Here is a 288358-nt window from a genome sequence, read left to right as displayed (position 1 = left end):
CGAAACTCTGATGCTTTTTTGGTAACAGCCACTAGGTGGCGCTTCGGTAGCGCGGCCGCCATTTTGGGGTGAAAATTCCAACTAGAGTTACTGGACAACAGCACAGATAACAGTTTTTTGAGGTAGTTTTGTCTTGAATTAGTGAGTATTTCCATTGTATGCAACTTTACACATTTACTACTATTATTAGTTACCAACTCCACTAGGCCTGAAATATATTTTGTACGTTTTAATCCCCTGGATCATGCTACAAACATGATGATCTTATAGAACATGATGCATTGCTGTGTCCGTTATCCTAGTATAACTTTAATTGCCACTTTAGACAGTGGCTGTTTTTTTGTTTACAATTTACATAGTCTTGCTTTAACGGTCATTAATATAGTAGGCCTACTGCAAAAAAACAAAAAACAGTTTACTGTAAAGCTATTCTATTGCTGTTATATATTTATTGTCCAACATTTACATTTTAGTACAATTACATTTATTTGCTGGATTCATTTATTTAATTGATAACTTATTTTTGTAACGTTATGTGTACCTCCTGGGAAACGGTCAAACGTTATTATAACTTTATGAACTGATATCACTTTATTCTTACCTGTCACAATGTGGAGAGTAATATAATTAAATAAATCCTTGAACTTTCCTGTCTCAAGTTATGTGGGGGGAAAGCCTGGTTAAGTAGCAACTTCTTTTTAACTGCTATACATTAACTGTTGTGAGTTAAAATAATCACCTAATTATTTCAACCTAAAAATGACCTCTGCACTGGACTAAATATATGTATAATATATGACTGCCGAGTCGCTTTCACCCCAAAATGGCGGACGTGTAGGCCTGCTGCTGGGCGCTGGTGTTGCAATGGAACATTCTATTGGCTTTCACTTCTTTTGTCAATATACATTCTTTGGTACCGCTGAGTTGTATTATTCATCTTGTTTGAGTCACTATTTAAAGGGGTGGTATTATGCCACTTTTTACAATAGCCTATGTAAACTAAGTCTCTGTTGTCCCCAGAGTGTGTATGTGAAGTTTTAGCTCAAAATACCCCACATATATTTTTTACAGCATGTTAAAATTGTCCCTTTTTTAAGGTCAGTAAAAATCCATTGTTTCGTGTGTGTCTTTAAATGCAAATGAACTGCTGCTCCCGGCACAGAGGGCGGAGCTTCAAGAGTGTGTGTTGTTCGCAGCTCTGATTACCTCACGCATACACAGGCTAAAATGTCAGAAACTGTTCTGCCTTTTATGTTTAAACTGGAGTCGGACAATGATGGAGAGACTCAAGAAGAAGTGACAACATGTAGAATGCAACAGGACGTTTTTGAATGGTTAGTTGATGGATTTATGTTGCTGATGTGGAATTAACTATCTTCAAGTCTTTGATTAGCATATTCTGTCATGATAATCTATAATAAAAAAATCGCCTGCATTTGGGTAATTTATTGTTAGTCACTTCAGTCGCCTCTTGCTTGGCAAGAAAGCATCTGGATAGCCTATAGTTTTGGAAGCCAACATGTGACCATTTCTATCACATAAGAAAAAAGAATGCTTTGGTAAATCATAAAATATGGCACAAAAAGTCATAATTATGACATACTATTATAATTAAAAAAGTTATTTAATAAAAAATGGTTATTTATTAAAAGTTATTTGTAATAACTTATACCTCATAATAATGTGCCATCATAACTAAGTGTCCCATCATTTGGGGGTTTTATCTCATAATTATGATTTACCAAATCATATATTTTTTATATATAATTAGGTTTCCATATAGTTCAACTTACACATACAGCATTAAAACAGCCCTAATTTTCCTCTGCAGCACAAAGAAAGACTGGGATGAACCTTATGTAAGGTAAAGGACCAAATCTTGAACTCTAACATTTGTCCAAGACCAAAACGACTCTCATCAGAGCATCAACTAACTTGCTGTGTGTCATCAGCTCTGAGCCTGTGTGCTACCTATGCTAACATTTAATCATTTAATACAATGAACTTACATGTTTCTACATTGTACTTATATTTAAAAATACCCACATGTAATTACAGCTGTATAACTAATTTCTGTAATTATTAATTTCAGTAATGTATAATTACACTACTTCCCTTACCCCTTAACCCACCCTTAAACCTAACCATAAACCTGCCTCTACCTGTAATCAACCTCAATAGCAGAAAAAGTGTTTTGCAATACAACATAAACAAAATAAGTACACTGTATACCTAAAAAGTTTTTTTTACGTAAGTACAGTGTAAAAGTATAAAGACACCTATATAAAGTGTGACCAGTATGTGTGTGTGTGTCTATCTATCTATCTATCTATCTATCTATCTATCTATCTATCTATCTATCTATCTATCTATCTATCTATCTATCTATCTATCTATCTATCTATCTATCTATCTATCTATCTATCTATCTATCTATCTAATTACATTTAAAATAATCCAGTTTGATTAAATTGCAACAGGCAATTAGGAGTCTGAACAATGAACATTACATTCGGTTAAGTAACCTATTCTTTTAAAGTAGCCTATTATTTCAGTAATAAGTAGGCTACTATTTTTTTTTTTTTTTAAGTATGGTAAAAGTGTGAGTGTTTTACACAAGGGTCACCCTTTTGGCATAACGTGGTGTAACGAGCCAACACCGGGCCCTTATGCAGGATTATCCCCCACTACAGCACGTGATGACGCAATGTCCACGAGTAGGCTACCATGAATAGGACAGGATAGGATCATAGAGACACAGCATATAAGAGAGGAGATGACTGACAAAATCAGGATACACAACAACAACAAAAAACACTGATGAATGCGCACCAGAACACATGAAAAAACACTGCTGACGGCGCACCATAACACATGAAAAAGCTGCTACTGCCAACGGTCACTTCAGGTGCTTCACTCTCTTGCTCCTGCTCAATGTCGATCTCCCCCTCCTGTGCTATCTTTTCAAAGAAGCTTCTTATTTTTGATAATTTACTCATTAATTTCTTCAATTCCTCTTTTCGTTTTCACTTTTGAAAGCCACTTTTGTCTTTGTAATTTGACGACGACTCCATATCGATATTGGAGGTCAAGTTCAGCGTTTTTACTGTTTTGCATGCAATTTGCATATCCGGGATTCGAATTGGGACCCGGGGATTCCCCAGTCCCAATCAAGGGGGTAATCCATCATCTGGAAACTGAAGCTTCTTGGGGGCCGCCATTGTAGCAGACTATCACCTGCTGATTCCATTGACTCCCGTTCATTTTGGCGTCACTTTGACAGCGAATAACTTAACATCTGACTCCATTTGTCCATTGTTTATTTCTAAAGAAACACGACAATGTATAAAAGCCTCCATTACTTTGTATCTTACGTTTTAGCCCCGTAGAAGCCGTTTTTGTAAAAATAGGCTAACGATTGCGACATAACCACATGGCTATCTGTCCCAGAAACGACCGTACAGACAGGAGGAGAAGCTCGCAGGCAATCGGGGGGACGTGGAGGCATAAAGTCAAGGGAGAGGCCCATAGAGAGTTGTAAAGTCGATCCTGCTGCTAGCTCATGAACAGCTAATACTCACGCTCTCCGGCTCTGCAAGATTCGGAAGGGAATGATTCAGATTCCTCTTGGCGCAGCTACTAGAAGACGTACAACTGTCAGACAGGTTGCTCACGTCACATCTACATCGTCAAGCTCAGTGTGAGCCTGCGCAGTCGCTCAGACATCAGCAAGTGAGTGCTTCTAATTGACTTCACTTTTCTCCATTGAAGTCTATGGGGTCGCTGTGTCCATTTCTTTTACTGTCTATGGTCCCAATTCTTAACAAATTACACCAAAATCCATCATTGTTTGTTTCAAACATGTATTTAATGATCAGTAAAATATGTTGTTGTCATTATTTATTCAAATAAATTTGTGATAAAGTAGAATGCGATCAGACTAAAAGTAGTAAAATGCGATAGGGGGTCCCGGCTGTCAATCAATATCTTCCAGTCACGCAGGCCCCTGATTGGTCCGGGCCCGTAAGCAACCGCGTAGCTATCCTGCTTAGTTACGCCTGTGCAGTGGACTAAACTGTAACTATGTTGAATATGACTAGATCGGCATCATCTTCTGAACAGTAGCCTAGGCTACATTCATTTTTTTCATCAAGCGCCCACTATTTGTTGTGGCAGCAGGTGCCAAATATGCTGTTTTATTCTGTAAGTCACTAACTGGCGTGTTTGCTGGTGAATGTGACTGAGCAGATGATGAGAACAAATGCAGATTAGCCCCCGCTAGCTAACATGTGCAGCGGCCAAAACAATTTGTCATCGGTTGTGAACGAGGTCTGAGGATGACTGTAAGCAGGGCGATTCACATGAAGGTGAAATGCACGTGTCATATTTGCTCATATTTCAATAAGGTCTTGAAGGGAACAATTTAACATAGGCCTAGGCCTAAATATAATGTTACAGTTAAACAGTGTAGAGTGTCTTTTTTTCTGACATATGATAACCACATAAAGAGCCATTGAAATCTATGGAATAGGCTTGTGTAAACTATACGTATAGCATATGCTTTTCATTATTTGTTGGTTTGCCAAAGCACTCCAACACACTTCATGAAACCTTATTTCTGTAGCTTTATTTGATCATAGTTCACCTGATAATGTTTTTTTTAAAGTGAACTAGTGACCTCATGCGGTAGCTATGTCAAAATAAAATAAATAGGCCAGCACGTTTTATCCACTAGATGTCACTGTCTAACTGGGTCTAACATTATTTCTCAGTGGCTTACAAATAATGAAATCATATTTAGCAGTAAACAATCAATTCGTCCAAAGTGGATCAAAAAAGTATAAATCTTTAGGCTTCTAAAAAGTCCATACTGAACATAGTTTTACAATCACTCAAATTTGTAGTTTTCGGGTCAGGTCACATGATGCTCAGAGATACAAGACATCAAAACATCACAATAAAGGTCAAACAGCACTGCAAAGATGCACTTAAACTTGCATTTGACTCTTCTAAAAAGAAAATGGTCACTAAAAAGAATTAAAACAAATGTCTAAATAAAATTTTCTCATTGTTTTTGATTGTTTGTTTTTGTTGTGGTTTTACATTTTGTAAGTCATTCAGAGCTAAATAGCCTACCAGTATAACACCATGCAGGCAGTGAGAGTTGTTCATTACCATGAATCAGAAAAACATTAGTAAATTTGATTTGTAAATCGTATATTTGGCATTAATTCAGCTCATCTTTTGGAGGAATAAATGCTCTGTGAAACAGCTTAGCCATCCTGACCCACTACACAAGCATCCTTTATATTTGTAGTTAGACTGATAATAACAGCTGGTTAACCGCACAGAACACTTAACTTCGTACCTATAAAACTTAAATGCTTTTTTTTTAATGTGAATAATTGCACGGTTTAAGGTGAACTACTGACCTCATGCATTACAATGAACACTTCAAATCCATTAGGTGTCACTGTCCAACTGATGCCATACATAGTAGACTGCAGTCATTAACAATCGGCCATTGTTTCTCATCTCATTTATTTACATTTCTAAATGCAGTCCAAAGCTGCCCTGAAATAATACCTGACTTATCCAGGATGAATGACAGTTTTGATGTTCATTAATTCATTAAATATCAAATGTATAGTCTGGATTTTTTATTTATTTAGCCTAAATGTATTTGCCAAAATATCAGTTATCTGCTGTCATTAGATTATTCTATATTGGGAGTAATGATTCATTTCATTAACAGAAACCCCCATACTACATAAGCGTTTCCCACATTTGAATGTCCATCCACTTGGGAAACCTCTGGAGGCAGCAGTGAGAGCATTTCCAGAGAACCCACAAGGTTTCTGAGAAACTGTAATGGCTGTGGCCAATACTGATGAAACAGAAAAGGGGGGAATAGGAAAATCATTTTTGACAGTTTCATTTCTTAGTAAAAAAATAAAATAAATATATATATATATATATATATTATCGATGCATTATACAGGCAACAACTTAGACAATGTGGTTCCTATCTTTGGTATATTAACTTTTTTATTTCATTCTGTCCTTCAGAAGCTACATGCAGGTTAAAATATTAACTGTGCAGGACCTTAAATTATTTTCTGAAGAACAGAGGGCAGTTTAACTGCTCAGGAAAGACAAGGGACTCATGAACAACAGTCTATCACAAAACATAAAAAAACGTTGTTGGTAGCAACACACACTATTAAGACTATACACTAAAGCATATGCAAACTTTAGGGAAAAAGGCTAATTTTTATATTAAGCTTCTATTTTGTTTTGTGACAATAGCCTATATAGATAGAAGTACTGGCCTAGTTGAAACAGCTGTGAGAAGATACCACGTGGCTTGTAACACATGGTGGGGAAAGTTGTTAGCGGTTACATGCTTGCATAACAGATTCAATACACATCTTTGTTGCCAATCTCTGAAAATAAAGAGATTTATTTAAATGTTCTGACATAAAGCATTATATTTCATTATGCAGCAGGCCTTGCTTCAATAACAAATTTTCTTGTTTCTATCACTTATTGTAAGTCATGAATACAAATGGGTAAATATTTATAATAAATAAATAAAAAATATATATATATTTTTGGGTGAACTATCCCTTTAAAGTTTGCTATTGTGTTTTTCATTGTTAATGCTGTTAAAAATGTCTAAATCAGATTGCAGCACAAACTCTCAATAGCCTACATTTACAGCACAATAGTAATGCTACTTACAATGCAATAACTCAAAGGCCATTCTTAAGACTCACTTAAATCCAGTGTCCAATCTGTAAAACAAAAATACTGCATTTAAAACAACCAAATTTGGGTGGGAACCCAGTGCTGGTCAAAAAGGGACGAGAACATGTCATCAGACATGAGTCACTTCAGAAGAATAATTAGGATATTATTATTTGTATTCATTATATTTGAAGTCCAGGAAGCTGGCTATCAAGATTTAAATGAAAACATGCAATGTTTTGCAAACTGGAACATAAAGAGTCAAAGCATTAGGTCTTTCTCTGGGAGTGAGCTTCCCACTAGATCACATGATGTCATCAGCAGCAGCCTTATAGAAGGAGCTGCGGGGGCTTCCACACACAGAGAGACACAGACAGCTGAAAGAGTCTGAACTCTTGTGCTGCTTTCAGCTGCATTAAATACGGGATAATGCTGCTTAGGAGATTGAGGAAAGGTAAGACATCCATTTTCCATCCATTTTAATGATAAAAAAGGTGTGTGTTATGACGTTGTCCATAGTAAAATGCATTATCACATAAGTTTTGTTGTCGGAAAAAAACAGCCATGACATTCAGAGCAGCGTCATGACAGGAATGAAAGCGAGGCTGTGAGGCATCTGTGAGCTGTGAGGTGTTTTTAATGGCATCTTCTGTAAAAAAGATGTATAAAGCTCCTAGATTACTTATAATTTTCTAAAGTTCATGTTGTCTGGAGTATTTTGTCCACTGAAATTTCTTGGAAAGATATTTTTAGTGTTTCGTCAGCGGAACAATCCAAAAAACGTCTCCGAGACGCTGAGATGCTGCGAAGCCATCGCTATGGGAACACTTTGGGTGTGACGAATGTCTGAAACCCTTATAGCATTGTAAACTCGCGCTCGATCTGCCCAAAGTCCGGCATCCGACCAGCACGGAAGGTCTTTACATGTTACTGTCTTTTCTCGTGGCAAAGTATTTTTGATTAAATGCAATACATTTTTCATATGTATTCTCTTGTTATTTCATCTGACTCCACAAATGAAAAGGTTTTTTAATTGGTCCAAAATTGGACTCAAACCACCATCCTTTTTGGGCACAACAAAATAATGACTGTAGAAGCCTGACTCCATCTGAGCGGGGGGTATTTCTTCTATATCCCCTTTCTCTAAGAGTGACAAAATTTCCTAAATCAAAGCTTAGACCTCCCAAGGATGCACCATCGGGGGAAGAATCTCTCTGAGAGGAGGCTAGCCTTTCCGGAATTGGATGGTGTAGCCGTGACGAACGTTACATAACACTCACTGCGAGACCTCGAGCAGGCGTTGCCACGTGGCCAATTAATCCGCCAGGGGCCTTAATCGTTCCATTTTTGGAAACTGCCAAACCAATACATCCTCTGATTGAAGAGATCCTCTGGCGTCTGCGAAAACAAGAAGCACATGTGGAGAGACCACATTTAATGATCTTATCGTTATAGACTAAGCTCCCTGCATGAGGCACATGAGCAGGCGCGGAGTTTGCGGGGGGGCAGGGGGAGCATTGCCCCCCCTGTTGGCTGAAACCCGTTGAATTTTTTTTTTGCATTGTTAAAAAAAATATATATTATAAATATTTTAAATAACACAAAACAACTAAATGGTGGTAGGTAATACACATCTGATTTTATATACTGCTTTAGTAAAAAAAAAACTGCAATGGAAACAGGTTTTGCGCATTTACAGTCTGCTGACTTAGAGAAGACGCGGGGATAATAATAAAAATTATCATTATTATAACATTTATTAGGCTATGTAGAAGACGCTTATCAAAAAAAAGGAACAAAGCAATTCGTCACATATCATTCATAATACAGGGCTAAGATGATCACAAATAGGCTAAACAAGATTTTGACGCATATCCAAGTGCGGAATGTGGAGCGCGCACTGGATGGCACGGAGGCGCGGGGCGCGGGCGCGAACACTTGCATTTTCCTATCAACAGTGGAAACAACTTAAAATAGGCTAGCCTACTCTATCATTTCTGGTCATACAGAAAATAATACATTATTCGCAACTACTTTTATTTGTGTACACTCACAATAACAAGAAAACGTTGTGCTTTTGTAAAATAAAATAAAACAATCAGGCGCGCTCCATGGTCTCCGTGAACTGAAGCGCTATAACTGAAACAAAATAGCCTAAGCTAAAGCTTGAAATGTCCACTTTAAAACGAACAAATTCGAATCGAAAGCTAATACCTTCTGATGATGTAATCCGTATGAAAGGTGCATTTCTCTCTAAAGGTGCATCCGCCTTATACAGCGGGGATGGAGATGTTTTAGCCGACACTGATTTTTTATTAATAAACAATTAAAATGCCTTGTTATTTTTTCAGACACATTTATTAATTATTATAGCCTATAACTCACCTATAAATCCCCTTTCTGTAGCCTGTGGTTATCTTCTCATTCAGCACTACGGGAAAAATATAATTTCCAGGTTCTAATTTGGCCTTAGAAAACCAGTTAAATCTACATTTTTTTTCATATTAATTTGTCAATATTTTAAATGTTTAATAAAGGGGCAAAAAGTCATAAACAAAAATCTGAAAATTCGTCCATATTATTTATTTTGCGCAGCATTTGGTGTGTAGCAGTTCAAATTAAAATTTTGGTGTTCGACTTTGCGTTTTAAAAATACAACCGTTTATTTTTCGTTTTGCAATTACGGGTTAAATAAGGAAAAACGAATGGACAAAAAAGTACACTGACCGTTTGGACATAATACGAGACAGAGTTCTTTATTAAATTCATAAAAGAAACAATAATTACAGGAATACTGGATTCTAAACCTCAAAGAAATGCCACAATCAAGACCTCGGAGCAGAAATGAGGGAGAAACAGCCAGGAACTCTTAGGCTATAGGCTATATGTGCCGTTCGCAGTATAAGGGTCTGCCATTAATGCTTGGATAACACCACGTCTCCTTCCATTAATAATAATAATGTCTAGTGCGGTGGCTGTGATATAGCCTAGGCTTTAAACCTACATCCGTTTACCATGATTTTTGGAATGACTTATCGCGAGAGGAAAAAAATACATTTTAGTCGCATAACATCGGTTAATGGAAACGCCGTCATTTCGCAATAGTTTTTTATCGACATTTAGAAAAAGTCGCAAAAGTTTTGTGCAAATCTGTAATGGAAACGCGCCTAATGATTACTACATGAATGAATGAATGCTACAATGATTTTTTTTGCCCCCCCCTGGCTCGAATGTCAAACTCCGCCTATGCACATGAGTGGCGGGAACCTTTAAAACAGGAAGCTGCCCAATCGCCCGATCGGGCTGGGCCGCCACATCAACAGCACATGACATGTGTATGCACATGACCCTATAGCTTTTCCACAAACTCTGAAGGCTGGAACGCACAGAGAATCTGAGTCATTGCTCGTCGAGAGGGCTCTGCCAAAAACCGACCCAGGCGCAATCTGCGGCGGGACAGTTAAGACCGGAGCCAGGAGGCCACGATGAGAGAGGCGAATACACTTGCGCGGTTCGTCCAAACTCTCCAATGGAGGGCCTAGCATCCAAGGACGAGTGAAGGAATCAGGAACTGCTGCTGGGAACCTGAAAATGAGAGGCCTTGGCCGTCAACCTCAGGTCTATCCGTTTGCATTGCCCCGAGCGAACCGTTGGACGAGTCCTAGGACCCTAGTCTCTGCAAGCGGGTTCCATAGTCGATGGCTCACTTCGTTGCACCTCACGGGGGCGCTATAGAGAAGACAAGTGTGAACGAGCTGAAGGCGGTTGCAGTAAAAACCGCCTTCAGTAAAACTTCGGTAAAAACCGAAGACTGCTGTTTCACTGCCCGAAACTTCTCCACCACACCAGTAACAGACTCTCCAAATAGGCAGTCCTTAGACATGGGGGCGTCTAACAGGAAAGTTTTATCCTTTTCTTTGATGTCAGTAAGAGTAAGCCAAAGATGGCGCTATACTGACACCATTCCCGCATGGACCTGCCTATTGCCCGGGCAGTATGCTTGGTAGCTCTCAACGCCGAGTCAGTAGCCTGTCTGAGCTCCTTAAAGAGCAACATGCAGGTTGGACACCCCTATATAGCATAGTGTATGTTGATGATAAAACAACTAGATTTTCTGAACTGGAGTAATATATATTTAGCCATTAACGATATTTTGAGATAAATTGTGATAAAATAACTTCCGCGTCTATAAAGCACTAACCGGAAGTGACAATGGGCGAGGGACTCTGGTCAAGTTCAAGCTCAGGTTACAATGGATGTGAATGAAGAAACCGAAGAGTTCTCCGATGTTGACGAGCATGCCTATGATAGCCCACAGGATGGGGCCGATCCGATCCAGTGTGTCGGTATCGGGACAGATACCAGTGTAATTCATGTAACGGATTTTCCCGATCCAACCTGCGGAGATATCCGATATCCTGCTGAAATGACTCCAAAAGTGATTCCCGCCGGCCAGTCTGCTTGCTGGCTGCAAGCTGTGGAATGGATTTCCTGAACGGAGGCGCGGCTCAATGAGACACAGAAGCTGTGTCTCAATGTGAAGGCTGCATCCTCCGAAGGCCGCGGACTTCGAAGGATGCAGCCTATTCTTCCTTCGAAGGACGCACCTTGTAGCATTCATAGGATTTCCTAATTGCGCATCCAGGTGTTCCCAATTACCGCTCCATGGCGCCAAGCAACAGTGCGAAATAGAGCTGCCGTCCTGATCATTAATTTGTTATAATTGAGTAAACAGCTATGGAGCCAGAATTGGCTATTGTCATTTTTATGTTTTATATTTTACTGAGGATGTTAAATATATAAATTTTCTAAACGACATTTAGGCCACTTGTCTTTAAAGTCAATTTTTTAGGAGGAAAAAGCTCAGTATAATAGAATAAGCAAAAAAAGACTTCACATATAAAAAAGAAATATAACACAAACACAAGGTTAGGTTATATAAAAATAAAACATTCATAAATTATTTTATGATTAACATATTACTGTCTTCAGTGAACTCAACGCAAATGATAATATTATTATTACTAGCCTACATTTAGGCTACATATTTAGAAGGCGGTTTTATCCAAAAAAGGAACAAAGAAATTCGTCAAATGTCAGTCATAATACAGGGCTAAGATTATCACAAATAAACACAAGATTTTGACGTAAATGTGTGTGGGAGTGTGAGCGCGCACTGCATGGCACGGAGGCGCGGCCGCGAACACTTGCATTTTCCCATCAACAGTGGAAACAACTTAAAAAATACTCATGGTCATACAGAAAAGAATAATACATCATTCGCAACTACTTTTATTGGTCCAAACTCACATAATAAAATAAAACAATCAGTTGCGCTTTCATGATCTCCGTGAACTGGAGCGCGTCACATAAATGAACTGAAACAAAATATACCTAGCCTAAAGCTTGAAATGTTCACTTTTAAACGAACAATTAAAATGCCTCGTTATTTATTTAGACACATTTATTATCATTAGCCTATAAATCATGGTTCCAGAGACATGGCTCTTCTTATTCAGCATTGCGGGAAAAATATAATTTCCAAGTTCTAATCTGGCCTTAGAAAACCAGTAAAATCGACATTTGTCCCATAGTAATTTGTGAATATTTTAAATGTTTAATAAAGGGGCAAAAAGCCCCTTTTTTTTCTTCTTTTTTTTTTTGTTGCAGCATTTGTGTAGCCTACTACAGTTCAAATTTTGGTGTTCAACTTTGGCTTTTAAAAATACAACAACCTTTCATTTTTAGTTTTTCAATTACGGGTTAAAAAAAAGAAAAACAAATGGACGCAAAAGTAGGCTACCTTATATTATTAAATATTTAAAATAATGTATTTGTAGAAAGGTTTGATAGTCAATCAAAATACTAGTAAAATCAAAGACTTTAATCTAAAAAACTATCACCAAACTATCTTTAGTTTAATAGTCTGTGTAAATTTGCATCCATTCGTTTTTAATTTTTTAACCCGTAATTGAAAAACGAAAAATGAACGGTTTTAAAAGGCATAGTTGAACACCAACATTTGAATTTGAACTGTAGGCTACACACCAAATGCTGCACCAAAAATGCTGTCGTCACTGGCGCGCAATGAATTATGGGGTAGGATCAGGTTAGGATAGGCCGCTAAGTGTCCATTTATGTATCCTTCCTTTCACGGGGAATCGAAGGGTGCATTTAGCGTCGCTTTTGGATCAGGGTAGCCTTCGTCACGCCGCGATGACGCAACCGACCTTCGAATATGGCCTTCAAAGGATGCGGAATTGAATTGGGATAGCCTTCATCGCGCCGCGGTGACACAATCGGCCTTCAAATGCGGCCTTCGAGGATGCAGCCTTTGAATTGGGACAGCCTTCGTCGCGCCGCGGTGACGCAATCGGCCTTCAAATGCGGCCTTCGAGGATGCAGCCTTTGAATTGGGACAGCCTTCGTCGCGCCGCTGTGACGCAATCGGCCTTCAAATGCGGCCAATCGGCCTTCAAATGCGGCCTTCGGAGGACGCAGCCTTCACATTGGGACACAGAAAGAGACCCCCCCTCAGGAAATCCATTCAGCAGTTTGCAGCCAGCAAGCAGGATAGCATTGAGCTGTGTGTAAATACTTCACACTGGAAACACCGCAGAGCAAGACAGCAAAATGCAATGTTTGCAAATCCGTATTAATTAAACCATCTGTCTGTGATGCAAAACATCTCCAGGTCTATAATTCTCTGAAGTGAAATGTGCGTTACAAACGACCGAGTGTGTGGTGACAGACGCGGCAGTGAAGTCTGCTCTCTTCACCTGCACAAAACGCACCCAAGAACGAAAAGCCTTGTTTTTCCTTGAAGGAAAATGATGGACACGATGTCCTGACAGGCTGGAATTCGTGCAACCAGCACAAACACAACAATTTACCATTATGGCATCTCTAAAACTCGATCTAAAACTTTCTCTGTCTCTCACTACCGCTCTGACTACAGCTGACCGCGAGCTCTTGTTTGCCTCGGCCTACGTCATATGACGCGTTGCTAGCGGGAAAGGCGTATTCCAGAGCCTTGCACATTTTCATCAAAATCTCTACATCAAATGAGATTTCATTAGTAATTTCTACATATGTGTTTTTAAAAGACCTCTTCAGACAATATCAAGTATTAATTCAGTTATAAATTCAACCTGCACGTTGCTCTTTAACAGCCTCTGGAGTCAGGACCTCTCCCTCGTCCAGCTCCTAAAGCAAGTCTGCTTGATAAGCTTGGAGCACCGCCAAAGAATGAAGAGTGGCTGTCGCCAGTCCAGCGGCCATTAAAGATTTACAGACCAAAGCGGAAGTAATCTACATGTCTTGGATGCCAGCAGGGGCCGTGACTTCCAAGTGCGAGATTGGCAGCTAGAGTCTCTTCCACGACCGGCATCACCGAGTAACCGTGCTCCGCCATATTGGAAACCGTGGCAAAGTCAGTGGCAGTGGGATTAATAATGAGCGCCGAAAAGGGCTGTTTCCAAGACATCGAAACCTCATGGTGGAGGTCTTGGAAGATGGGGGAGAGGCTTACGTGGCTGGGCTGGGAAGCTCCTGGTCAAAAATTGGTCACTGATTTTGAGTTGGCTCGCAATCCCATTCTAGCCCCAGCTTGTCTACAGCATGTGTAAGCACATCCAATAACTCGTTATAAGATGGGGAAGTGCATTTCTCTTGTCCGCTTGGAGAGAGAGAACGGCACAAATCACAGATCTCCTCAGAATCAGAGGCCGCTGTAGACAGCACATCATCATCATCAAACCCTCCACAACCGAAATAAATCGAATTACGAGCTTCCGGGGTAAGCCGCAAATCATTATTGACAAAAACAAAGGGGTCCGTGCAGCGATCGTCTAACGCTTGCAAGTGGCCCGGGGAGAGAGAGAAAAGGAGAATATCCCTTCTGCTCACCCTCAATGTACTCCAGCTCGTAATCATAACCCCAAGCGTCCGTCTGGTGCTGCGTCCCGGAAACCGCAGAAACGGAATGGCGGAGGTTAGACGAGTGTCCTTCTTTCCTCAGAACGGAGGCGAGCCTCGAGAGCAAAACTTTCAAACACAGGCTATTGCAGTGTCGACAGTCAGCCTGAGCATGCTGAAGGCCCAAACGCACCTGTCATGAGTGTCTCCTCTTGCAATGAACCTGTCGCATGGATCGATGCATCTCCTATAGCTCATCGTGTCCACTTGAGAGGAGTGAAAACTGCTCTGAAAAGTAGCAATAAACATGAGAAAAACGCTTCCCTGCAGGCAACAGAAAATGTGCTTCCTGAAGGAAATGAAATCTGATGAAATCGCGTGTAGCATGCTCATATGAAGCATGCATGATGTATTCTCGAACCGGTGCTAAGTTCTACTGGCCAATGCAATGTTAACTCTAACGGTTAAATAACAGCACAACCCACTGAAGTGATCTGTCTATCCCTCACAGCCTCACTTTCATTCCCATTAAATATCAAAGATGGCGCTGCCGTGAATAAGGTTGGTGTGCTATTATTAGTAGTGTATGTGTTTTTCCCCAAACTAAACTAGCCCCGCAGTCAATTATAAAGATTGCCTAGGTCATTGTCAATCACAGGAAATTGCCTATAACACAAAAATAAATACAAACCCCTAACCCCACGCTAAACAATCGCAAACCTTAACCTTGTGCTGCGTCCACGCTATGTCGTAATTACCGTAAATAAAGCTCTGTATGCTTTCGAATCGCTGTCGTGGTACTTTAAAGTCATACACCGATTGGTCTGCACAGTGCTGCTTCAAGTCGAACACACCTTAAATCTGCAGTGGTCAGGTGGTACAGAAGCCACATGGTACAAGTCGTAGCTCTCAGAAAATTACGAATTTACACGTTGTAATTACAAGTTCTACAAGCTCTTGAAGGCTTTTTCATGTTGCAGAATCATTACGGTAATTACAACATTTTTAGTATAGCATGGTAGGTAGCACATCCTGACAGATAACCACCATTGGGACACTTACGCCCCAATATTCAGACAAAGGGATTCATTTCTTTGAAGAATTTACAAGATTCATGTTTTAATTTGTACATTTACTGTTGTGTACTCTCTGCTTTCAGAAGAAGACCTTGAAATTTGTGAAGTAATCAGAAGCGATGGTGGCATAGCTGATGAAGATTCCAAAGCACAATGTCAGAAAAAAAAGCACAAACTCAAAATACCAAAAAATATTAAACCGAAAATCTTTACGAAACTCCAGAAGAATTTCAAATCCGAAGATGCTCTAAGCCCCGAAACACTATTAGGTAAAATAGCAGATTGTGTTGTTCATGTTTTGGTTGGTTTGTTTTGTTTTTATGTGTCATCTTGTTGTCTACATTGATACATGTTCCATTTATGAAATTATAAGTTAGTGAAGCTCAGTTGGGATTATCATTTACAGACCATTAGCACTATATAAATACCCTATTCTGATTGGCACTATTGTGTTGTTGTGGTTCTCATTAACTTGTCAGTCTGCCTATATAAGCCTGGCTCATTCTGTCAGCATTGTGAAGTGTTGTATGCGTCTCCACTGCATTTCTGAGTGCTCTGTCTTTGTGTTTATGGTTTTGACTTTCTGTCTGTTTTTTTTTTTTTTTTTTTTTTTTTTTTTGCTTGTCCCTGTTTGCCTGTGCCCTGTTATTGTTTGGACTGTTTAGTGGATTACATATTTGTATTTTATTGGATTAATAAAATTCTGCATTTGGACCCTTAACCTTGTGTCTTAGGCTGCGTTTACACTTGGCATTAACATGCGACCTGTATCTGGATGTTGTCCATATACACGTTGAAAAGACAAGTGTAAACGCACTTCTGATCGGAATGTTATCCGATCAGCGTGTCCAGGTTCGGAGGTAGTTGAGGACACAGCTGGACGTCATACAAAACCCCGTCCAGTCATTATTCCCCCTCCTCTCTCCAGGAATTGCTGCACGTAGCTGTGTGGTTTTGCGATACAGTCGAGTGCGAAGCACATCGCAAATATACTAAAATTGCTTGCCTTCGTACCCTAAAATTGCAAAACCATTAATTTTCTGTAAAGAACTCACATTTTTCCCACCACAGCTAGCAACGTTCTCGTATACGTTTCTCTGTACCGTTTCCATTACGGCATCTATCCACATTATTAATACTTCATTTCCTCTTCATTTCCTCCTCATTTTGCAAGATTTGTAAAATGTACCCCGACTGAAAACTGTTTTTAAAAGAAAACCCACCACTTCAGGTCGACTTTGCACCGGAGCCATCCTTTTTTTTCCTTTCTTTTTTTTTTGCAGGAATGCGAGATCAGATCTGTTATCCAGATAGAGAAGCCAGTTGATGTGGACAGGTGTAAACACACCGTGTCCTGATTGGCTTATGATCCGATTTGCTTGATCGGATCACGGTGATCCGATAGAGCAGTGCATGACAGAATGAACCAGGCTTAGGCCCCGTTTACACGAGAACGATTCCGGGTGAAAACGTAAAAATATTTTATCGGATGTGCCTTTCGTTTACACGGCAACGGCGTTTTGGGGGCTTAAAAACGCAAAAAAGTGAAACCACCCTCCAGAGTGGAAATCTTAAAAACGCTCCACCGTCGCGTTCCCGTCTAAACGGTAAAAACGCAAATCTGCTCACGGTGGCTCTCGTCGCGTACGCGCTTACGTCACAGGCATGCGCCAGTACAGGAAAATATCAACCAACATGTCGGATTATTTCCATACGTCGGACCTTCAAGTTGCCCTAGCAGCTCTGAAAAACATACAAGAGTCTTTTCAGCATTTGTACAAAATATTCTGAGATATTGGTGTTGTTGTTTGGCAGTGCTTCACATTGCCACCTAGCCGCCTGGAGTGCATACTACATCGAATTTCACACACTTTTGCATCACCATTTGCACGCGGATTTCCCAACCATAACGCTCGTCTAAACGCAGAATAAAAAGTGATAACGCAACGCCACTTTTGCGTTTTCTCTTCAGATCGTTTCCATGTAAACATAGCCTTAGATAGGCAGAGACTGACAATGTAATGAGAACCAGCTGAGAACAATCAAGCATGATGAGAACGGGCAGTGAGTTCTGGGATTTGTAGTTTGTGAGGGAATGACAATAGTCTAGAGTGGAGTGCCCTCTATCAAGGGCACCCCAGCTGGTGATCGTGACAATTGTAGCCTACTGGGCACACAGAAGTCATAGGAGCAAACAGGTTCATACTTTTGAAAAGCTCTACTACAGCTATACTTCAAAGTTGGATTTGAACAGAAATACCTAGCAGTACACCAGCATATTGCTCATTAGCTTTACATGAGCATCATAAAATGCTGCTAATATTGCACTGTCGTGGTACCTCTTTTGTGTTGTTCAGCAGCTATGTAGCAGTGTTGTGTACTCGAGACTCGGACTCGGTCCATATTTTAATGGTCTCAGTCTTGTCATGGACTCGTGTGCATTTTGACTCGGAATTGACTCGTACTCGAACATATTAGGACTCGGACTTATTCCCGAGTCCACTCGAGACCCATTCAAAATATGTCATGATTATTACTGTATGTTAATATTTCTTTAAAATGTTGTTTGATTGAAACGTCCAATGATTGCTGACTTTCTTGTGCGCAACTGCGCATGACTTGAGACTAATGGTGTGTTCACACCGAACGCGAATTTAATTATTTGCGCGAGTAGACTAATACAAAGTCAATGCAAAGACGCGAATAGGCGGATCATTCGCGCCGGGCGTTGCGAATGATGCGAATTGGGCTACGCGTTTGGCGCAAATGTCTTCCGCTCAAGTTGAAAAATTTGAACTCGACCGAATGTTCAAGCGTCTAACTAAACGCGATAGAAGCGTATTTGACACTCTATTCGCGTTCGGTTTTAACACACCGTAACGTTCGCGGCGCGCAAATGCAGCAGACCCAGGTCAGATGTGATGTGGCCTCTAGCTCAACTATGTATTGAAAATGTCTGCCTTATCATCCATTATTCAGTACTCAGCCACACAGAATTCGTGTGCAGTAATGTTATGCGTATGCAGCACTAAGTGCTTGTAATAATTGTAAGTCATAATTTTAATAAGTATGAGTAATTTTTTGAGTATGGTGCCAATTTTATTGTTACCACCAAATATTTTACATATTCATGAAGATATCTTTAGGTTTCAGACCCAACCTTAGGTTATCCAACCTCTCTGGTCTCAGTCTCGACTCGGACTCGACTCTCTTTGGTCTCGGTCTCGACTCGGACTCGACTCTCTTTGGTCTCGGTCTCGACTCGGACTCGACTCTCTTTGGTCTCGGTCTCGACTCGGACTCAACTCTCTTTGGTCTCGACTCGGACTCGACTCTCTATGGTCTCGGTCTCGACTCGGACTCGACTCTCTTTGGTCTCGGTCTCGACTCGGACTCGACTCTCTTTGGTCTCGGTCTCGACTCGGACTCGACTCTCTTTGGTCTCGGTCTCGACTCGGACTCAACTCTCTTTGGTCTCGACTCGGACTCGACTCTCTTTGGTCTCGGTCTCGACTCGGACTCGACTCTCTTTGGTCTCGGTCTCGACTCGGACTCGACTCTCTTTGGTCTCGGTCTCGACTCGGACTCAACTCTCTTTAGTCTCGACTCGGACTCGACTCTCTATGGTCTCGGTCTCGACTCGGACTCGAGTGAGCTGGTCTCGACTGCAACACTGCTATGTAGCGCTAACAGGAGGGTTGGGGTGCCAGTGATATGCATTAGCGGAGCCACTTCGTCAAGCTGATGTGAAGTCTATTAAAGAGTCCATAACTTAGAGTTTTAATTAGAGCTTGTAATTTAGAGAAAATTAAGCAAGTTTCTTTTCTGTTAATTTCTGATTTATACTTTAGTTGTGGACCTTGATGCATTTGAAGGCATAGTAGATTCCCCTGGTGATACCGAAGAGGAAAGACAGAAACATGCGATCAAAATGAAAATGAAAATTCCTGACTTCATGAAACGGCAGAAGAATTCAAAATCCCACGAAACTCCATCAGGTAACAGACAATCTTTTCATGAATTCAAAATTACAGGGACTATTTTACAGGGGGTTTAAAACTGGGTTATAGAAACCCAACAATATAAAAAAAAAAGTCTAAATGCCCATTTATACATTTATTTTCATTTCTCATAAAATAGAGTTTAAACAGATTTTTATGAAAATATACAGCTGCTAAATATATTTTAGTAGGGGTCATACTAAAGAGTCCTTGGCATCAAAGAGAAAACCCCAGCTATACCTCTTACAAGGGAATTAGAAGGAACCGAGGGTTAATTTTCAGGAAAGAAAAATTAAGTGAATATAACAGAATTGTCTTCTCACATACTGCAGTGGACCTGGATTTTAATGGAAACCTTGAACAGAACCGTCTGGCTAAAGCACAGCAGCAGCTTGTGAAAGCCGAGGAACGTCTCTTCGGTTCAGATGAAGTGGCCAGGACAGAAGAAGTGGAGAACAAGCTGCAGACAGACTATGAGATCTTTATTTTGCGACTGAGGATGGCCATCCATGATTCTTTCAATGAGGACAATCAGGAGACACTCAAGAGTGCTTTGACTTCAATACTTCAAGAGGAGGAACAAGACAGACGCTGGGCGGAAGTGGCTGTGGATCAGCGTCCAATATGGAGGCCCACAAAGTGCAGACAGATGCATGACATTCTACTCCAGATGGTCGTGAAGGAACGAATGAAGACTGCAGATGAACAGGAGAATAAAGTAGACAAGCTGTCTACCTCCTTGAAGAGAGAAGTGTGTCAAATGGGCAAACAAGTAAAAAAAGACCTGCTTAGAGTGGTCCGAAATCTGAGAGAATGTTATCCACCAGACTTTGACATCTGCAGAACGTATGCTCTACTCTACCATCAAACCTTCTCCACCAGACTCCAAGAGCTCGCCAGATCCAGTATTGATTTTGAGGACTGCCTCTATATATTGAGTTGGATTTTCCATTACTACCCAAAGTAAGTGCCAATTAAATTTTTCAAAATCATGACCTATTACTTCCTAAATTATATTATACATGATTCAACATTTTCAAACACAGTTTCAGAAATGTATATATTCTTTAATATGTTTTTTCTTAGAGATGTATTGAAGCACAAAGAACTAGAGGAGCACATCAACAATTCATCGATTGGACCTTTGTTACCTGAAGAAGATCTTAAGAGATTAGAGGAACAGTACTTCTCATACAAAGAGGTCATTCAGTACATGACTAATGTTATTAGAAAATGGCTAAATCAATAGTAAACGTATTTCAGAATAACACAATTGCATAATCTAACAGATTCTTATACAACCACATTTCCAGAAAAGTGGGGACATATTGTAAAATAACTTCAAATCAAGAATCTGTGATTTGTTAATTCTCCTTAACCTTTTTTGAACTGACAAAAGTACAAATAAAAGATGTTTCAATGGTTTCACTGACCAATTCAATTGTATTTTTAAAATATAAACAAATTTAGATTTTTGATGGCTGCTGCAACACACTGCAACAAAGTTGTCACATCAACTTTTACCACTGTGTCAGAACACCTTTACCACTGCCTTTGGTAAATGTCTCTTTTATACCCAATCACGATGCCGCACCTATTACCAATTCACCTGCTAATTGTGGACTGTTTCAAAACAGTTTAACTTGGATATTCTGTAATCTTTTTACTTTTATTTTTCCAACTTTTTTGGAGTGTGTTGCAGCCATCAAAATCAAAATGTATTTATATTTACAAAATACAATTAATTTGGCCTATGAAAACATTGGACATTTTTTATTTGTACTGTTGTCAATTGAATAAAGCTTCAAGATAATTAACACATCACAGATTATTGGTATTATTGCATTTGACAAAATTCCAACTTTTCTTGAATTGGGGTTGTACCATGTTTGCCCTCGGTGCGTCTATGGTGCGATGCACCACACCATAATGACTTGAGGCTGCCTACCAAATCCATTCATCGCGTTGTCAGGAGTAGCACAAATGCATGTGGTACATCAGAAAGAAAAAGGCATCCATTTACTGTAGGCGATTCACCACTATATACAACGTGGAGCATCCAATTTAGGCAACTTAAATGATTTTAATGTGTTCTATTTGCTTTTGACCGAACGAACGGCTCACAGCTGGTGTAGATATGGTATTAGTTAATGTTCTTATTACTCTCATCAGTTACTGCTTTAGTTTATAGCCTAATTCCTGTTGCTTATCTTCTCTCATTAGAACGAGATCAGAAAGTGGTTATTCACCGCTCTTGAGAAAGAAGTGAAAAAATTTAGTGATGACTTCGATCCAGAGATCATGGATGGATACTACTTCAGCAACCTTGCTGTAGATGTTTTACCAGTAAGTCATAGGCTCTACTCACTCTCTAACCATCATCTTTATTTAGTTATGCATGTTGGGATCATCAAACAGAGTCAGACCTATTTCCTAAAAAAAAAAAAAAATTTTTTTGTTTTTGGCTTTATGTGGTTAGCCATTGAAGTGTAACCATTTTTGTTTCATAGCTTGTTGATGCGACTGTGAGAGAGGTCAACACACTTTTGGGCTGTGAAAGTAAAGCCTGGAGTCTTCTATGCCAGTTTGACAGCTTTCTTTTGAGGTATATAATTAGTCACTATATCTCTGTCACATTTTCATGCATTAAAATAAGACTGACATGCTCTCTCTCTTTTTTCAATGGCAGCTATAAGGCAAGTCTAGAGGAACTTATCAAAAGAAAACAAGAAAACATTCCTAAAACTCTCAGTGCTAGTCTCAATAATATTTACCTGTTTAGGTGAGTTTAATTGGTCATTTTTCTACCTTACCGCAGCAATTGTTAAATATGTTATTTTTAAAGGTGCAGTAAGCGATTTCTGAGAAACGCTGTTGAAAATTTAAACAAACTCCTAAATATTTTCCAGATGTCTGTTCTGTATATGTGCTGAAAAATCAAATAGTGTTTGTAGGTATTGCTGGCTGTGTAAATATGAGAAAAATAAAGGGGGTTCATTGAACTGATTCACGGAGCACCAAAACACTCTTGTAGTCAATCAACAGTAGGGTGTGTACAGTCATGATGGGGGAGGAGAGAAAGTGAGCAAGCGGGACATTTGTAGAAAGACTATAGGAAGAGAGATGGCTGAGATATTACCAAAGAGGAAAAGGTCAAAATAATATAATTGCAAGAAGAAGGGTTACGGTTAGGCAAGAGCTAGGACCTGCTTTAATATTGGAAAAGCTTTTCAGAGCTGGAGAGACGTTAGAGAGCGGGAATGCAAAAAAAAAAAAGGATGCTGAGGTTGCTTTGTTTCGCTTGATACTTGAGCAACAATGTTTATTTGCTGTTTCACAGAAGATATTCTGTTGTTGTATAATCACAGTTGATTCGTCCATACTTGCGCGAGCTGTCTGATTTGGCAGCTGTTAGTGGTTGCCTGTGCTGCATTTTGTGTTTGTTATATTGGGGGTGGAGCAATGAGGGGGTGGGGGGTGTTTGTGACTTAAACACGAAATCCCAGACAGAAAAATATTATGTTGGTTGCTTCTCATTTCTTATTTGTGCCTCCTTGTCTCCTTCCCTCACTTTCTTTCCTCGTGTCTTAGCTCCACCCCTTTAGGATTCGAGGGAAGGATACACCCGTGTATCCTCGCTCATGACTCGGAAGCTTCCTCGCTCCTTCCTCGCCTCATCGTGATGCAATTAGAGAATTGAAAAGTCCTTGAAAGATGTTCAATCGGTTTCCGGGTCACGGGCTGGTGGACGTATAGGAGCGAGGAAACGAGGAAGCATCAATTTGAGTAGCACCGAGTAGCACCCTGTGTTTCACAGAAATTGCTTACTGCTCCTTTAATTGACAATAGTATAATGTCTTATATTACTAATTTTTTAATTTTCATATAATTTAAATTACATTTTTATATTATATGTAAACTATAGCTCTCTTTTAACCGGAAACATGCAGTCTACTATCAGTATTTAGATTTAATTTAAATGTAATTAAATGTAATTGAATTTAATTCAATTATAGCAACCATTATTTCTCTATATCCTCAGGGATTATGTACAAAGACCAGAGCATCTTTTCTCAGAAGACTCTAGAAAGGCTTGTCTGTCCATATTAGCAGACCTCAAAAACATCTGTCACAAATACTTCCTTAATCGAATTCACTCAGAACTGAAGGTTAGTAGGCTAAAGAAGAAAAAAATCATGAGAGTACTTATTTACATGGAGATACCCTGACCATTTTTTATTTTTATATGTCCTTACTGGGAAAATAGCATTGAGCTTTTTGTTTCCAAGTTTGTGATGCTTCTTAATCTTTACTATTAATATCTTAAATTAAAGGGTTAGTTCACCCAAAAATGATAATTCTGTCCGTAATAACTCACCCTCATGTTGTTCCAACCCCGTAAAACTTTCGTTTATCTTCGGAACACAAATTAAGATATTTTTGATTAAATCTGAGAGCTGGATCACTCCTCCATAGGCTTCTTAAGGGATCGAAACTGGCCGGCCCAAAAGCTATGAAAGACATCGTTAAAATAGTCCGAGTGACTACAGTGGCTCAACCTTAAGTTTATCAAGCGACGAGAATACTTTTTGTGCGCAAAAAACAAACAAAAATAACGACTTTATTCATTTCCTTGTGGACCTCGAGATTTCACGTAGTGAAACTACTGCAAAGCTTCTAGGTTGTACGTCACACGCATCACACACATGACCAGCATCGGCCAATAGTGAGCCTTCGTGTAACGTGCAACACAGAAGCTTTGCGTAGTTTCACTACATGAAATCTCACGGCCCACAACAGAACCACAGAACCGGAAGACAATACAATTCTGAATAAAGTCCTAGTTTTTGTTATTTTTGGACCAAAATGTTTTTTTGATGCTTCAAAACATTCTAACTAACCCACTGATGTCACATGGACTACTTCGATGATGTCTTTATCTCCTTTCTGGACAAGGACAGTATACCGTACATACATTTTCAATGGAGGGACAGAAAGCTCTCAGACTAAATCTAAAATATCTTAAACTGTGTTCCGAAGATGAACGGAGGTCTTAAGGGCTTGAGACGACATAAGGGTGAGTCATTAATGACATAATTTTCATTTTTGGGTGAACTAACCCTCTAAATCTTAAATTTTGGAAATAACCAGACCTGTTTATCTGTACAGCCGCTGTACCGTAAGCTGTGGACTCAAGCCTGGTTTGCTGGACATAGTGAGGTTGTGGTGGAGCTGATGAAGGCGCTGGAGAATAACATAGATCAATTCAAAGAGCTAAAGCCTGTCTGCCGAGAGGTCAGAATCACTTTTGCATCAAATATTGTTTCTGACAGTCCTATAACATGATGTAAATAGACATATAATCTTAGCCTGGTAATACCAGACTCTGCTACTTCACTTTGCTTCGTACACAGAGTCTGGGATAGCATAATAGAGAAGTGTTTTCTCTCTCGCTAGGGGGCGCTTACTGAAGTTTAAAATCATTGGTTACCCGTAAGCCAATCAGATAAGTTTGTTTATGACGTATGTTATGCGCCGACACAGCCATCATGCATCGAACTCAAATCTATGATCGAACTTCCACTGTAAACACTTGATGATGCGAGCGAAATACCCGAGTGAACATGGCTGTAAACGACTTTTTTGATCTGTGAGTGATGTAATAGAATGACTGCTGCGCTTGACAGGGCACAAACGAGCAGAGAGAGAGAGAGAGAGAGAGAGAGCCCCGGCCGCGCGCGCGCACTCCCACGTCTACAAACAACACGAGCGCTGTCTTGCTCTCTCTCCCTCGCGCATATTCATAAAAATCAATCGACAAGATAGTAAGAGGTCGGAAGACCGCGGTTTCACGTGGAGCATTTGGAGATTTTTAGAGATTATAGACTCTAGGAACAACATCTCAACTATAAAGGCCTGTCTCATATAAGTTAGACGCCTATCTCAAGTACAAGCCGGTGCAGTTCGACGATTTGGGCAAATAAAAGCCCGGGCTATTATTTGAAGTTTTACGGTATTTAAGACCTGGAAAAGAAAAGAGACACTGACCTGTCAAAAGGCTCCCCAGTTTCTCGCTGACGATCGGTAATAGTTGATAAATTAAACTTTTCCCAAAGGGAGTAGGGCCACAACATCACCTCCATTCAAAATGTTTAATACACACTCTTCGTGTTCGGGCTTCAGTTTGCTAATGCCGGGAATATTCTCCACAACAGAGCGAATTGCATCCGCGTCTCCATATCAGCGGTCGTTTTCGATTTCCCTGACCTAATCTTAAACACGGCGCTTACCGACTACGTCACGGCTTTCAGCCCGCCCTCTGTTCGTTGATTGGCCAGGCTGTTTTCAGGCCGGTGGAAAACAGAAAGATAGGCTGCTATCTCAGACTGACTACAGGAGCGAAATGAAATTAGCGGAAGTAGGAAGTCTGACGTAGTCAGGCTAATATAATCTTACATTGTTTGCTAATGTGGTGATTAAGATACAGTTATAGATGTATATTTGAACATTGCGTGTCTCTATGTGTGTGTAGGAACTGCTGGCCGAGCTGCATGTAGAAGTAATGGTTGAGTATGTGAGACGAATGATGAAGAGAAAACTAAAACTGAAGAACAAAGAACAGCAAGATGCAGCTGCTGAGTTCATCTGTCACGACAACAGTCAAATCTGCTCTGTGTTTGCCAAAGTGGTAAGATCACACCCAGACCCACACATGCTGCTTATTATAAACATACACGTATTCATCCAAAGCATACGCAATCAGGATTATCATCCACATTCAAATAGAGCAAACTCAAATTACAAATCAAAATTTAGAATTTTTTTACTTTTGACTCTTACTTGAACACACAATCCAACGCCTTCTTTATTCTGGAACCATTTAGGAAAACGCTGGAATTCCTCACAGTGACACGTGGTTTTCATTTTTTTTTTTTTATCTATTTTTTTCTCTCCTTTACATTTCTGTTCTCTGAATTGTAAATTGATAGTGTAGTGGATGTTAAAAGTAACACACACACACACACACATACACTCACCTAAAGGATTATTAGGAACACCATACTAATACTGTGTTTGACCCCCTTTCGCCTTCAGAACTGGCTTAATTCTACGTGGCATTGATTTAACAAGGTCCTGAAAGCATTCTTTAGAAATGTTGGCCCATATTGATAGGATAGCATCTTGCAGTTGATGGAGATTTGTGGGATGCACATCCAGGGCACGAAGCTCCCGTTCCACCACATCCCAAATATGATCTATTGGGTTGAGATTTGGTGACTGTGGGGGCCATTTTAGTACAGAGAACTCATTGTCATGTTCAAGAAACCAATTTGAAATGATTCGAGCTTTGTGACATGGTGCATTATCCTGCTGGAAGTAGCCATCAGAGGATGGGTACATGGTGGCCATAAAGGGAAGGACATGGTCAGAAACAATGCTCAGGTAGGCCGTGGCATTTAAACGATCCCCAATTGGCACTAAGGGGCCTAAAGTGTGCCAAGAAAGCATCCCCCACACCATTACACCACCACCACCAGCCTGCACAGTGGTAACAAGGCATGATGGATCCATGTTCTTCATTCTGTTCAAATTCTGACTCTACCATCTGAATGTCTCAACAGAAATCGAGACTCATCAGACCAGGCAACATTTTTCCAGTCTTCAACTGTCCAATTTTGGTGAGCTCTTGCAAATTGTAGCCTCATTTTCCTATTTGTAGTGGAGATGAGTGGTACCCGGTGGGGTATTCTGCTGTTGTAGCCCTTCCGCCTCAAGGTTGTGCGTGTTGTGGCTTCACAAATGCTTTGCTGCATACCTCGGTTGTAACGAGTGGTTATTTCAGTCAAAGTTGCTCTTCTATCAGCTTGAATCAGTCGGCCCATTCTCCTCTGACCTCTAGCATCAACAAGGCATTTTCACCCACAGGACTGCCGCATACTGGATGTTTTTCCCTTTTCACACTATTCTTTGTAAACCCTAGAAATGGTTGTGCGTGAAAATCCCAGTAACTGAGCAGATTGTGAAATACTCAGACCGGCCCGTCTGGCACCAAAAACCATGCCACGCTCAAAATTGCTTAAATCACCTTTCTTTCCCATTCTGACATTCAGTTTGGAGTTCAGGAGATTGTCTTGACCAGGACCACACCCCTAAATGCATTGAAGCAACTGCCATGTGATTGGTTGATTAGATAATTGCATTAATGAGAAATTGAACAGGTGTTCCTAATAATCCTTTAGGTGAGTGTATATATATATATATATATATATACAGGTCCTTCTAAAAAAATTAGCATATTGTGATAAAGTTCATTATTTTCTATAATGTAATGATAAAAATTAAACTTTCATATATTTTAGATTCATTGCACACCAACTGAAATATTTCAGGTATTTTATTGTTTTAATACTGATGATTTTGGCATACAGCTCATGAAAACCCAAAATTTCTATCTCAAAAAAATTAGCATATTTCATCCGACCAATAAAAGAAGTGTTTTTAATACAAAAAAAAGTCAACCTTCAAATAATTATGTTCAGTTATGCACTCAATACTTGGTCGGGAATCCCTTTGCAGAAATGACTGCTTCAATGCGGCGTGGCAGGGAGGCAATCAGCCTGTGGCACTGCTGAGGTGTTATGGAGGCCCGCAGGATGCTTCGATAGCGGCCTTAAGCTCATCCAGAGTGTTGGGTCTTGCGTCTCTCAACTTTCTCTTCACAATATCCCACAGATTCTCTATGGGGTTCAGGTCAGGAGAGCTGGCAGGCCAATTGAGCACAGTAATACCATGGTCAGTAAACCATTTACCAGTGGTTTTGGCACTGTGAGCAGGTGCCAGGTCGTGCTGAAAAATGAAATCTTCATCTCCATAAAGCTTTTCAGCAGATGGAAGCATGAAGTGCTCCAAAATCTCCTGATAGCTAGCTGCATTGACCCTGCCCTTGATAAAACACAGTGGACCAACACCAGCAGCTGACATGGCACCCCAGACAATCACTGACTGTGGGTACTTGACACTGGACTTCAGGCATTTTGGCATTTCTCCCTAGTCTTCCTCCAGACTCTGGCACCTTGATTTCCGAATGACATGCAAAACTGAGCAACAGTCCAGTGCTGCTTCTCTGTAGCCCAGGTCAGGCGCTTCTGCCGCTGTTTCTGGTTCAAAAGTGGCTTGACCTGGGGAATGCGGCACCTGTAGCCCATTTCCTGCACACGCCTGTGCACGGTGGCTCTGGATGTTTCTACTCCAGACTCAGTCCACTGCTTCCGCAGGTCCCCCAAGGTCTGGAATCGGTCCTTCTCCACAATCTTCCTCAGGGTCCGGTCACCTCTTCTCGTTGTGCAGCGTTTTTTGCCACACTTTTTCCTTCCCACAGACTTCCCACTGAGGTGCCTTGATACAGCACTCTGGGAACAGCCTATTTGTTCAGAAATTTCTTTCTGTGTCTTACCCTCTTGCTTGAGGGTGTCAATGATGGCCTTCTGGACAGCAGTCAGGTCGGCAGTCTTACCCATGATTGCGGTTTTGAGTAATGAAACAGGCTGGGAGTTTTTAAAAGCCTCAGGAATCTTTTGCAGGTGTTTAGAGTTAATTAGTTGATTCAGATGATTAGGTTAATAGCTCGTTTAGAGACCCTTTTCATGATATGCTAATTTTCTGAGACAGGAATTTTGGGTTTTCATGAGCTGTATGCCAAAATCATCAGTATTAAAACAATAAAAGACCTGAAATATTTCAGTTGGCGTGCATTGAATCTAAAATATATGAAAGTTTCATTTTTATCATTACATTATGGAAAATAATGAACTTTATCACAATATGCTAATTTTTTTAGAATGACCTGTATGTATATATATATATATATATATATATATATATATATAAGCCATTATATGAGTACATTTACATTTCAAAAAGGGCAAACAGAATAAACTACACTGTTAGGTTGGGGGGTGAATATAGCAGAGAAATGTGCAAATAATGTAGAGTTAATTGATTCGTTTTTTTGTAAATATGTAGGCTATGTTTTGTGTCTTTTTTATCACAGTTTCCAAGTGTTTGCATTGGAAACCATAAAATAATAATTAAAGCCCCAGAGGCGTAGGAGGTTAATTTGTTCAAATTATTTAAAATATTTAAAACATTTGTGTGCATGACATACTAACTGAAACATACAGAAGTCTGGCACCATTGTTTTAGACACAATATGACATTGAGGCACACACAACATATGGACCTTTTCAGTGTATTCTCTTTACATTATTCTCTTTGTTTGAAAGAGCATGAATTGTTGGAAAGAAGTGGGAAATTGTTATGTAACAATAGAAATAGTTTTCTAAGTGAAGTACCATTCTCTTCTCTAGGGATCCAAAGAGGAATGGCTCTGTCAAATACTGCCCAAATTATCAGAGATTCTAAGACTGCAGGATCTTGGGAGTTTGCAACTTGAGATAGTTACTCTGGCAAGAGATTATCCTGACATTAGGTGAGTCTGATAGATGTGAGCTGGCAAGATGCAGTTATTTAACCTGAATGGGAAAGAAACCATAGCAAGATATCTTATTTTCACATGTCTCATTCTTTATACAAATAACTATTTACAACATACATATTAGTAATAATGTCATTAGCACAATGAAATATAAACAATCAATCTTCCAGTGTTTGTCTTTTTTATCAGTTATCTTTGTTGTCACTCTCCACTAGTGAGCAGCATGTTCTTGCTGTCCTGAACCTGAAGACCAACCTTTCAAGCTCAGATTTGCGTAGGATCAAAGGGTGTTTGAGTGAAAACAGAGGCGGTCAAGACACTGAGTCCTTCCCTTACTTCTTCTCTAAAGTACTTGTCAAACGAAAAATCATCTGAATCCCATGTGTTACATCCATAGCTAATGTTAATCAACTGTGAGACATAATCAGTATTATGTTATTTAATATTTATTATATACAGCTCAGTGATGTTATTCTGTTAGTTTTTCTCGAAGGATTTACACTCTTCTCTAACACTAAGGTCAAGAATAAAATATTTATTTAGAATAAAATTTGTATTTAATGAGCCGCATTTTACAATACGATGAAACATCACAAGGTGTTCATATGGATGTGTTGATGTCACGGGTCTATGAAGGAGGACTCAAATGCAGAACGAGTGTTAACAGGTTTATTGACAAACAGTAGACAAGATGTGGTGGGAGAGGTGAACAGTCCAGACAAAAGGCAGGGATGAGACACAAAGACAGCCAATGCAGCAAAACTTGCAGAGCAGCAGCTGTAGCTAGCACAAGAAGACTGTAGGCTGGAGAGTAGTGTTTGCAGAGCAGAAAGAGACCTGAGAGTACTAGCAATAGCCAGACAGGAACCTCCAAGGACAACAGCAAGGCACTCAGGGATCTCAGGCTAAACACCAGGCTTGCACCAAAGCACAGAGTGCAAGCAGCCAGGGACGCTCTGCTAGCAGGACTGGAACTAGAGACTCAGGAGACAAGACAGACAGGACCAATGGCAGAACTAAAGCACTAACAAACTTCTACAAATAAAACACAATAGACTTAGGAAACAAGAAACTAGCCAAGTAGCACAGATTTAAACAGTAGCACAACATTCAACGAACTGGCAACACATGAGGGAAAGAGCACACACATAAAGGGAGTTAACAAGATTAACAGGTGAGAACACTTAGACAAGGAACAGGTGAACACTCACGTAAACGAGGACTGAAACAAGGGAGCAGAGAACATGAGGAACAGGTGACAACACTCAGACAAACGAGGACTCAACTAGACAAGAGGGCGTGGTACAGAGAAACAAGAAGCAGGAACAGAGGAGCACATGGCCAACACAAACAACCATATGCTCAAGCACAACACAAACCTAGAGACATGAAACAAAGACAACACAGACAAAGCTGCCAGAGCAAGACCCTGACAGTACCCCCCATCTAATGGACGCCTCCAGGCGTCCAAAACAGGCATAGAAGTCCAAGGAGGCAACAACTGGGGAGGCGGGTGGGGCATAAACATAGAAGTCCCAAACTGACCAGGAAACACAGAGGGAGGGATGGGGCGGGTGGGAACAGAACCGGGTAAAAAGTTCAAGGCTGACAAAGGAGGTGCCGGCTTAGGGGAACCATAACCAGGAAACGCAGAGGGTGAGATGGGAGGAATGGGAACTTGATAGTAGGTACTCTTGGACACAGGAACTGGCCTAACTGGTCTGGACTTCCAACTGGGCTTGACAGACTTGGGGGCAAATACATGACTAGCAGGATTGGTGAAGGTCTTGGAATCAGGTACAGGGACTGACTCAGGAGTGCCCTCCTGAGCTGTACTGGCGTGCTCGGGGACTGACTCGTTAGCGCCCTCCTGGGCAGCACTGGCGTGCTCGGGGACTGACTCGTTAGCGCCCTCCTGGGCTGCGCTGGCGTGCACAGGGACTGACTCGGGAGCGCCCTCCTGGGCTGCGCTGGCGTGCACAGGGACTGACTCGGGAGCGTCCTCCTGGGCTGCGCTCTCTGGAGCTCTCTGGCTCTCTGGAGCAGCGGACTTGGAAACAGCCTCCTCTGAAGCTGGCCCAGAAACAGCTCTTTCTGTAGTGGGCTCGGGAACAGCTTCCTCTGTAGTGGACTTGGGAACAACAACTGATGCTGGCTCGGACACAGTGCTAACCGAAGCAGCCGGCTCGGGAAACGCCCTCTCAGCAGCGGCCGGCTCGGGAAACGCCCTCTCAGCAGCGGTGGGCTCGGGAAACGCCCTCTCAGCAGCGGTGGGCTCGGGAAACGCCCTCTCAGCAGCGGCCGGCTCGGGAAACGCCCTCTCAGCAGCGGCCGGCTCAGGAAACGCCCTCTCAGCAGCGGCCGGCTCGGGAAACGCCCTCTCAGCAGCGGCGGGCTCGCATTCTGCGGTCTTGACAGGCTTGGCATAAATGTCTAGGGACTTGACAAGACTTGTAAGACATTCAGAGAAGGCCTCTGCGGCAATGACAACAGGCAGCTTGGGAATGACCTCTGTGAACATGACATGACTGGGAGAAATTGTCTCTGAGGGAATGACATTACTAGTCAATGGCTTAGAAAATGGTTCTACTGGAATTGATACCTCAGGAACCACTGGACCTGGAGCTTGAGAATGGAGAATTGTAGACTGTTCTGCACAGGCCCTTCTCTTCTTCCTCCTTCGACGGGCTGATACTGTGTGCTGGACAGCCTCTGTAGTATCTACAGCTAACTCAGCCAAACCAGGCAGAATAGCAGTGACCGTCGACTCAGTGACTGAAACAGACCTAGCAGACTCTGAAGTAACAGGAACACTCTGGGTAGTTACTGGGAAAAAAGAGGTTAAATCAGCAGACTCAGAGGTGACTGGAACTGCCTTAATTGTCTGAGAGATGACAGCGGTTGACTTGACTGGGTCTTGAATAACAGATATTGAAGTGACTGGGACTGACCTGGATCCCTGAGAGATGGCGGTTTGTTTGACTGACTCAAGTGTAGCTGTGGTGGATTGGACTGCCCAATTCCGTCTGAATCTTAGTCTTTTAGTGGAAGCCAGAGGAGGATCATAAATGTGACGAGACAGGCGAGGAAGGGCAAGGTGGTTGTTGAAAGCAGATTCCGGTGGATGTGGCGGCATTCCCCACTTACTGCGATTACCAAGGTACCTAGAGAAACCCCAGAAATCCAGAATCCTGAGAGAATCCATCTCCCATGCAGGCAGGGGGTCATCCAAGCAGGAGTTAAAAATGTCCTTGAGAGCAGCGTCATTATACTCTAGCCCCACAGACATGGTCCAAAAGAATTGGGCAAAACCCCCCACCTCAAAGCCATCCTGGCGAAGAGCAGTGAGACCACGATGACGAGACATTCTCTCCTGGATGTTAGCAGGTGGCAGGATCTTGATGCTCATTCTGCTGAGTCCTGAACGGGCCAGTTCGTTCGGTCACGGGTCTATGAAGGAGGACTCAAATGCAGAACGAGTGTTAACAGGTTTATTGACAAACAGTAGACAAGATGTGGTGGGAGAGGTGAACAGTCCAGACAAAAGGCAGGGATGAGACACAAAGACAGCCGATGCAGCAAAACTTGCAGAGCAGCAGCTGTAGCTAGCACAAGAAGACTGTAGGCTGGAGAGTAGTGTTTGCAGAGCAGAAAGAGACCTGAGAGTACTAGCAATAGCCAGACAGGAACCTCCAAGGACAACAGCAAGGCACTCAGGGATCTCAGGCTAAGCACCAGGCTTGCACCAAAGCACAGAGTGCAAGCAGCCAGGGACGCTCTGCTAGCAGGACTGGAACTAGAGACTCAGGAGACAAGACAGACAGGACCAATGGCAGAACTAAAGCACTAACAAACTTCTACAAATAAAACACAATAGACTTAGGAAACAAGAAACTAGCCAAGTAGCACAGATTTAAACAGTAGCACAACATTCAACGAACTGGCAACACATGAGGGAAAGAGCACACACATAAAGGGAGTTAACAAGAGTAACAGGTGAGAACACTTAGACAAGGAACAGGTGAACACTCACGTAAACGAGGACTGAAACAAGGGAGCAGAGAACATGAGGAACAGGTGACAACACTCAGACAAACGAGGACTCAACTAGACAAGAGGGCGTGGTACAGAGAAACAAGAAGCAGGAACAGAGGAGCACATGGCCAACACAAACAACCATATGCTCAAGCACAACACAAACATAGAGACATGAAACAAAGACAACACAGACAAAGCTGCCAGAGCAAGACCCTGACAGTTGATGATTTGAGAGCACTGAGTTTGTGTATAATCAGTTGAGAAAACCTCAGAAGTTCTAAAATCATAATGGTAAAAAAATGTCAAAAGGTGTACTGTATATATTTTTCTCTGTGTTTGTACTGTGTTTAAGTTTTATTCAAATGTTTGTTTGGAGTTACTGAATTGAATGCAGTGCTGTAAGAAGATATTTAGAGAGCAAGAGAGAAACAATGTGGCTTGTAATACATGGTGGGTGAAATTAGCGGGTTAGCCGAGACTGTTTTCACAACAGACTCAATACACATATTTCTATTTGAAAGCTCCGAAAATAAAGACAACTATTTAAATGTTCTGGTAAAATGCATGTAGGCCTATATGTATCATAATCCATCTAAGGCCTTGCTTCACAGTAACAAACTGTTTATCATAGGCAAGCCATCAATACAAAATGGTAAATATAAAGAAATCCCACTGTCAGAGTAGACTGAATGTTATTTGTCTTTTTTTTATTTTTATTATCTTTGCTGTCACTGTATGTCTTTCTCCTATAGCTAAATAAAATTCGTCATGGAACGAAGGTTTTGATGGTCCTTTGTCCCCTATTAAAGAGTAGGAGGGCACATGAATTAAAAAAATATATATATCTGCAGGGTCAAATAATTTATAATAAAATACTGCAATATTCCATGAAAATAAGAATTGTCAATTTTGATTTCATAGTAGAGAAGCATCCATTGTGGCTATAAACTGAATCACTATAACCGAGGATAAGACATAGGGCCCTATCTTGCACTCGGCGCAAATGACTTTGTACACTGACGCATGTATCATTCCTATTTTGCACCCGCGCAAAGCGGACTTTTCCCTCCACAGACGCACGTCGGTTAACTAAGAAATACACTTGCGCTCCCCGGGGCGGTTCAGCGCAAAGAGGAGGCGTGTTCCGGCGCAAACTTTCCCTCATGCTATTTTGCTGTTCTATAAAACAATTGCGCCACTGACCAGAAAAAAACTAGTCTAAAGTCAGTGGCGCGTTGCGCGTTGTTCATTATGCTATTTTAAGGGCGCATGCTTGGCCATAATCAATGTAGCGTGTGCACAACGCGCATACACTTTGATTCTCTCATCTAAGCAGCAGTTTTCATTTTTGCAAATCATACATTATTACGATAGATAGATAGATAGATAGATAGATAGATAGATAGATAGATACTGTAGATAGATAGATAGATAGATAGATAGATAGATAGATAGATAGATAGATAGATAGATAGATAGATAGATAGATAGATAGAAGACAATTTATTATAAAAGCATGTAGCTTACACATTTACCCAAATTATCATACGCCTGTTTTACAGAAGTTAATTTGGGTGGGTTTCTCCATCCCCAATGTCACTTCTCTGACGAGAACGCTGCTCTCCTCGGCTGTGAACCGCTCCTGGCGCGCACCTGCCAAATCCGCCGTTATAATAGGAATCCGCTTTAGAACAAGCGCACCTGCTCTTAAAGGAGAACTCCGGGCAATTTTTAAGTGAATCTTGATCGTTAGACCTTTGTGAGTACTGACTATAGGAAACAAAACGAACCGGATTGGTGCTTGCTATGCGGAGCTGCGACCGCTAATGCCCAGAGCTCCCACCCAGCTAAAACGGCAGCTATGGGGGCATCGACATAAAGAGCGTTTTTGAGCCTCTTAACAGACACAAAATGCCATTAAAATGTAAGTCCAACATGAACAGGGACCCTACATGTGAACAAGACGCGTTTAGCAACTTAGCCATTGTTTCAACTCACCTAAATAGTCTTTTAGACGGCAAGCTGTAGTCTCGCGCTGCAGTCCCGTGCTGTAGCCGGAAAAGGTAAACAATGTCCAGGTGGGAGGAGCCATTTCTTCTTCACTTGTAAGCAACTCTGATCATAACTCGTCGCACATGATCAACGCTCCTCCCACCTGGACATTGTTTACCTTTTCCGGCTACAGCACGGGACTGCAGCGCGAGACTACAGCTTGCCGTCTAAAAGACTATTTAGGTGAGTTGAAACAATGGCTAAGTTGCTAAACGCATCTTGTTCACATGTAGGGTCCCTGTTCATGTTGGACAGACATTTTAATTGCATTTTGTGTCTGTTAAGAGGCTCAAAAACGCTCTTTATGTCGATGCCCCCATAGCTGCCGTTTTAGCTGGGTGGGAGCTCTGGGCATTCGCGGTCGCAGCTCCGCGTAGCAAGCACCAATCCGGTTCGTTTTTTTTCCTATAGTCAGTACTCACAAAGGTCTAACGATCAAGATTAACTTAAAAATTGCCCGGAGTTCTCCTTTAAAGGGAATGTGAGATGACGCTCTGATTGGTTTATTTCACGTTACGCCCAGACCACACCTATGAATAATGAAGCTACTTCAGACCAACCCCTTTTAGATTTGCGCCAGGCGCAAGAGGCATTTATCCCGCCGGGAAAATAGCAACAGCGCCGGGATCCGCCCACAAAGTTACTTGCGCTTTACGCTTTGACACTTGCATTTCAGATCGTTAAAATAGGGCCCCATAAAGTTAAAACTACTTTTGAACAGTAAATAAGTAAACATTCGATTGTCCTAATTATATTAATAAATTATTACCATTCTGCTATTCTGGGTATATTGAAAGTTTGCTATTGTGGTTTTCAATGTTATTGATTTCGACAAAAAAATAGGACTATGCGCTAGATAGCAACACAAACTCACAATACAGTACAATAGAGCTCCATCCAGTATGCAATGAGAGCGAACGAGCTGCAGAAGTGTATGGTTGATTAATACGTTATTTCTGTTGTTTGGATTAATATTCGCTGCGTGGAATGATGTAAGTTATTTGTCCTGCTGTCGTTGTGTGGCTTAGCACAGCACAGTTTTACTAACCCCACCCCCCTTTCGGTGCCCCTGAAAAAATGTGAGGGGTTCAAATGCTATACTAAAAGCTAAAAAACGAGTCCGTTTTCGATTTTGGATAATGGCTTTTAAAGTCGTCATGAATCGGAAGTTGAGATTGTCCTTTTTTCCTTATTGTGACGTGTATCCGAGTGAAACGGCTTCTGAAATTAGAAAAAAAATGTAGGGCGGGGCTTGATTTCGTCCTTCGGGAATTGATTGGATCGTTGGAGGTTGGGCGTTGCTAACAAAATGGAGGCAGATTTGATTGCCAGTTTACAGTCATTTGTGGAGGATTTCTCTCCACCGGACTCACCACCGTTACCCTCCCATGAAGAATTTTTAATTGAGGAACCCGACGATGAGAACGAGGACGAGCAGCCAAATTTTCCGTAAGGAATCACCCCATATTTATATGAGCCTACCGCGAACCAAGATGAGGCGGCTAAGTCAAGTTCACCCTTGGACACATATGCGAACTCTCCGTTATTCCTCCTTCTTCAAAGTGCAGGAATTCGAGCCAGCGGGCATGCAGACAAGGTTGTTTAGGGATAGGAAAGAGGACGCGAGGAGCACAACCAAAAATGCACCTAAACACCATATTTGCTGGCTGTCAGTGACACTGACAGGTTTCTGAGAGGCGGACCAGAAACAAAACAAACCCCAATAGGCTCTATGCACAATCGCTTCTGTGTTTTGTCTCAGCCCTTACATCCGGTGCTGCGTCGGAAGCCGTTTTTGCATTAGGTGGAGATAATGGCAAATTACACTCGCTGTTTACAAGAACTTCCAGCGGTTAACATGAATGATGTTAACAATATTGTGAGGCAGTTAGCTGTCACACATAAGAGAAAGAAAGAGAAGGGCATTAAAATATATATTTCGAGCTACATCGACAACTTTGAGGGTGAGTAATCTCTCATAACGTGAAATCCGACTAACAAATCAGTTTCTAAAATCGTTGTCTCGTTTCTGAGAAAATTTATTTTATTAAAGTTTGGCCTCTGGTACACTTCGTTATAGAACACGCTATGCAGAGGTAAAGAAACTGGCTGAGATTCTACCGGAAATACGTCAGCAGCGTTCGTGCATAGAGCCTATAGCCACGCCCTCTAGTAATAGTTTTTGACCGAAAAAGAAGAGAAGTCGTTTCGAGGGGGGAGGGAAGGGTAACGTATTTGATTAAAAATTAAAGGGTACATGAATTTAAAAAAAATAATGAAGTGCCACTGAGTTCCACTAAAATGATTTCATGACGAGTTTAAGAGAGTGAAAGGTAAGACAAATTTGAGCAGATGCTGAATACAAATCTATGGAATAAATGCATAAAACATAATATAAAAGAAAAAACAACATGTGTGATTTGCCACTGCAGCTGTTTGCGACCAAGGTGAATATTTGTGCATGTGTGGCCTTACGTAACTACGCCACTCCCACTTATCTGAAAGGTGTGGGAGAACCTATTTACCCACCAGACTAAGACTTTCCCCACGCTAGTGTCAATCAAAATGAGACGAGCTGGAGGCGGATGTGCAAAAGCGATACAAAAACAGTTTATTGATAGTCACATTAAAATTGTATTTATTACCAATATTACTAGGTCAAAAACTATGACCATCACATATAGCGACTTATAGGAAACAAATGGGCAGCACGCAGATCCTGGTGCAAAACGGGGAACCACTTTTTTTTATTTTAGAACAACCAATTTATTCTATAAGCCTATTATGCTACAACTTCCACAGCAACCGTGACAGCAAGGCATCAACATGGGTGTCTCCCCCTACTTACCACAGCATTCCCAATAAGAATCACAGCAACAAAGTGGTCCACTTATCACATCCAAGAAGCGCCTGCTGCTCGAATCCTGGGTCAAAGCATAGGCTGGTACTTGCCCATATACATAAATTAATAATGCACATGAATAACAACCCAGAGTGGGTACTTTTGTAGTTAATTACCCCACCATATTGCACAATGCCCAATCCCAAAAGGGAAGAAAAACCCTTTACAACTGCCCTCTTAGAAAGAGGAAGTGCACTCCTGTCTTAACACTGATACTTCATCGACAGGACATAATATAAAAGCTAAAACACATGATAATTCACAGTATGGGAAAACAGTGGCTGCGACATCCTACAAAATCCACAATCCTACAAGAGAAATTAAAACACATTTATTCAATCGTACATTCATAACTCATTCACTCCTATTATAGAATTTTATACTATCAATCACACATAAGACTAACACTCAACACATGCAGACAATAGACCAAACACTCACAATCAACGGGCCTCGAGGCCAAAGGGCTTATGTGCGCGACCGTCACTGAAGCCAAATCCCGGGATATCACGGGCTACACATAATAAACGCGCATAAGTCATTGCCAAACTGAAATATAGCTACAGCTTAGTAAACCAACAGGTACCTACTCTTGCGAGGAGATCCACCCAAGCACACACTACCAGTTCAGCATTTGCGATGCAGCTCCCAAAGCTTATCTGTTAAAGGGCAATAAAACATAAGTTTCCCAATCACGCAGATCAGGACTACCATTTCAAACACTTATTCACACCATTATTCTACGCACCCTGATGGGGAGACAGTATCCACAAGAACGGTTAGTAATGCTTCTGTTCAGTCGCCAGTTACGTTCTAAAAAATAGCTGATAGTCAAATCACCCATTTCACGGGGCTCACATCACATCACAGCACTTTGCAAGGTGATACATACCAGTGACACAACCGATGCTGTGTTTGTATGTTGCCGCTGATTCGGGCCACTCCCCAAACTCACTGCACATCCGTGCACTAATCCCACATGTACTCTCTGAAAATCTATAAAAAACAAATTTCAAATAAAAACCATATACTGTGACAAAATATACAACCAGCCACGTCCACCAGCAACACCAAACAATTCGAGCTTACCGCGTTTCCACTCCTGTCCACTCCCCCTGCCTGACAGCTGATTCCAATGCACTATTCTACCTCAACGGACGTCATCATTTATACTGTGTGACTCTGGGTAATGAAGTCCCACTGGCTACATCCACCCTGCCTTTCAAAGGGTCACCGTCCCGGTGACATGCAACTTCCACACAAGAAAATACTTAACAACGTACCGGTTGCTGGTCTAGACTGTGCTTATAGTGAATGTCCTGCCATCCCTGCTACACCCGCTGGGGGTTGTACTACCGGTCGTGGCAGATTAAAGAGATATAGTACGGGAGGACCGGGAGGGCCATAGTACGGGAGGACCGTCGAACAACGTCCACACTACTAATAGGCTCTTCCTGCTGTACAGGTTGAGGAGAGCGGTGTAAGGGACTACGATCAGGGGTCGCTGGCCCTTGAATCACCGCCTGAGGTAATCCCTCCTGTCTTCTAAATACCCAGAACTGTTCTTCGTCAGAGCTCACATCCTGATCTTGTATGACACACTCCTGAGAAGCACTCCTACCCTTTCCCTGCGATGGCGGTATCGGGCTATGCTGAGCAGATGGATTCACCGTCGATGGAAGGGGTCTTAACTTGCTTCGGTGGATGTTCTTCTCAGGGCCTAACTGTCCTTTTGGCCTAATTCTATACAGGGTCCCTACCTCATCCAGACACTTGATTACTTCATACGGGGCAGAGTCCCAGATATCTTGGATTTTATGCCTACCCTGAGGGTGGTTTCTTCTGTACACTAAAGTACCAGGAACCAAAATAGGAATGGGTGTAGTATGTCGACCCCGATAGGCTGCTGCTGCCTCTAACTGCGCCCGGGCATCCTTATAGACTGACGCCAGCCGAATTTGGTGTCCTTTAACCCAGTCGCTGACTTCACCCTCAACCCACTCCTCCTCCTCCACCCCGAGGAGGGAGTCTATTGGTAAATGGGACTTACGACCGAACATCAACTCATAATGAGAATACCTGGTAGACTGGTGAACAGTGGTATTGTACGCAAACAATACATGGGGCAAGTGTACCGGCCATCGCCTTTTCTTATCCGGGGGCAGGGTACGCAAAAGATCATGCAGAGTTCTGTTAAATCTTTCGCACTGCCCATTTCCCGCCGGATGATATGGGCTTGTGCGTGATTTTTCAACACCTCATAACTGACAAAGGCGCTTGAGGAGTTCCCCTTCAAAGTGTCTACCCTGATCGGTATGGATACGCCTAGGAACACCATAGGTGTAGAACCACCTCTCTGTAAGCATTTTTACAAAAGTGCTTGCTTTCTGGTCTACTGTGGGATAAGCCTGCATAAATTTAGAAAAAACGTCAGTAACCACTAGGACATTTTCACAACCATCAGTCGCCCGCTCTAATGTAGTGAAGTCTAAGGCTAGGATCTCCAATGGCCCCGATGCCATTAGATTTCCCATGAATGTCCTTACCTTCGGCTGTAGTGCTTTAGTGGCAACACATCGATCGCAATTTTTGCACCACTGCTCAATGTCTCTACGCATTAAGGGCCAGTACCCACGTTGCCTAACTAGAATGGTGGTATACTCCACCCCCTGGTGCCCATGATTGTTATGAAGGCTCATCAACCCCTCTGCCTGGAGGGCCTGCGGCATCAGCAATTGCAGGACTAGCTCGTCACCACCAGGCACATGAGTGGAGCGATACAACACACCTTCCTTGTCAAGGATCCTAGTCCACTGTCGACTTAGCTCTAAGACAGTGGGTGGTTCTTGTACCCGCTCCGCCCCAGTGGGAGGTACACATCTCTGCCAATAGCGCCTAAAAGCATTGATCAGTAGGTCTAATGCTTGTAATTTCCACAAGTCAGCCTTGTCCCGACCTGGGACAGCATCAGTGGCAGAGGAAAAGGTCGTTTCTCCTGAAGCTCCCCTCCCACTTTGCACCTCGTTCGGGATAGCAATGCCTGGTACCACGTCCTCAATGGAACTGGGGGTGGGAACATCCAGCAACTGTGAAAGGGCATCTGCATTTTTGTTGGTGGGACCTGGTCTATAATTGATCTTAAAATTAAATAGAGCCAGTTGTGAGGCCCAACGCTGCTCTACTGCCCCAAACTTAGGCCCCATCCACACTACTGCGTTTTAGTTTAGAAACGGATAATTAAAACGAATACGATCTCCGTCCACACCAGCGTTTTAGCTGCGTATTAGAATTGATCTCCGTCCACATTAAAACGACTGAAAACGCGGATCACGTGACCATTCACTAACACTGGGCATGCGCTATACTGGGCATGCGCTAATAGCGCTATTGCGCTATTATTGGTGTAAACACAACTTCATTCATCAAATGATCCCACCATGCTCTGGGTTAACCCCAAACCGACGCTCCATGTACGGTCAACGCCGCCGCACACGGGAATTGTCACAGATCGCTGGAATAATAGCTTGACTCCGGCGCATGTAGGCAGTTATAGCGTTGTAAAATGCAGAATTTACTTGTACAACAGCTGCTAGCAAAGATATCCGCCATGACTGATGACACCCAATCATAGAGCTGAGCATGAGCCTCTACTACGTCATCGTTTCTAAAGTCCTCCGTTTTGACCCGTCCACACTAAAACGCCCTCCGGAGAATCAAAACGAAAAACGGATCGGCAGCGTTTCTAAACTTCTCCGTTTTGGGTCTCCGTTTTTGCCGTTTTAGTGTGGACGGGAGGTGCAAACGTAGCAAAAGGTCTCCGTTTTTAAACGAAAACGCAGTAGTGTGGACGGGGCCTTAGCCGTCTGGAGGTAACAGAGAGGGTTGTTATCCGTAAATACCGTGAACTTGGCACCTAAAAGGTATTCACAGAATTTTTCGGTAACAGCCCACTTCAGCGCCAGTAGTTCCAACTTCATTGCACTGTAATTGGACATATTTCTCTCTGAGAGTCGCAGCCCCCGGCTAGTATAAGCGACTGGACGACGCTGACTGAAAAAAATGGCATTTATGGAGGTTCAATTTCAACCCATGCTGTTTTAGCCGCCCAAGGACTAGTTCCAGCCGCTGAAGATGTTCACGAAAAGACGTCGAAAAAACGACCACATCATCCAAATAAAGAAGGAGGGAGTGCAAGCTTTGGTCACCGAAAATACATTCCATTAACCGCTGGAACGTTCCCGGTCCATTGCACAGCCCAAATGGCATGCGGCTAAATCAAAAAGCCCAAATGGGGTGCAAAACGCTGTCTTAGCTACATCACGCTCAGCTACCGGGACCTGGTTATAGCCGCTAGCAAGGTCTAATGTGGAAAATAATTTAGCTCCGGAAAGAGCATCAAGCGGCTCTTCGATTCGTGGCAGTGGGTATGCATCCCTTCTTGTTTTCGCGTTCAACTGGCGGTAATCCGCGCAGAGCCGTATGGTACCATCTTTTTTTTTAACCACCACGATAGGTGAGGAATATGGGCTACAGCTTGGTCGCACCACCCCCTGCTCCAACAGTCCCTGAATATGTGTCTTCACTAAGTCATGCTGTGATGGAGGAAGACGACGATAACATTGTCGTATTGGCACCTCATCCTGGACTGGGATCTCATGCTCAATCAGATTGGTGCACCCTATGTCTCCTTCACCCTGACTGAAAACTACGTGGTACTTCTCCAACAACAACCTAACCTTCTGCTCTTGGGTGGTGGTCAAATTAGGCCAAGCAGCCTCAGCCAATCCTGGTACGGCCTGGGGCGTTGCGTCAATAGTTTGTATGTATGCTATCTGGCCTGAATCATACTCTTGTGTCTCAAAATTCACTGGGCAACTACTTGATTGAACTTCTGCCAGATGTAAACCCCCTAACACAGTCTTAGGTTTCAGCCAAATATCCTGTTCCCCCACATTGACTACTGGGACATAGACACTGCCATTCCCCAATGGAAGTAGAACCCTAGGGACAAGTAAGCCCGCAGGCAATGATGACCTTCGGGCCCCATAGGCTCCAATAGTGCCGAGGGAACCATTGGAACGAGTCCCTGACGACACACTGCTGTGACTAATTTAAGTGACCCAGCCGGAACACGGACTGCAGAGTCTGAGGACACTGTAACCTTACCCAGAACTCCAGAACCCGACACACGGTCAAGAGTCTGGCAGTCCGACAACACTTGGTGCCATACCTCACCAGCAGTTTGAACGGAGGGGGAGTGGAATAACACAGTGCCATGCTGTCTGAACAGTTCTTTATAACAACTGCTAAGAACATTCATGCCTAACAGGCCTGGCACCAATTCTTTTCGCTGTCTAGCCCCTATATCAATGGGATCTTTTACCACCAGAATACCCCTACGGAGCAACACTTTACCAAGAACCTCCACATCCATTTCCACATAGCCCCTATATGGAATATCAAGGCCATTAGCAGCCTTCAGCTGCAACCAACTACAAGCCTGCAACTGATCCTGAACTAAGAACTGGAAATGTTTCTTAAAAAATGTTTCCGAGATGGTCGTCACCATGGACCCAGTGTCTAGGTGAGATGGCACTAATACACCCCCCATATATATATCAACTATAGGACATTGGTCAATCAAAATGGGACGCGACACTGATGTTAAGGAGAAACTCTGTGAGCCTAACTGGCCCCCTCCCGGTACCTGGCTCCCAGCACCGGAGGGCGCTAGTTTCCCGGTAGTGTTGTAAGTGCGGTAGCCCCTACTTCAGCGCGGCTTTGGTCAGCAGAACCTCTCCTACCCTGTGATCGTAATGGCCCACCCACCTCATTCTGACAAAACCTGGCAATATGGCCGGGGCGATTACACCGCATACAAATGGGTTTCCCATCTGAATCAAAGCGGTAGCGCTTAGTACGGTAATTACTCCCTCCCTCCGGGGCAGCTGGTGTATTTGATGTCCCCAAATGCTTCAATATCGCGTCCAATTGTGCCTGTTGCCTATGAAGACAGTCTTTTAATTCACCCAATTCGTCGCTAGATTTTACTATGACAGCATTAGTTTCTACATTGCGCTCACCAACAGCCAAGACTTGGGTATCGCATGAATAAGCTCTTGCCCTGGCCTGGCTTGGGCGTTCTCCTTCATCAATCCAACGCAATGCCTCGCTGCGAATGTTTAGAAAAGAGATGTTAGAATCTAGCCTCTCCAGACGTTTCAATTCTCGACGAAGCATATTATCTCTTACACCCTCAATGAACTGATCTCTAATCACAAGATCCGGATTAGGGATACCTCTAGGGTCTTTTCGCTTTACAATTACAATTCTGCTGACCTATACACATGTATAGGCTACTGAAGGTAACTTTTTCAACATGAAAAAAGACCGAAAAAAAGGAAAGCATTCTGAAAGTACCCATTGGCTAAAATGTTCAAGATCTTTACCAGTTTCTAAGCGTATTTTTCGCCAATCATAATTTACAGTGCATTATGCACCAATGACCAGTTTGCATAATGTGTTGCATACTGCATTATTTTTATTTAAATTTTTGGTTCAATAACTACTTTATTTCTTATTTATTTCAGTTTACAGCAAAAGTCAGGGGCAATTTTGCAACAGGTATTCAGAACTTCTCATATGGTATTAGCAAACATGGTCTGTCCCAATACCCAGGATATGTCTGAAACTGAAGACATAGCCTAACCTTATAGAGTGCACTATTTGAGGGGACAGTAATTTGCAGTGGTGTCCAAAACCATAGTGGACATTATTGAGTGCACACATTCAATCCTATAATCAAGAGAATTTTGTTGCACCCTCAGATTCCAGATTTTCAAATAGTTGTATCTCGGCCAAATATTGCCCTATCCTAACAAACCATACATCAATGGAAATCTTATTTATTCAGCCTCCGGGTGATGTATAAATCTCAATTTCAGAAAATGTACCCTTGTGACTGGTTTTGTGGTCCAGGGTCACAAATCATCTATAACATATTCATCTTTTCAATCATATTTCGTATGATTAGGATATCACAATTTAAGTGTTCACTGTAACGAAGCAGGCAGGAATGAAGCGGAGAGATGAATCCAATTGCAAGCACATTTAATAATAAAACAAACAAAAGAAACTCAGACTAGGAACACAGAAAAAAGCAACCATTACAACATTAAGAACTCACAAGGACTGGACTGAAACACAGGGCTTAAATACAAGGGCAAACAAGCTAAACAAGATGACAAGGGGGCGTGGTTAATCAGGGACACCTGGGAAGACTAATAGAGATAACGGGGAGCGGGAAAACAGGGAACAGGACTGAACCAAGTGCACAAAGACAGGGGGAACACAGACAGACATCACAACATTCACGTTATTATTACATCTGTGCAAATGCAGATGTAATGATATGCCCCCACCCCCCAACATGATGGATTAGTGGAACATTCCATTAGTACTGCACATTTGCGAGCAGTTGGACACTAGTTGGCCAGAGAAAAGTACAGTGGAGGGAGTCTGAGGAACGTGAGTAAAATGGTATCAGCAGAGGAAGTCGAATTTGAAGTTGTCAGGAATAAAATAATAATAAAACGCAGCTACCCCAGCAGAGCAGAAAAATAGGAACAAAAGAAAAGACAAGAAAAAAATAATAATGTGGTCAAACTCACCAAAGTCCATTCTTTCCCCCCACAAACTCCACCTCTATCAGCCAACATGGTCAGCACTACAGCAGCCCCTTGCCTGCCAGACACAGGGATGAGTTTTACTTCTCTCACGGCTCAGGAATATGCCAGTGAATGTAGCCCATCCAACAACACAACACAGATTTAAATGAGTCTCAATAGGTTAGAAATAGTACATAGAATGGCAGTTTGATTGAGTCTAATGCATGGGCTTCAGCCTCTAAAGTCTGTACACGGATAACTCAAAGGAAAAAATTCTCCATTTGAAGCCTATCGTTGTCATGTAAACATACCCTTAGTTCCTCTGTTTTCAGTCTAGAGTATTAGTCATTCTTTGTGTAGGCTTGTGCATTGCTACATACTGTTACGCCAACCTTTTGTTTTATTAAACGTTGATATTTTGATCCTGTCTTCAGTCCTTCATCATCATCTTCATCTTGTTTGCCTTCTAGTTGTTTTGATGTCCTTGAGGGGGATTTTTCACCCCAATATTCAGATTTGAGGGTTGTTTCTGATTTATCTCTCCTTTTAGAAGAAGACCTTGAAATCGTTGAAGACATCAGATGTAATGAAGGCCTAGCTGTTCGTCCTGGAAAACCTAAAGCAGGAGCACAAAATCAAAAATTAAAATTAAAAACTTCTTGAAAGAAAAATTCAAGAGAAAATCGAAATCTGAAACTCCTCTCACCCCTACAACTCTGTTAGGTAGTACAATGGGGTTTTCGTGTTTTACGTGTCCTTTTTTCTTTCATTCTGCTTTAGCAAAGCTAAAACGAAAGCACATCCGGAGCCAACAGCAGGATTTATCCCAAGTATATCCCTAGTAAATATCCAAGTTTCGTGACCCGGGAAAAAGAAAAAATCCAGATTCTTCGTTCAGCAGTGTCGCCCAGAAGCAGACAGCATGAAGATGAGGATGAAACGAAGCAAACAAGTCCAGATTCTCCGTTCCAGTGTCCGCTTGCCAATGGCACCCAGAGGCAAGCAATACGATGTTAATAGAGAAAACGTGACAAACAAAGATTAGAATTTACAAAATTTTAACAATAACAAAACAAAACAACGGTTTGCGAAAAGCGGCAGCCATTTCGCGCACAGCGTACTCTCAGTCACATCATGACATGTCAAATTATATCAAGCAGCAAGAGTTTTAGAAAGTGCTTGCTTCTGTGTCCTTGATTTATGACATCTGAGGACACCAATGATCTTTGTGTTGTTTGCTTGGGGGCGGAGCACACTAGTTCAGCCCTACAGGGGACAAGTTCACAGTGAAAATGACTCCATGACAAGTTACAAGTCACCATCTCAAATAAGACTATTGGAAGAGTAAAAGTCTTAGAGTATCTGATTTAAACAGTACTTAAGTATTTTACTCATACTGAATGTAGGCTCAAAGATGCACCTCGACACCTAAGAGACATGCCAGTGAAAATAAACAATTGATTTGTAAGATGAGAAATCATGTTTATTTTCCAAAATCATAATAAAACTGAACACCTAAATATCGCAATAAATAAAGGTGGACGCAACAGCCTCTTAAACGTCTACAAACTCTCAAGTCTCAGTTAAGCTCACGTGCACAAAAAGGCCATAAGTAAACCAATATCCTTCAAAAAGGTATCATCCATATAGTGGATAAATAAAATAATGTTAAGTAAAATTAAATGACCAAAGTCTACTGGCACTGGATGTGCTGGTTTCGGCCTCATCAGCGGCTGCAGTCATGACCTCATCTCCTAAATCAAACACCTACGATTCAGCAATTCCTGCTAATGCACTCGCATTCACGTAAAGTAGCCTTGATGACAAGTTTGGGTGAGCAAAGACAAAACACACAAGATATAGTACCTTCAATGCCCTTAGATGGCGATATCGATTCTTTATAGCAGAAACAAACTGCTGCAGAAAAAGTTAGGTGCCATGCAAAATGTAATGTGTAATTGTATTACTTATCACAAATGTATTGGAGTAAAAAGTACATACTGTATACTTATAAAAAAATGTAGTCAAGTAGAGAGTAAAAGTTGATAATATATTTGATTTATCAGTAAAACTACAAAGTAGCCAAAAAGATACTTAAGTACAGTACCTATTTACATTGACTCCAATACTTTACACCACTGCTGTGATGTGCACATTTTTACGCCTAGTTTATTTTTTATAAATCCCGATATGTGCGTGGAAAATTGCGTACGCACAATTATATGCCCAGTTTGTGCATAGGCAAATATACATTAGGCCCCATAAGCGGATTTATACAATTATTTATAGGGTGGCAAAGGGGTGGCATGAGAGCTACGAGGGGTGGCAACACCAAAGCAAACACCCATGGATAGTTTTTGTGGATTTTTTATTTATCCTTTATTTAACCAGGAAATACCCATTGAGATTAAAAATCTCTTTTGCAAGGGAGACCTGGCCAAGATAGGCAGCAAAATTACATCACATCATTACATACGTACAAAGACACACAAATGAAATCCAATTATGCACTTACAATGAAATCTCAATGAAAACATTGACATGTGAGGGAGTCCAACTCAAAGCATCTCATTCTTAACTTAAAAACACTCAAAGGAATCAATTTACTAAGTTTTAAGTTGTTCTGCAGCAAATTCCATGTGTAAGAGCCATTTTGTCTTTATTTAAACCTTATGCAGGTGTGTGTCCAGTAGGGGTCTCTCTTTGGGTAATTGGTTTCGGAATATAGGTGGGAACCTTCCTTCAGGTGACATGTGTTGCTGGAGGGAAGGTGCACACAGTTTTTTGACCGCTAAGCTATGCTACACTGAGCTATGATGTGCCATGCTGTGCAGTAGGAAATCTGCCAGGGTGAAGAAATTGTAACTGTGGATTTATTGACTGTTTGTTGGACTCTTGCTTACATGGAAATGAGGACCAATCACGGTAAAATAAATCTACAATGTAAGCATATTAAACTTGGTGTGGACATTGCTGTGAATAACAACCCAAGCGAGCGCGTCCATTAACAAGCACCGTCCAGCAGCCATCAGCTGCTTAAAGTAATAGACTTGGCTGCTTACACCATGTAAAGGGAGCAGAATAAGCAAAGGCCTTTTTACCCAGCTCAGTACTGACATGTGGGACAGAAAACAAGACAACAGTCTGAGAACGGAGAGAGTAATGACCAACACTTTTTTTCATAAGAAGTGAACATAAATAGGATGGGAGCGCACCAAGAATAGCCTTATATATAAATGTATACCAATGACAAAGCCTCCGTGTGGCCAAAGCAGACCACCCTACACGAGAATACAACTCACAGTGGTGGGTGCGAGCTTTACAATTAGTAATAAATCTCAACGATGCATGATAGGCTGCGTCAATCATGTGACGGCATTGAGCAGATGAATGCATATATAATATATCACCATAATCCAGCACAGATAAAAAAGTGGATGCCACTAACTGTTTTTTAACATTAAAAGAAAAGCACAGCTTATTTCGAAAGTAAAAACCCAATTTTAGCCTCAACTTTTTCACTAGACAGTTAATATGAGGCTTAAATGATAGGCAGTCATCAATAACAATACCAAGATACTTATAAGTTGTAACAGTCTGTATTTCACGTCCATCAAGAGTAATCACTGAGGGAACATTCAGTGGTCTATTCCGAAGGCCTGTGAAAAGCATACATTTGGTTTTGTCTGCATTGAGCACAAGTTTCAATTGTAGCAAAGTATTTTGGACCACATTGACATTCTGTAAATGTGCAATGGCTTGTTTAAGAGAGGGTGCACAGCAGTAAATAACTGTGTCATCTGCATAAAAATGTAAGTTTGCATCAGACACATGCCGATTAAGATTATTTATATAAATAGTAAATAAAAGAGGGCCTAATACAGAGCCTTGTGGAACCCCTTTAAGGATTGGTAAAACACCAGACTGAACACCATCATGCTTAATGCACTGAGTTCTGTCACTAAGATAGTTTGAGAACCAAGAGACAGTTTTCTTTGAAAATCCCGAATTAAGAAGCCTTATCTTTAAAACATCATGATCAACCGTGTCAAAAGCTTTTGACAAATCAATAAAAAGTGATGCACAGTGCTGCTTCTTGTCACGAGCAATAGAGATGTCATTTATCACCTTCATTGCAGCTGTGATGGTACTATGTTTTTTTCTAAAACCTGACTGAGCTGGGGATAAAATGTCCTGTGCATGCAAGAAGTCTTTCATCTGATCACTCACCAGGGATTCAAGCATTTTGGCCAAAACAGACAAATTAGAAATTGGCCTGTAATTATTTAGGTTTGATGGGTCACCCCCTTTCAATAATGGACAAACAAATGCAGATTTCCATATTTTGGGAATAGTGTTGCTCTTTAAAGTAAGGTTAAAAAGGCACGTTAGAGGCTGTGCTACACAATCAGCAGCTATTTTTAAGAAATAGGGTTCTATAAGATCAGGTCCTGGTGGTTTTTCAGAAACCAGTCCTTTTAGGGCTTTTTGAACGTCAGCCACTAAGAATGGAGTGAGATTGAAGACACTTGTAGTGACTGGTACATCTCTACAAGGTGTCACAGTATAAGGACAAGCAGTGTCAAACAAAGAACCCGACTGAATAAAATGCTCATTAAAATGGTTCAATATCTCCAGCTTGTCATAAACTACTACAGACTCTTTCATAATAGAAGAAGGAACATTAATACTATCTTTGTTTGGAGAAAGTAATTTTATAGCCTTCCAGAATTTTCTGGGGTCATTTAAGGTGTTAGTAGTGGCTGACAGATAAAAATCAGATTTCGCTTTCTTAATAAAAGAAGAACATTTATTTCTTAGCTGTCTAAAAACAAGCCAATCAGACGAAGAGCCCGTTTTTCTTGCTTTGGCCCAAGCTAAATTGCGGTCATGAAGAATATCTCCAAGCTCAGAGGAAAACCAGGGATTATTCCGCCCCTTAACTCTGAATCTCTTTAGTGGGGCGTGTCTATTTATTACTTGCAGAAAACTATCCCGGAAAAAGTTCCAGGCTGACTCCACATCGGGAATCAGCTTTATTCTACTCCAATCACAATTAAACAAATCATGGCAAAAGCCCTGTTCATTAAATTTTTTGAGATTCCTCTTACATATTACGCGAGGTTTACATTTAGGCAACTTAGTATTCCTTACAGCAGCAATAACGCAGTGGTCACTTAGGTCATTGCAATAAACACCAACAGCAGAAAATTTGTGCGGGACATTAGTCAAAATTAAATCAATTAAGGTGGATTTCTCATGGCACTTAAGATTTAAACGAGTGGGAGAATTGATTAACTGTGTAAAATTGACAGAATCACAAAATGACTTAAATTCATCTGAACAAGGTTTCAGCCAGTCCCAGTTTAGATCACCTGCTAAAATAATTTCAGAGTAGTCCAATCTGGATAAGAGATGAATAAGAGTCTGCAATGCATTACTCAGGGCAGAGGGAGGCCTATAACACCCAACAACAGTAACATAAAGGCCCTTGGCCAACTCCACCTTCACTGCCAAAAATTCCAGCTGCTTACCGATTGATTCTGAATGGACTAACTTCACATTAAATTTAGATTTAACATAAATAGCAACCCCACCACCCTTCCTTAATCTATCAGCACGAAACACGTTATAACCACCCATTCTAATGTCCATATCAGTGATTGATTTTGTCAGCCAGGTTTCAGATAGCACAACAATATCTGCATCTGTTAAATTCACCCAAATTCTAAGCAGATCCATTTTGGGTAACAAACTGCGAACATTTAGGTGAATTACACTCAAACCAGACATGGATTTCACATCAGATGGCAATGGAATACACTGCAACTCAGGGCCTGGATTTGGCTGCACATTGCCAGATAAAAGCAGCAATAAAAATATTAACCATCTCTGTTTACCATCAGTATACGAAAGATCTGTAGAGTTTTTAAAATGAGAGTCCCAGAAATGTCTGTCATCAAATGCAAAATAGTCATTTAAAATCAAAAGATTTTGAAGCTGAAGAATATCTCTGGGTAGAAACCAGGCTACATGTAAGTCCTCTGCCAACTCTTTTGGCATTTGAGGAGAATGCACAAAGGCTGAACAGTTGAATCCATAGGCTATGTCCAAAGAGCCACAAATGTTTTAAGATGTACTCACCCAGTGTAAATCACTTGATCTTAGATTTTGCACAAACAATGAACAAAGCAACATTAAAAGAAGAGCCATGTTAGCAGAAGATGTTAGCAAAACCCGAAGGAGCTGACCGGGCCTCAGGATCCACGCAGAGCCTGGAGATGTTAGCTGGGCTGCTAGGGCCTAGAGAAGCTAGCAGAACCTCAAGATCCAAGTGAAGCCTGGAAGGGCTAGCAGGTCCACAGGATCCAAACAGCGCCTATAGACAATAGCTGGGCTGCTAGGGCCTGAAGCCTAGAGATGGTAGCAGGGTTAGAGCTGGGCTAGCGAAGGAGGATGGTAGCTAGACTGCTAGGGCCTGGAGCCTAGAGATGGTAGCTGGGCTGCTAAGGCCTAGAGAGGCTACCAGGGCCTCAAGATCCAAATAAATAGAGCCTGAAGATGGAAGCTGGGTTGTTAGATCCTGGAGAGGCTAGGAGGGCCTCAATATCCAAGCAGAGCCTGGAGATGGTAGCTGGGCTGCTAGGGCCTGGAGTCTCAAGATGGTAGCTGGACTGCTAGGGCCTAGAGAGGCTAACAAGGCCTCAGGATCCAAGTAGAGCCTGGAGATGGAAGCTTTTTTGCAGCGAAGTAGTCCATAATCTAATAAAAAATTATTTCATCTAAAAACCAAAGAGCTCAATCATTGAAACTGCTAAAAAAAATTACTCCATATATGAGTATAAAAGCCAACAAAATGAGTATAATTGAGTATAGATAAAGGGGACAAACACACATCAGACCATACATGCCGCCATCTTGGATTTTTTCCATCTTGGATTTTTTCCTGCTAAGGCCTGAAATTCACTTACACATATTTAGGAATAAAAATATCAGGTATTTGATGACATAGCTGACAAGTTTGTGAATAGTTTGAATAAAAAAGGGGAAACTAAATAAACGTGATATGTCTGTCATACAGCACTATTGTGGCTGGGGTGTGTTACATGACAAGCATGATGCGTCGCCAATCGCCATGGAAATAATAAGGTGAAACATTCTAAAATAATGGTTGCCTTAAAAAAAAACGCCTCGGTTACGACTGTAACCTCGGTTCCCTGAAGAGGGAACGAGACGTTGCGTCAATTGACGCTAAGAGAACGCTTTGCGTGATGATGTCTTGAAGCACATGTAAAATCAGTCCAATGGCGTGACGGGACGTCAGAGCGGGTGACGTCATGAACCAGGAAACTATATAAGCCGGTACAAACCCAGGGCCCATTCAGCAGGGCTCTCTGACACACCACCCTCACCAAATACCACTCTGGGGAGCTACACCAAAAGGGACACCACGAGGCAGGACAGCAAGGTAAAAAGAACAGATTTGCTTTATTAAATATAAAGTAAGGCAAGGCAAGGCAAGGCAAGTTTATTTATGTAGCACATTTCATACACAATGGCAATTCAAAGTGCTTTACATAGAAGAAATTAAAATAATCAAAACAAATAAGAATAATTAAAACAGTTTAGAATAAAAAATAAAATAAAGTAATACTGGTCCACCCCTATCTGAGATGGAGGAGATTGAGCCGGTTTACGGTGCCACTGGACCTCTAGCCCAGGGACGTACTCTGCTGGGGTGGTGCTACACCAGTAATGCCCAGCGGGGCCCCCACAGAGAACGCTTCGCGTGCGCTGTCTGCTGCCGTTACGCTCTCAGCGACAGCAGTATAACTAACTTACTCCTTCACTCGCCTCATCGGAGTGAAGATTCTCCCACTCTCCTTCAAAATCTCTTCCAGAGATTATAAAAATAAAATTAAAAAAAAGACAAAACCAGTACAGTAAAAACAGTCGGACGAACAGTGGCACAGTGCTCATTCAGTAAATGCATAGCTAAACAGATGTGTTTTGAGTCTGGATTTGAATGTGACTACTGTAGGAGCACATCTGATCTCTTCTGGAAGCTGGTTCCAGCTGCGGCTGGCATAATAGCTAAAAGCAGACTCTCCATGCTTAGAGTGAACCCTTGGTATTTCTAGCTGATGTGATCCTAATGATCTGAGTGATCTGTTAGGTTTATATTCAGTGAGCATATCTGCAATATATTGAGGTCCTAACCCATTGAATGATTTATATACCAGTAATAATACTTTAAAATCAATCCTAAATGTAACTGGGAGCCAGTGTAAAGATCTGAGGACTGGTGTGATATGTTCATATTTTCTGGTCCTGCTCAGAATCCTGGCAGCAGCGTTCTGTATGAGCTGCAACTGTCTTATGGTCTTTTTAGGCAGGCCAGTGAGGAGTCCATTACAATAATCCACCCTGCTGTTGATAAAAGCCTGAACAAGTTTCTCTAAGTCTTGATTGGAAACAAAGCATCTAATTCTTGCAATATTTTTCAGATGATAGTATGCTGAATTAGTTATTGCTTTGACATGACTACTGAAACTAAGGTCTGACTCTAGAGACACTGTCACATGTCTGTCTTGTCTTGTGATGCACATGGGTGTTTTGTTATGTTGAGCCATGTGCTCTTGTCATTGTCTGATCCCTCCTCCTCGTTACCTGATTATTGTTTGAGTTCTCCCACCTGTTCCCTCTTGATTTGTTCCCTTCTTAAGTCTCCTCTTGTTTGCAGTCCTTGTTGGATCGTTGTCTAATGCCTCCTGATCCCCGTGATCCTCTGTTCAGGTTCTGTTGTGGTTTTGTGTTTATTCATTGTGTTTTTTCCCCTTGTGGGTTTTGGTAGTGATGGTGAAATGAAGCTTTGTGAAGCACTGAGGCTTTCCCCTCAAGTGTATCGTAAATTGGTTCATTACTCGAAGCTTTTCAACACGGTGCACACTAACGACATCTTGTGGTCAAAAGGTGGAAAAGCTACCTTTCCCAATTTTTTTATTTATTGATTTATGTTATAAATCACTTTGTGCTATGAAAACCACAAAGCAATAAAAATCATCAGTGTTAGTGTTGGTGTTTACAAATGAGTCTATGAATTAATTTATGAAAGAATTAATACATGGGACAAATTAACTCTGCTTTGTTGAACATAATAGCCTTAAAACTTTAGCCGTAGTCCTAAACATATGAGTTCATAGGCAAGGCTCATTTAGGCATACTGTATAATCAAAATAAAAGAAAGCTATTGTGGAATGGTGAAAGGCTGGGTAGTGAAAGTGCTTGTGAACTGGGGAGTTGTGTAATTGAAGAAATTAAAGATTTTCTACTAAGGAACAGGATTTGTTCAACAGTGCGAGGGCTAAGTCTATTTATTTTTTTATTTACTACTTCCCCTGCCTTTGAGAATATTCTCTCACATGGGACTTGATACGACATGAAAATGCTGCCAGACTTCCGAACGGCCTCTTTTCACTACCGAAGCGCATGACACTCGAAACCTGGGCAAGGGGTTTGCACTATTTTTGAATCAGAATATGAAGCAGTCACGTGGTTGTGTGTCGAAACGAAGCTTCGGACGTCACTGATCACATGGTTATGGCAAAACGAATCAAGCTCCGGTACATTGGTTCATGTGGGATGTTTCGTTTTTTTGATACAAGCTTCGAAGCCTCGGTGCCGAACGTCACATCACTAGGATTTGGTTTGTGTTTGTTTATTTTATAATTAAAGTTATTTTCTCCTGCACTTGAGTCCTCACACCTTTTTGTATTACCCATTCCGTGACATAACGATCCGATCCACATGAGGACTCAGCGGAGAAGAGGGGCCAAGCCAGAGACGGTTCATGTTTCGTCTGCCCAGCCAGAGACTGTTCACGTCTCGTCTGCCCAGCCAGACACTGTTCACGTCACGTCTGCCGAGCCAGAGGCTGTTCACGTCACGTCTGCCGAGCCAGAGACTGTTCACGTCACATCTTCCCAGCCAGAGACTGTTCACGTCACGTCTGCCCAGTCAGAGACCGTTCACGTCACGTCTGCCCAGCCAGAAACTGTTCACGTCACGTCTGCCCAGCCAGAAACTGTTCACGTCACGTCTGCCCAGCCAGAAACTGTTCACGTCACGTCTGCCCAGTCAGAGACTGTTCACGTCACGTCTGCCCAGCCAGAGACTGTTCACGTCTCGTCTGCCCAGCCAGAGACTGTTCACGTCACGTCTGCCCAGCCAGAGACTGTTCACGTCACGTCTGCCCAGCCAGAGACTGTTCACGTCACGTCTGCCCAGGCAGAAACTGTTCACGTCTCGTCTGCCCAGCCAGAGACTGTTCACGTCACGTCTGCCCAGTCAGAGACCGTTCACGTCACGTCTGCCCAGCCAGAAACTGTTCACGTCTCGTCTGCCCAGCCAGAGACTGTTCACGTCACGTCTGCCCAGCCAGAGACTGTTCACGTCACGTCTGCCCAGCCAGAGACTGTTCACGTCACGTCTGCCCAGCCAGAAACTGTTCACGTCTCGTCTGCCCAGCCAGAGACTGTTCACGTCACGTCTGCCCAGCCAGAGACTGTTCACGTCACGTCTGCCCAGCCAGAAACTGTTCACGTCACGTCTGCCCAGCCAGAAACTGTTCACGTCACGTCTGCCCAGCCAAAGACTGTTCACGTCACGTCTGCCCAGTCAGAGACTGTTCACGCCACGTCTGCCCAGCCAGAAACTGTTCACGTCTCGTCTGCCCAGCCAGAGACTGTTCACGTCACGTCTGCCCAGCCAGAGACTGTTCACGTCACGTCTGCCCAGCCAGAGACTGTTCACGTCACGTCTGCCCAGCCAGAAACTGTTCACGTCTCGTCTGCCCAGCCAGAGACTGTTCACGTCACGTCTGCCCAGCCAGAGACTGTTCACGTCACGTCTGCCCAGCCAGAAACTGTTCACGTCACGTCTGCCCAGTCAGAGACTGTTCACGTCTCGTCTGCCCAGCCAGAGACTGTTCACGTCACGTCTGCCCAGCCAGAGACTGTTCACGTCACGTCTGCCCAGCCAGAGACTGTTCACGTCACGTCTGCCCAGCCAGAGACTGTTCACGTCACGTCTGCCCAGCCAGAGACTGTTCACGTCACGTCTGCCCAGCCAGAGACTGTTCACGTCACGTCTGCCCAGCCAGAGACTGTTCACGTCTCGTCTGCCCAGCCAGAGACTGTTCACGTCTCGTCTGCCCAGCCAGAGACTGTTCACGTTTCGTCTGCCCAGCCAGAGACTGTTCACGTCACGTCTGCCCAGTCAGAAACTGTGCAGGTCCCGTCTGCCCAGTCTGAGACAGATCAGGAGATGCCCATTTGTGTGGCCGCCAAGGCTATTCTGGACTATCTGGAGCGTCTGGCTCGGATCCTGGACATGCCGGTGAATGCAACGGGGCCGAAGGCAGAGCCAGTGTCTGCTGTTCCTGAGCCGGAGCCAGTGTCTGCTGTTCCTGAGCCGGAGCCAGTGTCTGCTGTTCCTGAGCCGGAGCCAGTGTCTGCTGTTCCTGAGCCGGAGCCAGTGTCTGCTGTTCCTGAGCCGGAGCCAGTGTCTGCTGTTCCAGAGCCGGAGGCAGAGCCAGTGCCTGTTCCAGAGCCGGAGGCAGAGCCAGTGCCTGTTCCAGAGCCGGAGGCAGAGCCAGTGCCTGTTCCAGAGCTGGAGCCAATGTCTGTTCCAGACCCAGTGTTTGTTACTGTGTTTGTGTCTGTCCTTGTGACCATTTCTGTTCTAGGGACTGTTCCTGAGCTGGTGTTTGCAGTTCCTGAGCCGGTGGCTGCTCGTCCAGAGCCGGAGGCAGAGCCAGTGCCTGTTCCAGAGCCGGAGACAGAGCCAGTGCCTGTTCCAGAGCCAGTGCCTGTTCCAGAGCCGGAGGCAGAGCCAGTGCCTGTTCCAGAGCCGGAGGCAGAGCCAGTGCCTGTTCCAGAGCCGGAGGCAGAGCCAGTGCCTGTTCCAGAGCCGGAGGCAGAGCCAGTGCCTGTTCCAGAGCTGGAGCCAATGTCTGTTCCAGACCCAGTGTTTGTTACTGTGTTTGTGTCTGTCCTTGTGACCATTTCTGTTCTAGGGACTGTTCCTGAGCTGGTGTTTGCAGTTCCTGAGCCGGTGGCTGCTCATCCAGAGCCGGAGGCAGAGCCAGTGCCTGTTCCAGAGCCGGAGACAGAGCCAGTGCCTGTTCCAGAGCCAGTGCCTGTTCCAGAGCCGGAGGCAGAGCCAGTGCCTGTTCCAGAGCCGGAGGCAGAGCCAGTGCCTGTTCCAGAGCCGGAGGCAGAGCCAGTGCCTGTTCCAGAGTTTGTTCCTGTGGCTGTTCCTGAGCCGGTGTCTGGTCCCGAGAGGGCATCACCGCCCTGGCCGCCCGAGGGGTCTTCACCGCCCTGGCCGCCCGATGGACTCTGTGTTTCGCCCTGGCCGCCCGATTGACTCTGTGTTTCGCCCTGGTTGCCAGATGGACTCTGTGTTTCGCCCTGGCCTCCCGATGGACTCTGTGTTTCGCCCTGGCCGCCCGATGGACTCTGTTTTTCTCCCTGGCCTGTCCCTCCCGTCCCGCCCCCTGGCCTGTCCCTCCCGTCCCGCCCCCTGCCCTGTCCCTCCCGTCCCGCCCCCTGCCCTGTCCCTCCCGTCCCGCCCCCTGCCCTGTCCCTCCTGTCCCGCCCTGGTCTGATGGAGCGTCTGGTAGCCGCTCCGTAGAGAGGGGGTTATGTCACATGTCTGTCTTGTCTTGTGATGCACATGGGTGTTTTGTTATGTTGAGCCATGTGCATTTGTCATTGTCTGATCCCTCCCCCTCATTACCTGATTATTGTTTGCGTTCTCCCACCTGTTCCCTCTTGATTTGTTCCCTTCTTAAGTCTCCTCTTGTTTGCAGTCCTTGTCGGATCGTTGTCTAATGTCTCCTGTTCCCCGTGATCCTCTGTTCAGGTTCTGTTGTGGTTTTGTGTTTATTCATTGTGTTTTTTCCCCTTGTGGGTTTTGGTTTGTGTTTGTTTATTTTATAATTAAAGTTATTTTCTCCTGCACTTGAGTCCTCACACCTTTTTGTATTACCCATTCCGTGACAGACACACCAAGATTCCTGACTTGATTTTTAGTTGTTAGACCCCTAGCGTCAAGGTATGCATTCACCTTGGGAACTTCATCTTTGTTTCCAAATGCAATGACTTCAGTTTTGTCTTTGTTTAACTGAAGAAAGTTTTGGCACATCCAACTGTTTACTTCATCAATGCATTGGCACAGGGAGTCAATGGGGCTGTAGTCGTTAGGCGATAGGGCTGAGTAGAGCTGTGTGTCGTCTGCATAGCTGTGGTAAGCAATTTTGTTCTTTCTCATTATTTGGCTCATTGGGAGTATATACAGGTTGAATAGGAGTGGTGCAAGAATTGAGCCTTGAGGGACTCCGCATGTCATGGATGTCCACTCAGACTATGGTCTCCTATACTCACATAATAACCTCTCCCTTCTAAGTATGACCTAAACCATTTTAGGACTATCCCAGAAAGCCCCACCCAGTTTTCCAGCCTGTCAAGAAGTATGTCGTGATCGACAGTGTCAAATGCAGCACTGAGGTCGAGTAGTACCAGTACTGATAATTTCCCTGTATCAGTATTTAAGCGATTATCGTTTATTATCTTTATGAGCACTGTCTCTGTGCTGTGATGCGATCGGAAACCAGATTGAAAATTGTCAAAGAATCCATTCGAGCTTAAGAATTTGTTCAGCTGATTGAAGACAACTTTTTCAATGATCTTGTTATGTGGGTGGCGGATGAACCCAGGCGCAGACAGTAAGCAATCACAGAACGTTTATTGTAGACAGAAAACAGGGTAAACAAAACCCACGAGGGGGTAAAACAAAGGCAACTCTGACGAGGGAAGACTAAACAAGACTATAAACTAACAACAGAAACAGGATCAGTAATACACTAGACAAAACTCTCACAAGGTACTCACAGGTAAGTTAGCAATGACTCACACAACGTATGACAAAGTCAAACAATGAACCGACACAGGACAGCAAACACAAGGGGATTATAACGGGAACGCTAATGACAAGGACAGGTGAAACTGACGAGACGAGGATAACAAGGGGGCGGGGTAACGTAACAAGACAACACAAGTACATGGCCCAAGCAAAAGGCCATGTGCTTGTACACAAAACATGGGTCTGCCATGATCCTGCCACAAGACTAGAGAAATCAAAGACATGATTGCAGAATCATGACAGATCTTGCCTATGAAAAGAAGATTTGAGATCGGTCTATAGTTGCTTAAGATGGTCTTATCCAGATTGCTCTTTTTCAGGAGGGGCTTGACAACTGCAGTTTTCAGGGAGTTTGGAAAAAGTCCCAGAGAGAAGTGAGGCATTTACCACTTCTAGGAGATCTGCTTCTAAGCTGTTTAACACACTTTTGAAAAAAAGATGTGGGAAGTCTGTCAAGGGCACAGGTTGATGTTTTAAGGTGCTGTACGGTTTCTTCCAAAATTGTGCCTTCAATTTCTTCGAAAACAGACATAGTAACTACTTTCTCCGGTTGTGGTCTGATCTTTCTGACCCCAGAGCAACTCAAGGATGTGCTGATCACCTTTCTGATATTATTGATTTTCTCAGAGAAGAAAGAAGCAAACTCACTGCACTTGCTGTCTGAGAGCATTTCACTGGGAATCTGGCTTGGGGGGTTTATCGGTCTCTCTACAGTAGCAAAAAGAGTGCATACGTTTCTGTTTATAATATTCGATAAGAAAGTCTGTCTAGCTTTGCCTAGTTCAATATTAAAAGCATGGATGCTGTCTTTGTAGATGTTATAATGGACTACAAGTTTTGTCTTCCGCCACATGCGCTCTGCTCTTCTGCATTGTCTTTTCATATTTTGCACAGCTGTTGAGTTTCTCCAAGGTGCTTTTTGTCTACCACTATTCTTCCTGACTTTCACAGGAGCAATATCATCAATTACACTTTTAACTTTTGAGTTAAAAGAATCAAGGAGAAAATCAACAGAGTCAGCAGATATGCTTGGTTTTAGAGATATGGCCTTCATAAATAGCACCCTAGTGTTCTCATTTAAGCATCTCTTCTTGACAGACACAGAGTGGTGTTATCGGAGGCTGTAATATGCTGTCCTGGTTTCCCTCGTTGTTTTCCAGAAAGTTGTCCTTGGGAGCTGAATCTTGGAGCAGTTCTAATATGTCCCGGTCTGTCTGTGGTGAGCTCTGTGGGCGGGGCTCTGCTGAGATTGTGTCCGTGAGCAGAAGTTGTTGTGGCTGCATGGTGTTATACTTTTCCTTGTGTGATATGTCAACCGCATGTCCATTCAGGTGCTGAAGTGAAGTCATGTGGTCATTCATCCTGTGTCCAGGTGTGTGTGTGCTATTCAGGTTGAGTAGATTGTCGCACACTGCAGAAGGATGATTGAGGGAGAAGTAGATATTGTCCTTTAGCACTCTTGAACCAAGTTTGTTTGGGTGGTGGCCATCCTGTTGAAACAGTTGCCTCTGACTCCAGAAAAGATTGAAGTTGTCAATGAAGTTCATTCCTTTTATATTGCAGGTTTTTTGCAGGCATGTGTTGAGCCCAAGCAACAGTGAAAACCTGTTTGTTCCTCTTGCTGGGAGTGGTCCACTGATGAATGTCTAAACTTTCAGTCTTTTAAGTGTTTCAAAAAGTTCATTGAAATCCTTCTTAAGGAGTTCTGACTGCTCTTTATGAATATCCTTTTTCCCCACATGAATGATGAGTCGATTTGCAGTCTTATGTTTCATCAGAATGTTCTTAAGTTCCCTATTTACATCAGAAGTCGTTGCTTGTGGAAGGCGGCACGTAGTTGTATCCCTGCTAATAATGTTTCTGATTATGGAGTCACCCACTATCAGAGTCCTGTGCTCGGCTGCGCTCTGAGCTGAGTGCCGCGGTCTGCTCGACCTTGAGTGCCAGTTAGCAGTGTTAGCTACAGGCTGGTTCAGTCTGTGTTCGATCACATTCAGGGATTCCTCATTCATTAATACTTTAAATCTGTTCTCAAGATGTATAGGCGGTGGTAGGAGACCAGTGTTTGCAATCCTTGTCAGAGCCGTATCTGGGGTAGAGGGTGCTACTGCAGCAATATGTGATGCTCGTGACAATCTGATGTCTCGAGTGCCTTTGGGTCTCGCTCCCTGTTTGTGCCATCGATTTGTAAGTCGATCGGCTTGTTTCTCTACACTCAGTATGGTCTGTATTGGAGCACTAGATTCATGGGACTCACCGGCTGTATGCTGAGGATGTCCATGACGAAGCTCTGTTGTGTGTTCCGTCTGGTTTGGTGGTCCCACAAGTAACTTTAGCCGCGTTTCCACCGCAATTACCAGGAACTATTTGTCCCAGGAACTTTTTTCATAGGAACTTTTTTTGCCCCAGAACGGTTGCTCACTGCGTTTACACCGTGGACTAAAGTACCGGGAAGATTAGTCTGGTGACGTTGAACTGCGTGCGACTGCTCCTTCCAGTCTGCGCGTACTTGTTTTGAGTTTTAAGTATTGAGGAGATTCAAGCTGTGCTGCTTTTGTGTGCGATCTATTGGTTTACTAACGAGGTAATTAACAAAACGGCAGAAAAGAGACGAACACTAATACCAAACCGTATTCATTTCAGAAAGCTCGTAATGCTAGATAGACAACGTTTGTTATCAGCTATAGCGGACATGACCATGAGATGGATGGGACGAACGCGCGCCATCCGGCAGAGAACCAATCAGCATGTTCAGCGCACAAGTCCCACCCCGAAAGTTCCTGAACTCTGAAAAAGTACTACCTCGCCAGCAGGGACTTTCTGGGGGGGAAATTTTTACCCGGAACTTCATTTAGACCCTGGTTACCACCCCAAAGTTCCTAGTTCCTGGGGAAAGTTCCTGCAGTGGAAACGCGGCTTTTGTTTCAAGAACTGCAATCCTTTGTGAAAGTCTCTGGCAGTTAGTGCAGCAAGTAGATTCCAGAAGAGGCATTTTCTCTTATCCTTTAGAATGTAGGCAGTTGTGTTTTCCCTTCCCCGGAATGTAAGCTTTCAGTGGGAGGCTGGTCGGAGAAAAGAATTCTGCTTTTTCTATGCCAGAAATTATATGCGTTTTTGTAGTAATCAAGCTTTTGAGCACTGTGCTGATTTGCTGAAGTTAAAATTAGGTGATAAAAGGAGATAAAATAAAAAAAATATAAAAGCGATAGAGCGATTAAAAAATATAAAAGCGATATAAAATATATAAAAAATATAAAAGCGACAGAGCAAAGCGCGGAGCAGTAAGCAAGAGTGTCCGAACAGTAGCTGAACAGGAAGAAGTACTCTAAAACAGTCTCAGATAGACACAGGACCCTTCAGGACTGATTTTCTCAGTTCTCCTAGAACAACATCAATGATGAATCAGAATGCAGCGGCTTCGACTGAGAGACTCAGAACAGCAGATAACTGGATTTCCTCCATTCTCCAGGACATCAATGATGAATAAGAATGCAGCAGGCTTCGGATGCGAAACACTCAGAACAGTAGACACCTGTATTTTCTCCGTTCTCCACAGCAGGTGAGACCGAATGCAGCGGGTTTCGAATGAGAAACACTCGGAACAGCAGATAACTGGATTTTGTTTGTTTGTAAACTTTATTGTCCTCTTTCAGGAAATTTGTCTTGGGCTCAAAGCTACATTAATACACCACATACACACAGCAAATGGATTTCCTCCATTCTCCAGGACAACATCTATGACGAATCAGAATGCAGCAGGCTTCGGATGCGAAACAACAGCTACCTGGATCTTCTCCGTCCTCCACAACAGCAATGGTGAGACAGAATGCAGCGGGCTTTGAATGGGAAACACTCAGAACGGCAGATACCTGGATTTCCTCCGTTCTCCAGGACAACATAAATGATGAATCAGAATGCAGCGGGCTTCGGATGGGAAACACTCAGAACAACAGCTACCTGGATCTTCTCCGTCCTCCACAACAGCAATGGTGAGACAGAATGCAGCGGGCTTCGGATGGGAAACACTCAGAACAACAGCTACCTGGATTTTCTCCGTTCTCCACAGCAGCGATGGTGAGACAGAATGCAGCGGGCTTCAGATGGGAGACACTCAGAACGAGGCCTCGGTTTGTGTGAAAACGTCATCGGTTCAGTCTGAGTGTCGCTTCCGGATAAAGGGGGTCCGAAACTCCTCCTGGGTGTTGCAGGAGTAGTAGAAGCAGTTGTAGTAGTGTCAGAGAGTTAGAGAGTTAGAGAACTCTCATTGGCATTATTGTTATTAATAATTATAGTAGCTATATTATAGTCTTGTTATATTAATTAGATAACATTATTTGGATTGCTTTGGATTTTTGGATCTGGACTGGACTGCTTTTTGTTTTGGATTGCCCTTTTGGATTCGCCAGCAAGAAAGAGGATATCCTCCCCTGTTTGGGCTCAACAGAAGCATCAGTATCCTCATTTATACCAACGTGCACTGGCATTTTTATGTTCCCCTGCATCCTCTGTTCCTTGTGAAATTATCTTTTCCAAGGCTGGAGAGGTTTTGTCCAAAAAGAGGAATCGTCTAAACCCCAACACACTTGAAACATTTTATGTTTCTCAATAAAAATCTATTGAAATCCTTCCTTCTCCCACCCCAAACTGCAGTGTTGCAGTTTGCTCCTCTATATCCCCATTCCCATAAGCACAACACTGCACTCAAACTAGTGACAGTTCACTGCACAGAACACACCAGAAACAATTCTTAACTTTTCCCACCCCAGACTATTCTGTGCAGTTTACTTTATTAAACTCCCTCCAAGCACTGCACTCAACACAGTGTCATACTGTCACTATCCAAACAATTTATGAATAATTAATGAACTGTGTGTGGGACAGTTGTCTCTGCACAAGTAAATTCAGACAGAGAAAGATACATATTTTATTTTACACCCAGGCAATGGACAAATGTCTGTTCAGATCTTTTTATTATTGCAAATGAAAGGCTACAGACATTAACAATGAGAAGAAAATAAATAAATAAATAAAACAGAAGGCGGGGGGGGGGGGGGGGGGGGGAGGGGGTACATCTCAAAAGTATGAGATGTATGTATCGGCCCAAAAAGCACGTCGGGCCCGCGGGAATCTCCCGGTTGTCCCGATGGCCAGAACATTTGACACCTTAATGGATGAGATGAGAAGACGTACCTCTATACTGGGCTTTCTTTTTATCTTGTTGCTTTCTCCGTTTTCGTCCCTGTGCACCAGAGGGTTTAGACCGCTTCATTTTCGATCAGCGCGCGCAGCAGCCGAGCACTTGCCTAACGTAAGCATAGAACGTAACGTAACGCAACTAACCCCCGCCCCCCCTTTAGGAAATGATCGACAATAATCATCCATTCAATCACTGACTCTGACTGAATAATTAATAAATACTTTAGGTCGGACTAAACCATTTTTATGGAGGTAAGAGAAGCAGATATTTGGAAAAATATTTACCCAAATTGCACGTTTTTGTGGTTTTCATTTAAATCTCAGGCATACAACTAATATAAATATTAGAATTATTCATACAACAGGGGCCTAAATAGTATAACTGCTGGATTTTGTGGGCCCCCTGGGCAGCGGGGGCCCCTATAATTGTCACCACCTTTCACCCCACTAGCGACGGCCCTGTGTGGACCCACATCAAATAATAGCATTATCTTCTCTTGATACCGACGAGATGAAGCCAGGCTACTGCTCCCCTCTACTCAAATCTGCGCGCGGCTAGGGGCAGCAGGACAGATGTCATGTCAACAATATGGCCGCGGTTAGCTACTTCCGGTGTTTGCGAATAAGGTCTATTAAAGATAATCTGCAAATGGATCCACATGCTCCCGACCCCTCATTACAGCGCCGACCCTGTCTGCCAGCTAAAGCATAAGAACAAATACATGTGAGGCAATAATGAATCTTTCGTACACAGAGTGGGGTCTCAAACAGAGAGATATCGTATTTTCAAAATAGATCAAAATAAGACCTAAACAAAACCTCTTTTCTCTGATGTATCAGACATGCATTACAGCAATACATCATCTTGGTGGCTGAGCTCGATATGTGGTGATATGTAATGAGTCAGTCTTGCCTCGTCCTCCCCCTGCCTCCCTCAGTCCTTCGTGAGCAGTGTCAACAGCCTCGATGACGTTCTTCCACTCTAATTGTTCTAAGCAACATCTTGCTTGTTTACAGTGACTTGAGCCTGTCTCCCTCAGCACTATCTCTGAAAGCAATCTTTGTTTAATTATCATGGGAAGTGTAAACCTGAGTCTGTGTTGTTGTAATTCATAATTTGCCAACAGTTTAATTTTTGTTGCTTTAAGACAGATACAATAAAATTGACTGAAGCTGTTTTACTTTGTTTGAAATGACATGTAATACTTAAAAAATAAAGGTTCTTTATTTGGTTCCATGAAGAACCTTAAACATCCATGGAACCTTTCCGTTCCACTAAAGGCTCTTTCAAGTGGATCAAGTGGAAAATTTTTTAAAAAGTTATTTTAAGCACGGTTAACTGAAAGTTTATTTGAAGAACCAAAAATAGTTATATGGTCTTCGCTTTGAAGCTTTTGGACCCTTTATTTTGTGTACGGTAAAAAATCTGCACACATATATATATTTATATATATATTTTTTTTTTTTTTTTGGGGGGTATTTATTATAGAATAATAGTAAAGTCATTGAAACTATGAAAAAACACAAATGGAAGAATGGGGATTATATAGTGTTAAAAAAAATCTAAACAAACCCAAGCTTTTTATATTCTGTGGCTGCCTTTAGATATTGGAAGATTTCTTATCAATAGATGTTGGCCACTTGTTGGACTCACTCATTAAAAAATCATTAAAAATTCAGTTTTGTGTGAAACTCATATGCACAATTTACATTTGTCTGTAATAACAAATTGTTAATAAAAACGCTTTTTAAGTTCATCATCATTCTGTCAAATTTGTCCAGTAATTTGACTGGTAGCCTAGTGTAGCCTATTTCATGCCATTGCATGCCAAACGTTTTTATTTAAATAAGAAATCGAAGTCTAAATCTTAACAACTACTAGTTGTTAAAACAGTTAAATAATAATAATAATAGGTACATGTTCAATTATCCAACATACATCCTTTTTTTGTGATTTTGTTTAAGAATACAAGAAACCAAGTTAAAAACAATGGCATAGTGACGCTGCATTTCTTCCCTTTGGTTTGATGGGGTGCTTTGCTGATCTACATAGCCTACCGGTAAATCATTCACTGGCTTGTGGAAAACCACAAAACAAAAGCGAAAAACCTGTTTCATTTTCACTTTTATTCTTAGTTTCAATGCCGGCTGAATGGAAAAAAGCCGTTAGAGTGGGCTGACCTTTTCTGGGATTTGGGGGTTTTCCCTGACTGAGGGCTGAAGTGTTCAGTGAGTGTTTTGGCCAGGTCCGTTTACAGTTGACAAGCTGCTAATTTAGCGTTCAACATGATCGCCTTTCTCTCAAATTTGTCCAGTAATTTGACTGGTAGCCTAGTGTAGCCTATTTCATGCCATTGCATGCCAAACGTTTTTATTTAAATAAAACATCGAAGTCTAAATCTTAACAACTAGTTGTTAAAACAGTAGCCTATAAAAATAATAATAATAACACACATGTTTAATAATCCAACATACATCTTATTTTGTGATTTTGTTTAAAAATACAAGAAAACAAGTTAAAAAGAATGCTGCCATTTATTTGGCATAGTGACGCTGCATTTCTTCCCTTGGTTTGAAGGGCTTTGCTGATCTACATAAATGATTCACTGGCTTGTGGAAAACCACAAAACAAAAGCGAAAAACCTGTTTCATTTTCACTTTTATTCTTAGTTTCAATGCCGGCTGAATGGAAAAAAGCCGTCAGAGTGGGCTGACCTCATCTGGGATTTGGGGGGTTTTCCCTGACTGAGGGCTGAAGTGTTCAGTGAGTGTTTTGGCCAGGTCCGTTTACAGATGCTATACTGCCACCTGCAGTATAGTTGACAAGCTGCTAATTTAGCGTTCAACATGATCGTCTTTGAGTTTTATATAAATTACAATGATAGCCTACTAGTGAGTTGTAGAGAGGAGTCTACACAATATGTTTTTTTCTCCGTCATTTTTCTGAAACATTTTAGCTGGACGTTTGTCTAACATTTTTAAATGTTGCTTCTTGTTTCAGATTGTTCAGAGAAAATTCAAAAGTAACAATGTTCCCTTAACGTTTATATAACCAAAATAATAATAATAATAAATGAAACATTTATAAAGGTGAATGTTCAGGAAAATAATGTATAACATTATATAACTTAATGGGAATGTTAGCAAAACATTCTTAGAAAACCATTTTGTTAGCTGGAGGCTATTTTCTGTGAATGTGTGAATTCTGATTCATTAGGTAATAACTAAGAATAACAAAGTGCAGTAAAATGTATTTGCACTTCAAACCATTACAAAAATGCATTGAAATACTATGTTAAGAAATACCCATTTGCACTATCAAGCAGCATAACAGACTGTTTTGCTAAGCAAAAATAACTGGAAGTGGATGACACCAGAAGCCTTGGACATTTAATTTCCAAACGGCCGCACATGCTTTTATGTTAAAAATGCTTTGGATAATGTACACATAAAGTATTCAAAAGTATTCTCCCCCACTGATTTTTTTCTCATGTAAACCAATTTTATAACTATCCATCCCTTTATTTGCTTGATTATAGATGTGATCCCCTGATGTCTCACAGCTAAAAACGGCAGCTCAGATTAGTTCTGTTGTCAAAACTGCAGGGGAAAACATATGGCACATGCAGGCACTGTTAATATCAGGCTGACCTGAGGAATGAGAACAAGGGCTATGTGAAATGAATACAGGCAAACTCCAGGTAACCGGGTTTGCAAAACTAAAGAATTTCTGCACAACTGTCAGAAACCATCTCATGGAAGCTCATCTGCATGCTCGTCGTCCTCATCGGGGTCTCGACCTGACTGCTGTTCATCGTCGTAACCGACTTGAGTGGGCAAATGCTCACATTCGATGGCGTCTGGCACTTTGGAGAGGTGTTCTCTTCACAGATGAATCCCGGTTTTCACGGTTCAGGGCAGATGGCAGACAGCGTGTATGGCGTTGTGTGGGTGAGCAGTTTGCTGATGTCAATGTTGTGAATCGAGTGGCCCATGGTGGCGATGGGCAGGCGTATGTTATGGACAACGAACACAGGTGCATTTTATTGATGGCTTTTTGAATGCACAGATACCGTGATGAGATCCCGAGGCCCATTGTTGTGCCATTCATCCACAATCATCAGCTCATGTTGCAGCATGATAATGCACAGCCCCATGTTGCAAGGATCTGTACACAATTACTGGAAGCTGAAAACATCCCAGTTCTTGCATGGCCAGCATACTCACCGGACATGTCACCCATTAAGCATGTTTGGGATGCTCTGGATCGGCGTATACGACAGCGTGTTCCAGGTCCTGCCGATATTCAGCAACCGTCAAGCGAAGAGGAGTGGACCAGGAGTGGACTTCTTCTTCTTCTTCTTCTTCTTCTTCTTCTTCTCTCTCTCTCTCTCTCTCTCTCTCTCTCTCTCTCTCTCTCTCTCTCTCTCTCTCTCTCTCTCTCTCTCTCTCTCTCTCTCTCTCTATATATATATATATATATATATATATATATATATATGCACTGAACAAAATAAAAAAAAATATATATATATATTTCTTCTTTTTTTTTTTTACAAACTATAACTCTTATTTAACTCCCTCTTTTTAAAAATCGAACTCTTAGTTTATGTTTAACATTCATACAACCACACATTAATGTGTGTTTCTTGGTAAATTGGGGCACAAGAAATGTGTACTTTGGAACGACATGAAGGTAAGTAATTGATGTCATCATTTTAATTTGTGTGTAAAGAGTTCCTGTGTTTCAACTAGGGTGTGGTGCTAATGCCAATGGTTTGAATGAATGCATGTAATAAGTGTATTGTTTAAATGTATGTTGGATTAAAGCATCTGGCAAATTCATAAATGTTGCCCATTCACTTGAATTCACCTAACAGAGGAATCACATTTATGTTTTCACTTTAAAAAAATCCAAATTGATTTGCAATAGCCTACTCTTAGTAGGCTATGTTTGCCTTTTTGTTGCTGTAAAAAACACAACATTATGACCTTTTAGGTAATAATTAGTGCTAAAACCAGACATAAGACCTTCACTTATCTAATGAAGGCTGAGAAATGTTTAGTAACACTTTAGATTACAGCCTGGAAAGTGCTGTGTAATTAAAGCGATTTTACAGTGTAACTTTCGGTAATTATACACTGTAAAAAAAAAATATGCCTCTCCAACATAAACATTTCTAGTGACCCGTTGCACCTAAAATTTTTAGTTGGCCCAATTTAAGTTGCGGAAACCAACTTTTTGTGTTGTGCTGATACCCCTGCATGTAGACTGAACTTGAAATAGAATGTTGTGTCGATTAAATATTTTTTGTTGCCAGATGAACAAAGAAAAAAGTGATCTGATGGTGTCGGTTATATTATGACAGTCATCATTTGAACTTTATGATTTTGATTTATGTAGTTGGTTACAGCATAACTGTGATTCTGAATAAATATCCAGAATTTTAGCTATAATAAAAAGGATTTCTTAAAAGTTGTTCCTAAAAAAAAAAAACCTTTCTTATAGGCACTCACAGACTTCAAGATTCAGTCTATGCATCTCAACAATGGTGACAAGCAGAATATTCAATTAGGAAAAGTAAATTACATAGAAAATTCGGATCATAATTTATTCATATCGCAATGCATGATGGGAGCCATTGATGAGTTGTGATTGGAGGCAGCCACTGCAACATGCTTTATTATTGTCACCATTGTTGAGATTCACAGGCTGATTATTGATGTCAGTGTGTCTAAAAAAAAATTTCAGAGTGTTTTGATCAGAAAAACTTTTAAGAAATGTTTTGGAATATACTGAAAATGCTGAAAATCATTTGCTATTGTAATAGCAAATTTTCTATTAAACAATCATCAAAGCGTAAGAGACAGTCTGAGAATTAAAAATGATTTATTTCTTGCAAGAAAGGTTCAGTTGCTCCACAGAGGTAGTCAATGTACAGTCTGCGAAGCAAGTGAGACGAAGCATCAGAGGGGGAGAGTAGTTTTATACAGCTTATCTCAAGGTCTGTTCGTCTACCATAGATGGGCTAAAGTTCATTTCTCTCTAGTCAGGAAATAGTAATAATGACCTGAACTTTAGGGTTTGGTCATGCTTTCTCTTACTCTAAAACCGGCCTGTACTCTGACCTTTGGGGTCAAAAGTCCACCCGTCTCTCCCCGTCCGCTCATCTCACCTGCTCGCCTCAATCAGCAGTAGCAGCATTCAGTGGTTTGGAAGAGATGGGAATAATTCTGCCATAACACTATAGAATCACTAAAAAACTCTCAAGTGATGATTATGTCACCATCAGAATCATCTTTTTTCTTTGATCATCTGGCAGTTATAACTCAGATACAACTGCCAAACAAAATCTAATGTTAACAGTTTAAGGGTCACAAGCCCAACTAAAGCAAACACTGATCACCATAATGGTGGCTTAAAAATTCGATTTTCAAAACACCACTTTAGTTGGCTGAACTTATTGGATGTAGTTTAGAAAACTTAACTTTAGTTGGCCGAACCCAACAAGCTATGTTTAGTCAACAGAAAATATTTAATCGACACAACATTCTATTTCAAGTTCAGTCTACATGCAGGGGTAGTCAGCACAACACAAAAAGTTGGTTTCCGCAACTTAAATTGGGCCAACTAAAAATTTTAGGTGCAACGGGTCACTACAAATATTTATGTTGGAGAGGCATCTTTTTTTTTACAGTGTTAGTATACCTGTAAAGTACATGTAAGTATAAGGGAACAATATGTAAAGGAATAAGGAAATAAAGGGGTAACAACCAGGAGAATTAAAAATTATTTATACTGTAAGTATTATAGAACTAAGGGGTACTTATTCTACTATTATGATACAACAATCTTACATTTGGGAGCAATTTAGCAAGAACATATACTTTGTACCTTTTTGTAATAATGGTGTACAAATACTGTAGGCTTTTTACAAATTACAGGGTGCATTTATAGTAATCTTTTTAACAAAAGTGCTTAAACTTTGGCTTAAATATTGGGGAAAGATACTCTTGTTTCATGTAGTGGTGCTTGTTACCCTCTTGTCAGTTACAGGGTAAGTGTGACATTGCGGGCCGTAAATTAAAGTGGTGCTTGTTACCCTCTTGTTCCATGTAGTAACACACAATATCACTGACTCGGAAACCTTTATTTGAAAAATAACTTAATTCAAAACAGATTTACAACACTTCTTTTTCGTTTAAAACTGCTTTTTTAATCAACAATTCATTTCAAATGCTTAAGTGACAGAAAGTAGCACGTATTGTCCCCGCTTTTATCTCTTGCTTGGCTTCTTCCTTTTGTTCCTCTTCTTCTTTTTCTTTCTTTCCACTGATGAATCTGAAGACGGAAGCATATCTCTTGTTATTCGGTATTAAAAGAAAATGCAGTAGACCCAGAAATATGTCCTCGCCATTTACTCATCTTTTACCCTCATGTCATCCAAGATGTAAGCTATACGACTTTCCTACTTCAGATTAACACAAATGAAGGTTCTTAGAAAAATAAAAAATACATCTCTGGGAATACATAATGCAAGCTCATGTGTATCTAAACGTTGGAGCATCAAACAGCACATACTGCAATAACTGCAATCCATACGACCCCAATGGATCAATGTCTTCTGAAGTGATAAGTGTTTGTAAGAAAAATTACAAAAAAAGGGTTAGTTCACCTAAAAATGAAAATTCTGTCAGTAATTACTCACTCTCATGTTGTTCCAACCCCGTAAGACTTTCGTTCATCTTCGGAACACGAATTAAGATATTTTTGATTAAATCTGAGAGCTGTCTCACTCCTCCATAGGCTTCTATTGTAATTGAAACCTGCCGGCCCAGCAAGTTAGTAAAAACATTGTTAAAATAGTCCAAGTGACTACAGTGGCTCAACCTTAAGTTTATCAAGCGACGAGAATACTTTTTGTAGGGATCGCTGACGAGAAACAGTCGTTCCGAAGCTTTGCAAATGTTTCGAAACACTGATCCGAAGCGTGATTGAAAACACCCATGTCACTTGACTACGGCTAAATGAAGCTTATGAGTGTTTCGACAGGTGGCGTGCTCCGCCGATTCAGCGTTTGATTGACAGGGTCGTGAACAGACCACACAATCGCACATCTGTATAAAAGTGAAGTCAACTCATCTTGACCTCGTGGGTTTTTGTGAGAGGATTTTTTTCAAAGACTGGAGAAATTATCTGTTAAAAAAAAAATTAGGCTAAGTCCTTCCAAAGAAGAGAAATTAATATTTTTAATAAGAATCTCTAAAAAAGTGAGACATTGTGGCTTGATTTATTTTATTAATATTCATTTTTTCAGGACCAAATAACATTCTGCACAGTGAGGAGCCTACAGGTTACAAGCTTCACATATTAGAAAAATAGCTACAATAATTAAAAAAAAAAATGAATGGCTCGTTGTCAAGGTTGTTTCAGATCAACACGTGCAAGCGACCACTAGATGTCACAGTTGAGACGGGTGTCGGATTGATTCCCAATATGGGACATTTGGTTCAACTGTTTCATTGCTTCACGAAGCCTCGATCTGCCCACCACTAACTTTTTGTGCAAACAAAAATAACGACTTTATTCAACTATTAGTTTTCTTCTATGTTGGGCCTCTGTCTAAATGAGTTCACGAAGTGACAGCGCTGCATCAGAAGAAGGTAGGCCAGCATCACACACCACACACTCATGACCAGCGTCAGCCAATAGTAAGCCTACGTTCTGACGCTGCGCTGAGCTGTGCTGTTACACTACGTGAACTCACTCAGAGGTCCACATAGAAGAAAACGAATAGTTGAATAAAGTCGTTATTTTTATTTATTTTTTCGCACAAAAAGTATTCTCGTCACTTGATTAATTTAAGGTTGAGCCACTTTAGTGTTACGCAGTACTTTCTGGGCTGTAATCTAAAGCGTTACCAAATGTTTTTGTTTGAAATATAGGATATTTTCCTTTGTGCAAGAAAGATTAAAGCCTTTGTCACTGTCCCTTACAACAGTAAACCCTTTGAACCCTGAAAATGCCACAGGTAATCCTGTGGACCCACACTGGCTGTTTGTCCTCTGTATTCCTCTCCACTGGTCTACATCATGATGTGCTCAGCCAGGAATCTTTTGTTCCAGAAGTTTGTAAACACATCCAGAGAATTCACTCTGCATGTGTGCCACTGTCCCAGGCTATAATTTGTGTTGCTTCTGAAAGCAGAATATGTAGAAGGAGAGGCAAATCATTAAAAAAAACCCGGAAAGAAATAATATTTAAAATAATTTTGTTTAAAAAAATATAGGCTGAAAGAAACACCTGGGATATTTAATAAATTGCCAGTTTTTCATGTAAGAAATTGCATGGCAAAAATTAAATCATTCCCCTTTATTGTAATAACAAAAAGCAAACTAATATGATTTCCATCTTAAAAAAAAAAGGTGATTTTATGATTGTATCCAGTTGGCTATATCTAGACATAGGCTATGTGATGGGGACATAATAATGTAATGCATAACAGGAATTGCCCAATTAGCATGTTTTTTTTTTGTACCATTACTATAAAAAAACAGGCATCTGTAAATAATATTAAGCTGCATTTTATGTATAAAAAAATTGTCTAAAGTAACAAGTTATGTGGCCTACTATAAAATAGATCTTCCCCAATCAGTAAGTAACTGCCCAATATGATTGATAGCAAAATTTGACAAATGAAATAGAATCCAGTGAGGCACAAGCCAATCCAAACAGCCGTTTAAGCGATGGGGCGGGGCTAGTTTTTGGCCGAGTTAAGTCACGAGTCACGAGGGTTTATGTGCTCATTGTGGTTTAGCATACGGGCGAAAGCGTGTGAGAGGTGAGTAAAACTTCACGAAAACATATTGGCCTTTTCAACAAGGAAATCTTTTGAATAAGAAATTATTCAGATTTTGACGCATTTTATACATATATTCGGACTCTGACTTGAGGAGCTACTGCGTGTTAGGTTTCTGGTTATGCTGCCATATGTTAGCTGACTAGCTCTTATAAGTTACGTCAGTCATGTTAGTACGCAACGGCATTTTTGCGTTGCTGGGTGTACGTTATAGTTTTGCTCATGAGTGCTGTTTTATTTCAGATCCCCTGTATTGAGGGCGTCGTGAGATTTCTCTCCAGGGTTTATCACTCTGCTTCGCAAGGTGTAACCCAGTCAGGCACCGCCGTGCCGACCACTAACTAGCGTTTCCAACTAAACTGACAAACTCAAACCAGTAGTTCACCTCTTTTCAGGGCGACCAGCGGTGTGTTTATGTCTTTGTTTTGCGAAAACGGTGAGTACCTGGACGACAGGAGCTACGGATGGGAAAGGTACGTGGATTTTCGTTATTTCTAGTGTTTTTCCCTCTCATGTGTACGCGTGCATTCTCGCGATAGTTGGTTTGTTTAATCAGATCTATGTGTGCGCATCAGTCTTAATGTGTTGCATACCGCACCGAATAAAATGGCGTCTTTCTATGGTGTGACGCACTCTGCAGCATGGGTTTGCTCAGCAGAGGCCTGTTTGGTGTTTTATCCCATCAGAAAATAAATGCTGCACCGAATTTCTATAGAATGTCAGGCTCTTTACTTGGCCTCACACTGCCACTGTTTACTATACTAAATAGCAACTCATTTCACCCTAGAGTTGTTTCTAAATGGTTACACAGGACATACATACCCCAATATCACTTTGACAGGTGGTCCTAGTAGATAACTAGTCAGTCTTATAGCGAATGGGCACACCTTGATTCATATGTCTGCTGTGTTTGATACCAGGGGGGTAATGTTGCTAAACTGTGAGACGCTTGGTGGTTTCTGCTCTTAATCCTCATTCTCGGTTTTATTTCCCTTTCGCAGTGCTATAGTGCAGCTGACGGAACCTGTTTGGGGGGAACTTAGTCAACGAGCTCGAAGCCTGGAGCCTCAGTGGCCGTACCCTTTTCATGTCAGAGACAAGGTACTCTTGCAGTCGTTTATGTCATCCCCTCCTCTCCAAACAGAAGATACTAATAATTGCCAATTCAAGATCTTCTCGTCTTGCTGATAAACCATACGGGAAGCCAAAATGTCCATCAATGTCAACCGCAGCGTGTCGGACCAGTTCTACCGCTATAAAATGCCCCGTATCATTGCAAAGGTGGGTGGTAAAGGATGTTTTTTATTTATAATGTGTGTTTATATATATATATATCCTGAACTGTTTCTATTTGTCACAGGTGGAAGGCAAGGGGAATGGAATTAAAACAGTCATAGTCAACATGGTTGATGTTGCCAAAGCTCTGAATAGGCCTCCGACATGTGAGCATTGAATTTAAAAGCTGTCACTTAAATTTTTATATAAGTAGTTTTTTCATATAACATTAAACTGTAACCTCTGTTTAGATCCCACCAAATTCTTTGGTTGTGAGTTGGGAGCCCAAACCCAGTTCGATTCCAAGAATGACCGCTACATCGTCAATGGATCTCATGAGGCAAACAAACTGCAAGACATGCTAGATGGATTCATTCGCAAGTTTGTGCTGTGTCCTGAATGCGACAATCCTGAAACTGATTTGGTAAATACGTTCTCCATTTTGCCGTGTACATGTAGATGAGTCATGGTCAGTGAGACTATTGATGAACCGGTGCATTCTAGAGAAAAAAATGTGTGCCCTTGATCCCCAATTGAACTGGCTGCCCTTTATGTTTGTATGCATGTTGCTGACTGCTGAGTATGTAGGGTCTATGGGGTCACACACATCTAGCTTCTATGTGTTGAGATTGTTTTGCAGGTTTACAGAGGAAAGTAGCTGTGTCATTAGCTGTATACAAGCCACCTTCAGTCTCTCATTGTTACATTATTCAGTCTCTTGTTTTCAGTTGCCAAAACTTACCGGCTGGGTGATATGGCAAAAAAATAAAATCCCGATTCACAATTTAATTTGCTCCATCGGTATCGGATCATTTTCTTCTCTTAACTGTTTAGCTGAATTGTCAACATGTCTAATTGTAACGTTTGCCAACATTTTTATTCAAAACCACCATTATTTATTTTTAAAAAATAATAAATTTGTGCCAAAACAATTAAATTCAAATTAATCGGAAAGCCCTACTACCAGGCATTGACAGCAGGGGTTTTGTCTTAAAGGGTTAGTTCACCCAAAAATAAAAGTTCTGAAATTTACTCGTCCTCATGCCCTTCCAACCCATAAGACTTTCGTTCAAATAATGCACTATCTGTCAAGAACATCTGACATGGCAAGTTGCATTAAACTATATGCTTGCTTGTTTGAAGTGCCTAATGTTTCATGTGAAGTGCATGTTTCATGTTTAGGACCATTTGGTTTGTGCCAATTCCCTGCAGCAGCTCACAACATCAAACTAATGTATATCAGCATATAAACTGTTTTCTTATCCCACATATCAATATACCTTAAATTCCAAATACCACTCATGCTTACATAGCGCACATCAAATATGGTAAATGGAAGCTTAAACTTGCTTGCTTGAGCCACCATGAGGTTTTTTTTTTTTTGAGTTGCAACAAGCACATTTAATTTTCTGCACGAACCAATGAGGTTTGTTTTTTGCAATTTGTTTTAAATTGGTTCCTCATTACTTGTATTGTACAATGTCAATGACCTTTTTGAAGCGTCAACGGTTTGGTTGCAAGGACTTTGTATAGAGGGACAGAAATTTTTGTTTTATTTAAATTTATTTTTTATTTTTTTGGGGTTTGGAATGACATAAGACCGAGTAAATGGCGACAAGTTTGATTATTAGATATTCAGTTAAGAACAAAATACTTCTACTTTCCTCTACTGATTTTCCTCTGCAGTGCAGTACTGTTTGACTTCCTGAGATTTTGCATAGTCTCAGCTGGCCTGGTTTCTGTTTCATGCGGCAATCTGCCTTATAAACTGCCTGTCATAAGACACAACACACAGGATAAATCCCTATATTGATATACACACCTGTATACAGGGAAAAGCATACATTTGTTTGGCAACAAAGCAATCTTTGCAGGTTTCAAGTGCAGGAAGCTTTGTTTAGAAGTTGTGAGTAATTTGCCCCAGAGATTTCTCGCTGGATTCATTGTTGTACAGATTGTTTATCAGTGTACTTTAAAGTTGCTTCAAATGTTCTTGTCATTGTAGCACATTAATCCCAAGAAGCAGACCATTGGAAACTCCTGCAAGGCTTGTGGGTACCGAGGCATGTTGGACACTAGACACAAGCTCTGCACCTTCATTCTCAAGAATCCACCTGGTAAATACAGATTATAAAGAGACAGTGAATTGAGGTTTTGAATCCCCAGTGGTAAATTTGTTGATTATCTTCACCTTTAAATGGTCTTTGCTGTCATTTTCTTACTTCCATAAACATTGAGTATTTGGGTTAACCTGAAAAGTATTTCAGTATCTGCTGTATTGGTGGTCAGAAAATTCAGGCCCGTTGCATGTTGATTTGATGTACATAAACTGAACTCTGTTTCCTCTCTCTGATCTTGTTGTGGCAGAGAATGACAGTGGATCTGTGAAAAAAGAGAAGGAAAAGAAAAACCGAAAGAAAGACAAAGAGAATGGCTCAAGTGGTGGAGAGGCTGGGAACCATAATGACATAGATGCCCCTGATGCTGTGGTAAATGCTTCTTGAGAAACCACTTTCAGCCTAACCAGTGGGGGAAATGTGAAATGCTGGTGTTGAATGTGATTTTGATCATGGCAGGATGGGGATGATGATGATGAAGACTGGGCTGAGGAGACCACGGAAGAGGCCCAGCGCCGCAGGATGGAGGAGATCAGCGAGCACGCCAAGGCTCTCACGCTCACAGAAGACTTGGAAAAATCCCTGGAGGAGAGGGTCAACATATTTTACAACTTTGTAAAGGTGTTTGTCTTAGTATCTTTCTTTCAAATTTTTCAATAAGATCTTATTTATATATTGCTGCTCTCTTATTCAGCTCCAATCTTTTTGCTTCTGCTCTTCAGGAAAAGAAGGATAGTGGAGCAATTGACACTGCAGATAAAGAGGTATTGGCTGAGGCTGAAAGGCTTGATGTAAAGGCCATGGGTCCTCTGATTCTGAGCGAGCTGCTCTTTGATGAGAACATCCGTGACCAGATCAAGAAGTACACGCGTCACTTCCTCAGGGTACGTCCTGACATCTGTTAGCATTTTTAACATTTAGAACAATGGTTCTCAAATCTTTGATTCCAAGGCCCCTCATTATCCACAATATTTGAAAACTCAACACTGTAAAATTAAGTTCCAGGGGACACACTTAACCAATTCTTTTACATGTTTAAAAAAAAAAATGTAACTCAATTTAATAAAATTTGTGGACGACCAATATATCAGCCTTTGCTTTTTTTAAATATCCAATACTTTTTTTCTGTTTTTCCAATGTGTCAGAAGCAGGACTTTCTCCCATTCTTCGTCGTCATTAGTTTATGGTCTCCGTTTAACAGTTCTGTCTAATACGTTATTAGATAGAAATGGTATGCCATAAAGTAGTATAGCATTTGATTTTATATTATTAGTAATATAAAGACAAACACTATAATACTTTCTCATTTACTGTCAGCATTCAGCTAATACGCATTTATATTATTTGAAGAAATCTTTGACTATCTAATAAACATTGCTTTTCACAAATCATGCTGACTGTCAGATCCAGCAGTGAACAACTTCATCTGAAGTGTGCATTTGTAGCCTGCATGAACGTGTGCATGATTTTAAAGTTAGCTACCTAAAATATCCATGTAGTCCAAGATAATGGAAAACCCTGGTTGTTGTAATTAAAAAGGGAGTGATTTTTATTCTCTCAAATGCTATTAGTTGCACAACATCAAGTCTTTCCATATTTCTTTTGTTAAAATGCATTATTGCTGCTTTTGTAAATAAGTCATACTGACTTTTTGATGAACTATAGTAAATGTAAGAAGTTTTCATTTCTGCCCACAGTTCTGCCACAACAATAAGAAAGCTCAGAAGTATCTGCTGGGTGGGTTTGAGTGCCTTGTGAAGCTGTATCAGACTCAGCTCTTACCCAGAGTCCCTATTATACTCAAAGACCTGTATGACGCAGACCTGCTGGAGGAAGATGTCATACTTGCATGGGCTGAAAAGGTAACCTGACATCAAAACACTTGACATTCTAGAATCTGTCATGATCAGATGCCAAACATCGATCTCAGTTGTTTACATGCATGAAACCAAATGTAAATGTAGCCGTAGACATAAGGATGATGTGGTCAGTTGCCGGGCAACCCTTGAAGGATCTGTCATTTTAGCCTGAATGTCTGAGGGGGTTGTAATATGGTAACGTCTGTAGGGGTGTGCCGGTTTCAGAAGGATTATAGGACGTTCGGTTGAATAACTGTTCGTCTGTTATACAAGACAACTTAGTTTGAATAAACGAGGAGACACTGATAGCTACTCACTCTACATTTATTTAAAATGAACAGCAAGACACCTAGAAGTGAATGTGCTTTCCATTAAATGAATCCTTAACAAACGTTGCAATGAACGTGCTTTGTTTTAAATAAATCACACACACTAAACAAAACCTTAACTAAAAAACTTTGCAATGAACTTTGCAATTTAGACACACAAACTGCGTGCCGGTGCGGTGAGACGTACATGCTCGGGCAGATTCGGCTTTAAGGCCGGATTCACATATAGCGCGTAGAAAACGCTGGGCGCGCCGCATTCTCCTTTTTCCAAAGCGCTAGGGCGGTTGCGCCCAAGTTGGTTCTTGTCACGTGACCTACTGTGCGCTTATGGTGCTCTTGCGGCATTCTGAAAAGTTGAGATGATTTTATCTCGATGCGCCGCGGACGCGCATGGAAAAAACGAGTGTCGCACCGCGACCGCATCGCTTCCATTATGAGCGCGCATACCGCGCTCCTACATTTGAAATAACGAACTTGAGTGCGCAAAAGATGCGATATGTGAGCAGGCCCTAAGTCGTTCATCCTCGGATGCGGCGTCGCGCGCGGTTACAAAAAAAGTCGTGCACACAGCCAAGTGAAATGGGCTCTTGCCGGTCGCGCTCGTGCGGACGCGTCGAGTATAAACAAGGCTTTACACCGTGTCAGAGCGCGCTCTGATCGGTAAAGGTGCACAGACCTCTCCCGAATCATCTCCAGCAGTAGCAGCCTCCGAATCACCACTAACTCCGTTTCCCTCGTAAGCTGATATTAGTATTAGGGATGCTCCGATCCGATATTTGTATCGGGTATCGGGTCCGATACTGCCATTTTTGCCGGATCGGGTATCGGTCAGACGAGGCCGATCCAAATCCGATATTGTGCGTATAGCCTACTATTCTGTGTTATTGTTAAGCCCCACAAAATGCACAAAAACATTATAAAGCACCATAAAGTTTTCGTGAATATATTACAAGTGTTCTTAAGCCATTATAGTATAATGTGAGATAGAAATGAACATTTAAGTCATTAAATTCAAGATCACGTAAACTTTTCCCTCCGCTGCGGCTGTCAGTCATTCTCCATTCAGCATTCAAACAGCGCGTCGCCTTCGGTTACGAGTCAGTCAACATGATGAAACTCTCCAAGATGAAACTCTCCAAGATGATTCAATGTTACTATTATTATACTTGATCTGTAGATAAAGCTCTATGGTTTCGCATAAAACAACTTTATCTTGCTAGACTTTATTGCTGTAACTTAATCCTGTTACTTTCTACCGGCCGGGTGTCTGTTAGATCACAACACACTGCACTATAATTGTTCTTCATGCGCACAGTAACTGAAATTTAAAACTGTTAAAAGAAAAGGCTCAATAAACTATTGCATAGATAGATACTGTATAATACACTACGTATCAATATGTCTTTCGTTTGTGCTTTGAACTTTTCAATGCGGACTCGACGCGCTGCGCGCTGTGACTGTGTTGCTTCAAGCGCATCATTCTGCGCATAAGCGCTTTGTGCCGCACTTGCAGCCTTTCATAATCATAATACAGTGACGCAATGAAAGATTATTAATAGCCTTTCTTGTTCTGTTCTATCTATCATATGTTGCTGCCTCATTAAACAGCAGTGCTATACATTTAAAACATGTCTCAATTGTATAGTAGCCTATAGCTATAAAATGTATCTTTTTGATTTCTATCTTGTTTTTCATGAATGTATTTTACAACAATACAAGAGTAATGTGTAACGTTTTACCAGATTTAGTGCTGCACTTACTGTCTCTTATTTGTTTTTTTCACTAAATGTTCAGATTTTATACAATTATTGTCGACTCGTGATTTTTCTAGACTAAATTTTACTGCTGAATTATCCACTAATCTAGTTTATAATAGCATTTTTGTCATAGATTATGATCATATTTTTTAAATTTGTTTTTCTTTATAATGAAGTTGTCTGTATTAAGTAGATCGTGTTTAACACACAAAAGAGTGCTTATCAGTTCAACACACAAAGAGTTACATAAATTCTACTTGATTGTAAAAAAACTGTGTTCGGATCGGTATCGATCGATACTCTGAATTTTTGGGATCGGATCGTTTTTGAAAAAAGTGGTATCGGAGCATCCCTAATTAGTATTTAAACATTCTCTATGATAATAACTATTTGTAAAAAATATTTTAATAGCACGGTTTTGGCGGTTATAGAGTTCTAATGACGGTGTTCAATTATAACCATCGGTCTCACGGTTATATAATAACTGTCACACCCCTAAACGTCTGTGACCTGCATGCTTGATAGCAGCAATCATACTTGACTAGTCCAGTGTTTAAGGGGGTTCCGATTCGGATTTTTGGAGCCAATTGTCGATCACGGGAAGCATAAAAAAAAAAAATCTCACCTAAATTATTCTTTAAAATGAGTTGGTTATTCATTCAAGAGCAGCGAGTGTCATTAATGTTAATCGAACAACAAAAGACAAAATCAGAGACCGCAGCAGGATTGTTAGGCTGCTGTCACTTTAAGGCCGAATGCATGGATCCAATATACTGATACACATGCATTTTCTTTCTGAACTGTTTACATTCACGCAAGACAAAACCGACTGTTTGCGTGCCTACTATTTGACCATTTAGTGCAATTTGGTACTCAAGGTTTTTGTGAGGCAGCCTTATGTGTGAGTGCATGAGCGCACCGTCTCAAAGAAATGCAGATTATAAACTTGAGTGACGACGCGACATTGCCTTATTTGTGCATGGCAATTCCTGTCAACTCTGCAGAGTGCAGATGTGGTGACGTGAAGCCATTTGCACATTTTAAGAGGGAAAGAGTGCGAGCGGTGATTCACTCACGCTATTTGAGAAATATGAATTGTACCTCACCTTCAGCATAATTATTTTACCCACGCCGGACAGATTGAGACTGCGTTTCTGCATGCCATGCGCATACCTCCTACGCCAGGAGCACGTCTTTTGAGATCGGTCAGCATGGGATCGGCAAATTGAGAGATCACCAATAGCGATCTATCGGAGCACCCCTACCAGTAGGGTTTGGTATAGTTTTTTTTTCTGATACAGTGCCACATCAATACTTTTAAAACGGTACCGGTGCCTGAACCGATACTTAAAAAGAGCCTCAATACGATGGTGAATGACATTAAAGCTGCAGTCGGCAAGTCTGGCAGATTGAGTGGATTTAGGAGAATTTTGAATGTTTACAACTCTCATGGCCCTCCCCCACTATCAACGGATCCCCTCCCACCGAGTTCGTGCTCGTCAGTGCGTGTGCACCAGATTTTCAGTGAACGCGCCCGTCTCATCAGCATCCATCAACACCATGGAGTATTTGGAGGTATGCTGTCCTGGCTAATCTACCGATAGATTGCAATTGCTAACGTCATTTATACTCTAAATGAGCTTACTTGATTTTCCGACATCACTCTTCGTTACTGCGCGAACTTCCGCCGGCATGTGCATGTGATTGTAACGTGCGCGAGGGGTGGCGTGTGCCCGATCTGTGATTGACAGTCAGATCTCACACCCCCCTGCGCTGATTGGACATGATGAACCGGGAGCTGTGGATTTTTGCAAAACATAACACGCTCCAGGTGGAGTTAGAAGCTCGGTTTTTTTTCTAAAACACTTTGTTGTTCTGTCGGATTATAGTGTCGATTTCACTGAATGTGATAAAAAAAATGTTGCCGACGGCAGCTTTAAAGAACGGCGTTCGTCTGTTATAGGACAACTTAGATTGAATAAACGAGCATGTTAGTACGCACCGCAGGTCAGAGAATTATCTGTCAGATTTACAAGTCAATTCATCCACTTCTCCCGAAATACATGAAAGCAAGTGACTGGTGAAGTGTGAGAAGAATGGAGTCAATTTTATAGTTGCATACACAATGTGTATCTAACACGCAGAGCCTGTGAGCGGAGTGGAGCGGGGAGCGCGAGCGGGCGGATCTTGGACAGAGCGCAGAGCGGCATTTTTAAAAGGACAGAGCGTCGCACTATTTCCCGCTCCGCTCACACCACGAGTCTGACTCCTGGCTATAGAAGCTTGCATTGTGTTCAGCATCCCAAGCGGGTCTGCGAGCGCAGAGAGAGTTTTCTCCGCAACCACCGCATGAGTCTGAGTCATGAAGCCTCAGACATTGTCCAAACTTGTGTTCTTGAAGGTGAACTCAAAATTAATTGCTTTCCTTATCTACAGTTCTTTTCTTTCTTTTTTTTTAGTTTGACAACATAAGCCAATTTAAATTGTAATCCACGTGCACTCTGCCCAAAAGTTCAGTTACGAATTTTGGCCTAATAGTTAATTTAGCCTATTTTTAAAACATTGATGTAGCCTACAGTATGCCTATAGCCTGTATTTTTATTTATGTAATTAGGCCCATTGATTCGTTTAATTTTACAGCAATTTTTTTGTACAATTAATATAAGCCAATTTTAATCGTGCACGCTGTGCAAAAGTTTAGTTATCAAAATGTTGGCCTAATTGTTAATTTACTTTTAAAACATTTATGTAGGCCTATATTTTTGTTTATATAATTTTTATTTATATTAGGCCCATTTATTCGTTTAATTTTACAGCAGTTTGTGTGTACAATGGATAGGCTATAAGCCAATTTACATTTTAATCGTGCGCAAAAATTCAGTTATCAGAATACTGGCCTAATAGTTAATTTTACTTAAAACTTTTATCTATATTTTTGTTTTATCATTTTTATTCATATTATTAGATCAATTTATTCATTTAATTTTACAGGACATTTTGTATAGGCTATATTCCTTCTTACATAGGCTAGGCCTAATTTGAAATAAAACATTTCTATTTGGAAAATGTTGTTGTTGCTCTTTAGTTCTTTGGCAGGTATAAATGTATTGTTTTGCTAGTATGTGTATTTAAATGTCTAGTCACACCAGTGTGAATGATCGTACGCGTCAAAGGGTTAACTAGTGATCACATGTGGTGATCAGGGGCATGGGAAGTGGGGTTGCTGGGAGGGCTGCAGCACCCCGTTTTGTGTAAGGTAGGCAGGTTTTTTTGTTGATTTCTATTTCCTGTCACTGTGCATGTTCTTTTATTGTATATGACAGTGTTAACAGCCCAATAACCCTTTATTCAAAGGCTTAATTTGTTCTGTAGGCTGGTCTGTTGCATCACGATTGAAAGCAGTATCAAAAAATGTCAAAAATGTGATGTGTGCAGTCGAGTTTTAACGAGTTGTATAGACTTAATATTGTTTCTTATTCAAAAGTGGTGACCCCATAAAAAAAATTAAAAAACAGCACCCCCAACCTAAAACATCTTCCCGCGCCCCTGGTGGTGATGATGCTTCTTACGTCCGTTTCGGAGAACCAGAGGGCAAATATTTTAACCAACATCTGAGGCATTTAAGTGGCACCGAAATCTGCGTTTTGATTTGGTCCGGTTACTTGGGTACCCGTTCCATATTAGTACCGGGTTTCGGTACCCAACCCTACCTATCAGTATTCATGAGTTTAAACCTGTTTGTGATGTTTTGCTGTAGGTGTCTAAGAAGTATGTCTCTAAAGAGTTGGCTAAAGAGATTCATGCCAAGGCAGAGCCCTTCGTTAAATGGCTCAAAGAGGCAGAGGAGGAGAGTGAGGGCAGTGAGGAAGAGGAAGATGACGATGAGGACAATGTTGAGGTAAAAAAAGAAAAGCCACATTACACAAACTTGCATAACCAGGGTTTTCAGATTTTTTGTAAGTGTTATACAAAATGTGATGCTTGTTAGTTACTCGATTTAACATTGTTGGATAGCACAGAATTTGCTCACATTTCCCTTTTCCCTAGGTGGTGTATTCCTCCTCTGCCCGTGAGCTGAAAATGGAGACTAAAAAACTTGAGAAGTCAGAACATGAGGAGGAGGACATTGATATTGATGCCATTTAAAGAAATAACCAAAAAGCTTAATTTGCCTCTTCCATATTGCTCAGCTTCTTTTTGTCAGACGCATGCCTTCTCACCTCCTTTGGCCTTTTCTTCAGCTCCAGGCCTAGGTTAGCGATCTGCTGAAAGCCACTTTAATTAGTCTTCTCACCAGCTCTATTGATGAATTGTTGCTTTTGTTTGTATGCATGAGTTTCTTAGATTCTAGAGCATAAAATGCACTCGAGTTCCCCTTGTATTTTTGCAACTATTAAAGATTTGCCTGTGAATTCCACCCTGTATCTAATTGTTTTTGACACTACTAATATTCATATCTTTATATTCATAATTATAGATCCCATTCAAAAGTTTAGATTTTAAGTCACAAAAAATACTTAAGCTGCAAGGACATTTAAATTGATCAAAAGTAACCGTAATATCTGATAATACAAAAGATTTCCATTTCAAACAAAGGCTGTTCTTTTGAACTTTCTATTTGTTTCCACAAAAATAAATATTGATTGAGCATCAAATCGGCATATTAGAGTGATTTCTGAAGGATCATGAGATACTGAAGAGTGGAGTAATGATGCTGAAAATTCAGCTTAGTCATCACTGAAATACATTTTTTTTTAAACAATATTAAGGTTATTTTAAACTGTAATATTGTGTTTTTGATCAAATAATTCCAGTCTTTGTGAGCAGCATAGCACTTTATATATATATATATATATATATATATATATATATATATATATATATATATATATATATATATATATATATATATATATATATATATATATATATATATATATATATATATATATATATATATATATATATATATATATATATATAAATCTGTCTGGGTATGTTTCTGAATTTAAGGTGACAGTCTTAAAGAGCCAAGTCATTGAGCATCGGTATAGAGTACTGCAGCCTTTTCTGGCCAGAAGCTGCTGGCTTAAAAACAGGTCATTGAATAACATTAAAAAAACACATTTGAGCCATCACTGTTGCACACTGCTCTTTCACAATGTCCTGGTAGCCTGCAAAAGGTTATAAAGATAATCACTGTGGGTGAAATGAGTTGAGACTGCTAATAAGAACTCAGGAGTTTCCAAATTAGGCATTTATTTACCTTTAATGTTGCACATTTAAAGTCATGTTTTAGTTATCAAGTCAGACATTAGGCCATAAAAGACATCATAGTAAATCATAGAAATGCTCAACACAAAACACAGTAGTTTCTGCACACGTCCATATAGAAAGTCATAATTTCCTCCTCAATAACAGAAACAATCGTAACATTCTGCAAGCAGCTAACTACGACTATTTCAGCCACATATATTTCAAAGAGCATAAATACTTAATTTCCCTTTAGTCTTTACACCAGTAAAAGACAATCACAGTGTTTTGCCCCACACAGGGCTTTCTGTTAAATGCTATTTTCAAAAAGTACAAAATACATTAACGCCGGAACTATACAATTACTATGTCACTCAAAAGGATTTTGGCACCGAAACTCCTACCCCTTTTTATATAAATTTTGGATGGTATTACATTGTGCAAAACGCAGATAAGCTAAAACTAATATTTCATCTCTCTATCCTGATTAGCTTACATTGATCTTAGTGCAACACGGAGGTAGACAACTACCGGCTTCTTTTCATTAACACATTAACATTAATCTGCCAAATTAAACAACTGCATTTAACAAATGAACAAACAAAACTACAATGGGTATGAGAATGAATAAATAAATTCAAAAAGCAACTGCTACTAATGTCCCTTAATTTTCCTTATCCATCCATAACATTCAGTTAAAGGAATATTCCATGGTCAATACAAGTTCAACTCAAACGACAGCATTTGTGGCATTATGTCGATTAACAGAAAAATGTTGAAATTGTTTATGAAAAAAGTTCTCTTCTAAAAAAAACGGGGAAAAAATTCATTTCTGTAATAATCAACATTATGCCACAAACGCTATCGATTTAAACCCATACTGAACCCGGAATATTACATTTAATGCAAATTCAGGAGAATAGGGCAAATCTCTTATTAAATAAATATCAGCTTCAAATTGAAAGGAAAAGCATGGGGATGCTAGCCATTTTTTTCTTCATATGACAAGATTAAAGGTATCGCTGACAGCTTCACCAGAAGAGGGCACTGTTGGCTTGGTCAGCTATGATTTGTATCATTTTTGTGTCACCACCTTTTTCCACTGTAGCATCGTTCCCCATATTGCTTTTGGTATATTTGGCTTTGGCATGGTACCGTGGATATTGATCGCTTTGGATTTCGAGCGACCATGCTGACTGCTTATCAGAATTATTTTAGGCTGAAATGAGATCCGTGGCACTGGATGAAAAATTCAGTGCTGCATACTTTAAGAAGCTCACATGAGAAACGTGCAGCTTTGAGCCTACAGTAAGGGTTGTGTTATCTCACTATTGGACAGATGCAGTGGCGGTAGCTGCCTTTTTGTCACCTGCTGCACAAAGATAAAGAGAAACCCGATTACGAGTAAGGTGCCGAAGATGGATCCCACAGCCCAGGCGTAGGAAGTCTCTCTGGGCTTGAGCGGCACCACTGGTTTTGGGGTTGACGTCTCCACTAAGAGATCCTGCACGCTTGACAAAGAGCCATTGTTGGGCAAGGGCTTGAGACCAAGAATGCAGCACATGAGAGGATAGAGGTCGACGGAGCTCATGGAGGCCTTGGTGTAGTCACGGCGGAAAGCGGGTCCGCGGGCGACAAACACGGGTTGCATGCTGGGAAGGCTGTTGTTGTAGCCATGGTTTCCCACTGTAAATCAAACACATGGCCATTAAATAACTGCAAAGGTATCTCAGATATTGATAAGCAAGCACAACGACGACATTAAAGTGTTATCGTATGTGTTCGTTGTGCTTTAATTATGTGCAAATAACAATACGCACACATAAGAGATCCATTTCTGTTCTGCATGACCGTCCATCCCTCTTTGACCTCTATGATCAGAGGCATGATCCTGGCATTGTGTCTGTAGTGGTAATGTTCTGGAATCTCCTCCTTTTTATACACAGCCATGTTAGGGTTGGCGTTCTTCAACGAGCTGTAGACCTCTTCAAGTTTGCCTGGGTTAAGAGGAGGATAACACTCAAATACTGTTTACATAGAATATGGGTTTTTTTTATTCACGAGTGTTTAACCGTCGCGTCTTTTGCAGCATCTCGTGCATGCTTTTCTAAAGATGTGGTGCTAAAGTTAAAACTAGTTTAATGCGTTTCCAGACCCTGCATTTCTTTTCACTCCACTGACCTCTGTCTCGCATTTTTAACAGCAAAAACACGTTTTGTGTGAATGCGTCACCGATTATGATTTTCACTTAAATTACTTTTCACGCACTCATTAATTGTCTTGTTTCTGAAAGTCTTGAACTTTTCCACCACGTCTCAAATGATGTGTTGTGTTTAACACCATTCTTTTAACTTTAAACATTTTTTTAATAAAATAACCGTCTCTTTTGTATTGCCACGGTTCATTTCATAGTTGGGTTTTGATGTATCCTAAATGCACAATAATAATATCTGCATTTTTGCCTCGCCTGAAATTGTAAAAAATATTTTGCTCACAAATTATATTTGTCCTGCTTTTGACCAGGACGTGGTCGAAATTGAACACTGGAAAGTTTCAAACAATAAAAAGTGTATTTAGATCTGAGATTTCCAAACTTTTTTGTCAGCCAAATCGCTTTGACATATATTTACTTGAAGCACATTTTCATGTTCATTGTTCTCTGATGTTGGTTAATGCTCACAAAACATGTAGGTAGACAAATACAATAATTGTATAATATAATCTTTTTTTTAGTGTATTATTTTGATTTTAAATGATCTATTTATTTTTCATTTACATTTATTATTATTTCATTAATTATTAGCTTTTATCGACTCACAAACACGCTGTGTTTGAAGTTCCTTCTCGAACCCCAGTTTGGGAAATCCTGGTTTTCTCCTGATTGATACAGTGGATTTTCATAGAAGAGGTTAAAACAATAAAATCTATAAATAAAAGGTTTTTTGAAAAGTAGCAAAAATACATGATGAAGGCATGGTAAAAACTGAAATAGCTACACGAAATAACCCGCATTCCCACAATAAACAATAACAAATGCTTTATTTTCATTCTTACCTTCTTTCGGCAAAATACCAACTACAGGACTCTTGTCTATCCATGTGTAAAGATCTCGGCTGACGTAGGTGTCCAGCTCAATAATCTTATCATGTGATAACTGAGTCATCCCATGATCACTTGTAACAATGAGATTGACTTTCTCATAAAGGTCAGCGGCTTTGAGCTTGTCCCTGAGGAATCCCAACTTATCATCGATGTCTGCTATGACTGCATCCATTTGTGAACTCTCCGGCCCCAAGTTATGCCCGCTCTCGTCTGGCTCCTCCCAATATAAGACACCAAAATTGATGGCCTTCGGCCCTGAGAACCAGTCGATGAGTTTCTCGACTCTGGTCTCAAAGGGTGTTGACGCGTTATAACTCAAGTAATGTGTTGGGTACGTTCCACCAATTGCTACATCTGATCCAGGCCACATGGCAGCTCCGCTCTTCCAGCCAGCCTTTTGATTGGTCACCCACAACGGCACGGCCTCCTCCCACCACCATGCATCGTACACTGAAGGTCCCTCCATGGAAAACGACTTGTTGTGAATGGGGTCGTACATTTCGTTAGCAATGATGCCATGGGTTTCGGCGTGTAATCCTGTCACTAAGGTGTAGTGGTTCGGGTAGGTCTTGGTGATGTAGGTGTTCTCCACTTTCTCCACCTGCACACCTTCATCCATCAGGGCACGAAAATTGGGCGTGGGTACTCGGTTCACATAGTCCCAGCGGAAGCCATCAAAGGACACCAGTAGCAGCTGGCTTTGCTCTACTTGCTGGGAGCTTGATGTCTGTAGCAGTATTAATAAGCAACTAAGGAAGCAGCTCTGGTATGGCATGATGCAAGTTTTTCTATGAAAGGGAGACCTAGAAAAAAAAAAACATTGTATAGACATGAATGGGGAAGGAAAGAAAGTTTAAACCATTAACAACATTCATATGATCACATTTATCATTCTGATTAAGGTCAATATTCTGGTTAAACCTTTATCAGTTATTGGAATTCCTATTGCATACATACATCAGCATATTGCTAATAAGACATGTGCATTCATTTCTGGAAATACTGAAGATGCTCTTGCCATTTATCATGCTAAAAGAATAACATAGAACATAGAAGAACAACATAATCAATTTCAATAATCACATTGACGTCCTTAACAATAACTTACAAGAGCCAAATATTTTACAACATGTTGGCCATACAATTTCAATGTTTATAAAATATAAGTATAAAATAATTCAAAAATGTTTTTGTTTTTTTAAAACATCTTGACTTTTCAGAAATGTCAGTATCTAATATCACCCAGAACTATCTTTGTTTGGACATGCACATATATTAATGTTGGGTTATGGTGGATATTCTGAACAAGATGTTTATATATTTGTCTTTATTTCTAGAAACCAGAATATTGACTTAATTGTAATCTGATTATGGCAATAAAAATAATGTCAACAAATTCTGATGTATGTATATATATACACACAGTATATAGCTGTAAAATCGGAATGCATCTTTGTGAAAAGGTGATGATACACAGGGCAACTTTTTGAGCAATGTTGCTGGGCAATGTTGGCGTCAACGGGCAACCAACCAGATGAGACACGGGGCCCACGACCGATCTAAATTATCCAGATAGAAATGTATTGCCTATTTTCAATGGGAAAGTGCCCAAGCAACAATCGCTCGGCAAGATTGCCCAGCAACATTGCTCAAAAAGTTGCCCTGTGTATCATCACCTAATTAAAGATCACAATGGAAATCCAAAATTATATATAATTTTGTTTTCTCTACCGATATTTTAAGATTTAATATATATATATATTAAGATTTCCATTATCTTAAATATATATATAACCACTCAACAACTGACACATTGTTGAAATTAAAAAAATCTCTTTAGATGGCTGTCTCCAAAACAATGCGATCGGTCGCGCACTGTGTCATGAATGGCACTGCATGTATGGTTATGTATGTCATATTCGGTCATGAAAGAGCAGACTACTTTCAGAGCGCCTGCTCAGTTAACAGGTGCATTCCTCTTATACATAATATAACTAAATGGAAACATTTCGGTATATAAACGCTCTAACAGGTCGAAACGGGTGTCAAATATAGCCTACCGAAATAATTCAATTGTATAGTGCGTCACTAGAAATGGAACATCATGACATCACACACAATGCAGCGCATTTCAGCCGCCTGTGATGATGCTCGCTCGATTCACTCTTGTCCTTTAAAAAAGATTTACAAAAACAATCCTTGTTGGGTTCTTTCACATCACCCTCAACTGACCAGTGTGCTTCTCCATTAAACGGCACCCGCTGTTAACGAACGGGGAAACGTAGCTCGAGGTAGCGCAGTGCATGCTCTATGACAACTCTTAATGTCATTACGTTACATCGCGAAAATGTCTCCGATATCATGCGTCTTCACAGTTACAACCAGTACATTTACAATTAAACGCATATAACCCGAGCTCATGCAAGCAACCGTTCAGCTTACCTCTGTGTGTGTGGAGGATATTTGGCTCTGCAAAAAAAATAAACACAGTCACACAGCTAGATCACAGGAAGCTCCGCCTATTTTTCTCTCTCCGTCTCATAGAGACGATATGTTATGGAAAAATCATTAGCGATAAACTCTAACAACACTATTCATTTTATTTTCATAATGTTTGTAACTATTTATTAGGCTACGTGGCAACTCAAAATGGCAGACGTAATGTCAATAAAACATCTGCTGTTATTCCGAATGGCTTTTTGTTGTGTAGACCTCATGGGGGGATTAAGTTTAAAATACAATTTTTTAGGCGAATTTTCTTTAACGTGCGGCCTTGCAGTTGCCGCAGCGCTTACTGTGTTTGTGATATAATATTAATTAAGTGTTTATGTTTTGTCAAATGTGAATAAAAGCGTCAGAGTATAGATAATATGATAGCTCTAAGAACAATTTACGTTCGCGAGGGGTTACCATCACATTCTGGCTATTTTGTTTAACGCCATAGGCTGTATAAAGTATCCTCAAGCTACAATGGCTATTAGCCTGGCTCCGCCCTCCTACGCACTTCCGCTCAATTTTATTTTCCTTCAGTACTACGTCTGGGATTGTGCTGTAGACTTTGGTTTCCAGAAATAATTTTTTTACCGGTCCAATCAGCGAACAGAGGGAGTGGCTGAGAACGATGACGTTGATGTAGCGCGTCAGTTTGAGTTGGAGTTCAGTAATGGCAGCGGAGAAAGACGTGAGAAAATCTATTCGGTCCGTTGTTGCAAAACTGCCGAATATCCAGAAGTTAAAGCCCGAGCAAGATCAATGTTTGCTAAGTGTTGTTGGTGGCCATGATTCGGGAAAAGTTTAATTTTCCAGCTCACTCCGCTAGTGGTGAATGAGTTAGCTAAGGCGAACGATAGGATGCAAAGCCGATAGTTGTTGTCGTCTCTTCTTGTTGCACTAATGGAGGACCAAGTGAGGGAGGCAGAAAGGTTAGGAGTTGGTGCTGGGCAGCTCGGCGTGCACGATGATCACTGTAACGTTACAGCATTTGCGGCAGATCCGAAACGACCGCAGCGGCGTATTGTTAATGATTACACCCAGCTTCGACAGTTGATTGAATACATCACTGTCATTAGTGTCAAATATACATTTAGAATTTAGAATTGTTCCTTGAACTCTTAAATTCGATGAACAAAACATGCAGCTCTCGTTGACAGACATCTTATTCTAAACATAATCCTCTGATCATTCGGACTTGTTTTTTTTTATTGCTTAAAACAATACACAAGTAATAACAGAAAACATAATACAAAAACAAACAAAAAATAATAATAAAAACAAAACAAAAATAAAACAGGGGGATAATATAAAATAAACATGAACAAGTTAAGAGAATTACATGACACTGAAAAAAGGAAAATAATTACAAACAGATAATGTTTTTAAGGCTTTTTTTGTTCTCAGACAACTTAATTGAAAAGAGGTATTTTTAAAATTCTTTCACAAATATAAGAAAGAGAGGTTTAGCATTTAGATATTTAGATTTATGAATATGGAATTCGGACTTGTTCTTTTCAGCCGGTTTCGGCGCATGACATACGTCACGACCACACGTTAGCGATTGGCTATGGCAGATCCTGAGTGACGCTGGGCAGATCCAATAGTTTTGAACTTTAACAGAGAACCCGCCTACAAGGAAGTAAACGTTTCTCAATGGAGCGAGGCCAGACTCTCTGTACAAATGAAATGTACGAGAGTCTGGTAGAACCAGGCTAAATGGCTATAGCTATGTAAAAACGAATAGGCCTATGTAAGTTTCATGATCAACATTATCCACCAGAGGTCACACAAACATAATTAGCCCAATTGCCTATAATGCATGCATGGTCTTCTTGGATAATGGAAACGACAAAATTGTGTTCTTATAGCCTACTTTTCTGTTTTTCTACATTTTTAAAGAACTGAAATAGCTACACAAAATATTCCTTGGGCTTTTAAAATGTTTGATAGCTTATTGTGATATTTCCACAGGATTCCTATACCTGTATTACTGATGGATGGATGCACAAGTGGACAACGGTCATCTATAGCCTGTGTTTTAGAGAAGTAGTCTACTAATGCTGGCCTCTCCTTGCTGTGAGAAGATCCGGCGATGCTGCTGGATTCGCGGCTTTGAGCAGATTCTTTACCGTCTCCACGACGACCACAACCTGACGCAACTTACGCCCCTCCTCCATTCAAGCCTCTCATCTCATTCAAGACACAGTGTGGAGTAAAAGCAGTGTTGTTGAGCTCTCCAGTAGAGCGGGACAAGAAGACTGTCTACAAGTAGGCTACCTGATAAACTACTAGGCTATGAAGGTAAGACTCATCTTTTCTTTAATAGCCTACTATCCGTATGAAGGTAGTGTTCAGACTCTCTAAACCCCATATGAACTGAATATTTTTCGATTTGTATTTATTTTTTAGAAAATAAAAGTAGCCTATTAAAATCTTAATTAAGAGTCACTACTGAGCATGGTGCTCTGGAAGGTTTTTTTTTTTTAATGACTTTTATTCAGATTTGTATACAGGATCTGGGATAATCTTAAATGAACTCTTTACATTTTAATCAGCTGCATTCACTGACCATGATTGTATTGCATTTTAAAATAGTATAGCCAAATTTATGACATTATAATACCAATTTAATGTTCCTGATCTGTCTACAGGTTATTCAACACCCTGTCAAGTTTTTATTTAGTTTGCATCAGTTAGGCTGAGTTAATCATTGCTATGTGCCATGTTTAATAAATAAACTATTTGGTAATAATAATCAAAGAAATGTTGTTATGACATGAGATGTAAAAGACAACTAAACAGCTCAAACAGAAAATTATTAGTCATTTAGGAAAATACATTATTTATAATATTCATGAAGCGCAACTCATGAACAATCATTTTATGCAGATTTGCACTGCGGCTATAAGACAACTGTCTTGAACAGACATCTAATTAGACATGGATAAATTCAGTCATGACTTATTCTAAACTGTCTGTTTGGCCCGAAAACATTTAATATGTCTGGAAAAAAAGGAGAATTTTCCCCTTGAGATCTGCATTCTAAACATAAAACGTTAGAGTGTGTGGAAAGATACAGCACTCAAAACCATTATTATGACTCACGAAAAGAGAATCATTTTTTTAAAAAGAAAAAATATATTCTACTTTAGTCTATTCTATTTAGTGCTGTCAAATCGATTAGTCGTGATTAATCACATCTATATTACAAACCTTTATTAGATACGATTAATCGGTTTGACAGCACTAATTATATTATATATTGATCACTTTCAGAGCTCATTTAGTCTGTTGATAAATATCACACTACAGGCATTTTCATATTCATGCTTATGTAAACAGAATGTGAATATTCATCAGAACCTAGACATGTTGTCATTTGTTTCTCACATTCCATACAGTATTTTTATTCTCTTTGTAGAGACTGCACTTTTTTCAACACGACTTTATATTTTAAAGTCACTATGGCTTTAAAGAAGCACATTTTTTCAGTCTAAAGTGAGAGTGGTCTGGGATGAATGGATCCCCCTGTGAGATGAGTGACGCCACTGCTGCCACACACAGAGCAAAGCGCTAAATGAGCCGAGTTTGATTAGTCCTGGAGCCGTGTGGAGGTTAAAGTGAGGCCAATTAAGAACCAACATACTCTAACATCCTCTCCTCCTATGGGAAAGACACATTCCTAGAGCAGCTGTGATGATGGAATACATCAAGGCAAAATGCCAAACACTATATCACACGTACATTAGACAGACAGCTTTATGGAAAAGCATTATAAATGTGGGTGGTCCTGAGACCAATTACATTATAAGCACAATCCCCATTTATTGCCAGTTACTACATATGATTATGTCTGTCCAGCAGTAGGTTCGCTTATCTGTATTAGAGTAATGAGAGACTGTAATTGAGCAGCATTATATTCTTTGCTCATTGTCACATTCAGGTCTGGCTGGTAGTGACATTTACTTCTTTAGAGCAGACAGTCTTCAGTGCTGCTGACTCATAGGCTGGGCTTAGTTGCTATGGAAACCACCAGCTTTGTAAGATTGAGCGTGTGATATAAGGCATGGATGGAAAGTGTTCATGTGATCAGTACACTGCCCGTTTAACCCATGATTTACTCCAGAAGATCTGGATTAGGAGGTAGAATAACTTCTGATTTGACAGAATTAAAACCAAATGAAACTTTCATTTCTTTTACTTTCACTCCAAAAAAGTAATTATTTAATATTAGGTATTTGCATCTATTTGATTTAATTTAAATGATCATATATCCAATGTGTATTAATTTAAATGACTTATAATCATATAAAATCAATTTAAGGGATAGTTCACCCAAAAATGAAAATGCTGTCATCATTTACTCACCCTCAAGTTGTTCCAAACCTGTATGAGTTTCTTTTCTTCTGCTGAACACAACAGAAGATATTTTGAAGAATGTTAGTAATCAAACCGTTGACGGTATAGCCATTGACTTCCATAGTTGTTTTTTTTTTTCCTACTATGGAAGTCCACGGTTTGATTTTCAAACACATTCAGTGTATTGGTACTATTAAATAAATCTCGTTCTTAGTTTCATTGATAACGTTCTACTAACTTTAAGTAACTTTAAGTAACTACATGTCAACTAGCAGTCATTATCAATGTTAAATTGAAAAGGATGGTGAATTTATATGTAATTGATACACATAAATATTTAATATTAGGCCTAAACATTTAAATGATAAAAAGGTAACCAAGTTTGTTTCGATTGAAGGAAAGGATCAAGAAGCAAGATATGTTTGGATGACTACACTACTGGGATGATACTGCTGGAGAAATGGAAGGTCAATATCCCCATTGCTGATTTATTTAATAGCCCCGCAGACTAGCAAATCCAAAGGTCTGTATTTTTATTGATCAAACAAGGCGATGAGATAATCTGACACTTAAATTGATTCTCACCGTTTATTTTTGGCGACACTAACCACTTCCTCAAAGGCCATGGATGCGAGCTCAATACCTCAGATTGATATAGAGGACTATGATGGCCTTGAGGTTGAGGTTGTCCCAGATGATCACTTGAGAAACTTGAAAGCACTGACTGAGAAGCTGAGACTTGAAACCAGAAGGCCGTCCTATCTTGAGTGGAAGGAACGAGTGGAAGCTCAGAGCTCCAAAAGCTCAGCCGTGCCAGAGAGCTCGTCAGCCCTGGAGAAAGGTGCTGGACTGAAGCCCAGTGCAACACCTCAGAGGAACATAGAGAATTCCCAAGCGACTGCAGGAAACGGCCTGATTTCGAAGAGCCTCAGAGGGTTCGATAATATTGACGAAGCTCTGGTTTGGCTTAGAAAAGAACTGGTAAGTCAAAATGTTTCAAAACCAGTTTGTATCCTAATTAGGACTTGATGTCCGACCTATGTGGCGCTCTGGCGGTTAATGAACAGAACTATGCGTCTTGCAGTAGAACATTGTAGCCGGAACTACTTCTCTCTTTTCTATGACGAGGTACTAGGCTACTCTGCACAGGTTGGCGTCCCGCTCTGTCAAAAATAGTCCGAATATAAACACTCATTACAGGCCGTAGTGATTCAGGATAAGACAACAACAAGGTTTGGAAGACGGATTTATGACGCACTCGCTCATTCTCTTTTGTCAATTTTGAGCAAAAAAAGTTACATAGTGTACCTTTAACTGAATTACTGTAAAATGACATATAATTAATGTTAATAGTTTTTCAACAGCATAAAGTCAAAAACATTACGGTGATAAAACTTGATATTGAAATGGATTAAATTCTTGAAAGAAAATCTTAATTAGATCGGCATAGTATAGGCCTGGATTTACAGACAGGGCTTAGATTAAGCCAGGATTAGGCCTTAGTTCAATTAGGACATTTAAGTAGCTTTTATAAACGTGCCTTAGATACAAACATTACTGGTGTGCATCTTGAGACGAAACAGTGGCACTGACATATTTTAAGATTGTTAGTGCAAATTGCAGTTAAAACGGCTCAAACATGCATTTATTATTATTTGTATACTTAAGTCAAGTCACCTTGATTTATATTACATTTTATACAAGGATAAACAGGCAAATAATGATTCATTGATGCAAACAAAGTGCAATTCTGCTGTAAAGCAGATCTATAAAGAAAATAGTGTCATTGTTTAGCTGAGGTCAGTTCAGTCACCGTGTTGATTCAGTTCTGTTCAATAACACTGTGAAGATCATAAAACATTTAAACTATAAAGCAGCTCTGTAGAAAACAGTGATGTCATCATTCAGCTCAGTTCAGTTCTCATCCAATTGTATCAGTTTAGTCAGGTCAATAATATAGCTGAATATTGATGCTGCCTTCACACGCTTCACATGGATTATTTGATACCCAAGTTGCCAAGTACTAGAGTTGGGCATGACATAAACTTTAAACATGGCGGAGGGGAGAACGATTGCCGACTGGTTTTTAATTATTTGTTTGTATTACAACACATCGCCTTGTCGTTAAAGTAGTGCACATATTTACATCTAATAATTTGAAGTATGTTGTTTGTTTTATACACAGCGAAAATACACCGAAATTCCAGAGTCGTGACTATCTATAGCGCGGTGAATGTTTATGGTTGTCAATGAAAAGGATGCTAAATATCATTTTGGCTTTAATAAGATTTTTCAAATAAATAGGCAACATTAAACCTGGTGTCCTCCGTTATATTCCTGTTCTCCCGACAACAAAGCACTTGAATGTGATGAGCTCATAATCACGACTTTAGAAGTGGGAAGTAGGACATTTCCGATAATATGTGAAGGGAGCAAAAGTCCATAAGAGGAGTGGACTCATTTCTTTTGAGACCAAATAGTCGCGTAACCAACATGCAAAAACAAACAAATGGTCAAGTGGTACTACTCCCCAAAAAATGATATATATGATATTTATGAACAAATAATTCATGATATTTTACCTTAAGAATTACCTGGAAAAATATATTTTAAAAATGTGAAATAATGATTTTGAACACCAGTTCATTCAAGGTGTATGGAAAATATAATTTGTTTTCTTTCTTGAAAATGGTAAGAAAAAAAAGTTTTTACACTTTAAAAGATTTATCTCTTATTTGTCATTATCAGGTTCTCGCAAATAAATCAGATTTTTCTCAATAATTGCTGCTTCTTTGCAATCATCTTTTTGTAAGGGAAGAAAACAAAAATCATCCCCATTAGTTAGCTAATTTGAATGAAACAATGGAGTGAATGCGCAGGCCTCCATTACCTCATCACTGCGTGAGATTGCCATTCATGTTAAAGTGAGTGGAAAGGATGGTGAGCAGATGAGCATGAGAGGCGATCGGCCTGTTTCCTCGCTCTCTGTTCCTGTAATGTAATCACTTCTCTTCCACTGAGCCATGTGGTTCATGGCATACTTGTATGCACAGTCTATTATAGCCGCTGCACGCAATGAGGCTCCTTTCACCACATCCTTTGGTGCCCCGTGTGTGTCCATAAACATTTGGGCAAAGGAAATTGGACACAAAAACAAATAAACAGAGCCAGTCACAAGAGGACTTCTGACGATCCATACATACCACCTCTCCCAATTTTGAGCCACTTGTTATGTGAAATGGACAAAAGCATGTTTGCTAACAAAGATGGATCTACATGTCCATGTTTATTTAAATGGTTAGAAGCGATTAAGCAATTAAGAAGCAGTAGGTTCACGCCAGGCATTTTGCCATGAGTCTGAAAGCTCTTAACACTACCATTTAAAAGTCAGGAAGATTTTTATCCATTCAGCTAGGATGCATCAAATTGATCAAAAGCGACAGCAAAGACATTTATAATGTTACAAAAGATTTCAATTTCAAATGAATGCTGTTTATTTGAACTTTCTATTCATTAAAAAAAAAAGAATCCTGAAAAACAATATCAAGGTTTCCACTAAAATATTAAGCAGCACAATTCAGATTTGTTTTATTTTTATGATTTTGTCCCTTAAACTTTTAAAGTGAATATTTCTCAAGTAATGACAACATGTAGAAATGAAAAATCAGCTGTTGGCCTACCAGTGGTATATTCTTCTTTTAATTTATGTCATATTTGCTGGCTATCAAAAGAGCACTGAGGCGCCGTTTACACAACACCGTTTTCGATTAAAAACTGAAAACTTTTTTATGCGATTTGGCTGTTCATTTAAACGACAACGGCATTTGGGGGACCTGAAAACACAAACTTTTGAAAAAGTGCAATTTTTGGAAAAAAATATACCATTATCGTCTCCTTGTAAACCTGTAAAGTAGAGAAATGCATCATCCGCATGCGTATTACGTGTTCAGTCTATACAGGCGTGGGATTTTTCCTTTATAAAGTCTCATCGCCAACTACTGGCCTGGCATGAATAATACAGCGTATTTTAATCATTTTCATGGATCCGTGTGAGCAGGAATCATTTTACCAACGTTGTTGTCTGTACGTGAAAAACGCAAAGGAAAAAAACGTTTCTGTTTTTGGTACATTGTTGTCATGTAAACATACCTTAAGTCTTACACATTTTGATTTGGTACATAAACTCCACTATGACAGTGACACTCAACAACCACATTAAAGGGGTCATATAATGCCATTTTTGTACAAGCTAATATGATTCTTTAGGGTCTAAATTAAAAGTTTGTAATATACTTTAATTAAAAATTCTCATTAGTATTGTAAGAAAACAGTTATTTTACCTGGTCAAAAACAGCTCTGTTTTCAGCACGCCGTTTCAGTGCGTATGACTTTAAATGATAATGAGCTTTGCTCACCCCGCCCCTCTGTTCTGTGCTACACCGTTTGTAACACAATAACCATAACACGTTGTTCAGTATAAACGTGGGATTATGAATTATATTGAGAACGTCATACAGAGAAAACATGCCGTAATGTACCCTGACTGAGTGTAAACCTTAGACGCATTCATTGTGAAGCGTGCAGCTAGCGATTTGCAAAGATTAATATATTAATATAAAGTTTAATAAAACGTTACACTCACTTCAGTTCTTCTGGAGATTCAGCAAGAACACGAATAGTTGGTACCGAACCTTTTTTCATGAGCAGCTTCTTAGCAAATCCAGCTTTATACTGATCCTCGTTTATAAAGCAGTCTGGTGTGAAATGATTTGCGCAAACATGAGAGCATTGACGTTGCTCGTGGGGAATATTCCCTTCGAAAACAAACTCAGCCACTGCGTCTTCAGCGGTTCGGATTCAGGAACATTAAAATGACTGTGTTCGTTATTACACCCAAGAACAGAACACCACAATCGCTTAGACGCCATTCTGCTCATAGACAGTGCTCCAGCGTATCAACAATGACCGCGCCGGTCCGCGCGGACTATGATTGACAGCTCTCACGAGCGAGGGCGGGTCTGTGTTGAAACGCTGCTGTCAATCAACAATCGTGGGAGGGGCTTCCGAGCGTGTGACGTCACGCGGTCGAACGGCTTGATTTGAGGCAGGGGAAAACATATAAGGAGATTAAAACAAAAACACTGGATGGATTTTTATCATTATATGATGGTTGTGTACAGACACTGCCAACACACATTTCAGTACAATCAACTTGCAAAAGTGCATGTACCATTATATGACCCCTTTAAAAAAATGCAGTTAATATGACAAAAAATAACTTTAATAGGCAACAAACACAACTTTGCCAAAGCAATAGCAAACCAATGAACAGTAACATTAAAGTCGGCATGAAACAGAAGTTAATTGCGATAGTCTTCTCTTCCCTATTTTGAAGTATATCCAAGTTAAACGACTTCACAAACAAGAGAAAAATGTAGGACGGGACTTGATTTTGACAGGCTGTCCCGCCCTCGCGCCAGTAAACACATCGGAGAAGAGATGTCCTTGCAAGAGGGAGGCGAAGTTATTTTGATTAAAGATTATGAGGGAACATGAATTAATTGTATAAAAAAATAAATGCTGTGCACAAAAAAAAAAAAATACTGAAATATTCCATAAAAAATAAGAATTGTCCATTTTGATTTCATGGTGACTTTAATTGTTCAATTATTATTGTGCAGTTCGTTGTGCATCTAAACCTTAGTCTGTGTAAAATAAGCCAATATTGTTTCATAATGACTAAGGTGTATGTTTCATAATAATCACTATGAAATTTGAGTACCGGTAGGTGTCAGATAGTTCTCATAATAAGCCTTAATGAGTTTCTCCTAAATTGTATTTATTCATAGATGGAGATGCGCATCCAGGACCAGCAATTGGCACGCCAGCTCATGCGACTACGCGGTGACATCAATAAACTCAAAGTGGAGCAGACATGTCACCTGCACCGTCGAATGCTCAATGACGCCACCTTTGGCCTGGAGGAGCGTGACGAGCTGTCGGATCTTTTGTGTGATGGACCCGTCACCCCGGGGTTTGGCCTCTCTTCACCACTGCGCCTCATTGGTGTCACAAAGATGAACATCAACTCCAGACGCTTCTCTCTTTGCTAGAAATGTTCGGAGTGACCATACAGCAATTAAGAGAACAAGTGACTCAAAAAGTGAAATGAATAATCTTCGACAACTGTTTTGAAAGCCATGAGAACTGTTGTCACAGAACATCCTATGCCTCTTGGTCTATGTACTTGTGCCAGTGAAATCATTTGAATTAAATGAATGAACAATGGACAATGACTTCTAAAAAAAGGTCTGACCTGTTAGCCATGGCTCTATGCCTTACATACAATTCTTGTTGTGGTCATGAGATATCAACAACTGTTTCTTACCACACACATGCTCTGTTCCAAATCTTATGTGCACCCTTTGACATGAAAGGCTGTTACAAAACAGGAGACACTATAAATCTAGTGCCTCTTGTTTTAGCCCAATTCTAAGGCAGTATTCATGGTAAAAGCAACTCCATAATTCAATGCGATAAACTTAGTAAAGCAATACAAACATGATTGTGGATGGGGCGTTGATTATGAATAAACTATGAATCAACAGTGAAAAGTATTGATTAATGTCATTTAAATGTGGTATTTAACCCTCTACTGCACACATTTTGATGGTACATGAGAAAAATGATTCCACATCATTTCTTGGTTCATTTGGGAACATTTTATTGATAGAAGAACAGACTCGTTGACTTTAAGTAAGGAATAATTGATGACGGGCCATTGAATTATTATAAAAATAATGCATTATTTTTTAATAATTCATCAACGGCCCCGAGTCAACAATCCCAAGCCTCCGTTGCTAATTCCAAAACGTAATTTTAGAGCTAGTAATGGAGGTTTGAGCCACCGATAGCAGAGTGATGCAGTTATTAATGCAATTATTAGAGAGATAGAGAGAGAGATGAAGCGTGTGTGAATTACCTGAGTCTGTGCATCTCTCAGTGTTTTCGGCAGCAGCGTCTACTAATAGCGAAACTGTAAGTTTATCTGCTCCAAGAACAGCGCTGTTATTACATCGCTAGTGAGAAATTTGATGTAGCTTTTAAGTTGTTCAACTATTTAACTGACCAAATCTTCAGATCAGCGCTGACGACACGTTTCTGTGTGAGTGTGTTGTCCGTACTGTATGTGTGCGTTTGAGTGGGAGAGAGCAGGAGAAAGAGAGTGTGTGGCAAAAAACATGGAAATAATTAGCTGTTTTTATCCTACTGTTTACTATATTTATGTGCTTGGTCAGTGTTGTTGTTTGTTTTGGTGTCTATAAAGACCTTTCAAATAACTGAAATCATTTGGTGAAGTTATACAGAACTGTAATGCGGTCAAGACCTGCCTGGAACTACTTTAGCCGTGCGTTTCCCTGAAAATAATTGCACACCTTAAAAAGTTCGTAAACCAATCAGTTTCAAGCATTCAACAGCCCCATAGTATATAATGGGTTACAAGTTATAAAAAAAAAAAAAAAAAAAATTCCCCTGTGGGGAAAACGAGTTTTATTTCAGGAACCCGACTGTTGCACTTAAAATTAAACGAGTCTCCCATGTGGAAAGCACACAGACTTGCTGCGGCTGCCTATGTAGAGCACTCCAAATCGTTCACTTATATGAGGTTTCATGATGATTACGATCTAGGCCGCAGTGAGGCAGATCACGTTTTGGAACAGAGCTACAGCCTTAATTCAGTTTTGCTTATATATATTACAAAAATGCCTCAAGCATTTACATCAATCTGCATATCTGCGCTCTATAAGATTTTTCTACACATACATTTCTATTTTATATGGCAAAATGCACCCATATCTTATAAACATGGCTTGGTTGTGGTTAGATACAATAAAGCTTACCTGGTATACTATTATACTTGGAATACAGTAAAGATATAACTTGCTATAGTGTGATACTATCCCAGTCTATAGAGCATCTGTGGGGAAGCATGCTAGTTTTTTTCACAGAAAGTTTCGAATAATTCCCAATTTGGGAAGAGCGTCTCTCTCAGTAGATCTCCATCACTCAAATGGCATGTTTTTTTATAAACAAGAACTCCAGCAAATGTTCAAAGGCCATGATAATAAGTGCCATTACAAGGCTCATTTATCTTATTCATGGGTGTTTAGATGTTTCCTGCTTGTTTGAACACTGCGATAGTTTGGTTCAATTGGGTTTCTTGTTAATCTTGAACATTTACAGTGCTTTTTTAATGAGTGTGAATATTGTGCTGGACTCAGCGGGAATAATAGGTCTACCTCAGAGAAAATGTCTTGGCTTTCTTATTCACGTTTCTTCAAAAGATGGAGTGAAACCTGCTCTGAAAAAAAGCTGAAAGGGTGTGTTTCAAGCCAACGTCCTCTTTCAGGAAGGTAGTGTTTCACATCCCTTCTCAATGGCTTTTGTGTATGGCCAAACGAAGCATTCTGGATAGTTGAAATTCAGCCCCACGTACAGTAGTAAAGTACAGTACATTCTACATAGTTTCACAATTAGAAGTTGTAATACCGTATTATAGCTAACTATTAGGGTTAACAAAAGTTAATACCTAAAGACCTCAAAGTTGATTAATCGAGCGCCTAGCATTCAAAATCAAATAGCACGGAGACTTTGTACTGGAAAATTGCATCTTTTGTGTAAAGCCACAGAGTGCAACAGTCGGGTTACGGAAGTAAAAATTCCATTCATTTTCTCCACAGGGGAATTTATTGAGAATGATAACCTATAAAAAACAGACTTACTGCTACGAGGTTGTTAATCGATGGTAAATGCCTTTTTAAAAGCCGTTTCAACTCATTTTTTTATTTATCATGTTTAAAAGCGAAACTCCTGGTGAAAAACTACATTACCCATAATTCTGCAGAAACAATTTCCACCAATCTGAGAATCAAACACTCTTGAGCGCCCATCCACTCCAATAAAGCACACACACACTTATACACACACTAGTGAAATATAATCACTTTAAATGTAAAAATATAGAAGTTTTTAATTCGATTATATCATTCACAATGCTTCGTGGGATTGTAGTTCTCTCCTTCATTAATGCCGTTAAGTACAGTCGTGTACCTTTGTCTTTTCGTCTGATTTTCAGTTTGAATCAAATTTGTGATTCAACTTGCAGCTGTTTGTTTTGCTTCATGGTGTATAAATGTTTATCAACTTTTTAAAAATCCTTCCAGAAACAAGGCCACTGAAAAAGTAGCGTTCTGCCCTCATAAACTAACAAGGCAGCTGCCGTTTTAGAGCTATTCTTTTCCACCATTCGCCAAACAATGTTAGCTCAAATGAGAGATCGAGTCTCTCTGTGCTATTGTCTCCAATGCAGCGATCTTGCTGTAATGACATCTAACATGACATATGCTCCCCAGCTCCTTGTTATCTCCGGATCAGGATACTGACCTTTGACACCCTTTTGTGTGCCCCTACTGCAGTTCATTTAGGCTACAGTGAGGAATGAGGGTCTTACGGATGCCTGCACCCTGGAATTACGAGTATGTGCTGTGTGAGCAAAGTTATGTTAAAAACAGCCATGTTCATATTCAAGAGGCATATTATAAATAAAGCTAATGTTCTCTTACGAGAGGTTCTCTCGTATTGCGTAAGCTAGCTTACGCTGCGGGAAAGATTCATCTTTGCTGAGATATTGAAGCCAAAAAATTATTTCATAATTTTGTATCCATACACAACGCAGTTCCTCTGCGGCAGACCTAGAGCGGGCTAGCTAGCAGCTCATTGGTTCGCTCAGAGAGAACTGCTTAAGCCTATGGGAGAGCAGGGCTGAACCCGCTTCCAATGAGAGGCGCCCGCGCGCTCATTGCGTCATGACCCGCCAGAATGGGCGTGGCCATGGTGTATATAAGGCGCTCTCCCAGGCTTATATGTTGATTCATTTCATCTTCAGCAAGCTGCACGCTTCTGCTGTTCCTGAGAAAAGCCATCGCCGTCGAAGAAGGCATCCTCTAGCGAGCTCAAGGACCCTGAAGAAGCCGGCCGTCTTCGCCACCTTCAGCCGCCCAGCAAGCTAGGCCATCCGACGATTGTATCCTTTCTCTATTTCTAAAAGAGCCGAGCGTCTTTTTAAAGATGTCTCGTTTTTCCTGCGGCTCTTGCCGCGCTCGTCTCGAGGACGGAGACCGCCATGTCATCTGCGCTCTCTGCTTGGGACTCGAGCATGCAGAACTCGCCCTCGCTGATGGAGGATGCGACCTCTGTGAAAGCCTGCCGTTATCGTCCCTGCGGGCACGACTTCTGGCAGTGAAAACCGCTCCCGCGCCGCCTATTCTCTCGCCGCGTAAAAAGAAACGCCGCTCTCAAAGGCCGCCGGAGCCCCCAGCGGAAACATGCGGGCCGCCGCCGCCGCCTCCCGCTTCCCGCTCTCCCTCCCCGCCCCTGCCGGACATTCAGTTGCCGCCGAGTGGCCGCTCTGTTGTTTCCGATGACGCCGCGGAGGAGAAGGACTCCTGTTCACTGCTCGCTTCTGACAGTGAAGACTGGTCATCTCTCGGATCCGCGAGAGAGTCGACGGGGACCCGCGCCGGGATAGAAGAGGAGCTGATGCGCCTCCTCTCACAGGCCGTCGAACGCCTCGGTCTCGAGTGGTCTCCTCCACCCGAGCAGGCCCCGAACCGAATGGACGGTAGCTTTTTTCATCGGCGCTCGACCCCCGCGTGCACCCGGGCCGCTCCATTCCTGCCTGAACTTCACGCAGAGCTGACAAAATCCTGGAATGCACCGCTCTCGGCTAGAAATCGCTCCGATGTATCCGCCTCGCTGCGCTCGGTGGACGGAGCCGCCGAGAAAGGCTATGCAGCCATGCCGCCCGTCGAGGACTTGGTCGCCACACACCTCTGCCCGCCCTCCGCTAGATGGCGTTCTTCACCCACGCTTCCTTCGAAGGCTTGCAGAGCGACCTCGAGCTTTCATGCTCGCGCTTACGCCGCCGCCAGTCAGGCCGCCGCTGCGCTTCACTCTATGTCTGTCCTCCAAGTGTTACAGAGCGATATTCTCCGTGAATGGGCCGAAGGCGGTAGAAAACCCCCCCCCGCCGTCACGGATTTGAGAAGTGCTACGGATCTCGCCCTTCGCGCCACTAAAGCCGCCGCACAAGCTCTGGGGAAATGCATGGCCAGCCTTTGTGTTGCTGAGAGACACTTATGGCTCACGCTCGCCGACATGGGAGATTCTGAGCGCGCCGCGTTTCTCAACGCGCCCCTCTCCCCGACGGGCCTGTTTGGATCTGCCGTCACGGGAATTGTCGATCGCTTTTCTGAAGTACAGAAAGCTTCTCAGGCGATGAACTTGTTTCTACCCCGCCGCGCTAGCTCTTCAGCGGGCCGCTCTCACGAGCCCTCCGCCAGAGCCCCATCACAGCGCCCCCCTCCGCAGACTCAAACAACTCAGCGCAGTCAGAGCGGCCGCCCTCGCCCTCGCTCTCGCTCTGACAGCCGCCGCAGACCGCCGCCCCCCCGTGGCCCGCGACCCAAGATCACGCTGAAGCCTGATCATCAGAAGTCTGCCTAACAATGTCAAGAAAACGACGGTGCTCTCCCGCCGCGGCCGGACCGCCGTCAAAGCTTCGCCCTCTGCCAGTCCCCGTTATTTCGCCGACTGCTGTAGTGTTGACCGCCACAAACAAGCCGGTGTCCCAGCCCGCTTGCGAGCGACAAAAAGCCGTTTTTACGGCTACCCAGAGAAATCTCAAAAAGAGAAATTTTGCCAGTTGTGTAGAAAATGTGCCCACTATCATGTGTTCACCCATACACACAAGCATAACATATCCCGTGTCTCTATCAGAGCCCCATCACATGAAACGGGCACAGCCCGCTCTAATATCAGAGAACATAAACACGCCCACGAGCTCGTGCACGTGTCCCCTCTCTGCTCGCTCTGTGTCACGGCCCATAGACTCCTCTCTGAGTGCAAATCCCGTTGCCACACACATTCAAAGCGCGCCCACACACTGTGTCCAGCCCGCTATGTGCAGCAATCAGGGCAATACAGCCATTCGGCCACTAGCCGCATGCTCCAAAGCGTGGGAAGCCATTCCAGGCATTTCCCCGTGGGTGTTAAGCATTATAAAGAACGGCTACCTGCTACAGTTTCGCCGCCGCCCGCCTCGTGCGCGCGCGCAGCTCGAATCTTCTGTCAGCCCGCTGGCCGCCGGCACGCTCCGCTCAGAAATTGCGACGCTGTTGCAAAAGGGCGCGATAGAGAGGGTCCCGCCATCTATGACCGAGTCGGGGTTTTACGGCCGTTATTTTCTGGTTCCCAAGAAAGACGGCGGCCTCAGACCGATCTTAGATCTCAGGTCTTTGAACAAAGCGCTCATGAAGAGACCGTTCAAGATGCTCACTACCAGGAAACTCCTCGCGCAGGTGCGCCAAGGGGACTGGTTCATATCTCTAGACCTGAAAGACGCCTATTTTCAGATCCAGATAAATCCCCGTCACAGGCCATTCTTACGTTTCGCCTTCGAGGGTCTTGTTTATCAATACGCCGTTCTCCCGTTCGGCTTATCTCTGGCGCCCCGTACATTCACGAAGTGCATGGATACGGCGCTCGCCCCCCTGCGAAGCCAGGGGCTGCGCATTCTGAATTATCTGGACGACTGGCTGATTTTGGCCCAATCACAGACGGAGCTTCTGTCGCACCGCGCAGTTCTCCTCGACCATTTGGAAACGCTGGGCCTCTCTGTCAACTGGACAAAGAGCTCCCTTCATCCCAGTCAATCGATTTCCTTCCTAGGAATAGATTTGGACTCGGTCACGATGACGGCTCGCCTGTCTACACAGCGCGCGCGCAGTGTTCAGCGTCTAGCCGCCTCGTTCCAGATGGGCACCCGCAGGCCTCTGAAAACTTTTCAGAGGATGCTGGGTTACATGGCCTCAGCCTCCGCTGTACTTCAGCTGGGCCTTCTGCACATGCGCCCGCTTCAGTTCTGGTTGAACAGCCGTGTACCCCACCGCGCGTGGAACACGGGTCGCCAGCTGATCAGGGTTACGCAAACGTGTCTCACGGCGCTGCAGCCATGGACAGTAGCAGAATGGTTTCGTCTAGGCGTCACGATGGGGACCTTTTCCTGCCGAAAAGTCATCTCGACAGATGCATCCAACACGGGTTGGGGTGCAGTCTGCGAGGGCTCACCGGCCTTCGGCCACTGGTCGATTCAGGAAAGCCCATTACATATAAACTGTCTGGAAATGCTGGCGGTCGAGAACGCGCTCTCGCGCTTTCTCCCGCGCATCCAGGGACACCACGTCCTGATCCGTTCGGACAATATGGCCGTGGTCTCCTATCTCAACCGTCAGGGCGGTGTCAGATCCAGAAATCTCTGTCGACTGACGCACCGCATTCTAGTTTGGTCTCAGAGCCGCCTGCTCTCGCTCAGAGCGACGCACGTGCCGGGCCATCTGAACGACGGTCCAGACATACTGTCCAGGAACCTCATCTCCACAGGAGAATGGTCCCTGAACTCACAGACGGTCCAGTTACTGTGGCGACTATTCGGCAGAGCAGAAGTAGACCTCTTCGCGTCAGAAGAGAACGCTCACTGCCCAATATATTTCTCGAAGAGCGAGGACGCGCTAGCCCAGGAATGGCCTCGCCGCCCGCTCTATGCATTCCCTCCGATCGCTCTGTTACCACAGGTAATTCAGAGGATCAGGGACACACGCCACTCGGTGCTCCTCATAGCCCCGCGTTGGGAGAGTCAGAATTGGGTTCCGGAGCTCACGCAGCTGTCACAGACAGCCCCGTGGCCCATCCCAGTCAGAGCAGATCTCCTCTCTCAAGCTCGCGGCACGATCTGGCACCCCCATCCACAGCGCTGGGCGCTGCATGCATGGGTGATCAACGACTATTCGTTGATTTGCCAGAGGGAGTAAGAAACACTGTCATACAGGCTAGAGCACCTTCCACGAGAAGGCTCTATGCGTCTAAATGGTCTGTGTTCTCAAAATGGTGCACCGACAAACAGCTGGACCCACGGTCGTGCGAGGTGCCGTCTTTGCTTGTTTTCCTTCAAGAGATGCTGGACAAGGGCAGGTCCCCCTCCACTCTCAAGGTTTATGTGGCAGCCGTCGCGGCGTTCGCGGAACCCCGACGCGCTCAGTCATTGGGCAAAGACGAGTTAGTCATCCGCTTCCTCAGGGGAGCTAAGAGGATGAACCCTCCGCGGCCCCCGTCGGTTCCGGTTTGGGTTCTTTCTATAGTCCTTGAAGCTATGAAAGCACCCCCGTTCGAACCGCTCGAGTCTGTGGATCTGAAATACCTCTCGCTCAAAACCGTTTTCCTGACGGCTCTGTCCTCAGTTAAACGCGTTGGGGATCTTCACGCGCTCTCATCCAGCGCCGCGTGTCTTGAGTTTGGACCGAATGATTCGATTGTCATTCTCAAACCTAGGCATGGCTATGTCCCGAAGGCGATTGGTACCCCGTTCAGGGCTCAGATTATCTCCCTATCGGCTCTGACTTCATCCGATAGTGAGCGCGATGCCAATCTCCTTTGTCCGGTGCGGGCTCTGAGATTGTACACTACGCGCGCTGCCGCGTTCAGACGCGCTGAGCAGCTTTTCGTGTCGTTTGGGGGGCGCACCAAGGGTCTGGCCGCCTCAAAACAGACACTGTCTAGATGGATAGTGGACGCTATCGCCTCTGCTTACGCATCTAAATGCCTGCCCTGCCCTCTGGGCATCAGGGCGCACTCCACTAGAGGCATGGCCTCATCGTGGGCATGGTCCTGTGGAATTTCCATTCATGACATTTGTGTGGCCGCGGGATGGGCCTCCCCGTCCACTTTTGTCAGGTTTTATAACTTGGAAGTTCCCGCCTTGCAGGCAAAATTACTAGCTGTCTGACGAACAGCTCTCTAAGAAGCTGCATTTCTGGAGGTCCCTCACAACCGGTTCGCCCCTTGTGCTCTCCTGTAATGCTTATTGTGACGAGTCTCTTCTCTTCCTGTTACGGCGAGCTAGTGGGTGTGGCTAGGAGACTCATCAACGGAACGATGTCCACCTGTTCATCCCTCTATAAATGTTTAGACTGACTGGTGTACACAAAAAGGTCTTTCCTCCGGTTTACTTTGTGTTCGATTTATGTTTGATTTTGCCTCGGTTAGTTTCTTTGGTTAGTATTTTGGTTTGCTCTGGCTGATACATTTACACCCATGCCCTTTGTCAGGCATTACAGACGACCACGTTTTATTGTTTTATACATTTTTCTAATTATGTGAATAAAAGTTATTTTCTTTTGCAATCCAATCACTGTGTCCTCCATTTCATTTGCCACGGCTTTGAGCCGGTCGTGACAAATGTGGGGGCTCGTCTAAAACTTTGTTTGGTTAAGAACTTTGGTTAAGTAGTTTATTTCGTTAATCCGATGATTAATTCGTTAGATGTGTTTTTTTTCGTAGTAATATTTGTTGAATATTGAATTTTGAAATTTCGTGGAGGATTTTAGTGATTGGTTTTGGGTTTTTTTTTGGTTAGGCCTAGCCTACTTCATGGAAGTTGACTTCGGTAAGTATTGACTATTTCTTTTGGTATGTTTGAGGGGAGTTTTTGTGGATATGCTTTCCCTGGTTAGGTTTAGCGGGATATCCTTAACGGGATGCTCCGAATTTTTTTTATTTTAGTTTGTTTTTTTCTGTATGGTGAAAGCAGCTAGAGCAGTTGTCTCGGGAACACGTCCGTGTTTTGTGATGGTAACTTGTTAATCGGTTGCCATTTCAAACACTGGTTTACAGTGTATAAAAACCCGCTGCAAGTAACTGTACGAAGATTAGGGATATGTTTAGATAATTTAGAAATTTAGTTAGAGGGATTGTGTATCCACTTTCTACCCCTCAGATATATTTTTGTAAATTGGTTAACCGTAGGCTACTCTTGTTTTATCATGGATTCAAAGGTTGAGGAATTTATTAGTGCTCCGTCTGAAGTTCTGTTGGATGATTTTTCTAAAGATCAGTTAGTAGAACTTTCAACTCATTATAAAATTAGTTTGTCAAGTCAAGATAAACGTCTAAAGGATAGTATTAAAACTGTGATTAAGACGGAGTTATTTGAATGCGGAGTTTTGGAATCTCAATCTTTGGAAGATGCGTCAGGTTTTGTTAGTGCTGCTGCACCAGTGTCTCATCTGACATTTGAACAACAAAAACAATTGTTGTTAATTCAAACAGATACTAAAAAAGAAATGCTAGAGGCACAAAATCGCCTTGAGATGTCTAAATTACAGTTACAACAACAACAGCTTGAACTGGAACGTTACCGGTTAGATCTGATCAAATCCGGTCATTTAACAGAAGATGTAAAACGTGATTTGGCTTCGTGTAAATTTGATGTAGTGACTAATATGAGGTTGATACCTAAATTTGACGAGAAAGATGTTGAACGTTTCTTTTTGTTGTTTGAACGCGTGTCAGAAGCACGAAATTGGCCAGACGAGGAATGCACGCTTATGTTACAGTCGGTTTTTACAGGGAAAGCTCAAGAAGCATACTTGTCTCTGAATGTGGAAAATGCTAAGGACTATTTGACTGTTAAGAATGCTGTATTAAGGGCATACGAGTTGGTCCCAGAGGCATATAGGCAAAAATTTAGGTCCTGGAAGAAAACCGATAGTCAAACGCATGTTGAGTTTGTACATGATATTTCACTTCACTTCAATCGTTGGTGTGCAGCTTCTGACGTGAAAACGTTAGATGATTTAAAAGAGTTGATTTTGCTTGAACAATTTAAAAACTCTGTGTCGCAGCGGGTAGCAACATATATTAGTGAGCGTAAACCCAACACCGCAAATGAGGGGGCTGTTATAGCCGATGAATTTTCATTGATTCACAAAACCTCTTTTGGCTACAAAAATGTTGGAGAACATTTTAAGAGAGAGTCATGGCATGACTTTAATAGACCTCCAAAACCTTTTGGTGGTATATCGGACAAACAGCGTCTTGGCTTTGTGGGAGGAAACGATAGAGAAAACGTCTGCAATTATTGTCATGAGTTTGGTCACTGGAAGAATGAGTGTCCATTGTTGAAATCTAAGTCATCTTCAGTAAAACCTGTTGTTTTGGCTATTTCAGAAGTAAATAATGTACAGAAGAGTTCCTTGTTACGTTGTTCAACATTTTCTCCATTTATCACAGATGGTTCTGTCAGATTGGTAAATTCGATGGAAGATATACCGGTCAAAATTCTCCGTGACACGGGTTCATCAGAGACATTTGTCCTAGAGTCTATATTATTTTTTTCAAATGACTCTTACACTGGGAACAATGTGTTGATTAGGGGTATTGGGTTGAATGTGATATCTGTTCCATTACATAAAATTGTTTTACATTCTGACTTAATCCAGGGAGAGGTGGAAGTTGCTGTGCGTTCCTGCTTGCCTGTGGACGGAGTGCAGGTGATCTTGGGAAATGATTTGGCTGGTGAACGAGTTTGGCAGAATATTTCACCGAATTTGGTGGTCACACCATCTGTGTCGATGGTTGACGCGAGTGATGATGTTTTTACCTGTTCTTTGGATGGTTTTCCGTCGTGCGTGATAACCAGGTCTATGAGTAAAATCCCCGCTGGTGTTACATCTGAAACTAGAGAGAAGTTAAGTACACCTCTAGAAGTCCCTTCTTTCTTGTCTGTGTCACGCGATGAGTTGATTAAAGAGCAAAAGGCTGATATTATGCTTGTTGAACTGTTTGATCGAGTTGTCTCGTATGATGAAATCGTAAATCTTCCCTCTGGGTATTATATAGAGGAAGATGTGTTGGTCCGGAAGTGGGTGCCGCACGGAGAATTTGTGATTGGTGATCCGGTTCTACAAATTGTAGTCCCTCAGTCTCTTCGGAAACTTGTTTTAAAAGCGGCTCATGACAGCTCTGGACATTTGGGAGTGAAAAAAACATATAAGTTGCTTTTGAGACATTTTTTTTGGCCAAAGTTGAAGCGTGATGTGTCGAACTATATTAAGTTATGTCAAACATGTCAACTTACAGGAAAACCAAATCAGTGTATGAAGCCTGCCCCTTTGTATCCAATTCCTGCTATTAGTCAACCTTTTGACCATCTTATTGTGGATTGTGTTGGGCCATTACCTCGGTCAAAGGCAGGGAATGAATATTTGCTTACGATTATGTGCCAAGTGACTAGATATCCAGCTGTGTACCCGTTACGTTCGATAACCGCAAGGTTAGTTGTAAAAGCACTGACCCAGTTTATATCAGTGTTCGGAGTACCACGAGTTATTCAGTCTGATCAGGGGAGTAATTTTACTTCCAATTTGTTTGGTCAAGTTTTGAAACGGCTTAATATTCAACATAATCTTTCCAGTGCCTATCACGCTCAAAGTCAGGGAGCACTGGAAAGGTTTCACCAAACATTAAAGTCTTTATTGAGATCTTACTGTGTTCAGATGAATCAGGATTGGGAAGTGGGTTTACCCTGGTTAATGATGTCAGCTCGAGAAGCCGCTCAGGAGGGTACCGGATTTAGTCCGAATGACCTTGTTTTTGGTCATGAGGTGCGGGGCCCCTTGTCTATTTTGACTGCAGATTGGAAAAAAGCTGATCCACCAAAAAACCTTTTAGCGTATGTAAGTGATTTTCGCAGACGAATTTTCGAAGCCTGTCAATTGGCAAAAGCATCTTTGAGTAAAGCACAGGATCGGATGAAACGACTTTTTGATCGTCGTACAGAATTGCGTTCATTCCAATTGGGTGATCAAGTTCTTGCTTTGTTACCTATTGTGGGATCACCATTTCAGGCTAAATTTGTGGGTCCTTATACTGTTGCTCGTAAAATTTCGGATCTTAATTATGTGATTAATACGCCAGATCGGAAAAAGAAGACTAGAGTGTGTCATGTAAATTTGTTAAAGCCTTTTTATGGTTCTGAAGAATTTGTTGACACTGAAATAAGTCCAGACGACGTTGATATAACTAATCCTAGTATTAAATCTGTGTTGCTTACAGATTCTTTTTGCGGTGATGCTGAGTTGGCAACCACTTCCATTATGATAGGTGGGGATCAGGATGAGATTGATCCTGGAGATTCTATTCTTCAGGGTCGTTTACACAATTCAGAAGCGTTACGTTCTTTGTCTGAACGGTTTAGTCATTTAACAGAGGGGCAGCGTACCGATTTGATTAATCTGATTTTTGAGTATATTGCACTATTTCCTGATACTCCATCTCGTACAAGTCTTATTGAACACGACATTGATGTAGGAAATTCGGCTCCAATTCATCAGCGCTATTACCGAGTTTCTGCAAATAAAAAGCAACAATTAGAGAAGGAAGTTGAATATATGTTGGAAAATCATATTGCTGAACCTTCTTTTTCGAGTTGGGCTTCTCCCTCATTGCTGGTGAATAAATCTGATGGATCATTCAGATTTTGTACGGATTACCGAAAGGTGAATGCCGTAACGAAACCTGATTCATTTCCATTGCCTCGAATTGAGGACTGTATTGACCAGGTGGGAAATGCTAAATTTGTTAGCAAGTTTGATCTATTAAAAGGTTACTGGCAGGTGCCTTTAACTGAAAGAGCTCGGGAAATTTCTGCTTTCATTATTCCATCAGGATTATTTTCGTACAATGTTATGAGTTTCGGGTTGCGAAATGCTCCCGCAACTTTCCAGCGTTTAATGAACCGAGTGATTTCTGGCTTGAGGGGATGCGCTGTGTACTTGGACGATGTCATTGTGTATAGTCAAACTTGGGAAGAACATGTTATACAAATTAGAGCACTATTTGATCGACTTGTGATGGCAAATTTGACGGTTAATTTGTTAAAATGTGAGTTTGCAAAGGCTACCGTAGTTTACTTGGGGAAAGTGGTTGGCCAAGGCCAAGTGCGCCCTGTCCGTGCAAAAGTGGAAACGATTGATAACTACCCTACACCTACCACAAAGAAAGAACTTATGCGATTTCTTGGAATGGTGGGATTTTATCGTTGTTTTTGTAGAAATTTTTCTACTGTGGTGGCCCCCCTGACAAGTTTATTGCGGGGTGGAGTAGACTTTTGTTGGACAGGGGTCTGTCAGCAAGCCTTTGAAAAAGTGAAAATCCTTCTTACAGAGGATCCTGTTTTGAAAGCTCCAAAGTTTGATCAGGCGTTTCGATTGCAAGTGGATGCCAGCAATGTGGGTGCTGGTGCCGTTCTGTTACAGACTTACGAAGATGGAGTTGATCATCCGGTTGGATTCTTTTCTAGGAAGTTTAATTCTTATCAACTGAATTATTCGGTGATTGAAAAGGAGGCGCTTGCTTTGATTTGGGCTTTACAACACTTTGAAGTGTACGTGGGTTCGTCTGAGGGACCCCTGGTGGTTTTTACTGATCACAACCCTTTAGTTTTCCTTCACTCGTTACAGAACCCAAACCAGAGGTTAATGAGGTGGTGCTTATTTTTACAGGGATACCTGCTAGATATTCGCCACATTAAAGGTTCAGAGAATGTAACTGCTGATGCCTTATCTCGTATTCATATAGTCTAGTGTTAGGATTTGTTCCATTTCCCTGTTTTGTGTCTCTGTTCTTTTCTTAATTTGCTTCCTAGGTGCCGGGGTTGCTAGAAGGACTTGGAGAGCTGATAAGACTGGGAAGGATCCAGAGTTGGAATAAGTTCGCTTACTTGGACTGTTTGAATTCTGAGTGGTGGGTTTTGTTTGGGTTTTGGACGAGTTTGTGAAGTCGCTGTGTTTTTTTTGTTGTTTTTTTTAGGGGGAGTGTGTGACGAGTCTCTTCTCTTCCTGTTACGGCGAGCTAGTGGGTGTGGCTAGGAGACTCATCAACGGAACGATGTCCACCTGTTCATCCCTCTATAAATGTTTAGACTGACTGGTGTACACAAAAAGGTCTTTCCTCCGGTTTACTTTGTGTTCGATTTATGTTTGATTTTGCCTCGGTTAGTTTCTTTGGTTAGTATTTTGGTTTGCTCTGGCTGATACATTTACACCCATGCCCTTTGTCAGGCATTACAGACGACCACGTTTTATTGTTTTATACATTTTTCTAATTATGTGAATAAAAGTTATTTTCTTTTGCAATCCAATCACTGTGTCCTCCATTTCATTTGCCACGGCTTTGAGCCGGTCGTGACAAATGTGGGGGCTCGTCTAAAACTTTGTTTGGTTAAGAACTTTGGTTAAGTAGTTTATTTCGTTAATCCGATGATTAATTCGTTAGATGTGTTTTTTTTCGTAGTAATATTTGTTGAATATTGAATTTTGAAATTTCGTGGAGGATTTTAGTGATTGGTTTTGGGTTTTTTTTTGGTTAGGCCTAGCCTACTTCATGGAAGTTGACTTCGGTAAGTATTGACTATTTCTTTTGGTATGTTTGAGGGGAGTTTTTGTGGATATGCTTTCCCTGGTTAGGTTTAGCGGGATATTCTTAACGGGATGCTCCGAATTTTTTTTATTTTAGTTTGTTTTTTTCTGTATGGTGAAAGCAGCTAGAGCAGTTGTCTCGGGAACACGTCCGTGTTTTGTGATGGTAACTTGTTAATCGGTTGCCATTTCAAACACTGGTTTACAGTGTATAAAAACCCGCTGCAAGTAACTGTACGAAGATTAGGGATATGTTTAGATAATTTAGAAATTTAGTTAGAGGGATTGTGTATCCACTTTCTACCCCTCAGATATATTTTTGTAAATTGGTTAACCGTAGGCTACTCTTGTTTTATCATGGATTCAAAGGTTGAGGAATTTATTAGTGCTCCGTCTGAAGTTCTGTTGGATGATTTTTCTAAAGATCAGTTAGTAGAACTTTCAACTCATTATAAAATTAGTTTGTCAAGTCAAGATAAACGTCTAAAGGATAGTATTAAAACTGTGATTAAGACGGAGTTATTTGAATGCGGAGTTTTGGAATCTCAATCTTTGGAAGATGCGTCAGGTTTTGTTAGTGCTGCTGCACCAGTGTCTCATCTGACATTTGAACAACAAAAACAATTGTTGTTAATTCAAACAGATACTAAAAAAGAAATGCTAGAGGCACAAAATCGCCTTGAGATGTCTAAATTACAGTTACAACAACAACAGCTTGAACTGGAACGTTACCGGTTAGATCTGATCAAATCCGGTCATTTAACAGAAGATGTAAAACGTGATTTGGCTTCGTGTAAATTTGATGTAGTGACTAATATGAGGTTGATACCTAAATTTGACGAGAAAGATGTTGAACGTTTCTTTTTGTTGTTTGAACGCGTGTCAGAAGCACGAAATTGGCCAGACGAGGAATGCACGCTTATGTTACAGTCGGTTTTTACAGGGAAAGCTCAAGAAGCATACTTGTCTCTGAATGTGGAAAATGCTAAGGACTATTTGACTGTTAAGAATGCTGTATTAAGGGCATACGAGTTGGTCCCAGAGGCATATAGGCAAAAATTTAGGTCCTGGAAGAAAACCGATAGTCAAACGCATGTTGAGTTTGTACATGATATTTCACTTCACTTCAATCGTTGGTGTGCAGCTTCTGACGTGAAAACGTTAGATGATTTAAAAGAGTTGATTTTGCTTGAACAATTTAAAAACTCTGTGTCGCAGCGGGTAGCAACATATATTAGTGAGCGTAAACCCAACACCGCAAATGAGGGGGCTGTTATAGCCGATGAATTTTCATTGATTCACAAAACCTCTTTTGGCTACAAAAATGTTGGAGAACATTTTAAGAGAGAGTCATGGCATGACTTTAATAGACCTCCAAAACCTTTTGGTGGTATATCGGACAAACAGCGTCTTGGCTTTGTGGGAGGAAACGATAGAGAAAACGTCTGCAATTATTGTCATGAGTTTGGTCACTGGAAGAATGAGTGTCCATTGTTGAAATCTAAGTCATCTTCAGTAAAACCTGTTGTTTTGGCTATTTCAGAAGTAAATAATGTACAGAAGAGTTCCTTGTTACGTTGTTCAACATTTTCTCCATTTATCACAGATGGTTCTGTCAGATTGGTAAATTCGATGGAAGATATACCGGTCAAAATTCTCCGTGACACGGGTTCATCAGAGACATTTGTCCTAGACATTCCGTTCATCAGAGACATTCTAGTTTGGTCTCAGAGCCGCCTGCTCTCGCTCAGAGCGACGCACGTGCCGGGCCATCTGAACGACGGTCCAGACATACTGTCCAGGAACCTCATCTCCACAGGAGAATGGTCCCTGAACTCACAGACGGTCCAGTTACTGTGGCGACTATTCGGCAGAGCAGAAGTAGACCTCTTCGCGTCAGAAGAGAACGCTCACTGCCCAATATATTTCTCGAAGAGCGAGGACGCGCTAGCCCAGGAATGGCCTCGCCGCCCGCTCTATGCATTCCCTCCGATCGCTCTGTTACCACAGGTAATTCAGAGGATCAGGGACACACGCCACTCGGTGCTCCTCATAGCCCCGCGTTGGGAGAGTCAGAATTGGGTTCCGGAGCTCACGCAGCTGTCACAGACAGCCCCGTGGCCCATCCCAGTCAGAGCAGATCTCCTCTCTCAAGCTCGCGGCACGATCTGGCACCCCCATCCACAGCGCTGGGCGCTGCATGCATGGGTGATCAACGACTATTCGTTGATTTGCCAGAGGGAGTAAGAAACACTGTCATACAGGCTAGAGCACCTTCCACGAGAAGGCTCTATGCGTCTAAATGGTCTGTGTTCTCAAAATGGTGCACCGACAAACAGCTGGACCCACGGTCGTGCGAGGTGCCGTCTTTGCTTGTTTTCCTTCAAGAGATGCTGGACAAGGGCAGGTCCCCCTCCACTCTCAAGGTTTATGTGGCAGCCGTCGCGGCGTTCGCGGAACCCCGACGCGCTCAGTCATTGGGCAAAGACGAGTTAGTCATCCGCTTCCTCAGGGGAGCTAAGAGGATGAACCCTCCGCGGCCCCCGTCGGTTCCGGTTTGGGTTCTTTCTATAGTCCTTGAAGCTATGAAAGCACCCCCGTTCGAACCGCTCGAGTCTGTGGATCTGAAATACCTCTCGCTCAAAACCGTTTTCCTGACGGCTCTGTCCTCAGTTAAACGCGTTGGGGATCTTCACGCGCTCTCATCCAGCGCCGCGTGTCTTGAGTTTGGACCGAATGATTCGATTGTCATTCTCAAACCTAGGCATGGCTATGTCCCGAAGGCGATTGGTACCCCGTTCAGGGCTCAGATTATCTCCCTATCGGCTCTGACTTCATCCGATAGTGAGCGCGATGCCAATCTCCTTTGTCCGGTGCGGGCTCTGAGATTGTACACTACGCGCGCTGCCGCGTTCAGACGCGCTGAGCAGCTTTTCGTGTCGTTTGGGGGGCGCACCAAGGGTCTGGCCGCCTCAAAACAGACACTGTCTAGATGGATAGTGGACGCTATCGCCTCTGCTTACGCATCTAAATGCCTGCCCTGCCCTCTGGGCATCAGGGCGCACTCCACTAGAGGCATGGCCTCATCGTGGGCATGGTCCTGTGGAATTTCCATTCATGACATTTGTGTGGCCGCGGGATGGGCCTCCCCGTCCACTTTTGTCAGGTTTTATAACTTGGAAGTTCCCGCCTTGCAGGCAAAATTACTAGCTGTCTGACGAACAGCTCTCTAAGAAGCTGCATTTCTGGAGGTCCCTCACAACCGGTTCGCCCCTTGTGCTCTCCTGTAATGCTTATACACTTCATGTGCCCGCTCTGCTGGCCCCATACATGCTTATGTGTACACTTCATGAGCCCGCTCTGCGGCCTCTTTGTACATTCACTCCACGTTAAGAAATTCCCCCGGTATATCCCTGGGTTTTTCATGAGTGGATTCGTAGCGCGCACGGCGTTGGCCAGGTGTTCCCGCAGCGTAAGCTAGCTTACGCAATACGAGAGAACCTCTCGTAAGAGAACGAATCGGTTACCTAACGTAACCTCGGTTCTCTCTAGAAGAGGGAACGAGTATTGCGTTCCCGGCCGTGCTTGCGCTACTAGCGTTTCGCTTCACGCTGAAATAAATCAACATATAAGCCTGGGAGAGCGCCTTATATACACCATGGCCACGCCCATTCTGGCGGGTCATGACGCAATGAGCGCGCGGGCGCCTCTCATTGGAAGCGGGTTCAGCCCTGCTCTCCCATAGGCTTAAGCAGTTCTCTCTGAGCGAACCAATGAGCTGCTAGCTAGCCCGCTCTAGGTCTGCCGCAGAGGAACTGCGTTGTGTATGGATACAAAATTATGAAATAATTTTTTGGCTTCAATATCTCAGCAAAGATGAATCTTTCCCGCAGCGTAAGCTAGCTTACGCAATACTCGTTCCCTCTTCTAGAGAGAACCGAGGTTACGTTAGGTAACCGATTCGTTTTCTGCTCGAATAAACTTTTGGTACAGTCGTTTTAAGGACCACCAATGAGAGATGGGAGGAACAATAATATGATTTTATGACCGGGAGCCACGTGATAATGCCAGTCGGTGTCTTTGAGGACACATTTCTTGCTTTTATGGCAAGGACTCGAACACAAAAAAATAGTTAAAAAGGCAGATTTATAGCACAGGTCTAGCCCATTCAAATTTAACTCACGGTAACCTCAAAAAAGTCATTCCAGGGCAATGGCCTCGTTTCAGAGTTAAATGTCCACTAATGAGAGAGTGAGTACACTGTTGCACTTTTAATCCTCCTTATCGTTGCGTGATAACTACACACTTGGATAAATCGAGCAGGCTTATGCTTAGTCAGGGATTCTTCTTAAATGTCTATTTCGGTCAAGGTTTTCATTGGTAACTAGTTTGAAATGTGAGTGCAAGTATTTTAAGCTATCTATCTATACGATAGATATTTATAACTCCCTGAGCAAATGATTAATTTTGCAGAAGGCTAATGATGGGAAATCTGGATTTCTACTGTCGGTTGAGTGCCCCCTGCTGGCAACAATGTTACACAGCCACCAGCAATCAAAACTCTTGATTTAGTGGAAATTATTTCCAACTTCACATTAAACATAAAAAAGGAGCTGTTCTAGAGCAACACTTCATATTAACAAATCAGTGATTTAAGATTCAAAATCAGGGAAGTTGCTCAACCAATAGTTTAAAAATAGATTAAAAGAAGCCTATTTGAGAATGCACAGTACACTCACCTAAAGGATTATTAGGAACACCTGTTCAATTTCTCATTAATGAAATTATCTAATCAACCAATCACATGACAGTTGCTTCAATGCATTTAGGGGTGTGGTCCTGGTCAAGACAATCTCCTGAACTCCAAACTGAATGTCAGAATGGGAAAGAAAGGTGATTTAAGCAATTTTGAGCGTGGCATGGTTGTTGGTGCCAGACGGGCCGGTCTGAGTATTTCACAATCTGCTCAGTTACTGGGATTTTCACACACAACCATTTCTAGGGTTTACAAAGAATAGTGTGAAAAGGGAAAAACATCCAGTATGCGGCAGTCCTGTGGGCGAAAATGCCTTGTTGATGCTAGAGGTCAGAGGAGAATGGGCCGACTGATTCAAGCTGATAGAAGAGCAACTTTGACTGAAATAACCACTCTTTACAACCGAGGTATGCAGCAAAGCATTTGTGAAGCCACAACACGCACAACCTTGAGGCGGATGGGCTACAACAGCAGAAGACCCCACCGGGTACCACTCATCTCCACTACAAATAGGAAAAAGAGGCTACAATTTGCAAGAGCTCACCAAAATTGGACAGTTGAAGACTGGAAAAATGTTGCCTGGTCTGATGAGTCTCGATTTCTGTTGAGACATTTAGAGTCAGAATTTGGCGTAAACAGAATGAGAACATGGATCCATCATGCCTTGTTACCACTGTGCAGGCTGGTGGTGGTGGTGTAATGGTGTGGGGGATGTTTTCTTGGCACACTTTAGGCCCCTTAGTGCCAATTGGGCATCGCTTAAATCCCACGGCCTGAGCATTGTTTCTGACCATGTCCATCCCTTTATGGCCACCATGTACCCATCCTCTGATGGCTACTTCCAGCAGGATAATGCACCATGTCACAAAGCTCGAATCATTTCAAATTGGTTTCTTGAACATGACAATGAGTTCACTGTACTAAAATGGCCCCCACAGTCACCAGATCTCAACCCAATAGAGCATCTTTGGGATGTGGTGGAACGGGAGCTTCGTGCCCTGGATGTGCATCCCACAAATCTCCATCAACTGCAAGATGCTATCCTATCAATATGGGCCAACATTTCTAAAGAATGCTTTCAGCACCTTGTTGAATCAATGCCACGTAGAATTAAGGCAGTTCTGAAGGCGAAAGGGGGTCAAACACAGTATTAGTATGGTGTTCCTAATAATCCTTTAGGTGAGTGTATATAGGTTCCAAAAGAAGCCCAACAAAAACTGTAAAATGCTATAAGCAGGTAAATCCATTCGTTCGTGTGAAATACCCCCCCTCTGGTAGTTGGTAGGCTAGGCCAAAACTGTCTGTTATGATGCTGAGGCCGTCCTTCACGCTGATGGTTTCCAAAAAGTTCTCAAAAGTGCTGGCTATCCTTCTCAGGAATGAAAGGCCACGATCCTGGAGTAAAAAGTTGCTCAAATGAGACAAAAAAGCAATAAATGATTATGTAAGTGCTGCACTTTTAATAAATTCATACTTCAGTCACATTCTGTACAGATTACAGAATAGTACTTACATCCCTATTGGATGATACAATCAGTGATCCTGCAAGGCACAATGTTAGATTACGAAAACTGAGGAGGATACAATGAATGACGGGACGCGAAAGTAATGCAGGCCAGGGTACTGAATATTGCAATCAGCCAGAAAACTGGCTTCGTCTAATAACCAAATTTTTCCAGGTTTTCAATCAAAACCAAACACACATAGTGCTACATTTCCTACCTGACGAAACCCACATGATAATAACTGGGTAATTAAAACCAATCCTGGCTGAAAGAAAATATAAAAGAAGTGAAAAATACATGTAAGAGGAAAAACAAACATCGACCAGATAATATAAAGGTGTAAAAGGGTCAAGTTTTGATTAGCACTTCAGTGCAGGAGGAAATATACTGCACTTCACTTCTATCAGGTTACGACACACGTAAGGCAATCCAGAACACGGTTTAGGAAGGCCACTAGGCAATGCTCCACACTCCAGGTAGAATTAACCTCTTCACACTGATCAGAAGTCACCTTGCTATTAAATGAGATCCTAACAAACAGTGTGAAAGAGCAACATCTACCAGCAACAAGGTTTCTCATTAGTGGTAGCAGATACTGCCAATAAACATCCCAGAGGAACGAAACTGCTGTCCACAGCAAAAGACGATCCTTCTATCACAGGTCTTGAAAATCACAATTGTGTTAATATGGCACCACATCTAAAAATAAGAATGACAGCTAGGAAGTAGTATCCATACAGTATCCAAACTCCAGCATTGTCAGATTTGATGGACAGCAATACGGACCAACGGCCCGTGTGATGATCTCAAGTGGTGATTGGCTAAAGCACACTGACCGAGTGCCGTGACATCAAGACGACACACCGTCCTGGTCCATACTGCTTCCTAGCGCTTCAATGTCATTGCTTATGTCTGAAATCATACGGTCCCATTCGTCGCCCTCAGAGGTTGCCGTTCCCTCATCTGAACCGCCTGCAGCTCCGTTTCCATTGGTGGTGGAGTCCGACGCAGAGCTCGTCGTGCGTTTGTAGCGGCCAAAGCTGTCCGTTATGATGCCGCGGCCGTCCTTCACGCCGATGGTTTCCAAAAAGTTCTCAAAATGCTGGCTGTCCTTCTCAGGAATGAAAGGCCGCAATCCTGGAGTAAAGAAAAGAGGAATAGATTCGACAAATGAAGAGATTCTACGACACCGGTGCGCAAGAACAAACGTGAGTCTTGATGGGAGTTTGAAGTACTATTTAGTTTCAGAACTGTGCAAGAAGCTGTTTATTTTCTGGGAAGTAAATCCCTGACAATGACAGTCTGACCTTAATTTGTGATGTAAATTTCAGAATGAATCATTTGAACCTGAAAGAAGCTGTTGAAGGATGGAGAAGGGGCAACAAAATGACAACAAACTCACTAACTATTGGTCATTCATTTTATATATAAATGTAACGCTCACATATAAGTCTTAAAGATACAGCAGCAAAAAAAAAAAAAACATTTAATTCTAAGCGTCAGTGAGAGGGTGGAAAATCCAAATTGGGACATTTTATATTATAAATTTTTTTTTTTTAAAGACAATTAAAAAATATATTCTTATAAGCGAACCTCAGAGAATAATATGAATTGACTTCTTTGATTTCATTTTAAATAACAAAACGCTAGTCGTCTATACCTACTATGAGGAAGCAGCTAAAGTCCTTCTAACCAGTGTTATTTTAGGATTACGTACACTACCGTTCAAAAGTTTGGGGTCAGTGAGAATTTTATTTTTATTTTTTGGAGGAAAGAAATCAATACTTAATTTGATCGAAAGTGACAGTAAAGACATTTATAATGTTACAAAAGATTATATTTCAAACAAATGCTGTTCTTTTGAACTTCCTATTCATCAAAGAATCCAAAAAAAAAAAAACTGTACAACTGACAGACCAACAACTGTTTCAACATTGATAATAATAATAAATGTTTCTTGAGCATCAAATCCTCATATTATACTGATTTGTGAAGGATCATTTGACACTGAAGACACTGACACTGGTGATGCTGAAAATTCAGCTTTGATCACAGGAATAAATTACACTTTACTATATATTCACACAGAAAACAGCTGATTTACACTGGAATAATATTTAATACTATAACTGATTTTTGTTGTATTTTTAATCAAATAAGCGAAGCCATGGTTAGCAGAAGAGAATTCTTTTAAAAGTATTTAAAATCGTACCGACCCCAAACTTTTGAACGGTAGTGTATACATACTAAATATAGTATTTTATCAATTTGATTAGAGCATTTATTAATTTATTATTTTGAATCAAGTTTCTGATTCATAAGTTTAATTTCCTGTTAATTTGTCAATTTTTGTTTTAAATAATTCTATTTAGCATTCATTTATTTGTATTTTTAAACTTACATTTATTGCCAAAGCAACACTTTTAATTTTCATTTAAAAACAAATAAAAAACACTAAAATACAATTTAACAGCCCAGCATGTAACTAACCAAGGAGGAGGAACTTCCTGCTGTCTCCATAAAGCTGACGCAGGTTGATACAGAACTCATGGATGGAGGCTCCGTTTCTGTACTCGTGTAACAGTGTGGCAAACTGCTGGATCTCCTGAGACGACAGCTTCGTCCTCAACTATCGCAGAGGATGACAGGAAAGCAACAGTGCAAAAACTAAACATTTCATATGCGAGACTCTGAAACCAACAACAGACATCCAGGTGTACTTTTATACACTCACTGTGGTCATGTAGTCTTGTAGCAGTTCAGTAGCTGTTGTGCTCAGTTCACTCTCACTGGCTGTTTTGGTTTGTGGTGAGGCCGGGGTGGAGGAGGGGGAGGGGCTAGAGGAGTGTCCCGCCTCTAGAGAACTCTGGAAAGAACTGAGATTGGACAAAAACATGATTGCTCAATTCAACAGGAAAAAGTAGCACATTACCGCAGAGAACAGTTGAAGCAATACTCACAATGTGCTTGCCTCTGTCTCAAACACTTCTTTGACGTCTACTTTGCTCGAGGAGTCCTCTTTTATTGGACAAAACATAGGAAATATTTAGAATTATTTCATTTTGCTACAAGGTCAATATTTCACAGACTAAGCTTCGGGAAACATTTAAATATGGACCAGATGAAATAATAGTGATGGGAAACTGACTGTGGTCTGTGGTTTTGGGCAAGAATAAATTTACTGGAAAATCCCAAAACGATGAAGCTGTTGCTCACTCACCGCTGTAGATTGAAAGATGCCTGGTGGGCGTTGTGGCTCCATCAAAGATGGCCCTGTCCAGGAAGTCAATGGTAGACTCTGTGTAGACGATCTGGAAGACTTGACTGAGTAGAAGACAGAGCTCCTCTGCTGCAGCCTACAAAACCAGAGCTCATAGTAATCAGACCACTTCTGTTTTTATTGATTTGAGGTAACATAGAAAACAACCTTCAGAAAATCTGTCGCTTTTGCTATAAACGGCCTTGAAAGATACGGTTTAACCAAAAACTAAATTCTGTATGGTTTATCAAAGCAAGTTAAAGCAGATGTTAAAGCAATAGTTCTTTAAAAATTCGTTTCATCATGAGGAAAAGAATATATTTTGAAGAATTTTGGTAACCAAACAGTTGATGGGACCCCACTGACTTCCATAGTATTTCATTCCATACTATGGAAGACAATGGGATCCATCAACTATTTGGTTACCCACACTCTTCAAAGGATCTTCTTTTGTGTTCAACAGAAGAAAGAAACTCATACAGGTTTGGAACAACATGAGGGTGAGTAAATTATGACAGCATTTTCATTTAAGGGTGAATCTCTTTAAGCACTTTGTTCTCAAATACTAAATAAGGCCCTTTTAAAGTGCACATTATGCTCATTTAAATGTTAATAATTTAGAATCATTTAGTCTGCTATAATACATTTACATTATTTAAAGTAAAAAAAAAAAAAAAAAAAACCTATTTTTTCTCATACTGTACATTGATGCAGCACCTCTTTTCACCCTCTGCCTGAAACACTGATTTAGATCTGGTCTCTTTTAGGTCTGGACCCGAATATTCGTTTGGTGGGTTGGTATTCGATTTGAAAATGTGACATTCGAATATTGTTTTTTTTTGCACACCTGGCATCCCCCTCAAAACGGTTCTCATTCGCGCTTGAATATGTTTTACACTATAAAATCTGGTGAAATATAATACTTAACATATAACTTCGTTATAGCTACTTAATAAATATATTTGCTTCTTCTTGGACTACTAAAAGTGTTCCTGCAATGGGAGTATTCTCTGGCTAGAGCGCAGAACAGCAGAGTTTGTATGGACAGAAGTGCATGCCTGAGCTTGTGTTCTGGGTTAAAAGAGTAGTTCACTTTTTAAAAAACTTTTGCTGATAATTTACTCACCCCCATGTCATCCAAGATGTCCATGTCTGTCTTTCTTCAGTCGAAAAGAAATTAATGTTTTTGATGAAAACATTCCAGGATTTTTCTCCATATAATGGACTTCAATGGGAGCCAAACGGTTCAAGGTCTAAATGACCGTTTCAGTTCAGCTTCAAAGGGCTTTAAACGACACCAGACGATGAATAAGGGTCTTATCTAGCGAAACGATCACTCATTTAAAAAATAAATAAAAAAGTTAAAGTTTTATAGGCACAAATGCTCGCCTTGCGAACTCTCCTGTTCGAACTCGTTCATCAAAATCAACAAATCTTTTTTCGAGTCAATGACTCGAAAAAAGATTTGTTCATTTTGATGAACGAGTTCGAACAGGAATGTTTTCATCAAAAACATTAATTTCTTTTCGACTGAAGAAAGACAGACATGGACATCTTGGATGACATGGGGGTGAGTAAATTATCAGCAAAAGTTTTTAAAAAAAAGTGAACTACTCTTTTAACCCAGAACACAAGCTCAGGCATGCACTTCTGTCCATACAAACTCTGCTGTTCTGCGCTCTAGCCAGAGAATACTCCCATTGCAGGAACACTTTTAGTAGTCCAAGAAGAAGCAAATATATTTATTAAGTAGCTATAACGAAGTTATATGTTAAGTATTATATTTCACCAGATTTTATAGTGTAAAACATATTCAAGCGCGAATGAGAACCGTTTTGAGGGGGATGCCAGGTGTGCAAAAAAAAACAATATTCGAATGTCACATTTTCAAATTGAATACCAACCCACGGAACGAATATTCGGGTCCAGACCTAAAAGAGACCAGAACTAAATCAGTGTTTCAGGCAGAGGGTGAAAAGAGGTGCTGCATCAATGTACAGTATGAGAAAAAATAGGTGGTGTTGTTTTTTTACTTTAAATAATATAAGTGTATTATAGCAGACTAAATGATTCTAAATTATTAACATTTAAATGAGCATAATGTGCACTTTAAAAGGGCCTTATTTAGTATGAGAACAAAGTGCTTAAAGAGATTCACCCTTAAATGAAAATGCTGTCATAATTTACTCACATCTTGGATGACATGGGGGTGAGTAAATTATCAGCAAAAGTTTTTTAAAAAGTGAACTACTCCTTTAAGCTGCGTTGCTTTGACATTGTGGAAAATAGAATAATAGAAACAAAATGTATTATCCTTTTTACCCGTTATTATCAATCTAAATTAATCTACTGCGAAATATAGGAGACTGAGATTTTACTGGGACGTCACAATTTCATTTTTCTTTATTTAAATTTCGTTTTCTATATTTAAATTTCGTTTTTATTTATTTAAATTTCGTTTTTATTTATTTAAATCTACTAGGGCTGTGAATCTTTGGGTAGGCAGCGAATCGATTCGATTCACGATTCATCGGTTTTCGATTCAAGAACGATTTTTGCAAATTCAGAAAGATTCGATTCAGTGCGACTCACATTAAAATTCGATGCGATTCGATTAATTCGATTCTTCATTTTTTTATATGCATTCATAGGATTATTTAAATGCTTCCCCCAATGGGTATTAGTCAGGGTGTCAATTATACAGCTGCCTTCAGGGGGTCAGAGAGTAAAAAAAAAAAAAAAAAAAACGACATTTTGTCTATTGTTAACGTTAGTTCATGTTAGTTTTTAATGAATCTATTATTATAAAAAATATTTCCAAAGCCTATAAATTAGCATTTGTAGAAATGTAAACCAAGATTTAAAAAGGCTTTAAAAGTATTGTTAGTTCATCATGCTAACTATTTTGTAGGATATAGTGTTAATGGATACACAGCCTTAAAGTGTTACATTAAACATCCTTTCATTGTGAGACTAAAAATACCATGAACTTTCCCAACTAAACCTTAACTAACTTTTCCTCATGGAATAGCTACTCTTTGTTCTCTTTATACTGAACATTTTCCTTGTGATTCTGAAAGAAAACACGCCGTGTGTCTACTTGTGCTATATTAACGATTACGAATGCAACTTTAATGCGCATCTGATTGATGGATAAACCACGCGCTCTTATTTCAGTGTAATTAATGTTGTAGTTATTTCATAAGTTTTCTTCTACATTCAGTTTAACGACATTAAATTACATTTCACTCATCATTCATGATTAATTGGAAGCGTGTGCATTTTAGACACCTATTATACGTTTTCTCCTTCCATGTAATAAATGCGCACCCTTGAATAACTGGGGTTTTACTTTAACTGCTCAGGACGGGTATGACCCATGTCCATAAAACTTCAGTATCTTATCTTAAAGAAAATAACGGCGACGTTTCCACGCAACGAACGCAGCAGTGACCGCGCAATGATATGGCAGCTTTATCAATGGCTTGCTTTCTCGATAGAGAGCTGTCATCTTCTCGTGTGAAAACCAGTGGCTGTCCTGAGGAGAGCTCAAACATGGACTGCTCAGAAATCAGTAGATGAGAGCTATATGGGACCGAGCGCGAGCGAAATCCAGTTAAAGATGGTAAAGAGTGCAGCGAGCATGTGAAGGAGAGCTGTGAGGCCTCATTAATTCGCGCATGTAGTCATTTAATGTTTATATATTTTAAAGCACTGAATCGCTATAGAATCGAAAATTATTCGATTCTTAGCATTTTAAATCGAATATTGACCGAATAAACGATTCACGATTCAAAATACATGTTTCAAGATCGATGCATATGCATCGGCAGGATTTGTAATCGATGCATCAAGAAAACGAATGAATCGTTACACCCCTAAAATCTACCATACTTTGTCAGTGAGAAAAATATGATAAGACTATACCTTATTAAAAATATTGCTTAAGTTAAAAGACCTGTGTGTGTGTTTTATATCACTAGTGCAGTGTCCATTCTCGGAGCATATAAGCCCTGCTCGCGTGAAGCGCGCCGCTTCTTTATTTAAATCTACCCTACTTTGTCAGTAATTTGTTAGTGAGAAAAATATTAGACTACTTTATTAAAAATAGGGGTGTAACGGTACATGTATTCGTATTGAACCGTTTCGGTTCGAGGCTTCCGGTTCGGTACGCATACAAACCGAACGATTCCTTGGACTATTTTTCCTGCCGACAAAATTCGCGCTGGCGCGATCACTACAACGTTGCGCAACATCAAATGGCAAGCGTAATGAAAGCGGAACGAAACTGCGCTACTCATTATGTGCTTCACGGATCGCGAGCCGATCTCGATCAAGCGACACTGTTACAACACAGCGCTAAGAGATCCAGTAAAGAAAACATTTGAATTCGCCACTGAAGTAATAACATCGCTGCGAGATCTAGTGAGAAGCATTCACATTTCTCCGTTATTAACCGTAGATCTCTATAAGATCAAACAGCGCTGACGTGGACACCAGGAGAAATATTGCGCTGTGAATGATCTAGTAATACTTTACGTCCACAGACCAGCAACATTCACCATGGATTTAATATAGTAACTGTAACCAGTTTGGCTGGAATAGTGAAATGCTTTCAAGTACTTCACACATCTTTTTCCAGCACTTCAAAACTCAAATATTATATAAATAAATATATGAAGAGTTCAGATGCAAAAACCTCTATAAGTGCCATTTGAAATTTTCTTCTAGAATGATCATTTTTATGAAGCTTGTATATTTAAGTTCAGTAATTTCACTCAAATGACAATTAATAGGTAATCTTCATTGCCATTTAAGTGAAATTACTGAACTTAAATATACAAGCTTGATAAAAATGATCATTCTAGAAGAAAATTTCAAATGGCTTTTGCATCTGAACTCTTCATATATTTAAATGTTATTTTTAATGTGATGACCAAAACATTATTTGTTCATCCTTCAAAGATGACACCCATTTATAAACCTGAAAGTTTCAAGATGTAGGAAAACTCACACTTATTTAAAAAATATTTTTTCTTTTAACAAATAGGAAATTTCTCTGGCATTTCTTACTTTTTGCTGTATCGAAAACGTACCGAACCGTGACTTTAAAACCGAGGTACGTACCGAACCGTGATTTTTGTGCACCGTTACACCCCCTAATTAAAAATATTGCTTAAGTTAACAGACCCGTGTGTGTGTGTGTTTTATATCACTAGTGCAGTGTCCGTCCTCAGAGCATATAAGCTCTGCTCGCGTGAGGCGCGCCGCTTCCCGCTCGCGCTGTTCTGTAGTTTATTCATTCTTAACGCGTCGCGTCTCGCCTGTCTATCTATATTGCACCAAATACGACACTGCACTCTCTTGTGAAGTCGTTTGGATGAACGGTTCTCGAAATAATCAAAATGCAAACGGACAGACAGACATTTAGAGATTCCGAAGCTTCGAATATTCGATGTTCATTACTACCGAAGCTTCGAAGCTAAAAAAAAATGGTATTCGGACCAGCCCTAGTCTCTTTAAAACGGCCTTTCCAAAAAGCCCAGTCTGCTTTGATTGGTCATCTGGCCCAGTCTGTTCTGATTAATCTACTGCTCAGAGTGTGTGTTGGAAATGGTAACGCCCCTTGCCATAATCGGGTTTCAGCTTAAACTGAGGCTTCATAAGCAGCTGAAAATAAAAACAGCATCGCCTCAAGATAGCAGAATCATTTGAGGGTGAGGCAAAGCAGCCAGTAGGCGGACACTGCGCAAATGTCTAACATGGTGACGTAGCGAAGTCACGGAAATAATGGCAGGACTAAAAACGAGTGTTTCAGATAAGTGCTTTCTATTGGAGTGATTCACTCCCTTTGGCATGGACTATATTACACACTAAAGGTAAGGTAAAAAAACAATAGGTCCATAATAGGTGTCCTTTAAATGACTAAAACCAACCTTGTTGTCAACAGCCAGGACAAGCAGACAGCACACCTCCACAAGCACAGCCCCGCTCTCTGACAGAGAGCTTAGAGTGGGAGACTTTGACATCTCTGTACTATGACATGGGGACCCACCGGGCTCCTGAGCTGCAAACAAAATGGTAAGGAAAAAACCAAGCTTATTTTTCACACATTATCCTTACCAGCCCAACAACAGTCATAATTTCTGTGTTCTGATTTGTTTAGTTTTTGTGTAATGCTCGTTGGTTGACTACAAGGTACCTGTTTTTAGCACCACGAGGTGGAGTGAGTCGTCTCTGATGTATGACACAGCCGCAATGTCGTGGATGGGTACGCGAAGAATGATGTCCTCTCCGTCACGCCACACGAGCTTCACGTTGTATGCTGACAGACTGACAACAGCATCCTGCTCTGATGTCAGCTGCCCTGCCAACTGATGAGACTTCTGCAAAAGACATAAGCAAAATGGGAATTTATCTCTTTATATTGCAAAATAAGGTAGTCTCTGCCTGTCACGCTTACCCTGGCATTGTCAATAAGCTGCAAAACTTCTGTACGACTGGAGGGATTCAGATATCCAGGAACTGAGGTCAGCTGTCCCAGATACTACAACAGTAATAACAACAATAATCATATAGAGCCTTTCTAGAACACAAGATCACTTTACAAAGCAAATAAAAGCGGGCCGAGAACCCAACCCTGGGAGACGCCACATGTTGACTAGGTGGAGATTTGATAATAATAACAAAATGCTGCAGGATGTGATCCAGACTGAGTTGTGATATCAATTACTTAGGATAGGCAGGTAGGAAGTATATAGAGGGTTTGCATTGACGTCACTTTCCCGCCGGAAACACCCCCTCTGCCGGACTAGAGTGGCAAAAGAGCTGCTGCGTGACTGGATCTAATAGGAGAAACTATTGAGTAAAACATGATTATCAGTTTAAACTAAAGGTCGATATAGTGTTCCTTACAACCTTACAACCAGTGATCCATGGATATTGACATGCAGCCATGAATCGTGTTTCCTGACATTTATATGCCCCTGATTTCGACGCCAAGGAAATACATAAAGCAAATTTGCGTGTGAGCGCTTTATATAAATACAATATAGGTAGGTCTAAATCTTGGTGATCACTCATATCAATGTTATATATATCATCGAGCCCTAAAACTTATAGTATAGTTTGAATTGATATAGTATAACATTTAATTGAGGAGTAGTCAATACAATATATAAGGTATGATTTTACCCCTAAATTCAGCATATTGACACAAAACGATAACTGCAAATCCACCTTTCGCTGGCTGTAGTCCAGTTGTTTATGAATTCCAGCGATCCATTTGCTTCTCTGTTCTGTAGCTTTCGGCAGTCTGTAAAAATATACCTCAGGTTTCATGTCAAATCTAGTTGTATAGTCGATCACAAAGCTCTTTCCCGTTTCAGATGTGTTTTGTATGTTTTCGCGGCATTCACGCCGAAAGCCAATGCTGCCGCTCAGTCTTTCTGCCACTCATTGGGCGTAACTGCTGTCCTTCCAGCCGACCGTGACGTCACGCGCATACCCTCTATTGTGGAAGTTACTATTCAAGCTGTAGAGCTTGAATTCAGGAGAACAATATTAAGGGTAATCGAGGGATGAGTTCATTTTCATGCTCTTGATTTTGATTGGACGAATCCCATTTGAAATCAGCAACAAAAGATACGAGAGGTTTATTCTCAGCCTATTCGATTTGATATGTTGTTAACTATGCATTACTATTTATTAAGCAGCATTTATTTGCATTTCCCATTTTAATGTAGTTTTCTAGCTGTCTGCAATCTTACCAGTACAGTTTCAGGAGTTGTTCTTCTCTAACTTGAAGCCTTTTTACCCTAATCAAAATAATAAAATATAAGCACATAACAGAAAAACCTAAATTAGAAGGCGAGTGATACCTTAACTTCCTTCTCAATGTAGTCATTGAGCAGAATGTCTGGGTCGATACGGTGGTCCGGGAGAGAGAGGGAGAAGGTGTGGAGGGCCCTGCGCTCAGTGGACTTCTCTAGAGCCTTCTTATCTCTCCCCTTCTCTCCTTTCAGAAACACTCGCTTGAATGGAGACACAATACCTGGCTGCAGAAAGAGAGAGAGGAAATTACACCATGACCAGAGGAAGTCAAAAATACAAGAGCTTTTTTTCAGTGTGACCATAATTGTATGCGTTTGGTCAGTGGCTTGCTGTGCCAAAATGGTTTTGGCTAATGTATTGTATACACTTCACATTTATATGCAGGATTTCCACTGACAACATCTTTGAATTCTGTGATCTGAACTGATGGGGCAACTGTTCAAACCATCCCAAGCCTGCCAGTACATCAGACTACATGGAAGTGTCAGTTGCACTCAAGTATCTTATACATTAAAACAGTCAGTACAATCAGTGAAATATATGCATTGACATGCTGTCCTTCCAATTCAAATACACTATTGGTTAAAAAAACAAAAAAAACAATAACATAACCAACTAGTCTCGGCACTACATTGGCTTGAGGGCTTTTATGAAACCCAAACACCTCTGCAAAGCATAATGACATCAACATTCATGGAAAAAGACTGCTATTTAATCTGTGGTAAACCCAACCACTAATGGCAGCTTCTTGCTATCCAACAGAAAAGTCTCTTGAAAGTAGTTAAGGCTGAAAACTGGAGGCGGACCGAATGTTTAAGCAACCACATTGTTTTTCAAAGTCTGAGGATTTGTTATGGTAAACTGCACATTGAAATGACTTTTCAGAAAAGAAACATGATTTCTGCGAGCCCTACCTCGGTCTCCATGATCAGCCACTACGACGACACAATGGAAACGGGCGAAGTGCGACAGCTCTCTTCTACAACAGGTGACAACTGTTGCAGGCTGCTCTCGAAACAGGTCGCATGTGGCTAGTGACAAATGAGATCTGGGCCAAAGCAGCGAGAGAAACCACACCCCACGACACACACACGCGTCCCCACACACAAACGCTCACGTTCTGACTTAAGCTATAGTTCATGCAATCAGGAAGAGCAGAAACCACCATTTCCTGTGATGAAACACTCAAACAAAAAGAAAAAGGTACGTGAAACTGTCGTCCCTGCTATAAGTTGATCTTCAATTATGGCATAAATGGATATTAACATGGATATTGAATTTAATTAATTAGGTGCAAAATACTAGGCTGTGTAGGAAGTAATATAGAGGAACCGCCAAAAATAATTATGCCATTCAGAGTCTAATAATACAGCCTAAAAGTCTATTAAAGGTAAAGACAAGCCAAATCTCACATTATGACTAATTTTGTAAAATAATCATATATGGGTCTTGAGACTAAATAAAGATTTAATGTCTTAAATACAAATAACACGGTCCTATAAGCATTATTAAACAGGCGAGGCAAATACATTACAGTATTTAACGGCCCTGGCTCCATTTTAATATCCACCGTGGGGTATTTGGCCTGAACAATAAGGTAATCAAAAACATTCCATGCAGAAAGGAATATTCTCATGTCTGTTTTCATCAATAAATCCAAGACATACTGTTTGAGACAAGCCTAATTCTCTCACTTACTAAATGATTGAACAGCCAAGGAAGGAGACACTACAGGAACATCAACATTTCATGAGTCTGTGTCCTGATGAAATTTCAGAAAACAAGGTGAACAGGTGATCCTCACCTGGATTAAAAAGACATACACTGTCTGCAGTTCAAAAGTTTGGGTCAGTAAGATTTTTCATGATTAAATTGATCCAAAGTTACAGTTAAAGAGCAAGACATTTATAATAATACATATGTTTTCTATTTCAAATAAATGCTGTTCTTTTGAACTCCACAAAAATATTAAGCAGCAACTGATTTCAACATCGATACGGTAAACAACACTAAATTCAGCTTTGCCATACCAGGATTAAGTTATATTTTAAAATATATTAAAATAGAAAAATAGTTCTTTTAAATTGTAATAATACTTCATACTCTATTTTTTTTTAAATCAAATAAAATGCAACCTTGGTTAGCATAATCATTTTTTGAAAAACATTAAAATAATCTTACAGACTCCAGACTTGTAATGTAACTTGTAAAACTAGTAATGCTACTATAGAAGTTTGATGTTTGTCTATTTTAGGTTTTACAAAAACAGTTTGACTTGTGTCTTGCTGGAGTTTACATTAGCAATTGGTTACACAAATTGAATACTTACAAATTGAATACATGTGTCTTGGTTTACAAACCAAAATTTAAATTATACAACTATTACATACTGTAATTGTGGATTTGCAGTAGGTTTTCAAATGGCTATTAATGAAAACAAACTAGCCGAACACACCCATCCATAGTTTTTCTTTTACACTGACTTTGACAGTGAATAACTCAATGACTCCAGCTTGTGGCCACTTGGGGGAACTTATCCTCTCAGCTAAATCAGACAACCAAAACATTCAATAACAGTTGGTTCCATAAGGTACTAAAATCCCATCCCATCCCAAAACGGACTGTAACTCTAGTGGATGTCAAATGATTTGCTTTATTTGGATGTCATGTGGCCTCTCTGACTGAGGGGAAGAAACAGTGATGATTAAGAGGCAGACACAGGGGGCGTCACATCCTGTCTGAATCTTTGGAGAGCCCAGCCCTTCATTCTCCCCTGCGTATGAGGAGGAAAGTCTGAGCTCGGCATGGAAACACCTCCCCTACCATACAACGCTGATAGGATAGGAAAGGTCACATCATGAAAAAAAACCCTGTCTGTGATCCCGCCATTCCTGACATCAGATAACGCCATTACTGTAGGCTTATTAAATTAATCATCGGATAGATGAGATCCAATAGAGCCGGAGATTTTTTCAGGTCCAATAATCTGTGCTCCCAGTTTATAAATGGTTTCCTCATTTTCAAATTTGTAAAAACTGTACCTTCAATTTTGTGATTTGTACTCAGAGATTGACAAACATTTGTAAAGTAATTCCCTTAATTTAGAAAACTGCTCACTAAATAGGGCTAATTAATATGGGATGAATTATATACATAATATAAAGAAAATTATTTTGTTGAAATAATATATAAACATGCAAACACACACACACACATATATATATATATATATATATATATAGTGCTGTCAAATTGATTAATCGCATCTAACAAAAGTTTACATAGTATGTGTATATATTATCATATGTATCTGTGTGTATACACAGGCACACACACAAATAATACACAGTATGTAAACAAAAACTTGACAATTTGACAGCACACACATATACACACACACATATAGGCTACATAATATATATATATATATATATATATATATATATATATATATATAATCTGTAATACTAGATTTACAATATTAGGCTTACGATCTAGCCTATATTATTTTGCCAAAGATCTAAGAATACTTTGTAGAACTTTTGTGTCTTGTAGTTTTTGGTGACATGTTTACTGTATGCTGGGGAGTTTGTTTATTTTACAAGGCAAATGAATATTATTTTAGGATCATATGAGTTAAATAAAGGCAGTTTCTAAACAACAGGGCCATGCTGCAAACCTGTGGGTGCAGTTTATGAACTTGTGAGTAGCAACAGATTGTATAGAAAACCGAAACAGATTAGAAAATTGCGGGTACAGATAATCACATCTCAAATATTGTTCTACGTGGCCATAGGGGGACTCTGTAAAACCCAGACCGAGGTAAGAGTGCGATACTGAAAGCCATGAAGAAATTCAGAAGAATCACAGATTTTTGTCACAAAAGTAGCAATCACAGTCTCGGGGTTTATCAGGGTGGCGCGACTTTGTACCACGACTGACCTAAACCACCAGCAATTTACCTACAAATCCAGTCGGGTCACGAGAGAACTGGTTGAGACTCTTCTAAATATCAGAAGAGGTTTTACAAAAAATGCGAGTGTTTTTAACAGGCTGAAGAGCTTTATTGCAGGTGTTTAACCGTGGTTAGGCCAACACTTTTCAGCTACTAACCAGTTTTGCTGATCATACACGTGTAAGCTCTCGAAACATTACAATGTTAACTTACCTTTTTCACTTTCTTTACATCATCCTCCATCTCTATGTACAAATGCTCTTCATTTTAACTGTATTAGATGCAGTGATGTCCACAATTTCAGTGCCATCTGCCTCATACACGTCAACGGTGTACCGATCTAAACTAAACAAACCAACGATCCAAATCACGTGCTCGGGGATCGGAAATAAACGACAAACCTTCTTTAGCCTGGTAAAAATAGGAATTTATTCTAAAGGGGACAGAGACCGACCAAATAGAATAAAATAAAACAAAAACAGCAGCAAACTTTTCAATCCTGCCGCCATTTTGGGCGTAGGACGTCTACCCACAGTGCTTTGCGAGAAAAACAGAAAACCTCATCAGCACATTAAACTACAAACTAAATCCATATGGTATTATTCATAAACCCTAAAAAACTGTTTAGGCCACTTTATGGCGTTTCAGGTGGTGCATTGTCTTTAACTACAACTGTAAATTAATAGTAACTCTGTATAGCTCTCTGGCCAGAGAGGAATGGGGTCCACTAGGGGGCCTCAGCAAACTTCTTAAAGGGCCACAACATTAATTCAAACAATATAACTTAATTAAAATGCCAAAACAGCTAAAAATGATTATTTCAAATATATATCAAGTGGCATGTTTTTATTGATAGATGTATGCAAAATTCACCACAGCAAATTATTTTAGTCTATTGATATTCTAATTCTATCTATTATAACCACCTCCAAAATAACACTATATTGTTATTATTGTTAATCGCATCCGATAGTCCTGAACATGTGGTTACATGCTTAGATATATGAATAAGTTATGAATAAGAGTATTACGAATAAATTACAGGGCTTTATAAAATGAATTATAATAACGTAATATCTTTATTAAACAACAATTTGTTACTCTGGGAAATCTATCTCTATCATATCAGTATACATTCACATACACATCTGAACATATACATTAGTATATTACCACTTTTATCTGTCATTGGGCAAATTATGCATAAACGTAAAGCATACAATTTTGAATATACTAACTTTCAAATACTATAATAATTTTTCCAGTCTTCAGTGATGAACAGTCTCATATATAGATCTACAGTAAGGCTCAACATATTCTTTTTCCCCCCAATATATTCCCTTTTCCACCTAAAAACTAAGGTTTACAAAAACAACCATAGCACCATGTTGTCAGTATTAGTAATATGTTTCCCAAAAACGAGGTCTAATGCATTACTAGACATCAGTTTTGTTCTCAAATAATGGCAATCAAACAAAACAATTTACTTTCATTTGTATTTGACAACATCAAATAAATATATTTTTTTCCCAACATAAGTAATGAGTACAGTCAGTTAAGAAAAAATAAATGTTACAGATAGTAGCAAATCATTTGCTTATAATGTTGTGCCTTATTTCTTTAATACCCCATGTGAGAAATACAATGACGATCTAACACAATCTGTTTGGCAGGTGATTTACCCGTCTCCAACAGCATGGATAACAACTCTAAAAATCAGCAGCAATTCATCTGACAACCATAATCAATCATAAGATTATTTTCCAACAAAATATACAGCCAGCTCTACAATAACAGAAGAAATACACATAGGTTTAGGACATAGAGATGACAGGAATATACAGCACGGCAATCACCTTATATGTTTAGCGATCCCTTTTTATCAGAAGTACTTTTAGGCCTGGATGAATGTCAAAATGATGCATTTTCACTTTTTTTTTTCACTTACGAGAAATCCTAGTGCAGATTTTAAACACCTAAACATTTTTTTAAAACAAGTATACATAAAAATGAACAATAATTTGGGGAAGAAGTAAAAAATTAAGATATTTTCTGCACCAATGCTTCTTTGTGCAGGTTGAAACATAATACATGGCACCATATTTCAAAGAGAGATGTTTGGCTGTAAACTGTGTTGAGGTGCTTGTTCTTCCAGAGAGGAAAGTGTCCGTGAGCTTAAAGAGGCAGGTCTATCGGACGGTGGCCTTGCTTAGTGAGCCACAACAGGGGTCCTGCAGTCCACATGTGTGGTAGCACCTTACGAATATGTTGATAAGCACCAGGTCAAGAAACAAAAATGCACCGTTTTGTGGTCGTTTTGTCATCAGAACATTTGGCTCTTTTTCAATACCAATCATTGCAGAACCACTGTACAGAACTGGATTTGATGACCATAGATGCTCTTTGAGAACCCTGGAGCAATGGGTGGGACGTTGCATTGAAGAAAACATGCAAGTGTGTTGGAGGGGTCACCATAGGATGCATTTTGTGGACATGCTAAAAATCCAAAGGATGTAGAAGCAGTCTGAAGATGGTTCACCAGCAGAGGCCTTTAAAAATGTGTCCAATGCCATCTCAGATTTAAGTTGAAATATTCGATCCAGTGAGCACCATATTTACGTACCCCACTTTTTCTATTCTTATTGGTCTACACACATTTTGTACTTTTTTTCTTCTTCTTTTTTTTTTTTTTTTTTTTTGCAGGCATAAATCCATTTGGCTAGACATTTTTGTTCACAAGACAAACGACAGAGAGAAAAGATTAACTTGTTGGCACTACAGCTCATTCGTTTTGCAAGACAGAGGAAGGCATAGACAGAAGTACATTAACAATCATTAAAGAAATTGCTAACTTCATCATAACTGTCATTTGGTACCCAAACAAACCTCATTCCTTTTTTCGCATCTGCTCATAAAACCCTTGTGAATGATTGAATGGAAATTGTCTGTCTCATTACAGTACTGAGTGAAATTTGAATGGAGATAGAGACACTGGCATTGTTGTTTGCTGCACTGGCTGCCATGGCTATACAGAAGCACCCAAAAAGACAAGGCACCACAAAGAATTCGATATTAGAGACTGGTCCCACTCACCCACCCCACACTAGACATGTACAAGTGGAGGCATGACTTTAACATCCACTTATCTGATGTGTAACTTCTTTGACTAGTAAGGCGGTAATCTAAAACGAACCAATTCGCGATTATACGTGTGCTGTACGGGGGTTGGATTGGTTTCAAATCCCTCCCTTTATGTCTGCTCAAACGTGGCAATGTTGGTCACTACACATCATGCTAATGCGCAAGTGGAATAATAGAAGGAAATATCACAGTGTAGTTGAAAATATCACCTGGTCTGTCTTACCTCAAGTGCGTTAGTAGAAACCGATTCTGTAATTGGACTATGAACGTATCATGGGATGCCAGGCAGCCGAGTCACACAACCGTAAAAACAAGTTAAAGTAGCCGTACACATCATAACATAACAGGGTTGGTGATATCCCAGCAAACAACAGTGCATCAATGTGCCAAGCACCTACAGGATTGGAATATCGGTGACTGTTACAGGCACTGTAAGGGAACAGGGAACAGAAACGCTTCGTATAGTTTCAACTAAAAACCTGATATCGCGAGGATTACTGAATTTTGATGTTTAGGAATTAGAATTCCTTGCATGAAATCGCCTGCCCATCCCTGATTCCCTTTAGCCAGGTTATAAATCTAAGTTGTTATCTTGAAAGCAATCTTTCCCTAATTTTTGCATTTGAGTAGGCCTATCCCAGATAGCCCTCGCATGAGAGGGGTGGAGGAGTCTGAGCAGCAACCAAGGATGGAGCTGAAGAGGTAAGACCTACAAACCAAAGTCACACACACACACATACACACGAATGCGCATTCTCACTGATAGCTATTGTCTATCCTCGTGTTCTTTTCCATCCCTGGCAAAAAAACAAATAAATAAATAAAAACCTCCACCTCGTCCGCTACAACCGATCTGAAGTCTGCTGGGAAAATTGCAGCAGGCACAAATGAGGTTTGCAGCAGCTCATGCGGTGAAACTTGGCATCCCATGTTAATGCCTGCACTTATCTTGCCTGGATGCTAAGTGTCGGAACAACAAAAATGACCTCAGCCCCCTCAGAGCAATTCATTCATTCTCAATTGAATCAATGAAATCTGGGGGAAAATTACCTCAGGATTGGAGGTAAACAAGTGGCTTTTTATAGAGGTAACCCTCAGTGTTGTTCTGATTGCACCGTATATAGGATAACCAGGGCCGCATTAAGAGCTCACTGGGCCCCGGGGCTATGAGTTACTGCAGGGCCCCCCACCACTACAGGTCACCAACTACATGAGCTAAATGTTCTATCATTATACGAGTCATTTTATCCATCTATGATATACTTCACAGTTCAGTTATATTACTTTTAAAACGATTTTTTATCATATCAAAATTTAATGGCACTAACATTTCAACTCAAGTGCGCTGTGCAAAACCGTCTCAAGTTCACCATCATTTAAAATAATTTGTATCCAAAGTCAAACCACAATGATTAAAAACGCGTTTAATTTATAAACTTACATCATGATGTCTCAGCAAAATTTACATATTTCTACCGGATATATTATCGCCAGCCCTTTAGGTGAATATAGAGTTTGATCAAACACAAAAAGCAATATCAAACATCCATCAAGTTAATAATCAAACTTACCGAAAATTTGTGGGGTCGACGATGACGCTGTGTTTTAAAAAATAGTCTAGACTCTAGATGAAGTGAAGGGTGGAGGCGATTTATTGGTTGATGCATGCGTAGCTATATTCTAATAAGGCGCAGGCACTCCAGGCAGCCATCTATAGGCCTATGTGCAGCAGCAGGTCGATCGTTCACAAGTTAAATATAGAATAAATGTATTATGTTAAATTAAAACGTGACGTTTCATTTCACCATGCCCTGTCCTGCTGACCACGGGGGTTTGATTGACAGGCGACATGGCCAATCAAAACGCCGAATACGCAATTTTGTCCGACAACAAAGCTGTCAGTAGATTAACGTCGGTGGACTTGAACTTGAAAACGGTATTGTTTAAATTATTTAAATTACAATATTTGAAAGCTGAGACTTTGTTTTATATCAACAGTAAGCTGCTCTGAACTCTCTCTCGTAGTCAATTGTGTAACGTTACGCGTTAGTCTTTGCCCCGCGATGTATTTTTTCACTGCGTTAGAACATGATGTGCGTGACTCGTGAGAGCCGCCTGGCTTGTCACACAGTAACTAAAAAAGGCGGGTCTTTGCGAACGGTCACTATAATATTAATGATAATGATTCCATGATAATGCATGGAATATTCGGCAAAGCGCTACTAAATAACAGGGCTAATTTGTGGGGGGCGTTGCGTGGTAAGGATTTGGCAATCAGATGGCTAGTATCTGCTCCACAGCCAATCAAGGGCCCCCTCCTTGTTCGGGCCCCGGGGCTTTAGCCCCGCCTAGCCCTATTGTTAATGCGGCCGTGAGGATAACGAAGAAAAAAAAAAGCATAAAAAATTGGACGTTTAATTTAATTATCTTGCACTTTAGAAAGCCTCATTCATTGGTTGGCACCTGGCAACCCAGTCAATCCTCAATATGTGCAACCTCGGCATGCATTCGATGGTGGCGTATAAACTTAACTCAGGCAAAAGCAACCTTTTTCTCCAATCATTTCATAGTACATCTTCAAAAATATTGCACACTTCAAATAAAGGATTTCTATTGAAAAAATGATTATAGTACATTTTGAATGCGAATGGTATACCATTTCCACATGTAAATGTGTCAAGGTTCTTGACCCTTTTCTGAGGAAAAAGTTTTAGTGGACAGACAAATGCAATGTTGTACAGGGAATGATGGAGGAGTACTAAAGGTTAGCATTAAGCACCACACACTGCAAACATTTCATTATAACACTGTAAGGTTACTATAGTAACCTGCAATTGTTACCTTAAATGTCAGTTTTTACATGATCTAACCCTCAGTTTTGTCACATTAATTGATATTTTTTCATTGCACAAAACCAATTCATTTACAGGTACATTGCATGTTAAACCACACTTTTTTAGTTACATTATATGACAAAACGTTTAACAGAGTCTTGTTATTTTGTCTTTATATCTGTGTATTTATGTATGGAAGGACTTATTTAAGGGAAAATGTCTATTTTTTTCTATCTTTCAACAAGTGCACTCTCATGTACTATTTATGGGTTTAAAAAAATATAACAGTGGGTTATGTAAAAAGAAAAAATGCAATCCATTCAAAAGTTTAGGGGTCGGTAAGATTCTCTTATATGCGCACCAAAGCTGGATTTATTTGATATGTAATACAAAAATACATATTCATTAAAACAGTAATATTGTGAAATGTTGAAAATATTGAAAATTGAAAATATCTGTTGTCTATTGTAATATATTTTTTCAGCATCATTACTCCAGTCTTCAGTGTCACATGATCCTTCAGAAACCATTCAAATATGCTGATTTGGTGCTTAAGAAACACGTATCATTATTATCAGTGTTGAAAACGGTTAGTTGTGCTGCTTAATATTTTTGTGTAAACCATGATACATATTTTGTGACAATTTAAACCTCTTTACATCTTACTGGCCCCAAACCTTTAAACGATAGTGTATATAAATACAAAGAAATATATCCCATTTATTCAATCTAGCTTTCATAAATTGCACTCACACGTAATATAGATGGGTTAAAAAATATAACAGTGGGCCATATGTAATGTATATATAATATAAAATAATAATTCATATATTCGACTTCATCAGATTTCAAAGTTGTATATCACATCACTAGTGAGTTTCAATAGGAAAAGACATGTTAAGATAAATACTAAGGCCCTTGAAGATCAAAATAGAAGTGGCAGTGCTATATGGTATGCCAACACCAAAATGTTTACATGACATCATTGTATTTTACTCGAAAAAGCGATTGTTCATTTTTTAAAGCAATTTGACAACAATTTCAAGTCTCTTCCCCCTTAATCACAAGAGAAATGAAATGGGGCATTGTGTGCTTTTTCTGACAATCAAATGTGCTTTATTAGTGTCTAGCTGATATTAACTTGTTTACCGTCTTTTAAGATCAGTTGTCATCACAACTGTTTGGAAAAAACGTAGGCACAAAATGGTAAAAGCCAAAATCAGAATGAGGATGCTAAAGACTATGTTCCTCCATCATTCCCATCATGCACATGTCAGAGGGGACAGGGCCACAAACACCATCAAACAAACACATTAGTCGAACATTCACACCATAGTAATCCCAACAAGGGAATGTTGTATTTCGGACTCTTTGTTCTGCATCTCTACACTGTGTTAGTCAAAATATATGTTGAATATTCTCTGTTTAGACTCTTTTAGACCTTAGATGCACTCTTATAGCTCAAGAGTACAACTAAATAAAAACTCTGAAGAAAAAAGCACCAAGGGAAGTGGAGAACCAGAGAGGGCATGAGAGTAGAGAAGAAGCCTTTATAGGGAGGACTCATACTGGAGCAGTTCGTAGAGGAGGGGTCCATCCCTGTACCTGATGCCCACTGCATTGGGGCTGATGTACTGGAGGATGTTTATGGTCCGCCGCAAACGTCGGTCCACAAAGTGAGCATCCCAAGCCGGATAGCGCTTCCTGGGCATGTCAATCTTGATTAGGGGCCCCTCGGGGTGAATGGGCCGGCCCGCCGCATCGGTGGGCTCTGTGGATCTCACCTGGAACACCGGCAGGCATGTGTCTGTGGCAGCCTCCTCCGGCTCGCTGTAGTCCCCTGAAGCCATAGCCCTGGTCGGGGTGGCTTGGGAGCCCCGAGGCCCCGGAGTGGGAGCCATTGGCTCGGCCTCTGGTGGTAACGGGAGACCCCAGAGCAGCTCAGCACAGCAGGAACTGGCCAGCACCCTCAGCCCGGGTCCCATGGGATGCAGGACCCCGTAATAGAAGACCATGCAGGCCACTCCAGAGGCAAAGCACAGGAAGACGCCGCAGAGGGCGGATGCAGCGTAGGAGTCGGTAGCAACAGGGTCTCTGTAGGTGTACCACAGAGCGGTAAGGATGGTATTTTCCACCAGCACCAGTGAATAATAAACCACCATGCGGTATCGGGTCCTTCCCTCCTTGACATTAAACCAGCAGAAGACGTAGACTACGCCGACCACCATGTTGAATAGCACCTCCTCCCACTTGGACATACAGAAGTCGGTGCCTCCGTGGATTACCCAGAAGGCCATGGCACACCAGTGAAGCACCACAAAAATGCCAAAGTATAGGTGGAAAACCGAGGCAAAAAGGGCAAAAGATAGCGCCCGAGATGAAATGGTGAACAAACGCCACAGAAGATGCACCAACGCTCCCCGGTAGCTCATGCTCTTTTGGTCATCGCGGGAATCACGCAGAAGCTTGTGGTATGAGGCCAGAACCCAGGAAAGCGAGAGAAGAGACGCGATCACTGACACACCTGGACAACAGAGAGAAATAAAAAATGTATTATTATTATTATTATTATAAGATATACAAAGTAGCATTGCTATACTATTGCTGTTGCTATCACTGCTTATTCATATTTGTAATTAGTATATGATTATATTTATAAAAATAATAGTATTAATCATTATTTAATAAACAAAAGAGAAATTAGAAACAATATAACAATCAAATAAATGCAGCCTTGGTGAGCATAAGAGACTTCTTTTAAAAACATTACCAACCCCAAACCTTTAAATGATAATGTGCATATGTATTTTTACATGATAAATAGAGAAACATCCAGAACCACAATAATACTGTATGAAAGCGTGCTCTGAATTCCAGTTTCCAAATTTCCCAAGTTACAAATAATCTACGTTAATCTGTCTGTTATTCTCGCATTCTGCAATCTTGGTAAATTGTGGGGGGAAAAGAACAAAATCAAACATAATGTATGTGGACTGTGATAAATGACTTTATCTGTATCCAGGAATGCTAATGAAAAGCACCCTAACACATACAGTACAACAGCATCAATCATTGTCTTATCATTTCTATAACACCTGCCTACCATTTATGGAGCTATATTCTCCAAAACATATCTCTTGCTTATATGTATCTTTTTTCTAAGATGTTTACCATTCATCCTGCTGAGCTCAGACTTCATGTTCATAAAATCATCTGCACTGCTGGCAGTGCTGTCACCTCACACATAATAAATGGTCTTACATCTCACATTATCAGCTGCATGGCAGGAAAAAAAAAACCTTGTTCCCCACAAACACAATTGATCATTTAAAAGGGCTAAGCCAGGGAGGGCTCAGATTGTTAGATTCGTCCACAAGTCAGCCTTTTTTTCCTGATGCACTGTATAGATTTGCCATGATTTGCTTGGTTTTCTGAAAGATTCAGGATGGTTGCTGGACTTGTTGATGTATTAATATAACACAAAGCTGTGAGATCCAGTAGATCATATTTTGTTGTCACAAACCTAACTGCGAATTTTGGCCATGCATCATGTTTTTACAGAGTCTTGAGTTGCACTCATAAAAAATTAAAGATGCATTTCCAGCAACATTTCTAATCAAGAAAAGTTGATTGAGCGTGCAATGCATGTGAAAAATGTCCAACACTACTGCAAAGCAAATTAAGTCAATTTGACACTCTCACTACTGAAATTATCAAATAAATATATCTACTGAAAAGTATATGTCATAATCTTCTTGTCAAGATTTAAAAATGATCCCAGTAAAATGTACACATGCAAAGAACATTCACTACTGATGTATAAAAGCAATACTGTACAAAATGTCAGCAGTCTCAGTACAGAGCCTTGAGGCACTCCTTACACTGCAGTGTTTCTGCCCGGTTCTTCTGGATCATGATGCAGAGCTGGAGAACTAGCTGTGGAGCGCTTTCCAGAAATGTCTCCAGTAGACGGAGCATGTTGACATCGGCATACTCGTACATCATGGCCCAGTAGAAGCGTCGCTGGTTCTCCTTTTGCCTGCGGCTCTGGATGCCGAGATACATTGTTCTGATGTACCTGCAGAGGAGCAGATGCAGAAACAAAGGAAAGCAGAGATAGTATGAAACTGGAATATACAGAGATGAAATTATATAGATTATATTTCAGATTTCAGAAAATGACAGTAAACGGAGAGGAGGGGAGGGGGAGGGGTGGACAGAGAAAAAGAAAACAAGGGATCAGTTGACCAGACTGATATCATGTACATTCTCTGTGCAATTATGACCTTGTGCAATATTCTTATTCTTCAAACCAGTGTTGTGTTGAGGAGGTACTAAAAGTAGTGTAGAAGCATCGAGCCATTAAAAGACCCACTCCGATGAAAATAATGTTTTTCTAGGAGTTAACATGTTCTTGTGGCATTTTTCTGACGTTAGAGGACATATCTTGAGAAAAATAAGCTCAAAATTGTATTTCTGAGTATTTCTACATTCAAATGGCTGTGAATCAGTAGCAGACGCTAAAATGCCGGCTAAAATAGACTGGAGTTGTGACGTAGGCTATTAACTCCACTGGGCGTCGATCGGTGATAACTTTGATTAACTTCGGATAATAATAATTAACGTGTATATAATACTGTTGCCCCACCGGTATTGGGGTGTAAGCTAGCGGGAGAGACAGAGCTCTCAGCAACGGGCAGGGGGAGGGTCGTCTCCGTGCCAAGCCAACGGCTTCGCCCACAACACAGAGGCGAATTGCTAATGAGCTACTGCCGCTCTGCTGAAGCGAAGTCCCAGAAAACGGCACAGGTTTTGTGATTTTGGCTAAAAATGCCATAAACATAATTTAAAGACCACTGGGAATGTTTAAAAATAGCTCAAAATATGATCGGAGTGCTTTGCTTTGACTTCTACCATTGGGGTAGCTATCAAGCAGTCCAGTAATTCATCTTTGAAAGCAGTGTATTTTCTTCTTTGCTTTGTACGGCATACACACACACCAGTACATTTACATTGTCGTTTTCAGCTAGTAGAGCAAAAATGGTAAAAAAAAAAAAAGAAAGAAAAAAAAGTAACTGGGAACATTGTGTCTAAAATGTAAGTTGTGACCTGTGGTCTTGTGAATATTAGGCTACTTATACAAACTAACTTAGATGCTGTCAATGACCAGAGATGGGCACAAATACATCAAAAAGTATTTAATTACAAATGACAAATACTTACTCAAATGTATTTAAATAAAATACAAAATACTGCTGTGAAAAAAGTATTTAATTAAAATACAAGTAATTTGTAATTTGAAAATACAAAATAGCCTACAAACAAAATTTACAGTCTTGTGTAGACTAGTGTAGATACATGTAAGATTATAGAATATCGGAATATCATCGTTTAGTGCAGAAGATGCACTTTTAACGTACATGTTGCCACATACTGTCATAATAAAAGATCATTACGCCTATAACACTTATTTGTATAATATTACACAAAAACTAGTTAACGCTGCTGTGAGGGTGTTTAGTTCCGCGGCTGTGACAAAGTTGACATATTTCTCTCTTCCGTCTGCCATTATCAATCTATTTTTTTTTTTAGTTGTGAAAACACTGTTGTGGTGTTTTTCTTTTACTATTTGAGCAAATGGGAACACAAAAAAAAAAGTATTTAATGTAGTCTCTTATTCACTGCTATAGAAGTTTACCCAACTATGATGCCTTCCACTTCTGAGAAACCCGGAAATGTGAACAGGGTCAATAGGATGCGTCACATCACGTGATTTTCTTGCCAAAAACTGTGAAAGGCAATTTGTTAGTCCTATTTGTATTTTATGTCTATGGTCCTAGGGATAGTTCACCGAAAAATGAAAATTAGCCCATGATTTACTTACCCTCAAGCCATCCTTGGTGTATATGACATTCTTCTTTCAGACGAATACAATCGGATAAATCAATCAACAAACTCAAGCTCCTCCCACATTTCTCTTTAAAAATGGTCGTTTTAGACTTCTAATTCGTGACTGGTGTTTTGTTTTGCTCCATCCTCTGCGCTTCCGCGTTCGTCATTACGTCATGCGTCGAGTCAAGTGTTACTCTTTCGCCATAAATCGATGCGTATGGACGTCTGCTGGAAGCTATTTTAGTCATATAGTTTTAAATGTTTATTTTTTTTTTTTTTTACACGAACGCATCGCTTCGCTTCAGAAGGCCTTTATTAACCTGCCAGAGCCGTATGGAGCACTTTTATGATGGATAGATGCACTTTTATGATGGATAGATGCACTTTTATGATGGATAGATGCGCTTTTATGATGGATAGATGTGCTTTGATGATGGATAGATGTGCTTTGATGGACCATTCACTGCCATTATAAAGCTTGGAAGAGCCAGGCCATTTTTTATATAACTCCGATTGTATTCGTCTGAAAGAAGAATGTCATATACACCTAGGATGACTTCAGGGTGAGTAAATCATGGGCTAATTTTCATTTTTGGGTACACTATCCCTTTAAGCCTGGTGATGAAAGTTAATATATGCGAAATAAAATGATATATTTAAATAAGTAGTTTAAATACAAATTACAGTCTCTCTACGTATTTAATTACAAATTACATTTAATTTATTTTTGTTATGGAAAATACAAATTACAAAATACTCAAGAGTAATTAAATACGTATTTCAAATACATGTAATTAAAATACTGCCCATCTCTGTCAATGACATTGCAACGTCCTTATGTGTTTATTCAATTATGTGTATGTAAAATACAGGACAAATGGCATTATTTCACATTTAGATATGGGACAAATTTATTATTCCACATAAATACTCCTTTTGCTCCCAAACAACTAATATTAAATAACATATTCATTAGGGCTTATTTTTCAGTCTTTCAAAAGACTATGATGATATGGTTCAGTTGAGAGTCAGGGGAAATCAGTAGTGTGCAAGAATTGGAAGCAGATAAATATTCCAGCAAACATCTTGCCTATCTTTTCTCATCCTGTGTTAAAAGACACCAGTGAGGACAGTGGCTGACGGGCGCCTGTCTAGGCAGGGATGGAGACAGGGTGTTCTGTGTCAGCGACTGCAGAGATTGATTATCTGTGATATTGAGCTTAGATGATCTTCTAGAGCTCAACACCATGTAGCCACACAATATTTAAACATTAGGAGGCACAATCGTGGGTCTCATTTCTTAACTGAAGCTCAATTATGATGTGTTTAATGAGAGAAGCTGAGATAAAGAACATAAAAATGGTGCTGAGAGGAGCAGATTACATACAGCCATAATAATAGGACTAAAAGGTGAGGTCAACAGGAGGTAAATGGGACTCACAGGTCCAGTATCTGAGAAAATGAAACCGCCTCCAAAAAGAGTGTAATGATACGACTACACCACTAGAGGGTACACATTACTTTTATGTAAAAACAGGCTTTGCCCAACATAATCTGTAAAAACAGCATGATTCTAGAATTCATAATTGTTATGAATTCTACACATAAAATGTCCCTATTACCTGAAATATTCAAAATAGCTTCCCTGACAAATCACACCTGCCTCTGTTATGGTTCTAGTCTATGTAAACAGCTACTAATAAATAAATAAATCATTTATATATTTATGTGTGTGCATTTTTGTATTAAATCATATAAATTCAATCAAAATGAGCAACTGTAACAACATTTACTTATGAGATGGGAAATAAAGAAACAAAATAAATGTCACAATTACAAGAAGTAAATTCGCAGTTGCAAGAAATAAAGACAATTATCTATTTATTTACAAAATTCAAAATCTAATCTAGACATCATATCTCATTATAAGCCAGTGGCGCACAGTGGTGTTCTGAAATATGGAGGCAATTATTATTATTATTTTGCTTTTTGCTTAAGTAGAATAATGTACCAGTTTCACTTAATCTTGATGCATTTTTATATTTACAATGTAATTATTGATCTATTTATTAAAACAAAGTATAGTTATCATCAAGTTTTCTCATCATTTTTACATTTATTCCAAAATAATAACTAAAAGAACGCAGTAACAAATATATTTTATTTGTTGTTAACTAATGTTGGACAGTGTCACTGTAGAAAAATATGCACTAATTCGTTTTTTTTTAAGGAGGCACTGCCTCACTTGTTGTGCGCATTTAGGAATCAGCCATGGGTCTAAATGTCAAGGATTCTTGTACACTTTGTTACACAGAAAACAGTGTAATACACAGTACATCAAAGGAACTGGTGGGAAACACACACATATTTATACACACACTTCAAAGGTAGTCACAGATGCCACCCCACCTCCTTGGCTCCAGTCCACAACAATGTTGACGAGCATAATCTCCTGCTATCTCAGCTCTACGTTTCTCTCATGTCTGCATTTGCCATTCTGTTCATACAATATGTTCTTCATGGTTTACTCATCCACGCCGTCTGTAAGTGCACCCCGCTCCCTCTTCTCCACTTCTCTCTGGACCACCAAGCTTTGAATGCCCTGTTCATTACACTGAAATCTATGAAATCTCATTTTTACTGCATCAGGTATGGATTCTGAATGTAAAAAACTTAGCAGCAGGTCATATTTCAGCATGAAAGGGGCAGCTGCTGCTTGAAGTTGCTGTGACTTCACTTCTCTGGCTGCCATAACCGGACCATCTGCTCTGAGCTACTTTTACACTGAGAGCGGCTCACCCACTCTGTTTACACACCTAGTGAACACCGCTACATCTGCTCTCGCATTTAATGTACACATTAAGTACAGAACCTCACTACAGCTGCTATACAGTCACACAATAAATCGACAGATGATGTCTGTTCCCGAAAACCTAAACTGGTTTGAAATGCTGTGTTTACCCTTCTGACAAAAATACTGTAGGCCTAGTTATTATGCCATGGTACATCGATGGTTTCAGGTAGTATTTGATTTATTGGAAGTCAATGTGAATTGCTGTTTGCAACACATTTTATTCAGTTGAATGCATTTCCGAGTAGACAGAATAGTCAACAAGAGAAGAGTTTAGATTTACATAGAGCTTAGGTTAGATAGAGCTTAAAGTTAGCTAAATAACAATACCTAAATAGCTATTTTGTGTCATGATCTGGCCTTCTTGTCCTTGATTTCCTCTAGTCTTGAGGCTGGATCATGACAGACCCGTGTTTTGTGTGCAAGCACATGGCTTTGTGTTCGGCCATGTGCTTGTGTTGTCTCGTTACATTACCCCGCCCCCTTGTTATCCTCGTCTTGTCATTATTGTCTAGTCAGCTTCACCTGTTCTTGTCATTAGTGTCTCCCTATATCATCCCCTTGTGTTTGCTGTCCTGTGTCGGTTCATTGTCATTCAATGTGTAACCTGCCTGTGTTTGTATCATTGCTGAGAAGTCCTTGTCAAGTAAGAGTTTTATGTCTGAAGAGTTGTATGTAGTATTTCCCAGTTCTTAGTCTAGTTATAGTCTTGCTTAGTGATGGCGAGATGAAGCTTCATAAAGTATTGAAGCGTTTCATCCAATTGGTTCACTCATGTGCCGAAGCTTCATGGTGCTTCATTTGCTCTATTGTGCCATCAAGTGGACCATAAATGTAAAACGTGCAGTGTGATTATAATGACACTATGGCTTTGGTGTCTGAAGCATTGAATGAAGAAAAAGAAGCTTGAATAGATCGCTAACAAACTCGCAAAGTCCCAAGTCCACAAAATGTGAGGGGGAATCCATTGCATTTTGCTGGCCCTTATATTTCAAATAGACCGCCAAACCGCGAACCACTTCCTGAAGCAGTCACGTGGCACACGCGGCTCGCGAGGCTTCAAACGTCACCACATACGTCACCGACACAAGCCTCGATACGCGCTTCACAGAAATCATCCCGGATCTTCGAAGCCTCGATACGGGAGGACACATCACTAGTCTTGCTTGTGAGAAAACCTTCCTTACCTCTGTTTTACCCCCTCGTGGGTTTTGTTTTCCCTGTTTTCTGTTATAAATAAACCTTGTGTGTTTGCATATTGTCTGCAATTGGGTTCATCCTTCCACCACATGACATTTTGCTTTTGATGAACAAAGTTTGGCTAATGGATAAACATTATTTAATAGCCCATAGCTATGGTCAACAATATAAACTGGATTGCTAATTGGCTATTAGTGAACATTATAAACTAGCCACAATAGCTATTTGGCTAATTGTAAACATTACAAAGTAGGCTAAGCTATTAATGAACAATATAAATGATCCATTATAGCTATTTGGCTGTTGGTGAACATTTTAAACTAGCTAAAATAGCTATTAGGGCAATTGTAATCTACAAAGTAGCCTGAATACTAGCCTGATCTATTAAAGAAGATTATAGCCACAATAGCTAATGGTCAAAAATACGAAGTAGCCTAAATAGCAGTTGGTGAACATTTACAGCCACAATAGATATTTGGCTGTTGGTAAACATTATGAACTTGCCCATGTGTGATGTCTGTGGAAAAGGAAGGTTCTTTCAGAGAAAAAAATATTAGTTATTACATTCTGATGAAAGACTGTGAAGACAAAACATTTTTCTTTACAAAAAAACCCGTCAATTTCGACTATATATATATATATATATATATATATATATATATATATATATATATAATAAAGTCGTACTGTGAACATTTAATCAAAAATGATTAATGAAAATGAAATTTATTCTGATGAAAGAATACATTTTTTTTCTTTGACTTCAACATCCTGTGGAGACTGTCCATCAAGCTTTCCCCAATAGAAATTGTTTTATGAGGACTGCATACTGTATCTAAAGTTTCTTGCACATTTGCAGGTCTTTCAGAAAAGGGCAGCTTGTCTCAATGACTCTTGGAAACCACATGCTTTTTTTTAAGTGAGTGTGCCTTTAGAATCATTCACTAGAATGTGCTTTGGATGGAGCGTTATCTCTTTCTGCCGCTCACTGCTCTCATTAAGCTAATTACAATTATAATCATCTTTGCATTCGTTGCAAAGCTTAATGGCTTTAACAAGAGCCGGTAATTATGTAAAAGTAGGAGGAACTTTTGGTGGCAAACATCACTAACAACAGCAACAAAAATACATTATTGTGCACACCGGCAAAGCACATCATGTTTCTTTGTGAGAGTTAATTCTCCACAACAGCCTGGACTATAACACATCTCTGCATACAATGTTACAGAAGCATATTATTCACTCTATTTTATTTAATGTTATCTGATGATCTTATTCTTATGTCTCTAAAGCCCCTTAAAGCTATATGCCCAAACATCAGTGTTTGTGTAACAAACTGACATTATGATGAAAATGAAGACCCAAGTACATTTTTATTATGGGAAAGTAGCAAACAAAAACCATAATAAAGCAGGACTTGACCAGATAGATGAGGCTTGAGAAAGGCCTCTAAACATAAACCAGACATGTACAAGACTCTCAAAACCCAGTCAGAAAGAACCAAAATGACATTTAATACACAAAAACAAAGGTAACATGCGAGGGCTATATGTGCATACGTAGGGGTCAAAAATCCTGTATAACAAGACTAAATGAATAGTAACCAATGACTAAACAAGACTAATAAACAACAACCAATGACTACACATGACTAACCAACAATAACCAAGGACTACACAAATGTATCCTTGCAACTAACACCACACAATGAGTAAACAAAACTAACCAACAACAACGAGTAAGTAACAAGACTAATAAAAAGCACAATGATTATACAAGATTATACAAGACTAGTCTTAGTTAACCAACAACAATCTATGACTAAACAAGACTGACCAACAACAACCAATGAGTAAATAAGACTAATCAACAACAATCTGACTAAACAAGACTGACCAACAACAACCAAAGATACAAGAATAATCAACAACAATCCATTACTAAAAAAAAGCCTGACCAACAACAACAAAAACCAATGAGTAAATATAACTAACCAACAACAACAAAAGAGTAAATAAGACTAACCAACAACAATCTGACTAAACGAGACTGACCACGACCAACCAATGAGTAAATAAAGCTAAACAACAACAACAACCAACGAGTAAATACTACTAATCAACAACAATCTGACTAAACAAGACTGACCAATGAGAACCAATGAGTAAATAAAACTAATCAACAACAACCCATTACTAAAACAGCCTGACCACCAACAACAACCAATGAGTAAATAAAACTAAACAACAACAACAACCAACAAGTAATAAGACTAATCGACAATAATCTGACTAAACAAGACTAACCTACAACATCCAAAGTCTATACAAGACTAATCAACAACAATCTATGACAAAAAAAAAAGACTGGCCAACAACAACCATTGAGAAAACAAGTCTAACCAACAACAACCAGTTATTTTTGTCTGAAGATGAGGATCCAATGAAAAACACAATGAACTTACAAGACAGTGAAATAGCAAAATAAAAAAAGATAAACCTACAAATAACTACATTAAGAAATAAATGTAATATAATATAAACTAGATGTTAAGAAATGAAACTGTCACTTTAAATGCATCGTGCATGGAGCCCATTTACCACTTCACTGCATGAATCAGATTTCTGAGGACAAGTGACAAAAACAGCACATGCATCTGAGTAATGCAACGTGAACTGGAGTTTCATCAGAGTTTCACCTGTCACAATGCCAACAGAATGAACGAGGTAACTTGCCAGGTTTTTCCTCAACAAGGAGAGGACCTCAAACCGTGCAGCTATAGTGTTTCAGCTCCATTTCACCGCTCAATCTTATAGTCAGCTGACTGAAGGTGACACAAAATGTTCCAGGGAAGGAGCCTGTCCGCAGGAAAGAAAAATCACAAATGAGATCTCAATTGTTTCTGCAGTTTATAGATAACATTGAGAGCAAATGGATACTTGTCTCCTGATTCTCCTGATAAAAAGACCTACTAATTCCACTTTAAAGTCAATGTCTCAAATCATGCTCATATTTGTCTAGAAACCAGAATATATGACATAATATGATGATAAATAAAAAATAAAAAGCGTTTGTATTTTTGAAAATGTTTTTTTATTTTTTGTGTGTTTCATGTGGGTTTAAAAAAAAAGTTGAATAACTCTGAAATTGTCATTTGTGTAACCATCAAGCAAAATAATATATTGAACATTTTCCTTACAACTTATGAATGTACACATCTTAATTATTTAAAGGTTTTTAAAGTTTATAAATATCATGAATTATTCATTTATAATTATGTGGCGTAAAGGTGTATTGGTCATTGTAGGTATAATAGCATTTTTAACAATGCATTGTCACATCATTGATCCACAAAGGTCAGCAATCACATCAGATTTCAATTAAAAATAGGAATTTGCTAAAGGCAGAGCTGACACATAAAAGAAACACAAGTCCGTTAAGTCTCCTATGAAAAAGCAACCTCTGAGCTATAAAACTTCCCTCTGGGGGTGAAGAAATGTGAGATGGTGTGTCAAAGCTGGGAAGGTCAGCTCCGATTTTCCATCAGAGGCTTGTCTGATTCAAGTGGGGCTCAAAGCATTCGTCCTTAACATACATAATTCATCTCGTCTTATTGTATGAAATGTATCCCACTCATGGAAGACAGGGCTGTTTTTCTCAAGCAGGAACATGGCTAAACTGCAACTCAGGAATAAACGTAAATGTTGACAGTTTTAGCCAGAATGTGCATAAGATCCATTATTCAGACCTTTGACTTCTGAGCTTTGACAGGTGTCGGTTGCTCCGCACAGGGCAGGAGGAGAGAGGGAGAGGAGGAGAGAGAAAAGACAAGTGAAGGGGCAGGGTGAGAGGAGATGTGAATTGGGTGAGGGGAGGGAGGCTATATGGATCAATAGCTTAGGCTTTTCAAGAGCTGCATCATAACCAGAGCTAACATCTGGCATTCACTGACATTTTCTGTTAGTCAGGTAAATGTCAGGGGGTGCTAACAAACAAACCCACCAGTATGCTCTTTGCCCCACACACTCACATGCTCCTCAAATGTTGGAGCAGTGTGACCCAGAACCAGCCCACTCGACTGCGCTCCACATCCTGATTCCTGATTCCTAACTCCAACCCACATAGCAAATGTTTTCTGGCCCAGCTCCGGGCCACACAATCACTTTTCCCTCGGCCCAAGTACCGCAAAGAATGACGGTACTGAAGTGGCCCAGAACTGGATTAAAGACAAGGGTCACACATGGGCCATAACCGGCCCGAATCTCAGCCAGTTAATCACCCTTAACTGGCCCTGAAGTGGCCCAGAACTGGATTAAAGACATGGGTCACACATGGGCCATAACCGGCCCGAATCTCAGCCAGTTAATCACCCTTAACTGGCCCTGAAGTGGCCCAGAACTGGATTAAAGACAAGGGTCACACATGGGCCATAACTGGCCCGAATCTCAGCCAGTTAACCCTTAACTGGCCCTGAAGTGCCCCAGAACTGGATTAAGGACAAGAGTCACACATGGGCCATAACTGGCCCTGAATAGGACCAAAACAGGTTTTATTATTGGTACCAAGTCTCAGCCATAAGTTAACCTTATCAACACCAGAAACCCCAAAACTGAGCCATAACCCAGCCTAATCTTACCAAACCATATGAACAAATAAGTCACAGGAAAATTCAATTCTGAAAATTGCTTTATTTAACAATAATGTACACGCCAAAAATACATTTTTAAATTACATCTAGAATTGTGTAACCGTGTGAAGGCTATTTTAGTACATTCAAAGCATAACATCTTATTAGCACCTCAAAAAAGTGCATTTAATTTCAAAATGTTCTTGTCTGTCTTTAACCGTTACTTATTGTAGTAATGCACAAGCCAAAACATTTAATAATAATGAAAATTCAAATCTAGAATTGTGTAACTGTGTGAAGGCTATTTTTTTTTTTTGTACATTCAAAGCGCAACATCCTATTACCTCAAAGTGCATTTAATTTCAAAATGTTCTGGTCTGTCTTAAAGGAACACTCCACCGTTTTTTCATATTAAACTATGTTATTCCCTTAACTAAGACGAGTTGATACCTCTCTCGTCTCAGTGCGTGCACTATATCGCTCTGGCGCGCGGCAACACTTTGATAGCACTTAGCTTAGCCCAGTTCATTCATTAGGATCCAAACAGAGATGAAGTTAGAAGCGACCAAACACCTCCACGTTTTCCCTATTTAAATACAGTTACACGACCAAGTATGGTGAAACAAAATAAAACATGGCACTTTTCTAAGCGGGTAAAATGGATAATAATGTATGGCGGAATAGCACTTGAACTCGGCGCAGTAATATAACTATATCATCGGGAGAGGATTATGAGTGATGATATTACTGCACCGAGTTGAAGTGCTATCAAGTGCTATTCTGCCATACATTATAGTTATCCATTATATGTTATAAGGCAATAACATAGTTTAATGGTCTGTTTAATAAAAAAAAAAAAAAAAGTTTAATATGAAAAAAACGGTGGAGTGTTCCTTTAAACAGTAGCTTACTTATTGTAGTAATATTGTAGTAATACAGCTAGAGTTGTGTGAACACTATTTTAGTTGCCTGAACAGCCAAGTATACAACATTTTCCAATTCTAACTAAATTAATCTATGAATGAATCTAGCACTGAAATGTAACCATATTATAATGTAATTTTACTCTCAACAAACATAGAGCAAATTAAAACAATTACTTAAAACAAATTTACACATCAGAATTTTTGTATGTGTGAGGGAGAAAAAAAATAGTTCTCAGGAAGTGAAGTACATCTCTGCAGCCCCTCTTTTCTCCTCAAGCGCTCTCTCCTTCCTCCATCTCTATCAGGAGCAAGCTGAAGCCATCTTGTATAGTTGCTTCTATCTCCTGATCGGGAGCATGTTGTGTCAGACGATTTTTTTCTCACAGCAGCTAAAAGACAAAATATTAAATTAATACAAAATTAATAAATACATATACAAACATTAATCCACCTGTAGGTAACAAAATAAAATAAGGTTGCTTTGGTTACATTTTATACAGGAAATGGTTGCTTATAATGTGGCACTATTGAATGACTGTCAAAATACTGTTGTCAAACTCACAACAGTATGACAACAGTATTTTGACAAACAAAACCTTTTTAGCAAACAAAAACCTTAAAAATGTTTAGATATGAAAACTGTGGTGTAAACACATGCTTATCTGTGAATTAACTTTTAATTTATTAACTGTTAAAATAAAACGGCAATTATCCACTAAAGGAATAGTTCAACCAAAAATTTTAATTCTGTCAACATTTCCTCACCTCCACTTGTACGATGCCTGTATGAGTTTCTTCCTTCTGTTGAACACAGCAGAAAAAAAATAAAAAAATGTTTAATCAGTAGAGAACCACTTTCCAATTTAATGTTACATTCCAGTTACCTGTCTGGTCACCAACATTCCTCAAAATGTGTTCTTTGTGTTCATCAAAAGAAACCATAAGAGAAAATGATGAGTAAATTTTCAGTTTTGTTTGAACTTCCTTTAAAAAACAAGAACAGACATAACGTTACACACACACACATAAAATAGCAGACATATCCTGATTATCAAAGTCACAGATTAGATTTAGATATAATTAAATCTGATTATACAGCCATTGAATCACTTTGAGCTTTAAAAGTCAATTACTGTTGTTTGTTGCTGATTTCGCTGTGATTTTTCCTATCATTTTAACAGCATTAACTTACATTACATCCCGCAGGCCGGTTTATCGCACCGGTCGCGTCAGTCTGTACTCGCATTCTCAAGGGGCAGTGGATCCGCTACCATATAAGCAAAAGTTCACTTCAATAAAGAACAAAGTGACATCCGAGTTTGAATTCTGGTATTTAAAAAAAGCACAAAGAAAGAGAGCGACGAACTTCACTTACCTGAACAGCAGTTGTCTGACAGTGACAGACTTCTTCTGTTCTTCACCCTTCAGCGGGAGAAATTTCAAACGACGCATACATCACGTGAACCTCATTAACCAACCAGAAAAGCTGCTGTTACCGTGGAGATCGCGCCAAAATAAGCATTTTTTAAATGATATTTTTTTTCAAACGTTTTTTAATAAACTGATATATATATATATATATATATATATATATATATATATATATATATATATATATATATATATATATAGTTCGTTTTTAACATGTATATATATATATATATATATAGTACGTTTTTAACATGATTTTGTGGTGCTTAAACTAAAAAGTATGGAAAATGTTGACTATTTTGTATGTGAATTATTTTTTCTTTAAACTATAATTTATTTATTAAAAAAAAAAAAAATCAATTATCATGTTAGGAAAATGTATATTTTGTTCAGGTCAAATGGATTTGGGAATTGTTTAATGATTATTGAATTTTGTGAACATTGCTGAAAACTAATAGGCCTAGCAGCCCTAAATACTTATAACTGTCCAGTACACAAAGGCCCATAATCGCTACACTGATCTGGGCCATAATCGCTAAACTGATCTGGGCCACACACCTCCCATCCACAATCGGCCCAAATGTTGTCTGCCGTCATGCATGCAGTGCCATCATTGCCACGCATGGCCCAGAGTTGGCTGACATGATCTGGGCCACACACCTCCCATCCACAATCGGCCCAAATGTTGTTTGCCGTCATGCATGCAGTGCCATCATTGCCACGCATGGCCCAGAGTTGGCTGACATGATGCATGCCAGTGCCGGCAACACGCCAGCAGTGCCATTTTTAGGCCACATTTGGGCCAAGTCTGTTTGCTATGTGGGAATGGGCGGAGCAAATGAAGAGTTCAGTGGCAGCCATGTAAGAAAAAAAGTGTGACCCTGTATTAAAATACTGCTAATGACCCCATGGAAATCAAAATGAGCTTTGAGTGTAGTGTACTGAAGTTCAAAGTTAATACAAAATTAAGATTTTTGAGGATCAAAAAGAACAAAAATGTATTATTGAGTGCGTGCTAACATGACAATTCATAATGTTTTGTCAGATTGGTGGCGAATTCATATGAATGCCTTCAATCTAATTTGTACATTATTCTTTGAACATGAGACGCAATGTACAGTCTAAATATCTATGCGATGGACACTTTACTGTCCCATAAGGCCACGGGAGAGAGAGAATTGATGAATGGCAGTAAGGTGACGTAACTGACGCTGGTAGGTCACATGACTGACAACATGGCGGATGTATACTTTCGAAATTCATTCATACTACATAATCATAATATACAGAACATTCATTTTTTAATGGTCCTAAGTAAATTCAAATTCAAATGTAGTACCTACTAAGACAGTATGCTATTTCGGACACACCGAATGGCTTGCCCATTAGAAACTGCAACCTAACACATAAAAAGCCATGACAAAAATAATAAGAATATGCTAGTATGTGCTTTCGAATTCAGCTATAGTTCAAGTCAAACTGTAAGAACAACAGTCTTCAAACTTCCTCTTCATAGTAAGCATCCAAAATGACAATATAAAAAAACAATTCGCTCCCATTGCCAGATGTGACAACAACAACAAAAATTCACCCTGAATATACTCCCAAATTTGATGAATTCATCTTTTAGCAGATACACGTTTAAAATGTATATTCTTTCTCTTCTGGGAGAATGAACCAACTTTATGCAAGTCTTAATATCTTTTGCACTCATACAACTATTGTCCAATAAAATGCTCTCAAGAATGAGAACATTACCTAATAGCATCTACTCCTGACTAGCACAGCTGTGATGTAAACACAGGAGTGTGTGTGTGTATATGTGTGTTTATATATATATATACACTCACCGGCCACTTTATTAGGTACCCCATGCTAGTAACGGGTTGGACCCCCTTTTGCCTTCAGAACTGCCTCAATTATTTGTGGCATAGATTCAACAAGGTGCTGGAAGCATTCCTCAGGGAGTTTGGTCCATATTGACATGATGGCATCACACAGTTGCCGCAGATTTGTTGGCTGCACATCCATGATGCGAATCTCCCATTCCACCACATCCCAAAGATGCTCTATTGGGTTGAGATCTGGTGACTGTGGAGGCCATTTTAGTACAGTGAACTCATTGTCATGTTCAAGAAACCAATTTGAAATGATTAGAGCTTTGTGACATGGTGGAAGTAGCCATCAGAGGATGGGTACATGGTGGCCATAAAGGGATGGACATGGTCAGAAACAATGCTCAGGTAGGCCGTGGCATTTAAACGATGCCCAATTGGCACTAAGGGGCCTAAAGTGTGCCAGGAAAACATCCCCCACACCATTACACCACCACCACCAGCCTGCACAGTGGTAACAAGGCATGATGGTTCCATGTTCTCATTCTGTTTACGCCAAATTCTGACTCTAACATCTGAATGTCTCAACAGAAATCGAGACTCATCAGACCAGGCAACATTTTTCCAGTCTTCAACTGTTCAATTTTGGTGAGCTCTTGCAAATTGTAGCCTCTTTTTCCTATTTGTAGTGGAGATGAGTGGTACCCGGTGGAGTCTTCTGCTGTTGTAGCCCATCCGCCTCAAGGTTGTGCGTGTTGTGGCTTCACAAATGCTTTGCTGCATACCTCGGTTGTAACGAGTGGTTATTTCAGTCACTGTTGCCCTTCTATCAGCTCGAACCAGTCTGGCCATTCTCCTCTGACCTCTGGCATCAACAAGGCATTTCCGCCCACAGAACTGCCGCTCACTGGATGTTTTTTCTTTTTCGGACCATTCTCTGTAAACCCTAGAGATGGTTGTGCGTGAAAATCCCAGTAGATTAGCAGTTTCTGAAATACTCAGACCAGCCCTTCTGGCACCAACAATCATGCCACGTTCAAAGTCACTCAAATCACCTTTCTTCCCCATACTGATGCTCGGTTTGAACTGCAGGAGATTGTCTTGACCATGTCTACATGCCTAAATGCACTGAGTTGCCGCCATGTGATTGGCTGCTTAGAAATTAAGTGTTAACGAGCAGTTGGACAGGTGTACCTAATAAAGTGGCCGGTGAGTGTATATATATATATATATAAAGGTCCTTTTGATGTGTCCCACCCCAGATTCCCGTTTCAATAAGAAATACTTCAACTCTGCACTTTTCAAGTGATTTATTTGAGTGTTTACGTAAACCTTTGCTTTACTTTCACTCACACAGATATCCTCTTCAATCATAGTCTTTCCCTTTTACACAATTTCACCATATGCTGCATTTGAAGCCCTTCACGCTGAGACCTTTTAGACCTGTTATCTGAAACCTGGCTCCCCTTGAATTATTCGGCCTGAGATCATTGAGCTTGCTCACGCCTCGTTAGTTAGCCTGCACTTGGCCTCCACTGTTCCAGGTCACGTCCAAGCCATCTGTGCGTCTGTCCAGCACCAAAGATACAGACCATTTCCTGCTGCACACGCATTGGATTTTATTTATCCTATATTGTCACAGTTGTATAGCAGGCTTTATTCAGAAACAAACTCAAATCTTTAAATCACACTCAAGAACAGGAATACCAGGAACAGAACAACCAACCTAAAATGACGTAGAAATGACAAAGAAAAGAACTTGCAGGGCTTAAAGGAGAACTCCGGCGCAAAATGAACCTTTGGTCTAACACATTGGTACCGAGTCAACTGTTCTCTGGGATTTGTTTTCATGATAATCGAATGTAAAGAGTTTAACCCTCTGATGGTCTTCGGGGTCTATTGGACCCCAAATGACTTTTGCTCAAATTAAAAAAAAAAATTCTCTTTGTCCAAATGGTTTGAAACTTTCTACGGCTCTCAACACTTTCTAGATCTACAAAAAAATAAATATTTAATAATGACATCTGTTTTTATGTTGGCGTGACAAAAATAGTCACACTCGTGGTCTTCGGGGTCTATTGGACCCCGCAATCAAAATAGACAAAATAACATCATCAAAATCAGAAACAACGTAGAACACATAGACAGAAATGACAGAAATAAAGTGGCACACTTCCAACAATGCAAAAAACATCCACAATCCAAAATTATCATGCTCACCACAGGCGCACGCACAAACACACACAAACACACACATAAAGAGGAATACATTTATACAGGAATACATACAGACTATAAAAACTGTTCTCTTATCATTTGTAAAATAAAATAATCTAAAATGCAGAACCACCAGAAAAATAAATTGGTAACACTTAGAGGCATTGAAAATGTGCGCACACACACACACACACACACACACACACACACACACACACGCGCAGATACACAAACACACAAACACACACACACAGGAATACATTTGTAAGGCTTTAAAAAGTCTTATAATTTGTCAAATAAAATCATACAAAATGAAGAACCACCACAAAAATAAATTGGTGACACTGTACACATAAAAATAAAAATAAAATGTACACACACACACAACAACAACAACAACAACAGTGAAGTGTCAAACCTGCTCCAACCCTGTCTGCAGAAGTCATGCGGTATAGTGTTTTTTCAGTACAAAAAATGCTACATTTTGACAAAAATTATTTTATTTTTGTTATAATTGTGATTTTATAATATTTAGATATGAATCCAACTGAATCCAACTTTAGAAACTATATATTTCAGTAATTCAAATAGCAAATAGCATATAATGGAGCTCTATAGCCATCTAGTGGTTAAAGTGATTTATTACAAATTTTAACCTGTATTTTCCAAAAATTGGGCAAAAATCTTACATTAAACCTTGTAAAATTATCCATGGTATCCCCAGGAATGAAAGTTAGAAATCTGGGTCTTTTATAAAGTTTATTTAACATAAAATGCTGTTTTTTTGTAAAAATCCTATTTAATTAAATATTTATTTATTTATTTATTTATAGAAAAAAAAAAAATCATAAATTCTCCAAAAACTGCACAAATGTTGAGTAAAAACATTAATAAACAGAGTAAAATTATATTTGTAAAAAATATATATATATATATATATTGTTCGGTTACAAAATTAAATGTTGTTGTCTGGGGTCCAATAGACCCCGAAGACCACGAGTGTGACTTTTTTTTGAAGACCATCAGAGGGTTAATCTCTAAAAACGGTTTAGTTTATAACGCTAGTATATAGGCCATAGAATAAGTAAAAAGAAATCGCTAGTTAATACCACTAACAAGGCATAAAAATAGCCCCACATTAACACGGTAGCATTATGAGGGTCCCTACATGCAAACCGAAGCATTGAGAACTTTGTAAGTGTACAGACAGTTTAATAAGAAAATACTTTATAAAGACAATACACTTCGCGTAAACAGGCAGGAGCCATCTTTGGAAAACAATCTCGACCAATCAAACCACGAACGCAGTGCATTTCAACGAGCATTTCCTTTAAATAGACAGCAACGGAGGAGCTAATTAACAAGACACACCTGAACAGAACTAACAATCAATTAGAAACCATAGTGATAAACAGGGAGAGAACTGAACCAAATTACAGACTGAAAACCAACCTAGAAACAGACATCATTAGGTGGCGCTTTTAAAGGAGAACTCCGGCGCAAAATGAACCTTTGGTCTAATTACACATTGTTACCTAGTCAACCGTTATCTGAGATTTGTTTTCATGATTATCGAATGTAAATAGTTGTATCTCTAAAAACAGTTTAGCCTATAAAGCTAGTATAACGCTAGTATATTGGGCATAGTGTAATGACAAATAAAAATCGCTTGTTAATACCACTAACAAGGCTGAAAATAAACCCACACTAACACGGTAGCATAATGAGGGTCCCTACCTTCAAACCGAAGCATTGAGAACTTTGTCAGTGTCCAGACAGTTTAATAAGAAGATATTTTAAACATACAGTCAACTTCGCGTATACAGGCAGAAGCCATATTTGAAATACAGTCTTTACCAGTCGATCTACGAACGCCGATCCAAGTGCGCTGGTGAGAATGTGAACGAGCTATAAGTTGTGATAAGGTGAGCGCGAACAGCAGGCTTGGATCGGCGTTCGTAGATCGACTGGTAAAGACTGTATTTCAAATATGGCTTCTGCCTGTATACGCGAAGTTGACTGTATGTTTAAAATATCTTCTTATTAAACTGTCTGGACACTGACAAAGTTCTCAATGCTTCGGTTTGAAGGTAGGGACCCTCATTATGCTACCGTGTTAGTGTGGGTCTATTTTCAGCCTTGTTAGTGGTATTAACAAGCGATTTTTATTTGTCATTACACTATGCCCAATATACTAGCATTATACTAGCTTTATAGGCTAAACTGTTTTTAGAGATAAAACTATTTACATTCGATAATCATGAAAACAAATCTCAGATAACGGTTGACTAGGTAACAATGTGTAATTAGACCAAAGGTTCATTTTGCGCCGGAGTTCTCCTTTAAGGGCAGCCGCATTCATTTTGAGCTGCTCAGCAACCTGCCTTTTTTTTTTTAGCTTTTTAAACAATGTTAACTTAGGCCCTGTCCACACGGACACGGGTATTTTTATAACCGTGACTTTTTTTACGCGGTTCGGCCGTTCGTCCACACGAAAACGCACTGAAACCGAACATTTTTGAAAACCACTGCCAGGGTGAGGATTTTCAGAAACGCCGGTTACAGTGTTGTCGTGTAGACAGTGAAACCGGGGTTTTGCCTTGCGACGTCAGAGTGTGCGCCGTTATCAGCTGTGTTTGACATGAGATTTGCGCTTCTGATTGGCCAACGTGGCTTTAGGGTTAAGGTTTATATCGCCGCCTGCTGGCGTGGCATGCTCTTGACCGCGCTTGATTGCGTGTTTTTGCGTTTTCATGTAGACGGAGACCGAGCACGTGTGGACGGGATTTTTTTTAAAACGCTGTAGGAAAAACTCCGGTTATAAAAATACCCGTGTCCGTGTGGACATGGCCTTAATATAGTCTGAAAATGCACGGACTGATCACTGGTGTGATTTTATTCCTAAATTGGGAATCAGGATATATGGATGGAATTGCTTCTAGGAGATATTTGATGTGTTCTAGGAAAATGTGGCCTACTCGTCTACAACTGGATGGATGAAAATTTCCACTGCAGCCATTCAAGTAACTGTCCCTGTCTTTCCCCAAGTCAATAATGACACAACTCAGATTTAAGAACAAAAAATTAAAGAAAAAAAAAGAATAAGTCTGAAAAGATATCCATCTCCGTTGGCTCCTGAAGTTAAAACCATCCTGCAGCAAACTGGGATTCTACGACTTTGATGTCGCCCAAGGGGTAAGAGAGCTGGAAAAAAATACATTCGCTCAATATGTACAGTTGTTGGAAATCATCCTTCTTTCTGTGGGACTACAGTGGATGTTAAGAGTAAGCTAACTGAGCTAAGTCTGTTTACTTCTGACTGTTGCTACCATCCTAAGAACCTAATTCACATTAGGACAAACCGACATAAATCAATGACAACCATGCCTGGTTTTCTACTTTCCAATGTGCGCTTCTTACGCTACAAGTGCGATGAGCTGTACAGTATAGCTGTGAATAATAACTCCGCAGTTGTTGCTGTATCAGAGACCTCTGGATGTACAATACATCGGTGGGATCGTGAGGGCAGTGGGGGAGGAGGAGTCGCTGTGTATGCTTCTAAACAATGGCATCTAAACAAAGTCTGTGAAGGCATTAATGGGGATGGAAGGAGATAAGAGTGATGTGGTGTCTCAGGATCATAAGATCATGCAATATGAGTGTGACGACTTGGCAAAGCACTTTTGTCACATTTCACCATCTGAGGAAGAGGTTACCTGCAAGTTATCCAGTTGTAGTATACCTCTTTTGAGTATTGGACAAGTTAAGGTTAGACTCCGCAAAGTGAAGGCAGCAAAGGCTGCTGGTCCTGACGGCATTCCTCCTTGGATGTTAAAGACCTTTCATGAGGAGCTGGCACCGGTGCTATGTGATATCTTCAACATGTGCATGCAAAATAATTTTTTTTTCAAAACAATGGAAGGAAGCTATGGTCAAGGCTCCCAAAAAAAACAAAGCCCAGTTTCCAGCAGATTATCGGCAGATTTCAGCTGTGTTGGAAAAGTGTATGAAGGAGATGCCATTCTGGAGGATACAGTTGCTAAAATTCAACCATCCCAACATGGCTTCATAGCGAACAGATCAACTGTCACTGCACTGATTCAGATTTTGCAATACTGGCATGAAGCACTCAACAGCAATCCTAAATTTGACATCCATGCTGTTTTTGTTGATTTTTCTCGAGCTTTTGACACAATTGATCATTGTCAACTGCTTTATGCTTTAGTTGACAGGAATGTCAGACGACCGTTTTGGCTCAGTGTGAGGAGTTATCTGAGTAACCGAGAGCAAAAGGTGAAGTGGGCCTCCTGTGTGTCTAACTCCTATCCAATTTCAGCTGGGGTTCCTCAGGGGGGACTTCTATCCCCTCTGCTTTTTGTCATCTCCATAAACAGCTTGGATTCTCGTCTGCCTCCTTCAGTAATACCAGTGAAATATGCAGATGATTTAACAATCACTGAACTTTTGATGGGATCCTTACCAGGGTTAACTCAGAAGGCCTTGGATTCAGTGGCGGAATGGGGGACAGGAATTTTCCTTGGCAATGAACGTCCTAGAATCCCCTATCTCTGTGTTGGGGACGTGGGTCTCCCCTGTGATGTTTTAATGAAAGTACACTGTAAAAAAAATCCTGTTGTTTTTACGGAAAAAAACTGGTAGCTGTGGTTACCAGAACTTTACCGTCAAAAATACGGTATCAACGTTTTTGGTTTTACAGACTTAACGTAAAATTTACAGTATTAAACCGTAATTCATTATCTGATATAATGATAATTTACCAACCTATCAAAGTATTAATGTCTGTTTTGTACCATTGTAATACACTGACAACCAACAACCATCACAGCAGTGATGAGAGTCACATGATGAATCAAAGCTCATCACAAGCAATCTTCCAAAAGAAAGTAAATACTATTATATTGAAGCTTCACAGTGTTATTCGCACAAACATTAAACACCATCATGGTAATACACATGAAATTTTAAAAATGCAATAAACATTAATTTAACAACATTAAATATAACATAAAACCCTAATGTACAAAACTGATTAGAAAAGAACTATAAGAAAACTAAGAAGAAACATAGTTATTTCAACAAAAATAAATCAAATGTGAAGTGTCATGCAGGGAATTGTGGGAATGTCAATTTACGGTTTTTCACTGTAAATGATACAATGAGTTGTTCTTTTCACTTTCAAAAACTGTAAATTTAACGGTATTTTACAGTAAAATTACATTAAATGTACCGTTAGATCTATCACAGTTATTTACCGTATATAGTAAGGAAACTTTCTGTTAACCAATTAACAGTTTTGCACTTGTCTTTTACCGTTAAAATCACGATCATTTTTTACAGTGTATATTTGACATTTATACGGCCAGTTCTTGAGTACGCTAGCCCAGTATGGGGTGGACTACCTAAAGGTCTCTCTGATGAGTTAGAGGGTCCAAAAACATTGTTGTCAGAATAGGTGTTCCAACTTCTACTCTCCCATCACTGAGTAAGAGGCGCGACGAGGCCACTATACGCACTTTTTCTAAACTACTCAAGGACAGTTCATCACCACTGCATTGTTTCCTATCTAAGGCTCCAACGACTACTTACCTACTACGGCAGAGTAGGGAATTTGTTGTGCCCAGGAGTAAATCAAAAGGACATGAACTTTTTTTTTATTCCATGTGCTCTTAAATTGTTTATAAATAACTTACAGGTTTTTTTGTATGAAGCCTGATGTATTTCAGGTTTTTCTGTGCATCTGTTTTACTTCACCTGTTAGTTTGTTTAATAAAAAAGCACATTTTTTATTATATTTTTTTTTAATTAGGTACATAAGGTATGTGGTATTGAGTATGTGTTTTGTTTGATACATTTCAGGGTTTTGTCCTTCAATATCCTGCCTTGTCAAACTCTAAATAAAACTAAACTATGAGCAGAACAGATCAAAAACAAAACTCTAAAGTGAACAAACAAACACAAACCATAACAGTATGCATGGATAGAAACAGGAAGGGGATGGAGAAAGACTGAATTAAACACACTGACAGCAAAACACTAAAACAGAAATACAAACATGGCTGTTTAATAACATTCTGTGATAGGAATGCCAGTGGAAATGACATATGTTTGACATTTTGACCAATTTTTTTTAATAACATTAAAATGATTTCATGTCTTGCTGAGACTAATTTAATTGTTAACATTTTATGTATATTATACACTGTATTTATATCACTATATATATATATATATCACTATATATATATATATATATATATATTTTTTTTTTTTTTTTTACATGTTTACATAATTTGACAAAATTACAGATTAATTGGAAATTAAGCACAATGAAATATTCTAATATATTTTTTTAAATAAAAAATAAGTAATATTTACATTGATTTATTTTAGTTTTCACCACACATCACATGTATGGGTCTGGGGCGAGGGCAAAACAATTAAATGTAAAAGGCATAGTAAAAAGTATGCAGGTCACACTCACCAGCCCTCACATGACAGTCACTATTATAGACGTCCTTGGAAATGACCCATTTCATGCCTTTCAAGTATTAACAAAGCACTGTCGTTCATTTTAAATATTACTGTGTGCTAAGATGGCCACCATTTTGGCTGTTTTGCATATTTCTGTAGTCTATTGAAGTACATACGCCTAATTGGTTGGAGAGGTGTGAGTGGGCAGCAGATGTGTGTGTGACAGGACAGCGATGACTCACTAAATTAATCATTGAGCTGATGTGAGAGAGGGAACACTTTCTTCAGGTCCTCTATATCACCTGCTGAACGCTCCTCCATTTCCCAGCATCCCTTTCTCCCCTTTACTATCTGTTCCCTGTTTATTTATGCTTCCATGTTCCCTCTATTCCTGGTTCTAATCATTATTTACCGCTCTCCGCTCGCTCTTTTGCTCTCCCTCTCTCCTGATTATTTGTCTCTGCTGAGGTTCTCTTTGATTATGCGCAGCATCTCTGTCCCTGTGCAACTCAGGTATTTATAGCCGCAGTCCTATTCACTGTGAGGGAGAAACACACAAATGGCTACAAATTAAATTTGAGCCTTTATAAAAGTGTGACAGGGCCAGATTTAGAACCGACTGATGTCTCTGGAGAAAAGCAAGAAAGTACCTTCCATTACATCACTATGATGGCAACAGTGAGGGCATAAATGCTTCCCAGTGGGGTACAGAAATCTTTCCATGTATCAACACTTTTAAGACAGAGAATACAATAAATCACAAACCCAGAGAAGGCTTTAATGGAAGTTGTCTTTTCTTCACTATTTTGATGTAGGCCTATATCTGAGTGAAATAGCTCCTCAAACAGGAAAAAAATGTAGAGCAGGACTTGATTTAGTCAATCGAAAATTGATTGGTTTGTTGTGGTTTGCTATTGCTGTGCTTTCATGTGAGTGAGGTTGTCCCGCCCTCACGCCAGTAAACACATTTGGGGACTTTTTTGGACTTTTCAACGGACTATGCTTTGGGTCATGCTTATTCTAATATCACATATTATTAAGGATGGATCGTATGCACATTAGGGGGACGTAAGGTCAGTAATGGAAAACATTTGAGTAATGCTGCACCCATGCCACTAGGTGTCACTATAAGTCCAAAAAGACTGCAAAAGCCAATGTCTGATTAGCATTCTGCATTCGACCACTCCAGACATGACGGCGTGCCCGCCATATTGGAACGGTCAGTGTGTTGTAACACACAGAAAGGGTTAGGCCACAACATCGGGCTGCTTTTGGTTTTGAAACCACCAAGATTTACCCCTGAGGAATGGGATAACCTTTCACAGGTGAGAAAGAATGTGTTGGTTTGTTGTTTTTATATGCATTAACTCAATATTACAGGTTTAAACTACTATTTTATGGTGGTTTATGTAATTTTTTGACTGTACTATAATATATACTATAACATGTTTGCTGATATTTAGGAAACATGCTAATTTCACATACCTGTTTCTCTGAAAAACAATACTACAGACAGTTTTTTTTTTTTTTACTTTGAAATATGTGTTACATGTCGGAATGTCTGTTTTTGTTTTGGTCTGTGTGATCCCGTCCATTGAAACTCTACCCTCCGTATTGCAGGAATATAATATTGAACATTTTGAATTCGGACTGCAGTACCCATTTCAACCACTAACTGTCAATATTACACACTGTACCTTTAATGTTTTTACTTTTACTTTTGTACCTTTTTAATGTCCTGTTAGCTGTTGTATTGTCGTCTTGTTTAGCAAAATCCTCTGCTGAAGTCTATTGCAGATAGATATTGATACATGCGTCTAACTACGCTTGCAGACGCTCAGTCAACTTGCTCTCGAATGTTCGGGTAAATGCATAGATTTCTGAATGTATTACTGTGACAGCCACTGCAATATAAACAAAATGACTAACTGCTAATTATTAACTGCTTTCTGTCTTAATAGTTTTTTATTTATTTAATTTATTCCTTTGATGGCAAAGCTGATTTGGCTGTCAATTCTAATCATTTGGCACTAAATTACAACTTCAGTAGCATTCATGAATAGAAACTACCTTTAGAGAGAGCAAAAAAAAAAGAACATTTGTTATTTGTTTTAGTGCGTTTATGTGTGTTTGTCTCCCACTGCCTCACGGCTCATAGTCAATGGAGCTGTGAGTCCCTCACGCTCTGATTCTCTTCACGCTCTTTTGTCACTATTAGCAACTGCCTGCTCGTATCACAGCGAGAGTCTGGATCACAAGAGTTCATGTTGAGGAGAGGGAGGAGGAAGAGGATGTGGTCACTGCAAAAAGAGATTCGTACCTCAGTCTGTCAAAACGAGGGGCTGAGGAAATCATCATCTACTGTATGGTAAATAGTCAATGTGTGATATTTACTTACAGTGTCATGGGGATCATGATGAAATCGGAAGCAGGCAGAAATCAATGAGTGTGCTTGCATGTAGGCTACAACAGATTGTTGATACATTTTCAAATCAACTATTCAATTATCCAATCAATTATTTATTTTTATACTCAGTTCACTATATAAATACCATTCAAAAGTTTGGGATTGGTCAAATTTTTTAATGTTTTTGACGGAAGTGTCTTATGAGACTGGGGGCACTCGTAGCCTTAGAAAGACAGACTTTGAACGCCAGAGTGTGTATATATTGTAAATAGACATAGTATCTCTGAAAACAAAGCTTAGTATACACAATTTTGCTTCTCTTTATTTATTTATTTAGATATTTTCACTGGAAAACAAGTGCCGAAAATGATGGCAGAGTAAAAAACAAGCAGAATTAAAGGGATACTCCACTTTTTTTGGAAATAGGCTCATTTTACAACTCCCCCAGAGTTAAACTGTTGAGTTTTTACCGTTTTTGATTCCATTCAGCCGATCTCCGGTTCTGGCGGTACCACTTTTAGCATAGCTTAGCATACATCATTGGAGTTGACAAGACCATTAGCATTTCTCAAAAAAAAAATGACCAAAGAGTTTTGATATTTTTCCTAATTAAAACTTGACTCTTCTGTAGTTACATCGTGCACTAAGACCGACGGAAAATGTAAAGTTGCGATTTTCTAGGCTGATATGGCTAGGAACTATACTCTCATTCCTGCGTAATAATCAAGAAACTTTCCTGCCGTACCATGAGAGCAGCAGGCGTAATGATATGACGCAGCGCCTGAAAATAGGCCACCTTCCGTCAACACAACGGAACTATTTTCAGGCGCTGCGTCATATCATTACGCCTGCTGCTCTCATGGTACGGCATTGAAGTTTCTTGATTATTATGCAGGAATGAGAGTATAGTTCCTAGCCATATCAGCCTAGAAAATGGCAACTTTACATTTTCCGTCGGTCTTAGTGCACGATGTAACTACAGAAGAGTCAAGTTTTAAATAGGAAAAATATCAAAACTCTTTGGTCATTTTTCTTTAGAAATGCTAATGGTCTTGTCCACTTCAATGATGTATGCTAAGCTATGCTAAAAGTGGTACCGCCAGAACCGGAGATCGGCTGAATGGATTCAAAAACGGTAAAACTCAACAGTTTAACTCTGGGGGAGTTGTAAAATGAGCCTATTTCCAAAAAAAGTGGAGTATCCCTTTAAGCTGTGAACGCATGCAAAGAAGATCCTTAAAATGAGATCTGATTTCTTGCCAATTATGCATTTTAACAGTATGAAGGCACATACAGTATTTACGATTATTTAATTATATTCCAGAAAGACCAGACCTTAATCCACCGCTGCTGTTTTACACATCTCTTGTCCTTGTACACTGTGCCACTGTTCCACTTTCACGGCAGAAATCCTGTTACAAAAGGGCCTTACATGGTCCGTCATGTCAGTCAGAGAGTATATGTACACGCATTGCTTGTTTCTGCTCTGGAGCCCCAGAGAGCAGCTAAATATGTAGAAAGTGTGGCCTTTTGAGTCAGGTTACCAGCCAATCAGAAGCCACCGTGACTTTGCCAGGGATGTTCTGATTCTTCACTCGAATATAAATGTGTTTTCGTGCCCAGGCCGATGCATCTCCATCGCTGCGCATAAGCAATAACAGTGAGCTAATCAGAGCAGTTTTTAGTTCATTTTTGTTGGCTGGCTTATTGGATGATCATTAGGCCTTATGTAAGATGTAAATGATTTCATGCTGAGACTTTCATCGATTTCATCTCTGATGCTTTCCTGTGGAGTTTCATAACTAAACAAACATCAGGCGTGTGCAAATACAACAAAAACAACATCTGAGTTTCAAAGACATCCGAGTCCAAAGAGAATGCAGGAGTTACTGACAGCTGAGCATCCTTTGAATCTTAACAAAGGGAATATGGACCATTTTTGGCAGTATAGAAGAGAGTGGGATTTTCTCTGCCGCCTTTGGAGCTTTGAGAGCTCCCATCAACCAGACATGGGCCCTGACTAAGCCAGGATTAAAAGAAAGCGCTTGACCTACTTGCTTTTTATGCCTGTCTTTCCCTTTCAGTCATTGAAAAGCACGTCGTGCAGGTTTATCCTGTTTGAGACTGTAATTACGGCAAGTGGCTTACCGTTTCGGAGAACCCTCGCGACAGCAGAGCAATTGAAATCAATTATCAATATAATTTCCTGGAGGTCTTAGATTTCTGCCTACTAGTTTGCAGTCTGTGGAAGCACACTAGCTGAGCACACTAACTTACACGCATTTGCTAGTGTCTGCATTTATAAGCAGGCAATTTGTCATTCTTAATAGTATGGTCTCAGTGTGTTGTTTTGCACAAAGGCTGAGCAAAAAAAGCCTCAAAAAGGACATTTTTCCCTCAAAGAATTGCTGACTTGGGAGCTGTGTATACTGAAATTTGTTCTCAGCAGTGGGAATACTGAAATTTGCCTATACTTATCTTTAAAAGAGTTTTGAGGACTGTGGAAAGAATTCGTATGTTTGTTAAAAGAACAGTGAACAAGGTGCTTCCTATAATAAATTCTGTATATATAGTTGTGGTAATTTTTATAAACACCTTGCAGAATCTTCAAAATATTATTAGAAAATAAGAGTAAAAAAGTAGCACTGCCCTAAATAAGATATTTTACATAACAGATGTTTACTGTTATGACAAAATATTCTTATACATGAAATAATAGCTGAATTAAAAAAGAATTACAGGTGGGGGGAAAAAAACTCTCAAAAATGTCAGATTGATAGAACTGTCCAGAGGGGGGAAATCTTCATTAAAATAATGAAATTAAAAAGATTATTAAGATAATTTATTAATAATAAAAGATTATTATTATCGTATATACAACAATTTAACATAACTCTGTGTCAAGGTCAACAAATATCGTTAAATTAGGCAATTGTATATCCAGGATTGATGGCAACAATTTTTACTCTATTATACTGCTAAATATCGATCTTGAGTAAAACTCTCAGTGTCAGGTAGGAGAGCAAAATAAGTCGGTTTTAATGAACCAGTTAATTATTTACTTATTGTCCTTTTATTTAACCAGGTAAAAAAAATGTCTGAGTTTAAAAATCTTGGTTTCACTTTATTTTGATGGTCCCTTTAACATTCTGTTGACTAGGTGACCAAAATGCAATGCACCTACATGTCAACTAACTCTCATTAGAGCATTTAGGTTAGACAAGTTGACATGCTTGCAAAGTTACTTTTAGTTAGAAGAATGTCTGTTGGGGGAGCATCACAATAAATAGTTAGCAGATATTAAGCAGACAGTCTAATATTCTAAAGAGAGCTAGTTGGCATGTACTTGCAAAGTTACTAGTAGAATATGCGGTGGCCGAGAGAGCTTAAAGGAGAACTCCGGCGCAAAATGAACCTTTGGTCTAATTACACATTGTTACCTAGTCAACCGTTATCTGAGATTTGTTTTCATGATTATCGAATGTAAATAGTTTTATCTCTAAAAACAGTTTAGCCTATAAAGCTAGTATAATGCTAGTATATTGGGCATAGTGTAATGACAAATAAAAATCGCTTGTTAATACCACTAACAAGGCTGAAAATAGACCCACACTAACACGGTAGCATAATGAGGGTCCCTACCTTCAAACCGAAGCATTGAGAACTTTGTCAGTGTCCAGACAGTTTAATAAGAAGATATTTTAAACATACAGTCAACTTCGCGTATACAGGCAGAAGCCATATTTGAAATACAGTCTTTACCAGTCGATCTACGAACGCCGATCCAAGCCTGCTGTTCGCGCTCACCTTATCACAACTTATAGCTCGTTCACATTCTCACCAGCGCACTTGGATCGGCGTTCGTAGATCGACTGGTAAAGACTGTATTTCAAATATGGCTTCTGCCTGTATACGCGAAGTTGACTGTATGTTTAAAATATCTTCTTATTAAACTGTCTGGACACTGACAAAGTTCTCAATGCTTCGGTTTGAAGGTAGGGACCCTCATTATGCTACCGTGTTATTGTGGGGCTATTTTCAGCCTTGTTAGTGGTATTAACAAGCGATTTTTATTTGTCATTACACTATGCCCAATATACTAGCGTTATACTAGCTTTATAGGCTAAACTGTTTTTAGAGATAAAACTATTTACATTCGATAATCATGAAAACAAATCTCAGATAACGGTTGACTAGGTAACAATGTGTAATTAGAACAAAGGTTCATTTTGCGCCGGAGTTCTCCTTTAACGCGCTGCAACTGAAGAAAACACATGCAGATAGAAAAACACCCGCAAATTAAGAAAACATCTTCATCAGTTTCACAACACATGTGCTCCAAATACTCACAACACAACCAAATACAGAAACGTGCTGCAAATAGAACAGAACACAACGGAAATGTTTCCAGAGGACCCCAATAAGTGACGAACCCTGCTGGGACGTGCTTAACAATTTTTGGTTCCCAGAACAAACATTCCAACGTTCCCTGTTGGTTAGCTAGGAAAGTTTTCTTTACGTTAATAGAACACTCCCTTTAGGTTAGGGGAACGTTCTGAGAAAAAAAAAAAAAAAAAAAAAAAAGACCCCCCCAAACGAGAGCGTTCTGTGTTAACTGGGTTACTGCTCCTGAGCATCCCTATGCCCTACTCCCTTCGAAGGGCAGAGCCCTTGAAGTGGGGACTTTGAAGTAAACAGCATTATGCAGCTGTTTGGAACGCACTTGATGAAGGGAGCAACGGAAGACAACGTAATTTCCTCATTATTTTCACCTGGGATGTTCCCATGACAACTTCCGTTTCCGTTGTGTTCTGTTCTATTTCAAGTTCAAGTTCATTTTATTTATATAGCACATTTTATAACAGCCACTGACTGACCAAAGTGCTTCACAGAACTACAAAATTAAAAGACACCAACACCATGCGTAGTAGCACATCATAGAACAGTACAACAGGTTAAGAACAGCTTAAAACGGGAGACATCCCAGAAGTCTCAGAGACTATCAGTAGTAGAAAATAAAACAGAGAAGACAGTAACAGGTTTAATACTAGTATCATACTCGAAGGAGAGAAATATAGAATAGACAAATTTTTTTTTATAAATATATCTATATATACACCCATATATATATAGATACATACACACACATATACAGTATGTACACATATACACATATATATACATGTACATGCACCTTATTTGTAGGCCGAAGAGAACAAGTGCGTTTTTAAAAGTGACTTAAAAGAAATCACAGAAGGGGCTATCCGAACGTCCAAGGGCAAATTGTTCCACAGCCGAGGCCCAACCACAGAAAAGGCTCGATCCCCTCTACGTTTAAGTCTGCATTGAGGGACTTGTAACAGATTTTTTTCACCTGATCTCAGACTTCTTGACGGCGTGTAAGGTTGACGCAGTTCAGTTAGGTAGCTAGGCGCTTGGTTGCATAGAGCTTTGTACACAAATAATAGGATTTTAAACTCAGTTCTGAAATGAATGGGCAACCAGTGAAGAGACCTCAGAATTGGGGTGATGTGGTCACTTTTCCGACTATTTGTGAGGATGTTTTTGCTGCATGTTTCTGTATTTGGTGTTGTTGTGAACTTTTGCAGTGCGTTTCTGTATTTGGTTGTGTTGTAAATATTTGGAGCACTCATGTGTTGTAAAACTGATGAAGATGTTATCTTAATTTGCATGTGTGGTAACACTTTACTTGAAGGGGTGTGCATAAGACTGACATGACACCTTCATAACCATGACATGACACATGTCATGAATATGAAGGAGCTTTTATGCATGTTTATGATAAGTGTCATTAAGTGTCATTCGCTCAATTATGACATTTTGATGCAAATATGACATTGTTTAAGATGTCTTTGTTATGACAACTTGACATAAACCAAAACATCATAACCTGTCAGTGTCTTTGTCATGACAACTTGACATTAAATTAAGTTGAACTGTCATGTGGTTGGTTTTGACACTGGCTGTCATAAGGCCATTATAACTGTGTCATGAATATTTTTCGTGACCTCAACTACAGTGGTACACATTGAAATTGTCATTAAAAAGTTATAATGGCTTCATGACAGCCAATGTCAAAACCAACCACCTGACAGTTTAATGTAATGTTAACCAATAAAGCTAAGTGGTTTCTTAAGTTTGATAATTAATCTGCTATGTCATGTTTATGACAGGTTGTGTTGTCTTAGTAATGTCAAGTTGTCATGACAAAGACACTGACAGGTTATGATGTATTGGTTTATGTCAAGGTGTCATTACCAAGACATCTCAAACAATGTCATATTTGCATTAAAAATGTCATAAATGAGTGAAAGACACTTAATGACACTTATCATAAACATGCATAAAACTTCCTTCATATTCATAACATGTGTCATGTCATGGTTATGAAGGTGTCATGTCAGTCTTATGCACACCCCTTCGAGTAAAGTGTTACCGCATGTGTTTTACTATTCGCATGTGTTTTCTTCAGTTGCAGCGCGTTGAGCTCTCTCGGCCACCGTAGGTACGGTCAAAAGGGACCATCAAAACTGTTACCAAAATCTCTTTTTCAGAAGTGACCTGGCCAAGATGAGCAGCCACAGAATTTCTCTCAATTTCACAGTTACGAAACACCACAATATCAATACAAATTTAAAAACATTTACAATTCGATTTTTCCTTCAACAGCTCACAGAACAAAGATTTAAAAGTCTGCATCTTCAAATCATTTCGTTAACAGTTCCAATAACCGGGTACGTACGGCACACCGAAAAGCTTGTTTTCCTATTTCAGTTCGTACAGATGGAACTGGAAGGGAGGAGGGTATACAAGTTCAGTGAACGCAAAGAATACACCCCAAAAAATGTCTGTTGAGGAAGAAAGATAAGAAGGCAACAGACCCAAAATAGATGAGTAAATAAGCAGGTGCCAATGCTTAAGTCTGCGTATAGTGATACCAACATATACAGCTCACAATGATGACTTCTGAAATTACAATTTGTTTTGAGTGCACCATGATAAAGAGTGTCAACGCATTCTCATCCCAAGGCGTCACTAAAATGACAATTTTGACCATGCTTCAATATTCGACGCTTTAGGCACCCTTTAGCGTCAGTTACATGACGCGATCCTAGGGCGTCATCTTACTGACGCTTTACCTAAGCGTCAGTTAGATGACGCGGATAGGTTTAGGTCTGGGGTAGGGTTAGGATTAGATAGCGTCATCTAACTGAGGTTAAAGGTAAAGCGTCAATAAGATGACGCCCTAGGATCGCGTCATGTAACTGACGCTAAAGGGTGCCTAAAGCGTCGAATATTGAAGCATGGTCAAAATGATTCCCAAGGCGTCAGTTTCATGACGCCTAGGGATGAGAATGGGCCATCTTAACAAAACATCTACATATTAATCAAAAGGACTGGCATGAAGGTGACATAGAAACTAATCTCTTTTTTGCCTTAAATGAAAAACAGGCTTTGTTTCTAAAATAAAACCCCAGCTTTAGCTTGAGTTTAGTCCTTTATTGATTTACACGAGATTTAGAAGATAGAGATTCATCAAATATATAACCATTATATTTGTTCTCATTAGAGTTCACAAAATGTGTCCAAATGATTATCGAATCAGCCTGAATTCTCATGGTTTTAACGTTTGAATGTGGATGATTTTTTTAATCCCGGAAAAAGGTAATATACAGAAATTGCTTGTGATACATGCAGGCAATGTGAGCAACATGGATGATACAGTGTACACAATAGACTAATGACCAGGATGAATATGAGGAAAAAGAAGACGAGGAACACTAAAGAGAGCGATGGGAAGAAAGAAACACATGAGGTAAACTAATCACCAAATATGCAATGCAATTTTCTGGCTCTGTGCCTCCATCCTCCCCGTCTCCAGGGCTCCTTTACTATTCCGCTCACACACACGGTCTCATGCCCACTCCATCTATCAGACTATACCATTTCACAACCACCCTCTCCCCCTGACAAACCCTGGACACATCCACTCCGCCTTCCCGCATAGGGGAGTTTGGGAGTGGAGAAATGGGAGAGGTAAATCAGAAGGAGAACAGGATGCTGGGAGGAACACAAGAAGATTTGTGCGCTATGGGGATAATTGTAGACTTTGTTCAAGCAGCAAAAAAGGCATTGCGCAAAAGAACGGCAGCTGCTTTGCTCTGCGCAGGTCTCTCAGGAGGGAGTGCGTAAAGAGTGTTTGATAGTGCATCTGTTACATTTGAGGGCGCGTTGATCATGTTCCTCTCTCCCCCGACACCTCACAGCTTAGCGCTGCCTTTATGATGATGATGATAGATGTTTGCGTCGAGAACATCTACAGTGCTTTCATGCAAACGTTCAAAGGTTTATTCTGTCAAAAACACACAAATCAGGATGGAAATGCCTCGTGTCCCAATTTCCGACATGCTTAATAAGGGGAACAAATGTGCTGTTTTGAATTGCTTCCCATGGGGAGGAGGACGCCTGGGGAAGCATGAATCAGTTACGGCTCACCAAAATATTGCTTGCAAATAAAGACGCTGCAGTTGTTCGTGTGAATGTTTGATTTCCTGAGCCTTTGAGAGGGATTTCCCGGCATCACCGTGTCTCAAATCATCTATCAAAATACACACTTTCCTGGCCAGTTGTTGGGTCCGGGGTAGATGCTTTACCTCGGTTGGGTTAGTACTGTCACACTGCGAACTCAGAGGTGGCTGACCCACCGCAAGGTGTCTCCTGACACTGAGCGTATGTCTTATGAGTCAGTCTGACCATGACGACAGACGGTGACAGACAACTCATCAGCTTGCAGTGCTGCTGGATACCAGGACCTCGTGTCACACCACTTTCAGAGCTGTACGAAGAATAAAAAGCTTGCTTCATAATTTGCGTATTATTCAAGTATCAAAACGTAGGACCTCAAATCATGTAGTTAGTTGAAATTAGTATGGGAAAATAATAGAGTGCTGCATAATAAACCCATAAACAAGTTTTGTGCTTGTACTTGTACTACAAGTCACTGGGGTTTTTTAATGCGTTTTTGGTTCAATACCTGAAATAAGGTCTGTAACACCAGCTCAAGATACATCACAATGCCCACTAATGCATTTTTAAAGCTTTTATGTGTCTTGAAAAATGTGATTGCTAACAAGTGGTTAAATGGGAGTAGAGTTTGTCGAAAACACAGAAAACTCATATCAATGGTCTGCTTTAACCGACGTTGCATTTATAGTCGGAAAAGTTTAGAATTTTAAATCGAGATTAAAAGTATTCAAAATAATTAATAAATAATAATTAATTCACAAAAGTTGTGTTCATTTGTGAAGATAATCATGATGAACAAAACGTGTAAGGATCATTAACCTCTGTTTGAGCTTATTATCTTCAATTATATGGAAGATATTGGATTTTTGTTGAGAGAAGCAGGGTGATGCTAACTTCCGGTTTGGCCTACAAAAATACCTCATCACTGCAGCACACAGCGTTGTATAAAAGTGTATTTGCTGTCCCTAGTGAAAATAATGTATACCAAAATGTATATAAAATATAATTATTTCATACTAAGTACACTACAAATCCAATAACATATTTACCAGAGGTGTAAAGTCAAGGTTCAGAAAGTAAAAGTCCTCCTCAGTATTTTGTTCCAATCACCTGGATTTGCTAATTAGCACAGTTTTTCAGCCAGATAGAACTAATTAAAATCAGCTGGCTGAGTTCATGGGTGGATTAAACATGGCAGGACTTTTACTTTCTGACCTCTGGACTTTACAACTCTGATATTTACTGACATTTATCGCTTAAGACTCACTGATATAAATATTATAATTAAACTTTATTCGGGGAACTTCTTTATTACACAATGCACATTTCTTAATATTAAGCCTAAAATGTGTTGTAATACCACTATGAGTAAGGATAGTATGATCTCTGTAAATGCAAGATATTAAAAGTGTACCTAAAGTATACTTGCAATAGTTCCACTTTAGCACAATCAAATATACTTAAGTAGATATTTAGTTGGACCTCAGCACAATTTCTGGATAACTAAAGTGCATTAAAGCTGCAGTCCGTAGCTTTTTCACTTTTTGTCGCCATCTCTGTTCGAAATCTGTAACTGCAGTGATTCGCGGAATTATCATCTTTACGTGGGTTGTAAATCGGCATGAAACAGCGCGGATGAACACAGTGCTTTGAGGCGAGTGCTGCTGTCAGTCACCGCGCTGTGTGGATACTGGCATACAGAATCACAGATTCACTTTTTGAAAGCTTGACCAACATAAGAATTTTCACCGGAAAATGTCTTCTGAACAAGTAAGTAACATCCATTTTTGTTCTGATCAACTAAGGGGGGAAAAGCATTCGACATGACAAGCGATCGTTAGATTTAATCAACGCGATTTACAGCAACCGTGCAAATTATAGCCTACTTTGTTCTCAAATTGTTCATGTTAACAACATCAGCATTGCGTGACTAACGTTATTTAATGTGTTTTATGATTACCTGTGTAGTTCAGAATTCATATTCTCCATAATAGCTAAACGAGAAAGGCACAAAAAAAGGAAACTCCATAACTGTGTGAATTAAGAAAACGTACTGTTACACGATTGAACAATTGAAATGTCTTACTTGTTCAGCAGAAAAAGCTGTCTCTTCTTCCGTTTCGAACCCCTTCGGGAGTTCACACACCTTTCAAAAGCCCCACCGATGTGTATCCTTGTGTTCGCATGAGACGGTTTCTTTCTCTTTCCACCTTAAATCCGAAGTACGAAGTCTTTTGGGTTTTATAACTGGTTAATCTCCAGTTGACACTGATGATTGTTGTCTGGATCTTTCTGGATCCGCCATAAGTTTAAGTGCAGTGCGAGAAAAGCCTATCTCTACATCTCCTCACGTGCAGTATAGCCGGCTAGCCGAAACTCCTTCTTTATGTGTACGGGTGTGACGTAATGACGCAAAGACATGCTCGAATTTCCCGCGAAAACCCACCAGTACCACTGGAATTAAAATCATTATTACAAGCTAACCATTTTGAATCTAACTATGGTAAGCAGATAGTTTTGAACACTGGCTGAAGATGGTTTTTTTTTTATAATTAATTTGGATTATTTTTAACTTTAAAAAGTTACGGACAGCAGCTTTAAGTAAAAAATTAGTTGATCCAATTTAGCAGACTTTAAGTATGCCAATTTAGTATACCAAAAGTACAATTGCAGGGTATTTATATTTAGTACATAAATATGTAACTGTATTTGTAGTATACTTAGCATAAAATAAACATATTTCAAATACATTTTGGTATATTCATTTTCACTTGGGATGCTCTAACAAATTTTTTAAATGGCAAGGATGTGCAGCTACTGTTTAGTTTATATGAACCTAAAAGTGAGGTAATAATGAGTTTTAAGAATGTAGATATATGCAAACACATACACAAACAATACACCTACATTTAGACACGTTGTAGCATGTTGTAGGCTAAAATACACCAAACAGTCTAAGCTGGATGTAACGTTTGCATTTACATGTAAGAGTTAGCATCTAGCTTATTCATTATCTAGCTAAACTCATAAACTGTTGTTCGGCTACCCATCTCTGGCCAAATGAAAATTTGATTCACAGTGGATGGGGCTACATAGTGTTTTGAGCCATTTGGAAAGTAAAATAAACCCCCTGCAATGTTGCATCCCACGAAAAACAAATAATCTGACAATATCTCACTGTTAATGTGACACATTCACACATACAAGCTCTCTCTCTTTCTCTCTCTCTCTCTCTCTCTCTCTCTCTCTCTCTCTCTCTCTCTCTCTCTCTCTCTCTCTCTCTCTCTCTCTCTCTCTCTCTCTCTCTCTCTCTCTCTCTCTCTCTCTCTCTCTCTCTCTCTCTCTCTCTCTAACACACACACACACACACACACACACATCTGAATGACTGTGATTCAAGGACTGTAGAATGAATGTGCCTCAGAGTTTTCATTTCATTCACAAAAAAGATCTCAGTCCTTCAGTGTTCAACACTGTCACTGACCGAGATACTTATAATAGAGATACTTACAGAGACAGACAGAAATAGATATTTAAAGAAATAGACACGAATAAACTGGATTTCCTTTTACTCTACTTCTACAAGCACTAACCTGATCCTTTGTTGTTCTTTTAGGCCCTGTTTACACCCGGTTTTAAAATCCGATTTTGGTGAAACATACATCCCTCACTGTCACTGTGTTACTGAATATTTATAAATTGTAGGAAAAATAAAATAAGTGTTTTTATGTTTATGTCAGAAATGCAAATATTTACATGAAGTGCGTATTGTATGTGCCTGGACTTTTTAATGAGCCGGTTTTAAAATGAAAATATTGAAAAAGAAAAGTGCCTTTACCTACATTTTTGCAAAAACATCCATACAATTCACTGCTGTTATCAGCTAAAATGAGCACTAGTGCCAGTAAAACACCACCAACAACAACTACAGGGGAATATTACAATTAATAAAGATATATTTTATCACAATAACACTTTTACCATGATATATGATTTGTAAACTAACACATTTTGACGTTTGCATCACATAACCACTACATATGTATGGCTTTTCTGATGTAGTAAACTTGTTAGGCAGCTCACCTGATATAGCATTGCACTTGCGATGCACAACACTTGTCCTGTGAAACGTGAGTCATGATAAAAGAGCTCAAAGACTGGCTAAAATGGCATGGTTGCTTCAGCAAATTCGTTTTTACCTCACGCTGGGTTTTGTTGACACTATCGGTTAGGTTTAGTGTAGGTACCACTCACTGGATATTTAATTTCCAAACTTCCATCATACGGAAAACAAACAACGTAATAAAACATTGCCAGATTCACGTTCATCTGCTTCAATAAAACTGAACATGCTTTTAGCGGCACTCACTGGATATTTACTTTGAAAGTGTCACAAAACGTGCAAGATCGAAGCAACGTAGACTACTGTAATATTATTTTGTGGAAATGTCACCATAGGCATGTTTTTCCAATGAGCCTTGGATGTTTAAAACCTGAGTTGTTTAAAAATGAGCTATCAATAATTTTGGTCAGTAACATTAACTGGTATATTGGATGATTTTGTCAACTTTTAGGAGTAGATTGCCATTGAGCTTAAAGCTAACACGCCACAAAATCAAAACAGTTTTGATTTCATGTTACCTTTAACACAGCTATAAAACAGGATCTGGAGTCACTACAAAGATAAAGCAAATGAGACAGGCAGAAAGGAATAAATAATGAGAGGGAGGAAGAAGACATAAAACGAAAAAAGAGAGATCATAGGCTGAAGGGCTATAGTGACTAGAAAACACAGTTTAATGAACATCAATGCAGATAGGAGGAGAAAGAGAAAATAAAGTAAAGTAGTAAAGAGAGAAGGAGGAAAAGGTCAAGTTAATACCGGTGACAAAGCCTGCTGGATCATCAATCACCCACGTCCAATTGTGTTAGTCAACCGCGTTCTGTTCCCGCATAAAATAAGCAAGCGTGCGCCAAACATGCTCCCTGTCAAAACATTATGATGCCACTCTCACAGACTGTTTACTGTGAGTCACGCAGACATATGTATTATATCAGCTACACTTACTAATACTGGAACACAGACGTTACGGGTCAAGTGTTCATACAAAGATTTGCAGAGGATTTTCGAGTTTTCCCTAGAGAAAGGATAGCAATGGCAGCAGGAAAAGGTTTATAACAGGTCATCACATCATATATACTGCAGGTTGTGGGCTGCCTCCCAGTATTTTGAGGTGGATTACATTATAATTTCCTGCTGGCTCGTCCACCTACATGGTGGCCTATGATTCACAGTGAGTCACATCAGCAGCTTTGCGTCGGTGTGTGTGCGTGTGCCTATCTGAACATGTACTGACAGCCAATTTCAGCTCACTACACAAACAAATACATATATGTCTGAGTATGTTAACTCCGTTTAACACAGTTTATCTGTTTATCAGCCTGGTGTTTACACCATTGTGTGTCTGGTTTGGAAAGAAGTTTTGGAAGTTTTCTCATGCTGGGGTCAGACTAACTCAAGTGGGTATAATATTTAAATATTGGCATATGTTCCATGCTAAGAACTCTCAATTCAACTCTATATGATTTATAAAGCACTTTTAACGCCACAAATGGAACCAAAGTGCTGGACAGAAAAAGATAATCGGTCTAATATCTAAGATATTTGACAAAATTAAAACAAAAACATGAAAACAATGCAAACATGAGACATACACAGCTTACAAAGCATTTTTAAATGCTAAGGACAGTGTTAACAGACAGAGAAAGGTCATTCCAGAGCCTATGAGCTGCAACAGAGAATGCCCGATCACCTTTACATTTTAAACGTGATCTAACGAGAAATAAAATTGGTTCCAGGACAGAACCCTGTGGAACCCCACACACAAGAAGGGCAACAGTAGAAGAATAATCCCCTAAACTAACTAAAAGTCAGAAAATCAGCTAAAAGTCTGACTGGAATTTGTCTAAAATTCTAATTTATTTTATTCCTCATTAAAAAGCTGTGCATACACAATTTTTTCCAGCATCTTAGATATAAAAGGCAATTTCAAAATGGGGCAAAAACTACTCATGTCAAATGGGTCTAAGGGGTCAATTTTTTTGAGAAGAGGCTGAATAACTACATGCTTAAAACTTGCCGGAACAACACCAGATAACCAACTAATATTCATAATAGACAAAATACGTGGACCAATGGAATCAAGTACCTGCTTAAACAGAGAAGAAGGAATAACATCACCAGGAGATCTGGTAGACTTCATATGAGCAATTATATCTTTAAGCTGCTGCAGAGAAACAGGCGAAAAACAGGTAAATTCATTAATTTAGGAGGGTCAACAGAAGCAATAAAGTCATTGCTAATAGATAAAAATCTGAGATCTAATTCCAGCAATCATGATGAAGAGTGATGGAGTAGCAACAAGGTGCGCACAGCATTTACAGTAGAAAAAAAGTAGAATTATGCCATTTACGACTGATTGGAATTCATTAACACACACACACACATTTCACTATCCACATCTGACGTTTAGGAAGTATTTGTGAATCAGGAGAAGAGTTTTCGGAAAGGTCTCTTTACGCGCAAATCACTCGCATATTTACTCGTATATTTACGAATGTTTCATGAATGAGACCCGATGTGTTTACACTGGATGTGTTTACACAGGACGTATTTACACTGGATGTGTTCATACTGGACGTATTTACACTGGACGTATTTACACTGGGGGCCCTATTTTAACGATCTGAAACGCAAGTGGCAAAGCGCAAGTAACTTTGTGGGCGGATCCCGGCGCTGTTGCTATTTTCCCGGCGGGATAAATGCCTCTTGCGCCTGGCGCAAATCTAAAAGGGGTTGGTCTGAAGTAGCTTCATTATTTATAGGTGTGGTTTGGGCGTAACGTGAAATAAACCAATCAGAGCGTCATCTCACATTCCCTTTAAGAGCAGGCGCGCTTGTTCTAAAGCGGATTCCTATTATAACGGCGGATTTGCCAGGCGCGCGCCAGGAGCGGTTCATAGCCGAGGAGAGCAACGTTCTCGTCAGGGCCGTAAAACACAAAGAAGTGACATTGGGGATGGAGAAAGTTTGAGAAACCCACCCAAATTAACTTCTGTTAAACAGGCGTATGATAATTTGGGTAAATGTGTAAGCTACATGTATGCTTTTATAATAAATTATCTATCTATCTATCTATCTATCTATCTATCTATCTATCTATCTATCTATCTATCTATCTATCTATCTATCTATCTATCTATCTATCTATCTATCTATCGTAATAATGTATGATTTGCAAAAATGAAAACTGCTGCTTAGATGAGAGAATCAAAGTGTATGCGCGTTGTGCACACGCTACATTGATTATGGCCAAGCATGCGCCCTTAAAATAGCATAATGAACAACGCGCAACGCGCCACTGACTTTAGACTAGGTTTTTTCTGGTCAGTGGCGCATTTGTTTTATAGAACAGCAAAATAGCATGAGGGAAAGTTTGCGCCGGAACACGCCTCCTCTTTGCGCTGAACCGCCCCGGGGAGCGCAAGTGTATTTCTTAGTTAACGACGTGTGTCTGTGGAGGGAAAAGTCTGCTTTGCACGGGTGCAAAATAGGAATGATACATGCGTCAGTGTACAAAGTCATTTGCGCCGAGTGCAAGATAGGGCCCTGGATGTGTTCATACTGGACGTATTTACACTGGACGTGTTCACACTGGATGTATTTACACTGGACGTGTTCACACTGGACGTGTTTACACTGGATGTGTTAACACTGGACGTATTTACACTGTATTTACACTGGATGTGTTCACACTGGACGTATTTACACTGGATGTGTTCACATTGGACGGATGTGTTCACACTGGACGTAATTACACTGGATGTGTTCACACTGGACGTATTTAAACTGGATATGTTCACACTGGACGTATTTACATTGGATGTGTTCACACTGGATGTATTTACACTTGGTGTGTTCACACTGGACATATTTACACTGGACATATTTACACTGGATATGTTCACACTGGACGTATTTACACTGGATGTGTTCACACTGGACGTATTTACACTGGATGTGTTTACACTGGACGTGTTCACACTGGATGTATTAACACTGGACGTGTTCACACTGGATGTATTTACACTGGATGTGTTTACACTGGATGTGTTCATACTGGACGTATTTACACTGGATGTGTTCACACTGGATGTATTTACACTGGACGTATTTACACTGGATGTGTTCATACTGGACGTATTTACACTGGATGTGTTCACACTGGATGTATTAACACTGGACGTGTTCACACTGGACGTATTTACACTGGACGTGTTCACACTGGACGTATTTACTCTGGATGTGTTCACACTGGATGTATTTACACTGGACGTATTTACACTGGATGTGTTCATACTGGACGTATTTACACTGGATGTGTTCACACTGGATGTATTAACACTGGACGTGTTCACACTGGACGTATTTACACTGGACGTGTTCACACTGGACGTATTTACACTGGATGTGTTCACACTGGATGTATTTACACTGGACGTATTTACACTGGATGTGTTCATACTGGACGTATTTACACTGGATGTGTTCACACTGGATGTATTAACACTGGACGTGTTCACACTGGACGTATTTACACTGGACGTGTTCACACTGGACGTATTTACTCTGGATGTGTTCACACTGGACGTGTTCAGACTGGACGTGTTTACACTGGATGTGTTCACACTTGACTTATTTAGACTGGACGTGTTCACACTGGATGTATTTACACTGGACGTGTTCACACTGGACGTATTTACTCTGGATGTGTTCACACTGGACGTATTTAGACTGGACGTGTTCACACTGGATGTATTTACACTGGACGTGTTCTTATGTTCAAAAACAGCTGGACAGAATGCAACAGAAGATAGGGTCACACAAAACATTTGTAAAAGTTTAAACGTGACACAGTCTTAATAAAAAACAATGCGGTCATGGCACGAGACACTGAAAAACATTAGATTGAATAAAACATGTCCATTAATAAAAGAATGCATGTGAAGTTGACAGATGCATGAAGTCAACATCAGACACATTGATTAAAATTATGTATGCTGTAGGCCAATGATAAACATAATATTCAATGATATTGAAAAAAATGTTGATATTGAGCTACTTTTTGACTATGAAACGCTTTACTCATCTGCAACAATAATGAAACGTCTTTATCTTCATTTGGGAGCTTTTCTCGGCAAATATTCCTATGTGTGATTAATTTGACTAATTAATTGGCATATCACATAATTAATTTGATTACAATCTTAAATCGATTGACAGCCCTGATTTTTATATAGACAACAGTGGAATGGAGAAGAGAATGGTGGAAGAGATGAACAAAGAGGGAAACTAGGACAGATATCTGTGGAAAAGTACATTAACTCAATACTAAAACCTCAAATGTCAATCAAATTAGGCAAACTGCCTCTCACACACAGATCCTCTTCCGGAAAGCCTAGATTGATCAGAAAATACAATTATCCGTGTTTTTTTAATTAAATTGGGATGTGTTATCACTCCAGGAACACTGAATGAGTCACAGTCTTCACTGGAAGATTTCTTCCCTTTTCTCAAACAAAGATATCCTCGATGGAAGCTTTAGACTGCTATCGTTCTTAACCAGCTTCAAGCACTCCACATTCCGGCAAACAGGCGAGCCCCTGACGCATTCTACTTTAGAAAAAAAACAAAAAACAAAACATGTCAGAGTGACACATTGAGAACAAATTGAAGAAGACAAGTCCTGGAAAATCAGCGCCTCAGCTTTGAGCAGGACAAAGTCGCTGACGCCAACAGTGGGCAGAAAATACAGTTCACGCTTTCCTCTTCCACCCCTCCACACAGGCTTAAGCACTCATCCCTGACAATCACCCTCAAACACTTTCTGAGGGGTATCTCTGCTGAACAGCTGGATTGAGATCTTTCTGGGACAGGGGAGAGGGGGAAAGAACTCGAAGCTCCATAGCTTGCAGTGCATGTGAGAAATAGAAATTTTTCAGGCAGCTGAAAATGCATTTCATTTTCAGGGTGAATGAAATGCACAGAACACAGAATGTAGATTTTCCTTTTTTTTCTTGAATACTGTAAGCTACAGGAAACAACTGCTTTAATAAGTCTGCTTACTGTAAATTATCAAAAATAGCTGCTTAGCTATATCATCATAGCTGATTTTATTTCACCATTTAAAACATAGAAGGACATGGTCAGTCATGATCGCAAACCATGAAATCCTCCAAACTGTGGGGAAATACAGTCCATAAGTCTTACACTAAACAGAAAGAACTTAATATATTTATTATTATCTATATGTAATTATTATATAGTATTTATATTAGGGATGCACCGATATGAACATTTTGGCCGATACCGATAACCGATAATTCTTTACAAATACATTTGAAAGCTGATAACCAATATATTGGCCGATAAATCTAAATTCAAATTTTGATGTACTTTTTGATAGCCTGTATACATAAACAAAAGGCTCGCCATTACACAAACACTCAGCAGGACATTGTCACAAATACTTCAACATAAATCAAACATATGCAATACAGTAGCCTAGTTTGAATCAGTGTAAGATTCCTTAACTTTTAAACAGTATTTTGGCTGGCTGAAAACGCAAACTTTTGAAAACGGGTTTCAAAGTGTCTCCGTATAAACAGCAAAAACACGAATCTCTGAAGACGATGACGTCATGCGTCATGCACATGCGTATTACATGTTCAGCCATTGTTCGTTTTGACAATGGTGTCGTCTGTACGCGGAAAACTCAAAGGAAAAACCTCTCTGTTTTAAGCATATCGTTGTCGTGTAAACGTACCCTCAGTCTCACTAGTTTTTCTGTCCCCACTCTGTGTATGGTGTGTATGTCATGAATTTGCATGTACATGTTTTATTAGGGATGCACTGATTTCAAAATTCTGCCTGATACCATAAGCCAACAATAATTTTCACATTATTGCTGATAAATGGTCAATATTAAAATTATACACTATTCAATCAATATAAATGAAAACACAAAAAACTTAAATCACTGATTATGCTACAAGTGAATTCATCACAACATTCTACAGTACGCAAAATGGATATTCATTTTGAGATTAGTTAAAGATTATATAAATCATTTGTTTTATTGATTAATTTTAAGTGTGAGTATTAGACAAAGACAATCTAAATGTAAAAATAAAGAAAATGAGCATGCACACTTAAATTTACAATATTAACCGATATGATAAGTAAGTAATGCTGCGTTCCAGGCAGGTTTTTGAGCACGTAAATCACGACTTCAAACTACGACTCACGACCTTTTTGCGTTCCAAGCCAGTCACGCCAAACTACCTGAGCGCAAGGAATTGTGGTAGCTAGATGTAAACAAACCATTGCTGTTTTGTATGGTTTCGCGGGCTATGTGACGTCAGAGCTCGTAACAGGGAGTACATCGATCTAGTACGAGTTCACGGGTGGGAAGTCAGCTTTATAATGAGTGATTTAGCATGTTATACATGCTCATGTAGATTTGCAATAAATTGGTGAGTAACTTTTGAACAAACATTTGATGACAGAATAACAGCAAAAAAGAACATTCAACAAAAGATGAATCAGGGAGGAAAACAAGGAGTTCTCTTACGAGAGGTACTCTCGTACTGCGTAATATCTTACGAGAGGTTATCTCGTACTGCGTAATATCTTACGCTAAGGGAAAACCTCTTTTCCACGAGATATTGAAGCCAAAAATTATCCTTAATTTTGAATTCATGTAAAACGCGTTGCGGCAGCATGCAGACCAGTGTTGTTTTTGGCAGCCCTTTTAGTTTTAGTCTTAGTCTTAGTCTTTTGGACGAAAATGCTTTTTAGTTTTAGTCACATTTTAGTCACTTAAAAACTTCATAGTTTTAGTCAAGTTTTAGTCGACGAAAACAAAAAAAGGTTTTAGTCAAGTTTTAGTCGCCGAAAACGCAAAAAGGTTTTAATCAAGTTTTAGTCAATTTTAGTAAAAAATTAAAAATAAATAGTCTTTAAAAAATAGAGAAAATAAAATGCGGCTGTGTCAAAATTGGTATCAAGTTCAAAAATAGAAAAGAAATAAAAGTGCCACTTTGCAATCTGTTAAAAAAAGAAAAGAATAGAAATCCATTGGGCAAGACAGGTCTATTTATCCCTGCATTAGTGGCTGCAATGAGCCTGTTTTGAATTGCACAATTTCTCAAAAGTCAAGCTCAATGTTCAGCTGAGATCTGTACTTTGTTTTCAGTGAAACTGAAACGGCTGAAAAGCCCATCTCACAGAGATATGATGTGGCAAAGGGAAGAAGAAAGCACACAGCTCTCTGCCTTTAGCCTACTTAAAAACGTGATATATATATATATATATATAGCCTATATATATATATATATATATATTAATAGATAAAATAGACATAACATACTGTGTTTGATATGGGATTAAAATGATGGGTAGTGTATGGGCAGTGTATAAGATATGAACTAATGATTAATTACTTTAATATTCCTTTGTTCCGATCAGAGCATGTGAGCGGAGAGCGCATTTATGAATATTCCGCCCCGCTCGCTCATTCAGCTCAGGGTCGCGCGCTCAACACAGAATGGCCTGCTGGTTCGAGAATATGTGGAATAAGAGCTGCCTCCGACTAAAGTTTGTATTCTAGTCGACTAGTAGTTCTTCATTTAAGCCATTAGTGGACAAATCGGCCCTTTATATTAATTTAATTACTTAAATAGGCTATACGGGATATTGAGCGTTATAGCCGCACTCAAGCGCACGACCGCACGCATAAAGCTTGCCACAAAGAACCGGCAAAAGTAGTGATTATGAATGTGTAAAAAAATAGCAAGGAGACATTTAATTGTTTATTAATAAACTGGTGTTTTCGGTGTCACTGCAAAGATGAATTTGACGATGCGGACTCGCCATGAACGAATAAAGATAAAAAGGCATAAAACGGAAAATTTCCTCCCGTTTTGGAGGAGACCTGTCACGGCAGTGGGGCGCGCCCCACACTTTGAGAACCGCTGGATTATACTGAAACTGAAAGTATGTCCATAAATCATCTCGTCGTTTCCGACCACCAAGCCCGTTTATTGGCTTCGCCGCCATGGTCCTTCGAAGATGTGTGGTGAGTGACTAGCCGCAGCCGCAGAACTATTCGCTATGAAGCTGTGTTGTTGTGTGGAATCTGGTGCGCGCGCGGCATGGGTACCCAAAACAATGATAGGAAGCGGCAGCATTGCTGATACTTTTTTAGCTCAAGACAGATTTCACGCAAAATAGGCAGAAATGACATGCATTGTGAACGTCAGACTTATAGTCATTTTCGTTCCGTCTCGTCTTGTCAACGAAAACTCGAAAACGTCTCGTCATGTTTTAGTCACCTTAGAGCCATTTTTAGCTAGTCATCGTCGCGTTATCGTCATAAAAAATAAGTGCGTCAACGAAATCATTTCGTTATCGTCATCGTTGACGAAAACAACATTGATGCAGACATAGGCAAGACGGCTCGCGTGCCTATTGGCTGTCCTGCAGCAACTGCAGCAGCCTATCGAGAGAGGCCCTTGGTGACGTCAGATCCAATGGGGTCGCTGCGCCCACTACGTCACGTCCCACCGAGACAGGCGTGGCCTCTGCCTATAAATACAGCTCGATGGGCTGATATAATCTGATTTTTCATCTCTTCAGCGAAGCTCACGCATCGCTGGATCCGGAGTGAAGAGGCCGCGCCGTCTGAGAAAAAGCTTTCTGCGGGACGAGCCTTTGCATCTGTGGCCGCTGGCCTTCATCTCGCCACCTTCAGTCGCCGTACCTGCTACGCTTTCCGGCCTTTATCTCCTTTTACTCTGCCGAGTGTGTGTTCGCCGCTGTGACTCACACTCTCTCTCTCTATCTAAAAGAGCAGCGTATTTTTAAAGATGCCTTGTTCCTGTGGCTCATGCCGAGCCGCACTCAGCGACGGGGACCGCCATTTCATCTGCGTTTCCTGCCTGGGTAAGGATCATGCAGCTCTCGCGCTCACTGACGGCGGCTGCCATCATTGCGAGCTATTGCCCATGGGGACTCTGAGGACTCGCCTGCCATTTTTCTCTGAGTCTGCACTTCCGCCCGCTATAGTGCCTCGCCGTAAAAAGCACCGTACTCAGCGGGTCCCCGAGCCTTCTCCAGCAAAACGCGAAAGCTCGCCAGTTCGCCCGCCAGCTTCACCAGTTTAACTCGAGTCGCTCACCGACGGACAACGGCCGCCGTCCGCCGCTTCCGCCATTGATGACAACGAGACAGCTGCATCTTTAGAGGAGGCCAGCTGCTCTATCCTGGCAACGGACAGTGAGGATTGGGCGAGCTCTGTGGACCTCCCCCCCTCTGCCCGCGAGTCGTCAGGGAAACGGGCCAGCATCGAATCCGAGCTGATGCGTCTGCTCTCACAGGCCGTGGCGAGCCCCGGCCTTGAGTGGGCGGCGCCCGCGCTGGCCTCTCTCCAGCTGGCCTCTTTGGATCATCCGTCAAAGATTACGCGGATAGATTTGCTGAGGTTCAGAAGACGTCACAGGGTATGAATCACTTCTTACCAAAGCGCTCTAGCTTCGCAGCAGATCGCCCAAAACAGCCGTCTGCTCGAAGCTCCGAACCACATCCTCCGCCCACTGCCGCTTCACAGCGCCGTCAAGCCCTGGACCAGAGACCACGCTCTCGCTCTGTCAGCCGCCGCCCCCCTCCGCGTGGGCCCTGGCAAAAGATTGAGATAAAGCCCGAGGCCTCAAAGTCTTCGACCCAGATAAATCACATAAAGAGTGTAATTTCTGGTATTCCGGCCACAGCCGATGGTCTTATGAGTGTAATAAAAATGCCCACGACCCAGTGTTCATTCCTACACACAAGCACAGCCCAACACAGTACAGGGCTCGCACAAATAAAATCGACTCATGTCGATTGTGCATTAAATGTAGTGAATGTACCCACAACCCAGTGCCCACAAACACTACACACTGCATGTCCCACGGTTTCTGTAAAAACAAAACCAACACACATACAGTCAGCTCAGGCCGACAGTGTTTTCAGTGCAGTAAATGTGCCCGATGTCCCGCGCCCACTTTCACTCACAGACATGTTAAGCCCCACAGGGTTTGTCCCGCTCGCTCTCTCTCAGCAAAATGCCATAAGGGAGTCGAGCGCGGCTAGGCTTCCCGCCGTGATCGGCGCGCCCCCCGCCTCAAACGCTGCACGCATAGTGTTTACGTTACAGCACACCGAAGCTCTCCGGTCGCCACTATGTTGCGGCCAGAGCCCAGATCTCATTCTAGCCCTAGCTATTCATGCAAATGCTTGGGCAAAGCTTCCCGGGGTATCAGAATGGGTGCTGAACATTATTAAAAAGAGGCTATTCGCTGCAGTTTGCTCATCTACTTCGAGCCGAAATAGCGAAACTATTGAGCAAAGGGGCCATAGAGCCTTTATCTCAAGCTCAGAGCAAAGGGGGTCTATACAGCAGATATTTTCTGGTACCGAAAAAAGACGGGGGTCTCAGAACCATTCTAGATCTAAGACAGCTGAACAAAATGCTTGTGAAACGCCAGTTCAGAATGCTCACAACCAGGAAAATCTTTGTGCAGATTTGCCAAAAGGACTGGTTTATGTCAATAGATCTGAAGGACGCGTATTTCCAAATACAAATAGCGTCAGGTCACAGGCGATTCTTGAGATTCGCCTTCGAGGGCCAGGCATATCAATACACAGGCATATCAATACACAGTCCTACCGTTCGGCTTGTCCCTAGCACCCCGTACATTTACAATGTGCATGGACGCGGCTCTCGCACCCCTGAAACTTCGGGGCATGCGAGTTTTGAACTATTTGGACAATTGGCTGATTCTAGCTCGATCACACTCAGAGCTCATAGAACACAGGACCATATTACTCGAACATCTCGAGAATCTAGGTCTCAAAGTCAATTGGGCGAAAAGTTTGCTGTCTCCCAGTCAGAGAATATCTTTTCTGGGCACAGAACTGGACTCGCTGTCTATGACAGCGCGACTGTCACCAGAGCGCAGACTGAACATTCAGCGCATCACGAAATCCTTCCGCTGCGGCACTATAGTCCCGCTCAAAAGGTTTCACAAAATGCTGGGACTCATGGCCTCAGCATCATCAGTACTCCAGTTGAGTCTGCTTTGCATGTGCCCGCTGCAGTTATGGCTAAAAGCGCGAGTACCACCTCGGGCATGGGCCTCCAGTCTGTTTCGCCTCAAAGTCGATCAGAAATGCTTCACAGCTCTGAAACCTTGGAGAGCAATCAACTGGTACCAGTCAGATGTAAACCTGGGGACTTCCTCGAGTGTGAAGGTGGTGTCCACGGACGCCTCAACCTCGGGATGGGGAGTGCTGCTCGAGGGCAGACCATTCTTTGGCCAGTGGTCAGAACGGGAGAAGCTTCTACACATAAACTGTCTGGAAATGATGGTAGTCGACAACGCGCTGAGGCGTTTTTGTCCCCAGATAAAAAATCACCACGTCTTGGTCCGCTCGGACAACATGTCAGTGGTGGCCTATATAAATCGCCAGGGTGGCGTCAGGTCCCGAAACCTTTACAGGCTGACGGAACGCCTCCCGGTCTGGGCTCAACACAATCTGCGCTCATTGAGAGCAGCACATGTGCCTGGTCACCTGAATTTGGGGCCAGACAGACTGTCCAGAAACAATGTTCCAGCAGGAGAATGGTCTCTGCACCCGCAGACGGTCCTACTGCTGTGGGTGACATTCGGCAGAGCGCAGGTAGACCTGTTTGCGTCCCAAGAAAACGCTCACTGTCCGAAGTTTTTTTCCAAGAGCAGGGATGCCCACGTCTGGCCCCGCTCCCCACTCTATGACTTTCCCCCCGTCTCGCTCCTGCCTTGGTTCCCAGTTCTGATGCAGCTGACAAGCACATCTCAGAATACTGAGACCGCTTGAGCACCGCTCGCTGATCGATAAAATAACTCCATGGGCAATGAGTAAGACCCATACTTTTACCCAGTTCAGGCCGAACATTTTCACTCTGACTGTGTGGAACACTGTTGATGTGATTAGATCCCTTAGGATGCTACTTATTGGGAATGACGCTTATAGCCTCTCTTCTCAGACTCTCTGTGAGTCCCTGGTGTTCATGCACTATATGAGCCCCGGTTACCTACCCTTGGGATTTTGGTGTTGGATCCCAGCACGCACGGCGTTTTACACTGTGTTCCCCTAGCGTAAGATATTACGCAGTACGAGAGAACCTCTCGTAAGAGAACGTACTTGGTTACTAACGTAACCTTGGTTCTCTCTAGAAGAGGGAACAAGTACTGCGTATCTTTGCCGTGCATGCAACACGCTCTGGTTCACTTCGGCGATGAAAAACCAGATTATATCAGCCCATCGAGCTGTATTTATAGGCCCAGGCCACGCCTGTCTCAGCGGGACGTGACGTAGTGGGCGCGAAGCGCCCCCATTGGATCTGACGTCACCAAGGGCCTCTCTTGATAGACTGCTGCAGTTGCCGCAGGACAGCCAATAAGCACGCGAGCCGTCTTGCCTATGTCTGCATGCTGCCGCAACGCGTTTTACATTAATTCAAAATTAAGCATAATTTTTGGCTTCAATATCTCGTGGAAAAGAGGTTTTCCTCTAGCGTAAGATATTATGCAGTAAGAGAGAACCTCTCGTAAGATATTACGCAGTACGAGAGAACCTCTCGTAAGATATTACGCAGTACTCGTTCACTCTTCTAGAGAGAACCAAGGTTACGTTAGTAACCGAGTACGTTTCTTCATTTCTTTTCTTTCATGCTTGTGCATGTTTATGCCTCGATTCAGTTTATTGTATCTCAATTTAATTTGGTATTGCCCTCAGTTTAATCCAATTCCATTACAGTCGAATCCCAATTTCTCTCCTCGTCCCCCTTTTTCTCCTCCCTCTCCCTCTCTCTGTGTCTCCCTGTATGTCTCCATCAGAGTGCAGAGTGTGATTTTTTTTTTTTGAGATATAGCAGCTCCCTGCACAGCCTGGGGCCATACAGACAGCCTGCGACAGCCTCACAGGGGCCTGGTGTCAAAGTATAGTAACCATGATGAGCACAATTCCAGAGTATTCCCACTGGGAGATGCTGATTTCATGCCTTTTTCTCTCTTCTCAGTGCAGAGGTGGAGCACTGTCCGAAGTGCTCCACCTGTCCATTGTCCATTGTAGACGCACTGTCCATTGTAGACGCACTGTCCATGCGTCTACAACGCATGTGTCTCCTGAGAGTTTAAGAAAATTACATATCACAACTATTTTTTATTGTTTAAATTGACAATTGTCTAAATTTGGTCAGTCCTATCAAGTCAAATCTTTAGTAGAGATTTTATTTATATTATATATTTGTAATATTATCGACAGATACAATGGGATAATTTGTACTGTATGATTATATGTTTGATAGCTAATATGGATTATTATTTTTAACTAAAACTAAAGTGAAATCACAAAATAAAAAAATAACATTTAATTAAAAGAGAAATATATATATATTCCCATTATGAGGCAGTTAAGAAATGACAGAGAGGAGGATCCAAATGCAGTGACTATTTTATTAAAACAAAACAACAAAAGTAAATCCAGGCAACAAACAGAAGATTCCAACCATGAGATTAACAGAAATAAACAGAGAGCACATAACTTCTACGTAGGACAACACAAGGCAAAGAACATGAGAAACAATGAGGTATTTATACACAAGGGGTGATCACAAGGCAAACAAGACAGACCCGGGAACAATCAGGAACTAATCAACAGGAAACAGGAAATAACATAAGTTCACACAAAACCAGGGAAACACATGACTATAATCATAAGATTATAACAGAGCAGGTGGCCAGGGCGGAGTTGGCCAAGCGTGTGACCAGGGCGGAGCAGGCAGAGCAGGTGGCCAGGACAGAGTTGGCCAAGCGTGTGACCAGGGTGGAGCAGACAGAGCAGGTGGCCAGGGCGGAGTTGGCCAAGCGTGTGACCAGGGCGGAGCAGGCAGAGCAGGTGGCCAGGGCGGAGTTGGCCAAGCGTGTGACCAGGGCGGAGCAGGCAGAGCAGGTGGCCAGGGCGGAGTTGGCCAAGCGTGTGACCAGGGCGGAGCAGGCAGAGCAGGTGGCCAGGGCGGAGTTGGCCAAGCGTGTGACCAGGGTGGAGCAGGCAGAGCAGGTGGCCAGGGCGGAGTTGGCCAAGCGTGTGACCAGGGTGGAGCAGATATAGCAGGTGGCCAGGGCGAAGCTGGTAGGGTAGGTGGCCAGGGTAGAGCTGGCAGGGTAGATGGCCTGGGCGGAGCAGGCAGGGCAGGTGGCCAGGGCAGAGCTGGCAGGGCAGGTGGCCAGGCAGAGTAGGTGGACAGGACGGAGCTAACGGGGCTGAATACTATCTCAGCAGATGACCACCACAGAGCAGATGGGACTTAAGATCCCCACAGTGGAGCAGAAGACCACCACAGCAGAGCGAATGGGTTTGAAGATCCCCATGGCGGAGCAGAAGACCACCACAGCAGAGCAGATGGGTTTAAAGATTCCCACAGTGGAGAAGAAGGCCATCACAGCGGAGCTAGCGGGGCTGAAAACCACAAAAGCGAAGCTGAGGACCACCACTTCAGAGGTGTGTGCCACTAACACACATAAAATGGCTGTAGCTTTTTCTGGGCTTAGCTCTGGAGATTGAGCGGCCTCCTGACCAAGCTCTGGGGCTGGAGCGGTCTCTGGTGTAGACTCATGGGCTGGAGCAGGTTCCTGCATGTTGCTGGAGCTCGTGACTGAACTCTGGAGCTGGAGCGGGTTCATGGGCAGGAGCGGACTCTGGAGTGGGCTTATGGGCAGGTGCGGACTCTGGCATGGTGGCCATGTTGGTTGAAAATTCTGCCGTAGATACTACATGAGTGCAGCATTCCTTCTCCACAATTCCCACAGTAAATGCTGAGCCACTGATGAGTAGAGCTTAGTCAATGAAACTCTCCACAGTCCATTTGATGTAACTGAGTGGCATCACAAAATATAATGGTTCACTTTTATATTTATATAAAATAGATATAAATAGATAAAAGATACATCATGCAGATGCGCTGGGACACATCCTCAGTGATGTATCCTGGGGTCATAGGGTGTTTTGGGTCTTTCAACATCAGACACCCTCGCCCAGGCAACCCGGCTGGAGTGGATCAGACCCTGGCCTGTGTCCCAGCAGTATTTGCCCACGGTTTTGCCCTCTTAATCCAAAGCCACCTAGTGCCTCTCTCTGTGGTTTCAGTTGAGGATCTGATGGCCTTTCTATTTGTCTCTCTGGTGATGTCTAGTAGTGTAAACACTTTGCAGAGTGATCACCCTGCAAATCCTCTGCAGCCCACCTATAGAGGCTCACAACGAGTTTGCCAGACCTGCCTCCTACACTCTTCCACTAGCTCCTGGTACTTGGCACGCTTCCTCTCATTGTAGTAGTCAAAGCCTGCACGCCCTGTTGCTATGGGCCCCACCAGCGCCCTGTGCCTCAGCCGTGACTTAGCCACCTCCAGCAATTTTCTGCTATGGTTTTTTGGATGGAGGCAGAATCATTGAGACTGCAGTCAAAGAGATTACAGAGGCTCTTGACTGGCTGTACAGTAATGGACAGAATGGTGACTCCATCCAGTGAAAATTTGAACCTGTCCACTACTTTACCCCTCTTGAGCACTAGCGACCTTGATTTTGCTGGTTTAAAGCTCATCCTTGCCCAATTGCCCAGTTGATCTAGCCCTTGGAGAATTCACCTGCTGCCCAGGAAGGATGTGGTTGTGACAGTCAGGTAATTTCCATGAACTTATTGGGGGCTGTCGCACTCCAGATCTCATCAAAGGGCCTCTGCACTCTACTTCTGCCGACTTCACAATCATGTTCATGGCAAGGGCGAAGAGAAGGACTGAGATGGTGCAATCTGTAATTATGACTTCTCTAGCCGATGCCAGTCTGATTACCTGACCCAGTGGTGGTTCTTGGCCTAAACTTGCTGTACTGGTCCAGGATAAGGTTTGTGATTTTGCTGGGAGCATGATGTCGCTGGAGGGAAAGCACAATGAGATTGTGAGGTTTGGAACGATATGCATTAGCAAGGTCCAATAACACAGGTCTTTTTTTACTTCACAAGCCTCCCTGATGAGTTGAGTGATGTTGTTCCAAACAGCCACCCCCGGGGATTCCACCCTTCTGATCAGAGGTGTCAATATAGTTGTTCTTCAGGAGGAACTCAGTTAGTTGTCGGGTAATGAAGAATATCTTACTCTCGAGACTTAGCAGTGAGATGACTCTGAACTGACTCATGTTCTTTGAATTCTCTTCCTTAGGGTTCCATAAACCTTCTGCTTATCTCAACTGCTTGGCAACTTTTCCCCTGTGCCAGATCACCCTCAGACACTTCCACAGGTGCCAAATGAGTTGCAGATATATATTCCATATACACATAGTTTACAGCACATCATTTTTTTTAATGTACCAAGCACAATGGATTTCGTAAACTCCACAGCACTGAAACAGCGCTAGTCAAAGTTACTAATGATTTGCTAATGGCTTCTGATTCTGGCCGTTTATCTATACTGATTCTTCTTGATCTTAGTACCGCCTTTGACACTATAGATCACTCTATTTTAATCACCCGCTTAGAGACTATCTTTGGAGTTTCTGATTCTGCATTAAAGTGGTTTAAGTCCTACCTCTCTGATCGCAAGCAGTTTGATGTGATGGGTGATTGCAAGTCTAAGGTTGGTGTGGTACAATCTGGTGTTCCCCAGGGATCAGTTTTGGGCCCTTTACTTTTTAGTATTTACAATTTTTCCATTTGGCCAACTTTTAAGAACACTTGGTCTTAACTTTCACTTTTATGCAGATGCCACTCAGATCTATATACATTCAAAACCTGATGTCAATATGTCTGTATCTTTTCCTTCTCAATGTTTTACTGAGATTAAGAAATGGCTGTCTGAAAATGTTCTCTGTCTAAACAGTGACAAGACTGAAGTGAAGCTTATTGGTTCACCTCAACAGTTGCGTAAAGCAGAGTCCATAACCTTAAGTGTGGATGGCTCTGCTTTGCGATTCCAAACTAAACTAAAAAATCTGGGGGTGATATTTGATGCCAATTTAACCTTTGACCATCATGTCCCTAACACAGTCAAACCATCATTTTTTCATCTCAGAAACATTGCCAAATTGCATTCTATGTCGACTTTCTCTGTGGCTGAAAAGTTAATCAATACTTTTGTTTTTTCACGTATTGATTATTGTAATGCTTTGCTGGCTGGAGTTTCTAAAGCTTCCCCACGTAAATTACAGTTGGTACAAAATTCAGCTGCTAGAATTCTGACTAGGACCAGTGCAAGGGAGCACATCACACCTATCCTGGAAAAATTGCACTGGCTTCCTGTTAGTTTCCGTATTGATTTTAAAATTCTCATGCTCACTTGTAAGGCCTTGCATAATTTGGCCCCTCAATATTTGTGTGAACTTTTAATCCCATACACCCCTACACGTGCTCTACGCTCTTCTGAAGCTGGTCTTTTAACTGTCCAAACAACACACCTAAAAACTATGGGTGATCGGGCTTTTTCTTCTTTGGCTCCTAAATTGTGGAATTCCCTGCCCTCTCAGATTAGGAATGCAGAATCCCTTGGTGCTTTTAAATTGTAGCTTAAAACTTACTTTTTTATGGTAGCTTTTATGTGATCCATGTGATTATTTTGTTTGTTATTATATTGGCTTTTTATTTTTTATTGCTTGTTTAGTGTTTACTGCCTGGACTGTTATGTGTGTCTTTTAACCTCATTATTTTTATGTAAAGTGCTTTGAGATGCAACTTTTAAAGGCACTATATAAAATAAAGAAAATTATAATTGTATTCATTACACAACAGTGTTCACAGGAAAAAAATTTATTATGTAATATAATATCTACATTTTATGACATTCAATTAAAATTATATTTAAATTGAATTATTGTCAGGATATGAGTCAGGGTCAGGGCCGTCGCTAGTGGGGTGAAAGGTGGTGACAATTATAGGGGCCCCCGCTGCCCAGGGGGCCCCACAAAATCCAGCAGTTATACTATTTAGGCCCCTGTTGTATGAATAATTCTAATATTTATATGAGTTGTGTGCCTGAGATTTAAATGAAAACCACAAAAAACCGTGCAATTTGGCCAAATATTTTTCCAAATATCTGCTTCTCTTACCTCCATTAAAATGGTTTAGTCCGACCTAAAGTATTTATTAATAGGCTTGTTTGAGATGAGCAAAATCTGCGCAGAACCGATCACCGGTGATCAGCGCGAGATGCATGCCGGTTAGAAATGTGTCCGAGTGCGGTCCGCCTTGCTCTGATGTCATGCCGACGTATGTCAAAAAACTCTCGCGACTGCAAGGCGCACGTGTCGGATTCTGCAGTCGCGCGCAGTTGCTCTCCACCGACTGCGCTGATCAAAAGCATGATGGGAAACGACTTGCTGACGGCACAGCTTAATGCTCATTGGTTTAAACAACCGTGATGTATTGTTCTCTTTTAAAATGTTTGATTTTAAAACTCTGACATCATGTTTTATGTGTATAAATTATGTGTGGATATTCCCAAACTCTCTGACAGTGCGATCTACACTCACCAGCCACTTTATTAGGTACCCCATGCTAGTAACGGGTTGGACCCCCTTTTGCCTTCAGAACTGCCTCAATTCTTCGTGGCATAGATTCAACAAGGTGCTGGAAGCATTCCTCAGGGAGTTTGGTCCATATTGACATGATGGCATCACACAGTTGCCACAGATTTGTCGGCTGCACATCCATGATGCGAATCTCCCGTTCCACCACATCCCAAAGATGCTCTATTGGGTTGAGATCTGGTGACTGTGGAGGCCATTTTAGTACAGTGAACTCATTGTCATGTTCAAGAAACCAATTTGAAATGATTAGAGCTTTGTGACATGGTGGAAGTAGCCATCAGAGGATGGGTACATGGTGGCCATAAAGGGATGGACATGGTCAGAAACAATGCTCAGGTAGGCCGTGGCATTTAAACGATGCCCAATTGGCACTAAGGGGCCTAAAGTGTGCCAGGAAAACATCCCCCACACCATTACACCACCACCACCAGCCTGCACAGTGGTAACAAGGCATGATGGTTCCATGTTCTCATTCTGTTTACGCCAAATTCTGACTCTAACATCTGAATGTCTCAACAGAAATCGAGACTCATCAGACCAGGCAACATTTTTCCAGTCTTCAACTGTTCAATTTTGGTGAGCTCTTGCAAATTGTAGCCTCTTTTTCCTATTTGTAGTGGAGATGAGTGGTACCCGGTGGAGTCTTCTGCTGTTGTAGCCCATCCGCCTCAAGGTTGTGCGTGTTGTGGCTTCACAAATGCTTTGCTGCATACCTCGGTTGTAACGAGTGGTTATTTCAGTCACTGTTGCCCTTCTATCAGCTCGAACCAGTCTGGCCATTCTCCTCTGACCTCTGGCATCAACAAGGCATTTCCGCCCACAGAACTGCCGCTCACTGGATGTTTTTTCTTTTTCAGACCATTCTCTGTAAACCCTAGAGATGGTTGTGCGTGAAAATCCCAGTAGATTAGCAGTTTCTGAAATACTCAGACCAGCCCTTCTGGCACCAACAATCATGCCACGTTCAAAGTCACTCAAATCAACTTTCTTCCCCATACTGATGCTCGGTTTGAACTGCAGGAGATTGTCTTGACCATGTCTACATGCCTAAATGCACTGAGTTGCCGCCATGTGATTGGCTGCTTAGAAATTAAGTGTTAACGAGCAGTTGGACAGGTGTACCTAATAAAGTGGCCGGTGAGTGTATGTGATGTAATTTTATTTTTTTAATAAAAACACATGTCTGTATTAAAGAAAAAATTATTGATAAACACGTAGGCCTATTTAAAATGGAATTAAATAAGTACTTTGGGTGTCTTGTTCATTATATTTTCATATAAAAGCAACAAAACTTAAATTACATCCACTTTATTAGCAACACCATGCACGAGCGTGAATCCCGTGAATCCCGCGATATCCACCTTTGATCTCACAGGTGTCTGATCCACTGCGAGAAGCGAGATCTGTCCGGCTTGCCTGCGCTTTTTTCACTCCTCCCCTCACTGCAGCCGCCTACTCTCGCATACATTTCAGGCGAGGCAAGGCGCATCTCAAACAAGCCTAATTATTCAGTCAGAGTCAGTGACAAGCATCAGATCGACCCAATAAAATTGTAAGTCCCACCCCAGCTCGTGAACAGAACCAATCAGAGTTGAGGCGGCAGCCTGAAGTTAACGATGAACTTGGTGGAAGAGCAGGAGACTGACTGACTGAAAAATGTCGGGGAAAAGAAAACATAAATTAGGGAACCAGAAATGCCACGAAAAGATGGAGAGGGAGGCAAGGAGAGTGGTTGTATCCCAGTAGATCAAGACGTTCTTAAAGACAGGTTATGTATTGTTATTTCGCTGGGAATTAGAAAACGTCCGTCTAGTCTGCCGTGTACAGTCATTTTTTATTATCGGTGCGCGCCACAATCGACCGAATGATTAGGTGGTCTAAATTCACGAGTCACGACGCATTGCATTATGCATCTGACCTGCCGGCTGATGATATTTAATACATCGAGAATACAACACACTGCACTTGGATGAATAAATGTATTCGCTTTATTTAATAATATTACCAGTTCCATATTATCTTTATTAAAAAATAAGACAATAAGTGGTTTAAATGGTTTTCTTTTTTTAATTAGACCGTTTTCTTGTCAATTTTAAATGTTTACTTTTTGATTTATGAATTATAACAGACTGATTTTTTTTAATTGGTTTTATTATTATTTAAAAATTTCTTGCTTTTTGTTAGTTTTTATTAGTTGTACTTTTTATATAAACATTTAACTTTTAAAATAAAGGTTTTACAACAACATCACCATCTTCTATTATATGTGGGCCTCCATGCTCAGCTATTGTACAGTATTGGTGGAGGGTGGTGGGGGCCCACATCAATATTTTTTCAGGGGGCCCCGAATCCTCTAGCTACGGCCCTGGTCAGGGTGCCTTGCATATAAACAAAAACTTTAATACTAGACTAACTAACGAATCTTATACATTAAAAAAATATTTATAATGAGTTTAAAATACTTTTTTTTCCCTTTAGTCGTGTCTTATCTAAACTGGAGCACCAAGTAATCCAGATTTGCCTCAGTACAACTACTGTATATGATGCCCTGCCTCTCGTATAATACATGTGTGCATAAAAAATGTCCTGTCAAGGAGGAAAACATAGTATAAAAGTAATAAGGATGTGAATACACCCGTAAAAGAAGCATTGTGAATTAGAACAGCAGTTTTTACCGTTCTTGAGGGATTTTAAATTTTTCAACTAGGACGAGGTGCCCCACTGTCAACCCAACTACACCATCTGTCGAATCTTTATAGCAAACATTCAACAGCCCATAAACTCAGGCTCACATGTTTTCCCCAAAGAATCCAGCGTTCCCAAAGGAGGCTTCTCATCAGTCTATTTATAGTGTAGGAGTAACAGACTGTGTCCTCCTCTGTCGGGAGACGCACAGCCAGCTCTGGGTGCCTCGCTGTCTCTGATGCCGTGATTGGCACCTTGATGCAAGAACAGAGACCTGCATTAGTGATGAGGGGAATCCCTAACATGGCTTTCCTTATATGGGGCATCACGGATAGGTCAGTCTTCTTAAAATGCCATATCACTTTCATTTACTTCTCATGTCGTTTCTTCAGCCAAAGATACAGGATTCCCAAAAGATTTGGCAAGAGACCTCCCAGATGTTCAGCTGCCACAACTGTCATTTACTGTATGGTAGGGACTTCCTCAAAGCTGATTTTGTCCCCATCATTTTATATCTTGCAGCAAGGGAATTATATACTGTGCATCTCCATCTGCAGTTTAGTTTATTAAAATAAAAGTTGCATTTGAGCCGGATCCCTTATTAAACCAAAAAAATCTCTTCACAAGACAAACAACTTAGATTCAGTATTCCTGATCTATGCATTTATCCACTAAACTACAAATAGCAGCAGGTCAGATAGCAGCAGATGTGAGAATAAAGTTGAGCCAATGATGTAAGCAAATAAGAGTCTCTAAGGAAAAATCCTTTAAAGGTCCCGACATGGGGTTATTTTATTATTTTATAATGTTTCCTGGGTTGCCCTTATAATGTTAGTATGTTTTTTAGATCAAAAATAGTCATAATTTAGAAATAAAAGGCATTTTTCCAAGCCTGATTTTAGTCTCTGATTTGAACGCTCTGTTTGAAGGGGCGTGTCTGCTGTGGGATTCAGTGTAACCGGCCACTGGTGTGATTGGCTGACATGCTTGCATATGAAATAGCTACATATTACATGTGAAACTCTCTCGAATACTTTTACTACAGCTATTATACGTTTTACAGCTATCGAGATTAACGAATCGTGAGAAGTTTTTAAAGTATTTAGATCTATTCCCATCACATAAAATGTTGCCGTGATGAGCATTGAGCAAGCAGATGACAGCTGTTGATCGCGAGAATGAAGATCTTATCATTGCAACGCAGTTTCTGCACTCTCTCTAATGCTTTCACCAAAAGAAAAGTAAAGAAAAGTTTCAATTTAATGAAAAATGTTATGTGATGTATGTAAACATAAAGTAAAAAGTAATCTCATATTTTCCTTTATACATTTAATACATGTATTACACATCTTAACCAGTATTTCCAAAAATATATGAATAATAATTTATTTGCAAATATCATGTATTCAGTCAATCAATATCATGTTGTTTTTTGTTTTTGTTTTACAAATATCATGAATAATTCATTCATAAATGTTTTTGGGGAGTTGTACAACATGACATTTTACAACCTAAACTAACCTTGATTTGTCATAAAGAGGTAAAATTTACCTGATATTTTAAGAGATTTACTGACAGTCGTACACAGTCATGAGGGTCTGAGGGGGTCCCCTCTATGACATATAATTTCCCGTTTTATGTTGTTCTGGATATTTTTCCCCATAGGAAATATTAAAAGAAGATTATGCCAAGAATTTAATTCATTTAATGATGCTTTTTTTAATTCATTATGGTATCAGAACAGCCAGACACTTTTGACTTTACACACTCCAAAAAATAACCAAAAGATTTTTTATTCAGAAATGTAATACTAATCTGGAATAAGTATATTCAAGTCATTGCATGTGCGAATTGCATTATCAATTTATTTTTTAATATTTATCACTAGGACAAAAAAAATGTGTCATGTCACTGACCCAGTTATCTAACTAAATCTTACTTGGATTGGTCATCAAGAAGTAACGTTCCCTCATATCACCGTGTAAAGGAAAAACAATGTTAGCAATGAAAAAAATTCAGCTATCTCTGACTGGATATCTCATTCTTTCTATTTGTTGCTCTTGTTTCTGCTTTGCTCCTCTGCTGTACTGCTGTGTCTCAGAGGAGCTGAGCGAGAGTGACCTCGCAATCGACTGCTAATACAACTGTCATCGCCTCACAGCACCCACTAGAAACAAGCACAGGGAGGGGGGAGAGAGAGAGAGAGAGAGAGAGAGAGAGAGAGAGAGAAAAGTGAAGGCAGTGAGGGATAAAGCACGCGATGAGAGTTTGTATGTGTAAGCGTCTGCATGTTCCTCTGAAGGGAAAGGAGAAAGAAAAAAAGACAAGTGGTGGAGGTGTCATAGCAGCAAGCATTAAGGTTAAGTATATAGTCTTCTGATGGTAATCTTGGTACTCATGGGTGGTTTCTAATCTGTACTGTGTGAAAAGTGAAGTATAAATGAGATTTTATGAAGAGAATTACTTAACGGTACAGTTTACAGTTTAACTGAACACAGGTGATACAGATGAACTGATAATGACAGTGAAGATGGCACGTGACGTGATGCCAGGCAGACAAGTCCAATGAAAACAAACTAAACAAAACAAAACTGTGAAAGAACGCCCCTCCCCGCAAGGCGTGTCCTCGTGCCGTAAAGATAGAGATGAAGGTGGGGGTTTGGGAGGAGGAAGAGGAGCAGGCGGAGGGCTGGCAACAGGAATGGGCAAAGGGCTGGAGAAGGTAGGCAAATTACAGGGAGAAGAGGGTCCAGGCAGAAGGACGGTGTATTCAGCGGGAAGACTCATGACCCATGACCCATGGTGGAGCCAATGGAGGGAGGAGCTATGGAGGCTAAAGGGCAGAAGGTTTCAGGGCGATGACGGACTGAGGCGGAACCAATGAGGGAGGATGACAGAGAGAAGATGGAGGTATGCCGGACCATGGTGGAGCAGAGGGTTCAGAGGGACACGGGTAGCCGCTGGCTCAGGCAACTGAGGCATAGATGGGGACACAGAAGGGCGCGGTGAAGACAGAGGGACAGAGGACCCAGGAGTAGCAGAAGGGAGTGAGGAGTCCAAAGGAGCCGGGGGGACGAAGGGACGAAGGGACGAGGCGAAGCCAGAGGATTACAGTCCAGAGGTGATGGAAGGTCGACGAGCGACCAAGGCGTATCTGGGGGGACGAGGGAGCCTGGTGGAACTGGTGAACTGATGGGCCACGACGGAGATGAAGAAGGTAGGAGCCAAGGTTAAGCCAGTGGCCTCATGGGCTGTTGTGGAATCATGGTCACGGTGGCTGGAGTGGGATCCCAGGTATCCACTGCCCATGATGGCGCTGAGGACTGGAAGCCCCTCAGCGAGCCCACCGTTCCACTAGCGTCTAGAGGGCGAGTGACGGGGCTGAAGGGGCGGAAGAGATGAAGATGAAAGCTGGACAGGAGGAGGCGGCAGAGGGTGGCTGGGCGGGAGATCAGGACTCAGGAAGAAGGTTGGGGATCCCTGTGTGGTGGCGACCAGCTTTGGTGAGGGCTTGTGCGGTGTGGTGGTGACCATCTCCGCTGAGGGCTCAGGCGATGTGGTGGCGGCCATCTTGGGAGGAGGCTCTGGAGTGACCGCGGCCATCTTGGGACGAGGCTCTGGAAGGGTGGTCTCGGCAGGACGAGACTCTGGATGATGGACAGGGCCTGGCTGCAAGACTGGAGTGAACCAGGGTGACTGTGGTTGAGTGGTGGTGGTGTCTTCGTCGACCTCACCAACTGTGAGGGACGAACCACATAGCCCCAGTATATGGTCAATATAGCTATCCAAGGAGCAAGTGGTAGCTGTTACTGGTGCCTGGTTATAAAGATCGTCCACTAAACCGCACCAAAACATGATCTTCTTGGAACTATCACTTAATGCAACCTGGTTGGCAAGTCCCAGAAAATCCTGTACATACTCCTAAATTGGACGATCATCCTGAAAGATGGTGATGAGTTGGTTGGCTGGAGTGTTAGGGGTCAGGAAAAGATTCATAGTGCCTCTTTTTGTAGTTTTGGTCCGATCTTCTGTCACGTGAGGTTGCAGGAAGGCAGACCGAGACGAGGATATATTTCCAACACAAAGGTTTAATGATAAATGATAGCAGAACAGGCAGCAACACACAATATACACAACAGAACTGTAATTTTGGGTGAACTATACCTTTAAAGCTTTACAATGCATGTAAGGATTTAGCATGGAACTAAACCTTGACACATTGGTATGTGAGGAAGTCTAAGGCTGCTGGAGTCAGCATTGTCTCAACATCTGGGGATGCGTGGGATTACATTCAACTTCAAATAAATAAAAACAAAACAGTGGGAAAGCCTTGAGTCCCTCAACAGAGTCAACACATTCACAGAGTGGAAGAGAGAGACAGAAAAAGAGGCCGCAAAAGAGATGCATCGGAAAAGAAAGTGTGATCCAGTGAGATCTGGGCAAGGAAAGAAAGAGAGGAAGTGGACACTCCTGGCATGAGTTAACACACATGAGTGGAGAGCAGTGAGTATGGTTGTAGGGCATTACATTTAAGCACTATCAGCTTGAATAGTCACTGCAATGCTCTCCATTAAAACTAGGTCAGTTTTAGCATTGGGGCATTGCTTCTGAGGCGATCCGTCCAGACTTAATGCGCTATCGAAAAAGGGTTTGTCCTCCTCCCCATTGCAGAGGGAAGGAAAGTGTTTTGAACACAGATGAGGCACACAGAAGTGATTTTTCTTAAAGTCACCATGAAATCAAAATTTATTTATTTTGGAATATTGCAGTGTTTATAAATAAATAAATATATATATATATATATATATATATATATATATATATATATATATATATATATATGGGGAAGGAATTGGTATATTTTGGTACAATTGTCCATCAGTTGTATATTGGATGGTGGCGGATCTGAATGCCAGCTTGCAGATGACTGCAACAAAGGGGTGGGGCTTAAATGATTAAATGATTGGAGAAGTCCAGCATATGTCACCAGAGAGAAGTCTGCCATTTCACTGGAAGATACAGTTGACATTTTGTTCAAAAATAAAACATTTTTCAAAACAATAAAAAAAATTAAACATACACTTGGATGAATCGTTTACAGTAAGATCAGTAACATGCGTTTAGAAAATAATGTAAAATTTCATTTCATGCCAACTTTAACGTCCCTATTTTGACGCATATCCAAGTGAAAAGTTTTGTGGAATGAAAGAAAAATGTAGGGCAGAGCTGAATTTTGTCCATCCGGAATTGATTGGATCGTAGGAAGTTGGGCATTGCTAAGTAAATGGAGGCAGATCTGAATGCCAGTTTGCAGTCAGTTTTGGTGTATATTTAGTCCCACCCTCTGCCGAGAGAACAGACATCGTTTGGAGGGGGAGGGGAGGTTAATGTTTTTGATTAAAAATTGCGAGTGCACATGAATAAAAAAAATTGTGCGCATGTCTAGATCATTTATAATAAACAACACAACTGTCTGTAAAAAAAAAAAAGAATGATCAATTTTGATTTCATGGTGACTTTAAAGCCAGCTTCTAATGCTTTATCTACAATCATTATCACAGCATGCCTTGTATGTTCAAAAGACCACATTATTTTGCAAATAGGCGCAACAACAAAGTCAAATTTGTTGACCTCACTTTACGCTTATCTTATTTTTGTCAACTAATTTTGTTAGTCAAGTATTTTCAACATGTCTTACAGTAGAAACTGTTTAGAGTAAATTATATTGCTTTCAATTTGGTAAGAAAAAAATACATAACGAGAAAAGACAGTACAGTAATCAGTATTGTCTGTGCATTACTGGTGGGGATTTTTCAGCAACTCTTTCTGCATGTTACATCCTTGCGCAGGTGGCGGTGAGTCACTGAGTCACTGAATCGCTCACTCAAATGATTTGTTCAAAACACAGATTCAGATTAGGAATGAAACACCACTACTTGGCTTTCACAGTTATGCTCAGTTTTGGTTTAATTTTCTGTCAGTCTGTCACCTCTTTCCCTGTGTTCATTTGTTCTCCTTTTCCGAACAATCACAATGGATATTTATTTAATCAACACAGCTTTTCATTATTTAGTTCTTCACCATGTCTATTTAAATTCCAGACCTAAACAGAACACTGTTACAAAGACCGCATTAACACCACAGCAATAGAGATGCTTGCTTTATCCTGACAGCATGCAGCCAACTTCTTATCCTCTGAATTATAATCAGAGATTCTTTTGTCATGACTGTATAAATAGCACACTTTCATCGTGGCTAAACAAATCAGATTTTTAACACACTTCATCAAGTGCATTTTACAAACAGATCCTCATCTCAGTCAGGTCACAAAGAGAGTGAGGTCTTTTCTTTGTTCTTTGAATAAAGAAAGACCAGCAGTCATTGATATGATTTTCTGAATAACAGGATTGCTATAAAAATATTGAATATTTTTCCTTTATGATTCAATGCCAGATGCTCACATTAGACACGTAGAACATAAAACTGCTCACTCTCAGCCGCCTATATAAGATTTAATATTCTGTAAGCCGCTCACAGTTCAAATCTTGCTTTGTTTGTTCTAATTTTAACAGTCTCGTAGTAAACACGCAGATTTATGTTTATAAGCTGAGGATAGAGATGGAGGGAGTCTCTTTTAGCTCCACGAGAACGTCATTTTTTTCCACTGATTCCTACAGACATAGGGCAAATAATTGATGTAAGGGCATGAAGGCGGTGTTGAAGAAATAGAATCTCTGATGATCTCTCCGCTGTTGGAACCTTGAGGTTTTATTCCTGGATTACGGATTCCTGAAAAAGTGGTACAGAACAAATCTGTCTACATACCTGTGCATGTACACCTGTGTGTGTGTGTGTGTGTGTGTGTGTGTGTGTGTGTGTGTGTGTGTGTGTGTGTGTGTGTGTGTGTGTGTGTGTGTGTGTGTGTGTGTGTGTGTGTGTGTGTGTGTGTGTGTGTGTGTGTGTGTGTGTGTGTTTGTGTGTGTGTGTGTGTGTGTGAGAGAAGGGGCAGCTGTGGGTCATAGTGTGATGTCTAATGGTTAATGGCTGACTGGTGGGTGCGCAAGCTGATGGTTGTCTCTCTCTCTGGCCTCAGGGGACTCATTCGTCTGTCATCACATACACTGAGTGATAAGATAAGAGAGACAAGCTACCAATAGCTGGGTTTCCATCCAAACGTGAAGCGAATCTTTTCAAAGTTCAAAATAAAAAAAAACAAATAAGAAACAGCCGATTAGTCTGGGTTTAATGTTCGCTATACGTCAGAATTTACTCAGCAAATGTGTTTCCATCTCCCATTAACTCTTTTTCGCACAAGCCAAACGTGAGCTTTGAGCCCACAGATTACTGCCCTTACAACCCACCTATAACCATACCATTAAACCAGTCTCTACCCCATTTATAATTTTTATAAAATTGTTGAGAGCCTGATTACAAAAACTAAAGTCTCACCATTAAAAGTCATGTCCCAAGCACACAATTACAATGTTCTCATTATAATTGTATGTAGCCTATATGAGAGACTTGTGCTGCACATGTTGCACTTAACGGTATTTTCCTTTTTTGAAGTGATTCTAATCATATTTCAAGCAATTTAAAACCATTATGGTGAACAGTGCAGATCTCAAGTATCTCAGCAGAAGGAAATAATCCATTATTTATCGGCTTTAATATATCGGCCACATTTTCTTATTGGGCCGATAACGATAACATTAAAAATGAACATATATATATAGCGGCCGATATATTGTGCATCCCTACTTACAATATTCATCTTAATTATCACGTAATGTAAAGTACATTCTAATTCCCCTCAGTTTGACACAGAAACTTAGCCTATGCACGTACTACTTTGAGGGGTCTTTACTAGTCCTAGAAGAAATCAGCATATTTACTGTAGCTTACCTTAAACGAGCTAAACGCAACAAGACAAAGCACTGGTTAATAAACATGAGGGACAGTGATGTACATTTTTAAAGAAACACACAGATAAATAGGCTACTCCATTCTACATACGGTCATAATCGTATTTGTAAACCCAGCTGGTTTGATCAAACACATTTAGATTATTCACAACGCTTTGTGGTCCAATCTGTAAACACACTCACAAATTAGTCATTACAGTTTACTGCCAAGATGATAGAAGCACACATGAATTACCCAGTTTGGTCTTCACACCAACACGCTAACAAGCGAAAACACTCACCAATTAGTCATAACATTACATTGTGCATTTGGCTTTTGTCAGTTGGACTGATTTCAGCATGTCTGCATCATGTCAATCTCTCCACCCCCCATGTCCTTAGCGCACACGCTGTGACAATTTATCATATTCACATGGCTTACACAACATATATTACACACATATACACGTATGCATACTCCACAGCAGATCTCTATGATATGATTGTATATTCTGGCAAGCCCTTTATGTGTAAATGAATTCATGGAGTGTGGCTGGTCTTTGAGGAGGCCCAGACTCTCACTGAGACCGTTCTACAATGCTTGCAAGTTCGCTGTGAATAACAGGCGAGTAGTATTTACTGTAAGCACATCTAAGGACATGTCAGCAGTGTATCGCATTGATTAGCCCACTCACTGCTGGGTCTTCAGTACTTACTAAACTGTAAGGAAGGCTGTTTAAAACTCTTGAGGCAGTTGAACAATAAAGTAGCACCTTAAGAGGTGCTTAAAAAGCTCTAGAGACCAAGTTATTTGTATCTGTTTTAGTATTTGTGGGTCAACAACAGTGTGAGTGCCCACGATGAAAAATGAGGGGGAAAAAAGAAGGTTTTTGTCACGGTCATGTTTAGCTTCTCTGTCATGTTTAGTTTCTAGTCGTAGCTTTCATTGTGACCATTTGTCTGAGTTCATGGGTGCGCCTCAATCTGTTCACTAGCTTCCTAGGTCGTGAATCAGTATATTGTGTACATGAATTCGGGCACTGGTAAGGACAGAAAGGACCCTGGCTCACTACACATTGGGACACTGAATCATTAGTTGTCATGGTTTCTCGTTAGTTCTCACCTGTTCCCTGTTTCGTTGATTGTCTTCCTCCAGTGTATTTAAGCTTTCAGTTCTCCTCTGTTCATTGTCTTGTGTTAATGTTACATTCATGTGTGTAGCCTAGTGCTCTTTCTTTCCTAGTGTTTACAAAGTTATATAATCGTTCATTCTGTGTCATGCGTCATCCTTGGATTTGAGACACCACTGACAGTTTTAAAATCTAGTTTAAAACACAAGCCAAGTTCTTAGAAATGTATGCTTTGTATTTGAGTTGGTTTTATGTGGTTTAAAAAAAACTTTTAGGCCATTTTCAAAAGTAGTTACAATTTAATTACTTTAAAAATGTCATGTGGTTTAAGCATAGATCAAATGGAAAAATTTGGGGTAGCACTTTATTTTACAGTCCTGTTCCCCATGTACATACTATGTACTTATTGATGTCACTAAGGGGGCTTTCACACTGGCAGTTTAGTTCGGAACGGGGCACGGTTTGCATGAAAAATCGCTAATGTGAACGCTGTCATGCGGACCCAGGTGCGCACTGGGGTACCAAACCCGATACTACCTGGAGGAGGTGGTCTGAGTTCAGTTGCTCCCGAACCGTGCCGCGGTTCGCGTGAATGTGAAAGCAACACGGACTCGGGTGCGCACTTGTTCAGGAAGTAAAGTAACCTGCGCATGCGTTTTAGCTTATTGTGATGTATTCAGTTAAATAAAACACTTGTAAGGGATGATAGTGTTGATGATTTACCGTGGATACGAGCGAGAGTGAGCCTGCAGTGTATTCGTGCATTGCGCGTGGAATCAGGGCAACAAATTTGGAAATCCACTGTCTCCTCAAAAGAGTCCGTTTGCAAGCATCAGAAGGCCACCTTATGTGACACACGCACAGTCAACCTGTATTGTTCACTCAACAGCGCATAATAGCAGCGAATTAATAAAAAACACAAAATTGACCCGCGTTCTGTTTTCTATCATGCGCCGTGCACGTTTGCGATGACGTAATATGCACGCAAACGCGGCACCAGGGTTCGATAGAATCAAGTTGAGTGTGAAACCAGACCAACGCTGGGAACAAACGCGCTCGGGTTCAGACCGCAGCAAACCCAGCCCAGTGTAAAAGCCCCCTAACTGGTAATAACTAGGTACTAACCCTGAACCTTTATGATCGCCGCGTCCACACGAGCGCGAAGGTGCGCGGCAAAATTACGTCATCGCGGTGTGGGCGGTCGTGCGCGTTGGTTGCGCAAGGCCACATTTCGCTTGCCGGTGTGCATGGCAGATTTTGTAACAGTGCGCGCGGCTCCGCATCCGAAGATGAACGACTTCAAAGCGAATGTACGTCTCATCACACCGGCACCCACTTTGCACGTTTAAATTAGTTGCTTATATTTACAAAATGAGGATACAATAGCATAATAAGCCTTTTTAATGAACATAAAGGTCCATGTTTCATAAAAATGTTCACGAAACTTAAAGGTGCTCTACGTAACTTTTAGCTCTCGTGGTGATGTTTCAGATTGCAACCAGATTTTACAAGAGCGCTCGTGCTCGAACTCATAGACAATACCGTCTATTACGCAAATATCTCGGCGAATACTTGACGGATTCGGCGAGCACCGAGCTCGTTGGGACCATCTAGTCGAGCTGAAAAGAACCATATAAGTTCCATAGTTTTTGGTGGTGTTTTCGCGGAGATATTAGCAAAAAACCATCGGGCGCCGGTGACGTCACGATCTCAGAAGAAAATCGCTCGTATCTCTGAAACGCAAAGACCCAGAGAGCTCAAACTCGGGGGAGGAGGTCCCAGGGGAACCCTTGCCCGAACGCTAGAGTGGCGGGCCTCGGGGATGCCCCCTATTGGATCGCCGTTCGCTGGAACCCCCGATTTCGAACGGCTATAACTCGGGGAGCCGGGCGAGTTGGACCTCGGGGGTGGGCTCGTTCGAAAGGCCCCGTCCAGCACTACGAACGATTAGAGTCTTGGGAATATTGATCAAAGATTGACTGAGATATAAGCCGAAAAACGTGCGCCTTTAACCGGACGTAACTCCCTGACCGTCTACAATAGACTGTATATAAGGAGAGAGGCTCGGGAGCGCACATGCACGTCACATCCGTTGGATTTCGCGGTAAATCCGACCCGGAGACTTCACATAGAAATAGGAATACTGGCCTTCAGAGGTAATAGCAAAACTCGACAAGTGGATCATTTTAATGTGTGATTACAACCCCTTCACACACAGGCAATAAAAAAAGGATTCATTTTAGTAGAAAAGTTGCATAGAGCACCTTTAATGAAATGTTTAGTGAAATTAGAAAATATTTAAGAAATAGTTAATTTAGTTGTAAAACATACATGTTCTCATATCCAAATATTTTGTTCTAATGTCACAAGTAAAAATCTCAGGGACCAGGGTTTACTGGGTTTTACAGGAGTCTTTTTGTAGTGTGGTATTGGTGGTGGTGGTGTACTAAAATAAACATTGTTACGGGTGTAACTTTCTTCTTCTCACCGCTGATTCGTGATGGTTTAGGGGACAATTACTCTAGTCGCCCCCCTGTCGTTTCAAAGAATAGTAGCCTACAACAGCGAGTGCGTCAAGTTGGGGAGGCTCGTCCGTTTGGGGAGGTGCGCGCGCAGGCAGCGGAGCCTCGTGCTGTGGAGCCATGGCGAAAGTATAGGCTACAAGGCTTTTACACTATTCAGTACTTTTTTGGGGTAAGTACACTGTAAGTTCATTGAAAATGCATGTACTGGTGTGGTCATGTCCAAAAAAATTGTCAAGACGCATGCGCTTTTGCATGTCTTTTGGCTCGGAGAAGAATATTACTTGATTGGAAATCAAGTAAACCACCTTTAGTTTCACTCTGGCTTAGTGATGTGATGCTGTTTTTGAAACTGAAGAAAATTTAATATTCTCTTAGAGGATCCACCAAACGTTTTTATTCAGTATGGACCCCAATGATTTCATATTTTGAAAAGAGCGCAACTCTTCCCCAAAACTAAAACTAATATTGTTATTAAAAGGCCCGTGCACAGTGGAACGGATAACGCAACTTGACACAATGGGCTAACAATGATGTCAATTATTTTCTCACTGTTTGTAATTAAACAACTTCGAGATTCTGTTTGACCAATTTTTATTTATTTTTATTTTATATATATATATATATATATATATATATATATATATATATATATATATATATATATATATATATGTTGTTTATGTATTGTTTATATATTTTATTATTATTACTGTTTATATATATATATATATATATATATATATATTTTATTATTATTATTATTATTTTCTCTGTTCAGTGGGTGGGTGTGGTAGAGCAACCCATTTTTGAATAAATGTAAATCTACACATCTTTAAACGTTCTGAAATATACTTTTCAAGATACAAAGTATTTTACAGTTGTACCACCCTGACATTTTTGAGTTTATGACATGAGTACATACACAAATTGTCAGTGCACTTTACCCAATATAAACTGCCATTCCAGGCACTCGCTCTCAAACAAACACTATAACACTCAAACAGCCATTATAGCTGAGCCCCTGCATGTGAGAGGTGTGACACTAAGAGGGCAAAGAGGAGAGAAGGGGACAGTAAGTTTCCTAGAGGTGTGTGTGTGTGTGTGTGTGTGTGTGTGTGTGTGTGTGTGTGTGTGTGTGTGTGTGTGTGTGTGTGTGTGTGTGTGTGTGTGTGTGTGTGTGTGTGTGTGTGTGTGTGTGTGTGTGTGTGTGTGTGTGCTCTAAACGTCACGCATATGGGGGAAAAGTCTCTAATAATGGGAAGGCTGACAGATGCTCCAGTTTCCTCGACAGGAATGGAGGTCAAGTGGAGATTTATGTAAAAGGGAAAACAGGCAGCGAGGGAGAGAAGAGAAAAGTGCATATTATGACTTTAACTAGTGGATGGGGAGGACAGAGCAGCAAAGCAATGATTTTACCCAGACAGCACTGAAAAGGAATAAGGCAGAGGAAGAGCCTTAAAACAGTAGGGAAGGCATGGATTACAGCAGTGCTTCCCAACCATTTTTGTCTTAGATACTCCAACAGCACCAGCAGTAAGAACTACCCCTTCATCAACACCAAACCAGCAATATGTTCATCTTAACTCATACAGTATTATGCTCAAAATCATTCCGCATTCATTACACTCAGTGCCTCCAAGGAATTTTTAATAGGGTAGCCAAAGGGGGACAGTAAAAATCCTAGGGTGGCACACCAAAACATACACAGAAAAAAGTGGTAATCTGTATTAATATCAATATCTCATCATCATCATCATCAAAGCTTTATTAAGGACACACATGGTCCAACCACAAACAGTTACAAAACATAAACAGTAACAGACAAAAAAAAAAAAAAAAAAAAAAAAAAAAAAAAAAAATATCACATCTATTCTATATCATTCAATATCATATCTATTTCTTCTTCTATACTTATTTAATTTCTTTTACTTGTCAAGTTAATATGCAGATTCAATTACATTTTTTAATTAAATTCATTAAACTAGTTTTATGCACATAACGCACATTGTTGAATGAAAAAAAAAATGTTTCCTGTGATTGTAATTCCTGTGTAAATACATTTATAGGAGTGATTCACCGAAAGGAAAACTAACTTATTTTCATGACAGATTTAGGCCTATTTAAAAATAACCTAATTTAAATAATGAAGAAATCATTAAGTAAAATTATAATGAACAGGTTAAGTAAAAATAATGCATATATTTATTTAAATGTTCCTTTTTTTTCTTTTTTCTTGTTAACTTTATTCCCGCGTTTGAAACACATGTAATTTGTTCAACTCATGGGCCGGATGTGCTGGATTTGTCCAGGGCCAGTCCAGCCCTGTTCTAATTTGATGATTTGATGCTCAAGAAACATTTCTTATTATTATCAATGTTGAAAACCATTGTGCTGCTTAATATTTTGGGGGAAGAAAGTGTGATACGTTTATTTCAAGATTCTTTGATGAAAGAAATAGTCATCTTTTGTAGCATTATATATGTCTTTACTGTCACTTTTGATATCCTTGCTGAATTAAATAATTCATTTCTTTAAAAACAAAATCTTACTAACTGATATAGCAGGGCATATCAGACATGCTGGGTATGAGAATCCTGAGCAGTAGTCGTTTTCAAAAAGTTGCCCGAACTAGACATACAGCAATTTTTATGCCAAGGGCTAACAAATTATTCAACCATTGCCCCGGGCTGCTTAATCGAGCATTATTTCCCATTTATCTCTCAAGACGCTTGCGCTGACTGACTCTCAAGTCAAGACGATTTGGAAAGGCTTGAGGTCTTGGCAGCGGAGCTGCTGCATCAGACTAGTTACCGAAGCCAACAAAGACATTGCCGGGCTCTCATGCCAAGCCAAGCATGAAGAAAAAAACATCCAATTGAAAATTGTACTCGTGCACTTTCTTAAAATGCACATTTTCTAAAATCTTTAGCAGAAGGATCTGTTAAGTAGTCAGGGGCTTTTGCAAAGACAGATTTGTGTAATTCCACTTTATTGATTTTTTTTTTTTTTTTGATTGCTAATGTTTGCTGTGACCTGAGAACATTATCGGTTCAGTTTGTTAAAAGTAAAAAGGTGATGACAGTGTGGCCTCAGAAGTTTATTTATTAGAAAGTAATAATGTTCGCAAGATATTTGAAAGTAATGATATTTGAAATATTTTGAAAGCAATAATATGAGCATTAAAAATATGAAAATGCACACAGATGCAATGCAATTCCACAAACAAAACACAGTTCAAGATCGACATAAGAACAGTGAAGCAAGAAGCTTCTCTATAGAAGTCTCTCTATGAATCTAAACATGGACACCTTATTCACAGTCTTAAAAGGAGTAAAAAGACACTTCTTTGATGTTGACACCGCTGAGCATTCTACCTCAGACTGCCTTTATTTGGGTTTTGCGTTTATTGCACAATGAAGCAGTAACTGTTTTGTATTGCCATGAGTGCTTGAGTCACATCTTTAAAATAGGCTAAAGATATTTGAACAGCCAAAGGATACAGCAAGTCTTTCATCGAGCTAGGTAGCTAGCAAGACATATCTAAACATTTCCTCACTTTAGCTGTATCCAAATTCTCATACTTTTAGTACAGAATTCAATGAAGATCAAAATTCTTGACCATTGAAGGAGGTATGCAGGTGTGTAATACCTTCCATACTACATACTTTGACCTATGATGAACCAAACAAGTACACTTTAACCATACATTTGGCCCAAATAAAAAGCTGCGATATGGCCCAGATTAGATTGTGTTTACTAGCCAAATCTGGTCCACTTTTTTTTAGCCAGAGCTAAACCAAAACAGTGCCATAATTCCACCCACAGTGAGCCAAATAATAAAAACAAATGTGGCCCATTTGTGAACCTGACATCTTATATGGTTGAGTTCTGTAAAGGGCTGACGGCCCTTACGTGGCCCACATGTGGCTGACAGACCAAAAGCCATTGTTTATTTACCACACCTTTTTTTTTTTTTTTAAACCCACAGTAAATCAAATAATCTTAAACACAAAAATTGACTTACACATTTTTATTTGTATTAAATATAGCATCTTCAACATAACAGAGGTGTGCTAATGTTGGTAGCAATGTTGGAAGTGTCAAATGTGTGAATAAATTTACAATAATTGCTTCTTTTAGTATGTCTCACCAATCTTTCTCACTCACCATCTGTCAGGAAAAGGAAGATAAAAAATAATTACATTAGTATAACATATCATTTGTATCATATTTTGAATTTTAAAACAAGCACATAGCATAGGCCTATTTCTAATCATTGTAAAACAACACTACACACATTCTGTGTTTCTACCACCAAAGACATAAGTTGTGTCCGAAATGACGCACTACCCTCTGCACTTTATGTATGCACAATGTATACTCATCCATGTAGTGCATGACTTTTATAGTTATTTTGTCTTTCACCATTGGAGTCTGATGCCCCTCCCCCCTCCGCTACGTAATTAAAGCTGTGACAGTTGAGTGCAAGAAGTGTCCAACAGTCCACAACTTTTCCGTTAATTAATTGCATCATCCGGGTATTTAAAGTTGACTTTTTCTATGTGGACTTTTCATTGTGAGCACACTTACTTCAGCGTAGGCGGCTACGTGTACAATATTGTTTCAATAATTTGCTATGTTAAATTGACTGAACAATCACTAATCAAGTAATGCTGACAATACTCATTTTTAGCAGAAACAACTCAGTTAAATTAAGTTGATGAGTTTTTAAGTAATGTGAACAAGGATGTTTTGAGTTAAACTAACAACAGTGAAAGTTCTTTTTTGGTGTAAAAATGTCATCAAATAAGTATATGAATTGGGACGCAACTATACAGTATAGCATGAGTGCTGCTGTGCAGCCATTTTTAATGAAGAAAACATTAGATAAATAGCTTTCCTACCATTCAAAACTAAGGCTACTCTAGTAACTGGCTATTTTTAGACATAATACTTAATATTAATAATAAAAAAAAGCTTTTAAAACACCAAAAACAGCACTTACCTGAAGCTAATAAGAGATTGTTTTGGGCAAAGGCTGTTGATGTGAAGAGAGAGCAGAAAAGGAAATAACGGAAATAACTTTATTTAAATAGCTGCAAGTCACATTTGTAATCCACCAATAGGACTTCAATGCAAGATGCAAAGCAACCAATAGCGTTGTTGAATAGGTTGAGGTGTGGACTGCCATAAACCTAAAAATGTGCATGACTTTAGCAGGTTACATGTTTTTTCCAAGTATGAACCATTATGTTAACCATAAGTTAACAGAGCCAAGCCACTTTTGATCCTCAGTTGCGTACTGTCATCTGGGCCATATGCCTAAATACAAATGGTGATCCAAAAGAAAACTCCCTCCAATTCTTAAGCATAGCAAAACATATATGGTGAAAAGTTGGCCCACGTGTGCTTAGCCATGCCATATCCAGATGTGAAAGCTATCTTCCACATTTGGCCTAAAAGTTAGGGATGCTCGATATATCGGCCACCATATCAGTATCGGGTGATTATGTTCATTTATAATGTTATCGTTATCGGCAATAAGAAAATGTGGCCGATATATCAAAGCTGATAAATAATGGATTACTTCCTTCAGCTTAGACACTTCGGATGTGCACTGTTCACCATAATGGTTTTGAATTGAATTGATTAGAATCACTCCAAAAAAAGGAAGTTGCAGTTAAGTGCAACATGTGCAGCACAAATCTGTCATAGGCTACATACAATTATGATGAGAACATTGTAATTGAGTGCTTTGGGACATGGCTTTTAATGGAGAGACTTTTGTTTTTGTAATCAGGCTCACACAAATGATATACAAATTTGGATTTAGATTTATTGGCTTTTAAATATAAAGAATTATTGGTCAAACTTTGCATATCGGTGCATCCAAGTTATTGCTATCTGTGGGACAACTGCCTTAGCACCTATAGCGCTTCAAAAAAAGAGCTTCACAGCTCACTGTTCTCTGCCTTTTTTATTTTTCAACTTTATGAAAATGAGCTTGCCCCTGTGGCATTATGGGATAGCTCAGGGTCCATATACTTCACAATCTCAGCACAAGGCAGTCACTCCAGTGTTGTTCGACACTGAGTATTCTAACATCTGACATTATTAAAATACCGATTTTTTGCATATACTAGCTACTATAGCTATATAAAGACTATAGGGCTATATAAACTATAGAAAGAAGAACGGACGCGCGAGCAAAACAAGCTTTAAACTAGTAGCCTATGTACAACTGGTTGCATAGCAACCTCAGAAAATCAACGTGAGCTGGCGGAATTCTACGGGGTCAGTTCTAGATTCCAGTGTAACGCATATAGTCGCATAAAACAATATAAGCATAGGCCTATATAAAATATAAATCCTCATAAAATCTTACATTGGGAGCAAAGTATTTTTTAACTTGTACTGCACAAAATGAGCGTTTCATAAGGCTTTCAAGCAAGATTTAACTACATTTATATTACATATAGGCAACATCAAACGGCCGTTTCGTGACTAGCCTATATATGAAAGATGAGAGGGAAATTATTTTGTACACACATGCAGAGGGAGAGAGAGCGCGCGTGAGATGCACCTTTAAAGCGATGACATCATGACAATTGTCAGACACTGATCACAGGACTTCATCTTCCAGCAATAATCACGTCGTAAAGAGCAGAAAGCACGAACACAAGCAAACATGAATAATGAATGGCATCGAAATCAAGCTAAATCGCCTGGCTAAACTGAACGCCTCCTCATACGCGTGAATGCGGCCACTGCGTCTGTCTGCTGCGGGAAAACTGTCGCATCATTTCTAGTGGATCAGACATTAAGTACAATATGTCACGGACGATATTCCCCGCACGCGCCAGAATTATTCCTCACTCGAGACGCACACGCTGTATGCTACTGACTGACTGACTGACATTATAATTCACTGCACCTATGATCATGATTCAGTGAGATGCACTATTAAGGATCAAGGAACGCAAATTGTGTCGATGGTATCGAGCGTAGGAAGGAGGGATGTCGTTCCTGAGGGAGCCTGTAAAAACCCGATGGCCGTCTCGCCAAGTGGTCTGAGAGAGTTGAGCAGTCGGGGAGGGAGAATGAATCCTCAGATGCACTGAGACTCACCTCAGTAACGCACTGCACTTTCGCACATACTAATGGCACGTTTTACCTGAGCATGATGTTCATTCACAGAAAAGCACATGCTTCGAGTGATCCACTCTGTCTGCACGGGTTATACCAGGTGAACGCGGGACGCTTACCTCCACACTTGTCCCATCTGAAGGATGTGTATGAACGTCTGCCAGACCCACACTGAGACGCGACAGCATCTGGCCCTGCCGTACACCCCTGCGCTCGTGCCAGACGTGGCCCTTCGGCTGCTGCTGAGACCCTCCACGGAGCCCAAGCCGCCCCCCGTGTAATCCTGCACGAACCACCTGAAGCTCAGGATCTGGACCAGCACCGACGGCACCAGCACGAAGAACAGTGTGAGTCCGCACCAGAGGTAGTCCTGCTTGGCGTAGTAGTCGAGCGCGAGCCATAAGTCAGTACCCACGTCCCAGAAGAAGACGAGCAGCGCGAGAACGATCCACAGGCAGTCCAACCACAGGCGCTCCTCCTCGTGGGGTGGCCGCCTGACGTCTCTCCCCTTGCCCAGGAGGTAATGCAGACAGGCGCTCCGGCAGCCCCAGTAGCACGACGAGGTGTTGCAGCAGTGGCAGATGTGGAAGGAGCTGTTCTGCCGTGGGTCGTCCTCACAGCTTCCCACCGTCTCATCCAGGTTGTGCAGCTGGGCGAAACCGGTGACGACCCCCCGACCGTCGGATTTCGCTGCCATCTTGCTCTCCAAAGCGCACACCTCCGGTTTCCGAGGCTCTTGACGTCACTTCCCCGACACCTGTTTCTCCAGAGTACCCCTAATGAGGTAGCCATGGAGTTGTGGGGTGACGGTGACGCCAGAGAGGCAGAGCATCCTCCTCCTGCGGCGCTCCGGACAGTGAAGTCAGCGCTGAACTAGTCCTCGAACCGGCACAGGTCAGAGACGAACTCCTGGAATCGGGATCTTGTCACCTGCACATTGTGCTCGCAGCATCCCCGCACAGGGAGCGAGCGAGCGAGGGACTGTTCCCTGAGACACCCGACGCCACTGACTGGATGTCTGGACTGGAGAGAGAGAGAGAGAGAGAGAGAGAGAGAGAGAGAGAGAGAGAGAGAGAGAGAGAGAGAGAGAGAGAGAGAGAGAGAGAGAGAGAGAGAGAGAGAGAGAGAGAGAGAGAGAGAGAGAGAGATGCTTACTCATCGAGGATGCCACCTAGTGCTCGATTCAACAGTCCAGGACTGGGGGTTGCTGAATGATGTAATGAAGTAGCCTATGAGCTCGCCTCTCGTGTTCTTTAACAAAGGCTATCAGAAGAGATCCACGCTCATGTGGAAAACTCATCATCAGGTGGAAAAACACAATCACATAGGCTTTGCTGGCTGCCATTCACATCCTCCTCCTCTGTGCATCATGACTTCCGAGATGGTCAAGATCCAATATAGCCTAATGAAATACCTATTGGGTAACACTTTATTTTAAGGTGCTTGTAATAAGCAGTAATTAACAGTTAATAAGACACTTATAAGACCTTATAAGATGCATATAAGCATTAACTACTTCATATAAGGGTTAATTAAAGGTCCAGGCCCTGAAGAGATCAGGGAAACTACTCCCTCTTGGGAAGGTCAATTTTTAAGTGTCTGGGAGTTTGTGTTACCATTTATGTTTGTTCGGCTGTTCTAAAAGTGCAATGTATTGATACTTGAGAAATGTATTATTTAATTTAATTTATTTGTTATCCTTTGTTAATGCTTATATGCATCTTATATGCATCTTATAAGGTCTTATAAGTGTCTTATTAACTGTTAATTACTGCTTATTACAAGCACCTTAAAATAAAGTGTTACCAAATATGGATATGGGGGCCTATGCATTGAATAATAAAACATAGGCCACAATAAATACAATCGATAAGATAAGAAAAGATGATAAGATAAAATAAGATTATATTTATTATTGGAATAAATGAAATTTTAAATCTTCTCGAATTTAAAAATCATCAAGGGGGATCATTGTGTGACTTTCTTTTTGGTCTGTGTTGTGCTATGAGACATGAAATATTTTGGTAAGTCATTGCCTGGTGTGGAATGCTATTCTCCATCTAAAACTATTTCAAATTATTTTCTGTAATAAGTACTTATTATTAATATAAATATTATCTCAATTATAAGTATAGCCTATATTTAAATATATATTAGCTTATAATCAGTAATATTAATTTTTTTATATTTATTTCGCGCACAGACTCAGCCAAAAAAAGTTGGGCTGCACCAAAAACAACATTCTTCTTTATAGGTTTCAAATGTTCACCGTGTGAATGGCCATACATCAACTATATGTCTGATATCTGAGGTTTGCCAATGATTTTGCTTGTCATAATTACAATTCTTGTTCAATTGTTCCTCTATGAGCGTCATATTTGTAAGCATTTGTTAGGCCTGCACACGGCAATGTACACGGCAAACTGTTATGTGCATACTTAACAATATAATTACACATTATTATTACACATTATACACACTTATTTTTGAATAGTTTTTAAGGCTTGATTTTATTTTATTTTATGGAATCTACCTGAATATATCATGTAAAATCTCATACATTATTAGGACACAATGAATTGAATATTTTTAGTGAAATGTGCTTTTTTATTGAAACTCTCAAAAGTGTGTGATATGGAAACGACCTGTTTGTATAACTTATATATTGAACTTGTTACTGCACTCAGTGCACTGGAATTAGCAAATTTATTGCTCATTGAACAAAGCAACATGTTTTATAATAATATTTACATGCACAATATTACATACACAACCTAACCATAAGCATATACTCTTCTGCACATGGTAACGATCAAAACTTCAACATAACCGAAACTGTCTCAAATTTCAAACATAGGCTATATCTGAACATTAAACATTTCCCTTCAAAAAATAACACTTAATTTCATAATTTACTCTCCATTTCGAGCCATATGCAAAGCATGCTGGAAACTAACAATGTATCTCTAAATAAAAATGCATTGTTGAACTAATTATCTTAAAATATATAGCCTTGTTTTACTTGATGTTATCAGCTTAACCGGTTCCTCAATTCAAGCCTCAAAACCGCTTATGTTTCCTTAAAAAAAAATAGGAAAACGTGTCTTTTGGTTTTATAAGTAAAATGTTCTCAACTTTTATAACTGTAGCATATCTCTTTTAATTGTCTAAACTGTTTTAATTTTCCTTGCTTTTATTTTGTGATTATTTTAATTCATTTCTGTGTAAAGCACTTTGAATTGCGATAGTGTTTGAAATGTGATATAAATAAACTTGCCTTGCCTTGCCTACAACACTGACATTTTATTAATAAAAAAACACACACACTATTTTTAATTGTCACCTTAATTTTTTACTGAAAATTACAAGACCCGTGATTACATTTTTTAGGCTTGATCATCATAGCACATTTTAATCACTCACTAAATTAATTTAACTTCAAATAAAGGCCTAAGTGGAAGCGCAGAGGGCGACGTGTTTGCAGATACCGCGCGCATCTGCTGTCCTGTTTGTGACAAACATCCCTTTTCGGTGAAAACAAGAAAACCTTAGTACATTTGTAAACGTAACAGCCTCTCCCTGGATGGAAGTAGCAATAAAGGTAGAGTACATAGGCTACATCTGAAAAATGAGGCGCGAGAAATATTGTTGTGACAAGAAATCTGTCCTTGAGATCGCGCGCGTGATGGTAGAAGCAGTCTGGACTATTTGTACCCGGCTGTCTATCTATCTATCTATCTATCTATCTATCTATCTATCTATCTATCTATCTATCTATCTATCTATCTATCTATCTATCTATCTATCTATCTATCTATCTATCTATCTATCTATCTATCTATATCTCTCTATCTATCTATCTATCTTAGATTTAATGGATTCTACCTATTCGGCTACTTTATATGAATATGATTGGTCATCATATTCAAATATTTATGATTAATGGGCAACTCTGCAGATTGTCTCATTTTCTCTCTGTCTCTCTGCAATCTTGACAAGATAACTAAATAAACTTGATTTTGTGTTAGAGTTTCATTGTTTTCAATTAGTTGTCATATTGACTATTGTCAACGCTCTGCTGCAAAAAGCAAGAAGAGTTCAAAATTGACAATTCTTTATCAAACCACAACCATCCATCTAATTACAGTTTTTCTCAGTCGCTTTGGTGCATTTCTCAAATCATCCTTAATATTTGCAAAGAAGTATGTGCATTCTCAAACCGGTTCGTACAAACAGCACCACACATTGGATTACCTGCAAAAGTCTGTAACTTACTCAAAATATTTAGTTCATTTCTTAAAAGTAAGTATTTATGTCAATGAACATATCAGTGCCATCAGAATGAAAAGTCCTTGTGTCATTGTTCACAAACAAGATAGTCAAAATGCTTAGTCATGTTGCCAATAAAACACTGCACTCTGTTAGTATGTTAGTATTACCTGATGTAAACTATGGCAACAGTTTGGAGGACAGAGACTGTATTGAAATGTACAAAGCTGCGCTTCCTCTGTATGTCATATCCATTTCAAAAGTACAAATTTACACTGTACGTGAGTTATTGATTGAAAGAGGATTCACAGTTACACTTTTAGTGGTCTGGCAAAAAAAAAAAAAAATCTAATGTCATACTTATAGAAAAACATTCTAATGTCAAAATACAATATTAGAAATGGCAAACAAGACCGCTTAGGCAGAACTGCAACTGTGACGTTTCTCCACGTTGGTCTCGTTAAACTATTCCCAAACAGCTGAAAACCATCTGGATATACCATTTGTTTGACTCCTAACTTCAGCCTTTTATTCTTTGAAAACCCATGGCATCAGCAGCCCATCTGAACGCTGAGATCGGCTATTTCTCAATGTCTTGCTTCAGGTTTCTTCCAAGTATCAAACTCAAGTGGGATGGAGCAAAACGATAGGGAAATACAACTTTGCCAAAGCATTTCTGTTATCCTAAGAAATGAACCATACCACATTGCGCTTGAGCTCTGATTACAAAACAAAGCGTGATTTGTCTGCCAGCAAAGCAGTGCCCAATACTGCTGCCCGACGTCTCACCCTCCCACAAGCCTTTGTAAATCCTCAACACCTGTGGAAGCAGCAGGGAAGCATTACCAGGATTAAGACAGTGTCACTGTTACATTAATAAGATGATCTCACACTATGGATGCCAACAGGCTTAAGGCACAGTCATGGCGGCATTACATTAATCATCATTTTTATGACAGCGATCCATGCATGTAAGAGAATGACATTCCTGTGCCAACTCATTTGGTTTAAGTCTGCAATGGTCATTTGATGTGAATACTTGAAAGTAAGATGTTCAGACAATGTGTGCACTGCTGCCTGCATCTAGCATGCACAAATGATTCCTGTACCCAAGGAAATCATTCATAAATGCAGTGACTTTGAGTTTGCACAGTGCTGCAGGTCTGTGTGAAGTTCTTAAATTAGAGCGCAGCGTCAGTGACTCCTCTGGGTTTTAGAGCCGATGGAACTTCACAGGAATGTTTGATGATGGCATAAGCTGCATAGCTCAGCTACTAATGTAAGAAGGCACTATATCAAAGTGGCCTGAAGAAGAGAGAAACCGATCTTTTTTAGATTGTCATTGCATTTCATGGCCTTTGGTGTCACACACAATGATAACAGACAATTATTTCATATCATATGGCAAATGACAAAAGCAGGTCTTTGTTTTTAAAGCGTTCTGTTTTCATGCAGTGTAATCTTGAAATGTTATAATGCAGTTTAGCAATAGTAGAACCAGTAATCAGGATTTGCAATCCCCGCTATTTTTTGCAGTGATGACAAACTGAACAATCATTCCATATCATATGCCCTAAGCAGGTCTTCACTGTTATTTTTAAAACCTTTTGTGCTGTCATGCAGCTACAGGTTGAGGTTTGATATAACATGATATGAAAATGTATGCTTATGTGTGCCTGGCTCCACAACGCTCGAGTTACATTTGCAAAAATATCAGCTCTTAGTCAGGGGAGGGTTTTTTTCACACACACACAAACAGCATGCATTTTTAATGAGAGCAAATGGAGCTGCATATTTTTTGGGGAAGTGTAGGGTTCATGGCACACATGTAACTCAAGCTAAATAATGCAGTGACTGTAATCGCTCACAGTGCTCAAGAAACACTCATCTTCCTCCTCAACAGGAGGGCACTCTGCTCCCAGCAGGATTCTGCTATGACTACAGCAGGAGCTATTCATACAGGTGTACATACGAACGCGCGCACACACACACACTTTACTGAAAAATTCAACAGTAAATGCTGCAAATCTGTCAAACATGCTTGAAATATTATAATGCAGTAAAATAATGGAGCCAAGATATATATTAGAATTTTCAATCCATCCATTCTCCAAACCACTTATCCTGTAGAGTCGTGCAGAAACATTTTTTTATTTTATTTTATTTTATTTTATTTTATTTTATTTTATTTTATTTTATTTTATTTTATTTTATTTTATTTTATTTTATTTTATTTTATTTTATTTTATTTTATTTTATTTTATTTTATTTTAGAATAACCCCATTAAACCTTTGTGAAATTATAGTACAGTACAATTTTATAATACAGTTCCAAGATATCACAGAGAGAGAAAAAAAGTCCGTTGCATGAAGATTATGAGAAACTGATTGATTATGATAATATTTTAGACCTATTTTTTTTTAAATTTTATAGTATATATTTTCATTAAAACATAAAGTCATTGAGAAGACTTTGTACACTGGTGAACATATGATAATTTCACTCAGTTTTTTTTTAAATTCCTGTGCCACGAAATTGATGATTTTTTTTTGTTCGTTTTTTTTTGTACTCATTGCCAAAAATGGACACGTCAGCAGTGTTCTAAACTCTCAGCACTGCCAGTAACACCTGTAAGGTTTAATGGATAACATTAAGAAGCAAGTATTCCCTGGAATACATTCCAGAACTGTTTGTTCACTTCCACAAATGTACAGTCCACAGTTCAACTAGTGAAAATAACCGTCCTGATTGTGGAGTCTACATAGTAAATGCATCCTTGTCAAGCATTCTAAATTTGGGTTAATTACAAAATACAGATACAGATCCATTCCTGTTTTTAATTAGGCATTCACATTATTTATTTATTTATTTATTTAGCCTAACAATTGAGAAGAACATGCTTGCAAATATCAAAATTTAAAACTTGTTCCTAATCTCTTCTATTGTGTATAACATTGTTTAACTTTTGCATGTTGTAATTGTCATGGTGTTCATCATTAATGTTTTGTGATCGTGTCTTTCTGGTGAAGTCAATATATTTCTAATAAACCTGAAGAGAACACTAAAATTATATTTGTATAATTATATTGTATTTTATACAACTGCTTACACATAGTTATATATATTTTTTAATAATCACTCAATTACTTTTATTTTTGAGTGAGAATAGGATTATTCAGCTCTCATATCTTTTTTTTTTTTTTATGTTCTCATTCTCCCTCGTGGTCACCCAAACCATTAGGTGGCGATATTGATTCAAATTTGCTTGCGGTCTGTTGTCAGATCCAACAAAGGAGTGGAAGACAAGGAAGTGTTGGTGAGAGGAATGTTGTTGTTACCGCTGTCATCTAATCTAAGTACATGTTTATAATGCACATTTTGTTCTTGACAAGCTACATTGCATTTACGGTTTTCTGTCGAGTGCCTTTGAACAGTTTTTAGTACGAGCGACTCAGCTGCAAATCCCGTGACGTCTGTTGTCATATTTTCAGTGTGATGAGCATAGACTGATGACACAGCGAGCCGAGAGAAATGTGCACAGATACATTGTATATGTTACAATAATTGTTTATAAAGAAACATATATGTCTGATTTATGCTTCAAGTTAAATGTGGTATTTTTCTTACTGCTGTCTTTTTGCTTGTCTTGTTTTGCAGCCTGCTGTAGATAAAAAATCCACCTCTACAAGACATAAATAACAACAAAACTCTTATCAACAGTGCAGACATTTCTTAGCTAAATTAAAAAAAGATTAATGTTATATACATATAACGAACTAAATTTATGCTAATCACACAACAACAAAAAACCTAAAAAAATGTATGTATTTCGTAATGAATGTATTTAGAATGCATTAGTATTCATCACTGTTTCATGTCCCATTGACTCTCCCAGGTTTCTTGTGCCTCTCAAAATATCATGGAGTTTGCTGAGCTGATCAAAACCCCTCGTGCGGATGGGGTGGTCCTCCACCGACCCTTCATGCCCACTGTGGAGGGAACTCTGTGTCTGACGGGACATCACCTCATTTTGTCCTCTCGCCAGGATAACACTGAGGAGCTCTGGCTGCTTCATACCAACATTGACTCTATTGAGAAAAGGTATCACTGACATACCAAAAGGTTATCTGAAAGGGATAGTTCACCCAAAAATTAAAATTATGTCATCATTTACTCACCCTCATGTTGTTCCAAACCTGTATGAGTTTCTTTCTTCCGTTGCACACAAAAGAAGATCTTTTAAAGAATGTTGATAACCAGACAGTTGATGGTAGCCATTTACTTCCTTAATTCCATAGTATTTTTTTTCCTACTATGGAAGTCAACTGTGTGGTTACCAGCATTCTTCAAAAATATCTTCTTTTTAGTTCAACAGGAGACAGAAACTCATGTAATACTATTTCACAATATTACTGTTTTTACACTATTTTTAATCAAATAAATGCAGCCACGGTGAGCATAAGAGACTAAAAACATTTAAAAAATCTTACTAACCTAATGTGTGTAGGTTTGTTGGATCCTTGGGAACTATTATTGTAAAGTGTAAAGACCTGCGGGTGATTCAGCTGGACATACCTGGCATGGAGGAGTGTCTTAATATTGCCAGCTCAATTGAGGTAAGACTGCATTAGTATTCACTCATAAAGTCAAAGTCAACTTTATTGTCATTTTTAGCACATTGCATGGCAATAAAAAAAAAAAACGAAACACAGTTCCTTCAGGGAACACCCGTAACACATTCATGAAGACTAAGAAAAGACAACAGTAATGTAAGCAATAGATATGCATAAAGCAGAATAATAATAGATAAATAATAACCTGAGGATCTACTAATTTCTACTCATCAGTTTATGCTGTTAGTGTTCAGGTTATGATGGTTCATCTTTCAGGCTCTGTCCACACTGGACTCTGTGTCCCTGATGTATCCCTTCTTCTACCGTCCTCTGTTTGAGGTCATTGAGGATGGATGGCAGTTGTTCATACCAGAGGAGGCTTTCAAAGATCTGGAGTCTATGGTATTGTTTTATCCCTGGAAGCCTTGACACTGAGGTCATCAGAAAAAAAATTGTGATACATTTTCTCAGTGTATCATTGTTCGTTTTTTTTCTTCAGATTGTTCTCTATGGGAAGCCAGGGAACAAATACTCATGATTACATGTTCTGAGATCCAATTTTAAAATAAATACAGCTAGTATTTCATACACTACCGTTAAAAAGTTTGGGGTCGGTAAGGTTTTTTTTATGTTTTTTGAAAGAAGACTCTTATTGCTGCATTTATCAAGTCACCTTTATTTATATATGAAATACAATACAGATTGTTTCAAAGCAGCTACACAATGATAACAGGAAAATGATTCTATAATGCAAACAGCTTATTTCGGCTCTACAGCAGCTCTAAAAGAAAATTGTGTCATTGTTCATCTGTAGTCAGTTCAGTGTTGATTCAGATCCATTTTAAAGATCATCAATTAATAAATTAGTTAATTTTCATCTACAGAGAAAAACATTGATGTCGTCGTCCAGCTCAGTTCAGTTCGCATCAAATAGTGTCAGTGCAGTCAAATCAATAATATTGTTGAATATTACAGTTTTTTCAGTCACTAACAAGCGTTTGTCCAACCAGTTGTCACATTTTCAAAACTCTAAACACAATTAGCACAGCATCGGTCTTTTGTGGCCATATCATTAAATTATACGATGAAATCATAATTTTAAATTAAAACATTAATTTCTAATAGTTAGAGGTGCAGTGAGAGGTGCAGGAGCAGTGAGCAATGCAGATGCAGTGAGAGATGCAGGAGCAGTGAGCGATGCAGATGCAGTGAGCGATGCAGATGCAGTGAGAGATGCAGGAGCAGTGAGAGATGCAGTGAGAGGTGCAGGAGCAGTGAGCAATGCAGATGCAGTGAGAGATGCAGGAGCAGTGAGCGATGCAGATGCAGTGAGCGATGCAGATGCAGTGAGAGATGCAGGAGCAGTGAGAGATGCAGTGAGAGATGCAGGAGCAGTGAGAGATGCAGTGAGGTGCAGGAGCAGTGAGAGATGCAGTGAGAGATGCAGGAGCAGTGAGCGATGCAGATGCAGTATGAGATGCAGGAGCACGGAGCGATGCAGATGCAGTGAGAGATGCAGGAGCAGTGAGCGATGCAGATGCAGTGAGAGATGCAGGAGCAGTGAGCAATGCAGATGCAGTGAGAGATGCAGGAGCAGTGAGCGATGCAGATGCAGTGAGAGATGCAGGAGCAGTGAGCGATGCAGATGCAGTGAGAGATGCAGGAGCAGTGAGCGATGCAGATGCAGTGAGAGATGCAGGAGCAGTGAGCGATGCAGTGAGAGGTGCAGGAGCAGTGAGCGATGCAGGAGCAGTGAGAGATGCAGATGCAGTGAGAGATGCAGGAGCAGTGAGCGATGCAGATGCAGTGAGAGGTGCCTGAGCAGTGAGAGGTGTAGGAGCAGTGAGAGATGCAGTGAGAGATGCAGGAGCAGTGAGAGATGCAGTGAAAGGTGCAGTGAGAGATGCAGTGAGAGATGTAGGAGCAGTGAGAGATGCAGTGAGAGGTGCAGTGAGAGATCCAGTGAGAGGTGCAGGAGCAGTGAGAGATACAGTGAGCAGTGAGAGGTGCAGGAGCAGTGAGAGATGCAGTGAGAGGTGCAGGAGCAGTGAGAGATGCAGTGAGAGGTGTAGGAGCAGTGAGAGATGCAGTGAGAGGTGTAGGAGCAGTGAGAGATGCAGTGAGAGGTGTAGGAGCAGTGAGAGATGCAGTGAGAGGTGGAGTGAGAGATCCAGTTAGAGATGCAGTGAGAGGTGTAGGAGTAGTGAGAGATGCAGTGAGAGATGCAGGAGCGGTGAGAGGTGCAGTGAGAGGTGTAGGAGCAGTGAGAGATGCAGTGAGAGGTGTAGGAGTAGTGAGAGATGCAGTGAGAGGTGCAGGAGCAGTGAGAGATGCAGTGAGACGTGCAGGAGCGGTGAGAGGTGCAGTGAGAGGTGTAGGAGTAGTGAGAGGTGCAGGAGCAGTGAGAGATGCAGTTAGAGGTGCAGTGAGAGGTGCAGGAGCATTGAGAGATGCAGTGAGAGGTGCAGGAGCAGTGAGAGATGCAGTGAGAGATGCAGTGAGAGGTGTAGGAGCAGTGAGAGGTGCAGTGAGAGATGCAGTGAGAGGTGTAGGAGCAGTGAGAGGTGGAGTGAGAGATCCAGTGAGAGATGCAGGAGCAGTGAGAGATGCAGTGAGAGGTGTAGGAGCAGTGAGAGGTGTAGTGAGAAATGCAGTGAGAGGTGTAGGAGTAGTGAGAGATGCAGGAGCAGTGAGAGATGCAGTGAGAGGTGTAGAAGCAGTGAGAGGTGCAGTGAGAAATGCAGTGAGAGGTGTAGGAGTAGTGAGAGATGCAGGTGCAGTGAGAGATGCAGGACCAGTGAGAGATGCAGTGAGAGGTGCAGGAGCAGTGAGAGATGCGGTGAGAGATGCAGGAGCAGTGAGAGGAGCAGGGGCAGTGAGAGATGCAGTGAGAGGTGCAGGAGCAGTGAGAGATGCAGTGAGAGGTGCAGGAGCAGTGAGAGGTGCAGTGAGAGATCCAGTGAGAGGTGCAGGAGCCGTGAGAGATGCAGGAGCAGTGAGAGATGCAGTAAGAGGTGTAGGAGCAGTGAGAGATGCAGATGCAGTGAGAGATGCAGATGCAGTGAGAGATGCAGGAGCAGTGAGAGATGCAGTGAGAGGTGCAGGAGCAGTGACAGATGCAGTGAGAGGTGCAGGAGCAGTGACAGATGCAGTCAGAGGTGCAGGAGCAGTGACAGATGCAGTGAGAGGTGCAGGAGCAGTGAGAGATGCAGTGAGAGGTGCAGGAGCAGTGAGAGATGCAGTGAGAGGTGCAGGAGCAGTGACAGATGCAGTGAGAGGTGCAGGAGCAGTGACAGATGCAGTGAGAGGTGCAGGAGCAGTGACAGATGCAGTCAGAGGTGCAGGAGCAGTGACAGATGCAGTGAGAGGTGCAGGAGCAGTGACAGATGCAGTCAGAGGTGCAGGAGCAGTGACAGATGCAGTGAGAGGTGCAGGAGCAGTGAGAGATGCAGTGAGAGGTGCAGGAGCAGTGAGAGATGCAGTGAGAGGTGCAGGAGCAGTGACAGATGCAGTGAGAGGTGCAGGAGCAGTGACAGATGCAGTGAGAGGTGCAGGAGCCGTGAGAGATGCAGGAGCAGTGAGAGATGCAGGAGCAGTGAGAGATGCAGATGCAGTGAGCGATGCAGTGAGAGGTGCAGGAGCAGTTAGAGATGCAGTGAGAGGTGCAGGAGCAGTGACAGATGCAGTGAGAGGTGCAGGAGCAGTGAGAGATGCAGTGAGAGGTGCAGGAGCAGTGACAGATGCAGTGAGAGGTGCAGGAGCCGTGAGAGATGCAGGAGCAGTGAGAGATGCAGATGCAGTGAGAGGTGCAGGAGCAGTGACAGATGCAGTGAGAGGTGCAGGAGCAGTGACAGATGCAGTGAGAGGTGCAGGAGCAGTGACAGATGCAGTCAGAGGTGCAGGAGCAGTGACAGATGCAGTGAGAGGTGCAGGAGCAGTGACAGATGCAGTGAGAGGTGCAGGAGCAGTGACAGATGCAGTCAGAGGTGCAGGAGCAGTGACAGATGCAGTGAGAGGTGCAGGAGCAGTGACAGATGCAGTGAGAGGTGCAGGAGCCGTGAGAGATGCAGGAGCAGTGAGAGATGCAGGAGCAGTGAGAGATGCAGATGCAGTGAGCGATGCAGTGAGAGGTGCAGGAGCAGTGAGAGATGCAGTGAGAGGTGCAGGAGCAGTGACAGATGCAGTGAGAGGTGCAGGAGCCGTGAGAGATGCAGGAGCAGTGAGAGATGCAGATGCAGTGAGAGGTGCAGGAGCAGTGACAGATGCAGTGAGAGGTGCAGGAGCAGTGACAGATGCAGTGAGAGGTGCAGTGAGAGATGCAGATGCAGTGAGAGGTGCAGGAGCAGTGAGAGGTGCAGGAGCAGTGAGAGATGCAATGAGAGGTGAAAAAAAACTGATTTGCTTTTTACTGGAATGCTTTTGAATGTGAACATTACTGTACATGTGGACATAGAGTTCCCAACCAAGAAATTTAGTGTAAAAACGGTGGATTGCATATTTTGCATGCAAATACCTGTAAAACCTCTCACTTAGTTTAGTGGAAACTTTGAAATTGTTTTAAGGATTCTTTTATGAATAGAACGTTCAAAAGAACTTTATTTGAAATAGAAATCATTGTAACATTATAAAGGTTTCACTTTTGATCAATTAAATGTATTCTTGCTGAGTAAAAGTATTAATTTCTTTCAAAAAACAAATCTTACTGAGTTTAAACTTTTGAAGGGTACAGTAGTGTATGTCAGCTTATTCTAAACCCCTATTAGTTTACAATTAGAATGTTAGAATTAGGTTTTCTGTTTTTGATTTGTTATTTTGATTTAAAAAGGAACTGTCTAAATTGTAAAGGTGACCCTGAGCTCTGTGGTCCTCTCTCAGACAGATGAATGGAGACTGAGTGAGGTCAATAAAGACTTCAGCGTGTGCCCCTCGTACCCGTCCCTACTGACCGTGCCCAAAGACATCGATGATGAAAGTCTCTGCAAAGCTGCTTCCTTCCGCCACGGTGGCCGTTTCCCTATGCTCAGTTACTACCACAAGAAAAACGGCATGGTTAGAAATGCACTTTGAAAATGTTTTCTCCAAATATTGATCTATTTAATACAGACCCTGATCTCACTGTCCACAGGTGATGATGCGATCAGCCCAGCCCCTAACAGGAACCAATGGGCGCCGCTGCAAAGAAGACGAGAAACTGATCAATGCCACGCTTTGCGCAGGGAAGCGTGGTTACATCATCGACACACGGACTATAGCGGTAGCGCAGCAGGCTAAAGCTCGCGGAGGAGGATTTGAACAGGAAGCCAACTACCCGCAGTGGAGGAGGATCCATAAAGCCATTGAGAGGTGTGTATCCAATTATTCCCGCAGACCCATCCAAACTGCATAGTAGAGAATAGAGATGCATAATATTAATATTCTGGCTGATAATCATTTTCATGTTATGACCAATATTAAAATGCAATACTATTTTATCCAAATAAATGTAAAAAAATAAAAAGTAACAGTTTAAAATGTTAGAAGTAAATTTAGACATCACAACATTATAATGTACAGTATGAAAAATTTATATTTATTTTGAGATTTGCTAAAAGACCCCCTGTGGTAAAAATCAAGTTTTTAATGTTGTTTATGTGTCAATGTGGTGTTTTTAATATGCTTTAAAGGGATACTCCACTGTTTTTTCATATTAAACTATGTTATTCTCTTATCTAAGACGAGTTGATACATACCTCTCTCGTCTCAGTGCGTGCACTGAATCGCTCTGTCGGGCGGAGAACTTTGAGAGCAGTTAGCTTAGCCCCATTCATTGTATATGGGCCAAACAGAGATGAAGTTAGAAGCGACCAAACACATCCACGTTTTCTCTATTTAAATATAGTTACACGAGTAGTTACACGACCAAGTATGGTGACACTAAATAAAATGTGTCGCTTTTTATAAGCGGGTAAAATGGATAACTATAATGTACGGCAGAATAGCACTTATTGGGAGCACTTTGACTCGGCGCTGTAATATCTTCACTCGTGAAAAGTCCTCTCCCTCTCCCTCTCCCTGTCATTTCCGTCAATAGAACCAATGTGACCTGCACGCCTGCAGTAGTAGTAGTTTTTTGTGCAGAGTTGACGAAGTATCAGGGAGAGGGAGAGGGAGAGGGAGAGGGTGAAATCCAGTGACCATTTCATAAGCGCTCAGCCTGGTTTCCAGGTACTGATAAAGTTACATAAGTCAGCCAGTCAGATTAGACTTTGCCAAAGTACTTCTCAATTATGTGATCAAGCAGACAGTCAATGAACAAACTTTGGACCATCATAGACTGTACATTGATCAGGGGACTTGTTAGTTCAAATCTTTTAGGCATATGCCTGAAGCTGCAGCTAAAATGCCAATTCAGAGCTGAAGCATATCGTTTGCGAGCAGGCATACACAGCTGCACAAATGAGTTCTGTAACTGGGACTATAATCTGACAGCTGTTCTCCCACAGGTCTAATGTTCTGCAGGAGAGTCTGATAAAGCTGGTGGAGGCATGCAATGATCAGTCTCACAGCATGGACCGCTGGCTCAGTAAACTTGAAGCCTCCAACTGGCAGAGTCATGTTAAGGAAATCCTCACCACGGCCTGCCTGGCTGCACAGTGCATTGACAGGTACATCTGTTGATACGTCTGTCTGTTCCTGTCACAGACCCATTACACCACAGACTGATCTGCTTATGCCATACTGTGCAGCTGTGTTAATTACTGTTTTAGCTCTGTTCTAAGTTAATTACAAAAGCTGCTGCCGCCCTGTTTCTCACCACATTTGTTGCAAAGCTTGTTGTGGTGTTAATTACTGCTGTTGTCATGCTGTAATGATCATTATGTTTATACCACCAGTACTGCTGTTTTAAATGCTTTTTTTGGCATGCAGTTCATTATCAGGTTTGTAGCACTATGTGTGTGCTAAATAATCTCAAACTGAGTGCAATTTCAAACTGGGATCGGTGGAAGTGCTTAACATCCCAAAAATCACAGCTAAAATGTCATTTTCATAATGTGTAATGTGCGTTATTTGTGGTGTTTTGCAGGGAAGGGGCGTCAGTTCTGGTTCATGGCACGGAGGGCACTGATTCAACACTGCAGGTGACGTCTCTCGCCCAGATCATCCTCGATCCGGCATGCAGAACCATCCGTGGCTTTGAGGCGCTGATCGAGCGAGAGTGGTTACAGGTGAGGGAGGTTACCAGGAAAACTCTTTCATTCAGATGTGCCTGATTTGTTTCAATCTGCTCCCTAGTTCCCCAGGGGTCGGCCATTTCTGAGGCTGTCCCACTGTCAAAATCATTCTAGCTCTCTCCACTGAAAAAATTGTGGATTACTGGCTATACACTATATTTACACACTAGAAATATTGTCGTAGGGCATCAGAGAATGAGCACAAGTGTACATTTATATTCAGTCTTTAAAATATATTGTAAGCCAGGTGCCAGTTCGTCTGAGCATCCCCCTCGAGAGAGCAAAAGGCTCTCCTTAGAATTAACATTTGAGCTCCCACTTAAATATGTAACAGCAACATCCGAGACATAGCACAGTGCAGTTCACACCTTACTCTTACAGTCTCATCACATCCCCCTGCTCCCCCTCACCCAGAACTCACTGAAAACCCATGCAATATTATGTGTGTACAAAAAGTAACTATACATGTTTGGTCTCATTTTAAGTGTCTCAGTGCGCCAGGTAAAATGGTCTCATTCTCCCAACTATAATGAAAGGCTAAAAATAAGTTATAAAGTATGAGAAAAGTAATGTGTCCCCCAGATCCTCCATTCAAACCACCTCCTGTATGTAAAACAAGAACCCCTTCAAGCTGTGAACCCTTCTATAGGGGACCGAAATCTAATTATAAGGACAGACAAGACCATTTGGTAAAGAATATTGAATATCTGGGTTTATAAGGAAAAGGAGCAGAAAAGTTCGAGGAGTCTGTAGGTTGACTGCCCACACAACCGCTGTGTGTAATTTCCGTTGCCAGATAATAACTTCTCCAAATTCCTCGATTTCTGAATTGTTGTTATGATATGATTTCATGAATTGGATTTTGAATTATTGCTTCATTACCTGGTCAATAAATTGTAAACGTTTGATTTTATTCTGACTGACTCTAAGATTATTTTTCCCAAATAGATTATCGGATTCGTATACTTCCACAAGTTTTGCGTCAGATTAGCGACGGCTAATATTCAAGCGTGCTTGGGTGCAGAGACAAGTTATTTCCGTCTAAGTAACGGCAAATGCTGTTTGATCAGCTTGGATTCGGGTGTGTCTCGAATACAGAAGTAAAGCTGATCGACTGACGTCTTTTAATGGTGGCCAGAATTCCTATTGAAGTAAAACGATTGAATTAAATTCACGAGGAGGCATTCCAAGGGGGTTGTTAAAGTATCTTTTGATTGTGTACGTGTGAATACGGCATATCTCAGATATTTGATGACCGGAAACTGGCGAGATTGTGTCGGAGACCTGCGAAAGACGCACGGACCTCAAAGTGGTATAGTTTCCTAATCTGAGCGGGTAAAACGTAATTAAGAGTTAAAAAGATGAATCAAATATTTCTTAACTTTTGATGATACACAGATGTCATTAAAACCTTTTTTTCATTTTCATTTATGGAGTCAGATGAAATAACGAGAAAATACATTTGTGTTCCATTTAATCTTGTTGTGTTGCGTAAAATGAAAGACAACAACACGCTGAGACCTTCCCCGTATTATTGGAAACTGTCTTTGGACCAATAGACAGGCTTACAATATATTTTTTGGCATTCAAATAAAAAGTTCTACAAAATATTATACAGGAAATAAATATCAAGCTGAAAGAACTTATGTTGCTTATTTAGTTTCTTTCCATAAAAGTAGCCTTTGTAGTGTGTGTGTGTGAGACAAAATAATTTTAGTTCTTAGATGTTTAAAAAGAGCTTTTTAATTTTACTTTTTAATTTATGGATTTTATTGTGTAAAATTTGGGGTCCGTAAGGTTTTTTTTTTTTCAGCAAGGATGGACTAAATTGATCAAAATTGAACAGTAAATGCAATAATAATGTGACAAAAGATTGATATTTTTAAATAAATGATGTTCTTTTGAACTTTCTGTTCAAGGAATCTTAAAAAGGTTTCATGGTTTCCACAAAAATTGCAGCAAAACTGTTTTAAACATTGATATAATGATAATAAGAATAATAAGAAATATTTCTTGAGCCGCAAATCATCATATTAGAATGATTTCTGAAGGATCATGTGACACTGAAGACTGGAGGAATGATGCTGAAAACTCGCCATCACAGGATTAAATTACATTTTAAAATTAAAATAAAATATAGAAAACTGTTTTTTTTAATTGTAATAGTATTATTTCACAATATTACTGATTTTACTGTATTTTTTTTTTTGTATTTTAATGAAATAATTGCAGCTTTGGTGAATATAAGAGACTAAAAAATCTTACTGTCCCCAAACTTTTGAACGATGTTGTATGGTCAGCATTTTTCTTTGTATTATATTTGTTTAATGTCTAAATGCTAATATGCATGTGTAAGGCCCGGCTCGATCAGCCCAATGGAGGCATCCGATCACCCGGGAAGGTCTCTGTGTGTTACTGTCTTTCCGCGTGGCAAAGTCATTTTGATTAAATCAAATAAATTTCTCATATGTATGTTCTCGTTATTTCATCTGACTCCATAAATGATTTTTTTTTTTTGATATCCGTGCATCATCAAATGTGAGCGAATGTTTGACTATTGTTTTCAAACTCTTGAATGAAAATAATGTCAAAGTCAATTAGAATAATCAAATGTAACAATTTATTATGTCAGGTAAATGTATCATGCCAATTTCATAATCAGTTCAAATATATTTAAAACAATAACATCAAATGCTCTGGAATAAAGAGAAGAGATACTAACCCAACATTAGGAAATACATGAAGTCCCTGCAGCTCTCAGCATTCACGGGCTGATCTGAGATACAGAAAGGCCCCGAACCCCTTGCTACATTTCATTACATAGACAGAAACTTCTTTCACATGGAAACATGTGCTAACAATGGGAATTTGCATTCAGAGGTTACACCTTTTCAGAGCAGGAGGGTTCAACCATCCCACCCTCCTTTGTGTGCGTGTTATCTCTGAACTCTTAAAAACCTTATTACCTTTTGTTTTACTTATTTGAAAATGAGACACTTGTACGGGTCACCCTGAGAGAGACATTTAAAATGATACTAAACATGTACAATACTCGATGATAATCATTCACATTAAACCATATATATTCTTGTGTGAGTTTTGGTGATAGAACGAGTGGGGGATGAGGGGAAGAAATGTAGGTTAGGTGAGACTTTTTTTTTCTCTCAAATGTTCAAATGGTAATTTCCAGCAAGGTCCTTTGTCTTCTCGAGGAGTGGTCATTCCTTAACCAGTTCTTCCAGTTTTTCCAGTCTTACACATGTACATTTATGTTTTTCTTAATAAAAAATTGTAGAACAAGTATGTATTTCATAATATTACTGTATGCAACGTCTTATTATATAGTGGCATATCAGTGTGTAGAGAATCAACACCTTTGCTACTGCTGAATTCGATGATATACTGATTAACAAGGGAACTAGGGTGCGGAATTTTGTGGTTTTATTTGATAAAAAATGATTATACATCTGTGATGTATGAAATCCTTTACCTCCAGGCCGGTCACCCATTCCAGCAGCGCTGTGCGCAGTCTGCATTCTCAAACGGGAAGCCTCGAAGTGAAGCGCCCGTGTTCCTGCTCTTCCTGGACTGTGTGTGGCAGATCCTGCGCCAGTTCCCCTGCTCCTTCCAGTTCAATGAGAATTTCCTGATCATGCTCTTTGAGCACACCTATGCCTCACAGTTTGGCACTTTCCTTGGAAACAGAGTGGCCGAAAGGTTAGTGCTCCCCTCCATTTACAGATTCTCACATACATCTCATCATTTCCTCTATTACATCACATATAACCATCTTGTAAATTACAATCCCAGATACATCACCCCTAATTTCTAACTAGCCAACACAGGCCCTGTCCTAAACGCCAAACTCATTTTATTATTCTGAAGTTACCCATCTCCAAAGTGTGGATTCAGAGGAGAACTGCTAGGGTTGGCATTCAGAATATTTTGCACTTGACGTTTCCAAGTACAATCTGTGTTACACATTTAGGTTGGCAGGTTGTAATTCTATCCGTATGGAAAGAGACGTTCAGGAGCAGAGGTCATGACCTCTTCTGTCAACACTCCTACGTCAGCTTGTAGCTGGCCGTGACCCTTTTGTGTTTGTTTCTTATTCTGAGCAGGATGTTTTTGTAAATGTGTTGTGCAATGTTTTTTTCACTTATTGCTAAAATGTGTATCACATTTCAAAATGTCCAGATTTGGTACAGTCATTTACTGACAATGAACAGTGTGTAATGTGTGTGATGACATAAATCTGGCCTTTAGACTCCAGAGGACAGGTTTCATTTTGGTTCGGTTTGGGTTTAGTTCCGCAAAGATATATAACCTTTTATTCCACAAAAGATTCTTTAGTGAAAATACAGATTGTTTAGATTTGTAAAGTGAAAGAAAACACAAAGAAAAAGGGCTTTTCACTGAAAGGTTCTTTATTATTAAAGAGTGTTGCTTGTGATAGACGAGTACTGACTATTTGTTATGTAAGATTCTGTAGCTCAAAATGTTTATGAATGTTAGGGTTAAGCTTGAAGAGTAGAATTGGTGAAAGGCTTTTTGTTTGCTTATTTGAGATAACGGATGGCAATGGCCGGATGTGTCTGGCTCCTCATAACATAAACTTTACTGTAAAGTTTGGGTGTAAATGTAAACTTAGTACTTTCTGTGTAATGTTTCAGGGTGAAGCTGCAGCTGTCTCAGAAAACCGTGTCTCTGTGGTCATGGGTGAACCGTCCTCAGGAGCTGGAGCGATTTCTCAACCCGCTGTACGAGCCCAATAACCTGGTCATCTGGCCGTCTGTGGCACCTCAGAGCTTGCTGCTGTGGGAGGGTGAGTGCCACAAAATATTATATCATGACACCATGTGTTTACCCAGTTAACCTGTAGGTGGCAGTCACGTGTTGTTTGGTGCTTTAGCTATATTTCTGCCTTACCACTTGTGTGCTGTGCAACGTGTGGATTGTGAGATCCTTGCGTGTTTTGAAATGACCGTAACAGTATGTCACCATTCTTCCATGATGTAGATGAACCTATTGATATCTTGTGAACTAGTGACACTTCAAAACCATGTTTCGCAAACTTTCCATCTGTATTGTTATAATTTTCCTGGTGTATTGAAAATGAAAGCCATATATCCTCTTTAGGCTATTTGTTATTTTAAACTATAAACTGTTATTTAAAAAAAAAATGTTTAAAATACAATTATATAAAATGGTACAAATGTTATGTAAATAAGCAAGTTATTATTTAAATTATTTATATTTTAATATAATTGTATTTAAATTAATTACTTTAAATTGTAAAGAACACGTCCTGTTGTCTGCTGCAAAAAAAAAGTTGTGTGTTAAGGCAAAAATGGTGGTTTTCTTGACCGATTAGACAAAGATGAAATGTGGTACATTTCTCAGTTAATTTTATTTTGAATTTAATGATCCATTTACATCTGTTGAAATTTTAATTACTTTCAGGAAAACTCACCCGCTGGTCATGTTTAAGATATTTTTAAGCATTAACCCTCTGGGGACCAAAAACGCACCCGTGCGTTTTGGTAGATTTTTCTACAATCGAAATAAAATATTGTGCTTTTGTAAAATATAAAGAAAATAAACAGGGTGTGCGTTCTGCTTCTCCGTGTCCTTGAACTTTTTTTCTGGAGCACGTCTCTTAAACTTAAACAAAACTCAGCTAATACTATTCACCCAGACATGAGCAATATATGTTTATGATCATTTAAGTTTGTACTTTTAAATTATCTCATTTAAAACTAAAATAAATATTCTCCGTTTATGTAATCTATATAAAAAGAGAGAGGTGTCAGCCGTTCTCATTATCGTTCTCGCATCTCATTATTCTGCTAATGTGACACGCCCACGGAGAGCGCGCGCTATTCAAACGCTAATAATCTGAAGCAACACATTGAGACGTGTAAACGCCCACATATCAACTCGGTAAACACACTATATTTAGTCAGATTAATGTACTGTCGTCTTGCGCGGCTGTGAGGAATAATCCTGGGACATTTACCTACCTCAGAACAAGTGCTGGTTTATTTTCACTTCGAGGAGCGAGCTGAACTGTAAGTGTTTTATTCTTGTGCTTTGTTCTAATCGCGATATATAATAACGTTAGTGTCTGTAAACGCAAAAATAGCCTACTGTTTAAATTTGAATCATGTTTCTGTGTGTGTGTGTGTGTGTGTGTGTGACTAGTTTTGAATAGATTATAAAGTTTTAACTCTAAAATAGACACCAAATAAGCTTTTGTTAGCAGTTTCTGCTCATATGTTAAATATATAGTATGTTTTGTCAATAAACTAATCAACTAAGATGTTATAGGCTAGTGTTTGTTCCAATGCAATCTATATCAAAATAATGAATCCTTAACTTTGAAATATGTATGATAAAATGTATTGGCCTACTAAGACAGTTATGGAAAAAGACAATTTTCTTTTCAAGATGTTTCCAACTCTAACTTTGAACCAATTCTGTAGAATGGCCCATATAACCTATTTGAACAGGATTTGTTTCCAGGTATGACTAAAAATGTGCTTTTGACTTTCATTTATATTTTGATTTTATATATATATATATGTATATGTATATGTATATGTATATGTATATGTATATGTATGTGTGTGTGTGTGTGTGTGTGTGTGTATATTGTCCTTGCATTCTTTCTTGTGTGACACACCTGAATGAAAGGCTCATTAATATGCGGGTCGTCTTTGTCTTCTCAACCACCTAATTATGGGGTTATGGGGTATAACGGCCCAATGGGGTTGTTTTTGTCTTCTCAACCACCTAATTATTCACAATGGGGTTGGGCCGTTCACGCCCATTCGCATATTGCCTTGGATAACAAAAAAATGTTTTTCACAATTTAAAAGAATCTATTGTGTTATGTGAATAATTAGACAGGATGATTTTCACATCATTTTGAAGCCAGAACTCGAAGCGACAACATCCATTAGTCAAAAGTCTTGTGGACACATATTTAGTTTGTGTTTTGTGGTCTTATTTCAGCAACTTTCATTTTTATTTTTTTCAATAACCAAGCTTAAACATTATTCTCTTAAAAATACAAACATGTACATACATGTTGCTCACATATTATGGTAGCCCTGTTTGTGCTAAATAGAGTGTAATTACACCTTTGCCATTAACATGTTTATAAATAACTGAAAAAAGCACAAATGTCAGTGCATGTCAAAACATCCCAAGGGCCCCAAAAACACCTTGGTCCCCAGAGGGTTTAAGGGTTAGTTCACCCAAAAAGGAAAATTATGTCATTAATGACTCACCCTCATGTCGTTCCAAGCCCGTAAGACCTCCGTTCATCTTCGGAACACAGTTTAAGATATTTTAGATTTAGTCCGAGAGTTTTCTGTCCCTCCATTGAAAATGTATACACGGTATACTGTCCTTGTCCAGAAAGGAAATAAAGACATCATCAAAGTAGTCCATGTGACATCAGTGGGTTAGTTAGAATGTTTTGAAGCATCAAAAATACATTTTGGTCCAAAAATAACAAAAACTACGACTTTATTCAGCATTGTATTGTCTTCCGGTTCTGTTGTCAATCCGCGTTCACGAGTCTGCAGTGACGGTGATGACGTAAGACGCTGCTGACAGTGACGTGTATCTGGTGTGTCCGTGTATTCGGGTTCAAATAAAAATGGCTGGGCAAAAAAATGCAAGTCTTCCTCTGTGTCGAAATCCTTAGACATGTTTGCAAAGATTGTTTTGTTTCCAGCGTGCCTCTCCCTCAGACTTTGAACGAAGCTCGGGCGCACCAGATTACACGTCAGCAGCGTCTTACGTCAGCAGCGGCACTGAACGCGGCTTGACAACAGAACCGGAAGAGAATACAATGCTGAATAAAGTTGTAGTTTTTGTTATTTTTGGACCAAAATGTATTTTCGATGCTTCAAATAATTGTAACTAACCCACTGATGTCACATGGACTACTTTGATGATGTCTTTATTTCCTCTCTGGACAAGGACAGTATACCGTACATACATTTTCAATGGAGGGACAGAAAGCTCTCGGACTAAATCTAAAATATCTTAAACTGTGTTCCCAAAGATGAACGGAGGTCTTACGGGCTTGGAACGACATGGGGATGAGTCATCAATGACATAATTTTCATTTTTGGGTGAACTAACCCTTTAAAGAAGCAACTTCAACTTCAGTAATGCTTGTTTTAAACCTTTCAGCGGATGCATATTACGTCACGTGGTATTCACAAGTGTGACAATGATTCAACCCCGATGACCTCTGTGCCTGTCATTTTTTTTAGTCCTCACCTCTGGAACCCATCGTGGCTCTATTTTAAAGGTGCAGTGAAAGGAACTCTTTCAGGAAAGTCAGCGAAGCAGACACGGAGTTTAGTGCCATGCGGGTTCACTTTCAGTCACATGAGCAGTTCTCAAACAACTCACAGATATGTTTAGACCTTTCATATACACTACCAGTCAAACGTTTAGACACACCGACTCGTTCTTTATTAATAGTATTTTCCATGTTTCAGAATAATAGTCATCTAAACTATGAAATGAACCAAAAGATCTAGTTTAAACTATTTATTTTAAAGGTAGGCGATATTAAGATATGGGATCTGAAAAGCCTTTGCATTGAGCAATAATTGAAAGTATGGGAGGACAGTGTGCCCAAAGAATTTAAGCTTCAAGGTCCTTTGAGAAACAACTAATCTAATGTTAATTTCACAGTTGGGTGGGTATTGACCAGTTTTCTCCGCTCCTGACATCATTAAAGACTGTCAGCTGTACGTGTGCTCAGAAACATGGGGGTGTCGACAAAGATTCCGGTCATTCTGTATGTTTCCTTATGTAAAACCTTGAGGTATGGCATGGCTTTGCTAAAAGTTCATTTAAAAAGTGTGCTTATTTGTATCCCATGTACACTTATTTTGATAACATACTAAAGCACACATAAAGTATTTTAGTATCATTTTAACTGCAGTGTTATATGATAAGACATTTAAAGTTAATATATTTTAAGTTTACTAAATTGTAATTACACATTTGTAATGTTGAAGTTGCAAAGTAAAAGATGAAGATGAAGATGGGCCATTAAATAATTAGAAAATAATGCACACCCGAGGTGGTAATGCGGCCACGACGTGAAGCGGAGTTACACCTCGGTGTGCATTACTTTCTAATAATTCAACTGCCAGGAATCAATTATTCCACTTATACTAGTTACCACACCTCAAGTCATTGTTCAGATGATGTATTCCAAAACATTTGTCAGGTTTTTGTCCTTAAAACGTTAGTGTAGGACTAATTCTTACACATCTCATCCCTCCGTTGCTAATTCCAAAACGTCATTTTAGAGCTAGTAACGGAGGCTTCAGCCACTGATAGCACTAACAGACTAATACAGTAATTAGAGAGAGAGATGAAGCGTGTGTGAATTACCAGAGTCTGTGCATCTCTCAACAGTGTTCGGCAGCAGCGTCTACTAATAGCGAAACTGTAAGTTTATCTGCTCCAAGAACAGCGCTGTTATTACATCGCTAGTAAGAAATGTCATGTAGCTTTTAAGTTCTGTGTGTCCATACTGTATGTGTGCGTTTGAGAGGAAGAGAGAGCGAGAGAAAGAGAGTATGTGCTGTCCGTACATAAGATGTAATTTTGTGGCAAAAACATGGAAATAATGTATCATTTTTGTCCTATTGTTTACTGTATTTATTTGCTTGGTCAGTGTCGTTGTGTGTTTTGGTTTTGTAGTCTGTAAAGACCTTTCAAATAACTGAAATCATTTGGTGAAGTTATACAGAACTGTAATGCGGTCAAGACCTGCCTGGAACTACTTTAGCCGTGCGTTTCCCTGAAAATAATTGCACACCTTAGAATGTTCGTCAACCAATCAGTTTCAAGCATTCAACAGCCCCTTATTTTAATATATTATAATACATGGCATGTAATACATGACATACAAGTATTAATAAAATTGACATTAAAGTATACATTATAAATACAGTTTTTCTATAAGTCCTTCTTAGGTGGGTCAAAAAAGCACTCTAAAATTTGGCTAATTGCATTTAATATGAATTTAAACTATAATACATTTTATTTAATTATATAATATGTCATATAAATGCTTTAGTCTGACTGAAATTGTTCTAATTTTTATTCAGACTAACAGACCTATAAAATGTGATTGTAGCTTGTCTTCGTCCAGCATGTGCATGTATGTTAATCTACAATTGGCATCTGCATTATGCTCTTGTGTATTGTGCAATGTTTATTTAATCCTTAAAATATTTGATTATGCAGATGAAGACAGATTAAGACTGTAGCTCAACTACACAAAAATCCCACTGTAGCTTAATTACATATGCATGTGTAAACATATGTATATCACAAGAGACACTTGGTGCAATTGATTATGTTTAATGCCTGTCATGGAAACTGAATGTGACCAGTTTACATGTTTTTTCAGCTTGTGGCATTTCTTCCAAGGCATTATATTCAAAGTGTAACCTCACTGTGTTGTTACAATGTCGTTATTATATGTACAGTATCTCACGAAAGTGAGTACACCCCTCACATTTCAGCAAACATTTTAGTATATCTTCTCAAGGGACAATACTATAGAAATGAAACTTGGATATATTTTAGAGTAGTCAATGTGCTGCTTGTATAGCAGTATATATTTACTGTCCTCTGAAAATAACTCAACATACAGCCATTATTGTCAAAATAGCTGGCAACAAAAGTGAATACACCCTAAGTGATAATAGCTGTACGTCATTTAACATGCAAAGCCACATGTCCTATTCATCATTTTCATGTTTTTGTCTGCTTGACAGGACCATACAAATGTGTGTATCTTGTATTAGAGCAGTTAAATTTGAGCTTTGAGTAAAATTCTCTCATACTGAACCACTGGATGTTCAACATGGCACCTCATGGCAAAGAACTCTCTAAGGATTTGAGAATTAGAATTGTTGCTCTCCACAAAGTTGACCTAGACTATATGAAGATTGGTAACACCCTGAAACTGAGTTACAGTACAGGCCAGGGTCATACCCATAGACAGTAAAAGAAATGGACACAGCGACCCCATAGACTTCAACCCATAGACAACGAAAGTGAAGTCAATTAGAAGCACTCACTTCCTGATTGCCAAGCGCACTGTGCAGGCTCAAACTGAGCTTGACGATGTAGATGTGACATGAGCAACCTGTCTGACAGTTGTACGTCTTCTAGAATCATTCCCTTCCGAATCTTGCAGAGCCGGAGAGCGTGAGTATTAGCTGTTCATGAGCTAGCAGCAGGAGCAACTTTACAACTCTCTATGGGCCTCTCCCTTGACTTTATTCCTCCACATCCCCCCGATTGCGAGCGAGCTTCTCCTCCTGTCTATACGGTAATTTCTCTACTGTGCGACAGAGAGTCGCGTGTTATGATGCAATCGTTAGTCTATTTTTACAAAAACTGCTTCTACGGGGCCATAACGTAAGATACAAGGTAATGGAGCCTTTTATACATTGTCGTGTTTCTTTAGAAATTAATAATGGACAAATGGAGTCTTTAAACGCCTCAGATGTAAAGTTATTTGCTGTCAAAGTGACGCAAAAATGAATGGGAGTCAATGGAATGCTAACAGCAGGTGAAGGCTTGTTAGCCAATGGCGGCCCCGGGGAGACTTCCGTTTCCGGCTGGTGGATTACCCCCTTGGTCATACCGAGGTTTTCCAAGACGGGTTCCACTCGGAACAGGCCTCGCAAGGGTCAATCAAAGAAGTTGAGTCCTCGTGCTGTGCGTCAGGTGCAGAAGCTGGCTTCATAAACAGACGCATAAGTGCTGCCAGCATTGCTTTAGATGTTGCAGAAGCGGAAGGTCAGCTTGTCAGGGCTCAGACCATACGCCACACACTGCAACAAGACCGTTTGCTTGGCCGTCGTCCCAGAAGGAAGCCTCTTCTGAAGCTGGCTCACAAGAAAGCCCGCAAACAGTGTGCTGAAAGCAACCTGTCCAAGAGCATAAATTACTGGAACCATGTCCTGTGGCCTGATGAGACTAAAATAAACTTGTTTGGCTCAGATGGTGTCCAGAATGTGTGGCGACACCCTGGTAAGGAGTACCGAGAAAATTGTGTCTTGCCTACAGTCAAGCATGGTGGTGGTAGCATCATGGTCTGGGGCTATATGAGGGCTGCTGGTACTGGGGAGCTGCACTTCATTGAGGAAACATGGATTCCAATATGTACTGTAACATTTTGAAGCAGAACATGATGCCCTCCCTTAAGAAACTGGGCCGAACGGCATGATAACGACCCCAAACACACCACCAAGATGACAACTCCCTTGTTGAAGAAGCTGAAGGTGATGGAGTGGCCAAGTATGTCTCCAGACCTGAACCCTATTGAGCACCTGTGGGGCGTCCTCAAGCGGAAGGTGGAGAGGCGCCATGTGTCTATAACATTATGTGTGGAAGAGGGTCCCAGCAACAACCTGTGCAGCTCTGGTGAATTACATGCCTAGGAGGATTAAGGCAGTGCTAGATAACACTGGTGCTCACACAAAATATTCACACTTTGGACACAGTTTTGACATGTTCACTTAGGGTGAACTCACTTTTGTTGCCAGCTATTTTGACAATAATGGCTGTATGTATAGTTATTTTGAGAGGACAGTTAATATATAATGCTATACAAGCAGCACAATGACTACTCTAAAATATATCCAAGTTTCATTTCTATAGTATTGTCCCTTGAGAAGATATGCTAAAATGTTTGCTGAAATGTGAGGGGTGTACTCACTTTTGTGAGATACTGTAAATAAATGTTTATTCTTTACCTGGGTCGAGAAATTAACATAAACACCATTATGGGAAAAATGGAACACTATGGCAGCAGTTTGATAAATATTAGAAACTCATTGTGTAAGAAACATGGGGGGAACAGAATCTGACGGCAAATAACGCAGCTTTCTATGGACGGTTGCACTCCTCCGTTTCTAAGGAACGGTTGCACTCCCCGTTCCTTAATTTAACTGACGGAATGGCAGTTCCTGTCAGTTTTTCCCCTCCGTTTGCCCTAAAAGTTTGAAATGTCTACATTTCTACAAACACGGAGGTATTTCAGATTTTTCCATTCTAATAGGAGTAGACTGTTGGGAGTTTCCTTGGACAGCAACATGCCTATCCAGCGCGTAGGCAACCCGGTTTTATAGTCAGTGGGGAATTACCCCTTTAAATCTCTCATGCAACATCAAACTGACCTAACTTTTTTTTTAAATGCCAGAAAAGTTAATCGATCAGCGACCCAAGAATATATAATCACATTTCAGGCACATTGTGACAGATTTACTCTGGTCTTGTTTTCTCTATAGGGATATTCCTTCGCTGGAATCGCTCCACAAAGTGTTTGGATGAGGCCTATCAGGAGATGGTCCATATTATAGAGTACAACAAGGAGCTGCAGAACAAAGTGAACAGTCTGCGGAGACAGCTGGCCCAGCTGGAGACAGAGGACAGCCCGCTGCAGACACCGTAGGACATCAACAGAATGAAATGAGTCCTACGCACATGTATCTACACTCCTCCCTCTGACCGTACTCTTTCCTTATGATTCCACTGCTAAACTTTATTCACATTAACATATTTCACTGGTCTCCAATGGATCCTACTCTATGGCCAATAGATCTGATGCTCTTATTAGTATGTCATTGTAGTTTTCTTCCTCAAACACTATGCCGCACTCGTCCTTACTATTGCTTGTTCAATGTAAACACTTTGAACTGATTAGCTGGTTATTATGTCATTTCCCTAGATATTGCAAATTGGGTGCTGTGGTTTACACATTCTCAAAGAAAAGGGACTGCTGATGTGCCATTTTTTATTTTTAGTCATTTGTCACAAAGTGCAATAGACAATGCAGCTATAAAACAGCTGTTTTGAAAGGGAAAGAATTAGAGACTGACTATGAGATGCTGGAAATATAATTTCAAAATAACACTGGTGGTTTACATAGTCTTACATGATCCATAACTCTGGCCACATGAATAAGAGATTGCCAAAAGTGGCACAGTTTGCTTTACAAATGTAAGATCTTATGTGCACGGGTAATATACATATTTGTATAGAGTAATAATATTTAGCATTTTGTTTAAAAAGACAAATTTGTGTTAGAGATATTGTGAATCAAAATAATGTGTCATAAATCTCCATCCTCAGCCTTTAGAACCTTTCTTTGTGTGTGTGAATATGAAGATCTTTATTAGGATACACAAAGCCGTTGTTTAGGAACATCTAAAAATAAAGCCCACTGGGATCATTACAATTTCCGTTGTGAACAAAAGCACTTCATTCCCTCCAGTTCTCCATGAATGACTTGAGCATGTTCATCTAGACTGGAAGTGTTTTCTCCAAAAATCTTTTATATCATTTCTCAATGAATATACTCTCATTGTGCCATTAAGGTTTTTGGAACCCTTTGTTTCATAAATATGTGAATATTTAAATCTATGATGTATGACTCCCGTTGCATATAAAGGTCATTTTAATATTCCAGTGGGTTCTTATCAAATAGACTGCTGCAATTATGAATGTGTTTTAGTTTAAGGAAGGTTTTGATACTGGGTATAGACAGTTGTTATTGTTGTTGTTTTGTTTTTTTATACATGTGCACAAGTTAATCATTTTTTTATTCATTAATTCTGGCACTTCAGTAGCATCAACTGACATACATCATTAAGATTTGTCTTATAAGTGTCTGTATAGGGTCATGCCTTGCTTTACAAAATGTAATATTGATCAGATGTTACACTGAAGTTCATTCTGTGGGCATTAAAAGATTGTTTAATGTACAGCCTTGTGGTGTTTTCATATTTAAACTGACATCTATAAGAGTCACAGTAATCGGTTTCAGTAATCAGACTGACTACTGTAAAGAGTCTACAGTGGTCAGTTTGACTTAGCATCTTATCAGTGCAAAGTGATAATGACCGATAAGGACTAATCACTGATAGTACATGTGCTACAAAGAAAAAAGCAAACAAAATGGAATCTATTCTAGAATATATAGTTGAAATAAAATATTTTATAGGAACAAAAAAATAATACAGTATATATACACTCACCTAAAGGATTAATAGGGAACACCATACTAATACTGTGTTTGACCCCCTTTCGCCTTCAGAACTGCCTTAATTCTACGTGGCATTGATTCAACAAGGTGCTGAAAGCATTCTTTAGAAATGTTGGCCCATATTGATAGGATAGCATCTTGCAGTTGATGGAGATTTGTGGGATGCACATCCAGGGCACGAAGCTCCCGTTCCACCACATCCCAAAGATGCTCTATTGGGTTGAGATCTGGTGACTGTGGGGGCCATTTTAGTACAGAGAACTCATTGTCATGTTCAAGAAACCAATTTGAAATGATTTGAGCTTTGTGACATGGTGCATTATCCTGCTGGAAGTAGCCATCAGAGGATGGGTACATGGTGGCCATAAAGGGATGGACATGGTCAGAAACAATGCTCAGGCCGTGGGATTTAAACGATGCCCAATTGGCACTAAGGGGCCTAAAGTGTGCCAAGAAAACATCCCCCACACCATTACACCACCACCACCAGCCTGCACAGTGGTAACAAGGCATGATGGCTCCATGTTCTCATTCTGTTTACGCCAAATTCTGACTCTACCACCTGAATGTCTCAACAGAAATCGAGACTCATCAGACCAGGCAACATTTTTCCAGTCTTCAACTGTCCAATTTTGGTGAGCTCTTGCAAATTGTAGCCTCTTTTTCCTATTTGTAGTGGAGATGACTGGTACCCGGTGGGGTCTTCTGCTGTTGTAGCCCATCCGCCTCAAGGTTGTGCGTGTTGTGGCTTCACAAATGCTTTGCTGCATACCTCGGTTGCAACGAGTGGTTATTTCAGTCAAAGTTGCTCTTCTATCAGCTTGAATCAGTCGGCCCATTCTCCTCTGACCTCTAGCATCAACAAGGCATTTTCGCCCACAGGACTGCCGCATACTGGATGTTTTTCCCTTTCCACACCATTCTTTGTAAACCCTAGAAATGGTTGTGCGTGAAAATCCCAGTAACTGAGCAGATTGTGAAATACTCAGACCGGCCCGTCTGGCACCAACAACCATGCCACGCTCAAAATTGCTTAAATCACCTTTATTTCCCATTCTGACATTCAGTTTGGAGTTCTGGGCTGCGTTCAGCCCCGACAAAACGTTGCACAATGTTTTTTAAACAGAAACGGTGATGTGTTGAACACACTCTTCTGATGATGCAAGAGTTGCAACTATAGCAGCTGAGAAGGCCATTCTTTGTGTTCTTTGTGAAGAATTTTCGGAGCCTGATGAAGTCGGTAAATATGTGTTTAATACTACAAAATATGCCCGATACAGTTACTGCACTTGCCGCCCAGAACACAAGAGAACATCCCAATCGAGTGAAGGGATTTGTGGAAACTGAAATGGAAGCACACCTCTTACCTTATTCAGACTAAAACACATCTATTTTGCCTCACATACTGACTTTATTTGTAGTTCATACTGTTTTAATACCCTGTATTTTCTTTCTCATTTTTAGGAAAAGCACTTAATTACCATTGTTTATTTATATGCCAAATGTCGTACACTTGCAATGAAGCTAAAAATATAAACAACTACATCATTATGTTGATATCCTATATTTTTACAATAAAACTTACGACAAACATGTCTTCTAATATCCTCAGTTGTTGCGTATACCGAGCTGCATCGAACACATTTGTAAATGACTTTCCTTGAACCCATTGTGCGAGTTCACTTTAATACCGCGTGCTTTTGTTGCTGCTGATTGGACTGCAGTTGTGACACACCCACCAAACAAGAGAAAACGTATCTCAAACCCCGTTGCACACTGTTTCCAGGAAACATGACCTTCAACCCGGAAACTGTAGCAAAACGTTGAGCACCGTTTTGAACTTGAACGTGCCCCAGGAGATTGTCTTGACCAGGACCACACCCCTAAATGCATTGAAGCAACTGCCATGTGATTGGTTGATTAGATAATTGCATTAATGAGAAATTGAACAGGTGTTCCTAATAATCCTTTAGGTGAGTGAATATATATATATACACCGTAGGACATCAACATATGTATTAAAGTTTGTCATTTTTTGTCACAAATGATAGTTTTACATTGCATATGCTTATGCTCATATACAACCGTTGGCTGTGTAAAGCACCATATCTCTCATCACATAAACGTGTGTGCTTTCCCTGTTCATTATCAGGAACATGCAGTGCTTCCTGGGGGACGGGGCTAATACATGTACTCAAGTTTCAAGTGCCCCTTATACGGGACCTCTTGAGCTGTGAAGATGATCAATAACGATATCTTTGCAATGTCTGGAAATAATGTATGTGCTAAATTTATTTTGCTTTTAATTTTGTAAAAACAATGTCTAATAGACACATTAGGTTCACAGAGACGGTAGCAGACCTGAAGTAACCCCTCTGGCAAACACCTCTCGCAAGCCTAAAAGTGTCACTTTGAGTTACTCATTCACTATTTTGTTCTGTGGAATATGCTTTTTAACCTTGTGGAAAGAGGAAGATTTGTCCTCCTTTCTCTGTCCAAGTATTGATATCTTAAATTGAGAAGCCTCATAAATACACCTGGAGTGATGCAATTGAGATTTTAATGGATTTTCAGGGTAAAGATTCGATTGATTGTTTTGAGAGGAAATGACCTTGAAGCATCACAGTAACACCTAATCATATTAATGGTGTGTGGCAGACCATAACCTGTAATAGCTCTGACTTGCCGTTCAAGCATTGGCAGAAAATAGCAGCAACAATAAAAAAGGAAGACTGATTTATGCTGGTAAAGTTCCTCTATTATTTTTGTTCACAGCTTATGCTCAGGTTTAATTTTTTTCTAAAGATGCCAAAACATACTTTTTAGGGGTGTTCACAGATTTATAATAATAATTATTATTATTATTAATATTATAAAAAATAAATCAGTAAAATTGTTTTTTAAAAAAAGTTTAAAATCACCAGGAAATCAAAATGGACTATTCTAATTTTTTTTAAGTAATATTGCATTATTTATTATAAATGATTTATCCGTGCACATGATTATTTTGTTTAACTTTTTTAAATTCATGTGCACTTTTGATCTTTAATCAAAATAACTTCCTCTTGCAAGGACATCTCTTTTCTCATGTGTGTAAACCATAGACAGGGTGTAAACAAGTAAACAAGATGACGTGTTTACTGGTGTGAGGGCGGGGCAACCTGTCGCTCACATGACATCACAGCAATAGCAAACCACAACCATCCAATCAATCACGATGGACAAAATCAAGTCGCGCCCTACATTTTTTTCTTGCTTGAGAAGCCTTCACTCGAAAGTTACCGCAACTTCCGTTTCATGCCGACTTTTAATAGTATTTAACATGTTTAAGAATAAACGATTTTCTTACTAAATTTAGTGAAAGAAACATTTAATTGGGTCATTATTTGTTTGGTCCTCCATATCGGAATACAGAATATGTTACAAGAAATACGAAATGTTCTCTCCCAATCTTTACTACGAGATTTCTGACGCTCACTTTCCACCCCCATCTCATAATCAAAGGTCCTGTTGACTGCATTCGTTGTGAGAGGTGGGTTGAACATGTGCAGCCCTGAAGAAGACCCTCAGTCGTCATGTTTCAGTTCTACAGACGTCAGGGGGCGTGGCCAGGACCTCACCTCCAGCGCTGGCCAATCAGAGCGCAGCCGGCTTCTCTTGAAAGCCTCTCGTGCTGCGGATATAAAACCTCCTCGGCGGGCTGATGCAATACTGGAAGATACAGAAAGAAGAAGCGTCAGTGACGGAAAACCAGATAAAAAAAGCTGCTAGCGTCGACCAGAAAAACACGTTTTTTGCCAAATCTCTGAATCTTATTTGTCAATAGGTGAGTGAATTCATTTACTGAAATCTGCGTTTTGCTTTTAAATTGATTGAAATTAGAACCTTATACGTAAGCTTCCTATGGCCTTGACGAGAAAGATCAAATGCATTATAGGCAATTGTTTATTTTACACTATCTGTTGAATCGCTTTTACCTTTCAATCCAATTACTGTGTCTTAAAGATCTCTGCAAATATCTTATATGAGATTGTAGGCCTATAATGAAGCTCAAGAGGTGATTGTTCTCTAGCGCTATGTCTTTATTCATCATTTCATCGCAAGACTCCCCTTTAGTGTTTGACAAAATACGATTGTTCATGTGAAACTCCAAATCCTGATGTGCTCGTTATTTAAATTATGTTCATTCATAGGGTGTCGTCGTCGTGAGTTTGCTCACGTTCTTCACACACAGAGCCGCTAGATTGCTCATCACTTCAGTCCCCTTACCGCTATAAATGCTAACTTAGTTGTTTAGCAACAGACAACCAATCATGAAATTCCTCAGTGCTTATTTCTTGAAATATTCACGCGCAGAGTTTAGTCTCCATGTCCGACTCCGAGTGAAACGGATAAAAATGTCGAAGAGCGGCAGCATACGGGTAAAATGGGTTATGAAGTGAGCGTATTATTTTGGATGTATGTGAATACTTAAAGAGCCATAGCGGGTGTACGTGGCGACTGTTGGGTGATGGGCAGGCATTTATTAATACGGGCCGCGTGCTGTATTAGCCAAATAAATATGCAAACGAGAACTTAAATACGGGGTTTAAAATCTCTAAGCATGTCTACCAATGATTAATTACTAACCCAGGATAAAGTATGAACAGTGTGAACATGTAACAAGACAACCGAGGATTAAGTCCCAGGGTTGACTGAAAAAGCCAGTAGGCTATACAATTCTTTTACAACCAATCTGATCTAAGTTCCCAGAAGGCTGACTGACCTTTCCGTTCAAGATCAAACCGGCTGATAGTAAGGCTCGGATTGTGTGTCATGGTATTGTTCTGCAAAACGGGAAACACGAGCCGGAACTTGGCACAGAATTAAGTCTTTAGAGGTTGAATTGAAGGATGTGTTCGGCATCTTGCCCCCCGTGCTCGGCGTGGTGCCAGAGCAGCGCTCGCGCACAGGTCTTGCGTGCTGATTGGCTGCCGCCGAAGGCGGGGCCGTATAAGTACGCTCAAATTACATTCTTCGTTCCCTTTAGTTCCTTCACATTTTCAAGCTAAGAAGTTCGTCGATGACAACCTGGAAATGTACTGTTTTCTCAAGTTTACTGTATTAAGGATGAACTTTGAGATGCATTGCACTAGGGTTCATTAAAGTTTTTTTGGATACAGGTGTATTTTGCGTGGGTAAATCGGCTATTCTGAGCCTCGTGTGTTTAAGATAGCTCTGAAGTAAGAAATATGTTCGATGTTTGACCCGAAATGTTAATACAAATATAGCACACGCTTTTATATTTAGATGTCCAGTAGCCTATCTACCAAACCTGAATGACTTGCTTCTATGGAACTAGAAAGAAAGAAGTTAGGCAAAATGACAGTTAACTTACCTTTCACTTCCATTGTATGGAGGGAAAAAATGCACTGAAAGTGAATGGTGACTGAGGCTGTCATCATTGTTCCACAGAAGAAAGAAAGTCATTCAGGTTTGGAAGGACACGATGGTGAGTAAATGATGACAGTTCACGTTTTAGGGTGAGCTATTCTTTTAATACTCATTCATTTGGTTATGTGATGTCTCACAGCCTGTCTATCCTCTTGTTTTTCCAGGTAACCGAGTATGCCAGTCTTCAGAGCCCTTAGTAAGGTGGCAAAGCAGGCCCTGCTGACCCCTGCGTGTGGATGCCAGTCTCTGACTGTAGCGATACGCAACATCAGCTTTTCCCCACGTCAGGTCACCTCTGGATCTGATGCCAGCTTTCATTCTGTGTCTTTCTCTGAGACGGACCACCCCAAAGTTCTCATCACAGGTATGATAACGACTAGATTAATGCATTATTTGTATTTAAAAAGTTGGGACGTGTGTAATTCTCACATGTTGTAGCTTATCTTTAAGAAAGGTGGTTCCTGACTCCCCTACTGTGTTTTTTGCAAAATATTTGATCATTTCTTTTTTTCTCTCTCTCTGTCAGGTGGCCTCGGGCAACTAGGGGTTGGGCTTGCTAAACTCTTAAGGTATGTATGTTACAGTACATGGAAAAAATGTGTTCAGTTTTGCATTATAGATGCATTTGTAAGTGTAACACTTAATTTTAAGTTTTATATGAAAAAACGTATATAAAACAATTATTCCCGTTTCATAGGAAGCGATTTGGAAAAAACAATGTGATCCTCTCAGATATCAGGAAACCACCAAGCAACGTATTTCACAGTGGTACGTCTTTTGTTCATCTCAAATGAAAGGCTGTGATTTCTTAATATATCATTTAATTAGACTAGAGAAGTAATTGTGTTTGCACTCTATTAGTGGGTTCTGTCTTGTTGTTGTTATTATTATTATTATTATTATTACATAAACCATATTCGTTCAAACCAGATGTTAGCCAAATGTAGTTTAGAGTTATTTGAAGGGATCATTTATTAATTTCCATGATAAGGTCATTTAAATCAGTAAAGAAATGCTAATTAAGTTAATTGTTGTGTTAATGACCTGTTCTGTACAATCTCTTATAATTAGTAGCTTAGAGAATTGATTTGCATTCCTAGCATTTATTTTAATAGTTTAATTAACGTAATTTTTCCCTTATCAGTCCGTTAAACTTTTTTTTAATAAACAATACTCAAAGCATAGAGCTTTAACAGATCACGCAAGTGCTGACGTGTCGATTAACAGTTCTCACCCTCTTCCACACAGGACCCTTTATCTACTCTGACATTCTGGACTACAAGAACTTGCGAGAGATTGTAGTAAATAACAGGATCACCTGGTTAGTGCATTACAGTGCTCTTCTGAGTGCTGTCGGGGAAGCTAATGTGGCACTGGCACGAGCAGTCAACATCACAGGTAAGACAGTAGAAAACTTGCACTGAACTTAGTGGCTGATAGTCATTTAGACAATACAGTTAGATTTAACATTCTCTGTACTTCTCATAATAATTGTAGATTATTAATCCCCCCCCCCCCCCCCCCCCCCCCAAGTACTTTTAATGGATGTTTTTTAAGTTTTTCCTGGAAAATGTTTAGAATTTCTTTCAGCTATCAAACAGAAATGTATTCTTAACTACTTTGATCGTACTATTACAATAGCTTAAAGGAGAACTCCGGCGCAAAATGAACCCTTGGTCTAATAAAACATTGGTACCTAGTCAACCGTTCTCTGAGATTTGTTTTCATGATAATCGAATGTAAAGAGTTTAATCTCTAAAAACGGTTTAGCGTATAACGCTAGTAATGGGGGCATTTAACAAGTAAAAAGAAATCGCTAGTTTATACCACTAACAAGGCTCAAAATAGCCCCACACTAACACAGTAACATAATGAGGGTCCCTACATGCAAAACGAAGCATTGAGAACTTTGTAAGTGTACAGACCGTTTAATAAGAAGATACTTTATGAAGACAGTCCACTTGGTGTATACAGACAGGAGCCATCTTTGGAAAACAGACTCGACTAATCAAACCACGAACGCCATTCATACAGTTCAGCTCACTTAGCACGTCGTTCGTGGTTTGATTAGTCGAGTCTGTTTTCCAAAGATGGCTCCTGTCTGTATACACCAAGTGGACTGTCTTTATCTTTATCTTCTTATTAAACGGTCTGTACACTTACAAAGTTCTCAATGTTTTGTTTTGCATGTAGGGACCCTCATTATGTTACTGTGTTAGTGTGGGGCTATTTTGAGCCTTGTTAGTGGTATAAACTAGCGATTTCTTTTTACTTATTAAATGCCCCCATTACTAGCGTTATACGCTAAACAGTTTTTAGAGATAAAACTCTTTACATCGATTATCATGAAAACAAATCTCAGAGAACGGTTGACAAGGTACCAATGTTTTATTAGACCAAAGGTTCATTTTGCGCCGGAGTTCTCCTTTAACTTTTGATTCCTTTTGTGCAGAAAATGTACATTTTCTTCTTTCTTTTTTTCTGTAGGACTGCACAACATCCTCGACATTGCAGCAGAACACGGGCTTCGGCTCTTTGTGCCCAGCACCATTGGTGCCTTTGGACCAACTTCACCTCGAAACCCCACTCCTGACCTCTGTGTGCAGAGACCACGTACCATATATGGCGTCTCTAAAGTCCACGCGGAGCTTATGGGAGAGGTAAGGCACGGGTCACCCTTATTTCAGTATTTTCAGTACTGTTCTAGGCCTTATGTCACTCAGAATGTTAATCTTTACCCATAATTCTTTTTCTGCAGTACTACCACCACCGCTATGGCCTCGACTTCCGCTGTCTGCGGTACCCCGGTATCATCTCTGCAGACTCGCAGCCCGGCGGTGGCACAACGGGTACGGTGCACTCTGCTCCATCTGTGTTTTTGCCACATGACCTTGCGCGTGTACGTAAATGAAGTTATGCAACGGGCACATGCTCAGAACGGGGGTGTTCACTTTGAGTATTTTTAGATTTGCTGATAGCATGCACCAATGCCAGCCAGCCATTTAAACCACACCGCCTACTGCCTAAAGTCACATGTTATAACCTGAAACGTAATCTTACAGCTGTTACTGCTGGCCAAAAAAACCCGCAATGAGTCATGAAAGTCTGTTTCTTTTGGCTTTTCCAGACTATGCCGTGCAGATTTTCCATGACGCCGTCAAGAATGGCAAGTTTGAGTGCAATCTAAAGCCAGATACACGGCTTCCCATGATGTACATTGATGACTGTTTGCGGGCCACGGTGGAGGTGATGGAGGCGCCAACGGAAACACTCAGTATGCGCACCTACAACATCAACGCCATGAGCTTCACTCCAGAGGAACTCACAAATGAGGTCCAGAAACAGCTTCCTGACCTTCAGGTCACATATGAGATTGACTCTGTACGACAGGCTATAGGTATGAGCCAATAAATCTACACTCAGAAGCATTAAAATATATATTTTTTTTTGCAAAATATTGTATGATCTTGTTTTTGTCTACATAGCTGACAGCTGGCCCATGAACTTTGATGACTCCAACGCCCGCAATGACTGGGGCTGGAAGCACGACTACGATCTGCCAGAGTTGGTCCAAACGATGCTCAACTTCATCGGCTCAGACTCCCGCATCGCTCAGGCCAACTGAGTCTGCTCATGGACAATGAAAATATGTACATATTATAAAGATTTATGGTGATGCAGAAGAGAGATCCATGGTCTGTAAATAGTCATATTCCTGTTCTCTTTTGTGTCATCTGTATAGACTAGCACAGGCTATGTATGTATAATTGCAGATTATACAAAGAGGTCGAGTCTCACCATCAGAGACGCACAGGTATTTTAAAAGCTAAATGTTGGGAAAGGGAAGGGTTTAAACGCAACGTGTCCTCTAGTGCTTTGCATTTAGTGAAAAAGGATCAATTATGTCTCCAGGCAAAATAAACCAAACAGACATGAAAATCCAAAAATGAATGCTGCAGCTCCTACAACTTAAGCTTCCCAAATTCTACTCTCTTTCTGAGTTTCTTTTCTCTCTCTCTCTTTTTTTTTGTTCTATTTAATATAAATAATTTTCCTGTACCTTTGTAGAACATAATATATTAGGGAAAAGGCTGATGGCTGTGTTCAGAGTAATGGGAATAAAAGTAATAGGAATTGTAACAGCAGTTGCAGCCCATTCTAAAATAAACAGACAAAAGAGTCTGTGGTTTAAACAGGGTGGGACTCAAATGTAGGTCCTCAGGGAAAGTGGGGCTTGTCATGATAAATGATGTTATCATAGCCCTCTTGGTTGCTTTCCCTCTCTTGTGCACTATCTATTTATTCAGACTGCTCACAAGTAAATTGCAAGTTTCGGTCTTGCTCCACTCTTTAATAAAGTTGCTTTTTGTTAAATGCAATTTCTCTCATATCTTGCATTTGCTCATAAATGTTTTCCCACAGCGAATATATTATCCTGTAAGAAAGGGAGATTGGGAAACAAAATTAAATTATTTTTATTTAGTTAAGCTTTGCATCCACATTTTTTGTTGTTATGATCACAACAAAACTTGTCAATAAAGCTTTTTTATCTTTAACGTGGTCTTTCATGAGTTGTGTATACTTTTTTGTTTCATTGTCCTGGAGTTTATCTGTGCTTGTTAAGTAATACTCTGTTGACTATCGTGCCAATCATATTAAACATTTAATTCTAACTTTAGGGGGAAATTGAGCAACTTTTTCATGGCAGTCTGTCGCAGCGATACTGACTGCACAAGATAAGACCTGTACATTAATGCACATTCGCATTGCATGTCTTGTCACTTCTGATCGAGGTGATTAGCACATAATGCATTGATTTAATAATAATAATAATAATTCATTACATTTATATAGCGCTTTTCTAGGCACTCAAAGCGCTTCACATGGAAGGGGGAATCTCCTCAACCACCACCAATGTGCAGCATCCACCTGGATGATGCGACGGCAGCCATAGTGCGCCAGAACGCTCACCACACACCAGCTTACTGGTGGAGAGGAGACAGAGTGATGAAGCCAATCAGTGTATATATATATATATGGGGATTATTAGGAGGCCATGATGGACAGAGGCCACTGGGCAAATTTGGCCAGGATGCCGGGGTTACACCCCTACTCTTTCGAAAGACATCCTGGGATTTTTAATGACCACAGAGAGTCAGGACCTCGGTTTAACGTCTCATCCGAAGGACGGTGCTCTTTGACAGTATAGTGTCCCCGTCACTATACTGGGGCGTTAGGACCCACACAGACCCCAGGGTGAGCGCCCCCTGCTGGCCTCACTAACACCTCTTCCAGCAGCAACCTGGTTTTCTCAGAAGGTCTCCCATCCAGGTACTAACCAGGCTCAGCCCTGCTTAGCTTCAGTGGGCAACCAGTCTTGGGCTACAGGGTGATATGGCTGCTGGCTTGATTTAAGACTATAATCTCCCTATAGGTTATCTCTGAACCATTTGAGTTATTTTCCTTATCCGCCTGTTGCCTTTGCATGTTTTGTTTGGAGTCGTGCCACGTAAATATTTTAGTGCTTTTAGACTAAGTCTCCTTTTTATTTAGATTGCAAGTGTACACTTTGAAAGCAAGTTATGTAATGTCTGTACAGTATATGCAGTAACAAAAGATTTACCATTCTTTCATAAAGTGGGGCAATAATAGGGCGGTAGTCATTTGATAAACAGGGTTATGTAAGTACTTGGCAATGCTGACTGTAAACTGTCAAAAGATTATTTGAAGTTTCCGTTTGTCTCTAGCGTGAACACTGCAAAAATGTAAGAAAAATAAAAAGATTGCATAGTGTCGTTTTGTGGTGAGTTGCTTGGCAAAGAACTTTGCCGTCTCTGTAATATGAGAGTTATGCACTAGCTGAGTTTCAGTTGAGGACCATTTTAACTGTCAGCAGTTCTTCCAAATGAAATTGTATCTCATGTAAAGTGGTTGCAACAGGTTTATTTGACTCTGATATAATTATCAAAATACTTTGTTCAATAACAATGTTGCAAAATCTTGTTTATGCGTACTTCCATCATTTCTTAACTTACCATCATTTCATAACGTTGTAGAATGTAGAAGTTGTCACACATCACATTGTCTGGAATCCTAAGGTATTACGTTAAAACAAACACATGACCTCTACTTGACCACCAAACTGTGGGGTAATGCAAAGCCCAGCCAATGGAAAAAAGTGAAAATGTAGTTGTTGCATTTAAGATAACTGATATAGTTATGATAAAGTTACTTTTGTTGGTGTCACCTAATGTTAGTATTAAGGTAAGTACAATTTAATAATAATAATAGCAGCCATTATTATAAAAAAGTGAATATATACAAATATGAATGGTTTGAGTGGTTTTGACAGCAATAGGCCTAAACATCAAACAATTAAACAGAAAAACAAATAAGTTAGCCTATATTCTATTTTCAAACAAGATTATAAATGTATAAAATTAAAACCATAATATAAAAAATCCAAATTTAGCTTATATTAAGCTGTAAAACTGAAGGGGATATAGTTTAGGATCAAGTAGGCCTAGATTCAAATCTAATTTGATCTTTTTTTCTTCATTTGTCTTACAATAATTTGGGTTACAGAATTAAATGGCTGAGCTCGATAATTGCAGCCAAGAGACAAATTGTGTAACAATGTCCATTACATTTTTGATAAATAAATACTTCTAATAAACAATCAAACATTTTATAACAAGACACTTTTAATTCTAAGTAAAATTTATTTAAAGGTATGCACATTTATTTTAAATAATGTAACTTAAAGTCAATACATCATCAATCCTTCTTCCAAAACATGTTGGGATGGTTTTCGCGGGAAATTGAGTACATAAGTTACTCGCCCGTGTGTCTCTCTCGTCATATCCGTAAAAAGAGAAAAGTTTTTATTGCACAACTACAGGTGAGCAAGTTATTTTATTGAACAGATAAATTGTCATATGTAGCTAACAGAGGGTCATAATCATGTGCAGTCACGCAGAGCCGAAGCACAACCTAAACAACGTTATTCTGCAAAATGCATGCATAAATCACGACACTTTTGTACTGGCAGTCTCTTGGAAGTTGGGTTCGAACAGTAAAACCTTCCAACTTATTGCCGTAAACATCCATCTATCCATTTTATTTTAGATTATTAACAGAAATGTTTACCATAATCTAAACGTCATGCAAACATTGCATAACACTCATTTGCATGGCACCATATGACATCATAAGCTCCTCCCACTCATTCTCTCAGGTATTCTGGCACACCTAATTCAAGAAACCCTCGTTGTGTTTCCCAGAACTGAGCAATGGCGTTCAAATTTCTGGTGGAGGCAGAGCACAGTCAGAGATGTTAATGTGTGTCAAGTTGTGTAACCATTGATCGTGTCGACACACCTCCTCATGTCTCCTGTCAACCAATGCGAGAGGAAGGAGTCTGTCAACATGCTGGATGAATATAGAATATCAGAGCTGACAATCTGTCTGTGCTAAATGAAGATCAGTATATAAACATTCCTGGTTGGCTCCTTAAACAGGGGAGTGCCAAAAAAACTCTGTGTTGCAGCTGCCACGTGGTAACCGGTTGCTATGGAAATGGACAACAACCATATGTGGACTTCCATATTGCTATGGTCTGGTGGTGACTCTTTTGAATGAAAAAGCAAACATGTTTTACTGATCTTTTCCAGACACTTTCCACGAATAGGGGATTGTTGCTAAACTTTTTCAAACATCAAAATTAAATAGACAAAATGTAAAAAATTATCTTCATTTTTTTTTTTTTTTTACAATAACTTGCAGGCAAGTTACAATCTGTAATAATGTCAAAAGTTGAAGATTATTAACTAAGATAGTTTATTTACTTGAATATTATACATTTTTAAATAAACAATTGTTTAAAAAAATAGCTACTTTTCATGATAGGTAATTTGTATAATATTTGATCTAATGGTAGATTTTTCCCTAAACCTAACTACGTCCAATTTATACCCTAGCGCGACTACACATCGACGGCAGCTGGGTGCTAATATACTTGTCCCCCTAACTAACTTGCTTCCTGCGCAGGAATAATCGACAAGCAGACTACGGCAAATGTCCTCTAAATGCTTTAAAGGTGCAGTGTGTGATTTTTAGCGACATCTAGCGGTTCGGTTGCGAGTTTACATTAAGGGCTCAGCCCACTGCTCACCCCTCCCTTTCGAAGAAGCTACGGTGGCTAAAACGGGACAAACATCGTCGTCTGAGACAGTAGAGAATAGCCAGCGTAAACCAAGTTTCTGTACCACCGTCCATTATAAACCACATCATGGATAAAGTTTCAGGTGAGGATCAAGGGTCTTAATACATTATATAATAATAGTAATCAGCTGATTGCCTCACGAACGTAACCAGCACAATCTCGCCACATAGCAAACCCATAATACAGCGAGGGAGAAGAACCACATGAAACTATGCACCTATATATTTTTTCTAACAGGGTAGTAAAAGTTTAGCTGGCTAATATGAGCTGTTACTGTGGCTGAGCTGGTTAAAGCGCCTTGTTTAAACTCGACGCGTCCGCATGAGCCCAAAGGTGCGTGCGGCAAAAATGACGTGATTGGCCCTGTCCCAATACCCGCACTTGCGCCCTTGTGCCCCTCAATGCGCGTTCTCGCTAAGGGGTGCAAGACCGTAGGGTGTCCCGATCCTCTAATAGTGTTCTTCAGGGGTGATCATAAGGGCACTTAATGCACCCCTTTCGCAAGTGCGCATCAGACCTCACTTTGCTGTGGGATATTACCCAGAATCCTTGTAGTGTTGTGACGTTTCGAACAGCTAACCAATGGGGGAGAATGGTTGCTATGGTGCTGTTCGGGAGCGGAAACTCCGAAGATAAAGGAAGCCGGTATGGTGAAGTGTTTTTCAAGGCCGCGAAATTTAAAAATATTAGTGTTATCGTGTCACGAAATTCAGTTTTCAGAGTGTTTCAGTCGAGAATATAGTTGTTTAAAGCTCAAATCTGTGGTTTGTTTATAAAGATAGCGCCTATTTAAAATTTTTATCTGACTTTTTCGGAGTTCCAGGGATCAGCGGGCGCACAGCGCTCATATACCCCGCCTGGAACAGCCTTACCTCGGCTAGTCATTCTGACGTTTCACGCGGGCTATGTGTCTAGTGGTTAAACATGAGCTATAAATCGGCTTGTGTATATCTAACAGGCGATCTTTGGTCTCATTAATCTATGTTCCCTGGCAAATCGTTTTGGCTGAGGGCAAAGTGAAGTTTCATAACTTTATATATTTAACGTTATGCTATTTAACTGTAACGTTGTAACGTTAGCCTGTTGACTTATCTTTGACTGAATCTTTTAACTTGCTTTATTTCTTGACTTATATAGCTTCTTATACTTTTTAGGCTACTTATAATTTAATAATGGCTATTATTGATCAATAAAACTGAAATTTAACAAAAAGAGACAGGGTTGTGTCATTTTATTTCATATAGCCTATGTAAGACTTTTAATATAGCCTTAGCCTATATATAATATATCACCAACACGTCATGTATTTTTTCATGTATGGGATGGGAAGAATTTCATATATCAATTTCCATAATAACATAATTAAAATTGCATTTCGAATCGCTGTGAATACGGTAAGGCAGTATAAGCTCAGGTAAACCCCAATCACAATTTATCTTAGCCAAAAACTGTTTTAATATTAATAACATTAACAGAAAGGTTGGTAGCTAAGAGTAAAAAAAGATATTATTTTTTTCATTCAAAGGATTGTGTCATGTTACAGCTATTATAAGCAGCACACACATTAGCCAAATGAATGGTGTTTGCTCTCCTGATCACAACAGAAGTGCAGCTTTGGGCCCTTGCGCACTTACTCCGCTAAGTGCACTTTCAACAAGTGTCCACTTCCAGGAAGGCCTTAGGGCTCAAGTGAGAATTGGGACTGGGCCATTGTAACACTCTATGTTGTAACAGCGCGCGCCTCCGCATCCCCTAGACACACTTACTACACACACAATAGGCTTTTTTTTTTCTCTGATTTTGGAAACTCGATCGACTTAAAATGCTTCCAAGATCGACGGGTTGGTGATTCCTGTAACTGTTTTACGGTCAATGACAAGAGTAGCCTACTAATCAGCTGTCTCACGAACTTAACCAGCACATTTATCCCCACATAGCAAAGCCATAACACAGCGAGGGAGAATAACTAAGTTACATGAAACAATCCAACTACATATTTACACCACTGACAAGGGAAAAGTCACTACTCACGGTGTTTAGCTTCTTCTAGCTTCCTGCGGCTTCTCTTTCAAGGTAGTGACGAAACGCGCTCTGTAGCGCTGTGTGTTCGCGTTCGGCTACTGTAGAAACATGACGTCACAATATGGCGACCTTCATAGAAGGGGATTCCCGCGCCTATGTAGATATAAATGCCTCATTCTAAGGTAATAAAAACATTACGGTTTATTAGGTAAGTTCTTTATACACCACTGAACACATAGTTATGGATGTCATATTGCATTTCTGTTAATAAATACTCAAAAATGTTACACACTGCACCTTTAAAGGATTAGTTCACTTTTAAAAAAAACTTTTGCTGATAATTTACTCACCCCCATGTCATCCAAGATGTCCATGTCTTTCTTTCTTCAGTCGAAAAGAAATTAAGGTTTTTGATGAAAACATTCCAGGATTTTTCTCCATATAGCCAGAGCCATACGCTGCCTTCACACTGGCAGTTGAAATCCGCTCCGTAATACGCAATACGCCCCCAACGGACGTCGTACTACACAGTGAAAAGCGTCGGAAGCGGGTAGAACAAAAATGGCGGAGAGATTAGAAAGTTTGATTCTGTCAGTTCTGTATGATCTCTCTGATGAGGGTTATAGAGATATTAATAGGAAGGCTGCTGCGTGAGGAAAGTTGCTCAGGACGTTGACATGTCAGGTCGGCTAAAAAATGTGATATAGTGGTATAATTTATACCACTATATCATATTTAGTTCGATGTCTGCCTACAATTTAATTGTATTAGCCTAACTGCCCTAATAACGTTAGCAAATCATGAAAATAAAAAATTACATGACAACTTAACTTTTAATAAAATAAATAATGATTTTATAACGATAAGAATTCAGGTTTGTTTATCAGTATCATAGCAACGCTAACTTCCGCTGGAATTGTCGGATAGGAACATAGACAGTATAAGAAATGGACAGAGCGATCTCATTGGAACTCAGTTGAGACAGTTGAAGCCCACTTTTAGCGATTTTTGAGAACTTCCGTTCCTGACGCGCAGACTCAGACCGACTCAAACTAAGCTTGATGACGTGAGCAACCTGTCTGACAGACGTTAATCTTCTAGTAGCTGTGCGTGAAAACTGCCAACGTTAATCTTGCAGAGACGGGGAACTTGAGCAAAGAGTTCTTTGGCGTGAGTGAGCAGGAGTAAGTATTCCGTTGCTTTTATGGACTCATTATCTATGGGCTTCTCCCTTGACGGGACGTCCCCCCGATTGCCTGCGAGCTTCTCCTGCTGTCTGTACGGTAACTTCTGTACAGCGCGACAGAGAGTCGAGTGGTTATGACGCAATCGTTAGCCTATTTTTACTAAATCTGTTTCTACGGGGCCATAGTGTAACATAGTAGGTAATGGAGCCCTTTATACATTGTCGTGTTTCTTTAGAAATAAATAATGGACAAATGGAGTCTTTAAACGCCTCAGATGTAAAGTTATTCGCTGTCAAAGTGACACAAAAATGAATGGGAGTCAATGGAAATGCTAACGCAAGTGAAGTTCTGCTACAACATGGCGGCACCCGTCCGGCTTCAACTTCCGGTCGATGGATTACCCCCTTGGATAGGAACCGTCCGTAGCTTTTCGCAAGAATCTCCATAGGAAATGAATGACTTCCGGTCGTTTCGGAGCCGTATCGGAGCTGATTTCAACTGCCAGTGTGAAGCAAGGGGGTAATCCATCGACCGGAAGTTGAAGCCGGCCGGGTGCCGCCATGTTGTAGCAGAACTTCACTTGCGTTAGCATTTCCATTGACTCCCATTCATTTTGGCGTCACTTTGACAGCGAATAACTTTACATCTGAGGCGTTTAAAGACTCCATTTGTCCATTATTTATTTCTAAAGAAACACGACAATGTATAAAGGGCTCCATTACCTTCTATGTTACATTATGGCCCCGTAGAAACAGATTTAGTAAAAATAGGCTAACGATTGCGTCATAACCACTCGACTCTCTGTCGCGCTGTACAGAAATGACCGTACAGACAGGAGGAGAAGCTCGCAGGCAATCGGGGGGACGTCCCGTCAAGGGAGAAGCCCATAGATATTAGCTGTGTCTGAAATCGCTCCCTATCCTCTATATAGTGCACTATATCGGGTGTCGGCCATTTTGTAGTGGTGTCCGAATTCTGACTGAACGACATCATTCCCTACATTCATTCCCTACTTTTACCCACAATCCTCTCTGAATTCGAGTGTACATTTGATGTACACTTGCTGAAGCACTATTTCCCACAATCCAATGCGGAGAGAACAGAGAGAGCAAGTTTAATCCAGAGATTACATTACAGCTTTCTTATTCCTGCTTTAACATTTATTTCATGCTAGTTTTATTTATCTATTAATCATTACTTGAATAGAACATATTAAAACATTGAGACAATATTATATAGATGAATTGTAAAATTAAATTAAATTATATGTATATCGTTTTTTTAATTAAAATATATTATTTAGGCATTAACACAATTTAATGTGTTTTACTAATGTGTTTTGATAATTTATGGCATTGTTGTTAACTCGTTAAAATGTAAAGGGAGAGATGATTATTTGGTGGATGATTTGAAAAATATCCGTTTATCATCTGTAGGAAGCGTATTCATTCGAATATAATAACGGTCGCCTGAGGGCGCTCGACGACCACGTCATCTGTGAGCGTGAGAGTTACAATTTCAGTCGATGAAACTACAAAGCTGGCACGGAGGTATATACAATTACAAAATAAAGTCATTATGATTGTGATTGTTGTTAATATTATTTTATAAAGTAAGTAACATAAGATAAAAGGAGTTTTATCAGTACGTGTGACGAAGCCTTTTCTGCGACAGCTCCAACTCTCCGACGCACAGTGTAAACGTCAGTGTCCGAATTCACTCACTTCATTTCGTTCACTCCTTGCAGATATAGTGCACTCAAATGCCATACACTATATAGGGATTAGTGAATGAGTGAACGAGTGAGCGGTTTCGGACACAGCTAATGAGGCCATAAAAGCAACGGAATACTTACTCCTGCTCACTCACGCCAAAGAACTCTTTGCTCAAGTTCCCCGTCTCTGCAAGATTAACGTTGGCAATTTTCACGCACAGCTACTAGAAGATTAACGTCTGTCAGACAGGTTGCTCACGTCATCAAGCTTAGTTTGAGTCTGCGCGTCAGGAACGGAAGTGCTCAGAAATCGCTAAAAATGGGCTTCAACTGTCTCAACTGAGTTCCAATGAGATGGCTCTGTCCACTTCTTATACTGTCTATGGTGTGAAGGCGGCGATAGGGAGAAATAGTTGCGACACGCTTTGATGTCGCCGCAACGGCTGTCACGTGGTTCATGTAAGCCCCAATAGTTTCAAAACATACGCGGGCTGTCATGTTCTTCTATGGACAGACAGCAGCGATTGCATTATTAAACGGTAAATATAAAATAAAACACACACCCAAGTACTTTTTCAGCTGTTATTGCATTTTGTTAATGTCAGTTTTGCATTTGGAGAGGCAGGGTTAGATAAGTTTATAGGCTATATTTTTGGAGGGAAAACGCTAGTGTTCATGTTCACATGGGTAGTAGCACTGGCTTAAAGGCACACCGCGGAACTTTTGGCCACTAGTGGCGCTCGACCTGTAACTTTCACGTCTAGCGTCCCTAAAGGCCACAAGCTCTCCGAGCACTGTCGCAAAAGTCAACAAACAGTCAACCGGTCAGCCCATAGACAGTGGGTCAGCCTCCCGTGTCTTTAGATTGTGTGTGCTTGCAGTGTTTGAGGCGGGCAGCCTTGCCGCGCTCGATTCCCTTATAGCAGTCTGCTGAGAGAGAGCGAGCGGGGCGAGCCCTTAACTTAACTTTTCCATGTCATTCATCTGATAATGGACGTCTCATGATATTTATTTTAGCACAACTGGGCTGTATTAGGCTATTAATTCCCGTGATCTTGCTTAATTCCGCTTCGTGATCACGCAAAGAGGTCTGCAGTCCGTTCAGAATTCCAACCAACATAAAATATAAATAATTACGCTGTGCATGTACAAATGAATGATTTAGGAGGGAAATAGACTGCTCCCAAAACGTAGAAAGCAACGACTATATACAGCAATGTTCGGTAAATATTCAACCGAAAAATATTCTTCATAAAATTAAACCGGAGAGATAGTTAATGAGTGAATTAACTATGTTCCTAAATACGTATAAGCACATATATGCATAACCCTAACCCATTTAAATAAATGAATTGTGTGTGTGTGTGTATGTATATATAATATTATATATAGGCTATATATATACATACATACATATAAAATATTATATATTATATACATCAGTTACCGTAAGTTAGCTAACGTTAGTGAAGTGTTGGTCACGTAAGCTATAGCTGCAATTAACCTATTATCTTCCAATAAATATTTACTAAAACTGGCTACATAAAATATAACTACAAACTAGATTCACGAGAGGTCGGCTAATGTGTGTAAAAGAAAAGAAATACAGTAATTTCATTAATTTACCAGCGAGCGTACTTCGGAAGCACTGAAAATGAATGGGGTTCAATGGAGAAACTATCAGTGTTTGGAACTATTGGCCGCTCCACGACTCGCGTTACTTCCGCATTCCAAAGTTCCTATGGCGGTCTATGGGAGTGTCGCAACTCTTTCTCTCTATGGCTCTGCATATAGCTAATGCACTTTGCTGGGCACCAAACGGTTCAAGGTCTAAAAGACAGTTTCAGTGCAAACTGTTCAAAGGGCTTTAAACGATTCCAGACGATGAATAAGGGTCTTATCAAGCGAAACGATCGCTCATTTAAAAAAGAAATAACAAAGTTTAAGTTTTATAAGCTCAAATGCTCGCCTTGCTCTGTTCTGTGTGACTCTCCTGTTCGAACTCGTTCATCAAAATGAACAAATCTTTTTTCAAGTCATTTGGTTCATTTAACGAACGAAATGAACGAATTGACTCGGAAAAAGATTCGTTCATTTTGATGAACGAGTTCGAACAGGAGAGTCACACAGAACAGAGCAAGGCGAGCATTTGAGCTTATAAAACTTAAACTTTGTTATTTCTTTTTTAAATGAGCGATCGTTTCGCTTGATAAGACCCTTATTCATCGCCTGGTGTCGTTTAAAGCCATTTGAACAGTTTGCACTGAAACTGTCTTTTGGACCTTGAACCGTTTGGTGCCCAGCAACCCACATAGCAAACAGACTTGGCCCAAATGTGGCCTAAAAATGGCACTGCTGGCGTGTTGCCGGCACTGGCATGCATCATGTCAGCCAACTCTGGGCCATGCGTGGCAATGATGGCACTGCATGCATGACGGCAAACAACATTTGGGCCGATTGTGGATGGGAGGTGTGTGGCCCAGATCATGTCAGCCAACTCTGGGCCATGCGTGGCAATGATGGCACTGCATGCATGACGGCAGACAACATTTGGGCCGATTGTGGATGGGAGGTGTGTGGCCCAGATCAGTTTAGCGATTATGGCCCAGATCAGTGTAGCGATTATGGGCCTTTGTGTACTGGACAGTTATAAGTATTTAGGGCTGCTAGGCCTATTAGTTTTCAGCAATGTTCACAAAATTCAATAATCATTAAACAATTCCCAAATCCATTTGACCTGAACAAAATATACATTTTCCTAACATGATAATTGATTTTTTTTTTTTTTAATAAATAAATTATAGTTTAAAGAAAAAATAATTCACATACAAAATAGTCAACATTTTCCATACTTTTTAGTTTAAGCACCACAAAATCATGTTAAAAACGTACTATATATATATATATATATATACATGTTAAAAACGAACTATATATATATATATATATATATATATATATATATATATATATATATATATATATATATATATATATATATATATATATATATCAGTTTATTAAAAAACGTTTGAAAAAAAATATCATTTAAAAAATGCTTATTTTGGCGCGATCTCCACGGTAACAGCAGCTTTTCTGGTTGGTTAATGAGGTTCACGTGATGTATGCGTCGTTTGAAATTTCTCCCGCTGAAGGGTGAAGAACAGAAGAAGTCTGTCACTGTCAGACAACTGCTGTTCAGGTAAGTGAAGTTCGTCGCTCTCTTTCTTTGTGCTTTTTTTAAATACCAGAATTCAAACTCGGATGTCACTTTGTTCTTTATTGAAGTGAACTTTTGCTTATATGGTAGCGGATCCACTGCCCCTTGAGAATGCGAGTACAGACTGACGCGACCGGTGCGATAAACCGGCCTGCGGGATGTAATGTAAGTTAATGCTGTTAAAATGATAGGAAAAATCACAGCGAAATCAGCAACAAACAACAGTAATTGACTTTTAAAGCTCAAAGTGATTCAATGGCTGTATAATCAGATTTAATTATATCTAAATCTAATCTGTGACTTTGATAATCAGGATATGTCTGCTATTTTATGTGTGTGTGTGTAACGTTATGTCTGTTCTTGTTTTTTAAAGGAAGTTCAAACAAAACTGAAAATTTACTCATCATTTTCTCTTATGGTTTCTTTTGATGAACACAAAGAACACATTTTGAGGAATGTTGGTGACCAGACAGGTAACTGGAATGTAACATTAAATTGGAAAGTGGTTCTCTACTGATTAAACATTTTTTTATTTTTTTTCTGCTGTGTTCAACAGAAGGAAGAAACTCATACAGGCATCGTACAAGTGGAGGTGAGGAAATGTTGACAGAATTAAAATTTTTGGTTGAACTATTCCTTTAGTGGATAATTGCCGTTTTATTTTAACAGTTAATAAATTAAAAGTTAATTCACAGATAAGCATGTGTTTACACCACAGTTTTCATATCTAAACATTTTTAAGGTTTTTGTTTGCTAAAAAGGTTTTGTTTGTCAAAATACTGTTGTCATACTGTTGTGAGTTTGACAACAGTATTTTGACAGTCATTCAATAGTGCCACATTATAAGCAACCATTTCCTGTATAAAATGTAACCAAAGCAACCTTATTTTATTTTGTTACCTACAGGTGGATTAATGTTTGTATATGTATTTATTAATTTTGTATTAATTTAATATTTTGTCTTTTAGCTGCTGTGAGAAAAAAATCGTCTGACACAACATGCTCCCGATCAGGAGATAGAAGCAACTATACAAGATGGCTTCAGCTTGCTCCTGATAGAGATGGAGGAAGGAGAGAGCGCTTGAGGAGAAAAGAGGGGCTGCAGAGATGTACTTCACTTCCTGAGAACTATTTTTTTTCTCCCTCACACATACAAAAATTCTGATGTGTAAATTTGTTTTAAGTAATTGTTTTAATTTGCTCTATGTTTGTTGAGAGTAAAATTACATTATAATATGGTTACATTTCAGTGCTAGATTCATTCATAGATTAATTTAGTTAGAATTGGAAAATGTTGTATACTTGGCTGTTCAGGCAACTAAAATAGTGTTCACACAACTCTAGCTGTATTACTACAATATTACTACAATAAGTAAGCTACTGTTTAAAGGAACACTCCACCGTTTTTTTCATATTAAACTTTTTTTTTTTTTTTTATTAAACAGACCATTAAACTATGTTATTGCCTTATAACATATAATGGATAACTATAATGTATGGCAGAATAGCACTTGATAGCACTTCAACTCGGTGCAGTAATATCATCACTCATAATCCTCTCCCGATGATATAGTTATATTACTGCGCCGAGTTCAAGTGCTATTCCGCCATACATTATTATCCATTTTACCCGCTTAGAAAAGTGCCATGTTTTATTTTGTTTCACCATACTTGGTCGTGTAACTGTATTTAAATAGGGAAAACGTGGAGGTGTTTGGTCGCTTCTAACTTCATCTCTGTTTGGATCCTAATGAATGAACTGGGCTAAGCTAAGTGCTATCAAAGTGTTGCCGCGCGCCAGAGCGATATAGTGCACGCACTGAGACGAGAGAGGTATCAACTCGTCTTAGTTAAGGGAATAACATAGTTTAATATGAAAAAACGGTGGAGTGTTCCTTTAAGACAGACCAGAACATTTTGAAATTAAATGCACTTTGAGGTAATAGGATGTTGCGCTTTGAATGTACAAAAAAAAAAAATAGCCTTCACACAGTTACACAATTCTAGATTTGAATTTTCATTATTATTAAATGTTTTGGCTTGTGCATTACTACAATAAGTAACGGTTAAAGACAGACAAGAACATTTTGAAATTAAATGCACTTTTTTGAGGTGCTAATAAGATGTTATGCTTTGAATGTACTAAAATAGCCTTCACACGGTTACACAATTCTAGATGTAATTTAAAAATGTATTTTTGGCGTGTACATTATTGTTAAATAAAGCAATTTTCAGAATTGAATTTTCCTGTGACTTATTTGTTCATATGGTTTGGTAAGATTAGGCTGGGTTATGGCTCAGTTTTGGGGTTTCTGGTGTTGATAAGGTTAACTTATGGCTGAGACTTGGTACCAATAATAAAACCTGTTTTGGTCCTATTCAGGGCCAGTTATGGCCCATGTGTGACTCTTGTCCTTAATCCAGTTCTGGGGCACTTCAGGGCCAGTTAAGGGTTAACTGGCTGAGATTCGGGCCAGTTATGGCCCATGTGTGACCCTTGTCTTTAATCCAGTTCTGGGCCACTTCAGGGCCAGTTAAGGGTGATTAACTGGCTGAGATTCGGGCCGGTTATGGCCCATGTGTGACCCATGTCTTTAATCCAGTTCTGGGCCACTTCAGGGCCAGTTAAGGGTGATTAACTGGCTGAGATTCGGGCCGGTTATGGCCCATGTGTGACCCTTGTCTTTAATCCAGTTCTGGGCCACTTCAGTACCGTCATTCTTTGCGGTACTTGGGCCGAGGGAAAAGTGATTGTGTGGCCCGGAGCTGGGCCAGAAAACATTTGCTATGTGGGAAAGTGCATTATATGGAGAAAAATCCTGGAATGTTTTCATCAAAAACCTTAATTTCTTTTCGACTGAAGAAAGAAAGACATGGACATCTTGGATGACATGGGGGGGGGGGGGGGGGGGGGGCGGGGGGGGGGTGAACTACTCCTTTAATCACGGCCGGGAGTTCTCGACATTTCCTCAGAGAACTTTCCCCAAGAATAAGCAAGGCCGGAGGATCTCAGACAAATTCCATTGAGAATCCCACCAGTTAACACGGATACAACAGTTTTTATAGAATAAGGAGGTATGGCAAAATGACATGAATTTGATTGGTTCTTCATATACAAACCCTTCTAGGTAAAGCAAACTGTTTTAATGATTACTTCATTGTTAATCACAAGGTTCTAACTTAGTCATCTGTCTAGTTTAATTTTCCATATATGTTATTTACACTCAACAGGGGTATGGCAACATAGGCCAACAACATTCAAAAACACAGAACAACGTTTTAGTACATGGTGTTTCAAAGTGTTAGCATGTTAAATAAGGTTAGATGTTAGAAACATGGTTAGTTTAATATATAGTTTACAATTTCCACCACAATAGTTATCACAAAAAAAAAAAAAAAAACATGATTTGTGCCTTTAATTTTAAAAAGCAATGGGGCACCAAAGTGTATGTATTTAGTTCATGTAGTATTTTCAGATAAATATTGAAATAGTACATCCCTTTTTTTTGCCACAGTTCTGAGTGATTACTATTGGCAATTCGATCTGTGACTTTCTCACTTCTGCGGTTGTGCTGTGTTCCCAGTGAGATGGGAATTCAATAAGACATCAGCAGCAGCGTAACATTAATCACTCAGACTCTTCTTCTTTCACTGTATATCACCACAGACAGCAGATGAACTCTTCAACCTCAAGATAAAGATCACCTCCATAATCACATGCTTCCCATTGCATTGAAATTACCGTTTGTGTTGTCCAAAATGGATCTCAGAAGTTTTTTTTTTTTTTTTTTTTTTTACAGAGAAGAACTTTTTTGGCAAGGGTTCTTTAAAATTGAGCCAAGATAAACCCATTGAACCTTTTTATGCTCTCTTTTATGTAATTAATATTATACTATCTCCAAGTTTTTTATCTTAAAGGGTTAATTCACCCAAAAAACCTCTCAGATTTAATCAAAAATATCTTCATTTGTGTTCCGAAGATGAACGAAGGTCTTACGGGGTTGGTACAGCATGGGGGTGAGTAATTAATGACTTGGTTTTAATTTTTGGGTGAACTAACCCTTTAAGTACAGTTTTAAATTCTTTATTTTTTTTTTTTTACAAATATAGGCCTATACTTTTAAGATATGGAGTACATTACAAGTGCAAGATACTTTGCTAACATTGCACATACATTTGATTTGGTTTTCAAATCTGATCTTTGGGACTGACTGTCCACATTGTATTGTGTGTAACGTGTGACGAAATTGTATCTATTTGTTATTCAGACAGTGTCCTCAAAATCTGATATGCCTGCATTGGCTGCTATGGTAATCACTTTATCTTCAGCTCAATGCTTAGAGACATAAGAGAGTAACAGTCATTGTGGAAAAGCTCAGTAAAAACATTTTCCACAGGAAACTTTGTTCATAAGGACCACATTAACACAGGACATATACACCATACTGTGTAGGCTATGGGGATTTTCATTGATAGGCTTTTACTTAATCTTTACATTGATATTACTGTCATCATAATTAGCTTTAAAAACATATCATCTAAGCAACTTTGGCCTGGCCTTGCAATGATGTAGCCTACCATGGAAACCAGTTTACCAGGTGAAGTTCTTACTAAAGTAAAAATGTTT

At 40.3% G+C, this 288358-nt stretch overlaps 8 protein-coding genes and 1 long non-coding RNA gene across 13 annotated transcripts; 6 read left to right on the top strand and 3 right to left on the bottom strand.

Annotated features, from left to right (window-relative positions):
• The first annotated feature begins 7147 nt into the window (after nt 1-7147).
• On the top strand, nt 7148-30853 carry tnfaip2a (tumor necrosis factor, alpha-induced protein 2a). 2 transcript variants are annotated; one of them, XM_056264505.1, is made up of 13 exons: nt 7148-7204; nt 15827-16012; nt 19595-19741; nt 20077-20707; nt 20831-20945; nt 21968-22090; nt 22255-22349; nt 22434-22526; nt 23787-23913; nt 24914-25039; nt 26277-26432; nt 30112-30233; nt 30455-30853. In XM_056264505.1, the coding sequence occupies exons 1-13, from the start codon at nt 7180-7182 to the stop codon at nt 30612-30614; spliced, it is 2106 nt and encodes a 701-aa protein (XP_056120480.1). In that variant the 5' UTR covers nt 7148-7179; the 3' UTR covers nt 30615-30853. The 2 variants fall into 2 exon arrangements, with proteins under 2 accessions (XP_056120480.1, XP_056120481.1); XM_056264506.1 differs by lacking the exons at nt 7148-7204; nt 15827-16012 and adding an exon at nt 14262-14374.
• A 44968-nt stretch (nt 30854-75821) lies between these two features.
• eif5 (eukaryotic translation initiation factor 5) lies at nt 75822-87694 on the top strand. Its single transcript, XM_056264504.1, has 12 exons — nt 75822-75922; nt 76184-76413; nt 76942-77221; nt 77301-77382; nt 77467-77639; nt 79221-79332; nt 79583-79704; nt 79792-79953; nt 80055-80216; nt 81030-81194; nt 87035-87175; nt 87325-87694. Exons 3-12 carry the CDS (start codon nt 77150-77152, stop codon nt 87421-87423), a joined length of 1290 nt encoding a protein of 429 aa, XP_056120479.1. The 5' UTR covers nt 75822-75922; nt 76184-76413; nt 76942-77149; the 3' UTR covers nt 87424-87694.
• Nucleotides 87695-89545: 1851 nt separating this feature from the next.
• enpp5 (ectonucleotide pyrophosphatase/phosphodiesterase 5) lies at nt 89546-94013 on the bottom strand. Its single transcript, XM_056264503.1, has 4 exons — nt 93865-94013; nt 91585-92435; nt 90351-90527; nt 89546-90216 (listed from the first exon to the last, which is right to left on the bottom strand). The coding sequence occupies exons 2-4, from the start codon at nt 92405-92407 to the stop codon at nt 89834-89836; spliced, it is 1383 nt and encodes a 460-aa protein (XP_056120478.1). The 5' UTR covers nt 92408-92435; nt 93865-94013; the 3' UTR covers nt 89546-89833.
• Nucleotides 94014-99000: 4987 nt separating this feature from the next.
• fam167ab (family with sequence similarity 167 member Ab) lies at nt 99001-105183 on the top strand. Its single transcript, XM_056264502.1, has 2 exons — nt 99001-99465; nt 104334-105183. Exons 1-2 carry the CDS (start codon nt 99109-99111, stop codon nt 104595-104597), a joined length of 621 nt encoding a protein of 206 aa, XP_056120477.1. The 5' UTR covers nt 99001-99108; the 3' UTR covers nt 104598-105183.
• A 20865-nt stretch (nt 105184-126048) lies between these two features.
• Nucleotides 126049-141713, bottom strand: ccm2 (CCM2 scaffold protein). Of its 2 annotated transcripts, none has more exons than XM_056264494.1 (10): nt 141377-141713; nt 137256-137432; nt 135839-135922; nt 135578-135761; nt 135312-135442; nt 129337-129472; nt 129077-129134; nt 128851-128992; nt 128607-128745; nt 126049-127253 (listed from the first exon to the last, which is right to left on the bottom strand). In XM_056264494.1, the coding sequence occupies exons 1-10, from the start codon at nt 141404-141406 to the stop codon at nt 126967-126969; spliced, it is 1368 nt and encodes a 455-aa protein (XP_056120469.1). In that variant the 5' UTR covers nt 141407-141713; the 3' UTR covers nt 126049-126966. The 2 variants fall into 2 exon arrangements, with proteins under 2 accessions (XP_056120469.1, XP_056120470.1); XM_056264495.1 differs by lacking the exon at nt 141377-141713 and adding an exon at nt 138123-138245.
• Nucleotides 130458-282411, top strand: LOC130097588 (uncharacterized). Its single transcript, XR_008808317.1, has 2 exons — nt 130458-130626; nt 282340-282411. It is a non-coding gene; the product is annotated as an uncharacterized LOC130097588 (long non-coding RNA).
• xkr6b (XK, Kell blood group complex subunit-related family, member 6b) lies at nt 148373-231753 on the bottom strand. The gene is made up of 3 exons (XM_056264489.1): nt 230842-231753; nt 151020-151216; nt 148373-149662 (listed from the first exon to the last, which is right to left on the bottom strand). Exons 1-3 carry the CDS (start codon nt 231417-231419, stop codon nt 148689-148691), a joined length of 1749 nt encoding a protein of 582 aa, XP_056120464.1. The 5' UTR covers nt 231420-231753; the 3' UTR covers nt 148373-148688.
• mtmr9 (myotubularin related protein 9) lies at nt 216344-261124 on the top strand. 3 transcript variants are annotated; one of them, XM_056264493.1, is made up of 11 exons: nt 216344-216523; nt 238888-239093; nt 239500-239608; nt 239882-240007; nt 244481-244654; nt 244731-244948; nt 246088-246249; nt 246669-246810; nt 250313-250533; nt 251490-251641; nt 260175-261124. In XM_056264493.1, the coding sequence occupies exons 2-11, from the start codon at nt 238912-238914 to the stop codon at nt 260336-260338; spliced, it is 1650 nt and encodes a 549-aa protein (XP_056120468.1). In that variant the 5' UTR covers nt 216344-216523; nt 238888-238911; the 3' UTR covers nt 260339-261124. The 3 variants fall into 3 exon arrangements, with proteins under 3 accessions (XP_056120468.1, XP_056120466.1, XP_056120467.1); XM_056264491.1 differs by lacking the exon at nt 216344-216523 and adding an exon at nt 238216-238308; XM_056264492.1 differs by lacking the exon at nt 216344-216523 and adding an exon at nt 238292-238348.
• tdh (L-threonine dehydrogenase) lies at nt 265609-271005 on the top strand. The gene is made up of 9 exons (XM_056264498.1): nt 265609-265757; nt 267529-267728; nt 267891-267933; nt 268062-268132; nt 268613-268762; nt 269852-270024; nt 270123-270213; nt 270492-270761; nt 270850-271005. The coding sequence occupies exons 2-9, from the start codon at nt 267539-267541 to the stop codon at nt 270987-270989; spliced, it is 1128 nt and encodes a 375-aa protein (XP_056120473.1). The 5' UTR covers nt 265609-265757; nt 267529-267538; the 3' UTR covers nt 270990-271005.
• Nucleotides 282412-288358: the final 5947 nt, after the last annotated feature.

Source organism: Rhinichthys klamathensis, unplaced genomic scaffold, assembly GCF_029890125.1.
Source record: "Rhinichthys klamathensis goyatoka isolate OS25496 unplaced genomic scaffold, OSU_Roscu_1.1 h1tg000221l_1, whole genome shotgun sequence".
NCBI lineage: Eukaryota > Metazoa > Chordata > Actinopteri > Cypriniformes > Leuciscidae > Rhinichthys > Rhinichthys klamathensis.
The sequence above is the reverse complement of the archived record's forward strand: the minus strand, read 5'-3'. Positions and strand labels throughout refer to the sequence as shown.

Excerpts from the sequence above, each read along its gene's own strand:
- tnfaip2a (XM_056264505.1), top strand. The coding sequence starts at position 7,180 with ATGCTGCTTAGGAGATTGAGGAAAG. Across the intron at positions 20,708-20,830 it reads ATTTTCCATTACTACCCAAA|AGATGTATTGAAGCACAAAG; the intron begins GTAAGTGCCAAT and ends GTTTTTTCTTAG. Across the intron at positions 23,914-24,913 it reads GAATTCACTCAGAACTGAAG|CCGCTGTACCGTAAGCTGTG; the intron begins GTTAGTAGGCTA and ends TTATCTGTACAG.
- eif5 (XM_056264504.1), top strand. The coding sequence starts at position 77,150 with ATGTCCATCAATGTCAACCGCAGCGTGTCGGACCAGTTCTACCGCTAT. Across the intron at positions 80,217-81,029 it reads ACACGCGTCACTTCCTCAGG|TTCTGCCACAACAATAAGAA; the intron begins GTACGTCCTGAC and ends TTCTGCCCACAG. Across the intron at positions 81,195-87,034 it reads TACTTGCATGGGCTGAAAAG|GTGTCTAAGAAGTATGTCTC; the intron begins GTAACCTGACAT and ends GTTTTGCTGTAG.
- enpp5 (XM_056264503.1), bottom strand. The coding sequence starts at position 92,407 with ATGCCATACCAGAGCTGCTTCCTTAGTTGCTTATTAATACTGCTACAG. Across the intron at positions 90,528-91,584 it reads TGGTATTTTGCCGAAAGAAG|GCAAACTTGAAGAGGTCTAC; the intron begins GTAAGAATGAAA and ends CTCTTAACCCAG. Across the intron at positions 90,217-90,350 it reads CAGAAATGGATCTCTTATGT|TGGGAAACCATGGCTACAAC; the intron begins GTGCGTATTGTT and ends TTTGATTTACAG.
- fam167ab (XM_056264502.1), top strand. The coding sequence starts at position 99,109 with ATGGATGCGAGCTCAATACCTCAGATTGATATAGAGGACTATGATGGC. Across the intron at positions 99,466-104,333 it reads TTTGGCTTAGAAAAGAACTG|ATGGAGATGCGCATCCAGGA; the intron begins GTAAGTCAAAAT and ends ATTTATTCATAG.
- ccm2 (XM_056264494.1), bottom strand. The coding sequence starts at position 141,406 with ATGGAGGATGATGTAAAGAAAGTGAAAAAG. Across the intron at positions 135,762-135,838 it reads AGCTTATTGACAATGCCAGG|AAGTCTCATCAGTTGGCAGG; the intron begins GTAAGCGTGACA and ends TGTCTTTTGCAG. Across the intron at positions 129,135-129,336 it reads GCATCTTTCAATCTACAGCG|AGGACTCCTCGAGCAAAGTA; the intron begins GTGAGTGAGCAA and ends GTCCAATAAAAG.
- xkr6b (XM_056264489.1), bottom strand. The coding sequence starts at position 231,419 with ATGGCAGCGAAATCCGACGGTCGGGGGGTCGTCACCGGTTTCGCCCAG. Across the intron at positions 151,217-230,841 it reads CAGATGGGACAAGTGTGGAG|GTACATCAGAACAATGTATC; the intron begins GTAAGCGTCCCG and ends GCTCCTCTGCAG. Across the intron at positions 149,663-151,019 it reads CCGGGCAGAAACACTGCAGT|GTGTGTCAGTGATCGCGTCT; the intron begins GTAAGGAGTGCC and ends TCTGTTGTCCAG.
- mtmr9 (XM_056264493.1), top strand. The coding sequence starts at position 238,912 with ATGGAGTTTGCTGAGCTGATCAAAACCCCTCGTGCGGATGGGGTGGTC. Across the intron at positions 239,094-239,499 it reads ATTGACTCTATTGAGAAAAG|GTTTGTTGGATCCTTGGGAA; the intron begins GTATCACTGACA and ends TAATGTGTGTAG. Across the intron at positions 239,609-239,881 it reads ATATTGCCAGCTCAATTGAG|GCTCTGTCCACACTGGACTC; the intron begins GTAAGACTGCAT and ends TTCATCTTTCAG.
- tdh (XM_056264498.1), top strand. The coding sequence starts at position 267,539 with ATGCCAGTCTTCAGAGCCCTTAGTAAGGTGGCAAAGCAGGCCCTGCTG. Across the intron at positions 267,934-268,061 it reads GGGCTTGCTAAACTCTTAAG|GAAGCGATTTGGAAAAAACA; the intron begins GTATGTATGTTA and ends CCCGTTTCATAG. Across the intron at positions 268,133-268,612 it reads AAGCAACGTATTTCACAGTG|GACCCTTTATCTACTCTGAC; the intron begins GTACGTCTTTTG and ends TCTTCCACACAG.